Source organism: Salmo trutta, chromosome 24, assembly GCF_901001165.1.
Source record: "Salmo trutta chromosome 24, fSalTru1.1, whole genome shotgun sequence".
NCBI classification, from domain to species: domain Eukaryota; kingdom Metazoa; phylum Chordata; class Actinopteri; order Salmoniformes; family Salmonidae; genus Salmo; species Salmo trutta.
Window position 1 is genome coordinate 38391605 of NC_042980.1, and position 227500 is coordinate 38619104.

At 45.1% G+C, this 227500-nt stretch overlaps 7 protein-coding genes and 1 pseudogene across 15 annotated transcripts in view; 7 read left to right on the forward strand and 1 right to left on the reverse strand.

Annotated features, from left to right (window-relative positions):
- The window catches only part of LOC115160554 (serine/arginine repetitive matrix protein 1), a 24616-nt gene extending 5846 nt beyond the window's left edge, over positions 1-18770 (forward strand). Inside the window, exons 4-13 of the mRNA XM_029710719.1 lie at positions 1672-3729; positions 4697-5286; positions 5404-5664; positions 5792-5855; positions 6101-6237; positions 6319-6390; positions 16507-16600; positions 16704-16753; positions 16878-17071; positions 18106-18770. Of these exons, the coding sequence (XP_029566579.1) occupies positions 1672-3729; positions 4697-5286; positions 5404-5664; positions 5792-5855; positions 6101-6237; positions 6319-6390; positions 16507-16600; positions 16704-16753; positions 16878-17071; positions 18106-18227 (3642 nt within the window). The 3' untranslated portion in view covers positions 18228-18770. The remainder of the gene's footprint in view (positions 1-1671; positions 3730-4696; positions 5287-5403; positions 5665-5791; positions 5856-6100; positions 6238-6318; positions 6391-16506; positions 16601-16703; positions 16754-16877; positions 17072-18105) is intronic.
- Positions 18771-21086: 2316 nt separating this feature from the next.
- LOC115160556 (DNA repair protein REV1) lies at positions 21087-61735 on the forward strand. The gene is made up of 22 exons (XM_029710720.1): positions 21087-21541; positions 29027-29159; positions 37854-38022; positions 38131-38534; positions 41327-41379; positions 41532-41866; positions 44074-45308; positions 49086-49184; positions 49276-49528; positions 49662-49790; positions 49997-50151; positions 52006-52125; positions 52370-52590; positions 52889-53061; positions 54014-54174; positions 54363-54488; positions 55040-55392; positions 55557-55656; positions 56435-56631; positions 56728-56878; positions 58575-58677; positions 58897-61735. The coding sequence occupies exons 2-22, from the start codon at positions 29036-29038 to the stop codon at positions 59006-59008; spliced, it is 4773 nt and encodes a 1590-aa protein (XP_029566580.1). The 5' UTR covers positions 21087-21541; positions 29027-29035; the 3' UTR covers positions 59009-61735.
- Positions 61736-75677: 13942 nt separating this feature from the next.
- On the forward strand, positions 75678-79374 carry LOC115161255 (thioredoxin domain-containing protein 9). Its single transcript, XM_029712085.1, has 5 exons — positions 75678-75776; positions 76594-76819; positions 77606-77724; positions 77950-78204; positions 78611-79374. The coding sequence occupies exons 2-5, from the start codon at positions 76634-76636 to the stop codon at positions 78729-78731; spliced, it is 681 nt and encodes a 226-aa protein (XP_029567945.1). The 5' UTR covers positions 75678-75776; positions 76594-76633; the 3' UTR covers positions 78732-79374.
- A 12247-nt stretch (positions 79375-91621) lies between these two features.
- LOC115161256 (proteoglycan 4) lies at positions 91622-121630 on the forward strand. Of its 3 annotated transcripts, none has more exons than XM_029712087.1 (11): positions 91622-91672; positions 99465-99535; positions 101774-101900; positions 103892-104024; positions 106675-106839; positions 107053-107121; positions 107224-107451; positions 117612-118962; positions 119265-120589; positions 120681-120801; positions 120928-121630. In XM_029712087.1, exons 2-11 carry the CDS (start codon positions 99484-99486, stop codon positions 121131-121133), a joined length of 3777 nt encoding a protein of 1258 aa, XP_029567947.1. In that variant the 5' UTR covers positions 91622-91672; positions 99465-99483; the 3' UTR covers positions 121134-121630. The 3 variants fall into 3 exon arrangements, with proteins under 3 accessions (XP_029567947.1, XP_029567946.1, XP_029567948.1); XM_029712086.1 differs by lacking the exon at positions 91622-91672 and adding an exon at positions 92033-92398; XM_029712088.1 differs by lacking the exon at positions 91622-91672 and adding an exon at positions 99163-99215 and having other exon boundaries at positions 117657-118962.
- Positions 121631-122135: 505 nt separating this feature from the next.
- On the forward strand, positions 122136-124412 carry LOC115161533 (protein CREG2-like; annotated as a pseudogene).
- A 7402-nt stretch (positions 124413-131814) lies between these two features.
- LOC115161257 (alpha-1,3-mannosyl-glycoprotein 4-beta-N-acetylglucosaminyltransferase A) lies at positions 131815-201165 on the forward strand. Of its 6 annotated transcripts, XM_029712091.1 has the most exons (17): positions 131818-132758; positions 163534-163701; positions 166930-167070; positions 183605-183738; positions 184576-184622; positions 184769-184882; positions 189857-189932; positions 190502-190513; positions 192486-192600; positions 194288-194418; positions 194491-194598; positions 194808-194882; positions 195144-195262; positions 199008-199086; positions 200008-200068; positions 200289-200401; positions 200525-201165. In XM_029712091.1, the coding sequence occupies exons 1-17, from the start codon at positions 132665-132667 to the stop codon at positions 200549-200551; spliced, it is 1614 nt and encodes a 537-aa protein (XP_029567951.1). In that variant the 5' UTR covers positions 131818-132664; the 3' UTR covers positions 200552-201165. The 6 variants fall into 6 exon arrangements, with proteins under 6 accessions (XP_029567949.1, XP_029567951.1, XP_029567950.1 ...); XM_029712089.1 differs by having other exon boundaries at positions 131815-132758; positions 194288-194598; XM_029712092.1 differs by lacking the exon at positions 190502-190513 and having other exon boundaries at positions 131820-132758.
- Positions 201166-204244: 3079 nt separating this feature from the next.
- coa5 (cytochrome C oxidase assembly factor 5) lies at positions 204245-205441 on the forward strand. Its single transcript, XM_029712095.1, has 3 exons — positions 204245-204482; positions 204793-204876; positions 204982-205441. Exons 1-3 carry the CDS (start codon positions 204381-204383, stop codon positions 205021-205023), a joined length of 228 nt encoding a protein of 75 aa, XP_029567955.1. The 5' UTR covers positions 204245-204380; the 3' UTR covers positions 205024-205441.
- A 9232-nt stretch (positions 205442-214673) lies between these two features.
- The window catches only part of LOC115161260 (type I inositol 3,4-bisphosphate 4-phosphatase), a 62938-nt gene continuing 50111 nt past the window's right edge, over positions 214674-227500 (reverse strand). Inside the window, exons 11-24 of one of the 2 annotated variants that reach the window (XM_029712097.1) lie at positions 224271-224375; positions 223452-223560; positions 222962-222979; positions 222582-222768; positions 221982-222287; positions 220117-220267; positions 219514-219552; positions 219223-219395; positions 218805-218928; positions 218019-218286; positions 217224-217321; positions 217001-217113; positions 216681-216835; positions 214674-216323 (exon numbers count right to left, since the gene is read on the reverse strand). In XM_029712097.1, coding sequence (XP_029567957.1) covers positions 216191-216323; positions 216681-216835; positions 217001-217113; positions 217224-217321; positions 218019-218286; positions 218805-218928; positions 219223-219395; positions 219514-219552; positions 220117-220267; positions 221982-222287; positions 222582-222768; positions 222962-222979; positions 223452-223560; positions 224271-224375 — 1979 coding nt within the window. In that variant the 3' untranslated portion in view covers positions 214674-216190. Of the gene's footprint in view, positions 216324-216680; positions 216836-217000; positions 217114-217223; positions 217322-218018; positions 218287-218804; positions 218929-219222; positions 219396-219513; positions 219553-219689; positions 219831-220116; positions 220268-221981; positions 222288-222581; positions 222769-222961; positions 222980-223451; positions 223561-224270; positions 224376-227500 lie in introns of both variants that reach the window. The other variant, XM_029712096.1, reaches the window with a different exon arrangement.

A 227500-nucleotide genomic window follows, 5' to 3' on the forward strand; every position in this document is an offset into this window, starting at 1 on the left:
GTTGTTAGGCAGAATAAACAGTGTGTGGGCGGGGGGTTATCCTCTGATTAATGAGTGAGTTGTTAGGCAGAATAAACAGTGTGTGGGCGGGGGGTTATCCTCTGATTAATGAGTGAGTTGCTAGGCAGAATAAACAGTGTGTGGGCGGGGGGTTTATCGTCTGATTAATGAGTGAGTTGCTAGGCAGAATAAACAGTGTGTGGGCGGGGGGGTTATCGTCTGATTAATGAGTGAGTTGCTAGGCAGAATAAACAGTGTGTGGGCGGGGGGTTATCGTCTGATTAATGAGTGAGTTGCTAGGCAGAATAAACAGTGTGTGGGCGGGGGGTTATCGTCTGATTAATGAGTGAGTTGCTAGGCAGAATAAACAGTGTGTGGGCGGGGGGTTATCGTCTGATTAATGAGTGAGTTGCTAGGCAGAATAAACAGTGTGTGGGCGGGGGGTTATCTTCTGATTAATGAGTGAGTTGCTAGGCAGAATAAACAGTGTGTGGGCGGGGGGTTATCTTCTGTCAGGGCAGATGTGTGTATATTCCAAAAAAAGTAGAAAAGGAAGGAAGGTTGAAGAAGTAGCCACTGTTTAAAAATTGGTCTGTTTTAAAAATTGGTCTGTTTTAAAAATGTGTCTGTTTTTAAAATTGGTCTGTTTTTAAAATTGGTCTTCTTATACTGTGGTTGAACGACTGGTAGTGTTTGACAGTGTGTTGTCTTAATGTACGTGTGCAGTGTAGATTAGAACAGTTTAGAAAATTGCAGTTTTGACAGTGGTGATAAGAGTGAAGCTGGGACTGTGAGTAAGAAATGTGGGTACTGTTTGTTGTGTGTTTTGAAATATTCCAGTGTGTGTCATATTTTTTCAGGGAATCTATAATTTACTCCTGTCACTGTTGCTTCCTCTCTCATCTAATTCTTCTTTCTCTCATTCCATACTCTATCCCTCCCTCTGCTTCAGAATTCTCCTCTCTCTCATTCCATACTCTATCCCTCCCTCTGCTTCAGAATTCTCCTCTCTCTCATTCCATACTCTATCCGTCCCTCTGCTTCAGAATTCTCCTCTCTCTCATTCCATACTCTATCCCTCCCTCTGCTTCAGAATTCTCCTCTCTCTCATTCCATACTCTATCCCTCCCTCTGCTTCAGAATTCTCCTCTCTCTCATTCCATACTCTATCCCTCCCTCTGCTTCAGAATTCTCGCTCTCTCTTCACAGAAAGAAGTGAGCATACGACAGATCCTTCCTCTTCCTTATTCCCTCCTGTTCCCCTCCTTAAACAACTTTATTAAACATGTCGTTTTCTTAAAAAAAAAAAATATATATATATATATATATACACTGGCCATTCAACATATCAATATTTTTATGGGGAAAAGCTCATCTGTATATTTATAAATAGTATTTCTCGCTGCTGAGGAAGATTGTTGTTTTTGGCTTAACCCCTGTTTTCATTGAATATAGTTCAGTCACTTTCTGCAAGTTACTGATAGTGCAAGTTAGTGTTTAAATCCAATGTGAATGTATCAAAGTCAACCTGACTTGTTCATCACAAAAAGCATGATCCCTCTCCTTTGCTCTTCCTACTGAACTGTTTCTCTCCTCATCCCTCTCTCCTTAAATATGTCATTCCTCTCTCCTTAAATATGTCATCCCTCTCCATCCTCTCTGTTTTCTCAGACAGATCACCCCCCCACCACTCAGTGGCAGCTGGATAAGTGGCTGAAGAAAGTCAGAAAAAAATCCTCCTGGGATTCCAGCAACCGAGACCACACCCAGAGAGCTACAGAGCACAGCTCGCCCTCCCCAGACCCCCACAGAGCCCCGTCCCCGGCCAGATCCTGGGGGACCAGAGAGGACTACAGCCCCAGCCAGAGCCCTGTTCCCAGCCCACACTTCAACTACAGCCCCAGGCATAGCCCTCGGCCTAGCCCTGGCTGCAGCCCCTGTCCCAGTCCTTGCCCCAGCCCAAGACACAGTCCCATCCCTAGCCCGGTCACCGGTGTCTGTCTGAGCCCCAGCCGCAGCCGCAGCCCTAGCCCCATACCCCGACACCCCCCTAAGAGTCCTAGTCCCAGCCTTACTCAGTCTAGCTCCCGTCACTATCCTAAGGTTCGGAGTCTTCATCAGGAAAGCTTCAGGCCTCTCACGCGGCCTAGCTTAACATCCAGTCCGAGCCATAGACCCAAAATCAGGATCGCACCTGCTCCCAGCATTGAGACCAAGAGCAAACTGAGGCACAGTTCCTCTCCCCAGCCTCCGCTTCAGCACAGCTCCAGGCCTAAACCCAAACAGAGCCAGTCTGTTCCCACTCCCAAGAACACAGCCAAGGCAGCCCCTGCTCTGAGCGCTGAGCCGAGCCACAGACCCAGACCTAGTCCCAACTCCAGTCCCAGGCTTCATTCTCAGCCTAGGTTGAAACACAACCCCATCCCAGCCCTCAAAACCAGCCAACACCTAACAACCTCTGGACAAAGGCCCAAGGAGAGTAGCAGACTCAGCCACAATTCCAACTCCAACCCCAGGCCCAAGTTTGGGCCTAGTTTGACAATCAGCCTCAGTACCAGTCCCAGTCCCACACCCAGGGCCAAGACCTTACCACCCGCAGACCCTAGCAGAGAGGCCAGCAGCAGAGTTGGTCACAGTTCCAAATCGACTCCCAAGCCACATTCTTGGCCGATCTCCAAAGCTGGTTCTGGGCCTAGCTCTAGATCCAGCCCCAGTCCTAGACCCAAAGTCAAGTCCCGGGAGAACCCTGCTCCACACGCAAAGCATCCACAGAGGAAGCCCCAATCCAGGGAGAGAGAACGGGAGGTGGACAACCAGAGAGAGACCCAGGCAGCAGACAGGAAGGCAGACAGGCAAACAGAGGGAAGGGGGAGGGGTAATTTAGAGAGACAGGGAGAGAGGCAGGAGGAGAAACAGGGAGAGAGAAGACTGGCAGAGGATAAGTTGCTAAGACGCCCCTGGGTCCAGAGTTCAGAGGAGGAAGAGGACGTAGAGGAGAGAAAGAGGAGGAGGGAGGAGAGCGAGAGGGAGGAGGAGAAGAGGAGGAGGAGGAAGGAGCAGCAGCAGCAGAGAGGTGAATGGCAGGCGGTCCAGCCCAAGCAGAGACCTCACACCAACAGCGAGCGACACCGCAATCCCATTGATCCACAACGCCACGGGACCAAGAAAAAGAGGAGGAGGAAGAGTGAGGAGGAAGAGAGAGAGTCTCAGCCGGACCCTTCCCTTCCGCCGTCGCCCTCCTCCCCCACTCCTGTCATCCCTCCCACAGATTCCTCCTCTTCATCATCTTCCTCATCAGAGTCTGACTCGGAGCCCAGTCTGCCTCCCAACGTCGCCAAAGTCCCAGCCGACTCCACGTCCAGCCAGCGTCCTATCCCCAGGAGAGGGCACCAGGGCCCTGGGAGGCCTTCAGACAGCAGGCCAGGAGTGCTCTACCCCACTGCCACATCCAACCAAGACCACGGACCGCAGAGCCAGGCAAAGCAGAAACTCTACACCTTGGTCCCGTTTGGGCGTAGTGAGCAGGCCCCAGCCTCCCATCGAGGCCTGAGGAATCTGGTGGTGCAGTTAAACCTCTCCCTGCTCAGCAGAGTGCCTGATACTACGACAGACACCCAAGCCTCTCACAAACACCCCTCCTCTTCCTCTTCCTCTTCCAAGCAAAAAGAGGCCATGAGACACCTGTACACCCCAGAGACAGAGGGAGGAGACAGCAGGAGGAAACGGAAGGTAACACACATTTCTCTTTTACTCTTCATAACTTATGTGTAAACAAGGTAGTTGTACTGTAAACAAGGTAGTTGCCCTTGAATACTAATGTCACCCTTTACTGAGACCTGAGGTCACTGTTGACTCTGAAAAACAATAGCCTGGTGTCCGTGATGTAGTGCTAAATGCTGTTTACTCTCCACTACATCTCTGGTGATGTTGCTTCAGAACTACAATAGTCTGGTGTCCATCAGTGTTGCTTCAGAACTGCAATACCCTGGAATCCGTGGTGTTGCTTCAGAAGAACTGCAATAGCCTGGTGTCCATCACTGTTGCTTTAGAACTATAGTAGCCTGGTGTCCATCACTGTAGCTTTAGGACTACAGTAGCCTGGTGTCCATCACTGTTGCTTTAGGACTACAGTAGCCTGGTGTCCATAACTGTTGCTTTAGAACTATAGTAGCCTGGTGTCCATCACTGTTGCTTTAGAACTATAGTAGCCTGGTGTCCATCATTGTTGCTTTAGGACTATCGTAGCCTGGTGTCCGTCACTGTTGCTTTAGAACTACAGTAGCCTGGTGTCCATCACTGTTGCTTTAGAACTACAGTAGCCTGGTGTCCATCACTGTTGCTTTAGAACTATAGTAGCCTGGTGTCCATCACTGTTGCTTTAGAACTACAGTAGCCTGGTGTCCATCACTGTTGCTTTAGAACTACAGTAGCCTGGTGTCCATCACTGTTGCTTTAGAACTACAGTAGCCTGGTGTCCATCACTGTTGCTTTAGAACTACAGTAGCCTGGTGTCCATCACTGTTGCTTTAGAACTACAGTAGCCTGGTGTCCGTCACTGTTGCTTTAGAACTACAGTAGCCTGGTGTCCGTCACTGTTGCTTTAGAACTACAGTAGCCTGGTGTCCATCACTGTTGCTTTAGAACTACAGTAGCCTGGTGTCCGTCGTTCAACCATAATGGGTGTGTTTCTTCCCAGTCAGAGAATGGAATCCAGCACCACAGAGAGAGTAAGCGGAGTAACTCCCACACCAATGGCCCCTCAGCCCACACAGAGTCTACAGCTAACAGAGAGAGTAAGCGGAGTAACTCCCACACCAATGGCCCCTCAGCCCACACAGAGTCTACAGCTAACAGAGAGAGTAAGCGGAGTAACTCCCACACCAATGGCCCCTCAGCCCACACAGAGTCTACAGCTAACAGAGAGAGTAAGCGGAGTAACTCTCACACCAATGGCCCCTCAGCCCACACAGAGTCTACAGCTAACAGAGAGAGTAAGCGGAGTAACTCTCACACCAATGGCCCCTCAGCCCACACAGAGTCTACAGCTAACAGAGAGAGTAAGCGGAGTAACTCCCACACCAATGGCCCCTCAGCCCACACAGAGTCTACAGCTAACAGAGAGAGTAAGCGGAGTAACTCTCACACCAATGGCCCCTCAGCCCACACAGAGTCTACAGCTAACAGAGAGAGTAAGCGGAGTAACTCTCACACCAATGGCCCCTCAGCCCACACAGAGTCTACAGCTAACAGATGTCTAGACCCCCACACAGATGCCAGACACAACGGGTGAGATTGGAACGCACACTCTCATACACACTTATACACACTCATACACAAAACAGGCATACAGACTGTAAAAAGTACTGACTGTGTCTTTGGGTGGGGGGGTTTATGTGTGAGCAGGTTCTTGGAGGACTACCTAGACAGTAAGAGGCCACTGTCCCCCCTGTCCCCTCTCTCTGACACCCCGGACCTTACCAAGCCTCCCATCAAAACACAGCCCCCAGTGCAGCACTACACAAACAGTGAGGTGCCCAGGACCCATGCTAAGATGGAGGTGGAGTGTGTAGGTGTGTCAGGGAAGCCCCCGCCCAAGTGTGAATCCTGGGGACCTCCTTTACAACGGGCAGGGAGCCAGAGAGGAACTGTACTCAACCATGAACCGTGAGTGACTGACTGACTACAGCCCAACACATACCACCAGAAGCAGTCTGTAGCTGTCACACAGTAACATATGTGTCTGATATTTACTATTCTCTATCTCTCTATCTCTCTCTCCATCCCTATCTAGCCCACACCATGCTGAGTACTACATGCATGAGGCCAAGAGAATGAAGCACCGTGCAGATGCCATGGTAAGACTGTGTCAGGACTGGGTTAGGACCAGAGGGACTGTTCTAACACTGAAATAGGACTGTTAAAAATGTTTTAAAGATGTCTAGGACAATTAGTACAACTTTACAGATGGTTTAAAATAAGGACCCTGTCATGAAATGACTTGATTAAGTGGCTAGAGAGAGCTCTCATCTCTCCCAACCTTTTTTATCTCACATATCACTTACCAAATCTCTCTTTCTCTCTATCTCTGTCTCTATCTCAGGTGGATAAGCTGGGGAAGGCAGTGAACTATGTGGATGCTGCTCTGTCCTTCATGGAGTGTGGCAAAGCTATGGAGGAGGGACCGCTGGAGGACAAGTCTCCCTATACCATGTACACAGAGACGGTAGAGCTCATCAGGTGAGATACACACACATGTGCACACACACAAACACGCACATACATACACACACTTTAACAGTGATCCTCTGGGGTTGTCAGGTATGCCATGAGGCTGAAGAACCACTCTGGCCCTGGGGCCAGACAGGAAGACAAACAGTTGGCCGTACTGTGGTACGTATGTCACTATAGCAACAGTCGTCTAAATGTATAAAACGTCAAAAATACAGTTCTGATCAATATACAGTAACAGCTGCATAATGGAAAAATATACTTTATGTTAAATTCCATCAAATATTGTCTGAATTATAGAACATAAACCATTATTTATTAAGATCCTGAAAATCTATGGAATCTTAAGTATTCAATTTAATGTCAACCAAATATGGCCTATTTATGTGTTTTAGAAAGAACAAAATGACATGAAATTAGGCCTATACTCTATGCAACCAGCATCTTTCTAGACCTCTACCACACCCACAATCTCCCATAGCTTTCCCCATGGCTTTCACTCATATTCAGGATTGTTTTTCTCAAATCTGCTTGCATATTCAGCATTAGGTCAAGACTGTGTTTAAGAAAAGGACCTAACCTAAACGCCCTACTCTAGAATTTTTTTATGCTAAAATTGTTTAGTTGGTTGTTCATTTTCAAGAGCGGATTCCCTTGTGGTTGAGTTAGCCTACTTTTCTTTCTTGTGATATAAATATCATGTCTGTGCGTTTCGTCCCTGTCCAAGTGTCAGTGCGGTAAATCCTTGTCCAAGCATTAGCGTGGAAATAGATTCTGATCAAAACCCTGTACTATTGTTGACATTTTGAAGGGAACTGGCATGTGTTTGAGTGGACATAGTGCACGATCATAAAATCTACAGAAAAATGCGCTTTATACAAGCAACTGTTCAAATGTGCATTGCTTTTCTTTCTAAATAAATCGATCCATCAACAATTATGTGACAAGTGAATTTACACATCACAAAAACAAGGATAGAATCCTGAGATACGCGTTGCTGATGTCACTTCCTCTATGTTTAGCCTACAGAATATAATCATCTGTAGGATGTGCGTTGTGTGGGGCATCTCCCCTGGGCTATGTTTCAGGTTGCAGGTCCTACCAACAGAATACAACCTGGCACTCTGGTACCCTGCAAACCATGATCCCTTTTGTATTTCACACGAGTCCAATGTAATGGAGTCTGTTGCACGTTAATGGTTTGCCCGTTCACTCAAAGACCTCTACATAGCTAGACATGGTCACCTTGTTGACCTGATAGCTATAGGTAGTCTCACCAACAGCACACATTCACAAACATTCTCTTGTCAGAGGAAGCTGATTTGATGTTGAGGATGATGTGTTTTCTTGTATACAGGCCATACGGAGGTGCTCATTTTGGAAGTGGGTTGCTCTTTTGACTCTTACATGGAGCAGACCTTTGCTGACAAGTTAGTGAAATACCAGCCCCTCGTGTCACGCCTGAACAGCCTCGGATATCAGTGCACATTTTTAGTGCTGTTATTTGGGAGTCTCAGCCATGTACATAGGCTGGCAGTACATGGCCTTCAGAATGCAGGCCTGCGTAAGACAAAGGCAAAGCAGCTACCTAGCTAACAACAAACGTTCCCACAACTTTAGACAATATTCCCTTAAGAGTCTCATTAGGTCATTAACAAACTTTTCCATAAGAATGTTCCTGTGATGTGCAAGGACTATTTCCAGGAGACCATTACCTTAATGTCAAATAGAACCCAGAGCTTGGTTACTGCGTTCTCAGAACTCCTATTAATGCTCTAGACACGTTTGATGGGAACGTGTCCTGTTTTCTGTTGGTTAGGATAATATTCTATCAACGTCACACCAAACATACACAAAACACGGTTGCCGTGTTCTCAGAATATAAGATATTAATGCTCTAGAAACGTTTGATGAGAACATTGCAAGAACGTTCATGTGTCTAGTTTTCTGTTAGTTAGGAGAATATTCCATCAACGTCCCACCAAACATACACAGAGAATGGTTGCCATTTTCTCCGAATGTAAGACAATGTTCTAGACACATTTCATGTGAATGTTGCAAAAACTTTCGTGTTCAAAGAAAGGATTCATTACACATTTTACATTTTAGTAATTTAACAGACACTCTTATCCAGAGCGACTTACAGTAGTGAATGTATTCATTTATTTTTTTGTACTGGCCCCCCGTGGGAATCGAACCCGCAACCCTGGCGTTGCACACACCATGCTGGCGTTGCAAACACCATGCTCTACCAACTGAGCCACAGGCTCTGATTGGTAAACTACTGATCCATTCACAGCTCTTTGTCTGTTGGCAAGGTTACGGAGACTCACACAAACAGTGCTTTTAATAGTGTTTTCAACTTACATATTTGACACACAATTACATTGTGCATGTTCAATAAATATGTAATTATTATCCAACATGTTCTCATCTGGGATTTGAACTGACAAACTTTTGGTTCACAGTACCTCAATCTTCCTGCTACTCCACCATGTCTGTGTAAGGTAGCAGTTAATCTGACTAGTCTTTTTATCATTGATTTTATAGACTTTTTTTCAGCACGTTAAGGGCATTCTGTATAGTTGTCTAATATTGTTGGGACATATTAACCCTTTTTTAATGATACCCCTGAATCACTATGATCAATCACTATGATCAATCACTATGATCAATCACTAGGATCAATCACTATGATCAATCACTAGGATCAATCAAATATTTCCCTGAGTGTACTTTTACCAGAGCTGATATTTACTTCAAAGTGCATTCACCCTATTGCTTCCACATATCCAGTTGTTTTAGATCTGAACAAGTGCCTAGGGAGGAGGGGTTAGGGTTTATTCTGGACAGGGCCTAAACTATACTGCCCCAAAAAGCACATGTCGTAGAGATATCCCTGATTGGGACAGTGATTAGGGCGTTTGTCATTGGTGGCCTGGCTTCGAGACCTGCTAGTGGAGTCACCCTACTGTCACGTTCTTAGCAATATATGTTAATGTCATTATTTAACAATAGTTACAACACACTTATCTGACCTAATTAAAATAAGTTTCTCATTGAAAGATGAGAATCTGTAGGATTACTCCTTGAGCATGAATTATGACCACATTTCCCCTCCTCATAAGTTATCAGTATTTGTGATTTATATATAGCTGAGCTTCTCTCCATGTATATCATTCATTTAGAAGTTCAGCAATGTGTGTAGCAACTGCAGATTGCCCTTTTTTTCTGTTGTATTTTTTTTCCCGCCTTTTTTCTCCCCAATTTCTTGGTATCTGATTGGTATTTAGTCTTGTCCCATCGCTGCAACTCCCGTACGGACCTGGGAGAGGCGAAGGTTGAGAGCCATGCGTCCTCCGAAACACGACCCAACCAAGCCACACTGTTTCTTGACACGGTGCCCACTTAACCAATGTGTCGGAGGACCGTGTCAGCATGCACTGCGCCCGGCCCACCACAGGAGTCGCTGGTACGCGATGGGACAAGAACATCCCTGCCTGCCAAACCCTTCCTTAACCCAGACAACACTGGCCAATTGTGCGCCGCCCCATGGATCTCCCGGCTGCGACAGAGCCTGGACTCAAACCAGGATCTCTACTGGCACAGCTAGCACTGCGATGCAGTGCCTAAGACCACTGCACCACTCGGGAGGCCCCAGATTGCCCTTTTAACATATTGTGATTTGTCCCAAGTGATTCTGTTGCAATGTGTCTGTTTTTCCACATTAAAACTTAGAGATGGCACTCTGTGTTATGTATTGTTTTGGTTTAACGGGCATCATCACCTTTGCTTAAAAGGCAAATGTGAGAGTACAGGAATGCTACTTTAAATATACACATTTCTGAGAATATGGCAACCATGTCCTGGGTATATTTCTATCAGAAGCAACACTACCCCCTGGGCTATGTTTCTATCAGAAGCAACACTACCCCCTGGGCTATGTTTCTATCAGAAGCAACACAGCCCAGGGGGTAATGTTTCTATCAGAAGCAACACAGCCCAGGGGGTAATGTTTCTATCAGAAGCAACACAGCCCAGGGGGTAATGTTTCGACGACTAATTAGCAATGTTACAGCTAGAAAAGCAAAGACGAGAGTTGATGTGATTCCTATTCGGAGACATGTTTGTTCTACATGGTTCTGTATGTGTGGGTGCGAATTCCATAAAGACAATAGAGTTCTCTTTGAGATGCTCAGCTATCTATGTATCTATGTAACCGACGTGAAATGGCTAGTTAGTTAGCGGTGGTGCGCGCTAATAGCATTTCAATCAGTGACGTCACTCGCTCTGAGACCTGAAGTGGTTGTTCCCCTTGCGTTGCAAGGGCCGCGGCTCTTGTGGCGCGATAGGTAATGATGCATCGTGAGGTGTCAGTTGTTGATATGTGCAAGGGTCCCTGGTTCGAGCCCGGGTTGGGGCGAAGAGAGGGACCTACACTCTTACATCTAGAATTCTACCGATTCCCAAATAGAAACTCATTTCTATTAGATCAAATAGGTGTGTGGCCAAATAATTACATTAACATACTGTATATTTCTAAGAATGTGAGAGTCGGGTTACTTCCCTATCAGGACTCAAACCCAGGCCACCAGCACCAATGACAAACACCCTAACCACTGTCCCAATAAGATGTAGCGCTAGAGCAGGGTTCCCCAATTTGGCACACAGGTGGTTTTATTTGGCCCCCCAAGTTTTCTGAGAAAAAAAACAATAACGTTTTATTTTGGGGAATTTTCATTGTTGGACATAAGACTGTATAAACACCAGGATATCAGCTCCAAGTGATTTTGAATTTTGGAAATCTGTTAAAATATTCCCACGCATAGTAGAGAGACAAATATAAGAAAGGTTTGAAATTATTATGTTTAAGTCAAATATTGTCTCTGTTTGGGCTTCTTGCAGTCAATTTGCCGTCTACAAAATATTTGTAATTATGTTCCGGCCCCTCTACCATCTGTTCAAGAAACAAATTATCCCGTGGCTGAATCTAGTTGATGATCACTGCTCTAGGACATGTGCTTTTTGGGGCAGTATAGTTTAGGCCCTGTCCAGAATAAACCCTAACCCCTCCTCCCTAGGCACTTGTTCAGATCTAAAACAACTGGATATGTGGAAGCAATAGGGTGAATGCACTTTGAAGTAAATATCAGCTCTGGTAAAAGTACACTCAAGGAAATATTTGATTGATCCTAGTGATTGAGGAGTATCATTAAAACAGGTTAATATGCCCCACCAATATTAGACTATACAGAAAGCCCTTGAAATAAGTAAATCAACTCCATGATAGAAAAGTCAAATCAAACATTAACTCCAACAGACCTGGTGGTGTAGCAGTATGTTCTGAAAACATTGTAACCACGTTCTAGATCAGTTCTGTTCTCCTAACTTTAACACCAAAACATGCTTTTTTTTCAATGTTTACTAACAAAATGCCACTGACTTTGAGTAAAGCCAGAGTTTCTATGCATGCGGATGACTCAACACTATACACATCAGCTACTACAGTGACTGAAATGACTGCAACACTCAACAAAGAGCTGCAGTTAGTTTCAGAGTGGGTGGAAAGAAATAAGTTAGCCCTAAATATTTCTAAAATTAAAAGTATTGTACTTGGAACAAAACACTCAATAAAACCTAAACCTAAACCTTGAGCAAGTTGAGATGACTAAACTCTTTGGAGTAACACAAGATTGTAAACTGTCATTGTCAAAACATATTGATACAATAGTAGCTAAGATGGGGAGAAGTATGTCCATAATAAAGTGTTACTCTGCCTTCTTAACAACACTATCAACAAGGCAGGTCCTACAGGCCCTAGTTTCTACCTTCTTAACAACACTATCAACAAGGCAGGTCCTACAGGCCCTAGTTTCTACCTTCTTAACAACACTATCAACAAGGCAGGTCCTACAGGCCCTAGTTTCTACCTTCTTAACAACACTATCAACAAGGCAGGTCCGACAGGCCCTAGTTTCTACCTTCTTAACAACACTATCAACAAGGCAGGTCCTACTGGCCCTAGTTTCTACCTTCTCAACAGCACTATCAACAAGGCAGGTCCTACAGGCCCTAGTTTCTACCTTCTTAACAGCACTATCAACAAGGCAGGTCCTACAGGCCCTAGTTTCTACCTTAACAACACTATCAACAAGGCAGGTCCTACTGGCCCTAGTTTCTACCTTCTTAACAACACTATCAACAAGGCAGGTCCTACTGGCCCTAGTTTCTACCTTCTTAACAACACTATCAACAAGGCAGGTCCTACTGGCCCTAGTTTCTACCTTCTTAACAGCACTATCAACAAGGCAGGTCCTACAGGCCCTAGTTTCTACCTTAACAACACTATCAACAAGGCAGGTCCTACAGGCCCTAGTTTCTACCTTCTTAACAACACTATCAACAAGGCAGGTCCTACAGGCCCTAGTTTCTACCTTCTTAACAACACTATCAACAAGGCAGGTCCTACAGGCCCTAGTTTCTACCTTCTTAACAACACTATCAACAAGGCAGGTCCGACAGGCCCTAGTTTCTACCTTCTTAACAACACTATCAACAAGGCAGGTCCTACTGGCCCTAGTTTCTACCTTCTCAACAGCACTATCAACAAGGCAGGTCCTACAGGCCCTAGTTTCTACCTTCTTAACAGCACTATCAACAAGGCAGGTCCTACAGGCCCTAGTTTCTACCTTAACAACACTATCAACAAGGCAGGTCCTACTGGCCCTAGTTTCTACCTTCTTAACAACACTATCAACAAGGCAGGTCCTACTGGCCCTAGTTTCTACCTTCTTAACAACACTATCAACAAGGCAGGTCCTACTGGCCCTAGTTTCTACCTTCTTAACAGCACTATCAACAAGGCAGGTCCTACAGGCCCTAGTTTCTACCTTAACAACACTATCAACAAGGCAGGTCCTACTGGCCCTAGTTTCTACCTTCTTAACAACACTATCAACAAGGCAGGTCCTACTGGCCCTAGTTTCTACCTTCTTAACAACACTATCAACAAGGCAGGTCCTACAGGCCCTAGTTTCTACCTTCTTAACAACACTATCAACAAGGCAGGTCCTACTGGCCCTAGTTTCTACCTTCTTAACAACACTATCAACAAGGCAGGTCCTACTGGCCCTAGTTTCTACCTTCTTAACAACACTATCAACAAGGCAGGTACTACAGGCCCTAGTTTCTACCTTCTTAACAACACTATCAACAAGGCAGGTCCTACAGGCCCTAGTTTCTACCTTCTTAACAACACTATCAACAAGGCAGGTCCTACAGGCCCTAGTTTCTACCTTCTTAACAACACTATCAACAAGGCAGGTCCTACAGGCCCTAGTTTCTACCGTCTTAACAACACTATCAACAAGGCAGGTCCTACTGGCCCTAGTTTCTACCTTCTTAACAACACTATCAACAAGGCAGGTCCTACTGGCCCTAGTTTCTACCGTCTTAACAACACTATCAACAAGGCAGGTCCTACAGGCCCTAGTTTCTACCTTAACAACACTATCAACAAGGCAGGTCCTACTGGCCCTAGTTTCTACCTTCTTAACAGCACTATCAACAAGGCAGGTCCTACAGGCCCTAGTTTCTACCTTAACAACACTATCAACAAGGCAGGTCCTACTGGCCCTAGTTTCTACCTTCTTAACAACACTATCAACAAGGCAGGTCCTACAGGCCCTAGTTTCTACCTTCTTAACAACACTATCAACAAGGCAGGTCCTACAGGCCCTAGTTTCTACCTTCTTAACAACACTATCAACAAGGCAGGTCCTACTGGCCCTAGTTTCTACCTTCTCAACAGCACTATCAACAAGGCAGGTCCTACAGGCCCTAGTTTCTACCTTCTTAACAGCACTATCAACAAGGCAGGTCCTACAGGCCCTAGTTTCTACCTTAACAACACTATCAACAAGGCAGGTCCTACTGGCCCTAGTTTCTACCTTCTTAACAACACTATCAACAAGGCAGGTCCTACTGGCCCTAGTTTCTACCTTCTTAACAACACTATCAACAAGGCAGGTCCTACTGGCCCTAGTTTCTACCTTCTTAACAGCACTATCAACAAGGCAGGTCCTACAGGCCCTAGTTTCTACCTTAACAACACTATCAACAAGGCAGGTCCTACAGGCCCTAGTTTCTACCTTCTTAACAACACTATCAACAAGGCAGGTCCTACAGGCCCTAGTTTCTACCTTCTTAACAACACTATCAACAAGGCAGGTCCTACAGGCCCTAGTTTCTACCTTCTTAACAACACTATCAACAAGGCAGGTCCGACAGGCCCTAGTTTCTACCTTCTTAACAACACTATCAACAAGGCAGGTCCTACTGGCCCTAGTTTCTACCTTCTCAACAGCACTATCAACAAGGCAGGTCCTACAGGCCCTAGTTTCTACCTTCTTAACAGCACTATCAACAAGGCAGGTCCTACAGGCCCTAGTTTCTACCTTAACAACACTATCAACAAGGCAGGTCCTACTGGCCCTAGTTTCTACCTTCTTAACAACACTATCAACAAGGCAGGTCCTACTGGCCCTAGTTTCTACCTTCTTAACAACACTATCAACAAGGCAGGTCCTACTGGCCCTAGTTTCTACCTTCTTAACAGCACTATCAACAAGGCAGGTCCTACAGGCCCTAGTTTCTACCTTAACAACACTATCAACAAGGCAGGTCCTACTGGCCCTAGTTTCTACCTTCTTAACAACACTATCAACAAGGCAGGTCCTACTGGCCCTAGTTTCTACCTTCTTAACAACACTATCAACAAGGCAGGTCCTACAGGCCCTAGTTTCTACCTTCTTAACAACACTATCAACAAGGCAGGTCCTACTGGCCCTAGTTTCTACCTTCTTAACAACACTATCAACAAGGCAGGTCCTACTGGCCCTAGTTTCTACCTTCTTAACAACACTATCAACAAGGCAGGTCCTACAGGCCCTAGTTTCTACCTTCTTAACAACACTATCAACAAGGCAGGTCCTACAGGCCCTAGTTTCTACCTTCTTAACAACACTATCAACAAGGCAGGTCCTACAGGCCCTAGTTTCTACCTTCTTAACAACACTATCAACAAGGCAGGTCCTACAGGCCCTAGTTTCTACCGTCTTAACAACACTATCAACAAGGCAGGTCCTACTGGCCCTAGTTTCTACCTTCTTAACAACACTATCAACAAGGCAGGTCCTACTGGCCCTAGTTTCTACCGTCTTAACAACACTATCAACAAGGCAGGTCCTACAGGCCCTAGTTTCTACCTTAACAACACTATCAACAAGGCAGGTCCTACTGGCCCTAGTTTCTACCTTCTTAACAGCACTATCAACAAGGCAGGTCCTACAGGCCCTAGTTTCTACCTTAACAACACTATCAACAAGGCAGGTCCTACTGGCCCTAGTTTCTACCTTCTTAACAACACTATCAACAAGGCAGGTCCTACTGGCCCTAGTTTCTACCTTCTTAACAACACTATCAACAAGGCAGGTCCTACAGGCCCTAGTTTCTACCTTCTTAACAACACTATCAACAAGGCAGGTCCTACTGGCCCTAGTTTCTACCTTCTTAACAACACTATCAACAAGGCAGGTCCTACTGGCCCTAGTTTCTACCTTCTTAACAACACTATCAACAAGGCAGGTCCTACAGGCCCTAGTTTCTACCTTCTTAACAACACTATCAACAAGGCAGGTCCTACAGGCCCTAGTTTCTACCTTCTTAACAACACTATCAACAAGGCAGGTCCTACAGGCCCTAGTTTCTACCTTCTTAACAACACTATCAACAAGGCAGGTCCTACAGGCCCTAGTTTCTACCGTCTTAACAACACTATCAACAAGGCAGGTCCTACTGGCCCTAGTTTCTACCTTCTTAACAACACTATCAACAAGGCAGGTCCTACTGGCCCTAGTTTTGTCGCACCTGGACTGCTGTTCAGTCGTGTGGTCAGGTGCCACAAAAAAGGGACTTAGGAAAATTGCAATTGACTCAGAACAGGGCAGAACAGCTGGCCCTTGGATGTATACGGAGAGCTACACGGGGAACATTACAAAAACGTTCTCTCTCCCTAGATTTGTTAGCTGGGTAGTGAGGTACTGCTCCGTGTCAGCTATCATGGGCAGCCTTGCTGTATGGAGAAGAAGGTGCTTTCTGTATCCATAAGTGTCTGGATATCTGTGTCCTTCGAATATTTTAATCCTTCTCAACTGTAATGTGATTTGTGGACTCGAATAATGTATTTCAAATGTGTGTCTGTGTGTGTGCGTTCCCTAGTTTCCGGTGCCTTGCTCTCCTGTACTGGCAGATGTTTCGTCTGAAGAAGGACCAAGCCATGAAGTACTCCAAAGCTCTACTGGACTACTTTAAGGTACAAACCTCACCAGCACCAAGATGTGGTGTGATACAATTAAACGCAGATGTATTCGAATTGAATTGGATAGATTGTAAACATGCGTTTTATGTCGTTCCAGAGTTCTCCCAAAGTGCCAACTACACCCCCCATCTGGAGCGACTCAGGAAAGTAAGTCTCTCCCTCTCTTATTTCCTCCCTCTAAATCTCTGCAATGTATTTGTGAATGTGTATATGGTATTAGGTTGATTTGATTCTCCCCAGTGAAGCATCATTGTGGTGTTCTCATCCACAGGGGCACAGGGGGGCCTCCCTCCTCTCTCTCCCCCAGCCCCTCAGCCCTCCCCCTGGGCAGCTCCCCCACTTCCCTCATCAACATTCCCCTACGTATCCACCAGATGGCAGCAAACCACCTGAACATCACCAACAATGTCCTCTACAGCTACGAGTACTGGGAGCTAGCAGAAAGCCTGGTCAGAGACAACAATGGTGAGAGAGACTACCCCATTATTAGCCAATGCGTAGATGGACTGAAATGACATCTGTGGTTTTTTGGAGAGAGAGAATGTGAATATTGTTACAACACTGTACATAGACAATAATCTACCATGTTAAATGTCTATTCTTTTGAAACTATTGTGAGTGTAATATTTACTATTGATTTCTGATTGTTTATTTCATTTTTTTTTCACTTGCTCAGGTTGTCGATACTAGGTTTCATTGCTTTACTTGATTTGATCTAACTCTCTCCTCTCCTCCCTCTCTCTCTCCCTCTCTCTCCTCCCTCTCTCTCCTCTCCTCTCCTCCCTCTCTCCTCTCCTCCCTCTCTCTCCTCTCCTCCCTCTCTCTCCTCTCCTCCCTCTCTCTCCTCCCTCTCTCCTCTCCTCCCTCTCTCCTCCTCCTCCCTCTCTCTCCTCTCCTCCCTCTCTCTCCTCTACTCCCTCTCTCTCCTCTCCTACCTCTCTCTCCTCTCTCCTCTCCTCCCTCTCTCCTCTCCTCCCTCTCTCCTCTCCTCCCTCTCTCTCCTCTCCTCCCTCTCTCTCTCTCCTCCCTCTCTCCTCTCCTCCCTCTCTCCTCCTCTCCTCCCTCTCTCTCCTCTACTCCCTCTCTCTCCTCTCCTCCCTCTCTCTCCTCCCTCTCTCCTCTCCTCCCTCTCTCCTCTCCTCCTCCTCTCTCTCCTCTCCTCCCTCTCTCCTCTCCTCCCTCTCTCCTCTCCTCCTCCTCTCCTCCCTCTCTCCCTCTCCTCCCTCTCTCCCTCTCCTCTCCTCTCCTCTCCTCTCCTCTCCTCTCCTCTCCTCTCCTCTCCTCTCCCTCTCCTCTCCTCCCTCCTCTCCTCTCCTCCCTCTCTCCTCTCCTCCCTCCTCTCCTCTCCTCTCTCCTCTCCTCCCTCTCTCTCCTCTCCTCTCCTCCCTCTCTCTCTCTCCTCTCCTCTCCTCCCTCTCTCTCCTCTCCTCTCCTCCCTCTCTCTCCTCTCCTCCCTCTCCTTCTCACTGTCTCCCTCTTTCTGTCTCTCCTCTATCCAGAGTTCTTTAACTACCTGAATACACTGTCAGGGCCGTTGACTCTCCACAGTAGTATTGCTCATGCAGTCCAGTACACCAGACAGGGTCTGCAGTGGATACGCATCAGTGCCAACGTGGGCTAGTGGCAGGAGGGAGAGAGGGACACAACCAGTGGGATTATAAGTGGAGGATTCCCCCTGCATTCCACGTCGTCAGGATTATTATTATGCTTCAATTCTCAGCATGTACCGTAAATGATGGATTGGATTTATACACAGTGGTGACGCTCTACCTTGTGCTTTATCTTGATTGGGGGAAGGTGTTGTTATTCCTACAATCAAGCAGAGCGAACTGTCTTGGTATCTCTTTCCTCTTCCTGTTTGGATTGTCAGTGCAGATCTACAAAGTGCCACATGGATTTAAAGCCTTTAAACTTGCTGCTTTGCCAAATGTGCCACGTGATGATGAAACAAACACAGAAACTGTCTAACAAGGACATTTTAAGAGAAACATGGCACAGTGCACCAGTGAGGACTTTATGATTCTTCTACTGTACAAAACAGACTGTAAAAGATCAAGAGACCTGGACTACATTTCTGAATACAAAGCATTCAACCACAGTAAAACTCTAACTAGCCTCCGTTGCAAAAAGCCACTGTGGAAACCAGTGACCATTTCCTCAAAAAGCCATTTCCTGTCCCCTGGGCATAGACGCCAGTTCAATGTCTAGTTTTGATTTATGTTTGGTTGAGTTGTCTACTAACGTGAATTCAACGTGAATAAACAAAAAATGTCACCATGTTATTGGATTTAGGTTAAAAGTCAATTGGAAAAAATACAAAATTCCCTTGCGTTGATGACTTTTTACAAATCCAATCAGTTTTCCATGTTGATTCAACGTCATCACATTGATTGTTATTGTTAAAATGACGTGGATACAACATTCATTCAACCAGCTTGTGCCCAGTGGGAAGAGACCTGGACTGCATTTCTGGACTACATTTCCCGTGAGCCTTTACAGGACGAATGTATTCATCATGGGAAAGGTGAAGTTGGGATTTTGAGTTTTCTTTTGGATTGTCAGACCACTCATCCCAAAGGGTAGATCAAGTTACCGGCAGCTTTGCTTTCATGACTCCACTGTGTGATGGCCTTTTTAAGGACATTTTGAGATACCTTTCACTTTTTTATGTGCACTGTGTGTGTCAGACCATTCATTTTTACAAAAATACCAAAACTAGAGCATTTAGATGTCGTTTTTTTGGCCAGTATTCATGTTCCTGTCTTTGCAAAATTATTATTTATAATATCGTCTGATGTGTTTATCAAAAGTTACATACCAAAATGTGTTTCATAAATGTCTTTTTGATATTGCAAATTGTATGTAGGAGTCTATCTCCTTGTTTATTGAAGCAGAATCTGTACAGTGAGTGTACAAAACATTAGGAACATCTGCTCTTTCCATGACAGACTGACCAAACCAAATCACATTTTATTGGTCACATGCACATGGTTAGCAGATGTTAATGTGCAAGTGTAGCAAAATGCTTGTGCTTCTAGTTCTGACAGTGCAGCAATATCTAACAAGTGATCTAACAATTCCACAACAACTACCTAATACACATAATCCTAAGTAAAGGGATGGAATAAGAATATATACATATAAATATATGGACGACCGGTATAGGCATAGACCGGGTGAAAGCTAAGATCCCTTATTGATGTTTCTTGTTAAATCCACTTCAATCAGTGTAGATGAAGGGGAGGAGACAGGTTAAAGAAGGATTTTTAAGCCTTGAGACAATTGAGATGTATTGTGTACGTATGCCATTCAGATGGTGAATGGGCAAGACAAAAAATATAAGTGCTTTTAAACAGGATATAGTAGTAGGTGCCAGGCACACCGGTTTGTGTCAAGAACTGCAACGCTGCTGGGTTTTTCACACTCAACAGTTTCCCGTGTGTATCAAGAATGGTCCACCACCCAAATGACATCCAGCCAACTTGACACAACTGTGGGAAGCATTGGAGTCAACATGGGCCAGCATCCCTGTGGAAAGCTTTGTTGACCTTGTAGAGTTCCTGCCCTGACGAATTGAGGCTGTTCTGTGGGCAAACTGGATATTAGGAAGGTGTCCCTGATGTTTTATCTATCTGATGATGAACCAGATAGATTTCTACTTAGTGATCTCTCAGATATTTCCAAAATTCTATTTGTCTCACTCAACTTTCCATATGTAGATGTGTGTGTGTGTGTGTGTGTGTGTGTGTGTGTGTATTCCAGTTATATAGGCCTAGCTGTATTTCTGCTCAGACTGTTGCTCTTAACTCCCTAGCCAACATGCAGAGATCTCTCATTCTGCCCCCCTCTCCTCCACCTCTCCCTGTCTTTGACTGACTGACTCCCTAGCCTCTTTCTTTCTGACCCCCCCCCCCCCCCAAGCTAATTCTTCATCCCTTATTACTGCTGCCCTTTCCACCAATAGGAAGACTGCCATGGCAAGCCTCAACATCCGCTGTCTGGAACCATAGCAGCAGGCTGTAGCCTACATCTGTGCACGTGCCAGGTTTTCTGAGGACACTGGCTGGTGGCACAGCGGCCAGTCTGCATCAAAGCACGAGACAAAAGAGAACCAAAAAAAAGTGCTCTTTTTTTGTCGCTGTCACACTCGGCCTAGACTACCCCAGTCTTTTCTTCACCAGAGTCCTAATATAGGCCTACTATAGATAATGCAGACTGTCTTACCAGTCTACACTCCAGTCCAGACCATTTTCTGCTTTGTGCTCTCTCAATTCAATTCTCTCTCCCTCTCTCAGTGTGCGTGCATGTATTAGGGGACCAATAGGCTGGATGCAGTAACAGTAAAAACACAGCCCATTCAAGGAGGACGTGCGTGCGTGAGAGGATATGTGGGTGGTCGATAGTAGCCCACCACATCCGCTCGTCCCTAATCCCTTTGGCCAAATCCTATTTAGATTTTTAGACCCCTTCTCCGGTGTCTAAACTGAGGAATCGCCACTTTTCTCTGCTGTGGAGACCGAGGATTTAAGGGCTAAGGGAAATGGGCAATGAAATGGAACTTGTCCCTTCACAGCGCTGCGTCAAATGTAGTGTTGTTGAGTCGCCACTGGGTGGCACGATAACCCCAGCCAGCTTTCACCGACCTGACAGGGAGGACGGTTCATACCGTAAACAGTGACGGGAGAAACCGGGCAGTTGAGAGGTAGAGCCAGAGAGGAAAAAAGGCAGCCAGGCTGCTGAAAATGGAGAGTACACGGAGAAGGGTGATCGAAAATAATGCAAGAACCACGAGAGGATGTCAAACTCGGAAGACCACGACAGTTACACTAAACTATAAATAAGGAATAACTCCACTGCCTCCTAGACGTTTTAGAAGCCTGCGAGAGCGACATTTAGCTGCTTGCTTTCAGGACAAGTCAATAAAAGAGAGAAAAGGTGAGTACTAAGTGACTACCGCGTTTACAATGGGAACTGTGCAGAGTGCGTGTGGACACTTTGTAGCGCACTCGTGCACCTCTTGTTGGTTAATTACGTAACAGGATTTGGACGTAAGCAACGTGTCCCCACTGTACACATGATATGTGCAGAGTGTGGTGCTGCGACACGATTCATTCTGTTAGCTAGCTACAGTTTGTTGTTTATCAAAAGGTCAAATAGGGGGTACTTATAGTTGTCCTGTTTCACACATGTACAGTGTGGTCAAGCCACAGCCAGTTCTCGCCATGCAGGTCACTAATAACTGTTTGTGTTCAGATCGAGGAGGGAGGAAGCATGGAGGAGGGTTAGTTAGAGAAGGGACTGGTTATATCTGTAACCAACTCCAGCAAGGCCTGCAAGCGTGACCCCAGTAACCTAGTTGCTTTAATCATTTTCAGTACAGTAGGCTGGGGTCAGTGAGGAGAGCAGTGTTAGTTAGCTACTGTACATCATATCTAACAGCTGGAGTCAGTGAGGAGAGCAGTGTTAGTTAGTTACAGTACATCATATCTAACAGCTGGAGTCAGTGAGGAGAGCAGTGTTAGTTAGTTACAGTACATCATATCTAACAGCTGGAGTCAGTGAGGAGAGCAGTGTTAGTTAGCTACTGTACATCATATCTAACAGCTGGAGTCAGTGAGGAGAGCAGTGTTAGTTAGCTACTGTACATCATATCTAACAGCTGGAGTCAGTGAGGAGAGCAGTGTTAGTTAGCTACTGTACATCATATCTAACAGCTGGAGTCAGTGAGGAGAGCAGTGTTAGTTAGCTACTGTACATCATATCTAACAGCTGGAGTCAGTGAGGAGAGCAGTGTTAGTTAGTTACAGTACATCATATCTAACAGCTGGAGTCAGTGAGGAGAGCAGTGTTAGTTAGTTACAGTACATCATATCTAACAGCTGGAGTCAGTGAGGAGAGCAGTGTTAGTTAGCTACTGTACATCATATCTAACAGCTGGAGTCAGTGAGGAGAGCAGTGTTAGTTAGCTACTGTACATCATATCTAACAGCTGGAGTCAGTGAGGAGAGCAGTGTTAGTTAGCTACTGTACATCATATCTAACAGCTGGAGTCAGTGAGGAGAGCAGTGTTAGTTAGCTACTGTACATCATATCTAACAGCTGGAGTCAGTGAGGAGAGCAGTGTTAGTTAGCTACTGTACATCATATCTAACAGCTGGAGTCAGTGAGGAGAGCAGTGTTAGTTAGCTACTGTACATCATATCTAACAGCTGGAGTCAGTGAGGAGAGCAGTGTTAGTTAGCTACTGTACATCATATCTAACAGCTGGAGTCAGTGAGGAGAGCAGTGTTAGTTAGCTACTGTACATCATATCTAACAGCTGGAGTCAGTGAGGAGAGCAGTGTTAGTTAGTTACAGTACATCATATCTAACAGCTGGAGTCAGTGAGGAGAGCAGTGTTAGTTAGCTACTGTACATCATATCTAACAGCTGGAGTCAGTGAGGAGAGCAGTGTTAGTTAGCTACTGTACATCATATCTAACAGCTGATAAAAAAGGAGAGTCTGGAGTTAGTTTGGTAGAACCCCCCTAACATGGAACTGTTTTAAGATGGTCATACATGGGTAATTTTATGCTATTTCATTTACAATTTTAGGACCCATGGAGGTATACATTTTTATTATAAAAAAAAAATGATTTGACAACATTGAATTTGGCCTGTACTACTATAGCCCATAGAAACTCATTGAATAACACATTAATAAAAAAGGCAAAAGAGACAGTAAAAAAATAAATCATGAGGAAGGTTTTGAAGGGTCATTCCTATATCTAGGAGATAAGAAATACAACAGGTGTAGACCTTACAGTGAAATGCTTACTTACAGCTTCTAACCAACAGCGCAATTTCCCCAAAAAATTAATAAAAAGCTATTAGGTGAACAAGGTAAGTAAAGAAATAAAAACAACAGTAAAAAGACAGTGCAAAATAACAGTAGTGAGGCTATATACACTCCGGTACCGCTTGCCATGCGGTAGTAGAGAGAACTGTCTATGACTGGGGTGGCTGGTGTCTTTGACAATTTTTAGGGCCTTCCTCTGACACCGCCTGGTGTAGAGATCCTGGATAGGAGGCAGCTTTGCCCCAGTGATGTACTGTGCCATACGCACTACCCTCTGTAGTGCCTTGCGGTCAGAGGCCGAGCAATTGCCATACCAGGCAGGGATGCAACCAGTCAGGATGCTCTCGATGGAGCAGCTGTAGAACCTTTTGAGGATCTGAGGACCCATGCCAAATCTTTTTCATTTCCTGAGGGGAAATAGGCTTTGTTCTACCCTCTTCATGACTGTCTTGGTGTGTTTGGACCATTCTAGTTTGTTGGTGATGTGGACACCAAGGAACTTGAAGCTCTCAGCCTGCTCCACTGCAGCCCCGTCGATGAGAATGGGGGTGTGCTCGGTCCTCCTTTTCCTGTTTTCCACAATCATCTCCTTAGTCTTGGTTACCACCCGGCCAGGTCTCTGACCTCCTCCCTATAGGCTGTCTGAGACAAGCCACCGGACAGCTGATGAAACTGTGGATTTGCACAACCCCAAAACATTCTGCAGAAACCATCTCGAGGAGCTCATCTGTGTGTTCGTCGTCCTCACCAGGGTCTTGACCTGACTGCAGTTCGGCATCGTACCCGACTTCAGTGGGCAAATGCTCCCCTTCGATGGCCACAGGCATGCTGGAGAAGTGTGCTCTTCATTTGCTGATATCAGCGTTGTGAACAGAGTGCAGTATGGTGGTGGTGGGGTTATGGTATGGGCAGGCATAAGCTACGGACAACGAACACAATTGCATTTTATCGATGGCAATTTGAATGCCCAGAGATACCGGGACGAGATCCTGAGGCCCATTGTCGTGCCATTCATCCGCCGCCATCACCTCATGTTTCAGCATGATAATGCACGGCCCCATGTGGCTAGGATCTCTATGATTCCTGGAAGCTGAAAATGTCCCAGTTCTTCCATGGCCTTCCTACTCACCAGGCATGTCACCCATTGCGAATGTTTGGGATGCTGTGGATCAACGTGTACGACAGCGTGTTCCAGTTCCCGTCAATATCCAGCAACTTCGCACAGCCATCGAAGAGGAGTGGGACAACATTCCACAGGCCACAATCAACAGCCTGATCAACTCTATGCAAAGGATATGTGTCGTGCTGCTTGAGGCAAATGGTGGTCACCAGAAACTGACTGGTTTTCTGATCCACGCCCCTTCTTAACTGTATTCCCAGTCATGTGAAATCCATAGATTAGGGCCTAATGAATTTATTGATTTCCTTATGTGAACTGTAACTCAGTAAAATCTTTGAAATTGTAGCATGTTGCGTTTATTTTTGTTCATTGTAGATTGTAGGCCAAATCGTTCGGACGATACAGATGTTTTTGTGAGAAGACAGATTTTCAGGATGTCTCCTGGTCTGACAAACAGTGCTGTAGTTCTGCCACTTTCCACCACAGATACGGACGGCCGACAGGCGGATGAGTTGGATTTTCTGTGTCCATAGCATTTCTCCATCCTCCTTTTTCGTTTCAGCCTACTTCTCTTCCTTTCTGAAGTCTTCTTGTGTGACGTCTCCTCCCTTTTGAACTGACCTGAGTGTGTTCTTCCTGCTCCTGCTCATTTGCATGATTTGAGCTTCTGGCCCTGGCAGGATCTAAGTGACATGCTTCAATCACAGCAGGTTTGACAGTGATTGTCTATCTGTGTCTCTGTTCATTCAACAGACGTGGCTCAGTTGGTAGTGGGTTGCTGACTGAGACTGGAGTCGGTGCTAAAGGGAGAGTACACTCCAAAATCTACAATTGATGAGCTCTCCTTGAGCACCGGAAACCGCCTCATGTCAAATTGGACCACAGACAAGCAGATGGACTCTAACGCCGTTAGAGGAGGGGGTTTGAGGAGGCCTCAGTGTGAGAAGAGAGCTATGATTCTCAAGGCCAGAACTAAAGTGTGCAGAGGGATATTGGAAAAAGAACATAATAAGAGAGAGGGTGAGGATTGTTTCACCGTAGTCACACCTTCTGAGAGAGAAAGAGGCACTCATGATATCGGGTGAGAAAATGGGGGGAGAGCAACACGTGTGTGTGTGTGTGTGTGTGTGTGTGTGTGTGTGTGTGTGTGTGTGTGTGTGTGTGTGTGTGTGTGTGTGTGTGTGTGTTCGGGACAAAGAGACCAAGGAGGGTGAAAGGATATATAGTCAGCTTAAGGAAACACCAATCTCCCACATACACTGTTATATAGGGTGGGGCTGATGTACATCTCCCTGTGTACATCACTAATTACAATACAAGCCGAACCTCTCATTCCAAAATCATGGACATTTTTAATATGGAGTTGGTCCCCCTTTTGTGGCTATACCAGCCTATAACAGGCTCCACTCTTCTGCGAAGGCTTTCCACTAGATGTTGGAACATTGCTGTGGGGACTTGCTTCCATTCAGCCACAAGCATTAGTGAGGTCGGGCACTGATGTTGGGCGATTAGGCCTGGCTCGCAGTTGGCATTCCAATTCATCCCAAAGGTGTTCGATGGGGTTGAGGTCAGGGCTCTGTGCAGGTCAGTCAAGTTCTTCCACAGCGATCTCGAAAAAACATTTCTGTATGGACCTCGCTTTGTGCATGTGGGCATTGTCATGCTGAAACAGGAAAGGGCCTTCCCCAAACTATTGCCACAAAGTTGGAAGCACAGAATCGTCTAGAATGTCATTGTATGCTGTAGCATTAAGATTTCCCTTCACTGGAACTAAGGGGCCTAGTCCGAACCATGGAAAAACAGCCCCAGACCATTATTCCTCCTCCACCAAACTGTACAGTTGGCACAATGCATTGGGGGCAGGTAGCGTTCTCCTGGCATCTGCCAACCCCAGATTTGTCCGTTGGACTGCCAGATGGTGAAGCATGATTCATCACTCCAGAGAACGCGTTTCCACTGCTCCAGAGTCCAATGGCGGCGAGCTTTACACCACTCCAGCCACTCTACACCAAGGTGTGTTGCAACCAAGGACAGACGATTATTACATGCTTCAGCACTTCTGTGAGCTTGTGTGGCCTACCACTTTGCGGCTGAGCTGTTGTTGCTCCTAGACATTTCCATTTCACAATAACAGCACTTACAGTTGACTGGGGCAGCTGTAGCAGGGCAGAAATTTGACAAACTGACTTGTTGGAAAGGTGGCATCCTATGACAGTGCCATGTTGAAAGTCACTGAACTCTTCAGTAAGGCCATTCTACTGCCAATGTTTGTCTATGGAGATTGCATGGCTGTGCGCTCTAATTTATACACCTGTAAGCAACGGGTGTGGTTGAAATAGCCAAATACACTAATTTGGGGTGTCCACATACTTTTGTATATATAGTTTACATAGGGCCTCTAAGGTGCAGGGTTGAGTAACCGGGTGGTAGCCAGCTAGTGACAGTGACTAAGTTCAGGGCAGGGCACTGGGTGGAGGCCGGCTAGTGATGGCTATTTAACAATCTGATGGCCTTGAGATAGGAGCTGTTTTTCACTCTCTTGGGCCCAGCTTTGATGCACCTGTACAGACCTCGCCTTCTGGATGATAGCAGGGTGAACAGGCCGTGGCTCGGGAGGCTTAGGTCCTTTGATCTTTTTGGCCTTCCTGTGACATCGGGTGCTGTAGATATCCTGGAGGGCAGGCAGTGTACCCCAGGTGATGCATTAGGCAGACCGCACCACCCGCTGGAGAGCCCTGCGTTTGCGGACTGTGCAGTTGCTGTACCATACATTGGTGCAGTTGCTGTAGCAGGCGGTGATACAGCCCGACAGGATGCTCTCAATGGTGCATCTGTAAAAGTTTGTGAGGGTCTTAGGGGCCAAGCCAAATTTCTTCAGCCTTTTGAGGTTGAAGAAGTGCCGTTGCACCTTCTTCACCACACTGTCTGTGTGGGTGGACCATTTCAGATTGGCAGTGATGTGTACGTAGAGGAACTTGAATCTTTTCACCTTCTCCACTGCGGTCCCGTCGATGTGAATGGGGACATGCTCTCTCTTGTCTCCTCAAGTCCACGATCAGCTCCTTCATTTTATTGGCGTTGAGGGAGAGGTTATTTTCCTGGCACCACTCCACCAGGGCCCTCACCTCCTCCCTGTAGTCTGTCTGGTCCCTGTTGGTAATCAGGCCTACCACTGTAGTGTCATCTGCAAACTTGATGATTGAGTTGGAGGCGTGCGTGGCCACACAGTCATGGGTGAACAGGGAGTACAGGAGGGGGCTGAGCATGCACCCTTGTGGGGCCCCAGTGTTGAGGATCAGCGTAGTGGAGGTGTTGTTTCCTACCCTCACCACCTGGGGGCGGCCCATCAGGAAGTCCAGGACCCAGTTGCACAGGGCGGGGTTGAGACCCAGGGTCTCGAGTTTAATGACGAGTTTGGAGGGTACTATGGTGTTAAATGCTGAGCTGTAATTGATGAACAGCATTCTTACATAGGTATTCCTCTTGTCCAGATGGGTTAGGGCAGTGTGATGGCGATTGCATCATCCGTGGATCTATTGGAGCGTTATGCAAATTGAAGTGGGTCTAGGGTGTCAGGTAAGGTGGAGGGGATATGATCCTTAACTAGTCTCTCAAAGCACTTCATGATGACAGAAGTGAGTGCTACGGGGCGATAGTCATTTACTTCAGTTACTTGTGTGATTATATACAGTGTACGTGTACTTACCTGCTGATGAGGAAGGAGAGGTTAAGACTATAAAGCAAGAGAGGACGTGCTCTATGTGTTGGACATGATGAGAGGACTCTGTATGTCTTGGACATGATGAGAGGACTCTGTATGTGTTGGACATGATGAGAGGACTCTGTGTTGGACATGATGAGAGGACTCTGTATGTGTTGGACATGATGAGAGGACTGTATGTGTTGGACATGATGAGAGGACTCTGTATGTGTTGGACATGATGAGAGGACTCTGTATGTGTTGGACATGATGAGAGGACTCTGTGTTGGACATGATGAGAGGACTCTGTATGTGTTGGACATGATGAGAGGACTCTGTATGTGTTGGACATGATGAGAGGACTCTGTGTTGGACATGATGAGAGGACTCTGTGTTGGACATGATGAGAGGACTCTGTATGTGTTGGACATGATGAGAGGACTCTGTGTTGGACATGATGAGAGGACTCTGTATGTGTTGGACATGATGAGAGGACTCTGTATGTGTTGGACATGATGAGAGGACTCTGTGTTGGACATGATGAGAGGACTCTGTATGTGTTGGACATGATGAGAGGACTCTGTATGTGTCGGACATGATAAGAGGACCCAGCTTTTCATAGTTGTGCATGTTCATATCAGTCTGAAATGTGGGGCTAGAACAAATTCTAAGGTTGTTGCGTTTGTGTGTGTGTGTGTGTGTGTGTGTGTGTGTGTGTGTGCGTGCGTGCGTGCGTGCGTGCGTGCGTGCGCGCGCGCGCAGGGTGGATACATGGCTGCCAAGGTGTCCAAGCTGGATGAGCAGTTAAAGCTGGACGCCCCGAGAGAGAAGCCGAAAGATGGCGCCTGCTCCAGCATCTTCACTGGGGTGGCCATCTATGTCAACGGGTACACAGGTGAGACAAATGGGAATTAACCGATACACCACCCCTACCCCACTGATCCTAGCGTGATCCCTCATATAGCTACTTGACTACACTCTCTGTGCAATTTTACTTTAATGTGTGTGTGTATTACTAGATAATAGACATGGTTCATGTGGTGTTCAGTTCTTAAATGTGTTGTATGTTTAACTTTCTGTTTCCTCCCCCTTTCCCCTCTCCTTCCCAGTTGTGTAAAGTGCTATAGTAAAAACACTTTAAAGTACTAAAGTCATTTTTTGGGGTATCTGTACTTTACTATTTTATATTTTTGACACATTTTACTTCACTACATTCCTAAAGAAAATGATGTACTTTTTCTCCATACATTTTCCCTGACACCCAAAAGTACTCGTTACATTTTAAATGCTTAGCAGGACAGGAAAATGTGGTCTAATTCACATACTTATCAAGAGAACATCCCTGGTCGTCCCTACTGTCTCTGATCTGACGGACTCAAATACTTTGTTTGTAAGTGATGTCTGAGTGTTGAAGTGTGCCCCTGGCTATCCATAAATAAATAAAAACCAGAAAATGTGGCCGTCTGCTTTGCTTAATATAAGTAATTTGAAATGATTTTTACTTTTGATACTTAAGTATATTTGATGGCATTGAGGAGTACATCACATCAGTCACTGGCTTTATCGATAAGTGCATCGAGGACGTCGTCCCCACACTGACTGTACGTACATACCCCAACCAGAAGCCATGGATTACAGGCAACATTCGCACTGACCTAAAGGGTAGAGCTGCCGCTTTCAAGGTGCAGAACTCTAACCCGGAAGCTTATAAGAAATCATTCTATGCCCTCCGACAAACCATCAAACAGGCAAAGCGTCAATACAGGGCTATGATTGAATCGTACTACACCGGCTCCAACGCTCGTCAGATGTGGCAGGGCTTGTAAACTATTACAGACTGCAAAGAGAAGCACAGCCGCGAGCTGCCCAGTGACACGAGCCTACCAGACGAGCTAAATCACTTCTATGCTCGCTTTGAGGCAAGCAACACTGAGGCATGCATGAGAGCATCAGCTGTTCCGGACGACTGGTTCCGGACGACACGCTCTCCGTAGCCGATGTGAGTAAGACCTTTAAACAGGTCAACACTCACAAGGCTGCGGGGTCAGACGGATTACCAGGACGTGTATTCCGGACATGTGTTGACCAACTGGCAGGTGTCTTCACTGACATTTTCAACATGTCCCTGATTGAGTCTGTAATACCAACATGTTTCAAGCAGGCCACCATAGTCCCTGTGCCCAAGAACACGAAGGCAACCTGCCTAAATGACTACAGACCTGTAGCACTCACGTCCGTAGCCATGAAGTGCTTTGAAACACCATTATCCCAGAAACCCTAGACCTTCTCCAATTTGCATACCGCCCAGATCCACAGATGATGCAATCTCTATTAGAGGTCGGCCGATTAATTAGGGCCGATTTTTCACGTTTTCATAACAATCGGTAAACAGCCTTTTTGGACGCTGATTACATTACAATCCATGAGGAAACTGTGTGGCAGGCTGACTACCTGTTACGCGAGTGCAGCGTGAAAAGGACCTTGTGGCTGCAATGAGCCAAGGTAAGTTGCTTGCTAGCATTAAACTTATCTTATAAAAAAACAATCCATCTTCACATAATCACTAGTTAACTACACATGGTTGATATTACTAGGTTAACTAGCTTGTCCTGCGTTGCATATAATCAATGTGGTGCCTGTTAATTTATCATCGAATCACAGCCTACTTCAACTTCGCCAAACGGGTGATGATTTAACAAAAGCACATTCGCGAAATCGTTGCACAAATGTACCTAACCATAAACCTCAATGCCTTTTTAAAAATCAATACACAGGAGTATATTTTTTTAAACATACATATTTAGTTAAAATACCTCTTTGGGCTAGACGTGCCGCTAGCAACCCACCTCGACAAGGTCCAGTGAAATTGCAGAGCGCGAAATTCAAAATACAAAAATCGTAATATTAAACATTCTTGAAAATACAAGTGTCATACATCATTTAAAAGCTTAACTTCTTGTTAATCCAGCCGCGAAAGCATACCATGCGATTATCTGAGGACAGCGCCCCGCGTACAAAAGCATTAAAAACATTTTCCAAACCAGCAGAGGCGTCACAAAAGTCCGAAATAGCGATAAAATAAATCACTTACCTTTTGAAGATCTTCCTCTGTTTGCAATCCCAAGGGTCCCAGCTACATAACAAATGGTCATTTTGTTCGATAAAGACCTTCTTTATATCCCAAAAAAGTCAGTTTTGTTGCCGCGCTTGATTCAGTAATCCACCTGTTCCACTCATTCGAAATGCATACAAAGGAATTCTAAAAGTTACCAATAAACTTCGTCCAAACAAGTCGAACAACGTTTCTAATAATCCTCAGGTACCCTAATATGTAAATAAATGATGAAATTTAAGATGAGAATAGTGTGTTCAATACCGGAGATAAATAATGAAGTGCGCGCCACAACACTACAGTCAAAATGAGAGCCACCTGAAAAACTACAAATTCTAGCTCATTTTTCAAAAAACAAGCCTGAAACCCTTTCTAAAGACTGTTGACATCTAGTGGAAGCCATAGGAACTGCTATCTGGGAGGAATAATAATAATTCCGGATGGATTCTCCTCGGGTTTTTGCCTCCCATATCAGTTCTGTTATACTCAGACATTATTTTAACAGTTTTAGAAACTTCAGAGTGTTTTCTATCCAATACTACCAATTATATGCATATCCTAGCCTCTGTGCCTGAGTAACAGGCAGTTTACTTTGGGCATGTCAGTCATCCGAACATCCGAATACTGCCCCCTATCCTTAAAATAAATGCATATTAGCAGGCAATATTAACTAGGGAAATTGTGTCACTTCTCTTACGTTCAGTGCAATGACATAACGTTGAAGGTTGTACAAGGTAACAGCAATATTTAGACTTAGGGTTGCCACCCGTTAGATAAAACACGTAACGGTTCTGTATTTTACTGAAAAAATAAACTTTTCCAAAATGATAGTTTCCGGATTTGACCATATTAATGACCAAAGGCTCGTATTTCTGTGTTTATTATAATTAAGTCTATGATTTGATATTTGATAGAGTAGTCTGACTGAGCAGTGGTAGGCAGCAGCAGGCCCGTAAGCATTCATTCAAACAGCACTTTACTGTGTTTGCCAACAGATCTTAGCAATGCTTGAAGCACAGCGCTGTTTATAACTTCAAGCCTATCAACTCCCGACATTAGGCTGGCAATACTAAAGTGCCTATAAGAACATCCAATAGTCAAAGGTATATGAAATACAAATGGTATAGAGAGAAATAGTCGATGCGTCAAAATTCCTATAATAACTACAACCTAAAATGTCTTAACTGGGAATATTGAAGAACTGGGAATATTGAACCACCAGCTTTCATATGTTCTCATGTTCTGAGCAAGGAACTTAAACGTTAGCTTTTTTACATGGCACATATTGCACTTCTACTTTCTTCTCCAACACTGTTTTTGCATTATTTAAACCAAATTGAACATGTTTCATTATTTATTTGAGACTAAATAAATACAATCTATGTATTATATTAAGTTAAAATAAAAGGGTTCATAATGTCATTATTACAAATATAAAAATCAGCCGATTTTTAATCTGTATCGGCTTTTTTTGGTCCTCCAATAAGCGGTATCGGCTTTGAAAAATCATAATTGGTCGACCTCTAATCTCTATTGCACTCCACACTGCCCTTTCCCACCTGGACAAAAGTAACACCTACGTGAGAATGCTATTCATTGACTACAGCTCAGCGTTCAACATCATAGTCCCTTCAAAGCTCATCACTAAGCTAAGGATCCTGGGACTAAACACCTCCCTCTGCAACTTGATCCTGGACTTCCTGATGGGCCGCCCCCAGGTGGCGAGGGTAGGTAGCAACACATCTGCCACGCTGATCCTCAACACTGGAGCCCCTCAGGGGTGCGTGCTCAGTCCCCTCCTGTACTCCCTGTTCACCCACGACTGCATGGCCAGGCACGACTCCAACACCATCATTAAGTTTGCTGACGACACAACAGTGGTAGGCCTGATCACCGACAACGAGACAGCCAATAGGGAGGAGGTCAGAGACCTGGCCGTGTGGTGCCAGAATAACAACCTATCCCTCAACGTAACCAAGACTAAAGAGATGATTGTGGGCTACAGGAAAAAGAGGACAGAGCACGCCCCCATTCTCATCGACGGGGCTGTAGTGGAGCAGGTTGAGAACTTCAAGTTCCTTGGTGTCCACATCACCAACAAACTAGAATGGTCCAAACACACCAAGACAGTCGTGAAGAGGGCACGACAAAGCCTATTCCCCCTCAGGAAACTAAAAAGATTTGGCATGGGTCCTCAAATCCTCAAAAGGTTCTACAGCTGCAACATCGAGCGCATCCTGACTGGTTGCAACACTGCCTGGTACGGCAACTGCTCGGCCTCTGACCTTTAGGCATTACAGAGGGTAGTGTGTATGGCACAGTACATCACTGGGGCTAAGCTGTCTGCCATCCAGGACCTCTACACCAGGCGCTGTCAGAGGAAGGCCCTAAAAATTGTCAAGGACACCAGCCACCCCAGTCATAGACTGTTCTCTCTACTACCGCATGGCAAGCGGTACCGGAGTGCCAAGTCTAGGACAAAAAGGCTTCTCAACAGCTTTTACCCCCAAGCCATAAGGCTCCTGAACAGGTAGTCAAATGGCTACCCGGACTATTTGCATTGTGTGCCCCCCCAACCCCACTTTTTACGCTGCTGCTACTCTCTGTTTATCATATATGCAGTCCCTTTAACTATACATTCATGTACATACTACCTCAATTAGCCCGACCAACCACTGCGAGCCCGACCAACCAGTGCGACCGCACATTGGCTAACTGGGCTACCTGCATTGTGTCCTGCCAACCCCTCTTTTACGCTACTGCTACTCTCTGTTCATCATATATGCATAGTCACTTTAACCATATCTACATGTACATACTACCTCAATCAGCCCGACTAACCGGTGCCTGTATATAGCCTCACTACTGTTATAGCCTTGCTGCTGTATATAGCCTCGCTACTGTTATTTTTCACTGCCTTTTTACTGTTGTTTTTATTTCTTTACTTACCTTGTTCACCTAATACCTTTTTTAAAAATTGTGCTATTGGTTAGAGCCTGTAAGTAAGCGTTCCACTGTAATGTCTACACCTGTTGTTGTCGGCGCACGTGACAAATAAACTTTGATGTGCACACTGCCCTTGATAGTATCACTGCTCTTTAATAAGCTTTACGTATCGGCCTCACTGCCTTCGTCAGAGCTTTTGTGAGTTTTTTTAATTAGCACCCTTATGTAGACCTAGCCCCACCCACATCCGTTCAGCCCACTATCTGAGAGACGGAGATACTAACGAATACCTACTTTATTCTAGAGCTGGCTGAATATGTTTTGACGTATAACTACAGTTGAAGTCGGAACTTTACATACATTTGGGATGGAGGCATTAAAACTCGTTTTTCACCACTCTACACATTTCTTGTTAACAAACTATAGTTTTGGCAAGTCGGTTAGGACTTCTACTTTGTGCATGACACAAGTCATTTTTCCAACAATTGTTTACAGACAGATTATTTCACTTATAATTCACTGTATCACAATTACAGTAGGTCATAAGTTTACATACACTAAGTTGACTGTGCCTTTAAACAGCTTGGATAATTCCAGAAAATTATGTCATGGCTTTAGAAGCTTCTGATAGGCTAATTGACATAATTTGAGTCAATTGGAGTTGTACCTGTGGATGTATTTCAAGGCCTACCTTTAAACTCAGTACCTCTTTGCTTGACATCATGGGAAAATCAAAAGAAATCAGCCAAGACCTCAGAAAAAAAATTGTAGACCTCCACAAGTCTGGTTCATCCTTGGGAGCAATTTCCAAACGCCTGAAGGTACCACATTCATCTGTACAAACAATAGTATGCAAGTATAAACACCATGGGACCACACAGCCATCATACCGCTCAGGAAGGAGACGCGTTCTGTCTCCTAGAGATGAACGTACTTTGGTGCGAAAAGTGCAAATCAATCCCAGAACAACAGCAAAGGACCTTGTGAAGATGCTGGAGGAAACCGGTACAAAAGTATCTATATCCACAGTAAAACAAATCCTATATCGACATAACCTGAAAGGCCGCTCAGTAAGGAAGAAGGCACTGCTCCAAAACAGCCATTAAAAAGCCAGACTACAGTTTGCAACTGCACATGGGGACAAAGATCGTACTTTTTGGAGAAATGTCCTCTGGTCTGAAGAAACAAAAATAGAACTGTTTGGCCATGATGACCATCGTTATGTTTGGAGGAAAAAGGGGGAGGCTTGCAAGTCGAAGAACACCATCCCAACCGTGAAGCACGGTGGTGGCAGCATCATGTTGTGGGGGTGCTTTGCTGCAGGAGGGACTGGTGCACTTCACAAAATAGATGACATCATGAGGAAGGAACATTATGTGGATATATTGAAGCAACATCTCAAGACATCAGTCAGGAAGTTAAAGCTTGGTCGCAAATGGGTCTTCCAAATGGACAATGACCCAAAGCATACTTCCAAAGTTGTGGCAAAATGGCTTAAGGACAACAAAGTCAAGGTATTGGAGTGGCCATCACAAAGCCCTGACCTCAATCCCATAGAAAATGTGTGAGCAGAACTGAAAAAGCATGTGCGAGCAATGAGGCCTACAAACCTGACTCAGTTACACCAGCTCTGTCAGGAGGAATGGGACAAAATTCACCCAACTTATTGTGGGAAGCTTGTGGAAGGCTACCCGAAACGTTTGACCCAAGTTAAACAATTTAATGGCAATGCTACCAAATACTAATTGAGTGTATGTAAACTTCTGACCCACTGGGAATGTGATGAAGGAAATAAAAGCTGAAATAAATCATTCTCGCTACTATTATTCTGACATTTCACATTCTTAAAATAAAGTGGTGATCCTAACTGACCTAAGATCGGGAATTTTTACTAGGATTAAATGTCAGGAATTGTGAAAAACTGAGTTTAAATGTATTTGGCTGAGGTGTATGTAAACTTCCAACTTCAACTGTATTTCAGGTTTAATGATGAATTCTATCTCCAAACGAATGGAACATCGATGGGCTCCACATTCGCTCCGAGCTATGCTACTCCTCCTGGGTCTTTTTGAAGAACCTTTTGTTAATAATGAAAATGAAAATCATTTTTGAATAAAGTCTTGAAGTGGTATCGATATGTTTAGGACATTTTTTGCATATGGAGAAGTGCTGTCAGACTTCATGGCATTACTCAATGGCATTGACCCAAATCTCAAATTCACTATTGAATGTGACACTGTGTTCATTACCTCGATATGTGGATTGAGAAATCAAATGCAACTCTGTATAGAAAAGAAATGGACAGAAATACTCTATTACAGGGGGACGGCTTCCTTCCTGAGCCATTAAGAAGAGGACTTCCTAGAAGCAAGTTTTTCAGACTGCGCCGTATATGCCACTCCACAGAGGATTATCTAGAAAAAGCAGCGGAGATGCGCACTAGATTTCTAAGAAGAGGCTATTCGCCACAATGTGTGGATGAAGCTCTTAATTTGGCATTGGGTAAAACACGAGATGAACTGCTACACAAAAGACCCGCTAATGCTAAAGAACAACCTGTAATGTTCACAACTACATTTAAACTCAGCAAAAAAAGAGATGTCCCTTTTTCAGGACCCTGTCTTTCAAAGATAATTCGTAAAAATCCACATAACTTCACAGATCTTCATTGTAAAGGGTTTAAACACTGTGTCCCATGCGTGTTCAATGAACCATAAACAATTAATGAACATGCACCTGTGGAAGGGTTGTTAAGACACTAACAGCTTACAGACGGTAGGCAATTAAGGTTACAGTTATGAAAACTTAGGACACTAAAGAGGCCTTTCTACTGACTCTGAAAAATACCAAAGAAAGATGCCCAGAGTCCCTGCTCATCTGCGTGAACATGCCTTAGGCATGCTGCAAGGAGGCATGAGGACTGCAGATGTGGCCAGGGCAATAAATTGCAATGTCTGTATTGTAAGACGTTTAAGACAGCGCTACAGGGAGACAGACAACTGATCGTCCTCGCAGTGGCAGACTACGTGTAACAACACCTGCACAGGATCGGAACGCACAATCCCTCCATCAGTGCTCAGACTGTCCGCAATAGGCTGAGAGAGGCTGGACTGAGGGCTTGTAGGCCTGTTGTAAGGCAGGTCCTCACCAGACATCACCGGCAACAACGTCGCCTATGGGCACAAACCCACCGTCGCTGGACCAGACAGGACTGGCAAAAAGTGCTCTTCACTGATGAGTCGCGGTTATGTCTCACCAGGGATGATAGTCGGATTCGCGTTTATCATCGAAGGAATGAGAGTTACACCGAGGCCTGTATTCTGGTGCGGGATTGATTTGGAGGTGGAGGTGGAGGGTCCGTCACGGCTGGATTCAATAATAATATGTCCAGACGTAGATATGCCTGTCCCTGTTCTTACTCTCGACCCTGCTTGTGTGTGTGCACAGAGCCACAGACCCATAGGATTACAATGAGTAGAGTCTGCATTTCAGAGTTAGTTCTATTCATTCTAATTCTAATTCTATGCCCAGAGCCCAGTGTGGACGAGCTGCGCAGGCTGATGAATCTGCATGGGGGTCAGTTCCACGTGTACTACTCCCACTCTAACACCACCCACATCATCGCTACCAACCTGCCCAACAGTAAGATACAGGAGCTGAGGGACCAGAAGGTGGTCCGGCCAGAGTGGATCACTGACAGGTGTGTGTGTGTGTGTGTGTGTGTGTGTGTGTTGTGTTGTGTTGTGTCTAAGTGTAGTGTAATCTACATTATACTTAGTGTTTGAACATACCTCTTTCCCTCCATCAGTATCAAGGCTGGCCATCTCCTGTCCTACTTGCAGTACCAGCTCTATGCCAAGCAGAAAGGCCTGAGCTTCCCCAGTGTGTCTGTTCACCAGGGCCAAGAGCCTGCAGGACCCCTCCATGGGCACCTCCTACCCAGCCACAGCCTCCCTTTACCCAGCCTCAATAACCACAACCCAGCCCCTAGCCTTGGGCAGCCCCTATCCAGGCACCACACTCCTACATCCAGCCACAGTCATCTACACACAGACAATCTACACCACCAACCCAACCACTATAACCCCCTAGCTAGCCACCTCAGCCCCCAGCCCAGCCACTCTCTCCCCAGCCACCTCGGCCCCCAGCCCAGCAACTCTCCGACCAGCCACCTCGGCCCCCAGCCCAGCAACTCTCCGACCAGCCACCTCGGCCCCCAGCCCAGCCACTCTCTCCCCAGCCACCTCGGCCCCCAGCCCAGCCACTCTCTCCCCAGCCACCTCGGCCCCCAGCCCAGCCACTCTCTCCCCAGCCACCTCGGCCCCCAGCCCAGCCACTCTCTCCCCAGCCACCTCGGCCCCCAGCCCAGCCACTCTCTCCCCAGCCACCTCGGCCCCCAGCCCAGCCACTCTCTCCCCAGCCACCTCGGCCCCCAGCCCAGCCACCTCGGCCCCCAGCCCAGCCACCTCGGCCCCCAGCCCAGTCAACTCGGCCCCCAGCCCAGCCACCTCGGCCCCCAGCCCAGCCACCTCGGCCCCCAGCCCAGCCACCTCGGCCCCCAGCCCAGTCAACTCGGCCCCCAGCCCAGCCACCTCGGCCCCCAGCCCAGCCACTCTCTCCCCAGCCACCTCGGCCCCCAGCCCAGCCACCTCGGCCCCCAGCCCAGCCACCTCGGCCCCCAGCCCAGCCACTCTCTCCCCAGCCACCTCGGCCCCCAGCCCAGCCACCTCGGCCCCCAGCCCAGCCACCTCGGCCCCCAGCCCAGCCACCTCGGCCCCCAGCCCAGCCACTCTCTCCCCAGCCACCTCGGCCCCCAGCCCAGCCACCTCGGCCCCCAGCCCAGCCACCTCGGCCCCCAGCCCAGTCAACTCGGCCCCAGCCCAGCCACCTCGGCCCCCAGCCCAGCCAACCTCGGCCCCAGCCCAGCCACCTCGGCCCCCAGCCCAGCCACCTCGGCCCCCAGCCCAGCCAACTCGGCCCCCAGCCCAGTCAACTCGGCCCCCAGCCCAGCCACTCGGCCCCCAGCCCAGCCACCTCGGCCCCCCAGCCCAGCCACCTCGGCCCCCAGCCAGCCACCTCGGCCCCAGCCCGCCACCTCGGCCCCCAGCCCAGCCACCTCGGCCCCCAGCCCAGCCACCTCGGCCCCCAGCCCAGCCACCTCGGCCCCCAGCCCAGCCACCTCGGCCCCCAGCCCAGCCACCTCGGCCCCCAGCCCAGCCACTCTCTCCCCAGCCACCTCGGCCCCCAGCCCAGCCACCTCGGCCCCCAGCCCAGCCACCTCGGCCCCCAGCCCAGCCACCCTCTCCCCAGCCACCTCGGCCCCAGCCCAGCCACCTCGGCCCCCAGCCCAGCCACCTCGGCCCCCAGCCCAGCCACCTCGGCCCCCAGCCCAGCCACCCTCTCCCCAGCCACCTCGGCCCCCAGCCCAGCACCTCGGCCCCCAGCCCAGTCAACTCGGCCCCCAGCCCAGCCACCTCGGCCCCCAGCCCAGCCACCTCGGCCCCCAGCCCAGCCACCTCGGCCCCCAGCCCAGCCACCTCGGCCCCCAGCCCAGTCAACTCGGCCCCCAGCCCAGTCAACTCGGCCCCCAGCCCAGCCACCTCGGCCCCCAGCCCAGCCACCTCGGCCCCCAGCCCAGCCACCTCGGCCCCCAGCCCAGCCACCTCGGCCCCCAGCCCAGCCACTCTCTCCCCAGCCACCTCGGCCCCCAGCCCAGCCACCTCGGCCCCCAGCCCAGCCACCTCGGCCCCAGCCCAGCCACTCTCTCCCCAGCCACCTCGGCCCCCAGCCCAGCCACCTCGGCCCCCAGCCCAGCCACCTCGGCCCCCAGCCCAGCCACCTCGGCCCCCAGCCCAGTCAACTCGGCCCCCAGCCCAGCCACCTCGGCCCCCAGCCCAGCCACCTCGGCCCCCAGCCCAGCCACCTCGGCCCCCAGCCCAGCCAACTCGGCCCCCAGCCCAGTCAACTCGGCCCCCAGCCCAGTCAACTCGGCCCCCAGCCCAGCCACCTCGGCCCCCAGCCCAGCCACCTCGGCCCCCAGCCCAGCCACCTCGGCCCCCAGCCCGGCCACCTCGGCCCCCAGCCCAGTCAACTCGGCCCCCCGCCCCAGCCACCTCGGCCCCCAGCCCAGCCACCTCGGCCCCCAGCCCAGCCACCTCGGCCCCCAGCCCAGCCACTCTCTCCCCAGCCACCTCGGCCCCCAGCCCAGCCACCTCGGCCCCCAGCCCAGCCACCTCGGCCCCCAGCCCAGCCACCCTCTCCCCAGCCACCTCGGCCCCCAGCCCAGCCACCTCGGCCCCCAGCCCAGCCACCTCGGCCCCCAGCCCAGCCACCTCGGCCCCCAGCCCAGCCACCCTCTCCCCAGCCACCTCGGCCCCCAGCCCAGCCACCTCGGCCCCCAGCCCAGTCAACTCGGCCCCCAGCCCAGCCACCTCGGCCCCCAGCCCAGCCACCTCGGCCCCCAGCCCAGCCACCTCGGCCCCCAGCCCAGCCACCTCGGCCCCCAGCCCAGTCAACTCGGCCCCAGCCCAGTCAACTCGGCCCCCAGCCCAGCCACCTCGGCCCCCAGCCCAGCCACCTCGGCCCCCAGCCCAGCCAACCTCGGCCCCCCGCCCAGCCACCTCGGCCCCCAGCCCAGCCACTCTCTCCCCAGCCACCTCGGCCCCCACCCCAGCCACCTCGGCCCCCAGCCCAGCCACCTCGGCCCCCAGCCCAGCCACTCTCTCCCCAGCCACCTCGGCCCCCAGCCCAGCCACCTCGGCCCCCAGCCCAGCCACCTCGGCCCCCAGCCCAGCCACCTCGGCCCCCAGCCCAGTCACCTCGGCCCCCAGCCCAGCCACCTCGGCCCCCAGCCCAGCCACCTCGGCCCCCAGCCCAGCCACCTCGGCCCCCAGCCCAGCCAACTCGGCCCCCAGCCCAGTCAACTCGGCCCCCAGCCCAGTCAACTCGGCCCCCAGCCCAGTCAACTCGGCCCCCAGCCCAGTCCACCTCGGCCCCCAGCCCAGCCACCTCGGCCCCCAGCCCAGTCCAGGCCCAGTTCAACTCGGCCCCCAGCCCAGTCAACTCGGCCCCCAGCCCAGTCAACTCGGCCCCCAGCCCAGCCACCTCGGCCCCCAGCCCAGCCACCTCGGCCCCCAGCCCAGCCACCTCGGCCCCCAGCCCAGTCAACTCGGCCCCCAGCCCAGTCAACTCGGCCCCCAGCCCAGCCACCTCGGCCCCCAGCCCAGCCACCTCGGCCCCCAGCCCAGCCACCTCGGCCCCCAGCCCAGCCACCTCATTCTAGGACCCAGCCTTCTCGGCCCCTTTTCCTCCAACCACCTTTACTCTGACCCAGGGCACATCACCCACCACCCACCCAGGCACGGGAAACCCAAGTTAGGCTGCATCCAGCCTCCTCCTTCAGCCTATACCCACCCACAGACCCCTGGTCCCGTCCCTGCAAACCCCAGCCACAAGCTCTCTAAACCTGGACAGGCACAACCTCCTTCCATCCTCTGCATCTCCAGTCACCTCCAGCACAGCTACCGGGAGCTGGACTTCAGACTGTGAGTGTGTTTTAGGTGTATTTTGATATTTGTACAATGCCTTCCACTAATATTGGCACCCTTAGAAAATATGAGCATAACGGGCTGTGAATTTTTTATTTATTTGCTGTTTATCTCCTTGGTCTTTCATTCAAAATATTCACAAAAATCGAACCTTTAATTGAAGTAAAATTATTGAAAAATAAATGCGAAATAAATATTGTTCTACTAAACATGTGTGCCACAATTATTGGCACCCCTAGAAATTCTTATGAGTAAAATCTAACTGAATTCTATTCCCATTCATATTTTACGGTTTTAAGTTCACCTGAGTGATTAGGAACACTTAAGTGGTAAGCCATGACTTCCTGTTTCACTGGGGTATAAATATGAGGTGACATACAGGCCAAGTTCCCATGGTCATCCATCACTATGGGAAAGACCTGAGAATAGAGTAATGATGTGCGACAAAAGGTTATTGAGCTGCAGAAATCAGGAAATGGCTATAAGAAGATGTCTCAATGGTTGAAAATGCCCATTTCCACTATCAGGGCAATAACTAAGAAGTTTAAAGCAACTGGAGATGTTAACAATCAGCCTGGAAGAGGACGTGTGTCTATATTGACCCCACGCACAGTGAGGAGGATGGTTAGAGTGGCCAAAACATCTCCAAGGATCACAGCTGGAGAATTACAGACGTTAGTTGGGTCTTGGGGTCAGAAAATCTCCAAAACTACAATCAGACGCCACCTACATAACCACAAGTTGTTTGGGAGGGTTGCCATAAAAAAGCCTTTGCTGTCATCAAACAACAAACTCAAGCGCCTACAGTTTGCCAAACATTACTGGAACTTTCAATGGGACCGGGTTCTATGGTCAGATGAGACCAAAATAGAGCTTTTTGGAAACAAACACCAGAGGTGGGTTTGACGTAGACCGAAAGATAGCCATGCAGAAAAGTACCTCATCCCCACTGTGAAGTATGGTGGTGGATCAAACAATCAAGGAAATGTATTCATAAAGCCCTTTTTACATCAGCCGATGTCACAAAGCACTATACAGAAACTCAGCCTAAAACCCCAAACAGCAAGCAATGAAAGGTGTAGAAGCATGGTGGCTAGGAAAAACTCCCTAGAAAGGCAGGAGCCTAGGAAGAAACAGAGAGGAAACAGGCTCTGAGGGGTGGCCAGTCCTCTTCTGGGTGGAGATTATAACAGTACATGGCCAAGATGTTCAAACAATCTAACAGGGTCAAATAATAATAATCACAGTGGTTGTAGAGGGTGCAACTGGTCAGCACCTCAGGAGTAAATGTCAGTTGGCTTTTCATAGCCGAGCATTCAGAGTTAGAGAATTAGAGAGACCATACTTAAATTCACACAGGACACTGGATAAGACAGAAGAAATACTCCAGATATAACAGACTGATCCTAGCCCCCCGACACAAACTATTGCAGCATAAATACAGGAGGCTGAGACAGGAGGGGTCGGGAGAAACTGTGCCCCTGTCCGACGGACAGGGCCAACCAGGCAGGATATAACCCCACCCACTTTGCCAAAGCACAGCCCCCACACCACTAGAGAGATACCTTCAACCACTCACTTACTATCCTGAGACAAGGCTGAGTTTAGCCACGATGATCCCCCCCCCCCCACGGCACGAACCCGTGGATCTTTTATGTTGTGGGGCTGTTTTTCTTCCAAAGGCCCTGGACAACTTGTTAGGATACATGGTATCATGGACTCCATCAAGTACCAGAAGATATTAAATCTAAACCTGACTGCCTCTGCTGGGAAGATTAAACTGGGCCATGGTTGGATCTTCCAGCAGGACAATAATCCAAAGCACACCTCAAAATCAAAACAAAAATGGTTCACTGACCACAGAATCCAGGTTTTGCCATAGCCATCCCAGTCCCCTGGCCTAAACCCCATAGAAACCCTGTGTGCTGAGCTGAAGAGGATAGTCCACAAGCGTGGACCTTGGAATCTGAACGATCTAGAGATGTTTTCTACAACCTCATTATGCATTATAGGAGAAGACTCAGAGCTGTTATCTTGGCAAAGGGAGGTTGCACAAAGTATTGAATGAATATTAAGTGGGGGGCACTGTATATTGGTGCATGTTTGTGTATTGTCCTGGCATAATAACATACAAAAGCCAATACAGAAAGAACATTGGTTCCATGTTGTGATTCTTAATTCTCACTTCTCTCTCTGTCCGATAGGAATGGATCATTACTGACCTCTTATGAAAAGACTGGTAGCGTCAAAATGAACTGGGTCCAAGAGTTGGGTGGTGAGGACCCCTGTCAAAACTCCCAGAGGGGTGAAGGACCCCACTCTGACCAACGGTCACGCCCATCCTGTGAATGGTGCCATAAAGCCTCTGGACCTCTCCCCACACGACCCACACCCACTACAGACAGGGGGTTACCCCATACTCTCCAATCCATACCCCCACAGCCTGACAGCCCCTTATCCAAACCCCCTATCCAACATGACACCCCCAGACCTCCCCCTGTCTCTCACCACAGACACCACGCACAACCAGCCAATGAACAGAGACCCAAGCCCCCTCCGCCCACCTATCAGGAGGCCATGGCTGCCTCTGCATCCCGCCCCCTAGATCTCCCGCCTCAATCAGATTTCCCTCCTGAGAAACCACTCCCCCCTGCTAACCCAAACCCCTCCCCTTCCCCTGTCTGTCTGAATGGCAGCCACCACAATGTTTTTCCTTCTAACCCCACCCCCCTGGAAACCAACAACCTATCAGCCAACGCCTTTCCCTCGAACTCTGCCCCTCTGGAAACCAACAACCTATCAGCCAACACCTTTCCTTCTAACCCCACCCCCCTGGAAACCAACAACCTATCAGCCAATGCCTTTCCCTCGAACCCTGCCCCCCTGGAAACCAACAACCTATCAGCCAACGCCTTTCCTTCTAACCCCACCCCCCTGGAAACCAACAACCTATCAGCCAACGCCTTTCCTTCTAACCCCACCCCCCTGGAAACCAACAACTTATCAGCCAACGCCTTTCCTTCTAACCCTGCCCCCCTGGAAACCAACAACCTATCAGCCAACGCCTTTCCTTCTAACCCCACCCCCCTGGAAACCAACAACTTATCAGCCAACGCCTTTCCTTCTAACCCTGCCCCCCTGGAAACCAACAACCTATCAGCCAACGCCTTTCCTTCTAACCCCACCCCCCTGGAAACCAACAACTTATCAGCCAACCCCTTTCCCTCAAACTCCGCTCCTCCGCAACACGACCAACAATCAGCAAAGGTAAAGACCGGGGGGATCATCTCAGAGTTTTACTCCCACTCTCGTCTCCACCACATCTCCACGTGGAGGAGTGAGTTCTCTGAGTATGTCAACATGTTGCAGAGCAGGAGGAGGGCCACAGGGGGTACCACCTTCCCCGGGAGAGACAGGCTCAGACGCCAGAGGAGAGAGGGTAAGGAGCTGTAGGCTGGGTGTTTGGAAGGGATGGATTGGATAGTCTCTGTCTGATGGTATGTGAATTCTGATAACTCAGTCCAGTCATGTCCATCTGTCTGTCTGTCTCTCTCTCGCTCACACACTCCTCTCTTATCTCACTCGCTCTCTCTCTCTCTCACTCACACACACACACTCCTCTCGCTCTCCTCTCTTAAATGTCATAGGGAAAATTCTGCATGTTGTTAATGTCATCAGGGTTTGTTTGAGTGTGATGCATTTTGCAGACCATAAATAGCTGTGTACAGAGCCTTCAGAAGGTATTCATACCCCTTGACTTATTCCAGATTTTGTTGTTACAGCCTGAATTCAAAATGGATGAAATACAATAAAATTCTCACAGACAATACCCCATAATGACAGTGAAAACATGTTTTTAGAAAATTTTGCAATGTATTAATAATGAAATATCAAATTTACATAAGTATTCACACCCATGAGTCAATACTTTGTAGAAGCACCTTTGGCAGCGATTACAGCTTTGAGTCATCTTGGGTATGTCTGTATCAGCTTTTGTTACGTGGATGGAAAAAAGCTGTCCTTGAAACAGTCTTGATATGTTCTTCAAAAGAGAGATCAGGGTCCAGAGTAACGCCAAGGTCCTTCACAGTTTTATTTGAGACGACTGTACAAACATCAAGATTAATTGTCAGATTCAACAGAAGATCTCTTTGTTTCTTGGGACCTAGAACAAGCATCTCTGTTTTGTCCGAGTTTAAAAGTAGAACGTTTGCAGCCATCCACTTCCTTATGTCTGAAACACAGGCTTCTAGCGTGGCAATTTTGGGGCTTCACCATGTTTCATTGAAATGTACAGCTGTGTGTCATCCGCATAGCAGTGAAATGTAACATTATGTTTTTGAATGACATCCCCAAGAGGTAAAATATATAGTGAAAACAATTGTGGTCCTAAAACGGAACCTTGAGGAACACCGAAATTTACAGTTAATTTGTCAGAGGACAAACCATTCACAGAGACAAACTGATATCGTTCCGACAGATAAGATCTAAACCAGGCCAGAACTTGTCCGTGTAGACCAATTTGGGTTTCCAATCTCTCCAAAAGAATGTCATGATCGATGGTGTCAAAAGCAGCACTAAGATCTAGGAGCACGAGGACAGATGCAGAGCCTCAGTCAGATGCCATTAAAAGGTCATTTACCACCTTCACAAGTGCAGTCTCAGTGCTATGATGGAGTCTAAAACCAGACTGAAGCGTTTTGTATAAATTGTTTGTCTTCAGGAAGGCAGTGAGTTGCTGTGCAAAAACTGTTTCTTATAATTTTAAAGAGGAATGGAAGATTCGATATAGGCCGATAGTTTTTTATATTTTCTGGGTCAAGGTTTGGCTTTTTCAAGAGAGGCTTTATTACTGCCACTTTTAGTGGGTTTGGTACACATCCGGTGGATAGAGAGCCGTTTATTATGTTCAACATAGGAGGGCCAAGCACAGGGAGCAGCTCTTTCAGTAGTTTAGTTGGAATGGGGTCCAGTATGCAGCTTGAAGGTTTAGAGGCCATGATTATTTTCATCATTGTGTCAAGAGATATAGTACTAAAACACTTGAGTGTCTCCCTTGATCCTAGATACTGGCAGTGTTGTGCAGACTCAGGACAACTGAGCTTTGGAGGAATACGCAGATTTAAAGAGGAGTCTGTAATTTGCTTTCTAATGATCATGATCTTTTCCTCAAAGAAGTTAAGGAATTTATTACTACTGAAGTGAAAGCCATCCTCTCTTGGGGAATGCTGCTTTTTAGTTAGCTTTGCGACAGTATCAAAAATACATTTCGGATTGTTCTAATTTCCTCAATTAGGTTGGAAAAATAGGATGATCGAGCAGCAGTGAGGGCTCTCCAATACCGCACGGTACTGTCTTTCCAAGCTAGTTGGAAGACTTCCAGTTTGGTGTGGGGCCATTTCCGTTCTAATTTTCTGGAAGCTTGCTTCAGAGCTCGTGTTTTTTCTGTATACTAGGGAGCTAGTTTCTTATGACAAATGTTTTTCGATTTTGGGTGTGCAACTGCATCTAGGGTATTGTGCAAGGTTAAATTGAGTTCCTCAGTTAGGTGGTTAACTGATTTTTGTCCTCTGACGTCCTTGGGTAGGCAGAGGGAGTCTGGAAGGGCATCAAGGAATCTTTGGGTTGTCTGAGAATATATAGCACGACTTTTAATGCTCCATGTTTGGGGTCTGAGCAGATTATTTGTTGTGATTGCAAACGTAATAAAATGGTGGTTCGATTAGTCCAGGATTATGAGGAAAAACATTAAGATCCACAACATTTATTCCATGGGACAAAACTAGGTCCAGAGTATGACTGTGGCAGTGAGTAGGTCCAGAGACATGTTGGACAAAACCCACTGAGTCGATGATGGCTCCGAAAGCCTTTTGGAGTGGGTCTGTGGACTTTTCCATGTGAATGTTAAAGTCACCAAAAATTAGAATATTATCTGCTATGAATACAATGTCTGATAGGAATTCAGGGAACTCAGTGAGGAAAGCTGTATATGGCCCAGGAGGCCTGTAAACAGTAGCTATAAAAAGTGATTGAGAAGGCTTCATGACTAGAAGCTCAAAAGACGAAAACTGTGTTTGTTTTTTTTGTAAATTGAAATTTGATATTGTAAATGTTAGCAACACCTCGCCTTTGTGGGATGCATGGGGGATATGGTCACTAGTGTAACCAGGGGGTGAGGCCTCATTTAACACAGTAAATTCATCAGGCTTAAGCCATGTTTCAGTCAGGCCAATCACATCAAGATTATGATCAGTGATTAGTTCATTGACTATAACTGCCTTTGAAGTGAGGGATCTAACATTAAGTAGCCCTATTTTGAGATGTGAGCTATCAAGATCTCTTTCAATAATGTCAGGAATGGAGGAGGTCTTTATTCTAGTGAGATTGCTAAGGCGAACACCGCCATGTTTAGTTTTGCCCAACCTAGGTCGAGGCACAGACACGGTCTCAATGGGGATAGCTGAGCTGACTACACTGACTGTGCTAGTGGCAGACTCAACTAAGCTGGCAGGCTGGCTGACAGCCTGCTGCCTGGCCTGCACCCGATTTCATTGTGGAGCTAGAGGAGTTAGAGCCCTGTCTATGTTTGTAGATAAGATGAGAGCACCCCTCCAGCTAGGATGGAGTCTGTCACTCCTGCCTGTTTGTGGGTGAGTCCCAGAAAGAGGGCCAATTATCTACAAATTCTATCTTTTGGGAGGGGCAGAAAACAGTTTTCAACCAGCGATTGAGTTGTGAGACTCTGCTGTAGAGCTCAACACTCTAGAAGTTGTTTTATACCTTTTCCCAGATATATTCCTCATCACAATTCTATCTTGGCGATCTACAGACACTTCCTGGGACTTCATGGTATAGTTTCTGCTCTGACATGTTTCTAAATCATGTCCAATCAAGTTGTAGTGTCATCTCAAGGACGATCAAAGGAAATTGGATGCACCTGAGCTCAATTTGGAGTTTCATAGCAAAGGGGTGTGAATACATATGTAAATGAGATATTTCTGTATTTCATTTTCAAAACATTCTAAAAACATGTTTTCACTTGGTCATTATGGGCTATTGTGTGTAGGGTGAGGGGGGGAAAAAAATTCATCAATTTTGAATTCAAGCTGTAACACAACAAAATGTGTAATAAGTCAAGGGGTATTAACACTTTCTGTCTGTCTGTCTGTCTGTCTGTCTGTCTGTCTGTCTGTCTGTCTGTCTGTCTGTCGACCAGGTTTGTCAGCTGCTCCTGGACCTCAGTCCTGTATCCTGCATGTGGACATGGACTGTTTCTTTGTCTCCGTGGGGATCAGACACCGACCAGACCTCAAAGGTATACACGCAAAAACTCAAGTATTTCTATCATATTTGCTATTCTAGTCCTATGTGCCCACTAACCGCACCCCCTCCTCTCCTCCCCCCAGGGAAGTCTGTAGCGGTGACCAGTAACCGTGGTTCAGGCAGAGTGGCCCAGAGACCTGGTGTTGACCGCCAGCTGGAGCTGCAGTACTACCAGAAAAAATATGACTATCCAGCTGTGTCAGAGAGGAAGGATGGGGACCTGGAGGAAATTACATCATCAGAGACGGAGAGTCACATCTCCCATGGCAACAGTGTTGACCAGGGTACTGCTGCCCTCTCTATGGCTGAGATCGCCTCCTGTAGCTATGAGGCCAGGTACAACACATATACGCACACACACACACACACACACCCACACACACACACACACACACACACACACACACACACAGAGACACACGTACACTCTACCCTATAGTAATATGTGGTCTCTCTTTCGGTCTTTCAGGCAGGCGGGGGTGAGGAACGGGATGTTTTTTGGCCAGGCCAAACAGCTGTGTCCCTCCCTGCAGTCAGTCCCTTATGACTTCCAGGCCTACAAGAAGGTAGCCCTGGCCATGTACGAGACCCTCGCCAGGTACGCATGGATGAACAGATACTCACTCACTCTCTCTCTCTATACCTGTCATCTATGACTATTAGTTACTTGGTAGGATTGTAGCACAATCTCATCTATTAGACAACAAATTGATTTAACTTTTCTCTTTATTTTATCTCTTTCTCTCCCTCTCCTCTGCCTCTGTTACTCTCTCTGTCTCTGTCTCTCTCTGTCTCTCTCTGTAGTTATTCTCACGACATCGAGGCCCTGAGTTGTGACGAGGCGTTGGTGGATAGCTCCGCCCTGCTGGCCGAGTTGAGTGTTACACCAGATGAACTTGCCAGTGCCATCCGGGCAGACGTCAGGGAGAGGACTGGGTGCTCCGCCTCAGTGGGCATGGGTGAGTAGTGCCATCCGGGCAGACGTCAGGGAGAGGACTGGGTGAGTAGTGCCATCCGGGCAGACGTCAGGGAGAGGACTGGGTGAGTAGTGCCATCCGGGCAGACGTCAGGGAGAGGACTGGGTGAGTAGTGCCATCCGGGCAGACGTCAGGGAGAGGACTGGGTGCTCCGCCTCAGTGGGCATGGGTAAGTAGTGCCTTCCTCTGCCACACCTGAGTCACATTGTGTACTCTGGTGTACTGGACACCCCTGTAGACCCCTGCAATGCTTTGGGGGCCCATACGCCTGTCATCAATGTCTATTTTTTATTTATTTAATAAAACCTTTTGGCAGTAACCCTACAAAAAGTTATTCATGAACCTTTTTCATTTCCATATGGACTAGAAAGCTAAGCTAAGTGTTTGTTGGTCTTCAGGAATGTGACTGAATTGTGCCTCAGGCCTTGAAAAAGAAAAGGTTTAACTGATTGAAGTAGAAAGAGATATGGGTGATTAAATGCCGTGAAGGCAGCGACGGTGCCAGAGCAATGAGTGGAGCTGACTTGGCTGTTCTAAAGTGCATTAGACTAATTCTTCTTTAGTTAGTTAGGAGTTTTTTGTTTAGAAAATAATTTCTCCTCAGAAGCGACAGTTTCAGGGATGGTAAACAGATTGTCATATCCGTATCAGGGAACTGGACAGAAGCGACAGTTTCAGGGATGGTAAACAGATTGTCATATCCGTATCAGGGAACTGGACAGGAGGGACAGTTTCAGGGATGGTAAACAGATTGTCATATCCGTATCAGGGAACTGGACAGAAGCGACAGTTTCAGGGATGGTAAACAGATTGTCATATCCGTATCAGGGAACTGGACAGGAGGGACAGTTTCAGGGATGGTAAACAGATTGTCATATCCGTATCAGGGAACTGGACAGAAGCGACAGTTTCAGGGATGGTAACAGATTGTCATATCCGTATCAGGGAACTGGACAGAAGCGTCAGTTTCAGGGATAGTAAACAGATTGTCATATCCGTATCAGGGAACTGGACAGAAGCGACAGTTTCAGGGATAGTAAACAGATTGTCATATCCGTATCAGGGAACTGGACAGAAGCGACAGTTTCAGGGATGGTAAACAGATTGTCATATCCATATCAGGGAACTGGACAGGAGGGACAGTTTCAGGGATGGTAAACAGATTGTCATATCCATATCAGGGAACTGGACAGAAGCGACAGTTTCAGGGATGGTAAACAGATTGTCATATCCGTATCAGGGAACTGGACAGAAGCGACAGTTTCAGGGATGGTAAACAGATTGTCATATCCGTATCAGGGGAACTGGACAGGAGGGAGTGGTGATTCAAATACAGCAGTTCTGTAACATCTTTAATTCAGCCTCTCATTCTCCTTAATTGCCGGCCTCAACACGTTACGGAAAGAGGTGAACTGTATTGGAATCTGGGGACAGGTCGTCTGGATACTGGACAGCCAATAAATTGGCAAATTGGAAACATCTTTAGCGGACAACAGTTCTTCAGGGCTTGAACAAAAAAAGCGGTTTGCGATTTGGTTCATACTGGTGAACCGGCGTTTGAGTTGTGTGGTTGTAATATTAACAGTCCCTTATCTCTGGTGTATCTTGGCATGCATCATTCAAGACTACGTTTAAATTGTGTGCAGCGCAATGGACATGTAACGCACAATATCTCAGGAAAGACTGTCTGGGTTGACTCCGTATAGGAAACCAGAGGAGGTTAAAGTGCATTATGCCAGTGATTCTGTTGGCACAACAAGGGAGGAAGCATTTGGAAATGTTTCCCTCCCACTGTAACACACCCTGTCTAACCTCTGTGACCTCTGACCTGTCCAGGGTCCAACATCCTGTTGGCGAGAATGGCTACCCGGAAGGCTAAGCCGAACGGACAGTACTTCCTGAGGTCAGAGGAAGTGGACGACTTCATCAGGGACCAGACGGTGACCAGCCTACCAGGTGAGGCACTACAGCAGCACCTGCTGGCCGCACACACACCACACACACCACACACACACCACACACCAACCACACACACCACACACACACCACACACCAACCACACACACATCACACACACAGTTACTCTGCAACTGATGATTATCTTTCTTGTGCATCTCCAAAATATAAACTGTCCTTCTCTACACCCTCCATCTCTCCTTCTCCACCCATCCCTCTATTTCTCTCCCCTCTTCTCCCTCAGGTGTGGGCCGTTCTATGGGTGGTAAACTGGCATCTCTGGGTGTGAGGTCATGTGGGGACCTGCAGCAGGTGTCTCTGCAGCGGCTGCAGAAGGAGTTTGGCCCTCGCACCGGTCAGACCCTCTTCAGGTTCTGCCGAGGTCTGGACGACCGGCCCGTCCGTAGCGAGAAGGAGAGGAAGTCTGTCTCGGCTGAGATGAACTACAACATCCGCTTCACACAGGTCCGTACCGGTTTAATCCGGTTTACACTGGTCCGTACCTGTTTAATCCGGTTTACACTGGTCCGTACCTGTTTAATCCGGTGTACACTGGTAAGAGCTTGTTTGATCTGGTCCACGCAGGTCATAACTGGTTTATACTGATCAGAACTGGGGCTTATTCAAGGAGGCAGAATATTCAGATTGTTCAGAATGGGATATTTCCTGAAGAGCAGACATTCTTCTTTGCCTGTTCAAAGTGACAGGCTTTTCTATCACTTTCTCCATTCTCTCTTTCTCTAAATTCTCTCTATCTCACCAGGTGGACGAGGCGGAGTCGTTCCTGACCAACCTGTCCATTGAGGTGCAGAAGCGTCTGCAGTGGGCGGGACTTAGGGGTCGCAGGCTGACCCTAAAGGTCATGGTCTGTAAGGCAGGGGCCCCGTTGGAGCCATCCAAGTACAGTGGTCATGGCACCTGTGACAATTTGGCTAGGTGAGCGAGACAAATGGACACGGTGGCCGTGTCCGAATGCCCATAAATAGTAGGCTCTTAAATGTTACATTTTATAGTATGTAAAATGAAGTATGCTTTAAATACCAGGATGTCATACTCATTTCAGCTCTTCATCTAGTACATTTAGCTGCACACTGTTGAGGAAGAGCATCGTCTTTTCACCCTCACGTGTATTTGACAAGTTGATAATCAGAATAGAGGACATGCTCTACATAAATAAACGAATGGCAGGAAATCAACGCAGTTGAATATTACATGAGGCATTCTCAGTACGGATCAGCCTAGGATGTTATTTGTTGCTCATTCTCAGTATGGATCAGCCTAGGATGTTATCTGTTCCTCATTCTCAGTACGGATCAGCCTAGGATGTTATTTGTTGCTCATTCTCAGTATGGATCAGCCTAGGATGTTATTTGTTGCTCATTCTCAGTACGGATCAGCCTAGGATGTTATCTGTTGCTCATTCTCAGTATGGATCAGCCTAGGATGTTATTTGTTGCTCATTCTCAGTACGGATCAGCCTAGGATGTTATTTCTTGCACATTCTCAGTACGGATCAGCCTAGGAAGTTATTTGTTCCTCATTCTCAGTATGGATCAGCCTAGGATTTTATCTGTTGCTCATTCTCAGTATGGATCAGCCTAGGATGTTATTTTTTGCTCATTCTCAGTATGGATCAGCCTAGGATTGCATTTGTTTTTTGTTTTTATAAAAAAAAGTATGTTCTAAATAGTTTGTAGTACAATTAGTACACAGTATGTAGTTTTAGTAAATAGTAGGCAAGACAGATTTCAGACACTTCCTGGAACACACTGAGGGGACATAATTGAGCGTCTTCCTCTTCTCTCTCGCTCCTCTTTTCTCTTCTCCTCTTCCTCTCTCCTTTACCTGCCTCTCCTCTACCCTCCTCTCCTCTCTCCCCCTCTCTCAGGTCAGTGACCCTGGCCCAGCTTACAGACTGTGGTCATCTGATAGCCAGTGAGGTCATCAAGCTGTTCCACACAATGAGGCTGAAGGTGCAGGACATGAGGGTGGGCCTCCAGGTGCAGCTCCTTAAGGGGGGCCCACTCCGTCCCCAAGGACCCCTCGTGTCCTAAAACATGCTCCATCAGAGACAAGATGCTGGCCCAGCGCCCCCCCCGCCCAACATAACCACACAGGTGTGTGTGTGTGTGTGTGTGTGTGTGTGTGTGTGTGTGTGTGTGAGCTCTTGTTAGTGGTTACCTCAAGGAGCCAGTCATCGAGCCATAGAACGCCCTCTGCTGTCTCTCTCCCTTCAGATTCGCTACCTAATACCGCCATTACAGACACATGCACCAATCAGGAGAAGAGTTCCTCTGCCAGAGTCCTGCCCCCCTTCTCCACTCCCTGCCCTACATCGCCTGCTGAGCCAATCCCAGGGACGAGTAAAGTAGAGCCGCCACCCTCTAGAAGGATTACTTTATCCTATCCCAGGTATTCCTTAAAGAGGTGGGGTTTCAGGTGTCTCCGGAAGGTGGTGATTGACTCCGCTGTCCTGGCATCGTGAGGGAGCTTGTTCCACCATTGGGGTGCCAGAGCGGCGAACAGTTTTGACTGGGCTGAGCGGGAACTGTGCTTCCTCAGAGGTAGGGAGGCGAGCAGGCCAGAGGTGGATGAACGCACACCTTAACCTCAGCATCGAGGTCTCCCCCCCTCACAGGTACCTCACCCCTAGTTCAACAGTGCATTGCTCTTATTGAAAAAACATTCGGTTGGCTATGTTTTTGAAGCATAATTTCAAGTCCAATCAAATTGTATTTGTCACATGCTCCGAATACAACAGGTATAGACCTTACCGTGTAGCAGCAGTGTAGAAACAAGGGGGGGAGGTCAATGTAAATAGTCCAGGTGGCCATTTGATGAATAGTTCAGCAGTCTTATGGCTTGGAGGTAGAAGCTGGAAAGGAGCCTTTTGGCCAGTAAAATCACCCTCACACACAGGTTTCCCAGGATACATGTTGTATGTGTGTCCATGTGTGTCTGTGTCCATGTCAGGTGGACCGGTCAGTGTTGGAGGCCTTGCCTGCAGAGTTGAGAGAACAGGTGGAGCACTCCTGGACCCACAGACACACAGAGAGAACCCACAACAGGTCACACCAACACCCCCTTCACCCGTACCCCTCCTCCCCCGGCCCCTCTTCTCCTCTCTCTTCCTGTTCATCTTCCCCTCTACCCTCTCCTCCTCCCCTCGCTGCCCCTCCTGTAGGAGCACTGGTGATTCAGATCCCCAACCAGCCTGGGCAGACCGGCTCCACAGGCATCATCCTGGAACTGCCTGACTTCTCCCTGGTACACACACACCCACAAACATTCTCATTAACGCCAACACCCCCTATAAACACACACATATTGTCTCTCTGTGTGTGTCTGTGTCTGTGTGTGTGTGTCTGTGTGTGTGTGTCTGTGTGTGTGTGTGCGTCTGTGTGTGTGTCTGTCTGTGTGTGTGTGTGTAGGTTGACCCGGAGGTGTTTGCAGCACTCCCCAGAGAACTCCAGGAGGAGCTGCGTTCAGCGTACGGCCGTAGAGAGAACGCCCAGGCCCAGGGGATCATGGGTAAGACTGCAGACCAAAGTAGTGCAGAATACAGTATATCTATCCAATAATATACACTTAGTTTACCAAACATTAAGAACACCTTCCTAAGAAGAATGGTCCACACCCCCCCACCCCAGAACAGCCTCAGTTCGTCGCGCATGGACTCTACAAGGTGTCCAAAGCGTTCCACAGGGATGCTGGCCCATGTTGACTCCAATGCTTCCCACAGTTGTGTCAAGTTGGCTGGATGTCCTTTGGGTGGTGGACCATTCTTGATACACACGGGAAACTGTTGAGTGTGAAAAACCCTGCAGCATTACAGTTCTTGACTCAAACCAGTGTGCCTGGCACCTACTACCATACCCCATTCAAAGACACTTAAATCTTCTGTCTTGCCCATTCACCATCTGAATGGCACACATACACAATCCATGTCTCAGTTGTATCAAGGCTTAAAAATCCTTCTTTAACCTGTCTCCTCCCCTTCATCTACACTGATTGAAGTGGATTTAACATGTGACATTAATGAGGGATCATAGCTTTCACCTGGATTCACCTGGTCAGTCTGACATGTAAAGAGCAGGTGTTCTTAATGTTGTGTACACTCAGTGTATAATAATAATATAATATAGAATATATATGCCATTTAGCAATACACTGGAAAGAACCGGAGAACCGACTAATGATCAAATTAAACTTTCATTGCATTGCCCCCTTATCTCTCTCTTTCCTTCTCTACCTTTCACTCCTTCCCTCGCCTTGCTTGTCCACCCCTCCCATCTCTCTTTCTCTGTAGCAGACCAGAGGAACCCCCTGTTGCATCTGAAGCATGTGGGGGTGGGTCGGATGAAGCGCTGCTACAAGAAGAATGCCAACAATAGCCCTGCCAAGAAAGGCCCCTCCCCTCTAAAGAGGCCCCGCCCACCAGGAAACAGCCCGGCCAAAGACCTACCACACGTGCTCAGATCTAGGGACCTACCCAATGGCCTCAAGGTGAGCCCCTAAGCACTTATCCAAGGTAAGTTTTCTGTTTTCTGTTTAAGTAATGATGCATAGTGATTGAACTGGCCTGAACTGACCCCCATCCAGCTGGAGACTGGACCTTCCACCTCCTCCCTACAGCAGGACGACCCAGAGACTCTGTCCAAGTTCACCCCTCGCCCTGAACCCACCCTCGCTGGAGCCTGTGATTTCATGGACATCCGAACACTAATCAGAGAATGGGTCACTACCATATCAGGTACAGAATGGGGGGAGTGGGTCGTTTACTACCATCTATGGAAAAAGGGGGACATTTGCTGCCATAGTACAGTCGTGGCCAAAAGTTTTGAGAATGACACAAATATTAATTTTCACAAAGTCTGCTGCCTCAGTTTGTATAATGCCAATTTGCATATACTCCAGAATGTTATGAAGAGTGATGAGATGAATTGCAATTAATTGCAAAGTCCCTCTTTGCCATGCAAATGAACTGAATCCCCCCAAAAACATTTCCACTGCATTTCAGCCCTGCCACAAAAGCACCAGCTGACATCATGTCAGTGATTCTCTCGTTAACACAGGTGTGAGAGTTGACGAGGACAAGGCTGGAGATCACTCTGTCATGCTGATTGAGTTCGAATAACAGACTGGAAGCTTCAAAAGGTGCTTGGAATCATTGTTTTTCCTCTGTTAACCATGGTTACCTGCAAGGAAACACGTGCCGTCATCATTGCTTTGCACAAAAAGGGATTCACAGGCAAGGATATTGCTGCCAGTAAGATTGCACCTAAATCAACCATTTATCGGATCATCAAGAACTTCAAGGAGAGCGGTTCAATTGTTGTGAAGAAGGCTTCAAGGCGCCCAAGAATGTCCAGGAAGCGCCAGGACGTCTCCTAAAGTTGATTCAGCTGCGGGATCGGGGCACCACCAGTACAGAGCTTGCTCAGGAATGGCAGCAGGCAGGTGTGAGTGCATCTGCACGCACAGTGAGGCAAAGACTTTTGGAGGATGGCCTGGTGTCAAGAAGGGCAGCAAAGAAGTCACTTCTCTCCAGGAAAAACATCAGGGACAGACGGATATTCTGCAAAAGGTACAGGGATTGGACTGCTGAGAACTAGGGTAAAGTCATTTTCTCTGATGAATCCCCTTTCCGATTGTTTGGGGCATCCGGAAAAAAGCTTGTCCGGAGAAGACAAGGTGAGCGCTACCATCAGTCCTGTGTCATGCCAACAGTAAAGCATCCTGAGACCATTCATGTGTGGGGTTGCTTCTCAGCCAAGGGAGCGGGCTCACTCACAATTTTGCCTAAGAACACAGCCATGAATAAAGAATGGTACCAACACATCCTCCGAGAGCAACTTCTCCCAACCATCCAGGAACAGTTTGGTGATGAACAATGCCTTTTCCAGCATGATGGAGCACCTTGCCATAAGGCAAAAGTGATAACTAAGTGGCTCGGGGAACAAAAAAACATTGATATTTTGGGTCCATGGCCAGGAAACTCCCCACACCTTAATCCCATTGAGAACTTGTGGTCAATCCTCAAGAGGCGGGTGGACAAACAGAAACCCACAAATTCTGACAAACTCCAAGCATTGTTAATGCAAGAATGGGCTGCCATCAGTCAGGATGTGGCCCAGAAGTTAATTGACAGCACGCCAGGGCGGATTGCAGAGGTCTTGAAAAAGAAGGGTCAACACTGCGAATATTGACTCTTTGCATCAACTTCATGTAATTGTCAATAAAAGCCTTTGACACTTATGAAATGCTTGTAATTATACTTCAGTATTCCATAGTAACATCTGACAAAAATATCTAAAGACCCTGAAGCAGCAAACTTTGTAGAAATTAATATTTGTGTCATTCTCAACTTTTTGCCACAACTGTAGTTGTGTTTTTGACTGTGTTGAAGATGTAGTACTGCGTTTTTCTAAGTACTTTCCCCCCCTCAGACCCCATGGAGGAGGACATTCTGCAGGAAATCAAGTACTGCACTGATCTGATCAACGACAAAAACCTAGAGAAAATTGACCTGATCATCAAGTACATGAAGAGGTACAGTCCATTTGTGGTCTAACTCTCCCCTCTTCACCTCTGTCTCAGTGAGGGACCACTCGGCCATGGTCAAATAGGACCTGTTTGGGGATCGAGGATCATTCTACCCCCGTTGTTGAGATTCCATTTCAATTAGTGCTTTTCTCTTTTTCTCATGTGTGTTTAGTTTATTAGATATTCAAGTGTGTTAGGCCTAAGGCATATCTTATGTCATGGCAGGTTGATGCAGCAGTCTGTGGAGTCTGTATGGAGCATGGCCTTTGACTTCATCCTGGATAACGTGCAGGTGGTGGTACAGCAGACCTACGGCAGCTCTCTGAAGATCACGTAGGAGAGGGCAGCACTCTGAAGATCATGTAGGAGAGGGTAGCACTCTGAAGATCACGTAGGAGAGGGCAGCACTCTGAAGATCATGTAGGAGAGGGCAGCACTCTGAAGATCATGTAGGAGAGGGCAGCACTCTGAAAATCACGTAGGAGAGGGCAGCACTCTGAAGATCACGTAGGAGAGGGTAGCACTCTGAAGATCATGTAGGAGAGGGTAGCACTCTGAAGATCATGTAGGAGAGGGTAGCACTCTGAAGATCATGTAGGAGAGGGTAGCACTCTGAAGATCACGTAGGAGAGGGCAGCACTCTGAAGATCATGTAGGAGAGGGCAGCACTCTGAAGATCACGTAGGAGAGGGCAGCACTCTGAAGATCACGTAGGAGAGGGCAGCACTCTGAAGATCATGTAGGAGAGGGCAGCACTCTGAAGATCACGTAGGAGAGGGCAGCACTCTGAAGATCACGTAGGAGAGGGCAGCACTCTGAAGATCACGTAGGAGAGGGCAGCACTCTGAAGATCACGTAGGAGAGGGCAGCACTCTGAAGATCATGTAGGAGAGGGCAGCACTCTGAAGAACATGTAGGAGAGGGTAGCACTCTGAAGATCATGTAGGAGAGGGCAGCACTCTGAAGCTCACGTAGGAGAGGGCAGCACTCTGAAGATCATGTAGGAGAGGGTAGCACTCTGAAGATCATGTAGGAGAGGGCAGCACTCTGAAGATCACGTAGGAGAGGGCAGCACTCTGAAGATCACGTAGGAGAGGGTAGCACTCTGAAGATCATGTAGGAGAGGGTAGCACTCTGAAGATCATGTAGGAGAGGGTAGCACTCTGAAGATCATGTAGGAGAGGGCAGCACTCTGAAGATCATGTAGGAGAGGGCAGCACTCTGAAGATCACGTAGGAGAGGGCAGCACTCTGAAGATCATGTAGGAGAGGGTAGCACTCTGAAGATCATGTAGGAGAGGGCAGCACTCTGAAGATCATGTAGGAGAGGGTAGCACTCTGAAGATCATGTAGAGAGGGCACGGCAGGCTCTGGCCAAGTCTCAAATCACACCCTATTCCCCATATAGTACACTGGTCTATTATACGAATATGTGGAGGATAGAATGCCATTTGAGATTCAGTTTTGCTCCTCCTGCTCCTGTTTGTTGTGCCACTGTTACATCATCTTACTATTACATCATGATCCTGTGGGAGGAGCTAGGTCAAATCTGGGTCAAATCATGATGTCTGTGATCTTCAGCACGGAAAGTCGGAGTTCTAGAAAGATGCCAGAGTTTCAGAATTGTTCTCTCCTTGCGTCATCACAGTGAAAGAGTTCTGTGTCATTGTGACATCAACACAACAACCCTCTGTCACTTTGACATCAGCAGAGCCTAACCTGCCTTCTGTTGTGACGTCGTCATAACACACGTCAGCAGAACAGAGCACCGATATCGGCTGCACTACACTTTCAAAAATCAAACTTGGCCCATCACACAATGTCCAACTTTCCATGGGTCGGAGGGGGAGGGGCAGGAACCCTCCTCCTGTAGCCCCTATTGGTCAGGACCCACTGAAAGTCATGAGTAATGGCAGAGTTGGCCACTAGGTCTGTGAATATGCCAATCGTCCCAGTATAGGACAGACTGAGACAAAGAGATGGCCATGGAATCTCTTTGCTGTCTCCACTGCGTCCTTCCTCGTTCTTTGACATGCAGGGTTTGGAAGCAGAAAGCAGAGACCTCTTCCAGTCTTCTGGATTCTGTTTCTTTTCACTCTCTCTGCTTTGCACCAGTTGTTTTGTTACTCTAAGCTTTGCACCAGTAGTTCTGTTACTCTCTGCTTTGCACCAGTTGTTCTGTTACTCTAAGCTTTGCACCAGTTGTTCTGTTACTCTGCTTTGCACCAGTTGTTTTGTTACTCTAAGCTTTGCACCAGTTGTTCTGTTACTCTAAGCTTTGCACCAGTTGTTCTGTTACTCTGCTTTGCACCAGTTGTTCTGTTACTCTGCTTTGCACCAGTTGTTCTGTTACTCTAAGCTTTGCACCAGTTGTTCTGTTACTCTCTGCTTTGCACCAGTTGTTCTGTTACTCTCTGCTTTGCACCAGTTGTTCTGTTACTCTGCTTTGCACCAGTTGTTCTGTTACTCTCTGCTTTGCACCAGTTGTTCTGTTACTCTAAGCTTTGCACCAGTTGTTCTGTTACTCTAAGCTTTGCACCAGTTGTTCTGTTACTCTGCTTTGCACCAGTTGTTCTGTTACTCTAAGCTTTGCACCAGTTGTTCTGTTACTCTAAGCTTTGCACCAGTTGTTCTGTTACTCTCTGCTTTGCACCAGTTGTTCTGTTACTCTCTGCTTTGCACCAGTTGTTCTGTTACTCTGCTTTGCACCAGTTGTTCTGTTACTCTCTGCTTTGCACCAGTTGTTCTGTTACTCTAAGCTTTGCACCAGTTGTTCTGTTACTCTAAGCTTTGCACCAGTTGTTCTGTTACTCTGCTTTGCACCAGTTGTTCTGTTACTCTAAGCTTTGCACCAGTTGTTCTGTTACTCTAAGCTTTGCCACCTCCTCGGCCTCAGAAGTATCTGCAAACTGACACAGACTCAAAAACACCCTGTCTGGGACATTGGTTTGTACCTTTCCTCTGCAGGAAAAAGTGCCATTGTAAATAGTGTTTTCACCGCCGCCTCTTCATTTTACAAAGAAAAGGCTTGTTTTTTAAATATACTTTTCCCCCTTTTTTTCTTGTATTGTTTACAAGTAGTGTGTTATAAACAGTTATTGTGTGTGTGTGTGTGTGTGTGTGTGTGTGTGTGTGTGTGTGTGTGTGTGTGTGTGTGTGTGTGTGTGTGTGTGTGTGTGTGTGTGTGTGTGTGGGTGGGTGGGTGGGTGGGTGGGTGGGTGGGTGGGTGGGTGGGTGGCGTGACAGCATGGAAACCAGAAGCTGGCCAAATCCCTTATGTTGATTTTTGATGTAACTTGTATTTAGTTAAGACATGGAATCTCAAGGGTCTGAAGTGTCTTCCTGTCCTTCAACTACACTGATGAGAGAATACTGGAGAAAGCAATACCATGTGGCTTTGGATTGCTACTACGTAACAAGTGCAGATATCTGAAAGGAGTTGAGGAAGCTATTTCAGACTATTGTGATGCACCCAGACTCTCCTGTCAATGCTTTCTGTGACATCACATAAAATGGTAATTCTCTCTTGTGACCTCACAACGTCACACCTATTTCTGACATCACATAAATCTGCATTTGTTGCAACCCCCCAAAAAAAGAACTGACAGTTCTCTCATTGTGACATACGCAGTGGGTTTGAAATGGCTCCTACTGAACCTGACCCACGATCATATAACAGTTAGTATACTGGTGAAATGAATGTAGCTGTAAACACGGGAGACACAGACAACCTGTGATTCTGAGTTCATTACATTCAAATGTGTATGCTGTGGTCTCTGAGTGACTGTAAAATACCTTTCCTGTCATCTGCCATAACTCTTCGAAAGCTAAGGGCCAGAAGAAAAGATCTAATTGGTCAGTGTACCTGTCTATCATGACTGACCCGTGCCTGAAGACCTGAAGCTGTGACATCATTTGTATGTTTTCTAAGAACTTGATAATAAACTTGGAATTAGTAAAAGCCTTGATCAAATCAAATTCTATTGGTCACATACACTTATTTAGCAGATGTTATTGCGGGTGTAGTGAAATGCTTGTGTTTCTAGCTCCAACAGTACAGTAATATCTAACAAGTCACAACAATACACACAAACCTAAAAGTAAGACTATATTAAGAAATATCTAAATATTAGGATGAACAATGTCAGAACGGCATTGACTAGTATACAGTACATACAGTACATATGAAATGAGTAAACTGTATGTAAACATTTATTAAAGTGACTAGTGTTCCATTATTAAAGTGGCCAGAGATTCCATGTCTATGTATAGGGGGCAGCAGCCTCGAAGGTGCAGGGATGAGTAGCCGGGTAGTGATGGCTGTTTAACAGTCTGATGGCCTTGAAGCTGTTTTTCAGTCTCTCGCCCCCAGCTTTGATGCCTCTGTACTGAAAGGAAAGGATGATTAAAGTAAACCTTGAACTTATTTCAGTTAGGTGGTCACACAGACATAACTTTTTGCCAAACTGGACAGGGGCTAGCCCATTGTGAACTAACTAATACTAACTAATAATATGCTAGCATTTGGTGCCTGGTTCAAGACGGGCTTGCTTATAAACTTTTTGGTTGTTACATAATAAAAATACAATAGCAATGTAATGAAAAAGTATCCTAACTAAGCTACTACAGTCTCATTGGTGGTAACTAGACTTTATTTACCCGTGACTTACTTTTTTTAACGAAATCAATTTCAAATTACAATAACAAATAAACAGGACATCACTACAAGTATATTTTCTTAAGAAACAAAATAACATTAAAGTAAAGCAAATAAACAAAATAAGAAATAAAAATTCCTACACATTAATTGCCAGTTACAACAGTTTAAAAAGTTAAATAAAATAAACTGAAAAAGGTCAGGGGCTACAATTGTATAAACCTATGATGTAAGAATACTTTTGTTGTGGACTAATCCTAGAGATTTTATAAAATATTTGGCATTTGGGGACAGATTTCAAATATTAGTTTTTCCACCATTAATGTTTCCCATGGGAAATGTTAGAAACACTTCAAATAAGGGCTGTGTTTCATGTAGGGTTACCCTGGTGTGACCTAACCGTGTAAATCTCTCTAGGACAAGGTAACCTTCATCAATATATTCACCTATATTTACCCCCCAAAAAATGTAATGCTAATTAGCTGCTAATATGGCTATGATAAAGAACTACAAATTCCATGATGATCTGGACGAACCGAGGCAAAGGGAAGAATCGCTGGATTAACTATCTAATGTTAGCTAAATGCAGTAATTAATAAATTTGCTACATTTCTTTAAATGGAAAATTCTGTGAACTGTCTTGTGCAAGTTTTAAATGGACACAAAACCTGTTAGCAAAGGTGTCAGTTAGAGATGACATGCAGGAGCTTGCAGGGATTTACAGTTTTGCATGATGTCTACTTTGATGCTAATTAGCATTTTTTTAATCTGCGAGGGAATATAGCCGAATATATTGATAAAAGTCACCTTGTCCAAGAGAGATTTACATGGTTATCAAAATGTCACGCCAGGGTAAGCCTACACAAAACATTTCCCTCTTTTACCGCTAGGTTTTATGGGTGTTATGACACCTCTACTGTGAGGTTCTATAAGGCACAAGATGCAGTGCTGTATCATGAATACAGTCACAGGTAAATGGCGTTATTTGGCCGACACAATAGCGGCCACCGACCACTACCCAAGGGTCTGGCAAATCACTGTTGAGGGTAGTGCACCACATGATGCAGTCCACACCATGTATCATTCACATCATCAAGCCTCATGTGCTGAGAGTTTGGAGCTTCGCCAGCTACACTGCCCACCACACCACCCTCCTCAACCTCCCTCCACAACCTCCCTCCCAGGCTAGTTTTGGTTACCCTCCCTACTCCCATCCCCAGGACAGGCCTGGGACCCTCCTACCCCCCATAGCTGCCCCAACCCTACAAGAGGAGCCACACCAAGGTCTCCTCTGCACAGCCAGAATGGAACATTGGCAGCAACTCTGGGCCCCTGCAGCAGCTCCACTCCTTTGGCGGGAGCTTCATCAGGGTGGACTGAGCTCGGTCAACACTGCTCTCCCAGTTCCCACCCCAGCCACTGCATCCAGCGATTTGAGGGAAGTCTGTCAAATGCTCAGTCTGCTCTGCTCTCACGTGGTTGGCCAGGGACCTTGGAAAAGTCTCAACTCACTCAACAAATAGCTGCAGATGACCCTATGCCTGTTAGCTCTTATGGCAATGAGGTACATTTCATTTATTTATTTAACATTTATTTAACTAGGCAAGTCAGTTAAGAACAAATTCTTATTTATTGTGTCCATAAACCAGAATACACATTTATTTGTTACTGGGATTTACCCCCCTCTGCTGCCATGGTGGATGCTATTGGTGCTATATCTGAGTGTTTAACACCTTTTCTGTCTTCTGAGTTGGTCATTTTAGGGGATTTGAATCTGGGTTGGCTATCCCCAGCCTTAGATCAGTGTTTGAGTATATGCATTGATTTTAATCTGACTCAATTGATCTCATAACCCACATGGCTAAATGTGAAAACCCCTGTTAACTCTTCATTGCTTGATTTCATTCTTACTAATAACCCCCATAAATATTTGTCTAGTAGAGTATTTGCATATGATCTCAGTGATCATTGTCCCATAGTATGTATTAGAGATATGAAACAACAAAATACTAATCCTTGTTTAATTAAGGAGATACATTTTTTTTGGTTTTCTGCTCAAGGGGTTTTCCATGTCATTTAGGCACTGTCTCCTGTATTACTGACCCTGAGTTGGATCTAGAATATTTCTCCTTTATATTCATTCCTCTGGCAGATAAACACGCCCCTTTTAAACAATTCCGTGTCAAAGATTGATCTAACCCTGGGTTTTCTTCAGAAATATCTAAGCTCATTCAGTAGAGAAATTAGGCCTGGGCCAAAGCAAGGAAAACTAATACTGTAGTGGACTGGCAATCTTTCAGACAATTGAGAAACAGATGTACTATCTTGATTATGAAAGCAAAATAAAGCTACTTTTTAAGCGCCATCTTTGACTCTGCTGGTGATCCTTCTACATTCTGGAAAACAGTAAATGCACTGACAAGTACAAATTCAACTTCTTCCCTGTCTTAGCAAGTTCTGTCTGACTGGCATCATAACTGAGAAGAATGGGATAAGTGACGCTTTTAATCATCATTTTATCTCAGCAGGCTTTCTATTTGAGAGAAACGGTGGTGTAGTTGACCCTTGTCAGTCAATCGACTACTCTTCCCTCTGCCAGCCTCTAGCTGACTCAATGGTTAACCCGTCAACTTATGGTCAATCTTTGTTTTCATTTCAACAATTTACTATCTGTGATGTATTAGATGCCCTGCTTAAGATTGATGTAAAACAAAATGTGCTGATATGCTTGATCCATTTTTGCTGATGCTCTCTGCCCCCCTGATTTTTTAATTATTAACCCATATGTTTAATCTGCCAATTATATCTGGTCCTTTCCCCAAGGTTTGGAAGGCGACCCATCTACTCTCCCTTCACAAAAGTGGTGACCCTTGTGACCTAAATAATTATTGGCCTATTTCTAAACCTTCTTGCCTAGCTAAAATATTAGAATCTTTGATTAACTCTCAGCTAAAATCTTTCTTATCTTTGAAAAATATTCTAAATGTACATCAGTCGGGTTTTAGACCAGGTCATAGCACTATCTCTGCTGCATCCCTAGATAATAAATGATGTGGTTAACTGTATGGATAAAAGGCAACATTGTGCTGTCCTCTTCATTGACCAAAGGCTTTCCATAGTGTTGATCACTCACTGCTAATTCAGAGGCTTTCCTCAATTGGCCTAGACCAGGCTGCATGTAACTGGTTTAAAAATTACTTGACAGATAGAACTCAATGTGTATCTACTGATGGTATTAAATCACATTTCCTGGATATTAAGAAATGTGTCCTGTAGGCGTCGATTCTGGGTCCTGTACTTTTTACTCTTTACATTAACAATATCGACTTGTCTGTAAAAAAAAAACTGTAACCTGCACTTGTATGCCGATGATACTGTTGTGTCTGTTATTGTCCCCATGGTTGACCAGGCTCTATCTGAACTACAGTCTGCCTTCATTGTATTATGATACTGTTGTGTATGTTATTGTCCCCATGGTTGACCAGGCTCTATCTGAACTACAGTCTGCCTTCATTGTATTATGATACTGTTGTATCTGTTATTGTCCCCATGGTTGACCAGGCTCTATCTGAACTACAGTCTGTCTTCATTGTATTATGATACTGTTGTGTATGTTATTGTCCCCATGGTTGACCAGGCTCTATCTGAACTACAGTCTGTCTTCATTGTATTATGATACTGTTGTATCTGTTATTGTCCCCATGGTTGACCAGGCTCTATCTGAACTACAGTCTGCCTTCATTGTATTATGATACTGTTGTATCTGTTATTGTCCCCATGGTTGACCAGGCTCTATCTGAACTACAGTCTGTCTTCATTGTATTATGATACTGTTGTATCTGTTATTGTCCCCATGGTTGACCAGGCTCTATCTGAACTACAGTCTGTCTTCATTGTATTATGATACTGTTGTGTCTGTTATTGTCCCCATGGTTGACCAGGCTCTATCTGAACTACAGTCTGTCTTCATTGTATTATGATACTGTTGTATCTGTTATTGTCCCCATGGTTGACCAGGCTCTATCTGAACTACAGTCTGCCTTCATTGTATTATGATACTGTTGTGTATACTATTGTCCCCATGGTTGACCAGGCTCTATCTGAACTACAGTCTGTCTTCATTGTATTATGATACTGTTGTATCTGTTATTGTCCCCATGGTTGACCAGGCTCTATCTGAACTACAGCCTGCCTTCATTGTATTATGATACTGTTGTGTCTGTTATTGTCCCCATGGTTGACCAGGCTCTATCTGAACTACAGTCTGTCTTCATTGTATTATGATACTGTTGTGTATACTATTGTCCCCATGGTTGACCAGGCTCTATCTGAACTACAGTCTGTCTTCATTGTATTATGATACTGTTGTGTATACTATTGTCCCCATGGTTGACCAGGCTCTATCTGAACTACAGTCTGCCTTCATTGTATTATGATACTGTTGTATCTGTTATTGTCCCCATGGTTGACCAGGCTCTATCTGAACTACAGTCTGCCTTCATTGTATTATGATACTGTTGTATCTGTTATTGTCCCCATGGTTGACCAGGCTCTATCTGAACTACAGTCTGTCTTCATTGTATTATGATACTGTTGTGTATACTATTGTCCCCATGGTTGACCAGGCTCTATCTGAACTACAGTCTGTCTTCATTGTATTATGATACTGTTGTGTATACTATTGTCCCCATGGTTGACCAGGCTCTATCTGAACTACAGCCTGCATTCATTGTATTATGATACTGTTGTGTCTGTTATTGTCCCCATGGTTGACCAGGCTCTATCTGAACTACAGTCTGTCTTCATTGTATTATGATACTGTTGTGTATGTTATTGTCCCCATGGTTGACCAGGCTCTATCTGAACTACAGCCTGCCTTCATTGTATTATGATACTGTTGTGTCTGTTATTGTCCCCATGGTTGACCAGGCTCTATCTGAACTACAGTCTGTCTTCATTGTATTATGATACTGTTGTGTATACTATTGTCCCCATGGTTGACCAGGCTCTATCTGAACTACAGTCTGTCTTCATTGTATTATGATACTGTTGTGTCTGTTATTGTCCCCATGGTTGACCAGGCTCTATCTGAACTACAGTCTGTCTTCATTGTATTATGATACTGTTGTGTATACTATTGTCCCCATGGTTGACCAGGCTCTATCTGAACTACAGTCTGCCTTCATTGTATTATGATACTGTTGTGTATACTATTGTCCCCATGGTTGACCAGGCTCTATCTGAACTACAGTCTGTCTTCATTGTATTATGATACTGTTGTGTATACTATTGTCCCCATGGTTGACCAGGCTCTATCTGAACTACAGCCTGCCTTCATTGTATTATGATACTGTTGTGTCTGTTATTGTCCCCATGGTTGACCAGGCTCTATCTGAACTACAGTCTGCCTTCATTGTATTATGATACTGTTGTATCTGTTATTGTCCCCATGGTTGACCAGGCTCTATCTGAACTACAGCCTGCCTTCATTGTATTATGATACTGTTGTGTATACTATTGTCCCCATGGTTGACCAGGCTCTATCTGAACTACAGCCTGCCTTCATTGTATTATGATACTGTTGTGTCTGTTATTGTCCCCATGGTTGACCAGGCTCTATCTGAACTACAGCCTGCCTTCATTGTATAACAGAAAAACTTTATTGACCTGAAATTAGTATTGAATACAGGTAAAACTAAGTATAAGTTGTTCTCTAGAGCCCATAAAAGTAACTCTGATGATTTAAGCAAATGTACTCTGGCTGGTGTCCATATTGATCGTGTCTGTGCTTACAGATATCTGGAGAGATGAAAAACTCTCTTTTAAAAAGCATATTGACGAGTTAGTTAAGAAGCTGAGAATAAAAATGGGCTTCTTCTATAGAAATAGGTCCTTCCTCTCGCTAAATAGTAGAAAGCAGATTATTCAGTCAACATTCCTATCGGTCCTAAACTATGGCGACATCTATATGAACGCAGCTGCCACTTAATTTAAGCCGTTAGATGCAGTTTATCACACCTCACTGCGCTTTATTACGGGCGACAATTTGAATACTCATCACTGCATTCTCTACCAGAAAGTTGGTTGACCCTCTTTGCAATGTATGAAACCTTTGTGACATCAATGTTTTCATTTATAAAGCCCTTTTACAAAAGGTCCCACATCCGGTCTCAGGCTAACTCTGGAAAATCCTTTGGTCTCTACGGAGTTAGGTAAATCAGCTTTTAGTGTTCTTGCAGCTTATTTTTGGAACAATCTTCAAAATGTTCTTCAATGTGATGTTCTGGTGCCTCTAGGGTAATTCAGAAAGACGATTGAGGACCTTATTACTGATTAATGTGTTTGTTTTGGTGCCTCTAGGAAGCTGATTGAGGACCTTATTACTGATGAATGTGTTTCTTTATGACCGTGTTTTTGATGTGTGTATTTTTTGCAATTTATGTACTTCAGGGCTCATCTGTAAAAGAGACCATGGTCTCAGTATGACTCCTTGATGAAATAAATGTGAATATATACACACATACAATGCCTTCGGAAAGTATTCCGACCCCTTGACTTTTTCCAATTTTTTTAGGTTACAGCCTTATACTAAAATTGATTAAATTGTTATTTTTTCTCATCAATCTACACAATGCCCCATAATGACAAAGCAAAAACAGGTTTTTTGAAATGTCATGCCAGTTTATAAAAATACAAATAACAGAAATATCACATTTACAATAGTCTTCAGACCCTTTACTCAGTACTTTGTTGAAGCACCCTTTGCAGCGATTACAGCCTCGTCTTCTTGGGTACGACGCAACGAGCTTGGCACACCTGTTTTTGGGGAGTTTCTCCCATTCTTCTCTGCAGATCCTCTCAAGCTCTGTCAGTTTGGATGGGGAGCGTTGCTGCAGCTATTTTCAGGTCTCTCCAGAGATGTTAGATCGGGTTCAAGTCTGGGCTCTGGCTGGGCCACACAAGGACATTCACCCGAGACTTGTCCCAAAGCCACTCCTGTGTTGTCTTGGCTGTGTGCTCAGGTTCGTTGTCCTGTTGGAAGGTGAACCTTCGTCCCAGTCTGAGGTCCTAAGAGCTCTGGAGCAGGTTTTCATCAAGGATCTCTCTGTACTTTGCTCCGTTCATCTTTGCTGAAAACATCCCCACAGCATGATGCTGCCACCATCATGCTTCACCGTATGGATGGTGCCAGGTTTCCGACAGACGTGATGCTTGACATTGTAGCCAAAGAGTTAAATCTTGGTTTCATCAGACCAGAGAATCTTGTTTCTCATGGTCTGAGAGTCTTTAGGTGCCCTTTGGCAAACTCCAAACGGGCTGTCATGTGCTTTTTACTGAGGAATGGCTTCCATCTGGCCACTCTACCATAAAGGCCTGATTGGTGGAGTAATGCAGAGAGGGTTGTCCTTCTGGAAGTTTCTCCCATCTCCACAAAGGAACTCTAGAGCCCTGTCAGAGTGACCATCGGGATCTTGGTCACCTCCCTGACCAATGCCCTTTTCCCGCGATTGCTCAGTTTGGCTGGGCGGCCAGCTCTAGGAAGAGTCTTGGTGCTTCCAAACTTCTTCCATTGAAGAACGATGGAGGCCACTGTGTTCTTGGGGACCTTCAATGCTGCAGACATTTTTTGGTACCCTTCCCTAGATCTGTGCTTCGAAACAATCCTGTCTCAGAGCTCTACGGACAATTCCTTCAACCTCATGGCTTGGTTTTTGTTCTGACATGCACTATCAACTGTAGGACCTTCTATAGACAGGTGTGTGCCTTTCAAATCATGTCCAATCAATTGTATTTACCACAGATGGACTCCAATCAAGTTGTAGAAACATCTCAAGGATGATCAATGGAAACAGGATGCACCTGAGCTCAATTTCGAGTCTCATAGCAAAGGGTCTGAATACTTATGTAAATAAGGTATCTGTTTTTTTCTATACTATTTTAAATTATTTTACAATGTAGAAAATAGTAAAAATATAGAAAAACACACACACACACACACACAAACCTACACACACACCCTACCGGTCAAAAGTCAAACACCAGTCTCAACGTCAACAGTGAAGCGGCGACTCAGGCATGCTGGCCTTCTAGGCAGAGTTGCAAAGAAAAAGCCATATCTCAGACTGGCCAATAAAAAGAAAAGATTAAGATGGGCAAAAGAACACAGACACTGGACAGAGGAAGTCTGCCTAGAAGGCCAGCATCCCGGAGTCACCTCTTCACTGTTGACGTTGAAACTGGTGTTTTGCGGGTACTATTTAATGAAGCTGCCAGTTGAGGACTTGTGAGGCATCTGTTTCTCAAACTAGACATTCTAATGTACTTGTCCTCTTGCTCAGTTGTACACCGGGGCCTCCAAGTCCTTCTATTCTGGTTAGAGTCAGTTTGCGCTGTTCTGTGAAGGGAGTAGTACACAGCGTTGTATGAGATCTTCAGTTTCTTGGCATTTTCTCACATGGAATAGCATTCATTTCTCAGAACAAGAATAGACTGACGAGTTTCAGAAGAAATGTCTTTGTTTCTGGACAATTTGAGCCTGTAATCGAACCCACAATTGCTAATGCTCCAGATATTCAATTAATCTAAAGGCCAGTTTTATTGCTTCTTTCATCAGCACTGAAGTTTTCAGCTGTGCTAACATAATTGCAAAATGGTTTTCTAATGACCAATTAGCCTTTTAAAATGATCAACTTGGATTAGCTAACACAACGTGCCATTGGAACACAGGAGTGATGGTTGCTGATAATGGACCTCTGGACGTCTATGTAGATATTCCATTAAAAATCAGCCCTTTCCATCAACAATAGTCATTTACAACATTAACAATGTATTTCTGATCAATTTGATGTTATTTTAAATGGACAAATCAATGTGCTTTTCTTTAAAAAATAAGGACATTTCTAAGTGACCCCAAACTTTTGAACGGTAGTGTACATATATAAAGTACCAGTAAAAAGTGTGGACACACCAACTTATTCAAGGGTTTTTCTTTATAATCACAATTTTCTACATTGTAGAATAATAGTGAAGACATCAAAACTATGAAATTACACATCTGGAATCATGTAGTAACCAAAAAAGTGTTACTCAAATTATATTTTAGATATTAGATTCTTCAAAGTAATCACCATTTGCACACTCTTGACATTCTTTCAACCAGCTTCACCTGGAATGCTTTTCCAACGGTCTTGAAGGAGTTCCCACATATGCTGAGCACTTGTTGACTACTTTTCCCTCACTCTGCGGTCCAACTCATCCCAAACCATCTCAATTGGGTTGAGGTCGGGTGATTGTGGAGGCCAGGTCATCTGATGCAGCACTCCATCACTCTCCTTCTTGGTCAAATAGCCCTTACACAGCCTGGAGGTGAGTTGGGTCATTGTCCTGTTGAAAAACAAATGATAGTCCCACTAAGTGCAAACCAGATGGGATGGCGTGTCGCTGCAGAATGCTGTGGTAGCCATGCTGGTTATGTGTGTGCCTTGAATTCTAAATACATCAGAGACAGTGTCACCAGCAAAGCACCCCCACACCATCACACCTCCTCCTCCATGGTTTCCGGGGGGAACCACACATGCGGAGATCATCCGTTCACCTACTCTGCGTCCCACAAAGACACAAAGGTTGGAACCAAAAATAGCAAATTTGGACTCATCAGACCAAAGGAGAGATTTCCACCGGTCTAATGTCCATTGCTCATGTTTCTTGGCCCAAGCAAGTCTCTTCTTGTTATTGGTGTCTTTTAGTAGTGGTTTCTTTGCAGCAATTCAACCATGAAGGCCTGATTCAAACAGCAATTCTCCTCTGTGAAGTAAAGCATTCATTTGGGCTGCAATTTTTGAGGCTGCTAACTCTAGTGAACTTATCGTCTGCAGCAGAGGTAACTCTGGGTCTTCCTTTCTTGTGGCGGTCCTCATGAGAAGAAGTTTCATCATAGCACTTGATGGTTTTTGCGACTGCACTTGATGAAACTTTCAAAGTTCTTGAAATGTTCCGTATTGACTGACCTTTATGTCTTAAAGTAATGATGGACTGTTGTTTCTCTTTGCTTATTTGAGCTGTCCTTGCCATAATATGGACTTGGTATTTTACCAAATAGGGCTATCTTCTGTATACCACCCCTACCTTGTCACAACACAACTGATTGGCTCAAACGCATTAAGAACTAAAGATATTCCACAAATAAACTTTTAACAAGGCACACCTGTTAATTGAAATGCATTCAAGAGGACTACGTCATGAACCTGATTGAGAAAATGCTGAGTGACAAGGCAAAGGGTGTCTACTTTGAAGAATCTCAAATATAAAACATATTTTGATTTGTTTATCACTTTTTTTGGTTACTACATGATTCCATGTATCTTATTTCATAGTTTTGATGTCTTCACTATTATTCTACAATGTAGAAAATAGTAAAAATAAAGAAACCTTTGAATGAGTAGGTGTGTCCAAACTTTTGACTGGTAACGAACGTTACTATATATATATATATACATCTATACAGTTGAAGTCAGAAGTTTACATACACTTAGGTTGGAGTCATTAAAACTCGTTTTTCAACCACTCCACAAATTTCTTGTTAACAAACTATAGTTTTGGCAAGTCAGTTAGGACATCTACTTTGTGCATGACACAAGTGATTTTTGTTTACAGACAGATTATTTCACTTATAATTCACTGTATCACAATTCCAGTGGGTCAGTGAGAGCAATTTCCAAACACCTGAAGGTACCATGTTAATTTCTACAAACATTAGTAAACAAGTATAAACACCATGGGACCACACAGCCGTCATACTGCTCAGGAAGGAGACGCGTTCTGTCTCCTAGAGATAAATGTACTTTTGGTGTGAAAAATGCAAATCAATCCCAGAACAACAGCAAAGGACCTTGTGAAGATGCTGGAGGAAACAGGTACAAAAGTATCTATATCCACAGTAAAACAAATCCTATATCGACATAACCTGAAAGGCCGCTCAGCAAGGAAGAAGCCACTGCTCCAAAACCGCCATAAAAAAAAGCCAGACTACGGTTTGCAACTGCACATGGGGACAAAGATCGTACTTTTTGGAGAAATGTCCTCTGGTCTGATGAAACAAAAATAGAACTGTTTGGCCATAATGACCATCGTTATGTTTGGAGGAAAAAGGGGGAGGCTTGCAAGCCGAAGAACACCATCCCAACCGTGAAGCACGGGGGTGGCAGCATCATGTTGTGGGGGTGCTTTGCTGCAGGAGGGACTGGTGCACTTCACAAAATAGATGGCATCATGAGGCAGGAAAATTATGTGGATATATTGAAGCAACATCTCAAGACATCAGTCACAAAGTTAAAGCTTGGTCGCAAATGGGTCTTCCAAATGGACAATGACCCCAAGCATACTTCAAAAGTTGTGGCAAAATGGCTTAAGGACAACAAAGTCAAGGTATTGGAGTGGCCATCACAATGCCCTGTCCTCAATCCTATAGAAAATATGTGAGCAGAACTGAAAAAGCGTGTGCGAGCAAGGAGGCCTACAAACCTGACTCAGTTACACCAGCTCTGTCAGGAGGAATGGGCCAAAATTCACCCAAGTTATTGTGGGAAGCTTCTGGAAGGCTACCCGAAACGTTTGACCCAAGTTTAAATTGTTTAAGGCAATGCTACCAAATACTAATTGAGTGTATGTTAACTTCTGACCCACTGGTAATCTGATGAAAGAAATAAAAGCTAAAATATTTCTCTACTATTATTCTGACATTTCACATTCTTTAAATAAAGTGGTGATCCTAACTGACCTAAGACAGGGAATTTTTACTAGGATTACATTTCAGGAATTGTGACACTGAGTTCAAATGTATTTGGCTAAGGTGTATGTAAACTTCCGACTTCAACTGTATATTGTAAAGACACTGGGTTTATAAGCGCGGATATCGACTCTGCCGCTTGAGTATGTTTTTGGTGCACAGTCGATAGAGCGCTGGACTCCAGGCTTGAAGGCCGAGGGTTCGAGACCTGCTCATGTCATTACTATATATATATATATATATATATATAGATATAGCCATCTGTAAAAAAAAATAAAAAACATGTAACTGTTGTGTACGCTCGTTTGTTTGGTGTGCAGGCTGAATAACGTTCTTGTCACTAGCTAGCTAGCCAACTTCAGCTAACTCAGTCAAGTGTAACATTGAGCCTGGAATGACAGTACACTAGTTGCATTTACGTTTGTTTCAGCTTTTTGACCTATTGGCATTTATTTGTATATGTCCATGATAATGACGTTGATGCGTGATTTCGACTGGTTCAGAAAAAGTACCCTGTGTCATCTGGACACAGTTCATTGTTATCCAGCAGGGGGCAGCCTTCTATATAATTCTGATGTAACATCCTATTCTGTAGAACACTGCGCGCGCTCTGCAAGGTACGACACTGAGCCGGGGTTCTGCCTTTGTGCACTGACCGCTTTTGGTGAGTAGGCTAGCCAGATTGTCAGCTTTGTAGTATTGATAAAGTCATGTGGAAATAATAAATTCAGTCGGCCCTATTAACATAAGTGGTTGCTCTTTGTTGTAAATCTTGTAGCTTCAGTGTCTGGGCAACTTTGGTCGTTTTTGACAGGTCGCTTTACGTTAGCTAGCTTGCTAGCTACCTAGCGTTCTCTGACCACGCAGTTGTTAGCCTAGCTAACAGCCCTACCTTGATGTAACTAGCGAGCTAGGCTAAAACGACGCCAGTGATTGTTCCTTTGTTCATTTTTGACCTATATCTCTCTACTTTGTCTGAAAGCTGATACGATTCATAGTAGGCTAACAAACATCTGACATCTCTTGTTCAATTGGGACTTTTGTCTTTGGCTAACGTTAGCTTTCTTGCTAATTAACGTTAGCTAACAGAATGGTAATTTGTTAGCGATAGGTGGGGAATTAAATAGCAGAACTTTCAAAATAGTTAACCAACGTTACTGTTAAGTTGTATCTTGTAAGACTAAGTAGTTGGATAACTTTCTAAAGGATAATAACTTAAGCTGGTTAACTAGTTAGCTAGTAGCTGTAGTTTAGTAACCCCTCGTTGAGTTTACTACGCCAGGTAGTTACATTAGCTAACGAAAATTACTAGCTATCCAACGTTGGTTGTTTGATTTAAAACATCAGTGTGTAGTTTCCATGGTCACCAACCAGGGTTATTAGCTAGTTGGCTTAATCGTTGGTCCAACCATTGCATTTCAGAGATAGAAATTCAATCTATAAAATTGTCTCTGACGCTCACTCACCCCCCCATCCCTCAGGAATTGAGTGATTGTGACAGAAGTTTCTAAGCTTTTCATCATGGCGAGTCAGTCGATGGAGATCATGGCCAAAGCGCTGGAGCAGCAAGTGCTGCAGTCAGCCAGGATGGTGGAGGAGCAGTTGGACAAAGAGCTGGGGAAGCTGGAGCGCATGGATGACGACGAGATGGAAAAGCTGAAGGAGAGGAGGATGGAGGCCCTCAAGAAATCCCAGAAACAGAAGCAGGTAGGTGGAAAAGCCTGAGGATCGCAATATGGTGGATGCCTAACAAGCATTTGCTTTAGTCCATCAACTTACACTGTGGACACCTGCTCATCGAACATCTCATTCCAAAATCATGGGCATTAATATGGAGTTGGTCCCCCCCCTTTGCTGCTATAACAGCCTCCACTCTTCTGGGGAGGCTTTCCACTAGATGTTGGAACTTTGCTGCAGGGACTTGCTTCCATTCAGCCACAAGCATTAGTGAGGTTGGGCACTGATTTTGGGTGATTAGGCCTGACTCGCGGTCGGCGTCCCAATTCATCCCAAAGGTGTTCGATGGGGTTGAGGTCAAGGCTCTGTGCAGGCCAGTCAAGTTCTAATACACCGATCTTGACAAAGCATTTCTGTATGGACCTGGCTTTGGCAACGGGGGAGTTCTGCTGAAACAGGAAAGGGCCTTCCCCAAACTGTTGCCACAAAGTTGGAAGCACAGAATCTAAGGGGCCGAACCATGAAAAACAGCCCCAGACCATTACCTCGGGCAGCTCGACCAGGGCAGAAATTTGACGTACTGACTTGTTGGAAAGGTGGCATCCTATGATGGTGCCATGTTAAGTCACTGAGCTCTTCATTAAGGTCAATGTTTGTCTATGGAGATTGCATGGCAGTGTAGACTATTTTATACACCTATCGCAACAGGTGTGGCTGAAATATCAGAATCCATATTTTGAAGCTGTCCACATACTTTTGTGTGTATGTCATACCAGTAACATCTCATCATAGTGTCTGTGTGCTCTGTCCCATAAGGAGTGGCTGTCTAAAGGGCATGGGGAGTATAAGGAAATCCCCAGTGAGAAAGATTTCTTCCCAGAGGTGAAGGAGAGCAATCGTGTGGTCTGCCATTTCTACAGAGACTCCACCTTCAGGTTGGCAACACAGCAATGTTTCCCCCTCTTCCTGTTTTTCTTGTGCCATTCCAGGCCACAAACCTTTTTACTGCTGCTAATGAATTGAGCCCTGCTCCGGAGTGAGCTTACCCTCCCAAAATCCCTAAGAAAAGGATTAGAAAGGGATTTATTGCCCAGTAAACCTTAATTGCAGCTTCTACCAGGAGCTTAACCCTGCTGTCTCCTCCCCCCTGCCTTATAAAGATGCAAGATCCTGGACAAGCACCTGGGCATCCTGGCCAAGAAGCACCTGGAGACTAAGTTCATCAAGCTGAATGTGGAGAAGGCGCCGTTCCTGACAGATAGGCTGCGGATCAAGGTGATTCCCACGCTGGCGCTGGTTAAGGACGGGAAGACCAAGGATTACGTGGTGGGATTCACCGACCTGGGGAACACGGACGAGTTCACTACAGAGGTGCTGGAGTGGAGATTGGGCTGCTCCGACGTCATCAACTACAGGTACACAGACTGGTGTGATTTCCTACAGATAATCACACCTCTAGCTAGAAAGATGATCCGTCTAGGTATTTCCTGTCAAGCATGAGGCCATTGGTTCATGTGTGAAGGAATAGAAAGCCTTACCTGTTCATGCACAACCACATGCTGATTAGTCTTATTAAATGTATTCTAGATAGCATGCTAGCAAATACCCATAGACTACCAGTCATTGTGCTAACGCTAGTTAGGATGGCTCACAAAACCTCTTCAACTTCCTTCATACTGGACAGAGACATAAATGGTGCATATAGACACAAAAGGCCATCTGATTCTGTGGAAGTAGATAAAGAGACTCATTGGCCAAATCTCAAAGTATCCCTTTAAATCCTACATCATAACACCCCTCTACCCTTGTCTTCTCCTCCAGTGGTAACCTAATGGAGCCCCCCACCCTGACACAGATATCTGGTTCAAAGTTCACCAAGGTGGAGAAGAAGACCATCAGAGGGAGAGGACACGATTCAGACTCTGGTTCTGAAGATGACTAGAAGCCTTCAACCTCTGTCTCTCAGGGCTAATACCCACAATAACTGGCAGAACCATCTCCTCCAGTTTTATCCATTTCCTTCTCCCCCTTCTGTCATTTCCTTATTTATTATAGTCTTCCATGCTTTAGTTTTCCATTTATTTTATGGATGAAATTCTCACTTATTTTGTTTGGACTTTAAATCATATTTTAGCTCATTTATATTTGACTGGCAAGTAAAAGGAGGATTCCTGTCTGAGCCACTGAACTATTTCTGCTCTGACTGGCTCCCCTTGAAATGGTTCTGTGCAGAAATGTTTGATTTGATTCCAATTTGAAGTCTAAAACCTGACCTTCAGCCATGATGAAGTTACCCTGTATCATAACAGATTTGATTCTAATTTATGGACTTGCATTTTTTTAACAAAGAACCATCCTTACGAACAGTGAAGCTTGCTACATTAACATCGATCCATGTCATTTGCCTTTGTTGAACCGATGTGTGGGCGAACTCAACCAGCGGTTCAGTAGCAACAACCAAGTGCCAGCTTTATTCCACAACCTCCATCCTCCTTCCAGTCTTGTCAGTGTGTGATGGTAGCACAGGTTTGAGGTTTTCTATAAAAATTAGCTTGATCTTAATAAAATAAGCTGATCATCACTGGTGCTTTGTTGCATTTCCCTCTGACTTTTGATTCATGTTTTTGTTTGAAATATAAGAGGGGTGGTATTGACAGGTTTCAGTCCAGGTCTAGATTGAACACACGTACAGGGATTTCACTGAGTCATTTGAATTATGGCTTTTTGATAAGCCAGACAAACTACTTATTGACAGCCTTACTGTCCTACATGTTAGAGGTGTCGTATGATCAGCTGTTCAGGTAGGTGTCTTCCTCAGTAGGGAGACCATGGGGCGGCTGGATCCTGGACAGACAGAACGAGGGAGGAGAGATGCAAGTGGGATCAATGTTATTCTGGAATGAATGTGGTTATACACTAAACAAAAATATAAATGCATCAATTCCTTAGATTGCACAAAAGGAAATCAATTTAAATTCAGTCGGCCCTAATATGTATTTCACAAGACTGGGAATACAGATACCTATTTTTTATTTTTTTTAAAGGGGGCGTGGATCAGAAAACCAACATGGGGTGGTGTGTTATCATGCTGAAACATGAGGTGATTGTGGCATGACAATGGGCCTCAGGATCTCGTCACAGTATCTGCACTCAAATTGCCATCGATAAAATTGTGTTCTGTAGTTTTCCTGTCCGTACCGTAACTCTGTTCACAATGTTGACATCAGCAAACCACTCGCCCACACAACGCCATACACACGGTCTGTCATCTGCCTGGTACAGTTGAAACCTGGATTCATCCATGAAGAGTACACTTCTCCAGCGTGCCAGTGGCCATTGAAGGTGATAATTTGCCCACTGAAGTTGTTTACAACTCTGAACTGCAGGCAGATCAAGACCCTGGTGAGGACGACGAGCAAGCATATGAGCTTCCCTGAGACGGTTTCTGCAGAAATTCTTTGGTTGTGCAAACCCAAAGTTTCATCAGCTGTCCGGTGGCTCATCTCAGAACAGCCTTTTCACCTGCAGGCTGGATGTGAAGGTCCTGGGTTGGCATGATTACACGTGGTCTGCATTTGTGAGGCCAGTTGGACGTACTGCCAAATTCTCTAAAAGGCAGTTGAAGGCAGCTTATGGTAGAGAAATTAACATTAAATTCTCTGACAACAGCTCTGGTGGACATTCCTGCAGCCAGCAAGCCAATTGCACGCTCCCTCATAACTTGAGACATCTGTGGAATTTTGTGACAAAACTGCACATTTTAGATTGGCCTTTTATTTGTCCCCAGCACAAGGTGCACCTGTGTAACAATCATGCTGTTTAATCAACTTCATGGTATGCCACACCTGTCAGGTGGATTAATTATCTTGGAAAAGGACAAATGCTCACCAACATGGATATAAACAAATGTGTGCACAAAATTTGAGAGAAGTAACATTTGTGCGTATGGAAGATTTATGGGACTTTTATTTCAGCTCATGAAACATGGGACCAACACTTCACATGTTGCGTTTATATTTTTGTTCTGTAGTTTTCAGAATCAAATAACCAGAAGGTATACAGCAGCATATACTTCACAGGAATTAAATGTTATGTTAGCCCTACACTAACAAAGTAATAACTTAGGTCTTATCGCACAAGATACTTGATACATTTCAGCTGGTTGTTGACTGAAGGAATGTTCTTGTGAATTACAGGTACACTATGTATGCCTGAGTAGAGAAAGAGCAATGAAAAATCGCAGTGGTGGAAAAAGTACCCAATTGTCATATTTCAGTAAAAGATACCTTAATAGAAAATTACTGAAGTAAAGGTCACCCAGTAAAAAAGTACTTGAGTAAAAGTCTAAAAGTATTTGGTTTTAAATATACTTAAGTATCAAAAGTAAATGTAATTGCTAAAATAAACTCAAGTATCATTTCAAATTCCTTATATTAAGCAAACCAGACAGCACCATTTTCTTTTTTTAATTTATGCATAGGGAAAATGTATGGAGTAAAAAGTACATTATTTCTTTAGGAATGTAGTGGAATAAAATATGTCAAAAATATAAATAGTAAAGTACAGATACAGTGCATTCGGAAGTATTCGGACCACTTCCCTTTTCCACGTTATGTTACAGCCTTATTCTAAAATGTATTAAATAAAAAAAAAATGTCCTCAATCTACACACAATACCCCATAAAGACAAAGTGAAAACAGGTCTTTGAATTTTTAGCAAATTTATAAAAATCAAATAAACTTCACATTTACATAAGTATTCAGACCCTTTGCTCTGAGACTCGAAACTGAGCTCAGATGCATCCTGTTTCCATTGATTATCCTTGAGATGTTTCTATAACTTGGGAGTCCAACTGTGGTAAATTCAATTGATTGGACATGATTTGGAAAGGCACACACCTGTCTATATAAGGTCCCACAGTTGACAGTGCATGTCAGAGCAAAAACCAAGCCATGAGGTTGAAGGAATTGTCTGTAGAGCTCAGAGACAGGATTGTGTCGAGGCACAGAACTGGGGAAGGGTACCAAAAAAAAATCTTCAGCATTGAAGGTCCCCAAGAACACATGTCCTTGACATCCTTGGAGAGCTCTTTGGTCTTGACCATGGTGGAGAGTTTGGAATCTGATTGATTGATTGCTTCTGTGGACAGGTGTCTTTTATACAGGTAACAAACTGAGATTAGGAGCACTCCCTGTAAGAGTGTGCTCCTAATCTCAGCTCGTTACCTGTATAAAAGACACCTGGGAGCCAGAAATCTTTCTGATTGAGAGGGGGTCAAATACTTATTTCCCTCATTAAAATGCAAATCAATTTATAAAAATTTTGACATGCGTTTTTCAGTATTTTTTTGTTGTTATTCTGTCTCTCACTGTTCAAATAAACCTACCATTAAAATTATAGACTGATCATTTCTTTGTCAGTGGGCAAACGTACAAAATCAGCAGGGGATCAAATACTTTTTTCCCTCACTGTATCTCTATTCCACTGGTCCTGCCATCTCTGCACCATCACTGTCCATATCAGACTTTTTGCCTCTGTCTTGCTCATTGAATGAACAACATCAACATCCCCACTACTAAGAGCTTGTTTAGCCAGTACATCAACTGCCTTGCTCCCCTCCACACCCATATGGGCTGGGACCCATGTAAATCTTATCTGTATACCCATCTGTTTATTCCTGTCATGGGTTTGTAGCACCTCGTGAAGTAGTTCTTGTCTGCTACGTGACCAAAAGGACTGGAGACTCATTAACACTCCACGTGAATCAGAGCAAATAACTAATCTGTCTGGCTTGACTTCCTCCACCCACTGCAAGGCCAACAGTATGGCCATCAGCTCTGCTGTATATACAGCCAGATGATCTATAATACGTTTTCTGACTGCCACCCCACATTTCTGCACTACAAGTGCTGACCCAGTACGTCCTGTCCTTGGATCTTTTGAACCATCTGTGTTAATGGCCACAACATCCTGATACACAGTATCCAGACATCTTTTCCAATCAGACATCCAGACATCTCAAACCAATCAGATGGATCAACACCCTCCCTGTCTTTCCGTAGTCTCTCCGACACTTCTAGATCACCTACTGGAGGTGGGAGTAGCCATGCTGGATTTACAGGAATAGCTACCATTGGACTAAACTCCCTTCCATACAGTCCCTTCTCCTTCGCCTGGGTATTACCCTCCCACCCAAAGCTCGTGTTCTGTCTTTGCTCATGTTCCCAGCATGCCTGTAAAATCCCTTTCGCAGGATGAGACACCCCATGTCCCTGTAGGTTGACCCAATCATTAATTGCCAGCTGCTCTCTCCTAATATGCAATGGCATATCCCCAATCTCCACCTGTAGTGCAGACACTGGGGACGTCCGAAACTCCCCACTACTGAGTCCTTTCCCCTGTATGACATCTAGCCTTTCCATTAAGGTCCAGGCTGCCCAACCATACGCAATACTGCCATAGTCTATTACAGATCAGATCAATGCAACATACATGGTCCTGAATGAGAAACGCCCCCAGCACCCCCAATCCTTCCCCATCAGACAGCGCATCACATTTAGCACCTTCTTACACTTTCCCACCGCTCTCTCAATGTGTTCTGCCCAGGTCAGTCTAGTGTCAAAGTATATCCCAAGGAACCTGAAGGGCCCCACCCTCTCCAAGTTTCTCCCATATAACCTCAAGCGTACCTCATCTCCCACCCTCCTCCTAGCAAAGAACACTGTCTGAGTTTTCTCTACAGAGAACCTGAATCCTCACATTAATGCCCACTGCTCTAGCTCATCAATTGCTTCCTGTACCTTCGTGACTATGTATGGCATGTTTCTTCCCCTATTCCAAAAGGCCCCATCCTCTGCAAATAACATACCTGAAAGTTATCATCATTGATCATGATTGAGAACAGCAGAGGACTAATCACGCCCCCCTGTGGTGTGCCATTATCCACCAGGTAGCTGCCTAGATACTTCCTCACCTAGATAGACCTTCCAAAAAGGAAATCCTTTATCCAGTTGTACATTCTTCCTCCTACCCCAATAATATCAAACTTGATTAACAACCTCTCCTTCCACATCATATGCCTTCTCCACATCAAAAAAGACAGCTACAACAGACTCCTTGTTCACCTGAGCCTTCCTGACCTCTGCTTCTGAGCAGAGCACTGGGTCCATAGTTCCCCTACCCTTCCTGAACCCACTCTGATGTGGCGATACTAGACCCCTGCTCTAAGTAAGTTAGCCTCCCTGTAATCATACATTCCATAATCTTACATACATGTGATGTTAAAGCTATTGGCTGATAGCTTGTTGGCCTCGTTGGGTCCTTCCCTGGCTTCCTGATTGGTCCCACTACTGCCTCCTTCCAGCTGCCTGGTAGTTTCCCCTCCTCCCACACTCTGTTGTACAACACCAATTCCTTATCCAGTGCCTCATCACTAAGATGGGCCAACATAACATAGCACACCTCATCTTTCCCAGGTGAAGTTAACCCAGCCTTACCTATTGCCCTTTTCACCTCTGCCATGGTAAATGGTGCATTCAACACATCATTTACATCCTCTCTCCTATCCAGCACTCCAGGATGCTCCTCTCTCGTTCTCTCTCTCCCCCTCTGCCTATCCTCTGACACATTTGCAGAGCTATGTACTTGGACAAAAGCTTTGGCCATCATCTCTGTCTTCTCCTAATCTGTTACTGCCACATACTTCCCACTTGTCAACACCGGATAATCCCACTCCCCTCTGACCCCACCCCATTCTTTCTTTGTATAATTGTTTTACCAGATCTATTGTGTTATGTTCTACTACATTCCTTTCACATTTCCATAAACTTAAAAGTATTTTCTTTCAAATGGTACCAAGAATATGTATATCCTTGCTTCAGTCCCTGAGCTATAGGCAGATAGATTTTGGTATGTCATTTTTGGCAAAAAATTAAAAAAGGGGCTAATTTAATAACTTTTCATGTTCAAAATTGTGCACTCTCCTCAAACAATAGCATGGTATTCTTTCACTGTAATAGCTACTGTAAATTGGACAGTGCAGTTAGATTAACAAGAATTTAAGCTGTCTATGTCCTGGGAAATGTTCTTGTTACTTACAACCTCATGCTAATCGCATTAGCCTACGTTAGCTCAACCGTCCCGTGGAAGTTCTCACCCAGTTATTCATACTATCCACATCCCCTCTCATATCACCCGAGCCATCACCTGCTCACTCAGATCCTGAAACGGATCCCACTTTGCCCTTCCAAACACCCACCTTCCTACTCCATCCGCTGACACCTCCTCCTCCCTCCGGCCTGCTGTGCATACTATAGGATAATGATCACTCCCTACTTTCGACTCCTCCCATACCTCCAACACACAGATTCCTGCCATCGCACTAGATACCAGAGTGTTTGTTTATCAACGATTGATCGCTAGCCACAGCTTTCAGCCTCTCCCTCACTTCTTTCCGAGCTCAGGGTCAGATCGCTCTGCTACCACGCTAGCCCCACTGACGTTACTATCTGATATTGTATGGTTACAGTGGGGGGGAAAGTATTTGATCCCCTGCTGATTTTGTACGTTTGCCCACTGACAAAGAAAGGATCAGTCTATAATTTTAATGGTAGGTTTATTTGAACAGTGAGAGACAGAATAACAACAAAAATATCCAGAAAAACGCATGTCAGAAATGTTATAAATTGATTTGCATTTTAATGAGGGAAATAAGTATTTGACCCCCTCTCAATCAGAAAGATTTCTGGCTCCCAGGTGTCTTTTATACAGGTAACGAGCTGAGATTAGGAGCACACTCTTAAAGGGAGTGCTCCTAACCGCAGCTTGTTACCTGTAAAAAAGACACCTGTCCACAGAAGCAATCAATCAATCAGATTCCAAACTCTCCACCATGGCCAAGACCAAAGAGCTCTCCAAGGATGTCAGGGACAAGATTGTAGACCTACACAAGGCTGGAATGGGCTACAAGACCATCGCCAAGCAGCATGGTGAGAAGGTGACAACATTTGGTGCGATTATTCTCAAATGGAAGAAACACAAAAGAACTGTCAATATCCCTCGGCCCGGGGCTCCATGCAAGATCTCACCTCGTGGAGTTGCAATGATCATGAGAACGGTGAGGAATCAGCCCAGGACTATACGGGAGGATCTTGTCAATGATCTCAAGGCAGCTGGGACCATAGTCACCAAGAAAACAATTGGTAACACACTACGCCGTGAAGGACTGAAATCCCGCAGCGCCCGCATGGTCCCCCTGCTCAAGAATACATATACATGTCCGTCTGAAGTTTGCCAATGAACATCTGAATGACTCAGAGGACAACTGGTGAAAGTGTTGTGGTCAGATGAGACCAAAATGGAGCTCTTTGACATTAACTCAACTCGCCGTGTTTGGAGGAGGAGGAATGCTGCCTATGACCCCAAGAACACCATCTCCACCGTCAAACATGGAGGTGGAAACATTATGCTTTGGGGGTGTTTTTCTGCTAAGGGGACAGGACAACTTCACCGCATCAAAGGGACGATGGACGGGGCCATGTACCGTCAAATCTTGGGTGAGAACCTCCTTCCCTCAGCCAGGGCATTGAAAATGGGTCGTGGATGGGTATTCCAGCATGACAATGACCCAAAACACACGGCCAAGGCAACAAAGGAGTGGCTCAAGAAGAAGCACATTAAGGTCCTGGAGTGGCCTAGCCAGTCTCCAGACCTTAATCTCATAGAAAAGCTGTGGAGGGAGCTGAAGGTTTGAGTTGCCAAACGTCAGCCTCGAAACCTTAATGACTTGGAGAAGATCTGCAAAGAGGAGTGGGACAAAATCCCTCCTGAGATGTGTGCAAACCTGGTGGCCAACTACAAGAAACATCTGACCTCTGTGATTGCCAACAAGGGTTTTGCCACCAAGTACTAAGTCATGTTTTGCAGAGGGGTCAAATAGTTATTTCCCTCATTAAAATGCAAATCATTTTAGAACATTTTTGACATGCGTTTTTCTGGATTTTTTTGTTGTTATTCTGTCTCTCACTGTTCAAATAAACCTACTATTAAAATTATAGACTGATCCTTTCTTTGTAAGTGGGCAAACGTACAAAATCAGCAGGGGATCAAATACTTTTTTCCCCCACTGTATATAGTCCGATTATTTTCACCCACATATTTCCTAAGAAGGTCTTTACATTTATATAGACATTTTTGCTTTCATATCACTACAATATGTTGCTCAAGGAAATTATTATTGTTGCGTACCTCTGTAATGACGGCAGAAAACAAACCAATATCGGCAAGTTTCAGTGACATCAGATGTCGATTTTGATGAGATTTAGGTTTGAATAAATGGAATTAAGCTATGTTTTATCCGATTTCGATATGCTCTAAGCATGACAAGTTTAAACAATCCCATACACGTTTAAGAATGATCTATTGATGCATTGTATTACCACTGAAGAGGTGGCCAAGCAAGAACACTGTTGATATGGCAAGCTGACTCAAACAAATTGGCCTTTAACATTCCTGTGTCTAGAGCTGTGGATGGACGAAGCATGTACATACTCTAACCAGGTGAATGACAAATATCCACTATTTCCTCAAAATCTTAGTCCATTTTAACCAGATAGTGAACCATGGCTCAAGTCCCTGGTATGGAGACCTGCCATATCTGTCCTGATGCGAGCAGTGGTGCTGGACCAGAGCTCGCACTTCCAGGAGACGCTAATGTGCTACCAGGAGTCTATCCAGCTACTGATGGACGTGCAGAAAGGTAACACACACACCCACAGCCAGTTGGGTATGGGTGACATCTGTTTTACTGATCTACTCGTCTGTCCACAGCTGTGAAAGATGTGAGAAAAAAAATGTGGGCCTTCCTGACACCGCCTGGTATAGAGGTCCTGGATGGCAGGAAGCTTGGCCCCAGTGAAGTACTGGGCCGTACACACTACCCTCTGAAAGTGCCTATCAGTCAGAGGCCGAGCAGTTGCCATACCAGGTTGTGATGCAACCAGTCAGGATGCTCTCGATGGTGCAGCTGTAGAACTTTTTGACGATCTGAGGACCCATGCCAAATCTTTTCAGTCTCCTGAGGGGGAATAGGTGATGTCGTGCCCTCTTCACGACTGTCTTGGTGTGTTTGGACCATGTTAGTTTGTTGGTGATGTGGACACTAAGGAACTTGAAACTCTCAACCTGCTCAACTACAGCCCCGTCAATGAGAATGGGGGCGTGCTCGGTCCTCCTTTTCCTGTAGACCACAATCATCTCCTTTGTCTTGATCACGTTGAGGGAGAGGTTGTTGTCCTGGCACCACACGGCCAGGTCTCTGACCTCCTCCCTATAGGCTGCCTCATATTTGTCGGTGATCAGGTCTACCACTGTTGTGTCGTCGAAAAACTTAATGATGGTGTTAGAGTCGTGCCTGGATGTGCAGTCATGGGTGAACAGGGAGTACAGGAGGGGACTGAGCATGCACCTCTGAGGGGCCCCCGTGTTGAGGATCAGCATGGCAGATGTGTTGTTACCTACCCTTATCACCTGGGGGCGGCCCGTCAGGAAGTCCAGGATCCAGTTGCAGAGGGAGGTGTTTAGTGCTCTCCTGTCTGTGTCATCTGTTGATATGCTATCATTGTCAATCAATGCCACAACTGACTTATATTTGCATGAAGAATTTAAAAAATGGTAGTAACATACAGTGCCTTGCAAAAGTATTCATCCCCCTTGGCGTTTTTCCTATTTTGTTGCATTACAACCTGTAATTTAAATGTATTGTTATTTGGATTTTATGTAATGGACATACACAAAATAGTCCAAATTGGTGAAATGAAATGGAAAAAATAACAAAAAAAATCTTAAAAATAAAAAGCGGAAAAGTTATGCGTCCATATGTATTCACCACCTTTGCTATGAAGCCCATAAATAAGATCTGGTGCAACCAATTACCTTCAGAAGTCACATAATTAGTTAAATAAAGTCCACCTGTGTGCAATCTAACTGTCACATGATCTCAGTACATATACACCTGTTCTGAAAGGCCCCAGAGTCCGCAATACCACTAAGCAAGGGGCACCACCAAGCAAGCTGCACCATGAAGGCCAAGGAGCTCTCCAAACAGGTCAGGAACAAAGTTGTGGAGAAGTACAGATCAGGGTTGGGTTATAAAAAAACATCTTAAACTTTGAACATCCCACGGAGCACCATTAAATCCATTATTAAAAAATGGAAAGAATATGGCACCACAACAAACCTGCTAAGAGAGGGCCGCCCACCAAAACTCACGGACCAGGCAAGGAGGGCATTAATCAGACAGGCAACAAAGAGACCAAAGATATCCCTGAAGGAGCTGCAAAGCTCCACAGCGGTGATTGGAGTATCTGTCCATTGGACCACTTTAAGCCATGCACTCCACAGAGCTGGGCTTTATGGAAGAGTGGCCAGAAAAAAGCAGTATCTTAATGAATAAAATAAGCAAACACATTTGGTGTTCGCCAAAAGGCATGTTGGAGACACCCCAAACATATGGAAGAAGGAACTCTGGTCAGATGAGACTAAAATTGAGCTTTTTGGCCATCAAGGAAAACGCTGTGTCTGGCGAAAAAGCAACAACCCACATCATCTCGAGAACACCATCCCCACAGTGAAGCATGGTGGTGGCAGCATCATGCTGTGGGGATGTTTTTCATCGGCAGGGACTGAGAACCTGGTCAGAATTGAAGGAATGATGGATGGCGCTAAATACAGGGAAATTCTTGAGGGGAAACCTGTTTCAGTCTTCCAGAGATTTGAGACTGGGACAGAGGTTCACCTTCCAGCAAGACAATGAGCCTAAACATACTGCTAAAGCAACACTCCGAGTGGTTTAAGGGGAAACATTTAAATGTCTTGGAATGGCCTAGTCAAAGCCCTGACCTCAATCCAACTGAGAATCTGTGGTATGACTTGAAGATTGCTGTACACCAGCGGAACCCATCCAATTTGAAGGATCTGGAACAGTTTTGCCTTGAAGAATGGGCAAAAATCCCAGTAGCTAGTTGTGAAAAGCTTATAGAGACATACCCCAAGAGTCTTGCAGCTGTAATTGCTGCAAAGGTAGCTCTACAAAGTATTGACTTTTGGGGGGGTAAATAGTTATGCACGCTCAAGTTTTCAGTTTTTTTTGTCTTATTTCTTGTTTGTTCCACAAAAAAATATATTTTGCATCTTCAAAGTGGTAGGCATGTTGTGTAAATCAAATGATACAAACCCCCCAGGGTGTGTGTGTGTCTGCCAGGGTGTGTGTGTGTGTGTCTGCCAGGGTGTGTGTGTGTGTGTCTGCCAAGGTGTGTGTCTGCCAGGGTGTGTGTGTGTGTCTGCCAGGGTGTGTGTGTGTGTCTGCCAGGGTGTGTGTGTGTGTCTGCCAGGGTGTGTGTGTCTGCCAGGGTGTGTGTGTGTGTCTGCCAGGGTGTGTGTGTGTGTGTGTGTCTGCCAGGGTGTGTGTGTGTGTGTGTGTCTGCCAAGGTGTGTGTCTGCCAGGGTGTGTGTGTGTGTGTCTGCCAGGGTGTGTGTGTGTGTCTGCCAGGGTGTGTGTCTGCCAGGGTGTGTGTGTGTGTGTGTGTCTGCCAGGGTGTGTGTCTGCCAGGGGGTGTGTTGGACCTCCAGTACTCCACTTTTCACATTGGGAGATCAGGTATACCATACATTTCAATCAATCAATTTCCACACCCAGGACGCACGTGCATGGCTTGGCAATATAGCCTAGCATCAGTGGCTTAGGTCGAATTAGCTCTTTAATGGGCCATTTGGCACATGCACATTATATCATCTTTGCTTTAATGTTGGTTATAAACATGATCATGATCCCCTAAGGTTTGATAATGGATGGATCATCAAGATAGGAAGAGGACTGGATTACTTCAAGAAACCAAAGATCAGACTTCAACCATGGATCGTTCTCTCCTCTTTGTTCAGTCTTCAATTTATGTAGTCACTGATACTGACCGATCAAATCATACATCAAAGAAAAGATATAGGAACCAAGGAATAATAATCCAGTCAGTATTTGTTCAAAGTCAGTATTTAAACAGCATTTCTCCTATTTTTCTCTCCCATAGGGTCGTTTCTCCATCGGCTACTGTGAATATGACCTGAGGCAGTGCCAGGAGACCACAGTGGATATCTTTCACACCAAGCACACTAAGACACTATGACACCTAAAGAACTGGAGTACATGGCTATGCTCCAATGAACACACTAGTATACCACTTAGAATGCATGCTCAATTCATTACTCCACTCTAAGTGATATGCAACTGTGGATATGCTTGTTGGAACCGTCTCTCTCTCTCTCTCTTATAAAATAAACACCAAGTGCATTTTTAGGTTTACAGTGATCAATCATAAAGTTTGGTCTGGCCAAGCCGGGCTGTTGTTTGGGGGTCCTTGCTAATTATGTGTATCAAGAACATTGTTATTTCACTTTGACCAGAATGTCACGACTTCCACCGAGGTCGGTCCCTCTCCTTGTTCGGGCAGCGTTCGGCGGTCGACGTCACCGGTCTTCTAGCCATCGCTGATCCATCTTTCATTTTCCATTTGTTTTGTCTTTATTTTCTACACACCTGGTTTTCATTCCCCAATTACATGTTCATGTATTTAACCCTCTGTTTCCCCCATGTTTGTTGTGCGTGATTGTTTATATGTTCATTTAGGTTCATGATGGCTGGTATTTCGACGGGTGCTGTTTTCACCCGTGCGTAATATATTTACCGTTTGTATTTGGTCAAGTGTATTTGTTTACCTTGTGCCTTTATTTTTTGAGTAAAGTACGTTGCTCACTCATTTCGCTCTCCTGCGCCTGACTTGATGCACCAGCTACACTCACCTTCTGACACAGAATGGTTCATGGTGGACCCGAAAGTTAGTTTGGTCATTTTGGGGTAACATCTATGAGCTGCACTTTTAACTTGTGTCTGTTCTTAACCCGTTTTTTTATTTTATTTTTTTAATTAATTTTTTTAGATTCATATTCATTAAAAGTGTACGTATAATTTATAATTATCCGAGTTTCTTGAAACCGATTGTTCTTGTCAATTTGTGAAAGTACATGGCGCCAGCTAGTGGACATTGAAGTTCGTTCACTTTATAACAATCCTAAAATATTATAATTATATGGTATTTTAGATTAATGGGTAGCCAAAATACAATCCCTAGGCTTTAACGTATCGTAATATAATACCCTTAACACTTAAATTTTTTCATTATTTGCACTAGTGGTTTGACCCGTTTGAATTGTAAAGTCTGTCTGTAATGCCTTTTTCGTTACGTCGGACCCAAGTGAGACTAGCTGCTGCCATTTGGGATCCTAATAAATGAACAAAACACACTTTATTAAATGTTTTTGTCGTCGACGCTCTGATTAGACGTTATCTTTTCAGTAGAGGAAGGGTTAAAATCCTTGCGTTAGGACTGGATGATAAACGTCGGACAGAGGACAGCAGTGGTAGCTCGCAAGCAGTACTATATTCCATATCCTCGAAGTGTAGGTAGCCTACGTTACGACCTGACAGCTGTGAGCTCCCATCCACGCTCAGGAATAATATGACATTTGGATAATTCTCCTTCAACACTAGCCACGTCGGTACAGTAAGTATTATAACATGTTTCGTTGCCATAATATATCAATTCATTAACTCTCTAAAGAAAAACGTACTTTGTCACAAACTGTTGTATTCATCCTATTCATATAGACTACAGAATAGTCATCCCCAGAAGAATGACCTTCTCGGGTTTCATGACTTTACCACTACCATATGGGTGACTTTCAGCAAGGGGAGCTGAACAGTCTAGACATTGATCTCAATTTGCATTCATGAAAACTCGTAGAAATGTCAAAGTAAAATGAGCAATAAAGACTGTTAGACTTGTAGTACATAACCAACATATATCATTACTTCATTTCATATGTGTATATATGGGGGGGGGGGGGGGGGGCAGTGTAGTTTCACGCCCGACTCTTCATTAGAAAACATTTGTTTGAATTAAATAAATATCCGCATGAGTTCCCGCAGGGATCGGATTAAAATCTATCTATAATCGGCCTTAATCTCGATATATGCGGTCCTCATCTGGGTTCTGCAATGAAGAGAATATAATCCCACTGAAAATACCGCAAATCTATGAATGACAGATGAGAGTCATCGTTGACTTTGATCAGGGAGAGAGAGCAGGGGCAATGACGGTTTACATACATTTTCTCTGCTCCTCGACAGGTCAATGGATGGGGGATCATGTTCTTTCTGTATATGAAGTAGCCTACAGTCTCTCAGTAGTCTACAGTCTCTCAGTAGCCTACAGTCTCTCAGTAGCCTACCGTCTCTCAGTAGCCTACCGTCTCTCAGTAGCCTACCGTCTCCCAGTAGCCTACAGTCTCTCAGTAGCCTACAGTCTCTCAGTAGCCTACAGTCTCCCAGTAGCCTACAGTCTCCCAGTAGCCTACCGTCTCCCAGTAGCCTACCGTCTCCCAGTAGCCGACAGTCTCCCAGTAGCCGACAGTCTCCCAGTAGCCGACAGTCTCCCAGTAGCCGACAGTCTCCCAGTAGTCTACAGTCTCTCAGTAGCCTACAGTCTCTCAGTAGCCTACAGTCTCTCAGTAGTCTACAGTCTCCCAGTAGTCTACAGTCTCCCAGTAGTCTACAGTCTCCCAGTAGCCTACAGTCTCTCAGTAGCCTACAGTCTCTCAGTAGTCTACAGTCTCCCAGTAGCCTACAGTCTCTCAGTGGCCTACAGTCTCTCAGTAGCCTACAGTCTCTCAGTAGCCTACAGTCTCTCAGTAGCCTACAGTCTCTCAGTAGCCTACAGTCTCTCAGTAGCCGACAGTGTCTCAGTAGCCGACAGTGTCTCAGTAGTATTACAGTCTCTCAGTAGTATTACAGTCTCTCAGTAGTATTACAGTCTCTCAGTAGTCTACAGTCTCTCAGTAGTCTACAGTCTCTCAGTAGTCTACAGTCTCTCAGTAGTCTACAGTCTCCCAGTAGCCGACAGTCTCCCAGTAGCCTACCGTCTCTCAGTAGTCTACAGTCTCTCAGTAGCCTACAGTCTCTCAGTAGCCTACAGTCTCTCAGTAGCCTACAGTCTCTCAGTAGCCTACAGTGTCTCAGTAGCCTACAGTCTCCCAGTAGCCTACAGTGTCTCAGTAGCCTACAGTCTCCCAGTAGCCTACCGTCTCTCAGTAGCCCACCGTCTCTCAGTAGTCTACAGTCTCTCAGTAGTCTACAGTCTCTCAGTAGCCTACAGTCTCTCAGTAGTATTACAGTCTCTCAGTAGTCTACAGTCTCTCAGTAGTCTACAGTCTCTCAGTAGTCTACAGTCTCTCAGTAGTATTACAGTCTCTCAGTAGCCTACAGTCTATCAGTAGCCTACAGTCTCTCAGTAGTCTACAGTCTCTCAGTAGCCTACAGTCTCTCAGTAGCCTACAGTCTCTCAGTAGCCTACAGTCTCTCAGTAGCCTACAGTGTCCCAGTAGCCTACAGTCTCTCAGTAGCCTACAGTCTCTCAGTAGCCTACAGTGTCTCAGTAGCCTACAGTGTCTCAGTAGCCTACAGTGTCTCAGTAGCCTACAGTCTCTCAGTAGCCTACAGTCTCTCAGTAGCCTACAGTCTCTCAGTAGCCTACAGTCTCCCAGTAGCCTACAGTCTCTCAGTAGCCTACCGTCTCTCAGTAGCCTACCGTCTCTCAGTAGCCTACAGTCTCTCAGTAACATATGCCCTAGATGAGATGCAAAATAGGTAATTCTATATGAGGTAATTTATGATCACAATGGCAGATTTGCTTCATTCACGTGATCTACTACCAAGATGTGATACAGTAGACTGTGGAGTGATGGACCATGATACAGTAGACTGGAGTGATGGACGATGATACAGTAGACTGTGGAATGATGGACGATGATACGGTAGACTGTGGAGTGATGGACGATGATACAGTAGACTGGAGTGATGGACGATGATACAGTAGACTGTGGAGTGAAGGACGATGATACAGTAGACTGTGGAGTGATGGACGATGATACAGTAGACTGTGGAGTGATGGACGATGATACAGTAGACTGTGGAGTGATGGACCATGATACAGTAGACTGTGGAGTGATGGACCATGATACAGTAGACTGTGGAGTGATGGACCATGATACAGTAGACTGTGGAGTGATGGACCATGATACAGTAGACTGTGGAGTGATGGACGATGATACAGAAGACTGTGGAGTGATGGACCATGATACAGTAGACTGTGGAGTGATGGACGATGATACAGTGGAGTGATGGACGATGATACAGTAGACTGTGGAGTGATGGACGATGATACAGTAGACTGTGGAGTGAAGGACGATGATACAGTAGACTGTGGAGTGATGGACGATGATACAGTAGACTGTGGAGTGATGGACGATGATACAGTAGACTGTGGAGTGATGGACCATGATACAGTAGACTGTGGAGTGATGGACCATGATACAGTAGACTGTGGCGTGATGGACGATGATACAGTAGACTGTGGAGTGATGGACGATGATACAGTAGACTGTGGAGGGATGGACGATGATACAGTAGACTGTGGAGTGAAGGACGATGATACAGTAGACTGTGGAGTGATGGACCATGATACAGTAGACTGTGGAGTGATGGACGATGATACAGTGGAGTGATGGACGATGATACAGTGGAATGATGGACGATGATAGATCTGGGTCTGGGATGTTGGAAGTGGTCCAAATATCACAGCTGAGAGTTCATCCTGGTGGGAACAGAGAGAAACAGAGAGGGATTTACTCACCATATGACTCTGGACAACGCAGATCAGAGGAGGCTGGGGGGAGGAGCTATAGGAGGACGGGATCATTGTTATGGCTAGATTGGAATAGATGGAACGGAGTCAAACGTTATTTCCATATGTGTAATGTGTTTGATACCGTTCCATTTATTCCATTCCACCCATTATAATTAGCCCATCCTCCAATAGGTCATCCCACCAGCCTCCTCTGACGCAGATGTAGTGTAAGCTATATTCCTGGACCAAGCTGTTCACCAAACCATCCAGAAACCATCCAGAAACAGAGAATAGCTAGGTAATAGTATAGAATACCTCTCCTCTCCTTTCCTTCCCTCGCATCTCCTCTCATCGCCTCAACTCGCCTCGCCTTGCCTCTTCTCCCAACACAGTGGCTTGGCCACTCACTAATATGGCCTGTGCTTACTGTAACAGTAACTGACATACTAGAGAGAACTTGACCAAACAGTTTTATCACGTCCAAAAGATCACACATGCAGAAGTTCTGAGTGACTGAGCATGGACATGCAAATCCCCATCACATTCATTTATTGTCCCAGCTATGACACCAGTTCCAGCCGGTTAAATCTCCCACAAGCTCCATTGTTCATTTACATTTCTGCACCTGTAGAAGTTATATCAATAACCCCTAGCAAATGAGGTGGGGCATGAGGTGGGGCATGAGGTGAGGCATGAGGTGAGGCATGAGGTGGGGCATGAGGTGGGGCATGAGGTGGGGCATGAGGTGGGACATGAGGTGGGACATGAGGTGCTTCAGGTGTTGATGATTCTAGAGCAGTGAACGTCAAACTCAGCTGAAAGCGTCTCATTGTTAACAGTTAACAACGCCTTCAACAACTCTCCATATCCAAACACACACGCACACACACTCACACAAACACCTCTTCGACACCCCCCCCTTTGTCTGAGTGCATTGTGGTCTAGTGGTGGTAATGTGTAAATGAGTCCATCAGCAGTAGTGCCTGTCCTCTTTCCAACTATCTTACACTCCACCTGAGCTCAAAGGTTTATTGGCACTAAGACTTTTACCTTGACCTAGTCGTGAAGGTAGGTTGAGAACACACTCCTCCTCCATAGGAACCTGGATGAATCACTGTTTACAACTTATAGCACATAGTCAAATGGAACACTAAGATATATTAAGTTAACGTACGCGCGCACACATGCACGCACAAAGGAACGCACACCCACAAACGCACCTCTTCGACACGCGCGCCTGTGTCTGTGCAATGTGGCCTAGTGGTGATAATGTGTAAATGATTCCATCTGCAGTAGTGCCTGTCCTCTTTCCAGCTGCAGCTGTATGTATTACTATCTGTCCTCGTTTCTGGGCCTAAAATCAGGTTAGTCTTTCATAAGGAGCTTAGCGCAGTGGGCCACAGGGTGTTACTGATGTAATAGAGTCTCTGTCTGCTCTCTCTCTCTCATTCTCTCTCTGTCTTTCCTTCTCTCCCCACTATGCTCTATTTTCTCTCTTTCTGCATACGCTGACCCCGGCATGGATTGACCTTCTCTGTCCCTGCATTTCTCTTTGTCCTTACTGTCTCGCTCCCTCCCTCTCTCTCTCTCTCTTATTCTCCCTCTCTCCTTTCACTATGTCCTTATTGTCAGTCTCTCCCTCCCTCCCTTGGGGTGGCAGGTAGCCTAGTGGTTAGAGCGTTGGGCCAGTATCCGAAAGGTTGCTAGATCGATTCCCGAGCTGACAAGGTAAAAATCTGTCGTTCTGCCCCTGAACAAGGCAGTTAACCCACTGTTCCCCAGTAGGCCGTCATTGTAAATAAGAATTTGTTCTTAACTGACTTGCCTAGTTAAATAAAAATAAAGCAGATGTGGAGGACAGAAGCCTGAGTTTTTTAAGAAAGGACAAAGAATCCGCTGAGAGGGGGAACACAATGCCCCAAGGGATGGTGGGAGGGAGGGATGGCTACAGTGCAGTAAGGGGACTGGTAGTACTGGGTTAGTAAACACAATGTGTTTACTAACCCAGAATGTTAGTCCTTGGGCAGAATTGGTTCAGCAACGCAGCATTATTTTAAGTATAAAACCTTTAGATGGAGGTGTATTATACAAAGCACTTAATTCTGAAAACTGGCTTCAAGACTATGTTGTCGCAGCATATTGATTTTGGATTACTGTGTCTAATTGACATGCAACAATATGTACACTGTACAGAATGTACAACATTATATACATCATTTGTGTAAATACTGTGTCTGCAATTAGCCTATATTCTGTGTGTGTCTGTGTGCTTATTTGATCAATGTGTGAACACAGTGCTTGTTTATACACTGTGTCTCAGCTAAATTTTGTGTCACTGGGCCTGGTACATTGGAAATTGGTGATTAATCTGTTGTTGTGGGATTATGGGGCTGTGAAATTGTACAGGGATCTCTATGCAATGTCAATAATCTTTCAGATTATCACCTGTTTCTGGTGCCGCTTTCCTCTGGCTCATTAGATGGCACACTGAGGAGCTGCATGGTGTCTTTAGACACCATTTCTCTCAGGGGCCTTGTGGTACGGATATAGGATCTTACGTAATTTGATCACCCAGAAATGCAAACTTGTAGTGTATTCAGGGTTTACAAAGGTTAGTCATTTCCACTTTAACATTTCATTTTGACTTCATTTGCACTAACCAAAAACGTATCAACCCCTAAAAAAATGTAAAACAATTATAATACACACAATAATTCACATTTCCTGTTGTTGCAGGATTATTTTCCTGCTTTGAGAAACTGGTCAAATTAAGATCCTACACCCGTATAGGTAGTTGTTCCACATTTGAATCTAACTCTATTTTACACAGTGTATGCAGGCAGCAGCTGTTACAGTGGAGGTGTTCACTGTTTTCCAGTCTGTCTTGAATAGCAACCTATTCCCTAAAGCAGCCCTAATCTAGTGCACCAGATTCTAATAATTAGCTGGTTGATAAAATGAATCAGGTTAGTTACAACTGGGGTTGAAAAGAAAACCTACAGAAGAATAGCTCTCCGGGAACAGGGTTGAAGACCCCTGCCCTAAAGGATATTAAGGGTGATACATTTCCTAGCACTATGCAACAGTGTGTTTTTAGACTTTATTTTTTTAACCTTTATTTAACTAGGCAAGTCAGTAAAGAACAAATTATTATTTACAATGACGGCCTACTGGGGAACAGTGGGTTAACTGCCTTGTTATGGGGCAGAACAACAGATTTTTACCTTGTCAGCTTGGTGATTGAATCTAGCAACCTTTCGGTTACTGGCTCAACGCTCTAACCACTAGGCTACCTGCCGCCCCATAGGTCAACTCAACTCATGAAGACTAAATCTCAAAGGGGACTCAGGAGCAGGCTGAACTTTGCATGTTGCTCCACAGCCTCATGCTGTCTGGCTTATCAGCCTCTGGCCATCAACTAGCAGCTCACATTGTAGACTTCAATACTTAAAAGGCAGAGCCAGGTTATATGGCTGTAATGACCACAGAGACGGTGTGCTTCCTGGGTGTGTGTGTGTTTGTGGGTGTGTGTTCATGCGTGCGTGCGTACGTTAACTTAATATATCTTGGTGTTCCATTTGTCTATCTGCTACTTACCTTTGTGCTCAGGTGGGGTGTGAGATCGTGTTCTGTTCAGGTGCGTGTTATCAGACTCATACATGTGCAGCGTAGAAGCGTGTTCACAGAGACTAAAGCATGATCAGAGACTATTGGGTTTGAGCATTGGTAGAATGGACATTCTGTTAGATATAACAGATCTGCATCTCTCTTTCTCCTCTGACTGCTGGCTTCTCTCCCTATCTGCTTTCATTTGTTGGTCTGTCTGTATCTATGCTTTGTTTTATCTATTCATCCCTTTCTTTCTCTCTCTTCATTCCTCCTGCAGCTGTTGAAAGGAAGGAGTGATGGAGTCTTTCCCAGGAGATGGGGAGGGCAGCCTTGATGACCTTACAGGAGGTGAGGCACTCTGGAAAATGTGCATGATGTTTAGAGACCATGTAAAAGCTGAGTTAGTATACAGTAAGTGTGTATCTATCTCTGTCAATCATCTATTCGTGGGTTAGAGTGGGTTAGAGTGGGTTAGCGTGGGTTAGAGTGGGTTAGAGTGGGTTAGTGTGGGTTAGTGTGGGTTAGTGTGGGTTAGTGTGGGTTAGAGTGGGTTAGAGTGGGTTAGAGTGGGTTAGAGTGGGTTAGCGTGGGTTAGCGTGGGTTAGCGTGGGTTAGAGTGGGTTAGCGTGGGTTAGCGTGGGTTAGCGTGGGTTAGAGTGGGTTAGAGTGGGTTAGAGTGGGTTAGAGTGGGTTAGTGTGGGTTAGCGTGGGTTAGCGTGGGTTAGTGTGGGTTAGTGTGGGTTAGCGTGGGTTAGCGTGGGTTAGTGTGGGTTAGAGTGGGTTAGAGTGAATAGCGGTAGCTATTTTGTTTCCTGCCGCTTCAATTGAAGGGTGTTGCGCTACTCTTTTGCGGTAAAACAATTTTGCGGTTATTATTAGGACGACACCTAATGGTGGCTTCAACTTGGCATTCCATACAAATCTATCCATTAAAAAGGGGAACTGGTCACTTTCTCATGATAGAAACAGCGATAGTGAGATTCAAATGGTGAGATTAATGCTACCGCTATTCACTGCTTTATGATGTCTACCTGCGTAGGCCACATAGGCTACAGAAAAATCGCCATGCATCCAAACTATTTAGTCAGGCAATGTCCACATTATTCTCACATATTTCAGAATGTAATAATCATTTGAATATCGATGCATTGGCAAGGCCCCAAAAATTATTCTTAAAGTGATAATGGCAGGTTTCCATCCAATGAATGAAAGACGTTCATGCTAATATTCGAAAATCTGCATAAACCATCCAATATTCATAAAATCGGCACATTTTAAGATTTAAATGTATCACCTTGTACTTTCCCTACCCTGCGATGTTCATCATCAGTTCTTTCATCTGTAGCCTGATAAACTGTATGCTTCCCCGACGAGTCGTAGTGGGAGTTCATCATCAGTTCTTTCATCTGTAGCCTAATAAACTGTATGCTTCCCTGACGAGTCGTAGCGGGAGTTCATCATCAGTTCTTTCATCTGTAGCCTGATAAACTGTATGCTTCCCTGACGAGTCGTAGCGGGAGTTCATCATCAGTTCTTTCATCTGTAGCCTGATAAACTGTATGCTTCCCTGACGAGTCGTAGCGGGAGTTCATCATCAGTTCTTTCATCTGTAGCCTGATAAACTGTATGCTTCCCTGACGAGTCGTAGCGGGAGTTCATCATCAGTTCTTTTATCTGTAGCCTGATAAACTGTATGCTTCCCTGACGAGTCGTAGCGGGAGTTCATCATCAGTTCTTTCATCTGTAGCCTGATAAACTGTATGCTTCCCCGACGAGTCGTAGCGGGAGGACCACACACCATGTCATCGCGGGACTCCAAGTCTACTTTGATATGATGGTTGTGATATCAATATTTGAGCATAAAAGCATTTCCACCAACATTTCTCGCATAATTAATTTTACCGGCACAAAAAGATCCCACCTTGTATAGTGTATTTTGTTTTGTCGACAATTGGAAAGTTTAAAGAAGTATATGCTGTTTCCATGACATTTTTTTAATTCAAGATTTAGGCTACTTTACTCGCATAAAAAGGTTGGATGGAAACCTGGTTAGTGTCACACATTGACCCTATTATTTATAGAAAGACCCATCTGTATTGTTTTACCAGGTAAGTTGACTGAGAACACATTCTCATTTACAGCAATAACCTGGGGAATAGTTACAGGGGAGAGGAGTGGGATGAATGAGCCAATTGTAAACTGGGGATGATTAGGTGGCTGTGATGGTATGAAGGCCAGATTGGGAATTTAGCCAGGACACCAGGGTTAACACCCCTACTCTTACAATAAGTGCAATGGGATCTTTTACTGACCACAGAGAGTCAGGACACCCGTTTAGCGTCCCATCCGAAAGACAGCACCCTACACAGGGCAGTGTCCAATCACTGCCCTGGGGCATTGGGATATATTTTTAGACCAGAGGAAAGAGTGCCTCCTACTGGCCCTCCAACACCACTTCCAGCAGCATCTGGTCTCCCATCCAGGGACTGACCAGGACCAACCCACCTTAGCTTCAGAAGCAAGCCAGCAGTGGGATGCAGGGTGGTATGCTGCTGTAAGCGTGCTGTCATGACCTGTGTCCCCTAGGAAAGAGGAAGTCTAAACTGAAGACCCTGAAGATGCGTCTGTTTGGGAGGACCAAGCGAGAGACCAAATTCAGCCAGTCTGCTAGTGATATCACTGAGGCGGAGGCGCTAGGCTCAGCGGAGAATCTGTAAGTCTGTGTGTATGTGGGGGAGTTGGTGTGTGTGCAGTGGTGGAAAAAGTACTCAATTGTCATACTTAAGTAAAAGTAAAGATACCTTAATAGAAAATAAAAGCAAAAGTCACCCAGTAAAAGTAAAAAAAAGTATCTGGTTTTAAAATGTACTTAAGTACAATGGTGGAAAAAATACTCAATTGTCATACTTAAGGAAAAGGAAATGCTACACATCAAATTCCTTAATTAGACTGTACAATTTTCTTGTCGTTTTTATTTTTTCATTTACGGACAGACAAATGCAGTATTTGTGTTTAGTGAGTCTTCCAGTTCAGAGGCAGTAGGGCTGGCAACGTATTATAGGTGTGTGAATTGGTCGATATTGCTGTCCTGACCAAGCATTCTAAATGTAGCATGTACTTTTTGGTGTAATACATTACTTACATAAGTATTCAGACCATTATCTATGAGACTCGAAATTGAGCTCAGGTGCATCCTGTTTCCATTGATCATCCTTGAGATGTTTCTACAACTTGATCCACCTGTGTTAAAGTCAATTTATTGGAAATTATTTGGAAAGGCACACACCTGTCTATATAAGGTCCCACAGTTGACAGTGCATGTCAGAGCAAAAACCAAGCCATAAGGTCGAAGGAATTGTCCGTAGAGCTACGAGACAGGATTGTGTCGAGGCTCAGATCTGTGGAAGGGTACCAAAACATTTCTGCAGCATTGAAGGTACCCAAGAACACAGTGTCCTTCATAATTCTTAAATGGAAGACGTTTGGAACCACCAAGAATCTTCCTAGAGCTGGCTGCCCGGCCAAACTGAGCAATCGGGGGAGAAGGGCCTTGGTCAGGGAGGTGACCAAGAACCCGATGGTCACTCTGACAGAGCTCTAGAGTTCCTCTGTGGAGATGGGAGAACCTTCCAGAAGGACAACCATCTCTGTAGCACTCCACCAATCACACGGTAGAGTGGCCAGACGAAAGCCACTCCTCAGTAAAAGGCACGACAGCCCGTTTGGAGTTTGCCAAAAGGCACCTAAAGACTCTCAGACCATTAGAATCAAGATTTTCTGGTCTGATGAAACCAATATTCAACTCTTTGGCCTGAATGCAAAGTGTCATGTCTGTCGGAAAACCTGACACCATCCCTACAGTGAAGCATGGTGGTGGCAGCATCATGCTGTGGGGGTGTTTTTCAACGGCAGGGACTTGGAGACTAGTCAGGATCGAGGAAAAGATGAACGGCGCAAAGAACAGAGAGGTCCTTGATGAAAACCTGGTCCAGAGCACTCAGGACCTCAGACTGGGGCAAAGGTTCACCTTCCAACAGGACAACGACCCTAAGCACACAGGCAAGACAATGCAGGACTGGCTTCGGGACAAATCTCTGAATGTCCTTGAGTGGCACAGGCAGAGCCCGGACTTGAACCCTATTGAACATCTCTGGAGAGACCTGAAAATAGCTGTGCAGCAACGCTCCCAATCCAAACTGACAGAGCTTGAGAGGATCTGCAGAGAAGAACGGGAAAAACTCCCCAAATACAGGTGTACCAAGCTTTCAGCGTCATACCCAAGAAGACTCAAGGTTGGAATTGCTGCCAAAGGTGCTTCAACAAAGTACAGAGTAAAGGGTCTGAATACTTATGTAAATGTGATATTTCAGTTTTATTTTTAATAAATTAGCAACAATTTCTAAAAACCTGTTTTTGCTTTGTCTTAGAATAAGGCTGTAACTTAATAAAACGTGGAAAAAGTCAAAGGGTCTTAATACTTTTAGAAGGCACTGTATTTTCTTTAGGAATTTAGTGGTGTAAAAGTTGTCAAAAATATAAATATTAAAAGTAAAGTACAGATACCCCCAAAAACTACTTAAGCAGTACTTTCAAGTATTTTTACTTAACTACTTTACACCACTGTGTGTGAATGCATGTGTGTTTACAAATGTAGCATTGATTCAATGATATCCATATTCCCTCCTCTCTCCATCCCTCTACCAGGTGTTCAGTCGTTTTGGGATCACGAGCTTTGTCACATGACAGTATCTTCCTGCCCAACCAGGATCTGTCTAGTCCGGAGCAGCCCAGAGTTCTATCCCAGGAGAACGTCCAAGGCAGGATCAAAGAACTGCAGGTGAGTCTGCGTTCCATGGAGAACCCTCGATCTAGAGACCTGCATATGCATCTAAAGGTCCAAACCCCATTCAAAAGGAGTCCCACACCTCAAAGTAAACCCCATTGACCAGGGTGTCAAACTCATTTTGCTCCAGGGGTCTTCAACGAGGTCTGGAGGCTGCACTGAAAATTTGTTATATTTTCTTGCTGTCAAGATGAGCAAAAGATAGTTCTCTATCCATCGTTTTTGAAATTTTCGATACTCCATGAATTTCTAGCTTTAATTTGGGTGATTATCGAGCTGGACACATCAATAAATGTATGTCCATTATAATTTCTACACAGTTTTGATTTGGTTTTAGCCATATATATCTACAGTGCCAGTGAAAAGTTGAAACACCTACTCATTCCAAGGTTTGTATTTATTTTTACTATTTACTACATTGTCGTATAATAGTGAAGACATCAAAACTATGAAATAACACATGTGGAATCATGTAGTAACCAAAAAAGTGTTAACCTCTACGGGCTAGGGGGCAGTATTGAGAATTTTGGAAAAAATATGTGCCCATATTTAACTGCCTCCTACACCAACTCAGAAGCTAGAATATGCATATTATTGTTCAGGTTTGGATAGAAAACACCCTAAAGTTTCTAAAACTGTTTGAATGGTGTCTGTGAGTATAACAGAACTCCTATGGCAGGCAAAAACCTGAGAAGGTTTCATGCAGGAAGTACCCTGTCTGACAAGGTGTTGTTGTTCTTGCTAGTGTTTATTGAAGAGTCAGGATCTTAGCTGTAACGTGACAATTCCTAGGGCTCCAATAGGCTCTCAGAACCCATGAAAAACCTGAACGATGACGAGGCAGCCTCAGGCTGAAACACAGAATCGCCTTTTCCAAGTGGCCCATCAGAGGACAATGGAATTAGGCGCGTGCCCGATTCGACCCCGTGCAGTATTTTCCTTCGGCTGTTTAGCTAATTGCAGATTCCCGGTCGGAATATTATCGCTTTTTTACGAGAATAATGGCATAAAAATTGATTTTAAACAGCGGTTGACATGCTTCGAAGTACGGTAATGGAATATTTAGAATTTTTTTGTCACGTTCTGCGCCAGGCGCGCAACCGTGATTTACCATTCTGATAGTGTCTAGAACGCACGAACAAAACGTCGCTGATGGAACATAACGATGGATTATTTGGGACCAAACCTACATTTGTTATTGAAGTAGAAGTCCTGGGAGTGCATTCTGACGAAGAACAGGAAAGGTAAGACCATTTTTCTTATAGGAAATGTGATTTTGGTGAAGGCTAAACTGGGTGGGTGTCTAAATAGCTAGCCCGTGATGGCTGGGCTATGTACTTAGAATATTGCAAAATGTGCTTCATCCGAAAAGCTATTTTAAAATCGGACATATCGAGTGCATAGAGGAGTAATGTATCTATAATTCTTAAAATAATTGTTATGCTTTTTGTGAACGTTTATCGTGAGTAATTTAGTAAATTGTTAGTAAATTCCCCGGAAGTTTGCGGGGGGTATGCTTTTTCTGAACGTCACATGCTAATGTAAAAAGCTGGTTTTTGATATAAATATGAACTTGATTGAACAGACATGCATGTATTGTATAACATAATGTCCTAGGTGTGTCATCTGATGAAGATCATCAAAGGTTAGTGCTGCATTTAGCTGTGGTTTGGGTTTTTGTGACATATGATAGCTTGAAAAATGGGTGTCTGATTATTTCTGGCTGGGTACTCTGCTGACATAATCTAATGTTTTGCTTTCGTTGTAAAGCCTTTTTGAAATCGGACAGTGTGGTTAGATTAACGAGAGTCTTGTCTTTAAATAGCTGTAAAATAGTCATATGTTTGAAAAATGGAAGTTTTCGGATTTTAGATGAATTTGTATTTCGCGCCACGCCCATCATTGGATATTGGAGCAGACGTTCCGCTAGCGGAACATCTAGATGTAAGAGGTTAACCAGCATGGCTCCCTCAGGATTCTGCAGCGATACACCATCCCATCAGGTTTGAGCTTAGTGGGACTATCATTTGTTTTTCAACAGGACAATGACCCAACAAACCTCCAGGGTGTGTAAGGGCTATTTGACCAAGAAGGTGAGGGATGGAGTGCTGCATGAAATGACCTGACTTCTACAATCACCGACCTCAACCCAATTGAGATGGTTTGGGATGAGTTGGACCCCAGAGTGAAGGACAAGCAGCCAACAAGTGCTCAGCATATGTGGGAACTCCTTCAAGACTGTTGGAAAAGCATTCTAGGTTAAGCTGGTTGAGAGAATGCCAAGAGTGTGCAAAGCTGTCATCAAGGCAAAGTGTGGCTACTTTGAAGAATCTCAAATATAAAATATATTTTGATTTGTTTAACACTTTTTTGGTTACTACATGATTCCATATGTGTTATTTCATCGTGTTGATGTCTTCACTATTATTCTACAATGTAGAAAATAGTAAAAATAAAGGAAAACCCTTGAATGAGTTGGTGTTCTAAAACTTTTGACCAGTAGTATATATATATATTTTTTTTGTTGAATGGATTGGACCCCCATGGCATAGACCCTCATTCTTCTGTGTAAATCAGGAATTGATGTCAATGGGTTACCAAGTGGATCTCAAGCGAGGTTTCTGTATTTTTTCTGATTGGCCAGATGAAGCTGCTGCAGCAGAACATGCATCTAGGCCCGCCCCCACTGGTTCTGCCAATTAAACATCCCGAGGACCTGGGGGGCAGCTCAGAGGACGATGGTCTGCCCCACAGCCCCCCCGAAATCTCCATAGGCAACAACGGAGCCCCCAGGGGGTTATCTTACAAGGTCAGCCCATCACCCACCTGTATCAGGCACTCTTCTCCATCCGATCTCCAACCTCCACAAATTCCATACCCTTAACAAACCCTCCATACCTCAAATTTCTCTAATTGAATAAGTAATTATGTTTATATTCCAGCAGTGCAGATACAGTAGTTGAACATTTCATTCCTCATCAGCCATTGTGCATCACCCAAACCCTTCCCTTTTCCTCCACAGTTCCCTGCCCCTCCCAGGCACCATAGCTCTCTGAGTTTAGCAGGAACAGGAAGTGAGAAGGAAGTGCAGGTTATACCTTTTCCTGTTTGCGTATCACTCACTATGTCACTTGATATCAACTATGAGTTGTCATAGATCCAGATGTTTATCCTGTGTTTTATTTGTTCATAGGCCTCCTCCCAACTCTTGTCCCGTCCCCTCTCCCCCGTGCCCAAACCTCCTCTTACCAACTCCGTGCCCCCCACCCCATCTGCCCCCCACTCTGCCTTCTCCCCTGCCTTGGACTTCAGCACCCCAGCCCAGTTCACCCCCTGCCTGGATAACTCTGCCGCCCGCCACCGCATGTCCATCAAACCCAGGAACCAGAGAGCCAGCGCCAAGAACAAAAGGCTGAACATGGTGAGTCCTGCCTGAGCATACCAACACCACATGGGGCTCTGCCTCTGGATCTCACACATACAGAGGAAGGCTCAGGAAATATCACAATGCTAACTGGATACACTTGCTCTATGATCAGTTTCTCGCTCCCTTGCTCGCTCTCTCTCGCTCTCTCAATTTCAATTTAAGGGCTTTATTGGCATGGGAAACATATGTTTACATTGCCAAAGCAAGTGAAATAGATAAACAAAAATGAAAAACAATTTTAAAAATGAACAGTAAACATTACACACAAAAGTTCCAAAATAATAAAGACATTTCAAATGTCATATTATGTGAAAATAGTTAAAGTACAAAAGGGAAAATGAATAAACATAAATATGGGTTGTATTTACAATGGTGTTTGTTCTTCACTGGTTGCCCTTTTCTTGTGGTAACAGGTCACACATATTGCTGCTGTGATGGCACACTGTGGTATTTCACCCAATAGATACAGTTGAAGTCGGAAGTTTACATACACCTCAGCCAAATACATTTAAACTCAGTTTTTCACAATTCCTGACATTTAATCCTAGTAAAAATTCCCTATCTTAGGTCAGTTAGGATCACCACTTTATTATAAGAATGTGAAATGTCAGAATAATAGTAGCGAGAATTATTTATTTCAGCTTTTATTTCTTTCATCACATTCCCAGTGGGTCAGAAGTTTACATACACTCAATTAGTATTTGGTAGCATTGCCTTAAACAATTTAAACTTGGGTCAAACGTTTTGGGTAGCCTCCCACAATAAATTGGGTGAATTTTGGCCCATTCCTCCTGACAGAGCTGGTGTAACTGAATCAGGTTTGTAGGCCTCCTTGCTCACACACACTTTTTCAGTTCTGCCCACAACTTTTCTATATGATTGAGGTCAGGGCTTTGTGATGACCACTCCAATACCATGACTTTGTTGTCCTTAAACCATTTTCCACAACTTTGGAAATATGCTTGGGGTCATTGTCCATTTGGAAGACCCATTTGCGACCAAGCTTTAACTTCCTGACTGATGTCTTGAGATGTTGCTTTGCGAGGCTTAACACACTTAAATGTTTTACTCACGTTGGCTGCAGTGAAGGAGAGCCCGCAGGTTTTGTTAGCGGGCAGCGTCGGTGGCACTGTGTTGTCCTCAAAGTGAGCAAAGAAGTTGTTTAGTTTGTCTGGGAGCAAGACATCGGGGTCCGCGACGGGGCTGATTTTCTTTTTGTAGTCCGTGATTGACTGTAGACCCTGCCACATACCTCTCATGTCTGAGCCGTTGAATTGCGACTCTACTTTGTCTCTATACTGACGCTTAGCTTGTTTGATTGCCTTGCAGAGGGAATAGCTACACTGTTTGTATTCGGTCATGTTTCCGGTCACCTTGCCCTGATTAAAAGCAGTGGTTCGCGCTTTCAGTTTTGCGCAAATGCTGCCATCAATCCACGGTTTCTGGTTGGGCAAGGTTTTAATAGTCACTGTGGGTACAACATCACCGATGCACTTGCTAATAAACTCGCTCACCGAATCAGCGTATTTATCAATGTTATTGTCCGACGCTATCCGGAACATATCCCAGTCCATGTGATCGAAGCAATCTTGAAGCGTGTATTCCGATTGGTCGGACCAGCATTGAACAGACCTGAGCATGGGCGTTTCCTGTTTTAGTTTCAATGATCAATGAGTAACAATGATCCAGGGTTTTACCAGCCCGGGTCACGCATTCGATATGCTGATAAAATTTAGGGAGCCTTGTTTTCAGATTAGCCTTTTTAAAATCCCCAGCTACAATAAATGCAGCCTCAGGATATGTGGTTTCCAGTTTACATAGAGTCCAATGAAGTTCTTTCAGGGCCGTCGGGTGTCTGCTTGGGGGGGGATATACATGGTTGTGATTATAATCGAAGAGAATTCTCTCGGTGGATAATGCGTACTGCATTTCATTGTGAGGAATTCTAGGTCAGGTGAACAAAAGGACTTGAGTTCCTCCCCGCCCTTCTTCTTACCAGAGAGATGTTTGTTTCTGTCGGCGTGATGCGTGAAGAAACCAGGTGGCTGTACTGCCTCTGATAGCGTATCCCGAGTGAGCCATGTTTCTGTGAAACAAAGAACGTTACAATCTCTGATGTCTCTCTAAAAGGCAACCCTTGCTTGAATTTCATCTACCTTGTTGTCAAGAGACTGGACATTGGCTAGTAGTATACTCGGGAGCGGTGTGCGATATGCCCGTCTACGGAGCCTGGCCAGAAGACCGCTCCGTCTGTGGCGCCTTTGTTTTGGATCGCCTGCTGGGATCCGATCCATTGTCCTGGCCAGGCTCCGTAGACGGGCACATCGCCCACCGCTCCCGAGTATACTACTTGCCAATGTCCAGTCTCTTGACAACAAGTTAGACGAAATACGAGCAAGGGTTGCCTTCCAGGTGGACCAAACAGAGGATCCGCTTCAGGAAAGTCGTATTCCTGGTCGTAATGTTGGTAAGTTGACGTTGCTCTTATATCCAATAGTTCCTCCCGGCTGTATGGAATAAAACTTAAGATTTCCTGGGGTAACAATGTAAGAAATAATACATAAAAAAAAAAAAAATACTGCATAGTTTCCTAGGAACGCGAAGTGAGGCTGCCATCTCTGTCAGCGCCGGAAGTTGAGATGCCAGACTTGTGGAGGTCTACAATTTTTTTTTCTGATGTCTTGGCTAATTTCTTTTGATTTTCCCATGATGTCAAGCAAAGATGCACTGAGTTTGAAGGTAGGCCTTGAAAAACATCCACAGGCACACCTCCAATTGACTCAAATGATGTCAGTTAGCCTATCAGAAGCTTCTAAAGCCATGACATCATTTTCTGGAATTTTCCAAGCTGTTTAAAGGCACAGTCAACTTAGTTTATGTAAACTTCTGACCCACTGGAATTGTGATACAGTGAATTATAAGTGAAATAATCTGTCTGTAAACAATTGTTTGAAAAATTACTTGTCATGCACAAAGTAGATGTCCTAACCGACTTGCCAAAACTATAGTTTGTTAACAAGGAATTTGTGGAGTGGTTGAAAAACAAGTTTTAATGACTCCAACCTAAGTGTATGTAAACTTCCGACTTCAACTGTATGGGAGTTTATCAAAATTGGGTTTGTTTTCTAATTCTTTGTGGATCTGTGTAATCTGAGGGAAATGTGTCTCTAATATGGTCATACGTTTGGCAGGAGGTTAGGAAGTGCAGCTCAGTTTCCACCTTGAAGAGGGTGGGTGGGGCTTAAGCTGCATTCCTGTCTCACCCCACGGCCCTGTGGAAAGAAATGTGTGTTTTTGCAAATTTTAACCACATACTTGTTGTTTGTGTACATAGATTCTATAATGTCGTATGTTATTCCCCCAACACCACTTTCCATCAATTTGTATAGCAGACCCTCATGCCAAATTGAGTCAAAACATTTTTGAAATCAACAAAGCATTAAATCAAAACAAATTGCATTTCTCACATGCTCCGAATACAATAGGTGTAAACCTTACAGGGAAATGCTTACTTACAAGGCCTTAACCAGCAATGCAGTTTTAAGAAAAAACACGTTAAAGTATTTTCTAAAATAAACTGATGTAAATATCAAATAAAAAATATGATTTTTTATTTAATTAAGGAGCAACAATAAAATAACAGTAGCGAGGCTATATACAGGGGGTACCAGTACAGAGTCAATGTGCGGGGGCACCGGTTAGTCGAGGTATTTGAGGTAATATGTACATGTAGGTTGAGGTAAAGTGACTATGCATGGAAAATAAACAGAGTAGCAGCAGCGTAGAAATGGGGGGTGGGGATAATGCAAATAGTCAGGGTAACCATTTGATTATCTGTTCAGGAGTCTTATGGGTTGGGAGTAGAAGCTGTTAAAAGGCCTTTTGAACTTTGACTTGGTGCTCCGGTACCGCTTGCCGTGCGGTAGCAGAGATAACAGTCTATGACTAGGGTGGCTGGAGTCTTTGGCAATTTTTTGGGCCTTCCTCTGACACCACCTTGTAAATAGACCCTGGATGGCAGGAAGCTTGGCCTCAGTGATGTACTGGGCTGTACACACTACCCTCTGTAGTGCCTTGCGGTCGGAGGCTGAGCAGTTGCCATACCAGGAAGAAGACTGTGCTTTTGTTTTGGTTTGTTTCTTTGTCAAATAGGGTGTGCAGGGTGAATACGTGGTCTGTCGTACGGTAATTTGGTAAAAAGCCAATTTGACATATGCTCAGTACATTGTTTTCACTGAGGAAATGTACAAGTCTGCTGTTAATGATAATGTTGAGGATTTTCCCCACGTTGCTGTTGATGCATATCCCACGGAAGTTATTGGGGTCAAATATGTCTCCACTTTTGTGGATTGGGGTTATGTTTCACTATTGGATCACTCCAATATATTGGTATCACTTCGCGACAGAGGGATACATCCGAGGTGAGGATTTACAGATTTACTCCAGTGTAAACCTGTGTCACGGCTGGGGTCCGGCCCCATATATACACACCCCATGGCCGCGACACACGTTCTCATTCATTTTCTCGGCGGACGTCCGTATGGTTTGAGGTACAAACTCTCTGAAGTTCGCTTGGTAAGTCACTGGTAAGTGTAATATCTTGCATGGAAGTATACTCACTGGCTGTTTGCAGCCTGGAGCAGCTGGCCACATGGCCAGCCCCTCCTCTTGAGTGCTCCACTCGCTGCGAACGGTTGATATGTATCTTCCACCCATGGTTTGTTGTACTTGTGTTTTGTTAGCGTTACACTACGACTCAGTGTGCATCCACTAGTATGGTGGTTCTTGCTGCCACAAACTGTAATTTACCGAACACAACTTGCCGACTGGCTTGTTCTATGTGTGTGTTGTGAATTGCGTTAACATGCTGCTCCCCACGCCATAGGCGCGGGTTCTCTGCTAATTACCCTGCAGGGTTTTTTTCTTGTTCTTTCCCCTGCAGAGTGTAAGAGTATCGTGGTGGGCTTCCACTACGTTGAGACATTAACTTTGGAGTTCCTTAATGGAGTTACTCCATTTTATGGTGCTTTTTTTACTGCTTGGATATTAAAGGTAATATTGCAGTAACAAAAAAAATATTAAAAAAATACATATAAATCAAATCCATTACCTGGTTGCTGTGTTTTTGGCTGCCTGTTTTTCCCACAGGGGTCTTCCCCTGTGTTTGCAGAGGTACTGGGTAATTTATCCCTCACCGGCTTCCTATTCCTCCAAGCGGGTCACGACATAAGCTCTCCCAGGGCATCGGACTCCTGCTCCGTGGCCTTGCTGGCTTGGATGTGCTTATGGCTTCCCTTTGTGACAGGTGTGATGGTGGCATCCCCCCTGGGGATCCGTATACCCTGTATACCTCAGAGAGGGCGATGGAGCACCCTACTGGATGCCTGTTTTGTGTGGTGTTCTCAGAACGCCTGCGCCTGGCGCGATTGGAGGCCATGCGCGAGTGTGTCGGCCAGGCTTGGGCTCAGACTGGGGACGAGTTCCCTCCCTCAGGAGTGGTGCACAGCGAGCTGTTAGTCCCTCTACTGGGCCCAGTACCCCTCCCAGGAAGCGTGGCCAGAGCCACTGCAGGCCTCTCTACTGGGCCCTTCTGATGCCAGTCCTGGACGGGAGCATGAGTCAGATCGCTGGGACCACCTTGAACAGAGGGCGCATGCCCTGCATCAGGAGGTTGATAGCTTCGATGGTGGCAATAGCTGTTCCCCGTTGGCCAGGCTGTTCCTGGGGGACGATACTGGCACTGTTCACCACTGTGAGTGGGGCTACCAGGCTGACAGGCCATCAGAAGCCGGCAGCGGGGGCTTCATTGCCCCCAGCGGCTCGAGAGGCTATGAGGAGCCTACTCACTCGGGTAGCCACTGCACTGGACAACAAACTGGTGGACAGTGATGACTCTCCATCTGTCCCCATCTCTGCTGAGTTCCGCGAGGCCTTGCAGGAGAGCTGGGCCTCTGCCAGGGGGAGCTCACGACTCACAGCAGAGACTAGACCATGGAGTTATGTTGCGTGCGTGGAGTCACTCGGGCCTCTGGGAGTACCCGACTATGGACACCATGATACCTTGGCTGAGCTTATGCCTTCCCATTGTGAAAGGTGAGATGGTGTCAACCATCACCGCCATAGGGACGTGCCTGGGGGTGCCAGGTGCTCAGAGCACCAGAGGAGAGGCGGGCCCCAGCAGGACCCATAACACACCCTTCCCCGGCCTCGGCCGCTTCTCCCGGTCTCAAAGGGCAAAGTGGGAGGAGGGTGTGGAGACCCCCTGGGTGTTTGCCACAGTGCTCTAGGGTTACCAACTCCAATTACAGTTCTGGCCACCGTCCTTCAGGGGCCTTCATGTCACCACAGTGGCCCCTGAAGAAAACCCTGCGGCTGGAGATCTCCTCACTCCTGGATAAGGGTGCCATGTGCAGGATCGAGACATCAGAACGGCTAGGTGGGTTCTACTCCAGTTATTGTAGTCCCAAAAAGAAACGGAGGGTTTCGACCGATTCTGGACCTCCGCAATCGTAATGGGTACTTAGGTTCCACATGCTGTCCACAGCCCGCGTGGTTTGTGACACTGGACCTGAGGGATGCGTACTTCCATGTTCCTGTTCACCCAGCTCATTTGCAGGACATCCGATTTGCTTTCGAAGGGACGGCTTACGAATTCATGGTTCTTCCCTCCAGCCTCTCCTTGGCACCCTGCACTTTCACAAAGTGCATGGACGCTGTCCTGGCAACTAACACATCACGAGGATTGTTGATCCTCAATTACCTGGACGATTGGCTGATTTGTACCCCAACCAGGACCCAGGTCCTGTCAGACAGAGACATGCTCCTGACCCAAATCGGCGGGATGGGCATTACTGTAAACGACAAGAAGAGTCATCTGATGCCCACCCAGAGGGTGGGAGAACTGGATTCAGTCCTCATGAGAGCACGCCTGCCCACCAGAAGGGTTCAGGCGATCTTATCTTGCCTCGACCACTTTCGGCAGGGGCAGGAGGTATCCGCCCTGACCTGCCAATGCCTGTTGGGCTTGCTGACGGCAGCCTCGTTGCTGATTCCCCTGGGCCTGCTCCATCTCCGGCCTCTTCAGCAGTGGTTCAACTCCCACCGGCTGCACCCGAAGCGCCACCGTCACTGCCAGCTGTGGGTTACCACACAGTGCCTCATTGTTGAGGTGGCGGTGTCGCTCCTTTTTCTTAGGTGGGGTGGAGATGCTGAGGATGTGCCGCCAGGAGCTGGTCACCACAGACGCCTCCCAGATCGGCTGGGGGGTGTGACCAAGGGCAGGTCAGCCAGCGACTGTTGGCTACCCCCTCGGAGCAGCAGGTACATCAATACACTAGAGTTCTCAGCTGTACTGCTGGCTCTGCGGTCTTTCCTTCCACATCTGAAGGGAAGACATGTCCTGGTGAGAACGGACAACACCACAGTGGTGGCTTACATCAACCATCAGGGTGGCCTGAGGTCCCACCACCTCCATCATATGACATGGGAGCTCCTTCTCTGGGCTCAGGGACATCTAGCGTCTCTACGCGCAGCACATGTACCTGGCATCCTGAATGTGGCAGCGGATATGCTCTCGAGGGAGGGCCCGCCATCTTGGGACTGAAGCCTACATCCCCAGGTTGTGCAGCACCTGTGGGACAAGTTTGGGACCTGTTTGCCTCCCTAGGCAATACACACTGCCCCCTGTGGTACTCCATGTCCAACAGGGCCTCTGGGCTTGGTAGCTCTGGCTCACGATTGGCTAGGGCTGGAGCTTTACGCATTCCCCCATTTTTTTCCTCTGATCCAGGATGTGCTGGACAGGACCAGGATGGCGGAGCATCGTCTGCTCCTGGGTGCCCCATACTGGCCCATACGACCCTGGTTCAGCCTTCTCCTGTCCCTGTTGTCTGGGACACCTTGGCAACTGCCCCTGAGACCCAACCTGCCAGGGGAACTCTGTGGCGTCCGAGACTGCACTGCCTCAGTCTGTGGGCTTGGCTGCTGAACGGCACCAATGGTCCATGTTAGGAATACAGGAGGGCGTAATAAACACCATGCAGAGCACAAGGGCACCGACTACGACCGCAGCATACCAGTTGCACTGGCGGTTGTTCTGCTCTTGGTGCACTGGTATTGAGGTTGTGCACGATTCATGCAGGGTGTAGTATGTCCTCCACCTGCAGTCTGGCTTGGATGAGGGCTTGGCAGCCTCTACACTGAGAGGGTATTTGGCCGCAATATCTGCCTTCCATGTGGGGTGGATGGACAGGCCGGTGGAGCGCTATCCCTTGTTCTCCAGGTTTATGAACTGCATCCAGCTAGGACCTGCTCAATGGCGAGCTGGGATCTGGATGTGGTCTCGGCAGCTTTGGCAAAGCTGCCTTTCAAACAGTTGGAGTCTGCCTCCCTGAAACATGAAGGTGGTTTTCTTGGTAGCAATTACTTCCATGAAGAGGTTGGGTGAGCTCCATGCTTTTTCGGTAAATTCTAAGTGCTACCGAATGGACCCGGTGGGAGGAGTATATCTCTCTGCCCCAACCATCCATTCCTCCCGAAGGTTCTGCTTACAACCCCCCGGCAGTGGTAGGGGAGTCTGGGCCTCCCTCCGGCATCGCCTCCCCTTCCGGGGACTGTGCCGGGGCCCTCCTTCCACATTGACGGCCCCTGCGTCTCGGTCCCACGCTGGGACTTTGCCGCTGGCTGGCCAGGTCCCTCTAGCACCGACTAATCTGGTACGGGTATACCAATATATTGGAGTGATCCAATATAGTGAAACATAACGAAGGTTACGTATGTAACCACGGTTATGTGAGCTATATGGATCACTCCAATCATCTACGGCACTAGAGGCGCCTCAAAAATGATGTGGAGAACGTGTGTCGCGGCCATGCGGTCTATATATAGGCGCGGACCCCAGCCGTGACACAGGTGTACACGGGAGTAAATCTGTAAATCCTCACCTCGGATGTATCCCTCCGCCGAGGACTGATACCAATATATTGGAGTGATCCATATAGCTCACATAACCGTGATTACATACGTAACCTTCGTTATCAGTCCTTGGTTCCAAATATTGGGGAAGATGCTATAGCTAAGGATGATGTTAAAGTGTTTAAGTCTAGCCAATTGGAATTTGTGCTCTGTATATTTTAAGAGGTGATCCTAAGATTTGTATTTGATCATGTGTATGTTTGTGCTGTTTGTTCTTTGCTATAGGGCCAAAAAGATTGGAGAAGTTGTTTATCCATACATCTCTATTTTCGATAGATAACTCTTCCTGTTGTTTGTTTAGTGTTGTCCAATTTTCCCAGAAGTGGTTAGTCTATTGATTCTTCAATTACATTGAGCTGATTTCTGACGTGCTGTTCCTTCTTTTTCCATAGTGTATTTCTGTGTAGTTTTAGTGATAATCTCTCTGTCAATTTAAGGGGCTTAGTTGGCATGGGAGACATATGTTTACATTGCCAAAGCAAGTGAAATAGATAATAAACTAAAGTGAAATAAACAGTAAACATTACACTCACAAAAGAATAAAGACATTTCAAATGTCATTTTATGTCTATATACGGTGTACGGTGTTGTAATGATGTGCCAATAGTTGAAGTACAAAAGGGAAAATAAATACACATACATATGGGTTGTATTTACAATGGTGTTTGTTCTTCACTGGTTGCCCTTTTCTTGTGGCAACAGGTCACAAATCTTACTGCTGTGATGGCACACTGTGGTATTTCACCCAATATATATGGGGGTTTATCAAAATTGGATTTGTTTTCAAATTCTTTGTGGGTTTGTGTAATCTGAGGGAAATATGTGTCTCTAATATGGTCATACATTTGGCAGAAGGTTAGGAAGTGCAGCTCAGTTTCCACCTCATTTTGTGGGCAGTGTGCACCAGGTCTGCCTTTGGTGGCCTTTCTCAATAGCAAGGCTATGCTCACTGAGTCTGCACAGTCAAATATTTCCTTAATTTTGGGTCAGTCACAGTGGTCTCTCAGATCGTTCACAGCTTTGTGGAAGTTACCTGTCACGCTGATGTTTAGGCTGAGGTATGTATCGTTTTTTCTGTGCTCTAGGGCAACGGTGTCTAGATGGAATTTATATTCATGGTCTTGGTTACTGGACCTTTTTTGGAACACCATTATTCTTGTCTTACTGAGATTTACTGTCAGGGCCCAGGTCTGACAGAATCTCTCTCGTTCTCGCTCTCTCTCCAGACTGAGTCGAGGCCACGCTTAGAGAGTCTCAACAACTTTAACCAACCCTTGATAAAAGAAGAAGAAGGGCCTGCCATTACCGGGGGGAGAACACGTTTACGCTGTCACTCTACCCTGATCCTAAAGGTGCAACAAGGGGGGTCGACCACCCCCACTGCACCCCCAGAGTTGACACCCCTAAAGTCGAGTTCCACAGAGGTTGAGGGGTCCCCCAAAAAACCCACCCTCCCCTGCAAGCCCTCCCCAAAAGAGCAGCCCCATCCTGGAGTTCCAGTTGTCTCCCCTGCCCCTGTGACCCGCCAGCTACCTGGAGCTAAACAGCCACAGCCCTCATCTGTGACCACAGTGCAGGACCTGAGATACACTCCACAACAACAGACCCTGAACCAGTCCCTGAGAGACCCCAAGCCCCTAGACCCATCTCAAACCAAGAGGGACGTCCTGAGCAAGAGTGGGGTACCGGATTCTACCTCCAGCAACGAGGGAAGCCCCAAAGATGAACCACTCCTTGCTGCCAGGCCCACAGCTAGCCTGACCTCAGTGGTGACTCTCAGAACGTCCTCTCTGAGGAGCAAGTCAGAGACTAGGGCTGGTGGTCAGAGTACCACACAGCCACCTGCAGGCCAGGAGGACACAGGTCAGGCAGAGCCAATGTCTACTGGAGGAGCTCCGAAGCCAGGCTCCGGGCCCTTCCTGTTCTCCATCAACTCAGCCAAGGGGCGAGAAACACCCAGGATGGGAAGTGGTGGTTTCTTGGTAGTAGTGGAGGAGGCTGGGGATGGGGCGAAGAGGGAGGGGAGGGAGGAGGGGACAGAGGTAAAGTTGACCCCCTCAAACGCCAGCCAGAGGGGGCAGGAGCAGCAGAGGGGCAGGCAGGAGAGGGACAAGCCCAAAGAAGAGGAGTTGACTGCCATCGATATGGAGGGGAAAGTCTCAGAAGGGGAGGAGGTGGAGGAGGAGAGCGGTGAGGGAGTGGAGGATGCAGTGGAAGCAAAGGAGGAGACAGAGGTAGATGGAAAAATTGCATTTGGCGTGAACCTTCGCTCCATCTCTCTCTCTCCGAGGGTACAGGCAGAGGCAACCACCAACCAATCAGATCTCAAGATAAAGCATCACAGTGCAGAGGTGGGCGCTCTCCTTCTTGCCCCTTATACTCCCTCCTCAAAACCCACCGGGTTTGAGGGGCTTCGGGACACCCCTCCAACCAGGGCTAACTCCATGCCCAAAAAGCTCTATACAAACAACTGGGATGCCCCCACAACACTGTCGTCACCCAGGGGAATGGCTGGCTCCCTCAGAGAAGCAGGTGAGACCCGCTCTCTGAAATGGATGAATATTCAGCCATGTGGGTAAATAATGAACATAATATACAGGAAGTCATGTGTTTACTGGATAGGGATGTCAGTGCTGGACTTTGTCCCCAGCTACACTTCTACAGAATATACAATCTCTATGTTATCAGGGCAGTTAACCAATGAAGGAGATATGCTGCACTAGAATAAGAATGACAGGCTACACCGGAATGATAGACTGTTACTGTGCTCATTAAAACACCACCAGTGCTGTTTGATCATGTGAATGTGTCTAACCCCCTGTTTCCTCCCTCAGATACAGCAACCCCCGCCCAGCCTACCCCCTCACTTCTCATTAAAGAGGACCAAACCCTGCCTGTCCTACCCATAGAAGCCCAGGCTACCTCCTCAGCCCCTCAGAACCCCCCGACTGCCCCCCAGGCGGCACCCCAGGCTGCCGTATCGTGGATGAGCATGGCATGGGGGAAGACCAGGGGCCTCCAGCAGCTCTTCACCAGCAGTTTGCCCAGAGAGTTCACCGGCATGCAGTCCCCAACTCAACCGCAGGCTCAGACCACAACGCAACCACACACACCGTCACTGGCTAGGATTGTGATGCAAACTCAGAGACAGAATGCAACACAACCACAAACGACAACGCCACCACAGGCTCAGACCACAACACAACCACAATCACAGACCACAATGCAGCCCCTGACTGCTAAACTACTGCAGTCACAGAATGCAGTGCAACCACCACAGACAGCAGCACAAGCCCCCACACAGACCACAAAACTACCAGTGACACAGACCACAACGCCACCACAGGCTCAGACCACAAAGCTACCAGTGACACAGACCACAACGCCACTACAGGCTCAGACCACAAAACTACCAGTGACACAGACCACAATGCCACCACCGGCTCAGACCACAAAGCTACCAGTGACACAGACCACAACGCCACTACAGGCTCAGACCACAAAGCTACCAGTGACACAGACCACAACGCCACCACAGGCTCAGACCACAAAACTACCAGTGACACAGACCACAAAACACCTGCAGACCACCAAAACACCACAGACACAGAACGCAACACAACCACAAACAATGACACAACAATCAACACAGAACTCAAAACCATCAACACAGACGTCCAACCAAATCAACACTCGAGCAGCGCAACCAACCGCTACTCAACCGCTAGCCCAGTCTACACAACGCTCCGTGTCTCAGGTGACCCCACAGTCCAGCCGACGAGCAAACCAGCCCACCCTGTGCTCCACTCCACAGACCCAAGCCCAAATAACACTACGGATCGCCCCAATGGGTGCAACTTCCACTCAGCCACCGGCCCCATCTACCCTCTCGTCAAGCCCACGCTCCACACCCAGCCAGCCTCCTTGGAGCGCACAAGGTCTCAACCCTATCCCCCAGCCCAAACCAGCCTTAGCTCCAACAACAACCCCAGTCCAACTCCTAGTGAGAGGTGAGAAGTTCCCTAGCGACCAGAGGAATAGTGAGGGGTTGGCTGTGTCAACAGAGGAGAGGGTGGACCGGGACAGGCCATTGACTGTGGGAGGGACGGCAGCCTTTTTGGAGAAACGGGCAGAGTCGACCCCTCCTGCTGGAAGCAAGGTAACATCCCTGCTCTCTCTCACACATCATCTGAGAACAGAGGTGTCAATCAAATAGAGTTTCAGTTCACTCTCACTCCTCCCCAATACAGGTAGAGCTCAGGAGAACCAGGACCCCACCTGAGTCTCAGCCCACGGCTGAATTGGCTGCTCCTCCCAAAGCCACAACTACTCACAGAGACGCTAAAGATGCTAAACTCGACAGGAGGCCAGGTAGAGCGATGTTAACACATTGGATGGTTGAAATAGTGACTGAATTATATGTTATAGTAGCCATTAAGATAGTGTCCTATTCATTTCTATGGTCATCCTAACAGCCTCTATGTGTTCCCCTCTTAGAATCGAGCCCAACCATAGTGGCAGGCAGACTTGCAGACCGAGAGGACAAATGGCTGAGGAAAAACATGCCAACTTCATTGTCTCCTTCATCATCACCTTCGTCATCATCCCCCTTGCAGACCATTTCTGACAGCGGGGGTCAGCCATCTTGGATGGAACTGGCCAAGAGGAAGTCAATGGCCTGGAATGACAAGACCATGGACTGATAGAATGAGAAAGAAAGAGAGCGTCAGGGGGATATGTACTGTATATATAGAGAGATAAAAAGAGAGAAGGGGGAGTTCCTTATTTGAATGCACTTATTGCTAATTGCTCTGGACAAGAGCTCCATTGTAAGTTGTGACAGAGGGAGAGAAACATCAACAATGGTAGTAATGGGAATGTAGAGAGACTGAAGGACAAAGTGAGATGTTGAGTTCATTGAAGTGGAATTTAATTGACCTTGGAAGCAACAGCTATTGGCAAAACATGCTTCCCTTGAATGTACAGACGTGCTGTGTTTGCGAAACAACGTTTGTACTTCATGTTTCTTGTATGGGATAACTATGAAGCTGATTGGTTTCCTGTCAATAAGTTTTTGAGTTTTGATCCAAACATATTTTTTTCTTTCCCAAAGACTGGGCTTATGTTGGAGATGGAAATAATATTGTTTGAATTATCTACGAATGCTTCATCAGAAATAAATCATTTATATGATACAGTAGTTGTCTGTAATAAATGTTGATATATCGGTGTTTTCTGTCAATAAGACAGTTGTCTGTCATTGTATTTTTGCTGACTATACAAACAGAGCATTAAAAGTACCCTGTCCGTGAACCCACTCCCCACGGGTGTCTCAGGGGGAGTCGGGATATGCAACAAAAAAAAATCCAATAGGACAAATATAATCACCCACAAAATGATTTAAGCATTTAATTTCAAAACTATTTTGGTTATTCAAAGACGATGTACAACTTCAAAAAGCTGCACAGAAATATAAAATGTGTCAAACCACATTTAAAGCAGAATGTATGACTAGTTCTGGCCTGGGAGAATTTCAGAACGGAGGGCAACATTCACCCGGTCATTACGTGCTGTACCAGGGGGTGGCGCTGTGGCAATTCTTGTCTACCCCTTGCGCAACTAGTGTCTCCGCCTATCGCTCTCTGCTTACATTACGAAAACACACATACATGATTCACGAAACACAGACAACTTCTCAAAGTTTTATGAAGACATACCATCTTTCCCTGGTATTATTTGCCACTACACTCTTAGGAACTCTTGGGCTGTCGTGTCCAACGATGCCGGGTCTGAGTAGGAGGTCGCCTCCGTTGTGCTAGTGGACAACAGCGGGCTTTGGAAACCGGCATAACCGCACTTGGTGTTACAAGATGGTGCGGAGAAGCACAAAGAAAGCGTCAAATCGAAAACCAAGGATGCAGCGCCCGTGTCCTCCGCGTCCAGGGTGTTCTCCTATCAGATGGAGGCGATGCCAGTGCCCCCTCACCAGGAGACGGCGAGGACTGCCAGATACATGGCCCACTACAGCGACTGAGGATATCTCACCACCATCAAGACAAGGTACAGTACTACATTACAATTGCTCCATGAAGCACATTATCACTCAACATTTAGTATCATGTGTTGTGTTCAGATAACAGCCAGGTATAGCCTGTGTATAACAATATTTTGTGTCCACAGATAAAGGGCCTTCCTTTTGGGAATATCTTCTCGACAGGAGTCCTCTATTTCTACGTCACCCTGATGGACTGTAGCAGACCTGAGAAGCTTCCCATTCACCTCGCTCACTTTCTCAGAGGCAGAGGGAGACTAATGCAGGTAGAATGGAGAGTGTGTAGTGGGTTGTGATACAACCTGGGATCGAACCAGGGTCTGTAGTGACACCTCTAGCACTGAGATGCAGAGCCTTAGACCGCTGCACCACTCGGGAGCTCTTGGGTCCCCATCCAGTACTACATTGAAGTGGCACATTAAGGCTTGCTGCGTGTATGTCTGTGTTATGGTTCAACATTGTTATGTCTCCCCAGGCAGCAGATGTATGATCCTGAGGACCCCCGCTGTGACAGACTGACTCTGACAGGCAAGATGGTGGAGGTGGAGTTTGCCAAGGAGGCCATGTTCTCCAGGTGTGTGCGCAGGGCACACTAATCGTTCGTCCTCCCTGAACATGTTTTGAGTGTCTGTCCAATTGTCTCTACATATGTGCAATGTGTGTGAGCCTTTGTACTTAGCATACCTGTCTGCGGGTTTATTGAGTAAAATGCTCTTGCTCGTCCTCTCCCTCCAGACACCCTGTGATGAAGAAATGGCCAGTGGGACACAACTGGTTCTTGATGAAGCTGCAGCTGACCCAGGTCTGGCTCCAGGATTGGGTTGGAGGGGTGTCACTCATCCCCCTGGAAGACTACTTCAAAGCCACACCCTACTGAGAGGAACTTCATCCACAATGTATATGAAATGTGCTACACCGTGTCAGATACAACACACGGTACCAATACAAGACTGGTGCTTCCCTGTATGGCACAGCAGCTGTCATCACATTCATCACCACAAACACAACATAATGGGAGGCTCTAGAACCTTCAAACTCAACTCTGGACCTAGATGCCAGTTCCACTGTGTTTTTTCATTGTTGCCCTCTAATCAGGGACTGATGCAATTCATTCTCAGATGGAACAGAAAACCAACAGGCTGCGGACCTCGTAGGGTAAGAGTTGAATAGCCCTGCTCTAGAAGCTTTTGTTCTGGAATATTTTGAAGTGAGATGGGAAATATGAAGAGGGTTTAGACCTTCTCTAGGCAGAGTGTGGTCTTACCATGGCTCATGCAGAGTAACAACAAATGTAAGATGTCCCCCTATGTCATCCAGTTCAAGGGAAAGCTTCAGAATGTGAATATACAGACGTAGAAATAGATGCCTTTAAGCAGACACTGGAGATTGTTAAATGTACAGAATGATTTACTTGCTTTGCAGATGTTGTTTATCCAATGCTACCACAAAGCCTTTTCACATAATCTTCTGTCCAACAGCTAGACAATGACAAACCAAAAACCTAGCTAAAACAGGCTCATGTCTGGTGGACAATAGATTGACTCTGATCTTGAGTTGTCAAGTCACATTTCTATTTTCTGCATAGGTCAAATAATGGACATGTTTTCCCAGTCTTTCAATCACGGGTATTGATGCAGTAGCCTAAAGCTGATAAAGTGTTATGATTTTTTATTTTTTATAATTGAACCACTGTCAATGTAGGTATGCTCCTAATTATGCAACGATCAAAATGCCTTTTTCTATATTAACTGCTTTTCAAAAAGTATTTTGGTTGCACTTGCAGGCTATTCTTTGATTGCTGAAATCTCGTGTTTCCAGTCAGTCCACACTAGTCGCGGCATTGAGTTTAATTGGCTACACATTATTAAAACAATTATAGTCTTTGGTAAATAAATACTGGACCGATTCAGTCCTGAGGTAGTGCAAACTGCATACAGTATTTCAAATTTTGTTGTCAATGTATTTGTTAATTTGTCAAACAGTATTTTGGGATTTTGGTGCTGAAGAGAGTGGGCTCCAGAGTGGTGCAGCAGTCTACGGCACTGCATCTCAGTGCTAGAGGCATCACTACAGACCCTGGTTCGATTCCAGGCTGTATCACAACCAGCCATGATTGGGAGTAGGGTTGCACATTTTGGGGAATATTCAGAGATGGAAACTTTCCGTGGGAATTAACGGAAATATATGCAAATTAATATTAATACCATTTAAATATAGATGTTTTTTGCATTGGATATATTTGCCATATCATATGGAGACAGAAACATAAACATTTTACCTTATCATAAGTAGACATAATTGCAAATGATTAAATCCTTCCAATAGAAATAAAAAAAACTGTTTAGTTATGAATTTAACTTTAATTAAATGAGTTGACTTTTCACATGGGATGATATCACTGAACAACAAAAGAAAGGGAATATGTAAAATGATAGTCTAGAAACTAAAGCTTTGGTTGTCTTCCTCTCAGGCTTCCATGTCTTCTCCCTGGACTTCCTCAATGTCCACCTCTTGAACATCAGACTCTGAGGCCTCATCTTCACTGTCACTTTCCAACCGTGTTGAGGATGGCTCGTTGTCAGGCTCAAAAAGCCTCAAATTTGCCAGGATGGCTACCAATTTTTCAACCCATGTATTGGTCAGCCTGTTGCATGCTTTGGTGTGTGTGTTCCCAAACAAGGACCAGTTGCGCTCTGAGGCGGCTGATGTTGGTGGGATTTGGAGGATGATGGAGGCAACAGGGGAAAGAGCCTCAGATCAAAGTCCCTTCCACCAGGTGGCTGATGAGATCTGTTGGCACGACTGCCATATTGCATCTCCATCCCAAAGCTCTTGCATGGAAGTGTACTTCGCCAGACTGCCAAGAACCTTGCCCTCATCCAGGCCAAGGTGGCGAGACACGGTAGTGATGACACCATAGGCCTTGTTGATCTCTGCACCAGACAGGATGCTCTTGTCAGCATACTTGGGGTCCAACATATATGCTGCGGCGTGTATGGGCTTCAGGCAGAAGTCTTCACGCTTTTTGATGTATTTCAGAACTGCAGTTTCCTCTGCTTGGAGCAACAGTGAAGTGGGCAGGGCAGTACGGATTTCTTCTCTTACATCTGCAAGCAGAGTCTGAATATCAGACAGGATGGCATTGTCTCCCTCAATCTGTGCAATGGCTACTGCTATAGGTTTCAGGCTGCTTTCCACTCTCTTTCAAAATACATAATCCAGGAGGATCCTCTTGATGGGGCTGTCCATATCGGCAGAATGTGATATGTACATTTCTTGGAGAGACTCCTTCCCCCCCAGGAGACTGATGACAACACCACCCCAAAGGATGTTGCTGGGCAGCTTCAATGTGGTGCTCTTATTTTTCTCACTTTGCTTGGTGAGGTAGATTGCTGCTATAACTTGATGACCCCTCACATACCTAACCATTTCCTTGGCTCTCTTGTAGTGTATCCATTGTTTGCTTTGCCATGATGTCCTTGAGGAGCAGATTTAATGCATGAGCAGCACAGCCAATGGGTGTGATGTGAGGGTAGGACTCCTCCACTTTAGACCAAGCAGCCTTCATGTTCACAGCATTGTCTGTCATCAGTGCAAATACCTTCTGTGGTCCAAGGTCCTTGATGATTGGTGTCAGCTCATCTGCAATGTAGAGATCGGTGTGTCTGTTGTCCCTTGTGTCTGTGCTCTTATAGAATACTGGTTGAGGGGTGGAGATGATGTAGTTAATTATTCATTGCCCACAAACATTCGACCACCCATCAGAGATGATTGCAATACAGACTGCTTTCGCTATGATTTGCTTGACCTTCACTTGAACTCTGCATCCAGCAAATGAGTAGATAAAGCATGTCTGGTTGGAGGTGTGTATGCTGAGCAAAGAACATTCAGAAATCTCTTCCAATACACATGTTCTTTGAGCATCAGAGGTGAACCAGTTGCATACACAGCTCGAGCAAGACATTCCAGGAGGACCATGAGCTGTTGCTATCGATAAGGTGTCTGATTCATCATTTTCACCTCAAATAGAAGTTTAGGGACTTTTGTCAGAGGTTGCTTGTTGTGAGCGCTGAGGGAACTGTATGCACTTGGCCAGATGATTCTGCATCTTTGTTGCATTCTTCACATATGACTGGCACAGTATTTGCAAATGTACACAGCTTTTCCTTCTACATTAGCTGCAGTGAAATGTCTCCACACATCACATAGTGCCTGTGGCATTTTCCTGTAAAGATTAGATTACATTTTTTTTTTTTTATCCCAAATACAATTCCATGTACAGATAAATATTTAAGCAGTTAGATTAAACAACTCCTTTGTAAGATAAATGTTTTAAAATGAAACATGTATGGAAACAGGTGAATTAACACTCCTCAGCAGGCTCAAGCAAGCTAAAACCCACATGGCAGCAAAAACAAACTAGCAGAAATTGTTAACAAGTTAGAAATGATTTAAACACACTTTGCTGTGGGCTACTATTTACTAGTTAACAAAAAATAATGTATGTCATGTAAAATATATTCACCCCACCCAGCATTGTAATCAAAACTTACCAGAAAGCATGTAGTCCTTGGCTCAGACAGTGTAGTAGTGTGCGCTCAATAGCATCTCATTAGTGTGCAAGATATTGAGAATCCGCTGTACATGTGATGGAAGAGTGCACTGTGCACGCAGAGGGTTTAAACAAAATATGCCACAAGACCTATAATTGCCTTGTGTATCCCACAAAAAAGGTTCACTGTTCAGCTAAAATTTTTGATGAATTTGAGCAAAATTCCCCAAATTCCAGGGCTTAACTTCCCATGGAAAATTTCCGGAATAATTCTGGAAATTTACCGGAAAGTTTCCGACCCTTTGCAACCCTAATTGGGTGTCCCATAGGGCGGTGCACAATTGGCCCAGCGTCATCCGGATTAGGGATTGGCCGGGGTAGGCCGTCATTGTAAATAAGCATTTCTTCTTAACTGACTTTCCTAGTTAAATAAAGGTTGAATAAAACATTTTTTAAAGAGTGGTGTGTGTTTTACTAGCTCGAGCATCCCATAAATTCTGCACGGCGCAGGTGCGTGTTGACGGTTAATACTTGGCAACCAATGGTGTCAAAAATGGTTGACTCAAATCCCCGAGCTGACAAGGTAAAAAAAAAAAAAATCTCATTCTGCCCCTGAACAAGGCAGTTAACCCACTGTTCACCGGTAAGCCATCATTGTTGATAAGAGTTTGTTCTTAACTGACTTGCCTAGTTAAATAAAAAATACCAGAGGGTAAGTGTGGCAAATGTAGTTTTTAATGGTTGTACTGTAATTTAGATTGCAGATATCAAGTAATTAGATAACTAGCCAGCAGGTTCCGACTCTACCTTATGCTTGTTTACACTGAGCTGCGCTGGTGTCGGAACGCAATCATGGTTACATTATGACACAATGGAGCTGGCTTGAGGTATGGGTCAGAAAACATACCTCAATGCAGGGATGGGATCCCAGATAGCAAAAAATGTGCTCCCGCTTGCTATTTGCCGTAGCCTTTATGTCCAAGGCTATAAATTTCTACTACAAGCGGGCAAATGGCAAAGTTCAAGACCTGGGCCCAGATTCACAAAACCTTCTTAAGAAAAATTGCACTCATGAACTATCTTATGAGCTTATTATTTTTTATTAAGACGCTTCTTAAGTATATGCATAAGAAGTGTTTTGTGAATCTGGGGCCAGATTTGCATCTCTGGCGGATAGCCTTCACTCATAAGCCCTTGGCAGGCTGCTTTTGCACCTGTGTTACACCTAATGATTTAGTTTAAGTAGATTAATGATATATTGACTATGGCCAAAAATAGCCTACATTTTTGCCATTGATTTAATATACTATATAATTGAGGCAATACAAACGGTTCCTTTGTAACAATAAATGTCACTCCCGAAACCACTGTACCCACTTGAAGAAAAGTGTTGATCACTACGTACCTCTTAAACACCAGAGAAGTAGCCGAAAAGCCTCAACAGGAAGTTATTTGTTACCATCTTCTATCGAGTTTACAAACCAAAGAAATTCCACAGGCTTTTGGAACAAAATTATTATTATTTTACACAACTAAACGTTTGGAAATACCGAACAATAACACACTAGCAGCACCCATTCAGTCGGTTATAGATAGATGGAGCACCAATTCACTAGCCTGGATTTTGAATCATGCATGGAGTGGCTCATTTGCAGGAGACAATAGACCCCGTTTGCTAGATAGCTTAGCTGGTGTTTTTATTTTTTTATTTATCAAGTTAAACCTAGTTTATATTCTGTTTATGTACCAGATTGGAATGCAAAGTTAGTTTGCTCAAGTAACTAACATTTACTGCTTTTCTTCATTTGTGAGTAGTGTTACTTGTGTAATGTTAACGTCAATGAGGACAATAACGCTAGATTGCCTAACTAGTTAACGTTACTTGCTAACGTTAGCGAGCTTAACTAGCTAGCTAGCTAGAAACATAAACTTGGCCGTTGCTAGCTAGCTAAATGATGGTAAATGCGGTTAAGTTGGGTAGTTTGCCATCTGGCCAGTAATGGCCAGCCACAGCATCGTATTCACCACAGCACCATGTGGATGTGATAGCCATGGAGGTATGTAACGTTACATTCACTTGCCCAGATAAGACTGCCTATCTGTTCTTGCACAGTATTTACTTCATTTCAATGTAAGTAACGTTATTGTTTCAAACAGGGACAGGAGTGAAGCATTACGACGGGCCAACTGTGCCATGTTTGGGCTGCAGACATGAAGGTAATAACATAAACTGTTACCAACTTAAATGTAAATACTTATTGGAAATATCTGCCATTTGTCTTTAGACTGTCACAATAAAAGTATATAAAATATAGGGGGTGGGGGAGGGAAATATGTTAACATAGTGTGTAATTTCTAATAATTCTCTTGCATTTTGTAGCTTAGGTTTCTGTCTGTAATGGGGCCAAGGACCTGAAGTGGACAGTGTGGCGGATTCTACCTTGCATTCTGTCAGTCTTGCCACAACCTGGACAGGGGATAAGGCCTGTTTCAGGGACTGGTTTCTGAAGACTGTTATTCACCGTAAGTTGTGTTACTTGTTTTCTCTACTTTTTAAGAACATTCTTAAACTCGTAACTACAGGTGCGATTCAAATGTAACTCAATGTTCTTACTTTGTGTATAGGAGCCATTCGGAAGAACCATGCAATCCGGCATGCCACAGATGAGGGGGTCCAGATTCAGGTCACCCGTTACCTGAAAGGGAGGAGGCGCACAGGGATTCGCTGCAGTGAGGGTCAACATCAAGTCTCGGACAACCTGTCTCAAAGCCTGCTTCTACCCCACCAAACCACAAGACTGTTCCAACAGCTGAACCCTGGGCTGACTACTGCACTCAACCACACACTTAACAATTATTCATATTCTGTACACACTGAAATCCGTTTTGTCTACCGGACCAATGCAATAGTTCTGTCACCTTACTGCACTACTAATGTATATACATTTTACATTACATTTACGTCATTTAGCAGACGCTCATATCCAGAGCGACTTACAAATTGGTGCATTCACCTTATGATATCCAGTGGAACAACCACTTTACAATAGTGCATCTAAATCTTTTTGGGGGGGAGGGTAGGGGGGGAGGGTTAGAAGGATTACTTAATCCTATCCCAGGTATTCCTTAAAGAGGTGGGGTTTCAGGTGTCTCCGGAAGGTGGTGATTGACTCCGCTGTCCTGGCGTCGTGAGGGAGCTTGTTCCACCATTGGGGTGCCAGAGCAGCGAACAGTTTTGACTGGGCTGAGCTGGAACTGTGCTTCCGCAGAGGTAGGGAGGCGAGCAGGCCAGAGGTGGATGAACGCAGTGCCCTTGTTCGGGTGTAGGGACTGATCAGAGCCTGAAGGTACGGAGGTGCCGTTCCCCTCACAGCTCCGTAGGCAAGCACCATGGTCTTGTAGCAGTCATATGATTGATATGCTGCAACTGCTCTACTTATTCCACTCACTATGCACATGGGCATACAATGTCCATAGCCTACTATATCCCTATAGGCAATAATAAAAAGGTTTATTTTATCTGCTGCCTGTTGTACCTGATTTTGTTTATTTAGTATTTTTATATTAGTATGTTATATAATTACAATGTCACTAATTTGATTGCTTTCCTATGTTACTTATTTGATTACTGTCACTTTTGTCGCCGTTGCACTGTGAGAAGCCTGAAAGTACATAGCAATAACATTTTATTTGGCTGGATTTGATTTGTCGTCACCAGTGGATCCAGGTGAACAGGACTGGCCCACGTTATCTGATATTTTGCACACACAATCATTTGCAGTACCTTTCCCAATGGAGATGGCATCCAATGTACCTTAAATAATAAAAATCATAAGTTTTTTTTAAATGTTGGCGACAGAGTAGGCATGCTACTGACTTTATGCTGAAAAAGTGTCTTGCCTCCGACTGGGCAGGTGAAGAGTGGGGTGGGGCTGTGTGAGGATTATTATATTTTTTTTTAAATTGCAGCATGGCCTCTGGTGGGACGCCGGCCTCCCAAGTACTCATTGCTAACTGGGATTTGCCACTGTACTTCAAATTTTACCTTTATCCACACTGATACATCAAGAAGATTGAAGTACTGCAAGTTTTGCCGGAAAACTGCCCTTTTTGTACTCATGCTAGTTAGCAGTAGCCACCGCTAATAACATTCTATTATAGAATGTGTGTGCTGAATTGCATGCGCAAGCCAAGCGCCACCACTACAGTCAGTAGCACTGTCAAAGCTGTAAAAAAAAAAATATGTAAGTCTGCAAAAAAGCACAAACATCGGCCACAACGTGTTTACAACTTGTTGGTAAGCCATTATTTGTTCGACCGAATGGATCAATGAGCTAGCTAGCTTTTTTTCTGATCAGCCTTGTCCCAGAGCTTGGGGAAGTGTGTCTGCCTCCTGCAGTAGGTGCGCGAGACAACTTTACCAGCATCATAGTATAGGTCTCGGTGAATCGCTGTGACATGAAATATAAGTGACTGTAATCAATGTGTAATATTTACATAAAACATTTATGAATGTGTTACATTATTGTACAATGTACAGTCATATTCAGATCCTGATTGGTCAAGAAGCTTATTTGACACATATATGTTTTTACATGCAAAGACCCAACCCCTGCATTGTGGTACGTTTTCCATGATTGCGTTCTGACCCCAGTGCAGCTCAGTATAAACAAGCATAACAGTACGGTCGGAACCTGCTGTCAAACTAGCTAATTTTATGCTGAAGAAGAGTCAACGGAACAAGTCGCGAGCGAGCCTGTTGTGTGTGTGTGTGCAGCAGTATAGCTAGCTAAGCAGCCAGCGTGGGAGTCTAATCAGAAGACAGGTATCCAACTGTGAAGCTAGCTATATGTAGCCTGCCAGCCACTAGTGTAGTTAAATATTTTAATGAATCTCTTTAACCTTATCTTGCGAGGGGGTATGATAACTAGCTACGCTTAGGTCTATGAAGAAGCACATCCACATCTTGGACTGGTTCCCAGCAAAGACAATCCTCCTCTACCCTCCATCTGACGAATGTGTCAGCTAGCTAGTTACTTGTTTTGCTACCTTATAACTTACATCAGCACGTCAGTGGTTGCTGCTTGCTAACTTTGATCAGCTGAAAATACATATCTAGTTCATGCAGAGGTTCTCTTGTCAAACCAGTTGATTTCGGTTTGCTCTTGCTGTCCCCCAGAATCATCCGAGTGCAGAACATTTAAGGAGCCGTGTCAACACTTCTGTACAGGACCTTTCAGTTATCCTAATCACTTTGTGCAGTGAGTGGAGGGGAATAATTGCACCGCCCGACCATGCTCACATTTAAAAAAGGAAGAGCTGCCTCGTGATTTACCACCCTGAAGCGAGAGAGAAATCATCATCATCCACCATAGAGGAGAGATCATCAGTCACTCACGGAGACGACGCGGAGGACTCGTCACGGCAGACGCGGACAGAGAAAGACGTCCTTTCCCCATTTCCAGTTAGCTAGCTTCTCAAACCTCCTCGCTTCCTTCCAACGTCCCCCCCAGTACTACCCGAGTTGGGCGACCGTAATCACGCGCCTCCGCCTGGACTGACAACCCGGAGGGCGAGAGGCACGGCAGCCTCCGGTCCCCACGCTTCGTGGAGAGAATCGCTGAAATGAGATGAGGCTCAGAAATGGAACGGTTGCGACTGCGATAATTTTCTTCACGTCGTTTCTCAGCCTGTCTTGGTACACATCCTGGCAAAATGGCAAAGGTAAGTAAGCAAAGTCGGTTGTCAGCAGCTATGGTGTTGCTACCACTCGATTTCTGCCATTGAACAATTCCCAGTTGGCTAGCCAGCTAACGGGCTTGACAGCTATTTGTTATGACTGGTTGATTGACAGCAAGCTAATATTATCTAACTATATAGCTAGCTATGCCATTTAGCAGACGCTTACATTTTCCATATTGTCCTGGGAATCGGTGCCACTGCCCTGGCGTTACATTCACTCCATGCTCTACCAACTGCGCTATGGAGGACTTAATGCAGTGACAGAGAGGCACTAAATATGACTTGTTTTGTTGGCTGACTAGGAAGCTTTATCTTCAAACCTGGACGTTGGGATACTGACACAGACAGCTACATAGAAGAGGGCTATTATGTGTACTGGTTATATATGGCAACCAGCCCTACACTGTCACAGTTGGACATGGCTTTCCATAAGAATGATGATATCCGGATGTCTGATGATAGCAGGATGTCTGATGATAGCAGGTATCGAAGCCAGATATAGTAAAGCTATGTAAATCCACAGCCGTTGTTTTGCATGCAACCCAACCGACTAGCGAGATGAGGACAAGATCGATCCTCTTTGCTCGTGTATTTTGACAGTTCATCGACAGTCAATAATTCCCCAGTTCGACCCGTCTAGTTATCGATTTGAATAACATTTACATACACTTGTGCACTAAAAATGTAGTCCTAGTTTGTTGATAAGAAACCAACTGGTTTTTCTTTTTCATCCTGTTTCTTTCTTCAATCTTTTCGCGTTGAACCATATTTGGTGCTTAGTGAAATTTTCTGAAAGGATGCTTCATTTATACATCTGGCTCCTATCTGTGGTTTGTTATCTGCAGAGTGTAAATAATTGTGGCTTTTAGATCAATTCTAAGCCAAGGCTTGTGATTAGGCTGTTTATCTTACCTTTATTTAACTAGGCAAATCAGTTAAGAACAAATTCTTATTTACAATGACGGCCTACTGGGGAACTGGGTTAACTGCCTTGTTCAGGGGCAGAACGACAGATTTTTTTTTTTACCTTGTCAGCTCAGGGATTCAATCCAGCAACCTTTCGGTTACTCGCTGGCCCAACACTCTAACCACTGGACTGCATGGTGCACTAAAAATTCTAGGCTATTGATGGCTATTGATGATTTGAGAAAGTAGCAAAAAAAGCTTGTGCTCTGTGTTCCTTGCCTCAGGCTGCACAGTTGTTCTCTCATCAAGTGATCATATTTTCACCCATCAGACTATTCTCAATTTAATCTGGTCTTTACTAATATGTAAAATTAGTTTAGATTTAGAATGGCCTATTATCAAATGAACAGGGACAAAGGGGGAAAAACCCTGTCATCGGTTTACACTGTTTTGTAGGCTACTTGGGTTTTATAGCGTGAGCTTAACCTGTCTGGGCTAGGGGGCAGTATTTTCACGGCCAGATGAAAAACGTACCCAATTTAAACAGGTTACTACTCTGGCCCAGAAACTAGAATGTGCATATTATTAGTAGATTTAGATAGAAAACACTCTGAAGTTTCTAAAACTGTTTGAATGGTGTCTGTGAGTATAACAGAACTCATATGGCAGGCAAAAACCTGAGAAAAATCCAAGCAGGAAGTAGAAAGTCTGAGAATTGTAGTTCTTCTTTTGATTCTCTATAGAAGCTACAGTTTCTGTGGGGTGACGTTGCACTTCCTAAGGCTTCCATTGGCTGTCTAAAGCCTTCAGAAAGTGGTTTGAGCATTCTCCTGTCACTGGGCAGATAATAGGAGCTCAGTTACTGAGTGGTCTGCCTGGCAACAAAGGGATTGGATATGCGTGGTCACACAAGCATGCCGTTCCTTCTTTTTCTTCTTGAATGATTATGCTATTGTCCGGTTGAAATTTTATCGCAATTTTACGTTAAAAATACCCTAAAGATTGATTTTAAACCGCGTTTGACATGCTTCTAAGTACGGTAATGGAACATTTTGACTTTTCGTCTCTCGTTCCACGCTCGCGCGTTATGCCTTTGGATAAGTGATCTGTACGCACGAACAAAACGGAGGTATTTGTACATAAATATGGATTATTTCGAACAAAAACAACATTTCTTGTGGAAGTAGCAGTCCTGGGAGTGCATTCTGACGAAGATCAGCAAAGGTAAGAGAATATTTCTAATACTAATTCTGAGTTTAGGTTGCCCCGAACTTGGCGGGTGTCTGAATAGCTCACCGTGATGGCTGAGCTATGTACTCAGAATATTGAAAAATGTGCTTTCTCCGTAAAGCTATTTTAAAATCTGACACAGCGGTTGCATCCAGGGGTAGTCCATCTATAATTCTTTAAATAATTGTTATATATTTTGTCAATGTTTATGATGAGTATTTTTGTAAATTGATGTGCACATTCACCGGACGTTTTGGTGGGAATACATTTTCTGAACATCACGCGCCAATATAAAATGCTGTTTTTGGATATAAATATGAACTTTATCGAACAAAACATACATGTATTGTGTAACATAATGTCCTAGGAGTGTCATCTGATGAAGATCGTCAGAGGTTAGTGCTTCATTTAGCTGTGTTTTGGGTTTTATTGACACATGTCCTTGCTTGGAAAATGGCTGTGTGATTATTTTTGTCTATGTACTCTCCTAACATAATCTAATGTTTTGCTTTCGCTGTAAAGCCTTTTTGAAATCGGACAATGTGGTTACATCAAGGAGAAGTGTATCTTTAAAATGGTGTAAAATAGTTGTATGTTTGAGAAAGTTGAATTATGACATTTTGTTGTTTTTGAATTTGCCGCCCTGATATTTCAGTGGCTGTGTCCCGCAGGTGGGATGCTAGCGTCCCACGTAGCCCATAGAAGTTAATATGTGCAGCTGAGAAATAAATTGAAGAACACTGCATGCTCTCACTGCCAGACAGGTGATATTCCTGTTTGAGGAGCATGCTCTCGCTGCCAGGCAGGTGATATTCCTGTTTGAGGAGCATGCTCTCGCTGCCAGGCAGGTGATATTCCTGTTTGAGGAGCATGCTCTCGCTGCCAGGCAGGTGATATTCCTGTTTGAGGAGCATGCTCTCGCTGCCAGGCAGGTGATATTCCTGTTTGAGGAGCATGCTCTCGCTGCCAGGCAGGGGATATTCTGCCCAAACTCTGTATGCCATGGGCTCTCCAACCCTGTTCCTGCAGCTACCTGGTGCTTAATTTGGGAAACCAAGTGAAATCTGTACGGGAACATCAATAGTAACATGTTTATGCAACAAAACATATTTTGCTAAACTGTTGACAGGCCGTCTGCGGGGAGAGAGAGGAGGAGATGGAAACGCATGGTGGTGAGATATTCTGTAAAGCTGAAGGTAATGTCACTTGGTTATGACAATAGAAAAAAATGCCCTATTACTAGGCTATTGGAAATCCAAAACAAATTCAGTAATTGTAGGCTAACTGTAAGCAGCCCTGCACATACCAACAGCATCGCCTAGGGCTATACGTTCTCTCCCAGACTCATGGATAGACAGTTTGGAGTGTAGCATATGGTAACCAGTCCATCCAGTATGCATAATAACAGTCCACACTCAATGGCGATTACTCAAATACGTAATATGCGGTAGGCTATATATTGTATAACGACACAGTCATCATTTTAATTCCCCCCCCCAAAAAATTGCTCTAATATGCTCTAATATGCATATGGGTGTTTTTGAATGAATCATCACCTTTAGGAAGCGCTGTCCATTTCGTTGTTAGGCTTTGAAACAACATCTACAACAACCATGTTTTACACTGTTTCAACCTGCTGTTGAACTTTCTTCAAATTGATCATCACAGTGAGGTGAGTTTTAAAAATATGATAGGCCTACTGTTATGATAAGTGTTTTGATGTGTTTTTCGATTGTATTTCCATTGATGTCAGTGGTTAGACCAGGGGTGGGCACTCCAGTCCTCAGGGGCATGATTTCCCCCCCCCCCCCCTTTTCCCCTCCATCCCTAGCAAACACAGCTGATTAATCAAATTGTATTCTAAACTGAAGATCATGATTAGGTGATTATTGGAGTCAGGTGTGTTAGCTGGGGCTGGGGCAAAACTGTGACACCAATCAGGCCCTCGAGGACTGGAGTTGCCCACCCCTGTTAGAGGGACAATAGAACCCTGTCTGGTTTCTCTGTCCTGATAATGTTGAGGGAGCGTGAGCGCCCGGGCATGTCTGGTTTCTCTGTCCTGATAATGTTGAGGGAGCGTGAGCGCCCGAGCATGTGTCTGGTTTCTCTGTCATGATAATGTTGAGGGAGCGTGAGCGCCCGAGCATGTGTCTGGTTTCTCTGTCATGATAATGTTGAGGGAGCGTGAGCGCCCGAGCATGTGTCTGGTTTCTCTGTCATGATAATGTTGAGGGAGCGTGAGCGCCCGAGCATGTGTCTGGTTTCTCTGTCATGATAATGTTGAGGGAGCGTGAGCGCCCGGGCATGTCTGGTTTCTCTGTCCTAATAATGTTGAGGGAACGTGTGCGCCTGAGCATGTCTGGTTTCTCTGTCCTGATAATGTTGAGGGAGCGTGAGCGCCTGAGCATGTCTGGTTTCTCTGTCCTGATAATGTTGAGGGAGCGTGAGCGCCCGGGCATGTCTGGTTTCTCTGTCCTGATAATGTTGAGGGAGCGTGAGCGCCCGGGCATGTCTTGTTTCTCTGTCCTGATAATGTTGAGGGAGCGTGAGCGCCCGAGCATGTGTCTGGTTTCTCTGTCATGATAATGTTGAGGGAGCGTGAGCGCCCGAGCATGTGTCTGGTTTCTCTGTCATGATAATGTTGAGGGAGCGTGAGCGCCCGAGCATGTGTCTGGTTTCTCTGTCATGATAATGTTGAGGGAGCGTGAGCGCCCGAGCATGTGTCTGGTTTCTCTGTCATGATAATGTTGAGGGAGCGTGAGCGCCCGGGCATGTCTGGTTTCTCTGTCCTGATAATGTTGAGGGAGCGTGAGCGCCTGAGCACGCATAGAAGTACCCGGCCTGCTGCGCATAAATGTAGGCAAGTGTTTTTTTTAAACATCCATTGTGAATTATAATATATGAACTATAGTTCCTCACAGTAAGCTATTTGAAGAATCTTTCCAACAATCTCCCCCTCGATAACCACCAATCCTCAGTGTGAAAGAGCAATGGAAGTTGTAGGCCTACTGCTGCATAGACCTATAGGCTATAAGTTCCATGCGCTCATTTCTTTAGCCGTTGTCGTGGAAATGTTCGTACACAGGGACACTCAAAGTCGATCTTAAATGAATCATTGTTTATTGTCAGCGTGCTGGAGAGGTTCCAACCAACTCAATGCACCATAGTACACATGTCAATCAGGAGCTCTCTCTGGGCAGTCCCAGCAGTGTTCTTATACGGCTATACACAGACATGTTATTTGCATAATTTAGCATAATTAATTAATCATTACCATTTTGTTTCATTCATGTGACCGACCAATACTGGTTCGTAACATGTGACAGACCAAAACCTCACGAGGCTTCTCCTCTCTAAGCTGAGACATTGAAACTGAAATATCTTTCTTGTTCTCAAAACAACGTCTGGGCGTACTGCCAAATTGCAGCTACTGATAGCTACTGATAGGTGATTTGTACAGTCAGCCACGTGCATGAACACAGAGATTGGTTTATAGAACAGCACATGAATAGAACACAGAAATGTGTTATAAGCACAAACATAAAAATTCCCATTACACCGCCAATGAATCACGGTGTATCAATGTGTCCATAAGGCAGCGGCTGGTGATCTCAGTTGACTTTCAACTTTTAGGTTTTTATCATTTTAATTCAGATTTTTATGATTAACCACATGACAATGATTTTGAGAAACTAAAATATTATTATTGAAATTAAACTGTTCCATGAAAATACGCATATTAAAATCAACTGGCACTCAGACAGTAGAAATGGTCGGATAAATGATAAGCTTCCCCAAACTTAACTCACAAGCCGCCTATTTAATTGCCTCTACGTTTCCAATGTTGGAATAAGCCTATAGGCTACTTTGAAGCAAGATAAGACCTGCCTCATAACATGAAATAAAACATTCAAGGTTTCAAACATTTTTAAGTATATTTTCAGAATGAGTACAGCCTCCAGCTCACATTGTAAAGTGGTGGGTGACACGCTGATAGCCTGTTGCCTGCACTTGAATGGTGAATGGGAGGCTTGCTTCAATTACCAGTTGAGAAATAAAAATAGTAACTCTTTTTAATCGTGCACCAAAACAGTTTTTAATAGGTGATTGCATTTAGAATTGTTGTGCAATGAATTGGCTTATAAAAGCACGTTTTACTTCAGCAGCAACCCGCCGAGGAGCTACAGGATAAATCCGCTCAAAATAGTCTCTGTAAGCTGTGCGCTTGTGTATTAGTTGTGTTGGATAAATAAAATACATGACTGATGGAAATACACAGATGACAATTTTAATTCCACAAATTATGCAAATGTACCTATAGACCGGTAAGCATGACGGTCATATGTATTTCCATTAATTAATAAAAAGCCTTATTTTGCAAAGATATTTTCTTCGCTGGTCAACAGTTTTATTTGTAGGCTTTTCATTTTTTTAAATGAATTGCCGGCTAACGGAAACCCTGCCACACACACACTGAAATCAGAAATCCTCACAAATTAAAAGAAGGAAAAGAGAACGAGAGACGCCCAGGAAAAGAGAACGAGAGACGCCCAGGAAAAGAGAACGAGAGACGCCCAGGAAAAGAGAACGAGAGACACCCAGGAAAAGAGAACGAGAGACGCCCAGGAAAAGAGAACGAGAGACGCCCAGGAAAAGAGAACGAGAGACGCCCAGGAAAAGAGAACGAGAGACGCCCAGGAATAGAGAACGAGAGACGCCCAGGAAAAGAGAACGAGAGACGCCCAGGAATAGAGAACGAGAGACGCCCAGGAATAGAGAACGAGAGACGCCCAGGAATAGAGAACGAGAGACGCCCAGGAATAGAGAACGAGAGACGCCCAGGAATAGAGAACGAGAGACGCCCAGGAATAGAGAACGAGAGACGCCCAGGAATAGAGAACGAGAGACGCCCAGGAAAAGAGAACGAGAGACGCCCAGGAAAAGAGAACGAGAGACTGCCCAGGAAAGAGAACGAGAGACCCCAGGAATAGAGAACGAGAGAGCCCAGGAATAGAGAACGAGAGACTCCCAGGAATAGAGAACGAGAGACGCCCAGGAAGGAGAACGAGAGACGCCCAGGAAAAGAGAGAACGAGAGACGCCCAGGAAGAGAACGAGAGACGCCAGGAATAGAGAACGACAGGACGCCCGGAATAGAGAACGAGAGACGCCCAGGAAAAGAGAACGAGAGACGCCCAGGAATAGAGAACGAGAGACGCCCAGGAATAGAGAACGAGAGACGCCCAGGAATAGAGAACGAGAGACGCCCAGGAAAAGAGAACGAGAGACGCCCAGGAATAGAGAACGAGAGACGCCCAGGAAAAGAGAACGAGAGACGCCCAGGAAAAGAGAACGAGAGACACCCAGGAATAGGCCTCGCTCATGCACTGCATGATCTAACATTTCTCTGTCATCGTTCATTCCTAAAACTGGAGGAAGGATTGTGAAACTCAAATTTGTCACATGTTTCGTAAACAACAGATGTGGACTAAAAGTGAAATGCTTACTTACAGGCCCTTCCCAACAGAAAATAGAAAATAGAGAAATAATAGAAAAGTCAAATGCATAATAATAGATGCACAATAAGTAATAATAACTGGGCTTTCGGAAAGTATTCATACCCCTTGACCTTTTCCACATTTTGTTACAGCCTTATTCTAAAATTGATGAAATTGTTTTTGGGTGTAAACTGTTGTATGCCAAGCAGTTGCCATACCAAGCTGTGATGCAGCCAGTCAATATGCTCTCAATGGTAGAGCTGTAGAACTTACTGAGGATCTGAGGGCCCCATGCCAAATCTTTTCAGCCTGCTGAGGGGGAAGAGGCGTTGTTGGGGCCTCTTCATGACTGTGTTGGTGTGTTTGGACTATGATAGGTCCTTAGTGATGTGGACACCTAGGAACTTGAAGCTCTCGACCCGCTCCACTACAGCCCCGTCGATGTGAATGGGGGCGAGCTCAGCCCTCTGTTTCCGGTAGTCCATGATCAACTCCTTTTGTCTTGCTGACATTGAGGGAGAGGTTGTTGTCCTGGCACCATACTGCCAGGTCTCTGACCTCCTCACTATAGGCTGTCTCATCGTTGTCAGTGATCAGGCCTACCACATTTGTGTTGTCGGAAAACGTAATAATGGTGTTGGAGTCGTGTGCAGATCGCAGTCGTAGGTGAACAGGGAGTACAGGAGGGTCAGCGTGTTGGATGTGTTGTTGCCTACCCTTACCACCTGGGGGGTCTTGTCAAGAAGTTCAGGATACAGTTTCAGATGGAAGTGTTCAGTCCTTAGCTTAGTGATGAGCTTAGAGGGCACTATGGTGTTGAACGCTGAGCTGTAGTCAATGATCAGCATTCTCATGTAGGTGTTTATTTTGTCCAAGTGGGAAAGAGCAGTGTGGAGTGCAATAGAGATTGCGTCATCTGTGGATCTGTTGGGACGGTATGCAAATTGGAGTGGGTCCAGGGTGTCTGGGATAATGGTTTTGATTTGAGTGCTATGGGGAGATAGTAATTTAGACAGGTTACTTTGATGCTCTTGGGCACAGGGACTATGGTGGTCTGCTTGAAACATGTAGGTATTACAGACTGGGTCAGGGAGAGGTTGAAAATGTCAGTGAAGACGCTTGCCAGCTGGTCAACGCATGCTCTTGAGTACATGTCCTGGTAATCTGTCTGGTTCTGCGGCCTTGTGAATGTTAACCTGTTTAAAGGTCTTACTTGCATCAGCACGGAGAGCGTGATCATGCAGTCGTCCGGAACAGCTGGTGTTCTCATGCATGGTTCAGTGTTGCCTGCCTTGAAGCGAGCATAAAAGGCTCTCAGTTCATCTGGTAGGCTTGTCATTGGGCAGCTCATGGCTGGGCTTCCCTTTAATCTGTCATAGTTGGCAAGCCCTGCCACAGCCGACGAGCGTCAGAGCCGGTGTAGTTAGTCGGTCTTAGTCCTGTGTTGTCGCTTTGCTTGTTTAATGGTTCGTCGTGTGGCATAGCATGATTTATTATAAGCGTCCGGGTTAGTGTCCCCCTCCTTGAAAGCGGCAGCTCTAGCCTTTAGCCCGAACTGGATGTTGCCTGTAATCCATGGCTTCTGGTTAGGATATGTACGGTCACTGTGGGTACACCGTCATCGATGCACTTATTAAGGATGCCGGTGACTGATGTGGTAAACTGCTCAAAGTCATCGGATGAATCCCGGAACATATTCCAGTCTGTGCTAGAAAAACATTACTTTAGCATAGCGTCCGCTTACAGCCAGCCTTGTGCATGTGTGGGTTTAGCGTTGCGTTTACACCCAGCCTTGTGCATGTTTGGGTTTAGTGTTCTGTTTGTGTCTGCGTTAGGAGGAGGAACACAGACAGACGGACACCTTCCAGGGGGAGTTACAGAGCAGCGTAGTGTGGCACAATACTTTGTATTCATAGACACTCATTGGCTGCTCCCACTGGCCCAACAGTCAGTCAGACTCCATAGCTAAGCAGAGTTTTGCTGGCTATGGATAAGTGTCTCTTGTGTTTCTCACATTCAGACCAGTGTGTTGTCTGGGCACGATAGCCAAGTGTTGTTTAACCTCCCGGTTACCGCTCCCTCCCTGGGATGTTACTGATCTTGTCTCTCCCTGGTATAAATTAGGTTAGATAAACACTGATTGGCTGTACCATAGCTTGCGTCTCTCCCTGGTATACATTAGATCAGATAAACACTGATTAAGCCTGAAGAGCTTGTTTTACAATTCATCACTTCCTCTCACAACCGCTCCCCTGTCTTTCTGTCTCTATATCCCTCTTTCTTCTTTTTTTCCCTAGTCTTGCCCTCTTTTGCTTGTCTTTCTCGTCACTTCTCTCGGGGTCTCTGATCGTCACCTCTCTCGGGGTCTCTGATCGTCACCTCTCTCGGGGTCTCTGATCGTCACCTCTCTCGGGGTCTCTGATCGTCACCTCTCTCGGGGTCTCTGATCGTCACCTCTCTCGGGGTCTCTGATCGTCACCTCTCTCGGGGTCTCTGATCGTCATCTCAAGGCATCTCTCTCTATCTAGTGTATTTCATCGTCTCCCCTCTTTTTCACTCTGGGTCCTACTTTCTTTAATTCTCGTTTCCGTGTGGGTGTTTAGTCTGCGTAGCCTCAGGCAGTGAGTCACTCTGAAAGTGAAGTATTTGAAAGCTCAGTGTTAGTGGGCATGCAGAGAACACTGTGGGAATGGTGTGGATAGGCCTAGATGCTAACTGTCTTTCTCTGTGGCTTTAGACCTATGTTTCTTGGATTGTGTAAGGTGGCTCTGCATTTAAGAGACTTGAGTGTGTTTGTGTGTAACAGTTGATTTTGTGTGTGTCATAATTGCGAACAGTTGTTTTCGCATTATTGAGTAATCCGACCTATCAATTTATTGCCGTCTCGTCACATGACTCTGAATAAGGGCTCTGAGAATCAGCTTTCTAAATGGTCAAGCAGCCTACTGAATGACCCACAAGAATGTGCACTTCTCAATCTGTGAGATCTCGGAATGTAGGGCAGCAAGATCTCCCACATAAGTATCCTCCCAGCGGTGTGCTACTCTCTATTGACCAGACCTTGCTAATGGAGGTCAGTGCAGAACCTATGGAACAACAACTGCTCCATGGAACAGAAGTCTAAGTGCTGATATCTGTGGTGAGAGTTGTCTGCTTTCAGTAAAACGGAATGGAAGGAGACATTACTATTTGGCTAATCAACACAGTTGAGGTTAAAAAGGAACCAAGTTAAAATAAATCCCTCCCTCCAGTTCTACCTCCATTCTCTCCTCTAACACTTCCTTCCATTTTCTCTCTTTCCGTCCGTGGGCATGTTTCTCCTCAGCTCTGGTCTGTCGTTCCTTTGTCTGTTCATGGCAAACACAATGGTCCCAAAATAGCTGGAGAAAGGTGTTATTATGACAAACGAATGCTACTGACTCTGAAGATAAGAGGGGAATTCTGATAGAGAGGAGAGAGAGAGAGAGAGAGAGAGAGAGAGAGGAGAGAGAGAGAGAGAGAGAGAGAGAGAGAGAGAGAGAGAGAGAGAGAGAGAGAGAGAGAGAGAGAGAGAGAGAGGAGAGAGAGAGAGAGAGAGAGAGGAGAGAGAGAGGAGAGAGAGGAGAGAGAGGAGAGAGAGAGAGGAGAGAGAGAGAGAGAGAGAGAGAGAGAGAGAGAGAGAGAGAGAGAGAGAGAGAGAGAGAGAGAGAGAGAGAGGAGAGAGAGGAGAGAGGAGAGAGAGAGAGAGAGAGAGAGAGAGGAGGAGAGAGAGAGAGGAGAGAGAGAGAGAGAGAGAGAGAGAGAGAGAGAGAGAAAATCTCTCTCTTTTGTGCTGTGTGTGTTGCTATGGGTTGTGTGGTGATATTTTCTGACGCTGAGAGATAGGGACTCTCTCAGCCAGATGCTTGTAATGGGGCCAAAGGGAGAGAAAGACAGAGGGAGGCGAAGCCAAGGGCCCAGATTATAGAAGGGAGGGAGAGAAGCCGGGGAGGGAAGGATTAAGAGGGGGAGGGAGAGAGTGCTGACAAAACCCTTCGCCCTGAAACTCTGGTGAAGTGTTTGTGCCCTGCTCTTCAGGATAAGGGTACACAGTACGAGCACGCACACAGTACACAGTACGAGCACACACACACGTACACAGTACGTACACAAACACTAGGGCTGTGGCGATCATGTAATTTTGGATGACTAATTGGCCAGCCAAATGATCGCAGTCACCGCAATAACCGTTCAAATAGCATTTTTTAAAAGTGTGTGTGTGTGTGTGTATATATATGTATGTATATGTGTGTTATGGCAGTAATTCCATGTTCTCCAACAAATGGATTTTTTTTTAAATGTGTGTGTATGTATATATATATAATGTGTTATGGCAGTAATTCCATGTTGTCCATCCATAACCGTGGGTTATGCAGTAATTGTGGCAGCCCTAACACACACACACACTATCCCAGATGTAGGTCTACCTCCTCCTCTTAATGAACAGGCTTCTACAGTCTGGGACCACTCCTAACACACACACACTATCCCAGATGTAGGTCTACCTCCTCCTCTTAATGAACAGGCTTCTACAGTCTGGGACCACTCCTAACACACACACACTATCCCAGATGTAGGTCTACCTCCTCCTCTTAATGAACAGGCTTCTACAGTCTGGGACCACTCCTAACACACACACACTATCCCAGATGTAGGTCTACCTCCTCCTCTTAATGAACAGGCTTCTACAGTCTGGGACCACTCCTAACACACACACACTATCCCAGATGTAGGTCTACCTCCTCCTCTTAATGAACAGGCTTCTACAGTCTGGGACCACTCCTAACACACACACACTATCCCAGATGTAGGTCTACCTCCTCCTCTTAATGAACAGGCTTCTACAGTCTGGGACCACTCCTAACACACACACACTATCCCAGATGTAGGTCTACCTCCTCCTCTTAATGAACAGGCTTCTACAGTCTGGGACCACTCCTAACACACACACACTACCCCAGATGTAGGTCTACCTCCTCCTCTTAATGAACAGGCTTCTACAGTCTGGGACCACTCCTAACACACACACACTATCCCAGATGTAGGTCTACCTCCTCCTCTTAATGAACAGGCTTCTACAGTCTGGGACCACTCCTAACACACACTATCCCAGATGTAGGTCTACCTCCTCCTCTTAATGAACAGGCTTCTACAGTCTGGGACCACTCCTAACACACACACACTATCCCAGATGTAGGTCTACCTCCTCCTCTTAATGAACAGGCTTCTACAGTCTGGGACCACTCCTAACACACACACACTATCCCAGATGTAGGTCTACCTCCTCCTCTTAATGAACAGGCTTCTACAGTCTGGGACCACTCCTAACACACACACACTATCCCAGATGTAGGTCTACCTCCTCCTCTTAATGAACAGGCTTCTACAGTCTGGGACCACTCCTAACACACACACACTATCCCAGATGTAGGTCTACCTCCTCCTCTTAATGAACAGGCTTCTACAGTCTGGGACCACTCCTAACACACACACACTATCCCAGATGTAGGTCTACCTCCTCCTCTTAATGAACAGGCTTCTACAGTCTGTCCTCCATTAAGTCAGTTAACTAACGCTGCACTTTTTCCTTCCTCTTCCCAGGCTGTGTCTTCGTCTGCTGCACACTACTTCTCATTCATCCCTTCTCCCGTTCTCATCCCTTCTCCCGTTCTCATCCCTTCTCCCGTTCTCATCCCTTCTCCCGTTCTCATCCCTTCTCCCGTTCTCATCCCTTCTCCCGTTCTCATCCGCCCCCACATTCAAAATCCTGATTAGGGAGGAAACAGGACCGTTGTCACAGTCTTATGGTTGTTCTTGTCCACTATGGACCATTCACACATACCATTCACACATACCATTCACACATACCATTCACACATACCATTCACACAACCTATTTTCTTTAAGGCTGTTGCTTGACTGAAATGTCGACATGGTTCCTACTGCTGTCTCTCCGCCAAACTTCAGTGTCTGTCTGTGTCTGATTGTGTGTCTGTGTGTGTCTGTCTGTCTGTCTGTCTGTCTGTCTGTCTGTCTGTCTGTGTGTCTGTGTGTCTGTCTGTCTGTCTGTCTGTCTGTCTGTCTGTCTGTCTGTCTGTCATCTTACAATGTTAGCATTATGGACCTGCCTTGACTAGGACGGTGGCAGTCATGAAATGTTGTCAGCCGGTTGTCATGCAGAAGACGGCTGGTCTTCTGACCGTTAATTAATAGAAACACATTCAGCATCTCCATGCCTCCACCATACAAGCTGGTGTGTGCCGTTGGAACATCTACATAAAAAACTATCACAATAAATCCAATATTTATTTCCGGCAGGTCTAAAGAAACATGATATGAAGAAAATGTATTTCAGAAGAAATGAATGTGAGTTGGCCTACTGTATGTTATCTGGCTATGCACCAGGCCATGCACTGCATTTCAAACAGTCAGCAATAATCTAATGAATTCAGGGCTTGTGAAGTTATACCTAGTCTGAATAGAAGACTTCCACAACCATAAGACCCACTAATCATTTAATTATTTATCTAAATAGATTAACCTGCTTTTTTTATTTGCAATAATCAATGATCTGGCTTTCAAGTCTATGAAAATGACCTTTGTTACATATTTATCTAGAACCTGCATAATGCACATTCACTAATAATAGCTCATGTCTTGTAGCAGGCGTTTGGCTATAAAAAATTAACACAGGTCTCATCAACAGTCTCTCAAGCCCTCGTGCTCGTGATTAGCCAGCTAATCTTTATATTTCAAGTTTAGCCAACTTGGCTCTATTTGCTAACAAGGTTGAACGGTTGAGTTGTTATGAACACACCCTTCTGTCCGTCTCTAACTGTTTGAAAAGCATGTTAGCCTGTCCACTTGGTTCAGATGTTGAAATCAATTGGCCTACCTTGTTTCTCAGAATGAGAACGAGTTGCCAATTCCTTATAATGTTGTTTTATGCTTATTGCACATTTCTAAAACGCAGACTAGACAGCTAGTATAACAGTCTGGTTAAAATGCTGCTAGTGGTATGCCAATGCCGTGCGCGACAAACTGAGCATTTTCCAGAATCAATGTTAATTTATGCTCTCGTTTTAGTAGTCTGCTTTGCAGTCATTTTGAGTAGTTGAGACATAAAAGGGTATTGTTAGACAAGTTAATTTCTCCTCTATTACAGTAAAATAATGTCAATGTGTTTTGGTGTCCATATCACCGATTCTGTTGGACCGAAGCTCAAATGCAAATAGCGAGTTGAAACCGCTTGTCAGAGAGGAACATGATCTCTCAACTTTGTTGGTGTGAGAGGCAGGGGGAGGGGATTCGTGTGTGTTTTAAACCATAGAAGAAGAGGTGAAGTGAGAGGTTATACTCATTAAAATCTGTCCAAAATAAGCCCAATGTGTTTCTATGGGTTTATTTTGGATCTAAGCTTGTCGCCTGCCTTCCTGACTTTGGGACAACGACTCCCATTATTTGGGCGGAGACGTGCATCTCGTCATTATACACAGATCTCTGGTGTAAATGGGAAGGTGCACAGAGGAGTGAAAGAGACGAGACCAAAAATACAACATGAGAACAAGCGGACATAAACGCTCATGAAAACCAAAAATAACAAAACCATGATTCTTCCGATACAGGCATATGGAATATGGCGCAATTATAACTTTTTTTTATTTTTATGAATTCGATATATCGCCCAGCCCTAGTAGCATCCACATTCATGTTGAAATGTTTGTAAATGTATTCTATTCCTATTTACAATAAAAGTGACTCCAAAGTAACATTATTTACCATTCATTTCTATTGGGCACAAAATAATCTGAAACACAACCTAAACAAACAGCAAATGCATCCAACAAGTTTGGAGTCACACGCTTTATGTAATCATTGCGTGCTAGGAATATGGGACCAAATACTTAACTTTTGCATACTCTAATATGCATTTAAGTGAATTTGTCCCAGTACTTTTGGTCCCCTAAAATGGGGGGGATGTAAACGCTTCACCCGATATGGATGAAAATACCCTCAAATTTAAGCTGACAGTCTGCACTTTAACCTCATAGTCATTTATATCGTTTCAAATCCCAAGTGCTGGAGTACAGAGTCAAAGAAAACTCACTGTCCCAATAGTTACAGAAGGCACTGATATTGAACTTAGCTCAATAAAATATCAATATTTTTCCCATTTCAGAGCAAGTGTGCATTTGAAATGGCACGTTGAGCATAAAAGTGATCATTTGAAACAGGTCCTATATGCTAGATTTAGAGTTATTTGGCAGCTTTAGTTGTGAATGGTACAAACCTTAGAATGTCTTAGAAATCAAGACATATATGGGCTGCATGATGCAACTAAAGGATATTGATGATTTGAGAAAGTCACAAATAAAGCTGGCTCTCTCTTCCTTGCCTCAGGCTCCACCCGCTGTTCTCTCAAGTGCTCATATTTTCACTCAGCAGATTATTCTCAATTTAATCTGGTCTTTACTAATATGTACAATTTGTTTTGATTTATAATGGCCCATTATCACAGGAGCAGGAACAGGGGCAGGAACAGGGGCAGGAACAGGGGCAGGGGCAGGAACAGGGGCAGGAACAGGAAGGCGGGCAGGAGCAGGAACAGGGGCAGGAACAGGAACAGGGGCAGGAACAGGAGCAGGAACAGGGGCAGGAACAGGAGCAGGAACAGGGGCAGGAACGGGAACAGGGGCAGGAGCAGGAACAGGGGCAGGGGCAGGAACAGGAACAGGAACAGGGGCAGGAAGAGGGGCAGGAAGAGGGGCAGGAACAGGGGCAGGGGTAAAAAGACATGTCATCCATATGCACTCTAATAGTGAATGGAGGCCACTTTCCTGCTGGTTCGTTCTCGATCATGCTGGGTAGGCTACTCTGGTTATTTCACTCCACGCATCAACCACTGGTGTAGGAGCATACAGCCTCTCGCTGCATAACAGGGGATATTCCACCCAAACTCTGTATGCCATGGGCTCTCCAACTCTGTTCCTGCAGCTACCCAGTGAAACCAAGGGAAATCTGTTCAGGAACATCAATAGTAACATGTTTTCACAACAAAGCAATGTCATTAAACTGTTGACAACCCCTCTTTGTGCGCTCGAGAAAGGAATGAAGGAGCGAGAGGAGATTGAAACGCACGACAGCCTATTAATTATGAAAATATAAAAAATGTCTTATTACTAGGCCATTCAAAATCAAATACAAATGTACTATAATTGTAGGCTAACTGTAAACCGTCTTGCATAATCAGTGAAGCAACATCATCGCCTAGGCCTATACGTTCTCTCCCAGACTCTTGTATAAAGAGTTTGGAGCATGGCATTAGGTAACCAGTCCATCCAGTATGCATAATACTACAGTCCAGAGTCAGAGGCGATTACTAAAATGTGTTTAATTTTGGAGTATAGGCTAGACCAGGTATTCCCAAACTGGCGTACGGGGGGACGCGCAATGCCGTCGGGGGTACGCCAAATAAAAATGTGATTCACATATATATATATATACTTTTATTCTTCACATTTTCAAACCGTCCATTTATATTTTCCAACGGGGCTATACATTCACCTGAGTAGCCTCGTTTCACTGCCAAAAGTAACATGAAACCATCTAGTGTTCAGTGAAATAACAACACAATGTCAAATACAGGAAGACTAGTCAAATAATTAACATCCAATCACATTAACCGTTACTCTCTCGCAGGAATTCCACCCCGTATGTAGCTGCTGCTCATTCCGTTTGCTCGAAAATTGATAAATGGTTAAAAAAAAAAGTAAGGCCGGCGTCCATAGAGACACATACCAGCTCTACTGGTAGTACTGCTACTACTTGTCGACGACACAAGTTGTTCTGCTTCCACGAGCACATCCAATGCTAGCATCAGTAATTCTACATTTGTAGTTAGCCCAGCTAGCATGGACACTGACAGTTGTGAATCTGATGCAGCCGAAGAGCTACTGCCCACTTACCCGGGAAAGCTCCAAACAACAGACAGGGACGGTGGACCATCGAAGAGGCACAAATATGATGAGAACTACATTGATTTGGGGTTCACTTATATTGGGAGTAGTGTCTTTCCTCAGCCACAGTGTGTTATATGTGCAATAGTACTATCTCACAACTCAATGAAACCTTCACTCTTGTGCAGACATTTAGAAACAAAACAACAAAACATGCCAATTTGGAAAATAAGCCACGGGAGTTTTTTGAGTGAGAATTAAGACGACTTTCGATTAGTAGGACGTGTATAAAAAGCAACAGATACCATTAATAAGAAGGGACTAGAAACATCTTATATGGTGAGCTACCGAGTGTCAAGGACAGGCAAGCCCCATACTATTGTGGAGGACTTGTATACAGACAACGCCTTCATCAAACAACACTGTTTCACAACGCATCAGTGACATGGCAGGAGATGTTTTGAAACATTTACTGCTTCACATACAAGCCAGTGAATTCTATGCATTACAGCTGGATGAGTCAACAGACGTGGCGGGCCTGCCACAGCTCCTGGTATATGTCTGTTACGTTTCTGGGGGGTCAATTAAGGAAGACATCCTCTTTCGCAAACCACTGGAAACCAGGACAACAGGAGAGGATATTTTTAAAGTGCTGGACAGCTTTGTGACATCAAATGGACTTTGGTGGTAAAGTTGTGTTGCTATCTGTACTGATGGTGCAAAAGCCATGACAGGGAGACATAGTGGAGTGGTAACGTGCGTGCAAGCAGTTTCTCCCGACGCCACTTGGGTACACTGCAGCATCCACCGAGAGGCTTTCGCTGCCAAGGGAATGCCTGACAGCTTGAAATATGTTTTGGACACAACAGTGAAAATGGTTCACTTTGTTAAAGCAAGGCCCCTGAACTCTCGTGTATTTTCTGCACCATGCAATAATATGGGCAGCGACCATGTAACACTTTTACAGAAGTGCGCAGGTTATCAAGGGGCAAAGTATTGACACGTTTTGTTTTTTATTGAGAGACTAGCTTAAAGTTTTCTTTACTGACCATCATTTTCACTTGTCTGACCGCTTGCATGATGATGAGTTTCTCACACGACTGGCCTGTCTGGGTGATGTTTTCTCTCCTGAATGATCTGAATCTAGGATTACAGGGACTCTCCGCAACTATATTCAGTGTGCGGGACAACATTTAGGCTGATTTAAAAAGTTGGAGCTCTTCTCTTTCTGTATTAACAAGGACACCACACAGGTCTTTCCATCATTGTATTATTTCTTTTTTGTATGCAAATGAACTCAAGCTTATGGACAATGTCAAATGTTATATAGCGAAGCACCTGAGTGAGTTGGGTAGGCAGGTACTTTCCTGAAACGAACGACACAAACAACTGGATTCGTTATCCCTTTCATGCCCTGCCTCCAGTCCACTTACCGATATATGAACAAGAGAGCCTCATCGAAATTGCAACAAAGGATTCTGTGAAAATTGAATCTAATCAGAAGCCACTGCCAGATTTCTGGATTGGGCTGCGCTCAGAGTATCCTGCCTTGGCAAATCGCGCTGTTAAGACACTGATGCCCTTTGAAACCTAGTACCTATCTGAGAGTGTATTCTCGGCCCTCACTAGCACGAAAACGACTAAATACAGGCACAGACTGTGTGGAAAATGATTTAAGACTGAGACTCTCTCCAATACAACCCAACATTGCAGAGTTATGTGCATCCTATCAAGCACACCCTTCTCATTAACCTGTGGTGAGTTATTCACAATTTTCGATGAACAAATAAGGTTTTATATGTAAGATGGTTAAATAAAGAGCAAAATGTATTGATTATTGTTTGTGCCCTGGTCCTATAAGAGCTCTTTGTCACTTCCCACGAGCCGGGTTGTGACAAAAACTCACACTCATTCTTATGTTTAATAAATGTATCGTATAGTGTGTGTGTGTGTGTGTGTGTGTGTGTGTGTGGCAGGCTTACAATGATGGCAAAAAACAACATTTGAGAGTGCGCTGACCCTGGTGCTAGAGGGGGTATGCAGCTGGAGGTTGAATGTTTGAAGGGGTACGGCACTGTAAAAAGTTTGGGAACCACTGGGCTAGGCCAATCATGTACCAAAGACATCTTAAATCAGTTTTGTTTTAGGTTTTTCTGCTGTGTGTAATATGAGGTAGGCGATGTATTGTATAACGGCACAATAATTATTTGAAGGAAAATGAGTTACATTTTGGGCTTGGTCTTGTGTATAGGTTCATGCATTCTAATATGCGTATGGTGTTTTGAGTGAATCACCTTAGAAAGCGCAGCCCATTTTGTTGTGTTAGACTTTGAAACAACATCCCCAATGGCCATGTTTTGTTGTGTTAGACTTTGAAACAACATCCCCAATGGCCATGTTTTGTTGTGTTAGACTTTGAAACAACATCCCCAATGGCCATGTTTTGTTGTGTTAGACTTTGAAACAACATCCCCAATGGCCATGTTTTGTTGTGTTAGACTTTGAAACAACATCCCCAATGGCCATGTTTTGTTGTGTTAGACTTTGAAACAACATCCCCAATGGCCATGTTTTGTTGTGTTAGACTTTGAAACAACATCCCCAATGGCCATGTTTTGTTGTGTTAGACTTTGAAACAACATCCCCAATGGCCATGTTTTGTTGTGTTAGACTTTGAAACAACATCCCCAATGGCCATGTTTTGTTGTGTTAGACTTTGAAACAACATCCCCAATGGCCATGTTTTGTTGTGTTAGACTTTGAAACAACATCCCCAATGGCCATGTTTTGTTGTGTTAGACTTTGAAACAACATCCCCAATGGCCATGTTTTGTTGTGTTAGACTTTGAAACAACATCCCCAATGGCCATGTTTTGTTGTGTTAGACTTTGAAACAACATCCCCAATGGCCATGTTTTGTTGTGTTAGACTTTGAAACAACATCCCCAATGGCCATGTTTTGTTGTGTTAGACTTTGAAACAACATCCCCAATGGCCATGTTTTGTTGTGTTAGACTTTGAAACAACATCCCCAATGGCCATGTTTTGTTGTGTTAGACTTTGAAACAACATCCCCAATGGCCATGTTTTGTTGTGTTAGACTTTGAAACAACATCCCCAATGGCCATGTTTTGTTGTGTTAGACTTTGAAACAACATCCCCAATGGCCATGTTTTGTTGTGTTAGACGTTGAAACAACATCCCCAATGGCCATGTTTTGTTGTGTTAGACTTTGAAACAACATCCCCAATGGCCATGTTTTGTTGTGTTAGACGTTGAAACAACATCCCCAATGGCCATGTTTTGTTGTGTTAGACGTTGAAACAACATCCCCAATGGCCATGTTTTGTTGTGTTAGACTTTGAAACAACATCCCCAATGGCCATGTTTTGTTGTGTTAGACGTTGAAACAACATCCCCAATGGCCATGTTTTGTTGTGTTAGACGTTGAAACAACATCCCCAATGGCCATGTTTTGTTGTGTTAGACTTTGAAACAACATCCCCAATGGCCATGTTTTGTTGTGTTATACTTTGAAACAACATCCCCAATGGCCATGTTTTGTTGTGTTAGACTTTGAAACAACATCCCCAATGGCCATGTTTTGTTGTGTTAGACGTTGAAACAACATCCCCAATGGCCATGTTTTGTTGTGTTAGACGTTGAAACAACATCCCCAATGGCCATGTTTTGTTGTGTTAGACGTTGAAACAACATCCCCAATGGCCATGTTTTGTTGTGTTAGACTTTGAAACAACATCCCCAATGGCCATGTTTTGTTGTGTTAGACTTTGAAACAACATCCCCAATGGCCATGTTTTGTTGTGTTAGACTTTGAAACAACATCCCCAATGGCCATGTTTTGTTGTGTTAGACTTTGAAACAACATCCCCAATGGCCATGTTTTGTTGTGTTAGACTTTGAAACAACATCCCCAATGGCCATGTTTTGTTGTGTTAGACTTTGAAACAACATCCCCAATGGCCATGTTTTGTTGTGTTAGACTTTGAAACAACATCCCCAATGGCCATGTTTTGTTGTGTTAGACTTTGAAACAACATCCCCAATGGCCATGTTTTGTTGTGTTAGACGTTGAAACAACATCCCCAATGGCCATGTTTTGTTGTGTTAGACGTTGAAACAACATCCCCAATGGCCATGTTTTGTTGTGTTAGACTTTGAAACAACATCCCCAATGGCCATGTTTTGTTGTGTTAGACTTTGAAACAACATCCCCAATGGCCATGTTTTGTTGTGTTAGACTTTGAAACAACATCCCCAATGGCCATGTTTTGTTGTGTTAGACTTTGAAACAACATCCCCAATGGCCATGTTTTGTTGTGTTAGACTTTGAAACAACATCCCCAATGGCCATGTTTTGTTGTGTTAGACTTTGAAACAACATCCCCAATGGCCATGTTTTGTTGTGTTAGACTTTGAAACAACATCCCCAATGGCCATGTTTTGTTGTGTTAGACGTTGAAACAACATCCCCAATGGCCATGTTTTGTTGTGTTAGACGTTGAAACAACATCCCCAATGGCCATGTTTTGTTGTGTTAGACGTTGAAACAACATCCCCAATGGCCATGTTTTGTTGTGTTAGACGTTGAAACAACATCCCCAATGGCCATGTTTTGTTGTGTTAGACTTTGAAACAACATCCCCAATGGCCATGTTTTGTTGTGTTAGACTTTGAAACAACATCCCCAATGGCCATGTTTTGTTGTGTTAGACTTTGAAACAACATCCCCAATGGCCATGTTTTGTTGTGTTAGACTTTGAAACAACATCCCCAATGGCCATGTTTTGTTGTGTTAGACTTTGAAACAACATCCCCAATGGCCATGTTTTGTTGTGTTAGACTTTGAAACAACATCCCCAATGGCCATGTTTTGTTGTGTTAGACGTTGAAACAACATCCCCAATGGCCATGTTTTGTTGTGTTAGACGTTGAAACAACATCCCCAATGGCCATGTTTTGTTGTGTTAGACGTTGAAACAACATCCCCAATGGCCATGTTTTGTTGTGTTAGACGTTGAAACAACATCCCCAATGGCCATGTTTTGTTGTGTTAGACGTTGAAACAACATCCCCAATGGCCATGTTTTGTTGTGTTAGACGTTGAAACAACATCCCCAATGGCCATGTTTTGTTGTGTTAGACGTTGAAACAACATCCCCAATGGCCATGTTTTGTTGTGTTAGACGTTGAAACAACATCCCCAATGGCCATGTTTTGTTGTGTTAGACGTTGAAACAACATCCCCAATGGCCATGTTTTGTTGTGTTAGACGTTGAAACAACATCCCCAATGGCCATGTTTTGTTGTGTTAGACGTTGAAACAACATCCCCAATGGCCATGTTTTGTTGTGTTAGACTTTGAAACAACATCCCCAATGGCCATGTTTTGTTGTGTTAGACTTTGAAACAACATCCCCAATGGCCATGTTTTGGTGTGTTAGACTTTGAAACAACATCCCCAATGGCCATGTTTTGGTGTGTTAGACTTTGAAACAACATCCCCAATGGCCATGTTTTGTTGTGTTAGACTTTGAAACAACATCCCCAATGGCCATGTTTTGTTGTGTTAGACTTTGAAACAACATCCCCAATGGCCATGTTTTGTTGTGTTAGACTTTGAAACAACATCCCCAATGGCCATGTTTTGCACTCAACCTTTTGTTGAACTTCTTTCTTGAAATTAATCATCACAGTGAGGCGGAAAAAGAAGAAAAAAATGACTTTTAAATTTTTTTTTAGAAGCACGGTTACTGTTTTGATAAATGTTTGATTTGGATTTTTAATTGCATTTGTATTACTGTCAGTGGTTAGAGGGACGATAGAGCCCTGAGTACCAGACCATTAGCGACCTGACGGTCATTAGCGTGTTAAAATGAGATTACAGTGACTGCGGTCATGACTGCTGGTGTGGCAGTAATACAGTCACTACAACAGCCATGCCTCATAGGGTGGTGTCATTTCCTCTAGCATTCTCATGGTTGTGACTGGGTCATGCTCCTCTGTTGACGCATAAGTCCATTGGTCTGTGTAGCCTGTGTTTGTGGATGGAGAAAGAAGGGGTTTTGGAAGGGCATTTGGAAAGTATTCAGACCCCTTGACTTTTTCCACATTTTGTTATGTTACAGCCTTATTCTAAAATTGATTAAAAAAATATAATCCCCCTCTCAATCTACAGACAATACCCCATAATGACAAACAGGTTTTTAGAAAATGTTTCAAATGTATTAAATATAGAAATAGCGTATTTACATAAGTATTCAGACCCTTTGCTATGAGAGTTGAAATTGAGCTGAGGTGCAGGAGACAGACGCAGGAATACGTAATAGGTGGTAGTGAACGGAATGAGCAGCAGCACCGGGGGAATCCGTGACAACCTGTGGTAAATTCTTATTGATTGGACATGATTTGGAAAGGCACACACCTGTCTATATAAGGTCCCACAGTTGACAGTGCATGTCCGAGCAAAAACCAAGCCATGAGGTCAGAGGAATTTGTACATAGAGCTCCGAGACAGGTGTCATGATGTGACTTTCATTAATCTGATGACTTATGTATCGAATCAACTAACTATGTTTAATTGTTACTCTATTAAATTAATCATGTAACAATTAACTATTAGGATTTGGGACACCACGGAATAAGTTTAACGAGTTACCATCTCCTGAATTAAACTCTAGATGATATAAGATATCTATCGATAACAGTCATTTATTTATCATTACTGCATATCAGTCTCATAATTCTGAATGTCACATACTCCTTGCATCTGCACAAAGCCCAGCTTTACTGATCATTCTGTACCACACGTTGATTTAATTGTTTATTTACTAACTAAATGATAACAGGATACACACACGGTATAGGTTATTGATTAGAAACTTAATACGGTCCCTAGAGGACTAACAACAAAATGACTGCTTGTTTATCAAAAGAGGGAGGAGTAGAGAGGGGAGAAAGAAAGAGAGACACGAAGGAAAGTACAGAGAGATCATTGAAGAAAAACTGCTCCAGAGAGCTCAGGACCTTAGGGGCGAAAGGTTCACCTTCCAACAGGACACACACAGCCAATATTATGCAGTAGTGGCTTCAGGACAAGTCTCTGAATGTCCTTGAGTGGCCTAGCCGGAGCCTGGACTTGAACATGATTGAACAACTCTGGAGAGACCTGAAAATCGCTGTGAAGCGACGTGCCCCATCCAACCTGACAGCTTGATAGGATCTGCAGAGAAGAATGGGAGAAACTCCCCAAATACAGGTGTACCAGACTTGTAGCGTCGTACCCAAGCAGACGCTAGACTTTAATCACTGCCAAAGGTGATTCAACTAAGTACTGAGTAAAAGGTCTGAATACTTACGTAAATGTAATATTTCAGTTTATTTTTAATACATTTGCAAAAAATATTTTAAAAAATGGCTTTGTCATTATGGGGTATTGTGTGTAGATTGAGGGGGGAAAACAATTAAAAACATTTTTAGAATAAGGCTGTAACATAACAAAATGTAGAAAAAGCAAAGGGGTTTGAATACTTTCTAAATGCCCTGCAGATAGAGTAAGGATAGGGCCAGAGAGAGAGCAGGATGAGGAGAAGGAGCAGGGACAGGCAGAGGGATGCTGAGGAGGAGTGTGTGTGTGTGTGGTGGGGGTGTGTGTGCCAGCCTTGAGAGGGCAGTGGGGTTTGGCATGATGACATGAGAGAACATTACGCCAACTAGGGCTGGGCACACCAAACATGAAGATGTTTACCGTTATAAATCAGACCTTTGGTAAAATGGTGGGCGCGTGAACGATCATTATAACTCTGCAGTCTACTCTGTACTACAATGCAACAGATCAACTGTCTGTTCACCTGTTAAATTCTACTCTGTTATAAACCACACCCCCTGTCGTCTGCATAGAGCTAAAACTAGACATTCTAGTAACTTAATAGTTACTAGAATGTCTAGTTAGGTCCAGCTAAATGAGAGATGTGCATGTTCATTTGTTATATGGCTACTTAGGGAATATGAACTGATCATGGCCAGAAAAGGTGAGTCATTTATTCTGCAATGGTTATGGTATATAGATTATGTTTATATATGAAATATTGTCTACTTGAGAAATTTGAAATGACACAGCCTACAAAAAGTTAACCATCTGTTCTACTATTAAACTGCACTTCGGATCGGATCACACAGAACAAAATAGGCTGCTTGAAACAGCTCATCTATTTACTCGTGCGAAGTGGGTCCAATCAAATGAGAGATGGGAGGAATGGTAGCTATCCTAACATGTAGGCCTATAGGCTATTTCACAAAACCATCACAGTCAGAAAAGGTGAGGAATTTATTCTCCAATGGTGATGGGAATAACATGGATAATAGTAAACATGCCTATATCTTTTTTTTTAATGAAAATATAAATTAGATTCTTGCTCTTCTCACTAACAGCAAATGAGTGCATCTTGTTATATTTAGCTACCTGTTCTTTTGTTATGAATAAGAGGGACATATTCCTGCACAAGGCTACTACTAGTCTACTGTTACTTTCTTGCTATGCAAGACTTCAGCCACTAGAAACTGATCCTCGTGGTCTAAAGTTTGGGGAGGATAAGCACATTCTCACGTCAAGTTCAGTTTTCATAAATGCCAATTTCTGCATGAAAACTGGGGCACGTACAGTTGAAGTCGGAACTTTACATACACCTCAGCCAAATACATTTAAACTGTTTTTCACAATTCCTGACATTTAATCCTAGTAAAAATTCCCTGTTAGATCAGTTAGGATCACCACTTTATTTTAAGAATGTGAAATGTCAGAATAATAGTAGAGAGAATTATTTATTTCAGCTTTAATTTCTATCATCACATTCCCAATGGGTCAGAAGTTTACATACACTAAATTAGTATTTGGTAGCATTGCCTTTAAATTGTTTAACTTGGGTCAAATGTTGCGGGTAGCCTTCCACAAGCTTCCTACAATAAGTAGGGTGAAATTTGGCCCATTCCTCCTGACAGAGCTGGTGTAACTGAGTCAGGTTTGTAGGCCTCATTGCTCGCACACGCCTTTTCAGTTCTGCTCACATATTTTCTATAGGATTGAGGTCAGGGCTTTGTGATGGCCACTCCAATACCTTGACTTTGTTGTCCTTAAACTATTTTGCCACAACTTTGGAAATATGCTTGGGGTCATTGTCCATTTGGAAGACCCATTTGCGACCAAGCTTTAACTTCCTGACTGATGTCTTGAGATGTTGCTTCAATATATCCACATAATTTTCCTCCCTCATGATGCCATCTATTTTATGAAGTGCACCAGTCCCTCCTGCAGCAAAGCTCCCCCACAACATGATGCTGCCACCCCCGTGCTTCACGGTTGGGATGGTGTTCTTCGGCTTGCAAGCCTCCCCCTTTTTCCTCCAAAAATAACGATGGTCATTATGGCCAAACAGTTCTATTTTTGTTTCATCAGACCAGAGGATATTTCTCCAAAAAGTACGATATTTGGCCCCATGTGCAGTTGCAAACCGTAGTCTGGCTTTTTTATGGCGGTTTTGGAGCAGTGGCTTCTTCCTTGCTGAGCGGCCTTTCAGGTTATGTCGATATAGGACTCGTTTTACTGTGGATATAGATACCTGTGTACCTGTTTCCTCCAGCATCTTCACAAGGTCCTTTGCTGTTGTTCTGAGATTGATTTGCACTTTTCGCACCAAAGTACGTTCATCTCTAGGAGACAGAACCCGTCTCCTTCCTGAGCGGTATGACGGCTGCGTGGTCCCATGGTGTTTATATTTGCGTACTATTGTTTGTACAGATGAATGTGGTACTCTCAGACGTTTGGAAATTGCTCCCAAGGATGAACCAGACTTGTGGAGGTCTACAATTTTTTTTCTGACGTCTTGGCTGATTTTCTTTGTATTTTCCCATGATGTCAAGCAAAGAGTCACTGAGTTTGAAGGTAGGCCCTGAAATACATCCACAGGTACACATCATTTTCTGGAATTTTCCAAGCTGTTTAAATGCACAGTCAACTTAGTGTATGTAAACTTCTGACCCACTGATATTGTGATACAGTGAAATAATCTGTCTGTAAACAATTGTTGGAAAAATGACTTGTCATTCACAAAGTAGATGTCCTAACCGACTTGCCAAAACTATAGTTTGTTAACAAGAAATTTGTGGAGTGGTTGAAAAAATGAGTTTTAATGACTCCAACTTAAGTGTATGTAAACTTCCAAATTCAACTGTATGTTTTGGGGCATATTTTGTTTGTTCGCACAGTTAATAAATGAGACCCCTGGGGATCAGTGGCTTTGAGACAATTTGATGTGACTGCTCTTCTCTGTTCTGTTCTGCCAATCATTCTATCCTCTCTCTTTATTTCTCTCTCCACACATGCTCTCAGCATCACACACATTCTCCATTTTCACTCTAATTGGGTACGACACAGCAAACAAAGCTCTAATGAATGTCTTGATTTATTTTGATTGTGCCCGTCTTAACATGTTGTATGGGAATTGTTCCCGTCCCCTACCCCTATACAGGGTATTGCCTTTTGCAGAGATGCCTGGTTCTCCAGAGGACACTAAAAGAACGAGGGAGGATGGAGAGGGTGAGAGAGAAGGGGGTAGAGGGTAAAAGAGAACATTTCAGCAGCAAGTTAACTCAGCCACCCACATCCACATAAATATTGCAACACATACACACTAATACTGTTCCTTATTAACAGTCATGATCACACCGTCAGCTGCATGAATCAGTGACTGAGTGTTAGTGTGGGAGGGGATATTGTGGGTTGAGTATGGGTGTGGGTTGAGTATGGGTGTGAGACTGGATATTGTGGGTTGAGTATGGGTGTGAGACTGGATATCGTGGGTTGAGTATGGGTGTGAGACTGGATATCGTGGGTTGAGTATGGGTGTGGGTAGAGTATGGGTGTGAGACTGGATATTGTGGGTTGAGTGTAGGTGTGAAACGACACACACAGCATGCAAGCGAACAATAATGTCATTAGTCGGTGTGTTGTGCTGCAATGTTATTATTGTGTGACTATTCTGGTTGAAAGAGCGTTGGGTCAAGTGGGATGCTGGTGGAAAGAGCGTTGGGTCAAGTGGGATGCTGGTGGAAAGAGCGTTGGGTCAAGTGGGATGCTGGTGGAAAGAGCGTTGGGTCAAGTGGGATGCTGGTGGAAAGAGCGTTGGGTGAAGTGGGATGCTGGTGGAAAGAGCGTTGGGTTAAGTGGGATGCTGGTGGAATGAATAATAAGCAAGTGTGTGTGTGTGTAAGGACAGTTTGAGGCTTGTCAGTGACCCTGTCCTGCCCTATCCCACCCTCATCACTACCTACCATGAACAAATAAACCACCTTCACATGAGTCACACTGACAATTATGACAGGATGGCACTGGAGAGAAGGGGGATGTAGAGAGTATTAGAGGAGGGGTCGAGGAAGGGAGGAGTGTACGGGAAATACAGTGAGGAGAAGAGGTAAAGGAGGGGGGGGCGGAATGGGGGAGGGGGCTGTAGCGGGAGGGAGGAATGAGAGGAGGAACGAGATGAGTGACCGGAGGAAGAGGAAAGAGACAGGTAGGGTGTAAGAGAAAGAGATGACAAGGAGGAAGAGGAAACAGGCGATAAGGGGACTAAAAAAGACAGAAGAAGAGAGGGAGTGGTTATCACTGCACTTAGGATGACAAGTCTTCTATTGACCCAAGGTTCCTCTCCACCCCTCCCCCACCTGCTCTAGTCCTGGGGAGAGAGGGAGAGAGCTCTTTGTTTGTTTGTTGTAAACATGTTATCCTCAAGGGGGAAGCGGTTTAGGAGCAGAGTCATCCATAACAACAGACACTTTTAACAACTCAATAGCTATGTGTGTTTTCAATCTAGAAAATAGAGTATGCCTGCTTGAAGCAGAGCCAGATTGGGTCTCAGAGCAATCTTTTGTCACAGGGTTTATTGCTTGTATTGGTTGTTGTTACTGTATAGTGATAAATCACATTGATGGGGGGTGTGAGTTTGCCCGTGTTCTGAAGATGCATAGAGGTTAAGCACTGCTAAGGGAGAAGTGTACTGCCCGCTCACAGAACAGTTTGGAAGGTTCTAACAGCACTTCATATTGCATTTTGTATTAGAAGGCGTTACATGACTATTAGCCTACACTGGGAGACAGTGTTGGACTAATGAGCAGAAGATCTAACCCTCTCTCTCTCCATCCCTATAGAGAGGTTGGACTAATGAGCAGAAGATCTAACACCCTCTCTCTCTCTCCATCCCTATAGAGAGGTTGGACTAATGAGCAGAAGATCTAACCCCCTCTCTCTCTCCATCCCTATAGAGAGGCTGGACTAATGAGCAGAAGATCTAACCTCTCTCTCTCCATCCCTATAGAGAGGTTGGACTAATGAGCAGAAGATCTAACCCTCTCTCTCTCCATCCCTATAGAGAGGTTGGACTAATGAGCAGAAGATCTAACCCTCTCTCTCTCTCCATCCCTATAGAGAGGTTGGACTAATGAGCAGAAGATCTAACCCCCTCTCTCTCTCCATCCCTATAGAGAGGTTGGACTAATGAGCAGAAGATCTAACCCTCTCTCTCTCCATCCCTATAGAGAGGTTGGACTAATGAGCAGAAGATCTAACCCCCTCTCTCTCTCCATCCCTATAGAGAGGTTGGACTAATGAGCAGAAGATCTAACCTCTCTCTCTCCATCCCTATAGAGAGGTTGGACTAATGAGCAGAAGATCTAACCCCCTCTCTCTCTCCATCCCTATAGAGAGGTTGGACTAATGAGCAGAAGATCTAACCTCTCTCTCTCCATCCCTATAGAGAGGTTGGACTAATGAGCAGAAGATCTAACCCTCTCTCTCTCCATCCCTATAGAGAGGTTGGACTAATGAGCAGAATATCTAACCTCTCTCTCTCCATCCCTATAGAGAGGTTGGACTAATGAGCAGAAGATCTAACACCCTCTCTCTCTCCATCCCTATAGAGAGGTTGGACTAATGAGCAGAAGATCTAACCCTCTCTCTCTCCATCCCTATAGAGAGGTTGGACTAATGAGCAGAAGATCTAACCCCCTCTCTCTCTCCATCCCTATAGAGAGGTTGGACTAATGAGCAGAAGATCTAACCTCTCTCTCTCCATCCCTATAGAGAGGTTGGTAGCGTACCAGAGGGAGTTCCATGCTCTGAAAGAGCGTCTCCGTGTGGCTGAGCACCGGACCCTACAACGATCCTCAGAGCTCAACAACATCCTGGAGCAATTCAGACGAGCCATTGCAGAGACCAACAGCAGCAAGAATGCTCTCACCAACTTCTCAGGTACACACACACACACACACACACACAAATCCATCCATCCATGATGGATCTACACACGCCCGACACACATCCAGGATGGATCTGCACACACCCGACACCCATCCATGATGGATCTACACACACCCAGGATGGATCTACACAGATCCAGGATGGATCTACACACACCCAGGATGGATCTACACACACCCAGGATGGATCTACACACGCCCGACACACATCCAGGATGGATATACACACACCCGACACACACCCAGGATGGATCTACACACACCCAGGATGGATCTACACACGCTCCAACACCCATCCATGATGGATCTACACACACCCAGGATGGATCTACACACGCCCGACACCCATCCATGATGGATCTACACACACCCAGGATGGATCTACACACACCCAGGATGGATCTACACACACCCAGGATGGATCTACACACGCCCGACACCCATCCATGATGGATCTACACACACCCAGGATGGATCTACACACACCCAGGATGGATCTACACACGCCCGACACCCATCCATGATGGATCTACACAGACCCAGGATGGATCTACACACGCCCGACACACATCCAGGATGGATCTACACACACCCGACACACACCCAGGATGGATCTACACACGCCCGACACACACCCAGGATGGATCTACACACGCCCGACACACACCCAGGATGGATCTACACACGCCCGACACACACCCAGGATGGATCTACACACACCCGACACACACCCAGGATGGATCTACACACGCCCGACACACACCCAGGATGGATCTACACACACCCGACACACACCCAGGATGGATCTACACACACCCAACACACATCCAGGATGGATCTACATTTACTAGCTTCTCAGGATACCGATCACAATATACACACACATAAAGACCCATTCAAGCTGAATCCCTCCTTTGGGAACTCTGCCATTAATGTAGAAGAGATAATAGACTGGATCATTCAGTTCTCCTCCTATCTAATAGTGCCTTCCCCCTTAGTCTTACTGCTGCTCTCAGGCTTCAGACCATCTCCATCCTAACCAGGCCTTTAGTCATGCTAGACTTGAATTAACATCATGCTCTACTCCTCCCCTCCACCCGGGACTTTGCTCTGAATGGAATTGTTCTACTCGTTCTGCTTCTATGATTCCGTTTTTTCTCAAACATTCTGCAAATTCTATAATGACTGATTCTCAACCGGAGGTGATTACCACAACAAATGACTCCAAAGAGAAGACGTGGATATACGTGTATGAATTAAATTCTGTATCTCCACATGGTTTAAACGAAGAACTAGATTTCACCTCATTCCTATAGGCCACATTTTAGACTGTTAAACAAGAAGACTGTCCATAGCAGATTTTGCAAATCGTTTGAGTCAGTCCCACATATTTATGAACAACTGAGGCTGATACCCTTTGTAGTAAGATATCTCATGAAATGATATATTGTATCCAAGTTAGCAGACACCTACAGTACCAGTCAAAAGTTTGGACACACCTACTCATGAGGTAGTCACCTGGAATGAATTTCAATGTACAGGTATACCTTGTCAATTTGTGGAATTTATTTCCTCCTTAATGCGTTTGAGCCGGTCAGTTATGTTGTGACAAGGTAGGGGTGGTATACAGAAGATAGCCCTATTTGGTAAAAGACCAAGTCCATATTATGGCAAGAACAGCTCAAATAAGCAAAGAGAAATGACAGACCATCATTACTTTAAGACATGAAGGTCAGTCAATCCTGAACATTTCAAGACCTTTGAAAGTTTCTTCAAGTTCAGTCACAAAAACCGTCAAGCGCTATGATGAAACTGGCTCTCATGAGGACCGTCACAGGAAAGGAAGACCCAGAGTTACCTCTGCTGCAGACGATAAGTTCATTAGAGTTACGAGCCTCAGAAATTGCAGCCCAAATAAATGCTTCAGAGAGTTCAAGTAACACACATCACAACATCAACTGTTCAGAGGAGACTGCGTGAATCAGGCCTTCATGGTCTAATTGCTGCAAAGAAACGACTACCAAAGGACACCAATAAGAAGAAGAGACTTGCTTGGGCCAAGAAACATGAGCAATGGACATTAGACCGGTGGAAATCTGTCCTTTGGTCTGATGAGTCCAAATTTGAGATTTTCAGTTCTAACCGCCAAGTCTTTGTGAGACGCAGAGTAGGTGAAGCATGGAGGAGGAGGTGTGGGGGAGCTTTGCTGGTGACACTGTCAGTGATTTATTTAGAATTCAAGGTACACTTAACCAGCATGGTTACCACAGCATTCTGCAGAGATGCACCATCCCATCTGGTTTGCGCTTAGTGGGACTATCAGTTGTTTTTCAACAGGACAATGACCCAACACACCTCCAGGTTGTGTAAGGGCTATTTGACCAAGGAGAGTGATGGAGTACTGCATCAGATGACCTGGCCTTCAATCAACCGACCTCCATCCAATTGAGATGGTTTGGGATGAGTTGGACCTCAGAGTGAAAGAAAAGCAGCAAACAAGTGCTCAACATATGTGGGAACTCCTTCAAGACTGTTGGAAAAGCATTCCAGGTGAAGCTGGTTGAGAGAATGCCAAGAGTCTGCAAAGCTGTCATCAAGGCAAAGGGTGGCTACTTTGAAGAATTTGTTTAACACTTTTTGGGGGGGTTACTACATAATTCCATATGTGTTATTTCATAGTTTTGATGTCTTCACTATTATTCTACAATGTAGAAAATAGTAAAAATAAAGAAAAACCCTTGAATGAGCAGGTGTGTCCAAACTTTTGACTGTTACTGTAAGTCAATTGATTCATGAATTACCCTTCGTGCCCGCTCTCATACCCTATAATTCTGTATTTCTTTGTAACTAACTTTGTCTACAGGTAGACCATAAAAGCCACATCCCTGATTGGCAGATTAATGACAACCCTGATTTTGAAGCACCAGCTACTCATCAGTTCTTTACAAATGCTCTTTTGAATTCAAATAAAATTGTACCTACACACTGAAGAAGGCTGCAAAGCCATAATGTCTGTTTACGCAATGCGGTGAAAATAATAAAACATTTTAAATGAAGTAAGCTTTATGCGCCATCTTTTTGAGTGCGGACCCATTACCCTTTTATCTGTCTGAATGTGTGGGTTTAACACAACAGCCAAGCTTCTGGGAGAGTGTGATGGTCCCCTTTTCTCAACCATTCTACCAGTTGTAACTCCGATTCCTTCCTGTATCTCTGTCAGATGAGACCCAGAAGCTGCTGAAGGAGCTGGCCAGTAGGAAGCCTCTCCAGGTGCCAAACATCTACCACCACCTGCCTCACCTGCTCAAAAATGAGGGCAGCCTGCACCCCGCTGTCCATGTCGGCCTGGGCCGTACCGGAGGTGAGAAACACACACACGCATACAGGCCAGCACGCACGCACACTGCCTCTGTTTCCCGCCCTCTCAGTCCATGCTTCTTTTGTCATAACAGTTCTTACGTGGCCTGTGGCCTGGCTGATGCATGTATTGTCAGCCCTGTTCTAGGCTTGTGTGTTCTCTATGGCTGTTCTAGGCCTGTGTGTTCTCTATGGCTGTTCTAGGCCTGTGTGTTCTCTATGGCTGTTCTAGGCCTGTGTGTTCTCTATGGCTGTTCTAGGCCTGTGTGTTCTCTATGGCTGTTGTAGGCCTGTGTGTTCTCTATGGCTGTTCTAGGCCTGTGTGTTCTCTCTGCTCTAGCGTGTAAGGTTGTGTTACACAGCCTCCCATCAGGACCTTTGAGCTCACAGCACGTGTGTGTGTGTGTGTGTGTGTGTGTGTGTGTGTGTGTGTGTGTGTGTGTGTGTGTGTGTGTGTGTGTGTGTGTGTTACTTCAGGCATAGATATGAGCGATTAGTCCCTCCATTGTAGCTGGGAGGCCAAGCTAGGTTCCAATGTCACTCAGTCCCCTATTATCCCACACAGCTCGACCCCATTCTCACCAGTCACCATATCACATTCTCTTTAAAGGTTAGGTAGCATAAACATAACCGCATGTGGACAACAATTCTCTTTAAAGGTTAGGTAGCATAAACATAACCGCATGTGGACAACAATTCTCTTTAAAGGTTAGGTAGCATAAACATAACCGCATGTGGATAACAATTCTCTTTAAAGGTTAGGTAGCATAAACATAACCGCATGTGGACAACATAACATATGGATTTGCTTTAGAATACGAATCAAAATTCCCAATGCAAAGTTACACCTCACTTTAAACATAAAACTGATCAGAGTTACACCTCACTTTAAACATAAAACTGATCAGAGTTACACCTCACTTTAAACATAAAACTGATCAGAGTTACACCTCACTTTAAACATAAAACTGATCAGAGTTACACCTCACTTTAAACATACAACTGATCAGAGTTACACCTCACTTTAAACATACAACTGATCAGAGTTACACCTCACTTTAAACATAAAACTGATCAGAGTTACACCTCACTTTAAACATAAAACTGATCAGAGTTACACCTCACTTTAAACATACAACTGATCAGAGTTACACCTCACTTTAAACATAAAACTGATCAGAGTTACACCTCACTTTAAACATAAAACTGATCAGAGTTACACCTCACTTTAAACATACAACTGATCAGAGTTACACCTCACTTTAAACATAAAACTGATCAGTTACATCTCACTTTAAACATAAAACTGATCAGAATGCCGGGTGTGACGTAATATGGAGGCCGCTGGCCACTTCCCTATAATAAAAACTCCAACAGAAATAACTTCACATTTTTAACTTGTTTGCAATAACATTTTCAGCCAACTAACAAGCAGAATGTATTGTTACTGTAACATACGCAATGAGTCAAGAAGCGGGTGCAGAAAAATAGTTTAATATTAAGACGAGGCAGATGAACAAAACAGGAGTAGCGTACTGGCCGTGAAAAAGCAATACTGCCTGATGACTTGGGCTACAGAGGGCTAAATAAAGGGAGAGCAATCAAGGTGATGAGGTCCAGGTGTGAGTAATGATGAGGAGCAGGTGTGCGTAAGGATGATAGCCAGGGCCGGTGGTTAGTAGACCGGCGACGTCGAGCGGGAGTAGGCGTAACCGTTACAAATCCACTTGCAAGGTTGCTAGCCATACCAGCCTGCTAACGTTACCCCTACCAGCCTGCTAACGTTACCCCTACCAGCCTGCTAACGTTACCCCTACCAGCCTGCTAACGTTACCCCTACCAGCCTGCTAACGTTACCCCTACCAGCCTGCTAACGTTACCCCTACCAGCCTGCTAACGTTACCCCTACCAGCCTGCTAACGTTTCCCCTACCAGCCTGCTAACGTTACCCCTACCAGTCTGCTAACGTTACCCCTACCAGCCTGCTAACGTTACCCCTACCAGCCTGCTAACGTTACCCCTACCAGCCTGCTAACGTTACCCCTACCAGCCTGCTAACGTTACCCCTACCAGCCTGCTAACGTTACGTTATCACTGCATGAGTCAGCCAGTTGCAATCTTCACCTAGCTTACAGCTACATTAAAGTAAACCAAAGTTTTGTAAATACATAGTTATCAAATAATGTTACGAGTATATGCAGTTATCTTAGCCAGCCAGCGAAAGTTGTTCTTACTTTTACCCCTTTTTCTCCCCAATTTTGTGGTTTCCAATTGGTAGTTAGTCTTGTCTTATCGCTGCAACTCCCGTACGGACTCGGGATAGGCGAAGGTCGAGAGCCATGCGTCCTCCCGAAACACAACCCTGCCAAGCCACACTGCTTCTTGACACACTGCTGGTTTAACCCGGAAGTCAGCTGCACCAATGTGTCGGAGGAAACACCGTCCAACTGATGACCGAAGTCAGTTTGCAGGTGCATGGCCCGCCAGAAGGAGTCGCTAGAGCATGATGAGACAAGGACGTCCTGGCCGGCCAAACCCTCCCCTACCCCGGACATCGCTGCGCCATTCCAGAGGCTTTAAGTTCATCATTTTAACCTACTAACTAGCCTAGTTAGCCAACCACCACGGTCAACATAGCTAAGTAGTGAGCCAAGGAAACAACTAGTGTAGCACAGGTCCCAACCAACAGAACACAACGACACAGCAACAGCAACAACAACAACAACAACAACAACAACAACAACAACAACAACAACAACAACAACAACAACAACAATCCAGCAGATAGAAATTAGAGAGAGCGGAGAATTACCGATTGACAGCTGAGTTAACTACCAAAGTCACAGAAGAGCCAAGGAGAGGCCGTTTCACCAGCCGAGGGAGAGTCAGCTAATCCAATCGTGATATAGTGAGGTAAATCCACACAGAATTTACCCGATTTATCTCCATCACTGCTGACACTCGTGATGTACCGGTAGGTCGGTACGAAATACAGGTTGCAGGCTTCACACTCGGCACAGCACCTGGTTTCAATCAGTCGCGTACCAAATCCTGCATTCCGCTGGTTATACATACTAAGCCATCGAAGTCCTCTGGGTTGAAATGAGCACCACATACAGTAGACGTGCTCACTGTCCCAATACCCCAATCCGCTCGCTTCAACCATACAAACCGGTCCAACTTCAAAGCTAGCTTCTCGTTTTTGGGCCACAAATGAGTCGTTACACCGTCCTTGTGGGTATTACTGCAATATGTGGGTATTACTGCACTAACGACGAACAACGGAAAACTGCTACAGCGCTCGCTCGACTACCAAACGCACAGGAAAAGAGGAAATGCAGTTTTTCACATGAATTTATATGGTTTCTTCTTCGTGGATGTACGTAGTAGCTCACCAGCGCCAGCACTTGGTTTGGAATGTAATTACATGCTAGCATGGATAGTAGCTGACGTTAGCCAGCTGGAACTAGCTCGGTAGCACCGGTTCTCCATATGACGTCGAGAAATCATGCATTGTGGGTAGTTCCGAAGATATCCTGAAATAAGTTAATAAATATATGTAAAAAAAAAAAAAAAACCCGCTAAAACATAAATATGTTTGTAGTTGTAGTCACGATCTGGTTACCTATAACTAAGTTACTAAGTGTTTGACCACACTGTGTTGTTACTTTGGTGAGTAAAAACCAATGCGTACTACCCTTTAAGATGATTATGGGCGGGGTGGGTGTTTTTGTGTGTGGCTTGTGTGTTAGACAGGGTTTAGGAGGATGAGCCGGGTCAAGGACTGGGAAGTAAGGCAAGGCAAGGTGAGGAGAGTGTTAAAAATTGGGGACTTCCCAGTGACTAGACAGGCTTTAGGGAGGACAGACCATATTATAAAGGGTAGAGAACACAGATTGGCAGTTTGGAACAAACACACAACACTGTGTCCCCTCTCTCTCTCGTCTCATAAAAGCCCAGTGACCTATCAGTATGAGGTTTTTCCAGATGGACCCAGAGACAAAGACAGAAGAAAACAACAATTTCTCCTTTTTCTATATGTGCGTGTGTGTTACCTGTGTGTTACCCGTCGACGTGGTCTTTCAAGGCTCTATGTCAGGTTTGTCTTGGAGGTAGAGGCTCTGATCCTCTGATGAGGCTTCTGTAGACATCTTACAGATGATGCCGTCTCCTTTGTTGCCCTTCATTTAGTTTAGCCTCAGAGTTGTCTGTGTGTTTGGGTGTGGTGAGGGAGAGAGAGGGGTGGTCTTACTGCATGGACACGTTGTTGTTGTACTGCTCTACTGACAAGCCTCTGGGTTAAGATGAGACTAGTGACTGATAACAAGCCTCTGGGTTAAGATGAGACTAGTGACTGATAACAAGCCTCTGGGTTAAGATGAGACTAGTGACTGATAACAAGCCTCTGGGTTAAGATGAGGCTAGTGACTGATAACAAGCCTCTGGGTTAAGATGAGGCTAGTGACTGATAACAAGCCTCTGGGTTAAGATGAGGCTAGTGACTGATAACAAGCCTCTGGGTTAAGATGAGACTAGTGATAATTACTTGGTTTAGGATCAAGAGCACTTTCTCACTTTCCCTCATCTCTCTCTCTCATGTCTCTCTCATCTCTCTCTCATGTCTCTCTCATCTCTCTCTCATCACTCTCTCCCTCTCTCTCTCTGTTAGGGTTATTTATTTATAGCAGTGTAAATTGGGACATCACGCATGCTTCTGCCTGCCCACCACCTTCAGAGTGAGCAGGGGGTTACTGAACGAATGCGGAGCGAGAGATGGAGTTAAAAAAAGGAAAGTAGAAAGATGGAGTAGGAGGGATTTCTCTCCCCAGCCTGTCTTTTATGACTCATAGGGAACATAATGACTTATTGTATCTATTCATATTAATTCCGCTTTTTTTTGTCCATTTGTCTACGGTTTGTATGTTCTATTTTCATATAATAGTTTGGGAATGAGTGGTGTAAACCAGTGGTATTCAACCAGGGGTATTTAACCAGGGTTCCACGGGCCCAGGGGGTCCGATAATATATATAGGGCATTTGGAAAGTATTCAGACCCTTTGACTTCTTCCACATTTTGTTACTTTACAGCCATATTCTAAAATGGATTAAATTAGTTTTTCCCCCTCATCAATCTACATACAATAGCCCATAATGACAAAGCAAAAACAGTTTTTTTTAAATCTTTTTGCAAATTTGTTACAAAAATTAAAAACTGAAATCACATTTACATAAGTATTCAGATCCTTTGCACAGTACTTTGTTGAAGCACCTTAGGCAGCGATTACAGCCTTGAGTCTTCTTGTATTTGGGGAGTTTCTCCCATTCTTCTCTGCAGATCCTATCAAGCTGTCAGGTTGGATGGGGAGCGTTGCTGCACAGCTATTTTCAGGTCTCTCCAGAGATGTTAGATCTGGTTCAAGTCCGGGCTCTGGCTGGGCCACTCAAGGACATTCAGAGACTTGTCCCGAAGCCACTCCTACGTTGTCTTAGCTGTGTGCTTAGGGTCATTGTTCTGTTGGAAGGTGAACCTTCGCCCCAGTCTGAGGTTCTGAGCGCTTTGGACCAGGTTTTCATCAAGGATCTCTCTGTTCTTTGCTCCGTTCATCTTTGCCTCGATCCTGACTAGTCTCCCAGTCCCTGCCTCTGAAAAACACCCCCACTGCATGATGTTGCCACCACCATGCTTCACCGTAGGGATGGTGCCAGGTTTCCCCAGACGTGACGCTTGGCATTCAGGCCAAAGTGTTGAATCTTGGTTTCATCAGACCAGATAATCTTGATTCCCATGATCTGAGAGCCTTTAGGTGCCTTTTTGCAAACTCCAAGTTGGCTGTCATGTGCCTTTTACTGAGGGAGTGGCTTCCGTCTGGCGACTCTACCATAAAGGCCTGATTGGTCGAGTGCTGCAGAGATGGTTGTCCTTCTGGAAGGTTCTTCCATCTCCACAGAGGAACTCTGGAGCTCTGTCAGAGGGACCATCAGGTTCTTGGTCACCTCCCTGACCAAGGCCCTTTCTCCCCCATTGCTCAGTTTGGCCGGGCGGCCAGCTCTAGGAAGAGTCTTGGTGGTTCCAAACTTCTTCCATTTTAAGAATGATGGAGGCCACTGTGTTCTTGGGGACCTTCAATGCAGCAGAAATGTTTTTGGTACCCTTCCCCAGATCTGTACCCCGACACAATCCTGTCTCTGAGCTCTACAGACAATTCCTTCGACCTCATGGCTTGGTTTTTGCTCTGACATGCACTGTCAACTGTGGGACCTTATACAGACAGGTGTGTGCCTTTCCAAATCATGTCCAATCAATTGAATTTACTACAGGTGGACTTCAATCAAGTTGTAGAAACATCTCAAGGATGATCAATGGAAACAGGATGCACCAGAGCTCAATTTTGAGTCTCATCGAAAAGGGTCTGAATGCTTACGTAAATAAGGTATTTCCGTTTTTTTTACATTTTTTTATTACGTTTTCAAAAAAAGTCTAAACCCTGTTTTCACTTTGTCATTATGGGGTATTGTGGGTAGATTGATGAGGAAAAACAATTAATTTAATCCATTTTAGAATAAGGCTGTAACGTAAGAAAATGTGGAAAAAGTCAAGGGGTCTGAATACTTTGCGAATGCACTGTATTTATAGTGTTTTTTTTGTTGTTTTTTTTACAAAGTGGGAAAAATGTTTTATGTTTTTATTAATATCGCTAGCAACAACATTTGAAAAGAGGAGAATACCTTCTTTCTAATGATGTCAATTTTATTTCTCAACTCCTAGTTTTGAGAAAATTATACTCATCGTAGCCAATTACGCTCACTGGAGTATCTGACATACAACGTTAATGGAATTACGCTGTGACTGATTTTCACTAGAAATGTATGCCAAACAAAAACCATTGAATTCAAAGTTTTAAAAAAGCATTCAACTCTATGCACAATTATTACTTTGACATTTATTGGAAATACTGTGCAGATGCAAAGTTTGTCAACAGAATAAAACTGAGTGAGATTTTACCATAATTCTGTTACCAAACTTTGTATCTGAGCTGTTCTTCATGTAAATTTGTTTTTGTCAAATGTTCTGTGTAAATTTTTAAAGGCCCAGTGCAGTCAAAAACGTAATTTGCTGTATTTTAAATATATTTCAACACTGAGGTTGGAATGATACTGTGAAATTGTAAAAATTATGATAATGCCCTTTTAGTGCAAGAGCTGTTTGAAAAGACCGCCTGAAATTTCAGCCTGTTGTGGTGGGATGGAGTTTTGACCTGCTTGGTGACATCACCTGGTAATAAATGAGTTAATAGACCAGTAAGAAAGAGTTCCAAGCCTCTCTGCCAATAACCGCTAGTTTTCAGTTTTCCCCTCTCCTAGACAGTTTTATCTAAATTCTTGCTTGAGAAATTACTCTTTGCTAAAAAGCGATTTTTGTTTCTTTTTTACCATTTTAATTGTAAACAATTACATTAAGTTACTTAATTGTTACCCAGAAATGATTTGATGTTGAGATTAAAATGGCTGCATTGGACCTTTTTAAAAGCAGTCCTTGTGCATAGAGTTCTAGGGTTTGAAATCAATGGTTTTTGTTTGGTGTACATTTTGTTTAAATAAAAAATCAGAGTCTTAGCGTTATTCCATTATCATGGAAATGCCCCATAGACTTTGAAAAGCACCTGCGAATAGGCTACCAGCGAGACAAGTGCCGCTGGCTGCTGGAAAGCTTTCTTGTAACTTGGACATACATTTTTGCCAACACATGGCTAACTTTTGTTTAACCAGCTAAACAGCTGCTCTTTGCAAAAATGTGTTTTGAAATGTTGATTACTTCTTCTTGCCATTATCATTCACCTGATAACAAGACGTGACGTGTGATGGGGGTCCCTGGGTTGCCGGTATGCCTGGGAGGGGCTCCCTGGACAAGGACTGGTTGAAAACCCCTGGTATAAACAGATGGGATTGCCATGTAGCCTTATATTTGAGTGTTATGCACTAGCCTAGCTAGCCGATAGCAAGGGGGAGCTGATAGCCTTCAGGTCCATTCAGCACTACTGGTACTGAATCTGATGTCTGAGAGTCTTAGGATCTAAACTCACACACAATACTCTTCTCTATCTCTACTAGGCCTTTCTAAACACACACACGTCAGTCGGTCCGTTCTGTCTCTGTGCGGACGTCAGATCACCAATCACCATTTACTTGTCTGTCAGAGGCACAGATGGATGTGATAATCAGGGTTATTTTCTGAGGGGGATGAAGGGGTTGAGTGATGGCATAAGAAGTCTCTCCCCCCTCCCTTTAGCTTCTTGTATTTTCTGTCTCACTGTCTCCCTCCCCCCTCTTTCGGTCACACTCTCTCCATCCCTCCATCATCAGTCTGTCTGTCACGATCTCCCTTTTTTTCTCCCTCTCAATTCAATTTCAATTGAAGGGCTTTATTGGCATGGGAAACATATGTTTACATTGCCAAAGCAAGTGAAATAGATAAACAAAAGTGAAATAAACAATCAAACATTTACACTTCCAAAAGTTCTCTCTGCCTTTTATTTTCTCTTTTCTTTCTCTCTCTCTTTTTCTCTCCTTTCATCCTCGACCTACTTTCCTGGTTCTGTGTGTCTCTGTGCTGGGTGGAGAGACACAAAGCAAACCGAGGACCGATTCTCCACGCTGCACAGATCACACGCCACCATTCTGACACTTTCATCTCCCCCTTCACTCATTCATTCACTCTCTTTCAGTCTGTTTATTGTGCCTCCCTCTTCCCCCATGTTTTCCAATGTTTGTCTCTAGAGCTAGCCCCATAAGAGATTAAACACACACACACTCCGTTGTTCTCTCACTCCTGGTGTGGTTGGATATTTTTTTTTGGGGGGGGGGGCAAAGCAAATATATGCAAATATTTTCCTGTTTTTCTGCCCTCTAATTTGAATATTTTGAAAGACAAACGTCTCCGGTCTAAGATAAAGATAGGGAGGGAGCGAAGGAATATATGTGCATAATGATCTGCTTGTCATTGTGTCAATAAGGAGAAAACACTGCATGAAACCACCTTTACGTTCAGTTAAGACACACACTCTCCCTCATAAAGACAGACTCTCCCTCCCTCTCTTTCTCCCAAACACATACACACTGTTCCCAACTTTAAAAGCGTTAGGCACCAAACAGAATGTAAGGAGCACCAAAAATAGTATTTTTTATACTTTAGGTTTCCATTAGGCCTATATGAATCCTATCTTTGATACATCTCATGAGTAGCACATTTTCTTAGACCTACTGTCAAGTTACCAGGTTGTTAGCTAGCTAGGTAACATGACTGAACAAAGTTGTTTATCAAACCAATAATTAGTGTCCGGATTTAGTTTAAAAAAGGCCCTCGACATGGTTTGTGAAATATCAAACGAGCTCGACATCGCGCAGAAAGAACAAAAGGTATGTCCGGTAATATTTGTAACCGTTTGAGATAGAGATGAGACGTTTTCTTTCCTGTAAAGCTGCAGACATGCCTCTTGTAAAATGGGGTTTCCTCTCTGCGTGACGGTGAATTTCCAAAGCCTATCAGACTGGCCTGTACTGAGTACAGTGTATTCTTGGTTATACATTGTATACTTTCATCCCTGGTATCAACTTTTCTCGCTCTGTACGCTGCTCCAATGTATCAAATGTAAGAACAGAAGACTGACCAGGTTCTGCATCGCCCCTGGCCGTCACGGCTAAATGACATTTTAAAAACGGATGCAGGAAAAGGGACGGAGAGAAGCAGGTGAGTGGTGTCTGGAAGGGGCTACGGCTGGCGGGGTACGGCTGGCGGGTTTCGGCTGGAGGGCTACGGCTGGCGGGGTACGGCCGGCGAGCTACGGCCGGCGGGCTACGGCCGGCGGGTTTCGGCTGGCGGGGTACGGCTGGCGGGTTTCGGCTGGAGGGCTACGGCTGGCGGGGTACGGCTGGCGGGCTACGGCTGGCGGGCTACGGCTGGCGAGCTACGGCTGGCGGGCGGCGGGCTACGGCTGGCGGGCTACGGCTGGCGGGCTACGGCTGGCGGGTTTCGGCTGGCGGGGTACGGCTGGCGGGGTACGGCTGGCGGGTTTCGGCTGGCGGGGTACGGCTGGCGGGTTTCGGCTGGAGGGCTACGGCTGGCGGGGTACGGCCGGCGGGCTACGGCCGGCGGGTTTCGGCCGGCGGGGTACGGATGGCGGGTTTCGGCTGGCGGGGTACGGCTGGCGGGCTACGGCAGGCGGGGTACGGCTGGCGGGTTTTGGCTGGCAGGCTACGGCCGGCGGGCTACGGCCGGCGGGCTACGGCTACCACACGTCATATGCACATGAAAGTGAAGTGGACTTTATGGAACTGGCGCATACATGAGACTAGTTGCAAAACTGACTTCATAAACATTTTTATAACAGGTGCCAGCGGGTTCTTTAGAATGGTAGAAATGTCGTAGTGATGGGTTTGTATTTCTGAGCTTTAACTATTATTAATCATTAGGTATAATAGCGACATGAGGTGGGCCATAATGAAGCTTGGGAGGGGCTGAGTGCAGGGGAATTGGTCACATGTGGCAGTACTGATAAGGGGAGGAACCGTTTAAGGCCCATATCACTCAGCTCCCAGCCTAGCAATAAGGATGCAATGTTTAGCGATAAGGAGGAGACTCCACCCAAAGTGGGGTATGTATACTACCACGGGTGGAACCATGTCCTTGTCTGTTCAGTTGTTCCATCCTTTGGGATCTTTGTTTAAACTTTCTTTAATCTTTCGTAGTGTCCGTCAAGTTATTACCCTGATAATTAGTACCATTTCATATGATACTACTGTTAGGTTCTACTGTATTCTAGAATGTTGGTATCATAAGTATCATGACGTTTTGGTACCGCGATATGACCGTGGTACCAGTATACTATGCAACACCAACACACACACTGTTCCCCAGTGAAAGAGATCCCTGGGCCTATTGTGTCAGTGTGGGACAAATGGAGGGATATGTCTTTAGTATTTCAGTGTGGTGTGGTTTTCAGGGGATCACCCCCTCTCTAAGGAAGATAATAGTCTGTCTGTATTCCCTAATCTACTCTCTCCCACAGAATACAACTGATAGCCAGGAGTATAACAATAGCTGCTGTCTCACCTCTCTCTCTCTCTCTCAATTCAATTTCAATTTAAGGGCTTTATTGGCATGGGAAACATGTTAACATTGGCTAAAGCAAGTGAAGTAGATAATAAATAAAAGTGAAATGAACAATAAAAATGAACAGTAACCATTAAACTCACAAAGTTTCAAAATAATAAAGACATTTAAAATGTCATATTGTGTGTATATATACAGTGTTGTAATGATGTACAAATAGTTAAAGTACAAAAGGGAAAATAAATGAACATAAATATGGGTTGTATTTACAATGGTGTTTTGTTCTTTCCAATCTGTAAAGTAATTATCTTTTTGTTTTTTTCTCATGATTTGGTTGGGTCTAATTGTGTTGCTGTCCTGGGGCTCTGTGGGGTTTGTTTGTGTTTGTGAACAGATTCCCAGGACCAGCTTTCTTAGGGGACTCTTCTCCAGGTTCATCTCTCTGTAGGTGATGGCTTTGTTATGGAAGGTTTTGGAATCGCTTCCTTTTAGGTGGTTGTAGAATTTAATGGCTCTTTTCTGGATTTTGATCATTAGCGGGTATCGGCCTAATTCTAGTCTGCATGCATTATTTGGTGTTTTCTGCATGCAGAGTCTCAATTTGGTGTTTGTCCCATTTTGTGAATTCTTGGTTGGTGAGCGGACCTTACAACCATATGGGTTCTATAACTGATTTAAGTATTTTTAGCCAGATCCTAATTGGTATGTCCATTTTTTTTGTTTCTTTTGATGGCATAGAAGGCCCTTCTTGCCTTGTCTCTCAGATCGTTCACAGCTTTGTGGAAGTTACCTGTGGCGCTGATGTTTAGGCCGAGGTATGTATAGTTTTTTTGTGTGCTCTAGGGCAACGGTGTCTAGATGGAATTTGTATTTGTGGTCCTGGCAACTGGACCTTTTTTGGAACACTGTTATTTTTGACTTACTGAGATGTACTATCAGGGCCCAGGTCTGGCAGAATCAGTGCAGAAGATCTAGGTGCTGCTTTAGGCCCTCCTTGGTTGGGGACAGAAGCACCAGATCATCAGCAAACAGTAGACAGTCACTCACAACCTGTATTCCGTCTTATGTAGCAACATTATAATTTTTTTTTTTTTTTTTTTTTTTACAGTGGATAAAAGTAGACTCAGAGCTACAAAATGGAATATCATACACAGCATTTTTGAGGAACAATGGGGAAAGTATTTCTACTTTGAAAGTTGATACACTTGTAAACTCACTTTTGAGAAAACGGCCTTTGAATGTTTTGGTACCTACTAGAGACCTCTCCTTTGTCTCCACCCACTCAGCATTGTTCACACCCTCTTAAGCCTTTGCCCCACCCATCTCTTTATGATTCACGTGTGAGGTCATGTGCTAAACATTGAGTAGTGTAGTAAAGATTTAGACTAAAAGTGGTAGTAGCCTACAATAAGGAAAAGTTCCAGGTAAACAAAGTGTCCAGAAAAAATATTGAATAAATATTAATGATGCTCACCCAGACACACTTGTCTAAATTGATGGGTCATGTGAAAGAAATGCTATAACCCCCAGCCATATCTAGTGGTGGAAAAAGTCATACTTGAGTAAAAGTATAAATCATTTCAAATTCCTTATATTAAACCAGATGGCACAATTATTTTATTTTTTTGACGGAGAGCCAGACACTCAGTCATAATTTACAAACGAAGCATTTGTGTTTAGTGAGTCCTCCAGATCAGAGACAGTAGGGACGACCAGGGATGTTCTCTTGATAAGTGTGTGAATTGGACAATTTTCCTGTCAAATGTAACAAGTACTTTTGGGTGACAAGGAAAATGTATGGAGTAAAAAGTACATAATTTTTTTAACGAATGTAGTGAAGTGAAAGTTGCCAAAAATATAAATAGTAAAGTAATGTACAGTTACCACAAAAAAAAGTATTTTTACTTAAGTACTTTACACCACTGCCAAAATGCCTTCACACCTGTACATTAGCATACTTTATACTGTTACACATGCACTTATCACATAGTATTCCATACGTAAGTTAAGGCCATGCAACCTGAGTTGAAACCTGAGTGATTAAAAAAATAAATAATAAGTTCAGTACTGTACATAAACAGATGCATGTGCCATATTTATGTGGTGGACACTTGATACAGTCACATGATATTGTTGTGGTATGTCACAAAATCACGTTATGACCACACCTCAATATTCATTTTATATATCAATATTTTGCTAAGTCTTGCTAAGAGGATGGTCTCTACAGAAGATGTAAACGGTACAGCTAAATGGTTACTTGCATAGCAGTAATATCAGAAATAGTGTCAATATAAATAGCATATATAGTATGTACAAGAACAATATCAATAACGATATCAGTGATATGCATACAATCAGGGGTAAAGTGGCTGAGCAGCAGAATAAAAACAAAATAGGAGCAGCAGCGTATGGTGTGTGTGTTAGGAGAGAGTCATGTGAATAGAGGCACTGCAGATAGTGCTGATGACTGGTCCGTCCGAACCACACATGAACAAGGGAATCTATATTCGGAGTCTGCTTCTGTCCTGCTCTTGACTTTGGTGCAGGGCATGTGATGTCCATAGCCTCTTCGTCGCAAAACTCCCTGATCTTCTCAAAAATATTTTTCTAGCCGTGTCCAGTCCAAGTGGCGCTTTTACAGGCAGACCATCTATGGGAGGAAGGATGTCAGCGTTGCACAGCAGCTGAAACCTGGTCCCGACAGTCCGACCGCTCCTTGGCGACAACACCAGGCTCCAGAGCATCGAAGCTGTAAAACAGAACAAAAAATCTGAAGACATTACAACCCTGCACAACATCAATTCACCTCACAAGTTTAGATAAGAATAACCTCATAATGAACATGATTTTTTACCTGAAGTGCTGGTACTGCTTGATCTGTGGCAGCTGCCTGAAGTACAGAGTCAGGTGTTGTTGCCAGCCATAGCTTTCCACCAGCACCCTACCATCCTCCAGTCCAACCAGCTGTGGGATGTTGACCCCTGTCACAGTGCTGTCCTTCACAACACCAGCAATCTCAGAAGGTGTTCACTCCGGTCTTAATGAAGGGCTGCTTGATGAGGCCGAAGAACCAGTCGGAGGCAAACTTGGTGTGGCCTGTGATCAGGAAGTGAAGGTCCAGATTGTGGTGGAGCTTGTGCATGGTCCACTAGGCACAATACCAGAGCACAAACTTGTTCTTGTTTTGTCCACTGCAGTATCACAATTCAGGTCCACACGTGTTTTCCCAACTCCGTAGTTGGTGAAGAAATGGTGCATGTAGTTGACGACTGCGCTGCTGCCTTTGCTTGGGCCAGCTCTCTGTTTGATGACTGGTGGATTAGAGTCAGGCGTGTTCTACTGATTGATGCTGAAAGACACATTCCAGATGTATTATTATACAATCGATGCAAAATGGCATTCTGAGAGAACATCACTACACACAGTTCATACAGGTAATGTTAGCTACTGTAGCTAGCCAGCCATCTAATGTCAGCTGGCTAGCTAACAACAAGCTTTAACTAGCAATACAAACCGATTGTCATATCTAGCTAAAGCTAACCAATAGGTTCAATGTTAGCTACCTAACATTAGGCTATAACTAGCAATGCATAATGGCATTCTGAGAAAACATCACTAACGTTACATACACCTCATACACATAACTTAATGTTAGCTAGCAAGCCAGCCACTCAGCTAACGTTAGCAAGCTAACAGCAAACTTTAACTTGGGATATTTTGTTTAGACATGTCACGTTAACGTTAGCTAGTTAAACAATGAACTATACTCCCAATCCATAGAGTAACGTTACTAGCAATACAAACCAGTTGTCATAGCAACCAAATAACGTTAGGTTTAATGTTAGTTAGCAAGCCAGCCACCGAACTCCAGCTGGCTAGCTAACAGCAAGCTTTAGCTTGCAATCAAAACAACTTTCTGACAAAATTAGAAAGGTATAATATCTGAATCTGTAGCTAGATTCTTACCTGTGTACATGGATGAAAGCTTCATGGCAGACTGCAACCCCTTTTATTAGACATCCTCTGTATTGTTTCCGTTTAATTTGCACAGCTTGTTTGGCCCGTTGTTTTCCACTGATTTCAAAACGTGTTATTTTCAGATTGAGAGAGAGAGAGTCAGCATTCGTCGTCCAGAAAGTAGTCCATCACAACTTTTTCCCATTGACCTTTGTCGATAGTGCCTGATAAATTCAGGGCAGCAATGTTATTGAGAGCAGTAGCAACATATTTGCAGTTCTCCATGGCTAAAGTAAAATAAAAAAACTGCAGTAGAAAGGATTATCTAGGCATTATGAGCAGCTCATTTCATAGACCCCAAGATGGAACACCGCAGACCAATCCAAACTCATCTCTCTGCATGTCCAGCCCACTCATTATTTCAGCCAATCATGGCTAGCAGGAAGGTTGCTGCCTTTCTCTGTGGCTAAACCAATTAGGCTCGTAATATAACAATTGTATTCGTATTTACAGATGACATACACGTTTGATATTAAGGCACATGAAAGTTCACATGTTCGAGAAGTCATTTTTGCCAAAAAAACGCATTTTGATAAACAGATTTTTTACGTTTAAAAGGCTCTCCTGTGAAGTCGTGACTTGCGACATACGCCTAGTTTCCTGAATCGGGTCACATTTTACTTCAGATTCTAGTAGAGTGAGGACGGGTGCTGCAGACTGTTCTCGTGCCCTCACCAATTCGTTGATATATATTTGAAGAGGGTGGGGCTTAAGCTGCATCCCTGTCTCACCCCACGGCCCTGTAGAAATAAATGTGTTTTTGCCAATTTTAACCGCACACTTGTTGTTTGTGTACATTGATTTTCTAACGTTGTATCTTTTTCCCACAACACCACTTTCCAACAATTTGTATAGCAGACCCTCAAATTGAGTCAAAGGCATTTTTGAAATCAACAAAGCATGAGAAGACTATGCCTTTGTTTTGGTTTCTTTGTTTGTCAATTAGGGAGTGCAGGGTGAATACGTGCTTTGTCGTATGGTAATTAGGTAAAATGGCAATTTGATATTTGCTCAGTACATTGTTTTCACTGAGGAAATGTAGGAGTCTGCTATTAATGATAATGCAGAGGATTTCTCTCTCCCGTCCCTCTCTCTTTCTCTCTCTCTCGCTCTCTTTCTCGCTCTTGCGCTCTCTCCCCCCAACTCTTTCCCTCCCTCTCCTCTCCCCTCCCTCCCTTTCTTTCATATTTTCTTTCTCCCTCCCACCAGTCTCTCTCTTTCTCTCTCTCCCTCTCCTACCTTTTCCTCAGTTAAACTTCTGCCTTCCATTCATTGAAAATGTTTGTTTTCTTAAAATACAAAGCAACTTAGTTACCACATTTAACACGTTCAGTTCTCAGCCTGTGTGTTTTTGTGTTTCTTCCTCTATGGTCTGACTCTGTTTTTACCTGGGTCATTTCATCTCCCCCAGTCTCCATGGTGATGGGTATTCCTACCGTAAAGCGTAAAGTGAAGTCGTACCTGGCTGAGACGCTGCACTCGCTCATCAACAAGCTCTCACCTGAGGAGAAACATGACTGTGTCATCATCGTCTTTGTAGGAGAGGTGGGGGGAAGCACACACACACACACACACACACACACATCCACCAGGGTTTCTTGCTCTCAAAAAAGAGAGACATTTACCGTCCCCATATGCATTGGGTGCGTAACCTGATTAAGGCGTCCACCCACGGTGCTCAGAAATACAAATCACATTGAGATTATGGTAATTCGTCTATAAGATGTTAGAATAACTGTCCACATTTACTTTTCCTCAGCCAACAAGACCAGTTAACAAACAGCAAAATCAGTAGCGTATGTCAATCTACTATCCCCCATAGTATAAAAGTGTACCTATTAAATTGGTCAGCTTGTCGTTCTCTGCGAGAATGAAATAGCCTATTCCAAACAGACTATGGGACAGTTGTGGGACGATAGATCACAGATTCCTACAACCAGTAGACCTAGGCTACATCAAAACAGTGACACTGATGCAACAGACTTGGATTAGCTAACACAACGTGCCATTGGAACACAGGAGTGATGGTTGCTGATAATGGGCCTCTGTACGCCTATGTAGATATTCCATAAAAAAATCTGCCTGTTCTAGCTACAATAGTCATTTACAACATTAATAATGTCTACACTGTCATTCTGATCAATTTGATGTTATTTTAATGGACAAAAAAATGTGCTTTTCTTGCAAAAACAAGGACATTTCTAAGTGACCCCAAACTTTTGAACGGTAGTGTAGCTCATTCTATTATTCTGCTTTTAATTTATTTTTTTTGTGCCCAAATCCCTGACACACACACACACACACACACACACACACACACACACACACATTCAAACACACACTGTGACATACAAATAATAACATTATTTTCTGTCTCTGTAGACGGACACAGAATACGTCCAAAGCGTGGTGACCGGACTGGAGAAAGAGTGAGTGACCTCACTTCCTGTCCCTAACTTCACACAGCTTCCTGTCTTTGTGATGACTGTTTCCTGTCTGATAATTCCCCTGACGGTTTAGAGAGAACAGAAGGAGAATTAAAAAATGTTTGTGTGTGTGTGTCTGTCTATTCCAGGTTTTCTACAGAGTTCAGTTCAGGTCTGTTGGAGGTGATCTCTCCTCCTGCCAGCTACTACCCTGATCTCAAAGACCTCAAAGAGACCTTCGGAGACTCCAGAGAGAGGGTCAGGTGAGGGGAAACACCCAGTAAAACAGACAACATTTGAACAGGGCTCCAGACTCACATTTCCCCCTGGTGGCACTGCTGACACTAACATTTCAGTTTGAAACGTTTTACTATGAGGAGGTGAGTCTCGCTCATTACAGCAGCCGTCCCCATCAACACAGACAGACAGGCAGGGACAACAGCGGGGCAGACGCTTTTATTTCAGGAATCATGAGGATAATGCACTTTACTGTTTAACAAATTCATGCTTTTATCTGCCCCCAAAATATGATGTTTTGATTGAAGTAACCAGGTAGAATGTGCACCTCGCACCAGTGCGACCGATAAAAAATTGTACTCATAGCCAGTCTGGAGCCCTGTCATCTCCTCTGTCCTGTTCAGTCTGGAGCCCTGTCATCTCCTCTCTCAGTCTGGAGCCCTGTCATCTCCTCTCTCAGCCTGGAGCCCTGTCATCTCCTCTCTCAGCCTGGAGCCCTGTCATCTCCTCTCTCAGTCTGGAGCCCTGTCATCTCCTCTCTCTGTCTGGAGCCCTGTCATCTCCTCTCTCAGTCTGGAGCCCTGTCATCTCCTCTCTCAGCCTGGAGCCCTGTCATCTCCTCTCTCAGTCTGGAGCCCTGTCATCTCCTCTCTCAGCCTGGAGCCCTGTCATCTCCTCTCTCAGTCTGGAGCCCTGTCATCTCCTCTCAGTCTGGAGCCCTGTCATCTCCTCTCTCAGTCTGGAGCCCTGTCATCTCCTCTGTCAGTCTGGAGCCCTGTCATCTCCTCTCTCAGTCTGGAGCCCTGTCATCTCCTCTGTCCCTTTCAGTCTGGAGCCCTGTCATCTCCTCTCAGTCTGGAGCCCTGTCATCTCCTCTCTCAGTCTGGAGCCCTGTCATCTCCTCTCTCAGTCTGGAGCCCTGTCATCTCCTCTCTCAGTCTGGAGCCCTGTCATCTCCTCTCTGTCTGGAGCCCTGTCATCTCCTCTCTCAGTCTGGAGCCCTGTCATCTCCTCTCTCAGTCTGGAGCCCTGTCATCTCCTCTCTCAGCCTGGAGCCCTGTCATCTCCTCTCTCAGCCTGGAGCCCTGTCATCTCCTCTCTCAGCCTGGAGCCCTGTCATCTCCTCTCTCAGCCTGGAGCCCTGTCATCTCCTCTCTCAGCCTGGAGCCCTGTCATCTCCTCTCTCAGTCTGGAGCCCTGTCATCTCCTCTCTGTCTGGAGCCCTGTCATCTCCTCTCTCAGTCTGGAGCCCTGTCATCTCCTCTGTCCCTTTCAGTCTGGAGCCCTGTCATCTCCTCTCTCAGTCTGGAGCCCTGTCATCTCCTCTCTCAGCCTGGAGCCCTGTCATCTCCTCTCTCAGCCTGGAGCCCTGTCATCTCCTCTCTCAGTCTGGAGCCCTGTCATCTCCTCTCTCAGTCTGGAGCCCTGTCATCTCCTCTCTCAGTCTGGAGCCCTGTCATCTCCTCTGTCCCTCTCAGTCTGGAGCCCTGTCATCTCCTCTCTCAGTCTGGAGCCCTGTCATCTCCTCTCTCAGTCTGGAGCCCTGTCATCTCCTCTCTCAGTCTGGAGCCCTGTCATCTCCTCTCTCAGCCTGGAGCCCTGTCATCTCCTCTCTCAGCCTGGAGCCCTGTCATCTCCTCTCTCAGCCTGGAGCCCTGTCATCTCCTCTCTCAGCCTGGAGCCCTGTCATCTCCTCTCTCAGCCTGGAGCCCTGTCATCTCCTCTCTCAGTCTGGAGCCCTGTCATCTCCTCTCTCAGTCTGGAGCCCTGTCATCTCCTCTCTCAGTCTGGAGCCCTGTCATCTCCTCTCTCAGTCTGGAGCCCTGTCATCTCCTCTCTCAGTCTGGAGCCCTGTCATCTCCTCTCTCAGTCTGGAGCCCTGTCATCTCCTCTCTGTCTGGAGCCCTGTCATCTCCTCTCTCAGCCTGGAGCCCTGTCATCTCCTCCCTCAGTCTGGAGCCCTGTCATCTCCTCTCTCAGTCTGGAGCCCTGTCATCTCCTCTCTCAGTCTGGAGCCCTGTCATCTCCTCTCTCAGTCTGGAGCCCTGTCATCTCCTCTCTCAGTCTGGAGCCCTGTCATCTCCTCTCTCAGTCTGGAGCCCTGTCATCTCCTCTGTCCCGTTCAGTCTGGATCCCTGTTTGAATCTAAACAATCACAGGAAGTTTCTCCGCCTTTCATCTTCAATTGGTGACAAACATTGGGAAACTTTCAAATAACGCCCCCACTCCGCCACTTTGGCACCTCTCCAGCCCAGCTCCACTGCTCACGCCCCATTGAAAATGACTTTGTTCTGGCTGTTGTTCGTGGATGTGTCATGTCCGTTGGGCATTGCTAGTGACAGGATGGCGAGGAGAGGAGAGGAGAGAGGGATGAGCGGGATGGAGGAGTGGGCCAGGTACTCAGTATTCCACAGGCATCCCTCAAAGTGAGCTCAAGGTCGATTGCATTCTTCCCTCTCTCTCCCACCCTCCCCTTTTTCTTTCTTACTCTCTTTTCCTTTCTCTTCTTCTCTCTTCCACCTCCTTCTTTTCGCTCTCTCCCTCCTCGCTCTGTTTTATCTCTACCGCTTTCCTCTGCGCACCCTCCCTCTGTCTGATTGATGTTATCATATCATCCCTTCTCTCTCGCTCTTCTAGAAATGGTTTATCGCTTTAATTTCTTCTCTCTCCCTCTGTTTTCTCTGGCTTTCTCTCCCTCTGTCTCTTCCTCCCTCACACTCCATCACTCTGTTTCCCGTGAGAATCAGTGTTCATCCAACGCGACCACACATCTGACAGCATGTGCGTGCTCAGTGGGATTTTTATTTCTTTAAAAAGGCAAGTCAGTTAAGAACAAATTCTTATTTACAATGACGGCCTAGGAACAGTGGGTTAACTGCCTTGTTCAGGGGCAGAACGACAGATTTTTACCTTGTCCGCTTGGGGATTTGATCTTGCAACCTTTCGGTTACTGGCCCAACACTCTAACCACTAGGCGACCTGCTTCATTCTATAGTTAGAGGACTCCTTATATCTCCAGGAGTGATAAATATAATTTTCGTCTTGTTGTTTAGTACTGTCTAGGGCCATCTACTTTTTAAGGGTCCACACCACTCTCTTAATTAAGTATCTTACCTAGTTGTTTTCGGATTATCTCATTTAGCATTTTTGTAGTTCTTTAGTCAAGTATGTGTGTGTTTTCTGTACCTGTTCGCTCCTCTCACTGCAGGATTTACAGACACTCCCCACCCCTTAGCTGCAACCCTTCTAATTTAATGTACCCTGCGTGCACAACCCATGTGGAATTCCTGGAACTGCTGCTCTGCGGTCAAGAACGCTGAGTCCATCTCAGCCTATATTGCCCTTCAGTTCCTAGACTTTTTGGCCCTGACGGAGACATGGATCACCCCAGAAAACCCTGCTACTCCAGCTGCTCTCGCTTCATCTGACTAAGTTTCGACGTACTTTTAGTACTGGTGTCCCCCAGGGCTCGGTTCTAGGCCCTCAACTCTTCTCTCTATACACCAAGTCACTTGGCTCCATTATATCCTCACTTGGTCTCTCCTATCATTGCTATCTGGATGACACTCAACTACTTTTCTTTTTCCACCCTTCTGACACCCAGGTGGCGACACCCATCACTACGTGCCTGCAGATATCTCAGCTTAGATGACGGCCCACCACCTCAAGCTCAACCTTGACAGGACGGAGCTGCTCTTCCTCCCACTGAGGGCATGTGTCCCCCCTCCCAGAGTGCAAAGAACCTTGATGTGACCCTGGACAACACCTTGTCGTTCTCTGCAAACATCACAGCAGTGACTCGCTTCTGTAGGTTCATGCTCTACAACATCCGTAGAGTACGACGCTACGTCACACAGGAAGTGGTGCAGGTCCCACAGGAAGTGGTGCAGCTTCCATCTGGACTACTCCATCTCGCTGTTGGCTGGGCTCCCGGCTTGTGCCATCAAATCCCTGTAATTTATCCAGAATTCCGCGGCCCGCCTGGTGTTCAATTTTCCCAAGTTTTCTCAAGTCACCCCGCTCCGCCGCAAACTCCACTGACTTCCAGTCAGTAGCTTGCATCCACTACAAGACTTGCCTATGGGGCAGGAAGAGGAACCTTAAGACTATGCTCAAACCCTACACCCCAACCCAAGTACTCCGTTCTGCCACCTCTGGTCTGTTGGCTCTCCCACCCTACGAGTAGACAGCTCCCGCTCAGCCCCGTCCAAGCTCTTCTCTGTCCTGGCATCCCAATGGTGGAACCAGCTTCACCCTGAAGCTAGGACAGCAGAGGCCCTGCCCATCTTCCCAAAACATCTGAAACCCTACCTCTTCAAAGAGTATCTTAAATAATCCCACAGCACCCCCCACGTAACCCCTCATCAACCACACATCCAACCCCCCCCCAACAAAAACACTTGCCTTTCCTGAACTAACGCTCACACTTTTCCCCCTTAGTAGCTGTGACTTTGCTGATAGCTGCATTATTGAGGAACATATACCTACTATGACTGAGATATGTGGTTGTCCCACCTCGCTGAATGCACTAGCTGGAAGTCGCTCTGGGTTAGAGAAGCCTTTATTCATCCCACTGCCCTCACATCAGAAATGTGTTGATGTTCGTTCTTTCTCTCTCTCTCTCTCACAGTGTTTGAACTCAGTCTGATGTTGCCTGTTGTGTGTTGCCCTTTGTAAGCACTATTCTTTTTCAGGGGGCTTATTGAATATTAATGAGAAGCCCCCTGGACTCCCTGCTGCTGGAAAGGTGGAAAGATTAACACAACTGTGTGTGTGTGTGTGTGTGCGCACGCCTCTGAGTGCATGGTGAACAGAGCTCATTAGAGCCACTTACAGCAGGAATTGACTGTACCTACTGCCCACCTGCTGTGTGTGTGTGCCAGCCTCAACACCTGCTGTCAGGCAGTGATGTGTACACCTGCTCCCTCCAGCCACCATGCATCAGTCATTTAGCAACAGGGTAGGAGGAAATGATTCCTAATCGTGTGTGTGTGTTGTAGATGGCGGACCAAGCAGAATCTGGACTATTCCTTCCTCATGATGTATGCTGTGAGCAAAGGAGTCTACTATGTCCAGGTATGTACGTTCTTGGAACACACACGCACACACATTCCGCCCCTAGCCCTATTAAAACTGCGTTCCCATGGCAACATGTTAGAATGTGCCCGGCAGGAGCAGTATGTGTCTGGGGCAGAGTTGTAGTACACCTAGTACCAACACACACACAGACTTACTTCAGCATCAGAGGATGCGTTACCACGGAAACAGTGATGAGTCTGCAATTTGGAACAATACATGCCCAATTTGGGCATGTTCTTTACATCAAACAAGGCCATTTGCAATTGTGTGTGGGTCAGAAGAGCATGACGGAGAGAGATGGAGTTGCCTGCTCTTTTGTCAGATTTGGGCAGTATTTTCTCCTCCTTGATCAGATCAGAGCTACTGTGATACTGTACTGGTTGTTCTGTCTGTTATATCATACCACCTGCTGATCCCTCCCTCATTCCCAGAGACCACAAGCATACATAGATATAATGAGCTACCACATCTCATCTTCTGTTAACCCCATCTGTCCTTTGTTTGTTTGTTTGTTTGTGTTCTGGTTGATGTTTTAATGTTCCATTCTGTGTTGACGTTGTCGCCAGGGGATGACAGAGGTACTGACTTCTGTCATTAACACTGTGTAGTTGACTTTACTGTTGTAGGCCATAGACATCATAGTGCCTATAGAATGTACACAACCATAGACCTTATGTACAGTACATTCAGAAAGTATTCAGACCCCTTGACTTTTTCCACATTTTGTTACGTTACAGCCTTATTATAAAATGGATTGAAAAAAAATATATCATCATCAATCTACACACTATGTTTTTAGATTTTTTAGCAAAGAAATTAAAAACAGAAATACCCCTTTTCTATGAGACTCAAAATTGAGCTCAGGTGCATCCTGTTTCCATTGATCATCCTTGAGATGTTTCTACAACTTGATTGGAGTCCACCTGTGGTAAATTCAGTTGATTGGACATGATTTGGAAAGGCACACACCTGTCTATATAGCAGTTGACCGTGCATGTCAGAGCAAAAACCAAGCCATGAGGTTGAAGGAATTGTCTGTAGAGCTCAGAGACAGGATTTGTGTCGAGGCACAGATCTGGGGATGGGTACCAAAAGATTTCAGCAGCATTGAAGGTCCCCAAGAACACAGTGGCCTCTGTCATTGTTAAATGGAAGAAGTTTGGAACCACCAAGACTCTTCCTAGAGCTGGCCGCCCGGCCAAACTGAGCAATCGCGGGAGAAGGGCCTTGGTCAGGGAGGTGACCAAGAACCCGATGGTCACTCTGACAGAGCTCTAGAGTTCCTCTGTGGAGATGGAAGAACCTTCTAGAAGGACAACCATCTATGCAGCACTCCACTAATCAGGCCTTTTAAGGTAGAGTGGCCAGATGGAAGCCACTCCTCAGTAAAAGGCACAACAGACCGCTTGGAGTTTGCCAAAAGGCACCTAAAGGACTCTCAGACCATGAGAAACAAGATTCTCTGGTCAGATGAAACCAAGATTTAACTTTTTGGCCTGAATGCCAAGCATCATGTCTAGAGTGGCTTTTCCCTGTGGCTCAGTTGGTAGAGCATGGTGTTTGCAACGCCAGCATGGTGTGTGCAATGCCAGGGTTGTGGGTTCGATTCCCACGGGGGGCCAGTACAAAAAATTACTAAAATTAAATAAATAAATAACAAAAAATATGTATGAAATGTATGCATTCACTACTGTAAGTCACTCTGGATAAGAGAGCTAAATGACTAAAATGGAAATGTAGAGGAAACCTGGCACCATCCCTACAGTGAAGCATGGTAGTGGCAGCATCATGCTGTGGGGATGTTTTTCAGCAGCAGGGACTGGGAGTCAGGATCAAGGGAAAGATGAACAGAGCCAAGTACATAGAGATCCTTGATGAAAACCTGCTCCTGAGCGGACCTCCAACTGGGCCGAAGGACAACGACCCTAAGCACACAGCCAAGACAACGTAGGAGTGGCTTCGGGACAAGTCTCTGAATGTCCTTGAGTGGCCCAACCAGAGCCCAGACTTGAACCTGATCAAACATCTCTGGAGAGACCTGAAAGTAGCTGTTCAGCAACGCTCCCCATCCAACCTGACAGCTTGATAGGATCTGCAGAGAAGAATGGGAGAAACTCCCCAAATATGCCAAGCTTGTAGCATCATACCCAAGAAGACTCAAGGCTGTAATCGCTGCCAAAGGTGTTTCAACAAAGTACTGAGTAAAGGATCTGAATACTTATGTAAATGTGATATTTCAGTTTTTCATTTTTAATACATTTACAATAATTTCAAAATAACTGTTTTTGGTTTGTCATTATGGGGAATTGTGTGTCGATTTTATGAGGGGGGATTTTTGTATATTTTTTGGCTTTAACGTAAGAAAATGTGAAAAAAGTCTGAATACTTTCTGAATGCACTGTACACAGCCAGTGTTTCTGTAGCCGCTATGCACAAGCTTAGCTCAGTGAGAGGGACTTGTATGGTGTTATGTTTGTCAGCTGTACCCCTGCAAGCCTCTCACCTCACCAGTCTCTCTCTTTCTCCCTCAACACACCACCTTCACCTCAGTTGGAGGATGACATTGTGGCCAAACCAAACTACTTTGCCACCATGAAGAACTTTGCGCTACAGCTCTCCTCTGAGGACTGGATGATCCTTGAGTTCTCCCAACTCGGCTTCATCGGTAACGCACATGAACACACACACATGTACACACACACTTGCACAGTCTGAACATTTAGCAACCCTTTCTTTGCATGGGCTGCGTCTCCATCCACTGCATGCGCCGATGTCGGCCTACCACATATGTGGTGGAAGGTGGCAGAGCTACAGCGCTACAGTGTTTGTCAAACCAGGAGCCATTTTGAAAATCGGCCTTCTAAGAAATGTCTGTACTGTCCGAACGGTTCATGCTGTAAACGAATGACATCACCATCGAAAGCAGAGACGATCACGAACACGTTGTTTTGCCCTACGACACCCACAAGCCTCACAAAGCTCGTCTGAAACTAACCCGGTACCAGTTAAAAATATTCATGGCAGTACTTCAGTGCCAACGTTAAAAAAAGGGGTTAAAGCTGCAATATCTATCTTTTTGGGCATCCTGACAAAATTCACATAGAAGTCTGAGTTATAAAGATCTGTATTCTCATTGAAAGCAAGTCTAAGAAGCTTGGCAGGTAGCCTAGTGGGTAGAGCGTTGGGCCAGTAACCGAAAGGTTGCTGGATCAAATCCCTGAGCTGACAAGGTAAAAATCTGTTGTTCTGCCCCTGAACAAGACAGTTAATCCACTGTTCCCCGAGCTCCGATGATGTGGATGTTGATTATGGCAGCCCCCCCCCCCCCCCCACACACCTCTCTGATTCAGAGGGGTTGGGTTAAATGCAGAAGACACATTTCAGTTGAATGCATTCAGTTGTACAGCTGACTAGGTATCTCCTTTTGCTTATTTTCTTTGTACAGCAGCTTCAAACAGCTGAAAATACAATATTTTTGGTTATGGAAAATATATTTCATAGCGGTTTCGACGGTACAATGATTATCTACACGACTGCTTGTTTTGTCACATAAATTGAAATTAGGTGAACTATTAGAACTATTACAATATTTGCAACCAGGAAATGGCACCACAAAAAATCATAAAAATAATTTCCTGAGATTTGGTATATATCTCAGATATGGGCTGACACTTCAAAACATTTTTTGACTATCGTTTTTTTCCCCCATGGATGAATATGTTATTCAATGTGTTTCTATGGGCTAATAGCAGTAAGGCCAAATTCAATGTTTCATCAAATAATCAAATAGCTTTGTTTGACCATATTAAAACAATTCCATATGTTAGCTTAGTAGAAACCTAGACCCTTAGACTCCATGGGGTTATTAACGAACACTGACTGTCAGCTAAAATTACGGAACATCAGCAAACATCAGGAGGCTTTTAGAGTGTAAAAAAAAAGGTTTGAGTGGCCGTCCCACTTAACATACAACTTCTATGCGCTGTCTTCCACTCTCCATCTCGCTATCGATCCCCCAACCTCCCCCTCTCCCTGTTTCACTCCCTCCTCCTTCTCCTCTCCCTCTCTCTCCCCATCGACCTCTCCTCTGTCAACTTCTATGCGCTGTCTTCCACTCTCCATCTCGCTATCGATCCCCCAACCTCCCCCTCTCCCTGTTTCACTCCCTCCTCCTTCTCCTCTCCCTCTCTCTCCCCATCGACCTCTCCTCTGTCAACTTCTATGCGCTGTCTTCCACTCTCCATCTCGCTATCGATCCCCCAACCTCCCCCTCTCCCTGTTTCACTCCCTCCTCCTTCTCCTCTCCCTCTCTCTCCCCATCGACCTCTCCTCTGTCTCCCTCCCTCTCTCAGGTAAGATGTTCCAGGCTCCAGATCTCAACCTCATAGTAGAGTTTATCCTCATGTTCTATAAGGAGAAGCCCATTGATTGGCTACTGGACCACATCCTCTGGGTCAAAGTGTGTAACCCAGAGAAAGACGCGGTACGTAAAAACCTGTGTGTGGGGAGGGGGTATCTTCAACTTTTTTTCACCATCTACCCTTTCTTCCTGCAGAAGCATTGTGAGAGGCAGAAGTCGAGTCTGCGTGTGCGGTTCAGGCCCTCTCTTTTTCAACATGTGGGGCTGCACTCCTCTCTGGCCGGAAAGATCCAGAAACTCACTGTGGGTCCCAAACCTCTCATCCTCTCTCTAGTACCCTCCGTCTCACCCAAGATCACTCTCTCTGCATCAGCCTTTTACCATATGTCCAAACACCACCTCCATCTACCCAAATATCTCCTCAACCCACCATACTAGGCCATGCTCACTTCCCCCTGGTATGACCACTTCCGGTCATCTATGCTGCTGTCTCACTTCCACTTCCTGTTTAGGATAAGGACTTCCTGAAGCCCCTGCTCCATAAGATCCACGTGAACCCGCCTGCTGAGGTGTCCACATCTCTCAAGGTACAGCACCTTTAAATCACCCTCACAGACACCTTTCTGGCTTTACCTTCTTATGAGTTGAAAAATATATATTCTTTTAAAGCCTGATTCACCATTGGCTTTTTATTTCAAAATGTAAGGTAGTACGATATTATTGTTTGATATAGTTATTTTTGAAGTATACTGAGATGTTTTGAATGCATTCAGCTGACTGCTGTGCTCCGCTGTGCTCCGCTGTGCTCCGCTGTGCTGTGCTGTGCTGTGCTGTGCTGTGCTGTGCAGGTGTACCAGGGCCACACTTTGGAGAAGACCTACCTGGGAGAAGACTTCTTCTGGGCTATCAATCCTACTGCTGGAGACTACGTCCTCTTCAAGTTTGACAAGCCCATCAACATAGAGAGGTGAGGAGGGACATGGAGCTGTGTGTGTGCAATTCTGAGGGAAAAGGGATGTCGTGCCATACACACAATCTTCCTCTTCCACAAGCTTAAGCGTGCCTTTCTGGGGCTCAGTGTCTGCTAATGAGGATGTTCTAAAATAAGAACTCCCAGGACACCCTGGGTGATTCACAGAAAGGGTTGGAGGGAGAAGGAAAGCACTAAGAAAGAGAGGTGGTGGAGGAAGGAGACAGAGATGAGGTGATGTGGATGGAATGGGTGAGTAGAAAGAGGCTATAGAAGTGTTAGAGAAGTCAGGGAGCTTCAGGGTGATTGACTAAGAGGGAAAAGAGACCAACTCATCATTCTGTTTCATGTGTAGTGTTTCTGTTTCATGTGTAGTGTTTCTGTTTCATGTGTAGTGTTTCTGTTTCATGTGTAGTGTTTCTGTTTCATGTGTAGTGTTTCTGTTTCATGTGTAGTGTTTCTGTTTCATGTGTATCAAATCAACATTTTATTTGTCACATGCGCCGAATACAAGAGTGAAATGCTAAACCAACAATGCAGTTTTGAGAAAATACCAAAATAAAGATAACAAATAATTAAAGAGCAGCAGTAAAATAACAATAGCGAGGCTATATACAGGGGGTACCGGTACAGAGTCAATGTGCGAATGTGCGGTGACACCGGTTAGTCGAGGTAATATGTGAAAAAATAAAAAGTAAAACCTTTATTTAACTAGGCAAGTCAGTTAAGAACACATTCTTATTTACAATGACGGCCAAACCCAAACAAATTGTGCGCTGCCCAATGGGACTCCCAATCACGGCCGGTTGTGATACAGCCTGGATTTGAACCAGGGTGTCTGTAGTGACGCCTCAAGCACTAAGATGCAATGCCTTAGACCGCTGCGCCACTCGGGAGCCCTACATGTTGGTAGAGTTATTAAAGTGACTATGCATAGATAATAACAGAGAGTAGCAGCAGCATAGAAGAGGGTGGGGGGGCAATACAAATAGTCTGGGTAGCCATGTTCAGGAGTCTTATGGCTTGGGGGTAGAAGCTGTTTAAAAGCCTCTTGGACCTAGAGAGAACAGTCTATGACTAGGGTGGTTGGAATCTTAAACAATTTTTAGGGCCTTCCCCTGACACTGCCTGGTATAGAGGTCCTGGATGGCAGGAAGTTTGGCCCCGGTGATGTACTGGGTCGTACGCACATACCAGGCAGTGATGCAACCCATCAGGATGCTCTTAATGGTGCAGCTGCAGAACCTTTTGAGGATCTGAAGACCCATGCCAAATCTTTTTAGTCTCCTGAGAGGGAATAGGTTTTGTCGTGCCCTCTTCACGACTATCTTTGTGTGCTTGGACCATGTTAGTTTGTTGGTGATGTGGACACCAAGAAACTTGAAGCTCTCAACCATGCTCCACTGCAGCCCCATCGAGGAGAATGGGGGCGCGCTCGGTCCTCTTTTTTCTGTAGTCCACAGTCCTCTCCTTTGTCTTGATCACGTTGAGGGGGAAGTTGTTGTCCTTGCACCACACAGTCAGGTCTCTGACCTCCTCCATATAGGCTGTCTAGTCGTTGTCTGTGATCAGGCCTACCACTGTTGTGTCATCGGCAAATTTAATGATGGTGTTGGAGTCGTGCCTGGCTGTACAGTCATGAGTGAACAGGGAGTACAGGAGGGAACTAAGCACACACTCCTGAGGGGCCCCCGTGTTGACGATCAGCGTGGCGGATGTGTTGTTACCTACCCTTACCACCTGGGGGCGTCCCGTCAGGAAGTCCAGGATCCAGTTGCATAGGGAGGTGTTTAGTCCCAGTGTCCTTGGCTTAGTGCCCACAAAGCTCATCACTATGGTGTTGAACACTGAGCTGTAGTCAATGAACAGCATTCTCACATAGGTGTTCCTTTTGTCCAGGTGGGAAAGAGCAGTGTGGAGTGCAATAGAGATTGCATCATCTGTGGATCTGTTGGGCCGGTATGCAAATTGGAGTGGGTCTAGGGTTTCTGGGATAATGGTGTTGATGTGAGCCATGACCAGTCTTTCAAATCATTTCATGGCTACAGACGTGAGTGCTACGGGTCAGTAGTCATTTAGGCAGGTTACCTTAGTGTTCTTGGGTACAGGGACTATGGTGGTCTGCTTGAAACAAGTTGGTATTACACACTCAGACAGGGAGAGGTTGAAAATATCAGTGAAGACACTTGCCAGTTGGTCAGCGCATGCTCGGAGTACACGTCCTGGTAATCTGTCTGGCCCTGCGGCCTTGTGAATGTTGAACTGTTTAAAGGTCTTACTCACATCGGCTGCGGAGAGTGTGATCACAGTCGTCCGGAACAGCTGATGCTCTCATGCATGTTTCAGTGTTACTTGCCTCGAAGCGAGCATAGAAGTGATTTAGCTCGTCTGGTAGGCTCGTGTCACTGGGCAGCTCTCGAATGTGCTTCCCTTTTGTAGTCTGTAATAGTTTGCAAGCCCTGCCACATCTGACGAGCGTCGGAGCCGGTGTAGTACGATTCAACCTTAGTCCTGTATTGACGCTTTGCCTGTTTGATGTTTCGTCGGAGGGCATAGCAGGATTTCTTATAAGCTTCCGGGTTAGAGTCCCGCTCCTTGAAAGCGGCAGCTCTACCCTTTTAGCTCAGTGCGGATGTTGCCTGTAATCCATGGCTTCTGATTGGGGTATGTACGTACAGTCACTGTGGGGACGACGTCACCGATGCACTTATTGTTGAAGCCAGTGACTGATGTGGTGTACTCCTCAATGCCATCGGAAGAATCCCAGAACATATTCCAGTCTGTGCTAGCAAAACAGTCCTTTAGTTTAGCATCTGCTTCATCTGACCACTTTTTTTTATTGACCGAGTCACTGGTGCTTCCTGCTTTAGTTTTTGCTTGTAAGCAGAAATCAGGAGGATAGAATTATGGTCAGATTTGCCAAATGGAGGGTGAGGGAGAGCTTTGTACGCATCTCTGTGGTCAAGTTTTTTTCCCTCTGGTTGCACATTTAACATGCTGATAGAAATGAGGTAAAACTGATTTAAGTTTCCCTGCATTAAAGTCCCCGGCCACTATGAGCGCCGCCTCTGGATGAACCTTTTCCTGTTTGCTTATGGCGGGATACACCTCATTGAGTGCGGTCTTAGACAGCTACAAAAAATACAGATGAAAACTCTCTAGGTAGATAGTGTGGTCTACAGCTTATCATGAGCAAAACCTTGAGTCTTCCTTAGATATCGCGTATATTTGTTTACAAATATACATAGACCGCCACCCCTTGTCTAACCAGAGGCTGCTGTTCTATCCTGCCGATGGAGTGTATAACCTTCCAGCTGTATGTTATAAATGTCATCGTTCAGCCACGACACAGTGAAACATAAGATATTAGTTTTTAATGTCCCGTTGGTAGGATATACGTGCTTTTAGTTCTTCCCATTTATGTTTCTGTTTCATGTGTTTTGTTTCGGTCTGTCGCAGCCAGTGACCTCTCGTGTTTGTGTCTGGGCTTGATTTGCACAAATTAGTCAGCCAGGGTACCATTATACGGATGACATTTCATTATCAGCTGTGTGAAGGGTCTCGTGTGTGTGTGTGTGTGTGTGTGTGTGTGTGTGTGCACCACCGCTACCACAGGCTTGGTTTAAACATGTCAGATGTGTCGTTACAGAAAGCACAGCAAAGTGTGTGACAGGACAGTGTTATGTGTAAGCAAGGTGTGAGTTTGCATATTCATGAGTGTGACATGTTATGTGATTGGCAGGTTCCTGTTCCGCAGTGGGAACCAGGAACACCCTGGGGACAGGATAGAGAACACCACTGTAGAGATACTGCCCTTCTCGGTAAGACGACATCATTCAGACAATGCAAAGACATCATTCAGACAATGCAAAGACAACATTCAGACAATGCAAAGACAACATTCAGACAATGCAAAGACAACATTCAGACAACACAAACACTACATACAACAATGCAAAAACAACATTCAGACAACACAAAGACAACATTTGGACGACACAGTGTGCAATAATGATAATGTCAATAGTCAGGGCACTTGTTTCTGATTGGTTTATTGACCCACCATCACTCAAAATGTCTGTTAGTTATTGATTGGTTATTGACAGGATCATGAGCACAGCCTGCTCCATTCAATATCACTACCAGAGGCGGGAGATAAGCACTGTGAGGCTGCTGAGGGGAGGCTGCTGAGGGGAGGCTGCTGAGGGGAGGCTAGTGAGGGGAGGCTAGTGAGGGGAGGCTGCTGAGGGGAGGCTGCTGAGGGGAGGCTGCTGAGGGGAGGCTGCTGAGGGGTGGCTGCTGAGGGGTGGCTGCTGAGGGGTGGCTGCTGAGGGGAGGCTGCTGAGGGGAGGCTGCTGAGGGGAGGCTGCTGAGGGGAGGCTGCTGAGGGGAGGCTGCTGAGGGGAGGCTGCTGAGGAGGCTGCTGAGGGGAGGCTGCTGCGGGGAGGCTGCTGCGGGGAGGCTGCTGCGGGGAGGCTGCTGAGGGGAGGCTGGCTCATAATAATGGCTGGAACGGAGTAAATAGAATGTTATCAAACACATGGTTTCTATGTTTGATGTCTTTGATACCATTCCACTAATTCCACTCCAGTCATTACCATGAGCCCGTCCTCCCCAATTAAGGAGCCACCCACCTCCTGTGGTGTGCATTATACTGTATGTTAGTGTTAACAAGGCTCTCTACCTACCTAGTGTGTGCATAACATTACCAACATAACCACAACATGTGTCTGTGTCTGAAGGAAACTGGACCGAAGTCCAAAGAGAAATACAAGCGAACTGATGACCGCTTCTACAGAATCGGTGAGTAGCCCTGTACCAACCCTCGTATTCCGTTACCTTAGAACACATACACAGCCTGATCAGGTTACCCAGTCTCATGCCACAGACTGATACACAGTGTACAAACTGCCTGTCCAAAGGTCCTCAATCACATCTCTCCTCTCCTCTCTTCTCCTCTCTTCTCTTCTCCTCTCTTCTCTTCTCATCTCTTCTCCTCTCCTCTCCTCTCCTCTCTCTCTAGGTCAGTTTGAGAAGGGTGTGGCTGAGGGGGCTGTAGACACCTCCTTCAACCCAGTGGTGGCGCTGCGTCTCTCTGTCATCAAAGACTCAGCTGTCTGGGCCATCCTCAGCGAGGTCAGCCAATCACACGCCATCATCTGTCCTTTAATATTTTATGTCATGTTTATATTCTACCCAGCAGAATGTTATCCTGTATAACGAGAGCTGTGTGTGACGTGTCTGTGTGTCTCTCTGTAGATTCACATAAAGAGGAGAGCAGGCTGACATAAAGCGGGGGGCCACATCAATCCTGGGCCCCGGGGTGCTCGCAGACGCACCTAAAACTGACTGACCAGGGGCCTTCTGCCACCTAGCAACCAGCAGTGACATCATCAGAGCGCACCAGAGCCGCTCCTCTCAGGGTTTCTAAGGGCGCTGTCACTCGATTGCTTTCTCTCTATTTCTGCCTATCCTTTCCTCGCTCTCTCACTCTCTTTTTGCGTGAATGTGATTACTACTGTACAGAAAAGAGACAGATATAAAATATCAGTCATTTGGTGTGTCCGGAAGAAATCCGTTTCCAGCTCTCACTGTCGAGGTAACGCCGATGGCTTGTGACTCGGAGAGACACACCTCAGCTGATCTGAGAGGCTGATGTCACCAGGACGCTGGTGTTGTACATGCTGCTCTCTGCTCCATGTGCTCTTCATCTCCGCCTCTCTGATCTGTTCCACTGAGGTATTGCACTCACTAGAGCCATAGTAGAGCCCCCTGCTGGTGACTGAAGAATGGCTCCATCAGCCTCAACAACCTGTTGCTTTTTGTTCTTTTCCACAGAGTTGTGTGTTTTAGGTAAACAGCAGGTAATAAATAGACAAACAAGTTGTCAGTCTTTCTTATGGTGAAGATAACTGCCTTTATTACTTCCTTCTTTTGAAGGGGATTACAATGACGATGGCAAACAAAGTGGAAACTAAATATGGTTCCCCATCTTTAAAGTGACAGGTCTGCCAAACTATGCCCTGGGTAGAAGTCACCCATTGGTGCAGATCTTGGATCAGCTTGCCTTGCTCAAGTCTCAACCCAAACCATTCTGGGTAAAACACCTGAAACCTACCTAAGATCTGTGTCTGGGGCAGTTTCATCCAGTGGAGGCGGCTGAGGGGAGGACAGCTCATAATAATGGCTGGAATTGAGCAAATGGAATGGCATCAAGCACATGGAAACCATGTGGTAACCATGTGTTTGATGTATTTGATACCATTCCACTGATTCCACTCCAGCCATTATCATGAGCCTGTCCTCCCCAATTAAAGTGCCACCAACCTCCTGTGGTTTCATTTTATTCCATGAAAAATCTTTGTGACTGAAGGAAACCACATCTATCTCTCTACTTCCTGTTTGACAGGAAGTCAGTCTGAAAGACCTCTACTGTCCTTTAAGTGGTAAACCAATCAGACTTTGGCCTTGACTTTGCTCACCTGAAGGGATGTATTGCTATATTCATTTTATTATTATTATTATTATTATTACTACGACAATGACGACGTATGAAGGTGACTTAATTTATTTAAAATAAATCTTTAATTTGTACAAGAGGTTCAAAGAAAAAAATTGTTTATGCTACGGTAGTTGATGTTTGTGTGTTCTTTTTGTTCCCGAAACGAGCTGCTTGGTATTCCATGTTGTCTTGTCCTCTGGTTGGTTGAGATAGAGGTTGAATCTAACTGCTGGTCCAGAGTCAGTTTTTGTATAACATTTCTCAGATGGTCCAAGTTAAAATGAAGGAGAGCTGACATCAGAACAGGCCATAAGCCAGAGATCCTAGCTGAGGTTGTGCTAGATCCATACCCATGTGCCTTAAAGTCCTGCTCCTCCATAATGAGTCCGGAGCAGGACTTGCCTTCATTCACTCCCTTCCCTCTACCCTACATAGAGGGTGTTGACTCTTTTGAAGGGGTTTGATTACGTGATACAGGATTTACAGATGACAGGGGTAGCGGTTCCTCCATAACTCGCCACCAATTGTACAGTGTGACTCATGTTTACCATCAGCAATGGGGGATGGTAAACACTTCATTACATTTTATTTTGATGACTTCACTATATTGAATTTATATATTGAACAGATGATCAAATGCTATTTAGAACGTTGCACTGAGTTTTCAACTTACAGTTTTGAATGTTCCATTCTTTTTCTTTCTTTTGCTGGGCTTTCATTTACCATCTCCCGTTGGTGATGTCATTTTACACTTCTGACATCATCAGTGAGTTCTACCCCATGTGACATCTGATTCTGTCCAATCATTCAATTGGAGACTGCTGGCAGTGGTTAGACAGGATGTTGCATTTATTCTATGTGCCATCTAGTTGCAGACGGATGCATGCATACCAGTGGAGGCTGCTGAGGGGAGGACGGCTCACAATAATGTCTGGAACAAAGCAAATGGAATGGCATCAAACAGCTAGAAACCATGTTTGATACCATTCCACTAATTCCGTTTCAGCCGTTTCAGCCGTTACCACGAGCCCGTCCTCCCCAATTCAGGTGACATTAACCTCCTGTAATGCTCACAGCCACGCTCCCCTGGGGGAGCATCTTGTCTACTCTGATTGTAGCTATACAGAAAAGCAATTTGCATTGCTCTTTGATGCATAGGTTCAGGATAGGTCAAAATGTTTTTTTTTTCATGAGAAATGTTTATACAATAAGAGATTTTATGAAGATTTAGTATTTCGATCAAAATTCCATCCACGTGAGAGAAGATTGTGATCGGTTTGATTGGGAGTGCTATTTTAAATGTCAAAGATGTGCGTGCATGCATGTCCAATTCTAAATCGGCCCCTACATCACAGCACTTAATGTTGATCTAGTAGGGTTGGACAACTACAGTATAAGGAACAAATCCCAGCTACACTATCAGAGGGCAAGCTGGTGCCTACCCAATCCTTTAAATAAAAACTGGTGGATTTGGGCAACACTTTCGAAAGCGGGCCACTTTGTACCAAGTTTGCTTGTCTGTAAATGTCCTTTATTTATTGTGTGATTGATTGATTGGTCAACTTTTTGAATGGAGCTGGCCCCTCCCCTGAGCCCCCTGGTCAAACCAGACCCTCTCGCTCACACCTGGGCCTTTATTTAAAGAGTGCAACGGATTAGAACCTTCAGATAGAAATCTATTCTGTAGATCCGATATGATTCTCTGTGTAGAAATGGGAATCGTGCCAGATCTATACATTACATTTCTATCTGCAACGCTCTAGCGAAGGATTTGCAACCTCCTGAATTAACCTCTTAAGGTGGAGGACGGCTTGAGCAGAGGGGAACACAAACTGTGTTTCTCACTAGTTTAAAGGGGCTTACTTCCATCCTTTTTTTGTGCCCTTCATCCACGCTTATCTAAGATTGTATAGAAAAGCAATATGGAGGTTAGCCTATTATTGAGTTGCTTGCCTAGACCCTAGAGGTAGATGAAAGATAAGAGACAGCAAGACTATTAAGACAGTCAGGCTCACCCCACCCCTGCCTGCTTCCACCTTCTCTGTTCTCCCCATCAGGTCATGTCATGTGCCTTCATTAGTATATCTGCCTCTGATGATTTTGACATGGATTTACATGGACATCGTTGAAATAAATCATAATTGTTGATACAATTCACACCCATCTGTTTTCTGCTTTGGTTTCATTATTTCACATAATTCACTGTCTGATGGGCGAATGCCTCATTTCCATCAGCCACACATTCCTATAGAGCCAACCAGCTGGGTTCAAAATAAATCAAGAGATGGCATCAACATGTTGGAGTTGCTGCAGGATCTATGGAAACATCCTTGCCGTCGTGCTTCTTTTGATGTTGTGCTGAGAGATAAGCTTTGAGCGGCACCTAGCGGTATACTTGAAAAAGTACATGTTAAAAATCTCCTAATTTCGCTGAAACGTACAAAAACTACAAACACTCCCAGCATGCATATAGTTCAACTTTTGCATTCCCAGGATACTTTGCGAATCAAATATGGTGGCTTGCATTACAACGTTCATGTAACATACTGTAGTTAAATATATTCTTTAAATCTACATTTCTTGCGTAATTGTCGTAAATGTAAGTGCAGCACAATGCCTAAATTCTACGAGGACAAAGAAGAGGATGGCAGGGCATGCTCAGGAATCAGGGAGGACTTCAAGGCATGTCTCCTTCAAAACGACTGCGTTGTAAAGGTAACGTTATGGAAAAGGATATCCCCTTTCATCTGAGGTTATGGTTTGCTAGCTAATATTATGCTTTACAGTTTTACTTGTATAACATCCCATATTTCAAAGCGTAGACCTTAAATTGTAAATTATGGCTTGTTGGTTGGTTGAGCCACACTTCCATTAAAAAAGAAAAGTGCAGCGCTTTCTACACCTTCTGGATATTAATGCATGTGTTGTGTGGTCAACGTAAACGTTGAGAATGATCAATAACATATCAAAACACCAGCCTTGGTACAAACGTGTTTGACTAACTCCATGTTGTCCATTCCTGCAGGAGGGGAAGATGCCCAGTCAGTGTCTGAAGGAGGGCCACTGTAAAGCACTGCAGACCTCTTTCTTCGAGTGCAAGAGATCCATGGTGAGATCACCAGTCATCTCTGACATCAATGACATTCATTCAACACTTGGCAAATCCTTACTAATGGAACTGACTTGTTTCTGATCTTTCCCTCTATTTCAACAGTTAGATAACCGGTCCAGATTCAGGGGCAGGAAAGGCTACTGATGGACCAAAGTTGAACATCTCTGCACTCACAGCACTGAAATTATGAATTGTGAATAGTAGCAAAACTAACTTAAAGGGGTCAAAATGGGGGTTGTATTTTATTATGCTGACTTCACTCGAGGTGGTTCTGTGGAGAAAATATATGCTCTTCAAATAGGTATGTTGGACTTATTACCTCCTGAAGTGATGAGTGAGTCTGTGAATAGGCCTACTACAATTCAAACCATAGACACTTGTTAGTGTGTGGAAGAATGCTGGGCTGCTCTTCTGCTTCCATGTTCTGAAATGAGGGAACTTCAAGGAACTCTAAAGCAGGACTGTCAGCTCTCCCCTTGGCTGCTCTGATGATTCACAGACTGCTAAATTGGGCATCTGTTTTGAACAGTAAATGTAATAAATGTGTCATTGAACAGATGAAGTGTTTGCAAATGTGCTTAAAGTGTGTCATAATGGAGTCTTCAATGCACACAACTGCTGGTATGAGTTTAAATTACATTAGATTTATTTTATTCCGGTTTTCTTTTTTACTGACAATACAGTAAAAATACATCACGGTATCATTCTTACAGACCTGAGGTGAACAGCAATATTAATAGAAATGGGGACATACAAATATTACATAAGAAATTATATTAAATGTATTTAAACTCCTTCATGAATATAGGTAAAATGGTCGTTCAGATTTCTATGTACACTAATACAAAAAAATGTATTCATTTAGCATACTCTTATCCAGAGCGACTTATATTGCATTTAGGGTTAATCAAATGTATTTATAAAGCCCTTCTTACATCAGCTGATGTCACAAAGTGCTGTACAGAAACCCAGCCTAAAACCCCAAACAGCAAGCAATGCAGGTGTAGAAGCACTGTGGCTAGGAAAAACTCCCTAGAAAGGCCAGAACCTAGGAAGAAACCTAGAGAGGAACCAGGCTATGAGGGGTGGCCAGTCCTCTTCTGGCTGTGCCGGGTGGAGATTATAACAGAACATGGCCAAGATGTTCAAATGTTCATAAATGACCAGCAGGGTCAAATAATAATAATCACAGTGGTTGTACAGGGTGCAACAGGTCAGCACCTCAGGAGTAAATGTCAGTTGGCTTTTCATAGCCGATCATTCAGAGTATCTCTACTGCTCCTGCTGTCTCTAGAGAGTTTAAAACAGCAGGTCTGGGACAAGGTAGCACATCTGGTGAACAGGTCAGGGTTCCATAGACGCAGGCAGAACAGTTGAAACTGGAGCAGCAGCACGGCCAGGTGGACTGGGGACAGCAAGGAGTCATCAGGCCAGGTAGCCCTGAGGCATGGTCCTAGGGCTCAGGTCCACCGAGAGAAAGAGGGAGAGAGAAAAAGAGAGAATTAGAGAGACCATACTTAAATTCACACAGGACACCGGATAAGACAGGAGAAATACTCCAGATATAACAGACTGACCCTAACCCCCCGACACAAACTATTGCAGCATAAATACTGGAGGCTGAGACAGGAGTGGTTGGGAGACACTGTGGCCCCGTCCAACGATACCCCCGGACAGGGCCAAACAGGCAGGATATAACCCCACCGACTTTGCCAAAGCACAGCCTCCACACCACTAGAGGGATATCTTCAAACACCAACTTACTATCCTGAGACAAGGCCAAGTATAGCCCACGAAGATCTCCCCTACGGCATGAACCCGAGGGGGGCCGCCAACCTGGACAGGAAGATCACATCAGTGACTCAACCCACTCAAGTGACGCACCCCTCCTAGGGACGGCATGGAAGAACACCAGTAAGCCAGTGACTCAGCCCCTGTAATAGGATTAGAGGCAGAGAATCCCAGTGGAGAGAGGGGAACCAGCCAGGTAGAGACAGCAAGGGCGGTTCGTTGCTCCAGTGCCTTTCCGTTCACCTCCTGGGCCAGACTACACTCAATCATCGGACCTACTGAAGGGATGAGTCTTCAATAAAGACTTAAAGGTTGAGACCGAGTCTGCTTCTCTCACATGGATAGGCAGACCATTCCATAAAAATAGAGAAAGCACTTAAGTATTGGTATTTATTAGGATCACCACTAGACGCTGCAAAAGCGTAAGCCACTCTTCCTGGGGTCCACATGAAACATGACATAATACATATTGACTAACTTTATTAGTCAAGGACTGAAATACATCAATTTAAAACGTCACACAGCCTACATATCAGTACATACCCACAATATCTAGGTCTAATACATAGTACAGTGCAAATGGCAATATATATAAAATGGCTGTGTCTCCTCACAGTCCCCCTCTTCCACTGTCCCCTTGCAAAATAGCCACTTTATTCAATAATAGATCTAAACAAGGTTTAGGGTTGAGCGAGTGATTTGTCCCAAAAATGATGCTTTTAGTTTGAGGTATTTATCACCAGCCTATTGCTAGTTCCCCATTCTAAAGCTTCCTGGAGCTCTATGTTAAGTCTCATTTATTTATTTTACTGTTGCAGCCGACGTGTATACTGTTGAGTCGTCAGCGTACATAGATACACAGGCTTTATTCAAGGTCAGTGGAAGGTCATTTGTAAAAACAGGAAACAATAATGGCCCAAGCTGGCTGCCCTGCAGTACACCACACTCAACTGAATTTGCATGAGAGAGGCTTCTATTAACGAAAAGCCTCTGTATTCTATTAGATAGGTAACTCTGTGTTCTATTAGATAGGTAACTCCGTTCTATTAGATAGGTAACTCTGTATTCTATTAGATAGGTACCTCTGTTCTATTAGATAGGTAACTCTGTGTTCTATTAGATAGGTACCTCTGTTCTATTAGATAGGTAACTCTGTGTTCTATTAGATAGGTACCTCTGTTCTATTAGATAGGTACCTCTGTGTTCTATTAGATAGGTAACTCTGTGTTCTAATAGATAGGTAACTCTGTGTTCTATTAGATAGGTAACTCTGTGTTCTATTAGATAGGTAACTCTGTGTTCTATTAGATAGGTAACTCTGTGTTCTATTAGATAGGTAACTCTGTGTTCTATTAGATAGGTAACTCTGTGTTCTATTAGATAGGTAACTCTGTGTTCTATTAGATAGGTAACTCTGTGTTCTATTAGATAGGTACCTCTGTTCTATTAGATAGGTAACTCTCAATACATAATAAGGCAGAGGATGCATATCCATAACACATACATTTTGTCAGCAATAGGTTATGATCAATGACATCAAAAGCTGCACTGAAGTCAAACAAAACAGCTCTCACAATCTTCTTACTATCAATTTCTTTCAGCCAATGATCAGTCATTTGTGTCAGTGCTGAGCATATTGAGTGCCCTTCCCTATAAGCATGCTGAAAGTCTGTTAATTTGTTTTCTGTAAAATCTTTTTTTATCTGATCAAACACAATTTTTTCCCAAAAGTTTGCTAAGCACTTGTAACAGGCTGGTTGGTTGGCTGTTTGAACCATTAAAGGGTGCTCTGCTATTCTTGGCTAGTGGAATGACCTTTGACTCCCTCCATGTCTGAGGGCACACTGTCTTCTAGGCTTAAATTGAAGACGTGGGAACAGGAGTCACAATGTATTCTGCTACCAACCTCAGCAATGTATCATCCGGGTTGTCGGTACCAGGAGGTTTGTCCTTATTTATAGATAGCAACAATTGTTTCACCTCTTCCACAACCCACTTTGTGGAACTCAAAACTACACTACTTGTCTTTCATTATTTGGTCTATTATGCACAAATATGAAGGCTAAGCATTTGTTGTTTGCATGTCTTACTCACCTCAAGTGGATGGCAATATCAAAAGGGGTTTGTTATGAACAAGCTATCTGTCTCAATGAAAGATGGAGCCGAGTTTGCTTCTTTTCCTAGAATTTCATTTAATGTACTACAGAGCTTTTTACTATCATTCATGTTTGTGCTATAGTATAGTTTCTTCTTTTTCTTTAGTTTAGTTACTGAATTTCTCAATGTACTGTATGTTTCCCAGTCTGCTGTATTGTCAGACTTATCTGCTATTCCCTTTGCCTCATCCCTCTCAGCCATACAGTTTTTCAATTCATCATCTACCCATGGAGATTTGGAAGATCTAACAGTCAGTTTCTTCATCCGCGCATGTATGCCAGTAACCGGAAGAAGCACTTTCATAAATGCTTAGTTTAGCATCCAGATGTTTGTCATTACACACATCAGAACAACAAATATTTTTCACATCATCGACATAGAAATCATTGCGAAACCTCTTGCATGATCGTTTATGCTCAAGGGCACATCGACATCAACAGATTTTGCCCAGATTTGCCCTTTGTATTGAGCAGTCATACACTGTGTGGCCCTATTTCAGGAACCCACACTTTTTCTGTCCAAGATCAAATACAAAGACATGAAAACATGTTCCTTCTTAAAGTGATGGTAGAGAGGTTTTGTAAAAAAAAAAATTCCCCTGCAATTCGTATGTTAAGTTACGAATTCTAATTTGTACAAAATGTTACGAATTTGTAAGTGCTTAATGTCCTGTTCAATCTCTTTAACCAGTTGAGTCTCTGTTCTCTAATCAGCTGTGTAAGTGAGAGCCACTGTTGTATTGTTTCTGTTAAGGAGGGATTATGGTGTGCTTCAGTAATGGTCTTGGGGTGACTGGATGAGGTTAGAGTTGTCATCAAACAGCTGTTAGTTTAGTTCTACAGTTTAGTGGTTAGCTCATCAGCTGCTCAAACCTCCATGTTCACCTTCCTCATGACAAAGGCCTTGAGTCCTCTTCAGCATGCCCGGCGTGTTCAGGAGCTCTACGCCATGTGGTCGCTCTCAGTGACGAGCGTAGGAGTCACATGACACAAGTCCCATACTGTCAACCATCTGCGCTTGGGAGCGCTCGCTGTAGGACTCCTCCATAGTTTTACGGAAGATCCGGGCTATGAAGCAAGCCTTCTCTGACTCCTGAGCCAGCCAGCCATCACACCAAGACTATAGAGTGGAACCAGAACAGAAAAATATCAATCACAATGTAGAAGGTATTGGTAGTGTTTTATCATTTATTCAGGACGATGTAAGCTGCTTCCGTGATGGCGGTGAAGTTGAACTCTGCACACACTGTGGTGTTTCCTCTGGCTAAAGACCTGCAGAACACCGGCATCACATTAAAGTCTATGGCAATCCACCCATTAATCTATATACTTACCATTCATTTACCAGATAAGCTGATCTTCTGAAGCAAATAAATCATAGCCCTTACACTCTGTGTTGTCTCCCATGATGTAGAGGCCTTTGAGTTGGCAGGGAAGGGAGGGTTCCATCCTTACAGCCAGAGCTAGGTTGGTGAGGGGAGCCATGGCCACCAGAGATCTCTCGCTCGCTCTCTCGCGTTTGGGTCCAGAACATCCGGGCCATGGAAGTGTCCCACACTGACCACATTCCCATGGATGAGCTTGGCAGCACCTCAGAATACGGGGATCTACAACACGGAACACAGAGTGGTCAGAACCCCGCAAATTAGAACATTATAGTATTCCCTCTATGCTTTCACTTCATATGAATTCAATCTTAGAGCCTGGGCCTGTGTCAGTGGGAAAAAAAACAAATCTGGGTGCCAATCGGTTTCTTATACCTACAACTACGTTGTTGTTGTCATGGCAACATTTGGTGTAAATTACAACCTCTCTCCACAGTTCTGCTTTGCTCACTCTGCTACGTCTGTAAACAGATTCAATAGAACAGCACGTCAAATCAGTTATCCCTTTCCAGAGCTCTAATTGAGTAGAGCTCCTCTGGCATGTGTCTGAGACGGAGATAACAACAGTGTATTGTCAGAGAGGAGGACAGAGAGGACAGACACTACATAGCATCCTTTTATGTGTCTGAGACGGAGATAACAACAGTGTATTGTCAGAGAGGAGGACAGAGAGGACAGACACTACATAGCATCCTTTTATGTGTCTGAGACGGAGATAACAACAGTGTATTGTCAGAGAGGAGGACAGAGAGGACAGACACTACATAGCATCCTTTTATGTGTCTGAGACGGAGATAACAACAGTGTATTGTCAGAGAGGAGGACAGAGAGGACAGACACTACATAGCATCCTTTTATGTGTCTGAGACGGGGATAACAACAGTGTATTGTCAGAGAGGAGGACAGAGAGGACAGACACTACATAGCATCCTTCCACAACATGTGATCATATTCTATGCACCATGTGATGTGATGTAAGCACATTCCTTTGGGTGTTTGTTTACAGAGAAAAAGCTGCCTAGACATCATCTACCTTTTAACAATATAAGAACTGAACACAACAACACTATACAGTATACCTTCTGGAAAGTATTTAGACCTGTTGACTTTTTCTACAGTTTGTTACAGCCTTATTCTAAAATGTATTAAGTTGTTTATTAAATTGCAATTTTTGCTCATTTATAATAAAAAAATTACAGAAATATCACATTTACATTAGTCTTCAGACCCTTTACTCAGTAATTTGTTGAAGCACCTTTGGCAGCGATTACAGCCGCAAGTCTTCTTGGATATAACCCCACAAACTTGGCAACCCTGGATTTGGGGAGTTCTTCTTTGCAGATCCTCTCAAGCTCTGTCAGGTTGGATGGGGAGCGTTGTTGCACAGCTATTTTCAGGTCTCTCCAGAGATATTCGATCGGGTTCAAGTCCGGGCTCTGGCTGGGCCCGGTGCCTTTTGGCAAAATCCAAGCGGGCTGTCATGTGCCTTTTACTGAGGAGAGCCTTCCACTGTCAACTGTGGTACCTTTTATAGGCATTTTATGTGCCTTTCCAAATCATGTCCAATCAATTGAATTTACCACATGTGGAATACAATCAAGTTGTAGAAACATCTCAAGGCTGATCAATGGAAACAGGATGCACCTGAGCTCAATTTCGAGCCTCATAGCAAAGGCTCTGAATACTTATGTACATAAGGAATTTCCGGTTTTCTTTTTTTTAATAAATTTGCCAAAATGTATAAAACCTGTTTTTGCTTTGTCATTATGGGGCATTGAGTATAGATTGCTGAGGATTTGTATTTATTTAATCCATGTTAGAAAATCGCTATAATGCAAAACATTTGGAAAACGTCATGGGGTCTGAATACATGGGGTCTCTCCAGGAAAAACATCAGGGACAGACTGATATTCTGCAAAAGGTACAGGGATTGGACTGCTGAGGACTGGGGTAAAGTCATTTTCTCTGATGAATCCCCTTTACGATTGTTTTCCGGAGAAGACAAGGTGAGCGCTACCATCAGTCCTGTGTCATGCCAACAGTAAAGCATCCTGAGACCATTCATGTGTGGGGTTGCTTCTCAGCCAATTTTGCCTAAGAACACAGCCATGAATAAACAATGGTACCAACACATCCTGAGAGCAACTTCTCCCAACCATCCAGGAACAGTTTGGTGATAAGGCAAAAGTGATAACTAAGTGGCTCGGGGAACAAAACATAGATATTTTGGGTCCATGGCCAGGAAACTCACAAGACCTTAATCCCATTGAGAACTTGTGGTAAATCCTCAAGAGGCGGGTGAACAAACAAAAACCCACACATTCTGACAAACTCCAAGCATTGATTATGCAAGAATGGGCTACCATCAGTCAGGATGTGGCAAGTTAATATACAGCATGCCAGGGCGGATTGCAGAGGTCTTGAAAAAGAAGGGTCAACACTGCAAATATTGACTCTTTGCATCAACTTCATGTAATTGTCAATAGAAGCCTTTGACAATTATGAAATGCTTGTAATTATACTTCAGTATTCCATAGTAACATCTGACAAAAATATCTAAAGACACTGAAGCAGCAAACTTTGTGAAAATTAATATTTGTGCCATTCTCAAAACTTTTGGCCACGACTGTATACAGCCTTTGAATTTGTGGCATAGGCCTACTACCCCGATATAGTCGACTGTCCACAAGCCTACGCTTTAAATTTATGTTATTAATTTAAAGCGTACATATGCACCACACTCCAATGCTCCTCCAACATGCAAACTTAATAATCGCATTGCCGACTACCGGGCTGTCTCGCCACTGTCGCCAGTGAGGCAGCGAATATTTAGGCAGGCAGATTCGCTATTGCACGTGCTGTCCTCAAATTGCAGCAACAGTGGCGCTGCAGTCCGCAGAGTAGTTTGGAGAAGGTGGTAGCTGCAACCCAATACGTCGAACGGAGTATGGGGAGAGTGCGTGGGTCAAAAGGAAAATAGTGGCTGTGTCGAAAGCACTCTACTATAGTCATTTTTGATTGAGCGGTGTTTTCTTCCATTTCTTACCACTCAACTACCTACCGTAGGTCTACATTGAGTTTTGACTTATGTTGTTGAGACAGATGAGTGAGTCCTATTTCACTGTTAGTTGTACACAAATCATTTGAAATGTACAATTATTAAACGGATAATTGTTTATTTTTTGATAAAAAAATATTCAGAACGGGTGTACTGTCGCTTCGTGCGTTGTATGCGAGTGCTTAAGGTGACTGTCACCCTGACATTGGCTACAATGTAGCTACTTCCCAAGCCCTTGCCGGACGGTAGAGCTTGTCAAGCTTGAGTGAGGCAGTGTTTGGTGTTGCCGCTCATGCCCTCCACATTGAGTAGTAGACTGTATGTATCTATCTATCTCTCTCCAGTGGATAAAACACATAGGCTAATGCATAATTATATTACAATGCATGAGCTCCTTATTTTACAGGAGTAAATCAGAGAACATTGTTTGTTTAAAACGTTGTTTGCTATGCAACAGCTGAATTAAAGCAGTTAAGCCTACTAAGCAACTGACAGGTTAGAAAGGGAAAGAAAGACAGTTCAAGGTCTTAAAGACGCCTTATCAAGATCATTTAGAATTGTGTGTGTGTGTGTGTGTGTGCACGTACGTCCCTGCATACATGCAGGCAGACAGACTGAATATAAAGACCAGAGGTATACTGTACATGTCACAGACAGACAGGATATAAAGACCAGAGGTATACTGTACATGTCACAGACAGACAGGATATAAAGACCAGAGGTATACTGTACATGTCACAGACAGACAGGATATAAAGACCAGAGGTATACTGTACATGTCACAGACAGACAGGATATAAAGACCAGAGGTATACTGTACATGTCACAGACAGACCGAATATAAAGACCAGAGGTATACTGTACATGTCACAGACAGACAGGATATAAAGACCAGAGGTATACTGTACATGTCACAGACAGACAGGATATAAAGACCAGAGGTATACTGTACATGTCACAGACAGACAGGATATAAAGACCAGAGGTATACTGTACATGTCACAGACAGACAGGATATAAAGACCAGAGGTATACTGTACATGTCACAGACAGACAGGATATAAAGACCAGAGGTATACTGTACATGTCACAGACAGACAGGATATAAAGACCAGAGGTATACTGTACATGTCACAGACAGACAGGATATAAAGACCAGAGGTATACTGTACATGTCACAGAATATGGTGAAACAGTTTACTGCTCATATTTTAATAGCTCAAGTTATAGAGTTTAGGGCGAAAGCAAAGCCTGTACCTGTACAGATACAGATGTTTTTACCTGAAAGTGTGTGGCTCAATACATACAAAGAAAAATACATGACGTAAAATTAAATTGATAAAACGCGCAGCATTTTGGCAACTTTTTTCAGAAATGTTCAGTGCATCAGCATCAAGAATATTCAGCAAAATAACGTTTATTTTTATTTAGGAAAACATTTTTAAACTCTCTGTAATGTGCAATAAAAGCTATAGATAAACATGGAAACAGAAGCTAGTGAGGGGTTCACAGTACAATTTAACGCACAACACTGTCCATTTTAAACAGACTTCTTTCTATGCAGTGTACCAGTCCATTATATCCAAAAGTACAATACTAATGTGAGGCTTTTCTAACTAATGTATTCAACACTAAGACACTTCAATTTCTCTCCATCGGTTGTACAAATAATAAAGCAGTGTTTTGTTGCTCCTGTGGTGTTGCTCCTGTGGTGTTGCTCCTGTGGTGTTGCTCCTGTGGTGTTGCTCCTGTGGTGTTGCTCCTGTGGTGTTGCTCCTGTGGTGTTGCTCCTGTGGTGTTGCTCCTGTGGTGTTGCTCCTGTGGTGTTGCTCCTGTGGTGTCCCAGTCAGCCAGGTGCCTTCTGCAGCGTCAGAGTGAGTTAGCTTCTATCAGTGTTGTAGTATTCCTCTGGGATTCTTACAAGAGATGAGATGAAACTCGCAGAGAAAAGCTGCCGACATAATATTTCTTATAACACTGTTCCTTACTCTAAGCTAATATGTTATAGTTTGGCTGAGTCTATAGTTTGATTTAAAGTTAATATGCCTACCATCTAGGTCATGTATCTAAACATTACTTTATGAACAGACAGGGGTTCGGGGAGTGCAAGATTTGGATACCATGTTATTTTTCAGTTGAATACAATCTACAAGCATGTGGGCATATATTTTAATTGAGTTGTTTTTGGATTCATTTTGTTGTGTGTGAACCCCATCCATCCTTGCATCTAATATAGTGGAGCATTGTACCATGCACTCAATGACAAGATATAAAACATAAAATAAACATGCAGTGGCAAGGGAAAGATGAACTTTGACCCCTGTAACTGTATGACTCTCAGTAGAAAAACTAAACACAGGATAGTGGTGCACCATTTTGCACTAACCCTGTCCAGTAGCTGCATTATCAAATACATTTAGGATAGGTCTTCATACATCATAGATACAAGTGTCTACATCTAATCCTTGTGTATAATCATGAGCAAATAACACGTTGATGCTCTGTACACAAAGGTTTTGTTCTCTTTAAAAGTTTAATTTTCACTTTACAGTTCCATGAGAGACAGCGGTAAGAACCCAGGCCACATGATAAGAGCTCTAAATACAACTAAAACAACTGCAGCTCTAGAATTAAAGGGCTTTTACATCAATTCAATCTGTGACAATGTATTTCAAAATCTGTTTTTAAGTTGTTGTTGTGTGCGTGTAGTGATTCTCATGACATAACGCAGAGATTATAATCCCAAAGGAGAGGGAAGTGCTATCAATCTACCACAGATAACATCAACAGTGAGTCAGCACTATATAAAGTGGTCGGTTGCTTTCATTAAGTTATTTTGCTTTTATGTTGTTGTTGACATTGACATTGTCTAGTCTCTGTCCCCTTCTATTGGCTACTTCGAGAGATGGGCAGCTGTCCAATCAGGTATCTACTTTCCCATAGGTGCCCTCAGGGGGGCGGTACTGTTTGGGAAAGGCCTTCAGCTGGAGGGAGTTGAAGGCGTATTTACGACATCCTACATTCTTCATGGTGTTCTCTCGTCTGCAGCCCTCACTGTCGGAAGGAGGAGAGGAGAGGAAAGAGGAGGAGGGAGGAGGGAAGAAGGGGGGAGGAGAGGGAAGAATAGGGGGGAGGGGAGCGGAGAGAAGGAGAGGAGAGAGAAGGAGAGGAGGGTGGAGAGAATGAGAGGGGGAGGAGAGGAGAGGAGAGAGAAGGAGAGGGGGGAGGGGAGGGAAGAGGCCAGGAGAGAGAAGGATAGGGGGAGGGTTTAAAAGATAAGATGGAGATGGAGTTATATTACATGAAGTTATTATAAACATGGACAGAATTCTTTATTTTCTTCTAATTCTACATGGTAGACGTTACAATGTCTTGTCTCTTTTTGTTCAGGCAGTTGTGTGGCTGGCTCACCTGCGCATGCAGTCGAGGGCCTGGAAGAAGACCTGTGGGGCCATGGCGTGCTCCTGCTGGAGTATCAGACACTGCTCCAGGGTTAGAGACATGGCTGTACGATCCTTAGCACTCTTACAGCTGGTGAAACGCATGCCGTTCAGACGCCGACACACCTGGGGAGGGAGAGAGCGAGATACAGGGAGAGAGAGAGAAAGAAGGGGGGGGCAGAGGAGAACGGGTGAGAGGTAGAGAGTCAGGCAAAGACTTCAGCTCATTCAGAGTGCTAGAAAATAGGATCTTGTGGGGAGAGAGAGAGAGAAAGGGGAGAATGTCTCTACCTCCGCTGCCTGCCACAGGATCTCTACGTTCTTGCTCTTCCTGGCACTGATGTTGTGATCGAGCAGCTTCAGCAGCTCAGGCAGACTGGTTTGACTACGGGTACGAGGGAGGCCTGAAGAGGAGAGAGAAGAGAGGATTATTGCACTGACGTACATTTTAGGAACCCGGTTGTTGACCACTTAATTAGTGGTTGAGGTTAAGATGAGGTTGTGTATGACTCACAGTCCTCAGGCAGGACCTCTTTGTACTGGTCGTAGTAGGAGCTGAGACGAGCCATATTCTCCATGTTAATCACCTCCTGAAGAGACGTGTCTCCAAACCTATAGATACACAGATCGACAGACAGACAAACAGACAGACAGACAGATTGTATTTTATTCACAGTATTGCTCATTAAGCGAAGCTACAACACATCAGCATTTCTTACAGTCTATCTATAGGGAGTAGGCCTAATGTTCTCTCAGTCTCCATCATCGTTTCTGTTAAAACTGGCTGTAAGCACGTCATTTCTAGTCTGTACTGGCATATCTAATAAACAAGCTTAGAAAAGGCACAATAACAAGCGCCTCGTGATTATTGGAGGTAACCTTCATCAATCAAATGGTATCACCACAAATATCAGATGGCTGCCGTTGCCATGGTAACACACCTTTTGACTACCCCTCTTACATTGTGCTGCTGGTACTCCCTCCCTCCATCACCTCTCCATCACCTCTCCTCCCTCCATCACCTCTCTTCCCTCCCTCTATCACCACTCCTCCCTCCCTCCGTCCATCACTTCTCCTCCCTCCATCACCTCTCCTCCCTCAATCAACTCTCCTCCCTCCATCACCTCTCCTCACTCCATCACCTCTCCTCCCTCCACCACCCCTCCATCACCTCTCCTCCATCCATCCACTCTCCTCCCTCCATCACCTCCATCACCCCTCCACCCTCCACCTCTCCTCCCTCCATCACCTCTCCTCCCTCCATCACCTCTCCTCATCTTTCCTCCCCTCTCCTCTCTCGTTCACTCACTTCTCTGCCAGTGTCTGCTGTTCATTGATTCCCACATTGAAGAGAACAGGCTGCACCCGCAGCAGCATGCCGTTCTGGATCTCCCGCGGCAACACATCAAACATCGGCGCTGGTAACGGAACCCTGACGTTGAAGCCGTCCCGGTTCCCGGTGATGACAGGCAGCATGTCTGGGCCGAAGACCGAGGTTGCCTGGGTGACTTTAAAGGTGACGTTCCGCAGGTCCATCACGCCAACACTCATGTCCTCCAACATGGCCAGCTCATCCCCTTTAAGATTGAAGAGAATAAGTGGTCAGAGTAGGTTTCAGTGGTCATAATTTAAGAGTAAGTGGTCAGAGTAGGTTTCAGTGGTCATAATTTAAGAGTAAGGGGTCAGAGTAGGTTTCAGTGGTCATAATTTAAGAGTAAGTGGTCAGAGTAGGTTTCAGTGGTCATAATTTAAGAGTAAGGGGTCAGAGTAGGTTTCAGTGGTCATAATTTAAGAGTAAGTGGTCAGAGTAGGTTTCAGTGGTCATAATTTAAGAGTAAGGGGTCAGAGTAGGTTTCAGTTGTCATTAAAAAAAGAAATAAAGTGAGTTTCAAATCAACATAATCATGTGTGTGTGTGTGTGTATTTTCATTAAAGAAAACACAGAATGCACGCATGCACGCACACACACACACACACACACACACACACACACACACACACACACACACACACACACACACACACACACACACACACACACACACACACACACACACACACACACACACACACACACACACAGGCAGGAGGTTACCATAGGTGCTAAGCAGGCCCTCATGCTGGACCAGCAGGCCGATGGTGTGGAGCTGCCTGAGGAAGCCGTCGTCACAGAGACAGTTCCTCAGTTTGATGACGAAGCCACAGATCAGAGCTGACAGCTACATAGTGGAAAACACCAATACAACTGTCAATAACCTATACAACTATAATCATCTACATAATCATCTGTCAAACATCTATAATAACAATGTTATTGATCAATACAATAACAATGTATATTATAGAACAGCAATTAAATCCATCTAGTTATGCTGCAGTGCAAGAGTGGTGTTGTGTGAGTGTGTGTACACACACATGCATGTGTGTGTACCTGCGCGTGGGTGTACCTGTGCGCTCGCGCATGTGTGTACCTGTGCGCGCGAGTGCGTGTGTGTGTGTGTATGTAAACCCACCGTCTGACAGAAGACCACATCTCTTCTGTACTGTAGCGTGAGGTTCATGGCGATGGTGGGAGCACTGTCCTGCATTAGGAGGAACACCATGGACTTCTTAGCCTTGTCACTCATCAGAGACACACACTCTGACAGGGTAGTCAGGAGAGGGTACAACGCCTCACTCCATTCACCTGGTACAGACAGGAGAGAGGTTATACAGTACACACACACACACACACACACACACACACACACACACACACACACACACACACACACACACACACACACACACAATCTTGCTCTTACCTGGGCAGGGCTTTTCTTTTTCTATGTCTGGGTTGCTGTCTAGAAGGGAGAGAAGAGCATAACATCAGTGTTATAACATCAGTGTTATAACATCAGTGTTATAACATCAGTGTTTATGTCTGCTAGTTAAAGAATGATGGTACAGTATAGAACAGTCAAAGTGGCCATGAACCTACAGTGCTTTTGTCTTTCATGGTTTGATTGACATGTGGTGCTCAGATGAGGGAATGATGACAATGATGATGATGGAGGAAGAAGAGGTGATGAAGATGACGATCCAGGGTGTATCCAGAAGGCTTCCCTGTTTCCATGGATACCTCATGGGATTCACACACATTCCCTTTTATCCCCTAACCTCAACTTCTAAACCAATACATACCACCCACCCAGCCACCCACCCACCCACCCACCCATCCATCCATCCATCCATCCATCCATCCATCCATCCATCCATCCATCCAAACAACTAGCCACCCACCCACCCACCCATCCATCCACCCACCCACCCAGCCACCCACCCACCCACCCACCCTCCCACCCACCCACCCACCCATCCATCCACCCATCCACCACCCACCCATGTGAACGTATGTGTATGTTTACTTCTCTTAGTAGTGGCGTTGGTCAGCTGCTGAGCATCCAGGAACACATCTTCACTGCTGCTGTCTGTCTGCAGCCTGTCTTTGGCCAGCAGTCTTTCCACCCTCTGGATCACACAGTCCAGACTCTTATCTACATTTAACCACACCTTCTCCTGGAGGGTAGAGAAAGTGGGTCAGAGGGGCGGGTGGAGGGAGAGCGCGACAGAAAGATAGAGGGATGAAATATGAAAAAAACTTTGTATATACAGCCGTGGCCAAAAGTTTTGAGAATGACACAAATATTAATTTTCACAAAGTCTGCTGCCTCAGTTTGTATGATGGCAATTTGCATATACTCCGGAACGTTATGAAGAGTGATCAGATGAATTGCAATTAATTGCAAAGTCCCTCTTTGCCATGCAAATAAACTGAATCCCCCAAAAACATTTCCACTGCATTTCAGCCCTGCCACAAAAGGACCAGCTGACATCATGTCAGTGACTCTCTCGTTAACACAGGTGTGAGTGCTGACGAGGACAAGGCTGGAGATCACTCTGTCATGCTGATTGAGTTCGAATAACAGACTGGAAGCTTCAAAAGGAGGGTGGTGCTTGGAATCATTGTTCTTCCTCTGTCAAACATGGTTACCTGCAAGGAAACACGTGCCATCATCATTGCTTTGCACAAAAAGGGATTCACAGGCAAGGATATTGCTGCCAGTAAGATTGCACCTAAATCAACCATTTATCCGATCATCAAGAACTTCAAGGAGAGCGGTTCAATTGTTGTGAAGAAGGCTTCAGGGCACCCAAGAATGTCCAGCAAGCGCCAGGACCGTCTCCTAAAGTTGATTCAGCTGCGGGATCGGGGCACCACCAGTACAGAGCTTGCTCAGGAATGGCAGCAGGCAGGTGTGAGTGCATCTGCACGCACAGTGAAGCAAAGACTTTTGGAGGATGGCCTGGTGTCAAGAAGGGCAGCAAAGAAGCCACTTCTCTCCAGGAAAAACATCAGGGACAGACTGATATTCTGCAAAAGGTACAGGGATTGGACTGCTGAGGACTGGGGTAAAGTCATTTTCTCTGATGAATCCCCTTTCCGATTGTTTGGGGCATCCGGAAAAAAGCTTTTCTGGGGAAGACAAGGTGAGCGCTACCATCAGTCCTGTGTCATGCCAACAGTAAAGCATCCTGAGACCATTCATGTGTGGGGTTGCTTCTCAGCCAAGGGAGTGGGCTCACTCACAATTTTGCCTAAGAACACAGCTATGAATAAAGAATGGTACCAACACATCCTCCAAGAGCAACTTCTCCCAACCATCCAGGAACAGTTTGGTGACGAACAATGCCTTTTCCAGCATGATGGAGCACCTTGCCATAAGGCAAAAGTGATGACTAAGTGGCTCGGGGAACAAAACATCGATATTTTGAGTCCATGGGCAGGAAAGTCCCCAGACCTTAATCCCATTGAGAACTTGTGGTAAATCCTCAAGAGGCAGTTGGACAAACAAAACCCCACAGATTCTGACAAACTCCAAGCATTGATTATGCAAGAATGGGCTGCCATCAGTCAGGATGTGGCTCAGAAGTTAATTGACAGCATGCCAGGGTGGATTGCAGAGGTCTTGAAAAAGAACGGTAAACACTGCAAATATTGACTCTTTGCATCAACTTCATGTAATTGTCAATAAAAGCCTTTGACACTTATGAAATGCTTGTAATTATACTTCAGTATTCCATAGTAACATCTGACAAAAATATCTAAAGACACTGAAGCAGCAAACTTTGTGAAAATTAATATTTGTGTCATTCTCAAAACTTTTGGCCACGACTGTACATTCTATACAATATTGTTGTTATTCTCAGAACATTATCAATGTCTCCTTACCCAGTCCTCCTCATGCCAGTCAGCCTGTAGGGAGGAGCGCTTGTCTCTCCCCCTCTCTCCCTCCACGTATACTGAGTGGCGAGGGGAGATGGTGTGACGCGAGGGGGAGGTGGATTGGCGTGAGGGGGAGGTAGCAGAGCGACAGGGTGAGGTAGAGGAGCGACAGGGTGAGCGGGATGGAGAGGGGGTGAGGGACGATGGGGAGGGAGTGCCCTTCTGGGCGATGCATTCCGGCCGGGCGGCAGAAAGGGCTAGGATGGCTGAGGACAGCAGCTTAGAGTCACACACTGTCACCAACTGACGAGTCTGGAGAAGGGGAGAAAGATGGAGGAGAGACAGGGAGAGAAGAGAAAGGGAGAGGAGAGAGATGGAGGAGAGACATGGAGGAGAGACAGGACGAGAGATGGAATAGAGACAGGGAGAGGAGGAGACAGGGAGTGGAGGAGACAGGGAGATATACAGTATAATAGTATGTATTAATACAGTGAAATACATTCATTGCATAGATACATGAGGGCATTTCTCAATTTCTCACTTCCCTTCTCTTCTCCCTCCCTCCTTCTCTCTCCCCTCCTCCCTCCCTCTCTCCCCCTCTCCTACCTTCTCAGAGAGGATGGCGAGGGTTCTCTCCAGAGAGTTGGCTGAGCGTTCCTTGGCAGCGCGGGACAAACGTTCGGTGTAGTAGCAAACCTGAGTCTTCAAAGTGTTGACCTGACCAATCAGCTCCTTCGCTCTCAACACGTCCCGAGGCAGGTAGGCCACTGGCTTAGAGCCAGACCCAGCACTGCTGCAAGGTGTGTATGTGTGAATATGTGCGTGAGAGAGAGAGAGAGAGAGAGAGAGAGAGAGAGAGAGAGAGAGAGAGAGAGAGATCAGGAGTGAAAAGGTGCTGACACGTGCAGATTTAAAACTATGTAATACAGGGCATAAACACATCTACCCACAATGCATGTATAAACAGACCAGGTGACAGAGCTCACCATTCCTCCTCATATGCACTGATCAGAGAGCAAGAAAAAAAGGACACAATTCAGTCAAAGGTTATACATCTAAATCAATGTTAACGATGAAATCTCGAACTGATGTGCCTGTAGCAGGATTTCCCGATTGGCAGCCACAATTGATATTATTCGGACCCCCAAATTTTCTCAGCAAAATATAAATAAATATATTTATAATTTTTGTTGCACATAAAAGCCTGTACAATCACCAGGGAATCATCTCAAAATGATTTGAATTTACAAAATCTGTTCTCAGGTATTCCCATGCATGAATAGAGAGGCATATGTGATCATATCCCAATGTGATCAAGGTGTGAAGTTATTCTTTCTTTGTCAAATAGTATATCTGTTTGGGCTTTGTGTACAAATTATTTAGAACTATGTTCCGACCCCCAACCATAAACTCAAGGAAAAATACAGTCTGCGACTGAAAGTAATTAGGGACAGCGGGTCTATTGTCTGTACTCACTGTTTCCTAGCCTCCTCAAACTTGTGGATGAGTTTCCGGAGACCACAGTGCTTAAAGCCTTGGTGGTGGGCTGCTGGGGCCCCTATAGTTACTACGTCATAGGTCCTGTCTAGGAAAGGAGACGGAGGGAAGTGGAGGGAGAGGGGAGGGAGGAGGAGAGAGGGGAGAAAGGGAGGTGGAGGGGAAGAGAGTACTTTTAGACAGATATAAACAGAGTATTACATTGGGCCAGATGGATATAATTATGGATATAAAGGACATAGAGACTGATAGATATAACAGGTCCCCTACCATAGAGACTGCTAGATATAACAGGTCCTCTACCATAGAGACTGATAGATATAACAGGTCCTCTACTATAGAGACTGCTATATATAACAGGTCCCCTACCATAGAGACTGATAGATATAACAGGTCCCCTACCATAGAGACTGATAGATATAACAGGTCCTCTACTATAGAGACTGATAGATATAACAGGTCCCCTACCATAGAGACTGATAGATATAACAGGTCCTCTACCATAGAGACTGATAGATATAACAGGTCCTCTACTATAGAGACTGATAGATATAACAGGTCCTCTACTATAGAGACTGATAGATATAACAGGTCCTCTACTATAGAGACTGATAGATATAACAGGTCCTCTACTATAGAGACTGATAGATATAACAGGTCCTCTACCATAGAGACTGATAGATATAACAGGTCCTCTACCATAGAGACTGATAGATATGACAGGTCCCCTACCATAGAGACTGATAGATATAACAGGTCCCCTACCATAGAGACTGATAGATATAACAGGTCCCCTACCATAGCCAGACTCTCCTTGTACTCTCATCCTCTGGACGTGCAGGTTAGTGGGGATAAACTCCAGCTTCTTCTCTGCTTTCAGAGTGCTGGATTTAAAGGAGGGACCTGGAAGAGGAGTAGGTTGGAAATGTTATGATGATGCCGACTACTGTACCTGTGTATGTAACTGATAGTCTCTTCCTGTATGTTACTGATAGTCTCTTCCTGTATGTTACTGATAGTCTCTTCCTGTATGTTACTGATGCGTTAGAGATATGAAATACACAATATATACAAAAGTATGTGGACAACCCTTCAAATGAGTGGATTTGGCTATTTCAGCCACACCCGTTGCTGACAGGTGTATAAAATCAAGCACACAGCCATGCAATCTCCATAGCCAAACATTGGAACTAGAATGGCCTTACTGAAGAGCTCAGTGACTTTCAACGTGGTACCGTCATAGAGATGCCCTGGGCAACTGTAAGTTATTTTATTGTGAAGTGGAAACGTCTAGGAGCAACAACCGCTCAGCCGTGAAGTGGTAGGCCACACAAGCTCATAGAACGGGACCGCCAGGTACTGAAGCGCGCAGCGGGTAAAAATAATCTGTCCTCGGTTGCAACACTCACTACCGAGTTCCAAACTGCCTCTGGGAGCAATGTCAGCACAATAACTGTTCGTCGGGAGCTTCATGAAATGGGTTTCCATGGCCGAGCAGCCGCACACAAGCCTAAGATCACCATGCGCAATGCCTAGCATCAGCTGGAGTGGTATAAAGCTCACCGCCATTGGACTCTGGAGCAGTGGAAACGCATTCTCTGGAGTGATGAATCAAACTCCCTCATCTGTCAGTCTGACAGACTAATCTGAGTTTGGCGGATGCCAGGAGAATGCTACCTGCCCCAATGCATAGTGCCAACTGTAAAGTTTGGTGGAGGAGGAATAATGGTCTGGTGCTGTTTTTCATGGTTCGGTACAGGCCCCTTAGTTCCAGTGAAGGGAAATCTTAACGCTATAACATTCAATGATATTCTAGACGGTTCTGTGATTCCAACTTTGTGGCAACAGTTTGGGAAAGGCCCTTTCCTGTTTTAGCAAGACAATGCCCCCGTGCACAAAGCAAAGTCTATGCAGAAATGGCTTGTTAAGCTCGGTATGGAAAAACTTACCTGGCCTGCACAAAGTCCTGACCTCAACCCCATCAAACACCTTTCAGATGAACTGGAACGCCGACTGCGAGCCAGGCCTATCACCCAACATCAGTGCCTGACCTCACCAATGCTCTTGTGGCTGAATGGAAGCAAGTTCCCGCAGCAATGTTCCAACTTCTAGTGGAAAGTCTTCTCAGAAGAGTGGAGGCCGTTAAAGGCAGCAAAGGGGGGACCAACTCCAAATGAATGCCCAGGATTTTGGAATGAGATGTTCGACGAGCAGGTGTCCACATACTTTTGGTCATGTAGTGTATTATTTTATAGTGCTAATGGAGAAGGTTTCTGATATTCAGTACCAGTCAAAAGTTTGGACACACCTACTCATTCAACGGTTTTTCTTTGTTTGTCAAATCAAATCAAATCAAATGTTATTGGTCACATACACATGGTTAGCAGATGTTAATGTGAGTGTAGCGAAATGCTTGTGTTTCTAGTTCCGACCATGCAGTAATATCTAACAACTAATCTAAAAATTTCACAACAACAAAGGCATGAATAAGAATATGTACATAAAAATATATGGATGAGCGATGGCCGAACGGCATAGGCAAGATGCAATAGATGGTATAGAGTACAGTATATACATGAGATGAGTAATGTAGGGTATGTAAACATTATATAAAGTGGCATTGTTTAAAGTGACTAGTGATACATTTATTACATCCAATAATTTATTATTAAAGTGGCTAAAGATTTGAGTCAGTATGATGGCAGCAGCCACTCAATGTTAGTGATGGCTGTTTAACAGTCTGATGGCCTTGAGATAGAAGCTGTTTTTCAGTCTCTCGGTCCCAGCTTTGATGCACCTGTACTGACCTCGCCTTCCGGATGATAGCGGGGTGAACAGGCAGTGCCTCCTGAGGTTGAAGAGGCGCTGTTGCGCCTTCTTCACCACGCTGTCTGTGTGGGTGGACCTTTTCAGTTTGTCCGTGATGTGTACGCCGAGGAACTTACAACTTCTCCAACTTCTCCACCTTCTCCACTACTGTCCCGTCGATGTGGATAGGGGGTGCTCCCTCTGCTGTTTCCTGAAGTCCACAATCATCTCCTTTGTTTTGTTGACGTTGAGTGTGAGGTTATTTTCCTGACACCACACTCCGAGGGCCCTCACCTCCTCCCTGTAGGCCGCCTCGTCGTTGTTGGTAATCAAGCCTCCCACTGTAGTGTCGTCTGCAAACTTGATGATTGAGTCGGAGGCGTGCATGGCCACGCAGTCGTGGGTGAACAGGGAGTACAGGAGAGGGCTGAGAACGCACCCTTGTGGGGCCCCAGTGTTGAGAATCAGCGAGGTGGAGATGTTGTTTCCTACCCTCACTACCTGGGGGCGTACCGTCAGAAAGTCCAGGACCCAGTTGCACAGGGCGGGGTCGAGAACCCAGGGTCTCGAGCTTAATGATGCGTTTGAAGGGTACTATGGTGTTAAATGCTGAGCTGTAGTCGATAAACAGCATTCTTACATAGGTATTCCTCTTGTCCAGATGGGTTAGGGCAGTGTGCAGTGTGATTGCGATTGCGTCGTCTGTGGACCTATTGGGGCGGTAAGCAAATTGGAGAGGGTCTAGGGTGTCAGGTAGGGTGGAGGTGATATGATCCTTGACTAGTCTCTCAAAGCACTTCATGATGACGGAAGAGTGCTACAGGGCGATAGTTGTTTAGCTCAGTTACCTTAGCTTTCTTGGGAACAGGAACAATGGTGGCCCTCTTGAAGCATGTGGGAACAGAAGACTGGGATAGGGATTGATTGAATATGTCCGTAAACACACCAGCCAGCTGGTCTGCGCATGCTCTGAGGACACGGCCGGGGATGCCGTCTGGGCCTGCAGCGAGGGTTAACACGTTTAAATGTTTTACTCACATTGGCTGCGGTGAAGGAGAGCCCGCAGGTTTTGGTAGCGGGCCGTGTCGGTGGCACTGTATTGTCCTCAAAGCGAGCAAAGAAGTTGTTTAGTTTGTCTGGGAGCAAGACATCGGGGTCCGCGACGGGGCTGGTTTTCTTTTTGTAGTCCGTGATTGACTGTAGACCCTGCCACATCCCTC

Excerpts from the sequence above, each read along its gene's own strand:
- LOC115161256 (XM_029712087.1), top strand. The coding sequence starts at position 99,484 with ATGGAGTCTTTCCCAGGAGATGGGGAGGGCAGCCTTGATGACCTTACA. Across the intron at positions 101,901-103,891 it reads CTAGGCTCAGCGGAGAATCT|GTGTTCAGTCGTTTTGGGAT; the intron begins GTAAGTCTGTGT and ends TCCCTCTACCAG. Across the intron at positions 104,025-106,674 it reads GCAGGATCAAAGAACTGCAG|ATGAAGCTGCTGCAGCAGAA; the intron begins GTGAGTCTGCGT and ends CTGATTGGCCAG.
- LOC115161257 (XM_029712089.1), top strand. The coding sequence starts at position 132,665 with ATGAGGCTCAGAAATGGAACGGTTGCGACTGCGATAATTTTCTTCACG. Across the intron at positions 132,759-163,533 it reads ATCCTGGCAAAATGGCAAAG|AGAGGTTGGTAGCGTACCAG; the intron begins GTAAGTAAGCAA and ends CCATCCCTATAG. Across the intron at positions 167,071-183,604 it reads CGGCCTGGGCCGTACCGGAG|TCTCCATGGTGATGGGTATT; the intron begins GTGAGAAACACA and ends CATCTCCCCCAG.
- LOC115160556 (XM_029710720.1), top strand. The coding sequence starts at position 29,036 with ATGGCTGCCAAGGTGTCCAAGCTGGATGAGCAGTTAAAGCTGGACGCC. Across the intron at positions 38,535-41,326 it reads CTCTCCGACCAGCCACCTCG|CCACCTCGGCCCCCAGCCCA; the intron begins GCCCCCAGCCCA and ends CCCCCAGCCCAG. Across the intron at positions 49,791-49,996 it reads ATGTACGAGACCCTCGCCAG|TTATTCTCACGACATCGAGG; the intron begins GTACGCATGGAT and ends CTCTCTCTGTAG.
- LOC115161255 (XM_029712085.1), top strand. The coding sequence starts at position 76,634 with ATGGCGAGTCAGTCGATGGAGATCATGGCCAAAGCGCTGGAGCAGCAA. Across the intron at positions 77,725-77,949 it reads TACAGAGACTCCACCTTCAG|ATGCAAGATCCTGGACAAGC; the intron begins GTTGGCAACACA and ends TGCCTTATAAAG. Across the intron at positions 78,205-78,610 it reads TCCGACGTCATCAACTACAG|TGGTAACCTAATGGAGCCCC; the intron begins GTACACAGACTG and ends CTTCTCCTCCAG.
- coa5 (XM_029712095.1), top strand. The coding sequence starts at position 204,381 with ATGCCTAAATTCTACGAGGACAAAGAAGAGGATGGCAGGGCATGCTCA. Across the intron at positions 204,483-204,792 it reads AAAACGACTGCGTTGTAAAG|GAGGGGAAGATGCCCAGTCA; the intron begins GTAACGTTATGG and ends CCATTCCTGCAG. Across the intron at positions 204,877-204,981 it reads TCGAGTGCAAGAGATCCATG|TTAGATAACCGGTCCAGATT; the intron begins GTGAGATCACCA and ends CTATTTCAACAG.